This window comes from Gorilla gorilla, chromosome 10 (genome assembly GCF_029281585.2).
Source record: "Gorilla gorilla gorilla isolate KB3781 chromosome 10, NHGRI_mGorGor1-v2.1_pri, whole genome shotgun sequence".
Classification (NCBI taxonomy): Eukaryota; Metazoa; Chordata; class Mammalia; order Primates; family Hominidae; genus Gorilla; species Gorilla gorilla.
Window position 1 is genome coordinate 69,626,333 of NC_073234.2, and position 271,861 is coordinate 69,898,193.

The 271,861-nt window shown below is 42.0% G+C and overlaps 1 protein-coding gene, 1 long non-coding RNA gene, 3 other non-coding genes and 1 pseudogene across 12 annotated transcripts; 3 read left to right on the plus strand and 3 right to left on the minus strand.

Moving 5' to 3' along the window:
• The first annotated feature begins 8,503 nt into the window (after nt 1–8,503).
• On the plus strand, nt 8,504–8,618 carry LOC115930393 (U5 spliceosomal RNA). The gene has a single exon (XR_004067018.1). It is a non-coding gene; the product is annotated as a U5 spliceosomal RNA (small nuclear RNA).
• A 2,924-nt stretch (nt 8,619–11,542) lies between these two features.
• DENND5B (DENN domain containing 5B) lies at nt 11,543–219,748 on the plus strand. 8 transcript variants are annotated; one of them, XM_031000834.3, is made up of 22 exons: nt 11,556–12,021; nt 103,119–103,184; nt 106,823–106,932; nt 122,379–123,045; nt 142,234–142,421; nt 150,131–150,667; nt 154,806–155,037; nt 159,666–159,816; nt 169,185–169,278; nt 176,020–176,151; nt 177,760–177,912; nt 178,780–178,858; nt 186,111–186,192; nt 187,999–188,127; nt 192,196–192,317; nt 199,326–199,471; nt 202,201–202,319; nt 203,584–203,771; nt 209,262–209,344; nt 209,565–209,691; nt 212,463–212,637; nt 214,175–219,748. In XM_031000834.3, exons 1-22 carry the CDS (start codon nt 11,895–11,897, stop codon nt 214,356–214,358), a joined length of 3,891 nt encoding a protein of 1,296 aa, XP_030856694.1. In that variant the 5' UTR covers nt 11,556–11,894; the 3' UTR covers nt 214,359–219,748. The 8 variants fall into 8 exon arrangements, with proteins under 8 accessions (XP_030856696.1, XP_055213915.1, XP_030856694.1 ...); XM_055357942.2 differs by having other exon boundaries at nt 11,557–12,021; nt 122,379–122,514; XM_055357941.2 differs by lacking the exon at nt 11,556–12,021 and adding an exon at nt 12,258–12,723.
• On the minus strand, nt 152,327–152,430 carry LOC115930362 (small nucleolar RNA U13). Its single transcript, XR_004066997.1, has one exon. It is a non-coding gene; the product is annotated as a small nucleolar RNA U13 (small nucleolar RNA).
• On the minus strand, nt 205,439–205,550 carry LOC115930251 (U6 spliceosomal RNA). Its single transcript, XR_004066904.1, has one exon. It is a non-coding gene; the product is annotated as a U6 spliceosomal RNA (small nuclear RNA).
• Nucleotides 219,749–232,155: 12,407 nt separating the features above from the next.
• Nucleotides 232,156–237,963, plus strand: LOC101140585 (uncharacterized). Its single transcript, XR_002008134.2, has 2 exons — nt 232,156–232,715; nt 237,651–237,963. It is a non-coding gene; the product is annotated as an uncharacterized lncRNA (long non-coding RNA).
• LOC115930275 (uncharacterized) lies at nt 235,089–235,188 on the minus strand (annotated as a pseudogene).
• Nucleotides 237,964–271,861: the final 33,898 nt, after the last annotated feature.

The window sequence follows — 271,861 nt, forward strand, 5'->3', positions numbered from 1 at the left end:
TCAGTGTAACCTCATTCTTAGCATGCATTGTATCAGATATACCAGAATCTATTTAACCACTTCCTTTTTTGTCCTTTTTATTTTTATTTAAAAATTTTTTTATATTTTTTACTTTTTATTTTTAATAGAGGCAGAATTTCATCATGTTGCCCAGACTGGTCTTGAACTCCTAGGCTCAAAGGAACCTCCTGCCTCCCAGAGTGCTGGGATTACAGATGTGAGCCACCACACCCAGCTAACTGCTTCCTATTTCCTATTGGTAGAAATAAGATTGTTTCCACTTTTAAATATAATGAGCAATGTTTCAGGGGACGTTGTTGTACACATATTCTTTACTTGCATATTTCTGTAGGAGAAATTCTGAGATGCAGAACTGATGAATCAGAGGGTATGAGTATTCTAACTTTTGATAGAAAATCTGCATTTTAATTGCTACTCATATACTCTTGATTTTGGTTTGATGGAAGGAACCCAGTCAACCAAGGAAAATACCTTCTGCAGAAGGCTGCTAAAATTTCTTCCTCATCTTGGGCCAGGCGCAGTGGCTCATGCCTGTAATCCCAGCACTTTGGGAGGCTGAGGTGGTTAGATCACAAAGTCAGGAGTTCAAGACCAGCCTGGCCAAGATGGTGAAACCTCGTCTCTACTAAAAACACGAAAATTAGCTGGGCGTGGTGGCACACGCCTGTAATCCCAGCTACTCAGGAGGCTGAGGCAGGAGAATCGCTTGAACCCGGGAGGCAGAGCTTGCAGTGAGCCGAGATTGCGCCACTGCACTCCAGCCTGGGTGACACAGCGAGACTCTCCTCAAAAAAAAAAAAAAAAGATTTCTTTCTCATCTTATGGGCTGATTTCCAGGAAAGCCTACCTTAGCTGCCTGAAGCTGTAGTGCAGATCACTGTCACATCCTTAAGAAGAGCTAGTTCTGGCCGGTCGCGGAGGCTCACGCCTGTAATCCCAGCGCTTTGCGAGGCTGAGGTGGGCAGATCACGAGGTTAGAAGATTGAGACCATCCTGGCTAACATGGTGAAACCCCGTCTGTACTGAAAATACAAAAAAAAAAAAAAAAAAAAAAAAAAAAAAAAATTAGCCGGGCGTGGTGGCGGGCGCCTGTAGTCCCAGCAACTCAGGAGGCTGAGGCAGGAGAATGGCGTGAACTCGGGAGGCAGAATTTGCAGTGAGCCGAGATCGCGCCACTGCACTCCAGCCTGGACAACAGACCGAGCCTCCGTCCCCCCAAAAAAAAGAAAAGAAGAAAGAAGAGCTAGTTCTGGGACTTTTTCTAGAATATGGAATTATATTTCTTTCCTTTCAGTTTTTTTTTTTTTTTTTTGGAGGCGGAGTCTCGCTTAGTCGCCCAGGCTGGAGTGCAGTGGCGCGATCTCAGCTCACTGGAAGCTCCGCCTCCCAGGTTCATGCCATTCTCCTGCCTCAGCCTCCCGAGTAGCTGGGACTACAGGCATGCGCCACTACGCCCGGCTAATTTTTTGCATTTTTAGTAGAGATAGGGTTTCACCGTGTTAGCCAGGATGGTCTTGATCTCCTGACCTCGTGATCTGCCCGCCTCGGCCTTCCAAAGTGCTAGGATTGCAGGTGTGAGCCACCGCGCCTGGCCTCCTTTTAGATTCATAAGGTTTTTTTTTTTTTTTAACTGGACGGGATCTTAGAGACTATTCCCCTTATTTTGAGAGTAAACATTCAGTTGAAAGTTAAAGAAAATAACTCAAACTGGCTGAAGCAATAAAAGGAATTCATTGGCTCACATTAACTGACAAATTCCAGATATTGAGTAGGCTTCCTGTATGATTTGAGCCAGAGTTTATAATATAATCTACTTTTCAGTGATATTCTTGGCTCTGCTCCATTCTGTATATTGGCTTCATCCTTGGCCTGGCTTTCCTTGTAAGGCTACTGGTAATTTTGGGACTGTATATATCATATTTACACCCAAGGTAAGAAGAGGACGTTCCTTTCTCCAACTATCAAACCAAAGTTCTGAACCTCATCCTAATTAGACCAGCTTAGGATAACTGTTCATCCCTGAGTCAGTAACTCTTACAAGGAATATAGGTTCACAAAGACATCCTAGAGCTAGGTGTAAACCCAATACCATCTGAAGGACATGAACACTACACAGTGAAGGAGGAGGGGATGGATTCTGATTAAACAGCCACCTATTAGGGAGGAACTTCCTTTCCTCTTGCCTCACGTTTCCATGTAGAGGAACTTGTACTACAGTAACACTGTTGGCCCCCACTTCACCCCTCCCCTGCCTGCTAGGTTTGCAAAGTAGTTCATGGTCTTCATTTCTCCATTGGATGGCGCTAATCCAATTAAAGTTAGCAAGCATTGGAGAGTCTTCTATTTTCTTCCCACCTGGGGCTTACATGGGACAGCAATACTGAACTAAATGTAGATGCTCTACAGATTCAAATATCCCCTTCGGTGGCCTGAGCCAGGGTTTGGTCAGCGGGAAGAAAAGATTGAAGGGATGGAAAGTAATGTAGCAAATCTTCTCTGCCACAGACCTGCTCTTTCTTCAGATCAGCTTTACCTTTTTTTTTTTTTTTTTTTTTTAAAGACAGAGTCCACTCTGTCACCCAGGCTGGAGTGCAGTGGTGCTATCTGCACTCACCACAACCTCCGCTTCCCAGGTTCAAGTGATTCTTCTGCCTCAGCCTCCCGAGTAGCTGGGATTACAGGTGTGCGCCATTGTGCCTGGCTAATTTTTGTATTTTCAGTAGAGATGGGGTTTTGCCATGTTGGCCAGTCTGGTCTTGAACTCCTGACTTCAGGTGATCTGCCCACCTCAGCCTCCCAAAGTGCTGGGATTACAGGTGTGAGCCACCGTGCCCAGCCGGCTTTAGCATTAACAGAGGCTACATTTAATAATAGAAACTGTTCTCCATCTGTTGGCATCCTATATCTTATTTCTCAATTGGTTCCAATCTTAGGGAAGAAAGATGAAGTTGTTGATTGACCTTTTAAAACCCAAATCCTGCTGGGTATAGTGGCTTATGCCTGTAATCCCAGCACTTTGGGAGGCTGAGGTGGTAGGATTGCTTGAGCCCATGAGTTTGAGACCAGCCTGGGCAATATAGCGAGACTTTGTCTCTGCTTTTAACACAACAACAACAACAACAAAAACACTACCCTGTTTCAGTTTCTGGTCTGTTTAGAGCTTTTCCTTCCCATAGATGAGGACACTTGATGTGGATTTTCAGGCCTATCCCTGCCCCATTTTCTGCTACAAATGGGTTCTGCTTGGACCTTCTACCAAGTCCTGTCACCGTCTTTTGTATTTAGACTTTGTCATTGTACGTAGGTCCTTAGAATTTAGCTTCTGCCTTATATGCAAGTGTCTCTCTCCAGGAGCCCTCGGTCCTAGTATCTTGGGTTCTGCTCTGGTAACCTACCTAGGTCTCTAGTCCCTTTTTCAGGCTGGGCCCTTGCAGGTTCCCCTCTACATTAATTTCCTAGGGCTGCTGCAACCAATTACCACAAACTTGGTGGTTTAAATGACAGAAGTTAATTTTCTCACAGTTTTAGATGCCACAAGGCTAAAACCAAGGTGTCAGGAGGGCTGATTCCTTCTGGGGGACCCCCAGGGAGAATCCATTCCATCCCTCTCTCCTAGCTTCTGGTGTCTGCTGGCAACGCTTGGCACTCCTTAGCTTGTGGCAACAACATTCCAAGCTCTGTCTCTGTCTTCACATGATCTTCACCTCTGTGTGTCTCAATATCTCAAATCTCCCTTTTCTTATAAGGACACCAGTCATTGGGTTTAGGGCCCACTCAGCTATAATTGCACTGCATTAAGGATCTCAAGATGAGATCCTCAATTACATCTGCAAATATTTTATTTCTGAATAAGATCACATTCACAGGTATAGGGATTAGGACTTGGACACACCTTTTTGGGGACACAATTCAACCCACTATATCCTCTTGACTTCTTATTACAACTGGAGAGAACCTGTGATTCCATGATAGACTTCCTGAAGCTGCTTGCCTGCAATTTTATATTATATTATTTTATTTTTTGGAGACAAAGTCTCACTCTGTCTCCCAGGCTGGAGCACAGTGGCACAATCTCGGCTCACTGCAACCTTCACCTCCCTGGGTTCAGGCGATTCTCCTACCTCAGCCTTCCAAGTAGCTGGGATTATAGGTGTGTGCCACCACGCCTGGCTAATTTTGTATTTTTAGTAGAGACAGGGTCTCGCCATGTTGGCCAGGCTGGTCTTGAACTCCTGACCTCAGCTGTTCCACCTGCCTCGGCCTCCCAAAGTGCTGGGATTACAGGTGTGAGCCGCCACCCCCCAACCCCCGCCACCTTGCTTGCCTGGATTTCCGAATGCCAGATGCCTTGGATGCTCCTTTCTGTCACCATTTGCAACAACTAAATCTTACGGCCCCTTTTGCTGACCGTGTAGACGCCATCTAGAGATGGTGGCCCACTTTGGATGCTAAGTTTGACTGCCACATTGAACTTCTCTTGTCAACACAGCACAGGCTCAGTGCCCCCAACCCTCCTATACCCCTCTCAGTATTTATCATGTCTCATTGAGTGGGCCTGGAACTAGGGTCTGCATATCTCCATTGGCCCTATCTGATTAAAGTGATCATGACCTATTGTATTCTGAAGTGCTATGCAAGAAGTGCTAGACCTCTTGGACTGATTTTCATGACGGTGCGTGGTGGCTCATGCCCACTTTGGGAGGCCAAGGCAGGAGGATCGTTTGAGTTTAGGAGTTTGAGACTTACATTGCACACCTGGGCAATGTAAGGAGACCCCATCTCTATTAAAAATAAAAATAAAAAGTTGGCCAGGCGGGGTGGCTCACACCTGTAATCCCAGCACTTTGGGAGGCTGAGGCGGGCATAGCACTTGAGCCTAGGAGACCAGCCTGGCTAACATGGTGAAACCCCAGCTCTACAAAAAATACAAACATTAGCCGGGCATGATAGCTTGTGCCTGTGGTCCCGGTACTCAGGGAGCTGAGAGGTGGGAGGATCATTTGCACCCAGGAGGTGGAGGCTGCAGTGAGCCTTGATCGTGCCACTGCACTCCAGCCTGGGTGGCACAGTGAGACCTTGACTCAAAAAATAAAATAAAATAAATAAAGAATTAGCTGGGCATGGTGGCATGTGCCTGTAGCTGCAGCTCGTAGGGAGGCTGAGATGAGAGGATCACTTGAGCCTGGAAGATGGAGGCTGCAGTGAGCTATAATCACACCACTGCACTTCGCCCACCATCCCTCGCACTCTTCCTTTCCAACTTGGGCCCCTCAGAATGCCTCCCGCAAAGAAGGGTGGTGAGAAGAATTACAGTTCTGCCATCAGTGAGCTGGTGACCAGAGAATATACCATCAACATTCACAAGCGCATTCATGGAGTTGGCTTCAAGAAGAGTGCCCCTTGGGCACTCAACGAGATCTGGAAATTTGCCATCAAGGACATGGGAACTACGGATGTGCACACTGATACCAGGCTTAACAAAGCTGTCTTGACCAAAGGATTAAGGAATGTCCCATATGGCATCCCTATGCTTTCAAAAATCTACAGACAGTCAATGTGGATGAGAACTAACCACTGATCGTCGAATATATCAAATAAAATTATAAAACTGCCTTCCAAAAAAAGAAAATCACACCACTGCACTCCAGCCTGAGCAACAGAGAGAGAGAAACTGTCTCAAAAAAAAAAAAAAATCAAAATAATGAGATAGAGTATGTTAAAATGTCTAGCTCAGTGTCTGGCACACAGAAACAATGACTTACATATATTGAATACTTTCTATGTGCTAGGGACTGTGCTAAGCACTCTACATGTATTATCTCCTTCAAACTTCACAATAACTTAATTTTGATCTGCACTGGACAAATAAGGAAATTAAAGCTAGAGTAACATTAAGCAGATTGTCTTATAGATACTAAAAGAAGTGAGATTTGAACCCAGGTAGTGAGAGTCTGGAGGTTGTCCCCTTTATCAGCACACCAAACCACCGCAAAACATACTGGTTGAAAAAAAACCAAAATTGAATAAAATTTTTGTAAGAATTTGGATCAGTCCTTGTCAATCAACTAAAATGGGTAGAATTTTAGGAAATGTAAAGTTTTGAAACTTTACAAAAGTTTTTGAAAATGAGTAGGATGCAATAAAAACTGGACATAAATCTTTTGGCTCTTTTTTGTTTGTAAATAGATTTGTGAGTACAATTTTATTTATTTATTTATTTATTTATTTATTTGTTTGTTTGACAGGGTTTTGCTCTGTTGCCCAGGCTGGAGTGCAGTGGCACAATCTCAGCTCATCAAAACCTCCATCTCCTGGGTTCAAGCGATCTTCCCATCTCAGCCTCTTAAGTAGCTGGGACCAAAGGCATACGTCACCATGCCCAGCTAAGAGGTACAATTTATATATATCTTAAAATGTATTTGCTAGCCAGGCGCGGTGGCTCATGCCTGTAATCCCAGCACTTTGGGAGGCTGAGGCGGACAGATCACCTAAGGTCAAGAGTTCGAGACTAGCCTGACCAATACGGTGAAACCCTGTCTCTACTAAAAATACAAAAATTAGCCGGGTGTGGTGGCGTGCACCTGTAATCCCAGCTACTCAGGAGGCTGAGGCAGGAGAATTGCTTGAACCCGGGAGGCAAAGGTTTCAGTGAGCCAAGATTGAGCCACTACACTCCTACCTGGGTGACAGAGTGAGACTCCATCTCAAAAAAAAAAAAATGTATTTGCTGTAAGAGTACATTGGGTTTTGACAAACATATCCATCTGTGAAAGCACTACCACAATCAAGGTATAACATTTTCCCATTGCTCCAGAAAGCTCCCTCCTGCCCTTTTGCAGTCAATTTCCCACCACATCACCTCTGGCCCCAGGCAACCACTGATCTGCTTCCTGCCCAGTCTAGAATTTCATATGAGTAGAGGGATACACTATGGACTCCTCTGTGCCTGGCATCTTTTGCTTAGCATATTTTTGACAGCCATGCACCTTGTGGCATGTATCAGTGGTTCATTCCTCTTTACTACTAAGTAGTGTTCCCTTGTATGAGGATACCAATTTAATTCTCCATTCATCTGGTGATGGACATTTGGCTTATGGATTAGTCAGGAGATAGAAACCAGTAATTTGAACAGGAAAATTTATTATAATTGTTAGCTAGTAAAAAGTGGTTAACAACAACAAGGGGTAAAAGAGGGTTCTAAGGTGGCTCAAACCTGTAATCCCAGCACTTTGGGAAACTGAGGCAGGTGGATCGTTTGAGCCCAGGGGTTTGAGACCCGCCTGGGCAACAGGGTGAAACCCTGTCTCTACCAAAAATACAAAAAACTAGCTGGGTGTGGTTGCACATGCCTGTGGGTGGTCCCAGCTCTTCGGGAGGCTGAGGTGGGAGGATCGCTTGAGCCAGGGAGGTGGAGGCTGCAGTGAGTCGAGATTGTGCCACTGCCCTCCAGCCTGGGTGAGTGACCCGCCACCCCCGCAAAAAAGAGGGCTGTAAGGGATCGAGAAGTAGCAAATACGATGAGGAGAATGGACTCTCCAAAATATTTAAGTCGTGTTAAGGAGAGGAGAGGTTATTTTTCTCTTTTGATGCTACGACAATCCTTGTCAACACCGTTCTTCACCACCACACTCCAGCCACATATAAACAACCAAGAAAGAAGGGATTTATTGCTAATGTAACTATTTAGAGCCCAAAACATTCATTGGACCACATTTTACTGGTAGTCAGAGTCACCATGTGCCACCAGCTTAGCAGTGCTATCAATCTCTCATTCCTCCACTTCCGCAGACCGTGGCAGGACTCAGCTATCCCAAGCATGCCATGCCGTCCATTTGAGGCTTTACCAGTAAGTCCTTTGGAGACAGCAGATCATTGCTCAGATTTTTGTTCACTGAGCTAATTTACTTCTCTGTCATTATTTCAGAGGACAATCTGCATATAATGATACATAGCTAATTCTTGAGTATCCTTTCAACTTCGTTTCATTGTAGCTTAATGCAAAATATACTTACACAGTGTCATCCTGAAGTGATAATTAAAAAAGTATACGGATATTTTCAAATCAGTGTTTAATTTTGTAATGTGTGACTATTTTCCTAAAAGCTTTAGGAAAGATTTTAGGAATTCTATTTTTATGAGATTAGTATATTTTAATTGCATGCATTGTTTGTTGGTGATTCAATTTTTTTAACCTTAAAAATATTAATGTGGGGCTTACAAACTCATAAATCAGTTACTGTTCAAATTTTTTAAAAAAATGACGTGCCTTGGCTAGTGCAAACGGTAAATCAGTTTCTTTACTGTGTTTGTTTGATTCTCTTGGAATCTAACAAACATTCTGTAAGAAGTTACCACCGAAGATAGGAGAAACTGATACCTGGCACTTCCTTCCTTACTAATGAAATGTCATGCATTTCAGTACTTTCTACGTGAGGAAAAGCAATATTGCATAAGAGTAATTAAAGTGTTCACAATTAGGTTTATACTCTGGTTTCTCTTCAGATCGTATACGTCTTTTGTCTTTTACTAAAGATTTCTGTGGAAGGGAACAATTCTGAGTTTTTGACTAAGTTTTGTTTTGTTTTGTTTGAGACGGAGTTTTGCTCTGTTGCCCAGGCTGGAGTGCAGTGGTGCGATCTTGGCTCACTGCAACCTCTGCCTCTTGGGTTCAAGCCATTCTTCTGTCACAGCCCCCCAAGTAGTTGGGACTACAGGCACTCACCACCATGCCAGGCTAATTTTTGTATTTCTAATAGAGACAGGGTTTCACCACGTTGGCCAGTCTGGTCTTGAACTCCTGACCTCAGGTGATCTGCCCCCTTCGGCCTCCCAAAGTGCTGGGATTACAGGCGTGAGCCACCGTACCTGGCCTGACCAAGTTTTGAGGCCTTGCATATGTGGAGCTTATTTTTATTTTTATTTATTTTTTAATCTTTATTTTATTACTATTTTTTGAGACAGAGTCTCACTCTGTCACCTGGAGTGCAGTGGCATGATCTTGGCTCACTGCAACCTCTGCCTCCCGGGTTCAAGTGATTCTCGTGCCTCAGCCTCCCAAGTAGCTGGGATTACAGGTGTGCACCACCACACCTGGCTAATTTTTGTATTTTTAGTACAGACGGGGCTTCACCATGTGGATCAGGCTGGTCTCGAACTCCCGACCTCATGTGATCCACCTGCCTCGGCCTCCCAAAGTGCTCGGATTACAGGTGTGAGCCACCATGCCCAGCCCAGAACTTATTTTTTAAAAAATGTTACAGATATTAAAGTTTGTGTATTTTTCTAGTAGAATCAACAACCTGTTATCACCTAGATAACCACTCTTCTTTCAACACTCAAATATAAATTGAGGGGTTAAATAGGACCAGAGTTCTGCTAGATACCAGAAAAGTGAAGAACCAGAGTCCAACTCTTGCTCTGTGGAGTTTACAACACAGCTAAGAAGACACAGAAAAGCCATTACAAGTGTTTTTGAAGAAGTACAGGGTGCAACATGACCTAAAGGTCAATTACCCAGACTGTGGCTCACCCTGATTTCTTGATTCTTCTTGTATTTTCTTTTCTTTTCTTATTTTTTTTGAGACAGTCTTACTCTGTTGGCCAGGCTGGAGTGCAGTGGCGCAATCTTGGCTCACTCTAATCTCCACCTCCCAGGTTCAAGTGATTCTCCTGCCTCAGCCTCCCGAGTAGCTGGGACCACACGTGCGTGCCACCACACTGGCTAATTTTTTGTATTTTTAGTAGAGACAGGGCTTCACCATGTTGGCCAAGATGGTCTCGGTCTCCTGACCTCGTGATCCACCCGCCTTGGCCTCCCAAAGTTCTGGGATTACAGACATGAGCCACTGCACCCGGCCAATTCTTCTTATATTTTCTTATATTTTACTAATTATTATTTTATTGATTTTTTTTTTTTTTTTTTAGTAGAGACGGAGTTTCACCATGTTGGCCAGGCTTGTCTCAAACTCCTGACCTCAAGTGAGCCTCTCGCCTTGGCCTCCGAAAGTGCTGGGATTACAGGCTTGAGGCACTGCACCCGGCCTCATTTTATTTTTATAGAGACAGGGTCTCTCACTATTTTGCCCAGGTTGGTCTTGAATTCCTGGACTGAAATGCTCCTCCTGCCTTGGCCTCTCAAAGTGCTGGGATTACAGGCCTCAGCCACCATGGCCAGCCTCTTTCATTTCAAAATTGAAGAAAGAAAGTGAAGATACAAGCTACATTAAATGATGGTATGCATGCACATGTATCTTCTAGGAAGAACATTATTCAGTCAAATAATCGAGGTTCTCTCAGGCAACCTCTCTGGAAGGTTTGCTTGTATGTCTAGTGGTAGATACCCCAAATCCCCAAAGAAGAAAGCAGGGAGTGGTCTGGAAGGGGTTGCCATGTGGAGATGAATTGGATTCAGTTTTCTATCTTTTAAATTTTATTTTTACTCACATGGCCGGGCACAGTGGCTTATGCCTGTAATCCTAGCACATTGAGGGGCCAAGGCGGGAGGATCACTTGAGCCCAGGAGTTTGAGAGCAGCCTGGTCAATATAGTGAGACCCTGTCTCTTAAAAAAATTATTTTTTAAATAAATAAATTTTACTTTTTTACTCAGATGGAGACAGAGGCTCCCTCTATTGCCCAGGCTGGTCTTGAACTCCTGGTCTCATGTGATCTTCCTACCTGGGCTTCCCAAAGTGTTGAGTAAATTACAGGCGTGAGCCACTGAGCCCAGCCAGTTTTCTTTCAAAGGAAAAAGAACTGGTTGTCGAGTTCCTTCCGAGAAGGCAAAAGACAGAGCTGAGCAGGGCAAGAAAGCCGTGCCTTTGGGAGGAGCAGAGTTCATGGTCTAATTCCTGTTGCTTTAGCCTCCGATTGTTACTTGTGGGGAGAGCCGATAACATCGGATGGGTACAGGGCTGCGGAACTGGAGCGCCATGGCTATTTACACTGACCTGGAAAATGTCAGGATAAATGACAGAAGGCGGGGGTTGGTGACTGCACTCCTTCTAGAAGTCTCAACGCTTTGTGGGTATTGAGTTGTGTTTTTTCCCCCCTCACGGTTGACTTGTCACTAAGTCACTAAGGATGGCCTGTAAATGGGGTGACGGCTGGGGGAACGGAGGACCTTAAAGTGAGACAGGCACCCCCACACAGGTCACAGTTTAAAAGACGATGGTTCAGACCGTTATGCGAAATGATCTCAGAGCGGCTGTTCACCTTCCCCAAAGCTGCATTAAAAGAAATAAGGATGGGTGACAACCCCTTTAGAAGACAGACCCCCACACTGAGGCTAGCCCTCTTATCGGCTGGCCAGGGCGAGGACGGGTGTGTGCAGGGCCGCCCTCGATGCCGCAGCCCGGGCCAGTGGGCACGAATGCGGCCCCACGCCAGGCTTGGCCTCCGAGCCCGCTGGGCGCGCGCGCACGGTAGAAGCGCGCGCCTCCGTACCTCGCGAGCGCGTCCCTCGCGAGCGCGCCCCCCACCCCTCTCCGTCGCACGCGCCGAGCCCCGGCGCCCCCGCCCGCCCCGCGCTCCCACAGCCCGAGCGCCGCTCAGCTGACCCGCGGGCGCCAGACACGGCGGCTCTTCAGCTCGCGAGCGCAGCTGCGGCGGCGAGGGCCTCTCAGGCCGACACTCCCCCCGCGCCCCTCCCCCACCCGGCCGGGCTCCGGACCCGCCGCGCGCGAGCCCGCGGCCGCTTCCCCCGCGTCGAGCGAGGAGGCAGGCTGCGGCGGCGAGAGGCGGCTGCGCGGCCATGGGAGCGCCAGTGTCGCCCTAGGGCGGGCGCACGGACCAGAACCGGAGCGGTGGTGGCAGCCTCCGCAGAAAGCCTTCCCGGGCGGTGGCGGCGGCGGCCCCTGGAGCAGCGCGGCCGGGATGAGCGGGAGCGGCGCGGCGCCCGGCCCGGGCTCGGGCTCCTCCCCGGCCGCCTGCCGCTTCGCGCACTACTTCGTGCTGTGCGGGATCGACGCGGACAGCGGGCTGGAGCCTGACGAGCTGGCGGGTAAGGCCAGGGCTGCGGCGGCGCTCAGTCCCCTCAGGGGCGCGGGGGACGCTGTGGGGACGCGCGGGAGGCGGGGTGCAGGCTCCAGACAAAGTCAGCTCCCGGTGGCGCCCTCCCGCCGCTTTCTGGCCGAACTGGCGCTCGGGCGCGATTTAATGACATTGTTATTTATTCCGCGTGCGGGCTTTGCGGCTGCGCCCACCGGGGCTTTCGCCTCCAGGCGCTGGGTTATTAATAACAGGCGCGGGGGTGGCCCCAAGGGCACGGTCCCCGCCTGGCGCGCCGGCCCCTTCGCCTGCAGCCGCACTCGGAGGCGGCCAGTGACTCACCGGGCGCGCGGGCTGCCCCCCGACCGCCGTGCCTGCCTCCCACCCGCCAGCCACCCGGCCCCGGCCGCGAAGTTTCGGCCCCGCACGTGACGCGGCTTTCGGGCCTCTTCGGGAGAGGGGGAGTCGGACTCAGCTCGGCTCCCGCCGGGGTAGCGTCCGCGGAGGAGCCGGTGGCCGTGCGGAGCGAGCGCGGGGCGGGGGCCGGTCGGACTCTGCCCTCTGCGCCGCCTGCCGCTCTGCGGTGCCGGCCAAGTCACCTTTTGGAATCCTGTGGATTTGGCCGCGTCTGGGAGCTGGCAGGGACCTTTGGACGCTCGGGACCCAGCACCGCGCTTTGTTGACACTGCCTACACTGTTCCCGAGTTTAAATTCAGTTGGGTGCACCGTGTGTTAGTGCCTGGTTTTCCCGGAGGGGTACCGGTCCTTCCGCTTGACTCATTTGATGGCGCAGTGCGGGGCTGTGCTGGGCAAACGACGCCGTTAAAAGGGGCCGTTAAAGGGCGATGGGGGGGGCAGGGCAGCGGAGTGCGCAGTGTCGAGAGGAGGCCGGGGAGAAACAACTGATTTCATTTTTCACGCCTGTTCCTTTCTGCTTGCCTCTGCGGGATCTGAATCTTGATTTGTTGTTGTTGTTAAATGGGTGAGAGAAGTGACATCAACCGCCTGAACTTTGTGTCAGTGTTAAAGACTTAGGTCATAGCCTTTCAGAACAACTTCCTTTGGACAAATAATTCCTTATTGATTGCACTAACGTAAATTTTTCGCTTTTCCTTTGGTGGGGGTGGGGAGACTGGGAAGAATATATTAAATAATAAACAATAGTAAACAAAACTGTTCAGCCTTAAAATACAGTCCCCATCAACCCACGTCTTGGCTATCTTTTTCTTAACTCAGCTTCAGAGCAAAACATTTTCTTTTTTTCATATTCTTCGGAGGTAGAAACACAAAACATTTTCAACAAAAACTGTAAGTCTAGTTTTAGTTAAAAAAAATTTGGAGAGATAATAGAATACCAGGTTTTTCCGTATGTGTAATTATGTAATCACATTGTTTCTTCAACTAAGATTTCATGTACATGTTAAGAATGGCTTTGTTAAAGGATATGAAGAAAAAATGTCTGCAGAGAGATTTGGAGAGATTCTTCTCGAGATTGGTAAAGGAATATTGTTATTTTTCTAGGCTCCTTTCTCCCCTAAAGATCCTAAACATTTGTGGCACCAGGGTCACTTGGAGGCCTTCTGTCAGTGATGACTGATGAAAGGAAAAAAGCCTGTATTTTTCTTTTCCGTTTGCCTACTGAAGCTAAAACTGTACCTTTTATGTGTGACCTAGGACTCTTTAGGCACAGAGAGAATGATGTTAACAAAACCATCAATTAGACTTTAATGCATTTTTAAGAAACAAACTCTGATGTCTCTTTTTGCAAAACTGTGTAAGTGTGGGTGATTGGGATTTCTGCTTCTCATAATATTTAATGTATTCAGGTAATAATGTATTTTGCCTTGTAATATTTCAGTATCATTCATCCAGCAGTTTTGAAAGCGTCTATCTGTAGTCGGTTTTTTAGGCACTGGGGACAGCTGTGAAGAAAGCAGTCAGAAATCCCTGCCATCATGGAGCATACGTTCTAGTGTAAAGAGATAATGAAAATACAGTCATCTCTCCGTAACCATGGGGGATGGATTCTAGAGTGTTCCCCACGCCAAAATCCTCGGATGCTGAAGTCTCTTATAATAAAATGTTGTAGCATTTGTATATAACCTATGAACATTTTCCTGTACACTCTGTCATCTCTAGATTACTTATAATACCTATTACGTTGTAATGTTATGTAAATAGTTGTTATACTGTATTGTTTAGGGAATAATGACAAGAAAAGAAGTCTGTACATGTTCAGTACAGATGCAACCATTGTAGGCCTAACTACATTTTCAATCTGTGCTTGGTTGAATCTGTGGATGCGGAGTCCACGTGAAGTGCCAACTGTATATAGTTCTCCAGATGTTAATAAGTGCTATGAGGAAAAATAAAGCAGGGGAGTGGATTTAGGGACATGCCAGCAGAGTGGTGGGATGGTGGGGTTGTGATTTTAAATAAGATGGTTAGGGAAGGCCTCACAGGGAGGGTGACATTTGAACAGAGCCTTGAAGGACGTGAGGAAGCAGGCCAGATGGATCACCTGGGGGCACAGCATTGCACGCAGAAGAAACAGCAAGTGCGAAGACCCTGAGTGGGACAGTCCCTAGTTTGTGCTGGTAACAGCAAGGAGTCCAGTATGGCTGGAGCTGAGGGAGAGGGAGAGTAGTAGGTAAGATCAAAGAGAAAGGGCAGGGGAGATTGTATAGGGCCTCATGCAGTTGTTAGGCTTTTAACTCTGAGATGGGAAAGTATTGAAAGGTTTTGAGCAGAGTAATGACAAGATCTGATGTGCCTTCTAAAATGACTGTTGTGGCTGCCATGTTGGGTAAACTATATCAGGGCAGGGGTAGAGGCAAGAGACCAGTTAGGGAGCTCTTTCAGTATTTGAGGTGAGAGGCTGGATGTGGATGCTGTGGCTCACGCCTATAATCCTAGCACTTTGGAAGGCCGAGGCAGGTGGATCACTTGAGGTCAGGAGTTCAAGACCAGCCTGGCCAATATGGTGAAACCACATCTCACCTGAAAATACAAAAAGCTGGGCGTGGTGGCACACGCCTGTAATATCCCAGTTACTCCGGAGGCTGAGGCGGGAGAATCGCTTGAACCCAGGAGATGGAGGTTGCAGTGAGCTGAGATCGTGCCACTGCACTCCAGCCTGGGCAACAGAGGGAGACTCTGTCTCAAAAAAAAAAAAAAAAAAAAAAAAAAAGGTATTTGTGGTGAGAGAAGTTGTTGGCTTGGTGAAGTAGCAGGAAGGACTCAGATTCTAGATAGATGTTGAAGGTAGGCCCAACGAGATTTGCTGATGATTTGTATGAATATGTATGAATTCTATGAATATGGTAGTCATATTCAAAGAAAGTGATCAAAGATGACTCCAAGATTTTTGGACTGAACAATTATAAACTTCTCTCCTGAAATAGGAAGACTGACGGAGAATCAAACTGGAAATCAGTTCAGTTTTGGATGTATTAAGTTTGATGTGTCCATTAGACATTCAAATGGAGATGTCACATAGACAAGACATCTCTTGGGGGAAGATCTGGACTGTAGGTATAAATTTAAAGCCATGAAATTACTTAAGGGTTGAGTATAGATAGAAAAGAGAGGAGGACACTCAAATGATTGAGCCCTGGGGCCATTCTAGCATGCATAGGTGGGGAGGATGAGGAGGAGGAGGCAACCGAGGAGATTAAGGAGTGTGGATAGTGACATGGCAGGAAAACAGGAGAATGTCATATCATGTTCTCAACTAAGAATTTTCTTGACTATTTCCGTAGAGCAACATTTGGGGATCATGAAACTGTGTTAGGCAAATTAGCCAGAAGGTAGTTTCTGTTTTGCTGCATTAATTTCAAAGTTAATGATAGTCAAGTTTCTATTTTGCCTTGCTGGAGCTGATCTGTCATCACACTTTCTTAGCAAGTTGTCACCGTGCCTCTAGAAGGTCTTAATTGACTTCTATTAAACATAAATTCTACCAGTTGCTTCATAGACTTTCTTAACATATGCGTATTCCTAGAATTCACACTCTGCAGGTGGTGGGACATTGAAATAAAAGACAACAACAGTTAAATAGACTAAGACCTTATAATAAAACTTATCAAGGCTTCAAATGGTTTTTAGACCCTCCTAGTAAAACCAAGCTTAAACAGCAGTGGAAGAGACTTCTTTCATCTCAAATACGTAGAACTCTTAATAGCTGAAAATAATTTAACTATATACATAAAAATATATTTTAAAATGGAGGACTTAGAAACTTTATGGTGATGTCCACATGTATATACTGATATACTCATATTACCTGTCGTCCTTTCTGTACCACATCGTAGTTCTTGTGCTTCTCCTACTCACTGTATATTTTCAAGAGGTACTTTGCCCATGAACAAAACATCCTTTGGGAGAAATGTTTAAATTCCCTTTAAATATTAAAGATAAGGAAAAGGTTTCAAAGCGAGATTCTTCATTGCATGTAGAAGAAAGGAGGTATAAATGGAGGTAAATCGTGCAATTAGTTGATGTCAGGGAAGGCAGACATCATTTTGAAATCTTATTTTATAGCTTTTATTTCCTTTAAGACCTGGCTGTAGGAATACACATGGCTTAATTTACAGCAGTCAATCTTTTGAGCAATGGGAAAATGAAGGACATGATAAGGCCTTTATTAAGTAAAATAAATATACAAGCCCTCTAAGAGAGAAGGGGCTTTGCCTCTTTCGTAGTATCTTATATACAGTACACAGTGTTTAATAAGGGAATGAATATAAGTTTACATGAGTCTACAAATTATGTGATGACCAGAATATTCTTAAAGCGTTCCCTTGGTAGCCTGGATTCAGCCCTCCTAATAGTTGTCGAAGTCTGATGGATGAGATCTCTGCCATAGAACTTTGTTTAGATCTTTTCCTTAGTGTCTCTCTCTAGCTATTTTTAGCTTTGGTTGTGTTGGGTGTGGTTTTCAAAAGAGCGTAGAGACGGTGGAGACCATGATCTGAATTCAAATAAGCAGAAAATTTAGTCAAGACTGACAGAATATCATGTCACGTTAGTTCTTGAAGGGACCTTAGACATATTTATGGTTAAGAAACTGAGGCTCAGAGATTAAGGGCCCTCTTAGATTACATTTGATCAGCAGTAGACACCTGACTAGTGCCTGGTGCTTCCAGTCCACTATGCTCCATAGTTATTCTATTTAAACTCAGAAAAAAGATGAGCTTGACTCATTCAACAAGCATTTCAGGATTGCCCTTATTCCAGACTGAATGTCATAGTCAAGACTGTGCTGAAGTGTGTTTTTTAAAAACAGTGGCCGGGTGTATAGGCTTAGTTGGGATAGCAGCTGCCGTGATCCAAATACCATTGATACTGTGTCAGTTGTTAGCTTTGTTGACATCCTTGGCTCACAATACGTTCTTGGGAGTTTGGAAGGTCTGCCCCGGGTAGCTCAGGGGCTGGGGAGGGAGTAGTACAGGGATCGGCCTTCATTTTAATGAGGCCAAAGAAGATTCAAGATCTGGTTGCTGTGTGCAAGTTTGGCTCTTTGTCCCCAAACCTCATGTTGAAATTTGATTCCTAATGTTGGAGGTGGGGCTTATTGGGAGATATTTGGTTTATGGGGGCAGATCCCTCGTTAATGGCTTGGTGCCCTCCTAGAGGTAATGAGTGAGTTCTCCCTCTATGAGTTCCCACAAGAGCTAGTTGTTAAAAAGAGTCTGGCACCACTCCCCTACCCTCTTCGTTCCTCTCTCTTGCTATGTGATCTCTAATTGGCTAGCCTTCTGCCATGAGAGGAAGCAGCCTGAAGCTCTCACCAGAAGTAGATGCTGGCGCCATGCCTCTTGCGTAGTATAGCCGCCAACTATTTCTTTTCTTTTTCTTTCTTTTTTTTCGGGGAGGGGGGGTGGGGGGTGTGGGACAGAGTCTCTGTTACCCAGGCTGGAGTGCAGTGGTGCAGTCTTGGCTCATTGCAGCCTCAATCTCCTTGGGCTCAAGCAGTCCTTCACCTCAGTCTCCCTAGTAGCTGGGACCACAGGCATGTGCCACCATGCCTGGCTAATTTTTGTATTTTTTGTAGAGATGGGGTTTTGCCATCTCTACAAAGATGTTGCCTAAGCTGATCTCCAACTCCTGAGCTCAAGCAGTCCACCCATCCTTAGCCTCCCAAAGTGCTGGGATTACAGGCAGTGAGCCACCATGCCCGGCTGCGCCATTTCTTTATAGACTACCCAGCCTCAGGTATTTTCTTTATAGCAACACGAAAACAGACTAAGACACTGTGGTATAATGATCATTTAATTTTGGAAATCTACTGGAAATAAAACTCTTTATAGTGAAATTGGCCCAAGAGTGAGTGAAGCTAAATTCTCTGTGATAACCCCAAGGCTTAGGCTTATGGCCCATTTTGTTAATACAGGACACACCAGCATAGACAACTGGGAAGACAAGGGAGGGGAAGAGGGTGAGACATAGTGTCTTTGAGGGAGGAGAAAAAGGGAAAGAAAAGGGGACAGGGAGAGAGAAAGGAAGCTGGAGGAGTACAAGTTCTGTTTGCTGCTAAGGTGTTAAGACAGACTGTCCTAAAATTCCTGTGCACGTCCTTTTGCTTGTATTTCCACTGTTGGTCACAGATACTCTCAGAGTAATAAAAGTAAATATGTAGAATACAATGCATTGTTAGTCATTATTTCCATAAAGCTTCATACGGAAGAAAACAATTTCCTCTTCTATAATTTACTGAATGGTAGAGATGGTTCTATACAGGACGCTTTAGGAAACATGCCATATGCCTGATCCTTAGCATTTTTGTTTAATAATGACCTAAATTTTGTTTTTGGTAAAACTATAACTAGCTATTATATTTTGGATTATTTAATGTTAAATGCTTACAGTGTGTCAGATTCTGGAGTACATACGTAAGTGATGGCCACTGTCCTATAAGAATCTATGATGAAATAGTAAAATAGCTAACATTTATATAGTGCTTTCCACATGCCAGACACTGTGCTAAATTCTTGTTGTTGTTGTTTGTTTTTGTTTTTCCCAGACACAGTCTTGCTCTGTTGCCCAGGTTGGAGTGCAGTAGCGTGATCTCGGCTCACTGCAACCTCTGCCTCCCAGGTTTAAGTGATTCTCGTGCCTCAGCCTCCCAAGTAGCTGGGACTACAGGTGCATGCCACCATGCCTGGCTAATTTTTGTATTTTTTGGTAGAGACGGAATTTCATCATGTTGGCCAGGGTGGTCTTGAACTCCTGACCTCAGGTGATCCTCCTGCCTCGGCCTCCCAAAGTGCTAGGATTACAGTTGTGAGCCACCCCACCCAGCCACTGTGCTAAATTCTTTATAGTCAGTACCTCTCATTCAGTCTGGACAACAACCTTAGGAAATAGGCATTCTTTTCTCTCTCTCTTTTTTTTTTTTTTTTAAAAGACTGAGTCTCACTCTGTTGCCCAGGCTGGAGTGCAGTGGTGCCATCTCTCCTCACTGCAATCTCCGCCTCCCGGGTTCAAGCGATTCTCCTGCCTCAGCCTCCTGAGTAGCTGGGATTACAGGCACACGCCACCACACCTGGCTACTTTTTGTATTTTTAGTAGAGATGGGGTTTCACCATGTTGGTCAGGCTTATCTAAAACTCCTGACCTTGTGATCCACCCACCTTGGCCTCCCAAAGTGCTGGGATTACAGGCGTGAGCCACCACGCCTGGCCTGTTTTCTCTTTTGTACACAGGAGGAAACAGTCTAGAGAACGAATACTTTACTTCAGTTCCTATAATAAGTAAGAAGCCTGGATTGAAGATCTCTCTGACATAATTCATCCATACCCATAACATCCATACCCATAACCACTATATTTGCTGTCTCCCTAGTAACATATGCTGTATCATACAGATTGTAAAATCTACCAGAATATAGATCCCAAATGGGTAACCTTATCGTCAAATGAAATTATCTTTTTATTCCTCTATATGGGAACGATATTAAAGGCGACACTATCGGGCAGGCCTTTATCACCTGACCTAGCTTGTTTCTTCTTTGGTCAGCACTAGTCATTTCTCTTGCATGCATTTCCTCATTCATTCATCACAGATTTAGATTTAGAAGATTATATATTTAACGATATTTTTGCTTTTGTCAATGAATATTTTTAAAGATAAGGTGTTACTGTATAAAGGCTTTTACTATGAAATATACCACTTTTAACTTTTTAAAAAACCTCTTTGCTCTTCTTACTGGGTTTTATCATTTCTTAGCATAAATAATTTGTCATTAGGTGAGTTTATAGTTTTTTAAAGGAATGTATGAATGCTTGTGAAACCATAGCTGGCAGGGCAGTGAGTACAGCAGTTAGAGCTGAATGCACAGTCAGAAGCTGAGATTCCAGTCCTGGCCTGTCACTTAAGACAGCTGCAGGCATCAGTGTTCTCGTCTGTCTTGAAAAGGGTTAAATGAGATGAATGATTTCTAACTACCACCCTTGGGGCCTGAAATTGTTTTTGAGTAAAAAAACTAAGTTTATCTGTTTAAAAAAAAAATTAATCCTAAATGTCGTAGAACAAGAGGATGAGTACACACCACATGTATAGTCAGCCCTCCATGTGTGTGGGTTCCACATCTGTGGATTAAACCATCATCAAATTGAAAATAGTGTTCCAAAAAAAATAAAAACCAAAAATTGTGGTTGCATTTGTACTGAACATGTACGTGTTTTTTGTTCTCGCTATTGTTCCCTAAACAATACAGCGTAACAACCATTTACATGGAATTTGCATCGTACTGAGTATTATAACTAACCAGGAGGTGACTTAAAGTGTACAGGAGAATGTGCGTATGTTATCTGTACATACTACACGATTTTATGTAAGGGGCTTGAGCATCCTGGGAGTCTTGGAACCAATCCCACACAGATACTGAGGGATAACTATACCACATGAGGAGCGATTAAGTAATTAGAAAATCAGCCACCAGGAAAGGGAGAACATCAATTAGTTTATACAGTTCCCTTTCCAGGAAAGCTACTTTTTTTTTTTTTTTTTTTTTTTGAGACAGAGTTTCCCTGTTGTTGCCCAGGCTGGAGGGCAATGGTGTGATCTCGGCTCACCGCAGCCACCGCCTCCCAGGTTCAAGCGATTCACGTGCCTCAGCTTCCCGAATAGCTGGGATTACAGGCATGTGCCACCACGTCCCTCTAATTTTTTTTTGTATTTTTAGTAGAGACGGAGTTTCACCGTGTTGGTCAGGCTGGTCTCGGGCTCCCGACCTCAGGTGATCCGCCCGCCTCGGCCTCCCAGAGTGCTGGGATTACAGGCCACTGTGCCTGGCCGAAAGCTACAATTTTTAAGAAGCATTTTGAAATCTTAATGTCAATTAATGGACTCCCAATTATTATCTACATGGACTTTTAAGGACCCAGGGATTCCTGTTTGAAATTACTGTACTAATCTCTAGATTATTACTGTAGTATGGATGATACTGCCAGTTCCCAAATAATAGTCATTGAGATCTTAGAATAATTTTTTTCTATTTAACATTCTCTAATAACTTCCTTTGTATTTAGAATAAGATTCAAACTTTTAGGTATTTGTTTATAACAAATAAATATTACATTTATTTGTTTATTTATAACAAGAGTGAGACAGGGTCTTGCTCTGTTGTCCAGGCTGGAGTGCAATACTTCAATCACAGCTCACTGCAGCCTCAACCTCCTGGGCTCAAGTGATCCTCCTACCTCAGCCTCCCAAGTAGCTTGGACTGTAAGTGTGCACCACTATGCCTGACTGATTAAAAAAATTTTTTTTGTAGAGATGGGGTCTGTGTTGCCCAGGGTGGTCTTGAACTCCTGGGCTCGAGGGATCCGCCCATCTTGGCCTCTCAAAGTGCTGGGATTACAGGGGTGAGCCACTATGCCTGGCCTATGTGTGGATTTTAAAAACTCTGAAATGGGCCAGGCACGGTGGCTTAGCCCTATAATCCCAGCACTTTGGGTGGCCGAGACAGGTGGATCACTTGAAGTCAGGAGTTTGTGAGCATGCTCACCAACATGGCGGAACTCCGTCTCTACTAGAAATACAAAAATTAGCTGGGCGTGGTGGTGTTTGCCTGTAATCCCAGCTACTCGGGAGGCTGAGGCACGAGAATCGCTTGAACCCAGGATGTCAAGGTTGCAGTGAGCTGAGATTGTGCTACTGCACTCCAGCCTGGTTAACAGAGTGAGACCCTGTCTCAAAAATTAAAAATAAAATAAAATAAAATAAATAAAAACCGTAAAATGGAAGCTAGAGTTTCCTTAAAAATGAGAAGCTTGAGATTGATGAAAAAGCAAGATAATGGATAAATGATTTCTAAAAAAAGGTATCTAACAGCTTTGTGAAGGGCTAATAAAATTTCTTTCAACTATAAAATGTATTAGCCTATTCCTTCCCTCTTCAAATAAGATACGGTAAATAAAATTAACCATTTTTACCAGGTATATGCAAGCAAGCATGCAGGTACCAACAAGGCTTTGATTTTTTTTTAAGCAAACATGTCTTATTTATTTATAAACTAGTGCCAAGTGATGAGCATGTAAATGATGGGCAGTATTTATGAAATTTCAGAAAGTGGTTGTACTAAAGAGCACTTGTAGCTTCAGTTGTGGTTTTAAAGGAATATCTTAGGAAACTGCATTTACAGATTTGTTCTTCATGGCACCTACATCAGCTTTGGGCACGTCAGTCAGTACAGTTCTCTTTGTTTCAATAAAGTTTAATCCTATATATATATATTTATATATATATTTTTTCTGTTTATACTCTCGTATTGTGCTTTACAATGCACTGTTCTACCTAAGGCTTGACTTTTTAAGATGGCACCATGTAAGGTCCTCTTGGCCAGAGATTCCAAAAATTTTTGGAATGGGACTGTCTTTCCCCATTACTCTTCTCCCTTCTCTCTTCCCTCCCTCCCTCCTTCCTTCCTTCCTCTCTTCCTCCCTCTCTCCCTTCCCTCCCCTCCCCTCCCCTTCCCTCTTTCTCTCACTCTTTCTTTCTCCTTTTCTTTTCTTTCTCAGAATCTCGCTGTGTCTCAAAAAAATAAATAAATAAATAAATAAACCCAGGCTAGAGTGCAGTGGCGCAATCTCGCCTCACCGCAGTATCTGCCTCCTGGGTTCAAGTGATTCTCCTGCCTCAGCCTCCCAAGTAGCTGGGACTACAGGCACTCGCCACCAAGCCTGGCTCATTTTTGTATTTTTAGTAGAGAAGGGGTTTCAGCTTGTTGGCCAGGCTGGCTTCAAACTCCTGGCTTCAGGTGATCACCCCCCTCGGCTACCCAAAGTGCTGGGATTACAGGCATGAGCCACTGCGCCTGGCCTCCATTACTTTTTAAACAAAATGCAGCGTTGGCTGGTTGAGTGTGAGGAGGTAAGAACTGAGAATTCTAGGAATGAAAGTATTAGTATTTCATCTGCTGCTGAGACAGCACATCCTGAGGATAGAAGAGGCCGGAAGATTAGCTTTCTCAGATGTTCTGCACCTTTTCCAAGAATCTATGACTTTACTAACTTTATTTGAAATTAACTCTTGTAACTATTTTTACTAACATGGGTTTCTTGGGTTATCTTTTATTTTTCTGTTAGAAACTTGTGTATATCACTCATGCAGAAAGCTAATTTTGAAATAATGCTTTATTTAAATGACTTTCAAAGATATGTGCTAGCATTATTAAGTCAGAAGTAATCCCAGGAAGTCACCCTTATTCTATGATGCTACGAAAATAGCTAACATTTATGAGGCATGAACTGTGGTTGGTGATTTATAAATGCTAATTCTCACAATAACTTGAAAATATGACTTTTCTCATTTGATAGATGAGAAGGATGACATTCAGTGAGTTGCCCAAAGACAGGAAAGGCCATAGCTCGGATTCCATCCCAGGCTGTCTGGCTGCAAACTAGCCTTTTTTCCTACGCCCTGCTGCCCCTCTGAGTCCTTCAGACCAGCTGTCCTCAACTGCTGGGTGGTGACACATTAATGGGCCTACCGTTCATGAGCTAGGTCACAAGTAATTATTAACAGTAGTAGACATACTGAGGTTATGATATATATGTTAAAATAAGTGGAATGGATTCAAGGTCTTCCCTCTAATGATGTTATTTTTATTCAGTTCCATTCCTGTATGCTTTTACTGGGTGGGAGAGAAAGGTGGCATTATATGCATCAAACCAGTAATTGTGCATAGCCCGATACATAATGGGAAATCTATTTTATGCTACTGGTAAGCTACCGTTACTGATGAGCTATGAATAGTTTCCACATATTAATAAAGCCTTTTAGGAATATCACTGCAGAAGTAGCCAGTCTGTTTGCTTTACTTTCCTCTAGAAAACTATTTTGTGCATTATCTGAGGACACCCATGGGAGTGTGTGCCTCAACACTTTTGCTGATCTGGATTGTTTCTAGATACTTTTCTCAATTATACAATGTGACAGCGTTTTGGAAAGAGTATTTATAAATTACAATAAAAAATGATCCAAAAGGTGATGTGAGCTAAAGACGAACAAACAAAAATGTGATGGAGTTAATAATGTTAGGGTTGTAGAATTTTTTTTTTTTTTTTTTGAGACAGCGTCCCACTTTGTCCCCCAGGCTGGAGTGCAGTGGCCTGATCTTGGCCCACTTCAGTCTCCACTTTCCGGGCTTACGCAGTACTCCTGCCTCAGTCCCCCAAATAGCTGGGACTATAGGTGTGTGTGCTACCACGCCTGGCTAATTTTTGTATTTTTTGTAGAGATGGGGTTTCACTATGTTGCCAAAGCTGGTCTCGAACTCCAGAGCTCAAGCTATCAGTCTGCCTCGGCCTCCTAAAGTGCTTAGGATTCCAGGCGTGAGCCACTGCACTGGACCCTGTAGAATTTTTTCATTCAATCCTGCTGTAAAGACTGAAGTGCTGAATCCTTAAATATAGTTTGTGGACCTCTAGATTTTAAACTGTGAAACCAAGTTTAAAGTTTTTTTTTTTTTTTTTTTTTTTTTTTTTGAGACAGAGTCTCGTTCTGTCGCCCAGGCTGGAGTGCGGTGGCGCAATCTCAGCTCACTGCAAGCTCTGCCTCCCAGGTTCACGCCGTTCTCCTGTCTCAGCCTCCTGAGTAGCTGGGACTACAGGCGCCCGCCACCACACCTGGCTAATTTTTTGTATTTTTTAGTAGAGACGAGGTTTCACCATGTTAGCCAGGAAGGTCTCGATCTCCTGACCTCGTGATCTGCCTGCCTCAGCCTCCCAAAGTGCTGGGATTACAGGCGTGAGCCACCGCGCCTGGCCTAAAGATATTTTTAAGTTTAAATATTTTTAAGTTTAAATCTATTTTTATAGATTCCCAGAGACCTTCTGATGAAAATCCACTTAATTTTGCTTAATTTTTTCTTGTCCATGCCTGGAGAATCCAGGTTTCTGCTTTGTAGACTATATTTTCTTGCCCCTCCCTTCTCTTCCTCTTTTCTAGTACAACATACTCTGTCATTTATTTAAACAGGAAATTATCCTATAGTTTGAGAAAACATCAATGTAGAAGTGATAATGTAAATTAAGTAAATTTCTCATCATCTTAATTCCTCAGTACAGCTTGACACAAGATTGCTCATAGACCAGGCTTTTGTACTTTTTTCTCTAATCCCTTCTTCAAAGATCACCCTTATTTTCACCTTGGTCCTCATGATGCCACCTCTTATTGCTCTTTTGGTTGTCCCTTTTTGAGAAAAACCTGTAGAAGAAGAAATATTCTTTTGACAAAAAAGTTCTTGTATCATTATGTAAAACCTTATAGTGAAAAAGCTCGCTCTTTTTTTTTTAGAAATAAGGTCTCACTCTGCTGCCCAGGCTGGAGTGCAGTGGTGTGATCATAGCTCACTGCAGGCTTGATCTCCCAAACTCCTGGGCTCAAGTGATCCTCCTGCCTCAACCTCCTGAGAAGCCGAGACCACAGCTGTGCGCCACCATGACCAGCTAATTAAAAAAAACATTTTTTTTTTTTTGTAGAGATGGGTTCTTGCTTTATTGCTCAAGCTGGTCTTGAACTCCTGACTTCAAGTAATCCTCCCTCCTCATCCTACAAAAGTGCTGGAATTATAGGTGTGAGCCACCACGCCTGGCCTGAAAAAACTCTTGGAAATGTCTGTCTGAATCCTCCAGTTTCCTTCATTTCTAGCAGAAACTGGGAAATTTCTTTTTTTCTTTTTTCTTTTCTTTCTCTCTTTTCTCTGTCTCTTTCTTATCTTTCATTATTATTACTTTTTTTTGAGATGGTGTGTTGCTCTGTCTCCCAGGCTGGAGTGCAGTGGCATGATCACGGCTCACTGCAACACACTCTGTCTCCCGGGTTCAAGCGATTCTGATGCCTCAGCCTCCCGATTAGCTGGGATTACAGGCGTCTGCCACTACGCTTGGCTAATTTTTGTATTTTTTAGTAGAGACAGAGTTTCACCATGTTGGCCAGGCTGGTCTGGAACTCCTGACCTCAAATGATCCACTCACCTTGGCCTCTTAAAATGCTGGGATTACAGGTGTGAGCCCCTGTGCGTGGCCTCATTCTTCTTTTTTTTTTTTTGGAGACAGAGCCTTGCTCTGTCACACGGGCTGGAGTGCAGTGGCACAGTCATAGCTCACTGTAACCTCAACCTCCCAGGCTCAGGCAGTCCTTCCACTTCAGCCTCTTTAGTAGCTGGGACTACAGGCACGTGCCACCATGCCTAGTTAACTTTTTTCTTTCTTTCTTTCTGTTTTTTGAGACAGTCTTGCTCTGTCGCCCAGGCTGGAGTGCAGTGGCGTGATCTTGGCTCACTGCAACCTCCGCCTCCCGTGTTCAAGTAATTCTCATGCCTCAGCCTCCCAAGTAGCTGATATTACAGGCATGTACCACCGTGCCCTGCTATGTGCCTGGTTAATTTTTAAATTTTTTTGTAGACGTGGGGTCACACTGTGTTGCCCAGGCTGTCTCGAACTCCTGGACTCAAGCTATCCTGCCTGGGCCTCCCAAAGTGCTGGAATTACAGGTGTGAGCCACCACCTCCAGCCTGAAACTGGGCAATTTCTTATATCTCACATCTTTTCAGATTTAGTACCTTTTATTTCCAGTATCTGTTCAGTTTTCTTCCTCTTCCTTCTCTTGTGGTCCTTTGAGAAAACAGGGACAATCTGCTAGTCTAAGGATATTCTTTCTAGATATTAAATTTATATCAATTTTTTATTGCTGTAGATCAGGACTAAAACAGCAAAAAGGAATTGTTTCCTTTGGGCAGAGATGTGACTTGCTTTTGAAGGGGGAAGTGGGTAGTCACAATCTACTCTTACGTAATTCCCTGATGTAGAAGTCCTCCTTTGTTACAAGAATCAGCACCAACATTATCAATTGGAATTCTATGAGAATGAGATACTAACTTTAATAAGAATACATTGAGCAGTAGGAATTTACGGCTGGTTATAGGTTTAAAGCTTGTAGGTGATTTACTTTTAGAACCACAGTGTTTTCTATTTTTAGGTTAAGTTATCCTCAACTTCAACTCTAACTTTTAAGGAAATGTAAATGGCTGGGGTAACAAGATAACAGATTGTTTAAAACTGTTTCCTATCTCAAGTGTATGTATTTTCTTAATAAATAAACTTTTGTCAGGATTTCAAAATATTCTTGCTCAGCTACAGGAAAATGAACTTTCACACTGGACTTAACTTGTTTTGTGCCATGGTTCACTAGAACAATGACTGTGATTTCACAGTTAAAACACAGGCATTGGTACCCTTGAGGTGACTATGTGAAAATAGGTTATTTCGTTTGGTCATTCTCACTCCTGTCTGGCAGTGCTTCATTTTTTCATTGGCAGCTCTAGCTACAATCTGATTTTAATTAAATATGTGAAAGCTGTGTGTACTAGAATGTAAAATCTTGCATATTCTTCATAGTGAAGGACTGACAGGACTCGTTTACAGTGAACCACTTGTAAATCATCTTGTTTCTGGTGGATGGGGCCAATGGGGAAATAATTAAAGTATTGAGTGTATGGAGAGGATAGAAGTTGGTAGAAAACAAAAACTTAAGAACCATACTGGTGATTCCAAAATTCCCCCTCCACCTCCCTTTTATTATTTTATTTTTTATTTTGAGACAGAGTCTTGCTCTGTCGCCCAGGCTGGAGTGCGGTGACGCAATCTCAGCTCACTGCAACCTCCGCCTCCCAGGTTCAAGCGATTCTTCTGCCTCAGCCTCTCGAGTAGCTGGGACTACAGGCATGCACCAGCATGCCCAGCTAACTTTTGTATTTTTAGTAGAGACAGGGTTTTGCTGTGTTGCCCAGGTTGGTCTCGAACTCCTGACTTCAAGAGCTCCACCCGCCTTGGCCTCCCAAAGTGCTGGGATTACAGGGAGCCACCGCGCCTGGCCACCTCCCTTTTAAATTATTATTATTATTATTATTTTTTAGAGACAGGGTCTCACTCTCTCACCCATGCTGGAGTGCAGTGGCGCGATCACAGCTCACTGCAGCCTCGATCTCCTGGGCTCAAGTGGTTCTCTTGCCGCAGCCTTCCGAGTAGCTGGGACCACAGGCACATGCCACCACACCTGGCTAATTTTTTTTTTTATTTTTTGTAGAGACAAGATCTCACCATGTTGTCCAGGCTGGTCTCAGATGGTCCTTGCCTCAAATGGTTCTTCCACCTTGGCCTCCCACTGTTGGGATTTCAGGCATGAGCCACTGTGCCTTTTTTTTTTTTTTTTAAGAGATAAAGAGTCTCCCTTTGTTGCCCACACTGGAGCACAGTGGCTATTAACAGGCCATTATAGCTCACTACAGCCTCAACCTCCTGGGCTCAAGGGATCTTCCTGCCTCAGCCTCCTGGGATAGCTGGGACTAATGGCGTGCACCACGGTGCCTGGCCAGAATTCTCTTTATCTCTTTGATACCTCTATCACCCTCTCTGCCACTTAGAACACAAAATTTGTGGTTAGAGTAGGAGAAGTGGTAGAGGGATAGCCAGCAAATGCCCTAGACCCCAGAGCTTCTGTAGATTTAATTGTCCATTGAAGAATCATGGAGTCGTTATAAGAGTCTCTTGCACAAGTGTTGAGCCTACTTAATGAACATTGAACGAAATTACATTCACTTTTCCCTGGAATGGAAATCTCTAAGCAAGAGTAAAAATTTAGCTTTTTCTGAGTGTGAACGTAAGGCCATGAAGTAGACATACCTTGTTGAATCATTATGGGGCAGAGGCCCAGATACGAAATGTCTGTTGACGTGTATGCACATTCAGTATTTATTTCGGTGCCTTATTGAACTCTGTTGAATAGATCAGGTGACAGCTTTTATCTGAACATCAGTCTTTGAGGGACAGTTGAAGCACTGGTATACGTGTGAGCGAGAGATTGGTGTTTTTTTCAAATGTAGAAGAGGTAACTTCTTACATTTTTTGCTCTTAAAAGTACATTATTTCATAATATTCAAATTTGCCTTGGGACTTAAAGTATAAATTGTCATTTTAGTAACACAATTGAATATTTTTTAATGTCTCTGAACTAATGAGATACAGTTTTCTTTCAAGTGTGGGAACTATTTTGTACCCTGTTCCCTGACCTCTGCCTTTTGACCCTGTCGCTTTGTGATGAGATTATAGGTAGGCCTTTGAGCTTTTCTCCAGTCTGCTCAGGTTTCCTTACACAGCAACATATAAAGCTTTAAGCTCCTTTAAAAGATGCTCTTAGAATTAAAGAGAACATTCAGATTTAATTGGCATGAGTTTCGTAAATATTTTTTCTTTAAAAAGTCTTTTTCTTCCTTAATGCTTTCCTGTCCCCCAAATCTATTTAATTATGTTTTCGAAAATGGTATGTTTTGGGAGAGGCTAACAATTAGAGCTTTCTAGGATAAGGAAATCCAAGAGAGATTCAACTGTTTATTCCCTATTTGTTGTCTCCAGGTATGAGAAGTTAAAATCCAGAATTAGAGGGTGTCATACAAGAGCAGGAGGTTTTTTTCAGAGAGAATCAGTGCTTTAACCTTCTTATAATAAGCACTTTTTAGATAACACCATTTAGATACTTTTTCAGATGCCTAAAATAGAGTAGGAAGAGAAACAAGGACAGAGAAAAGGAGACTGATTTCATTGGCTATGTGTTAATAACTCGTGAGTTTTTTTTTTTTTTTGAGAAAGAGTAAAATTAGTGACAAAAATAAGGGCTTGGGGATTTGATATTTATTTTGTTATTGTTTTACATCCTGTCTTCAAGATTATCCAGAAAATTAAGCATTTGCTCTGTTTCAGACATTTTTAATAGGACTTTCTGAGGAATGTCTGTTTTACGCACCATCAGAAAGATTTGTAACAATGAAGCTGTAGGACTTTGGTTTACGTGGGGCATTCTTGCTACTTAACAATGAGTGAGGGTAAATAAAATGATTGGTTTGAAATAACAAAAGGCAATATGTGCTTTATGTGCCTTTTTTTTTTTTTTTTTTTGAGACAGAGTTTTTTTGAGACAGAGTTTCGCTCTTGTTGCCCAGGCTGGAGTGCAATGGTGTGATCTCGGCTCACCACAACCTCCACCTCCTGGGTTCAAGGGATTCTCCTGCTTCAGCCTCCCAAGTAGCTGGGATTACAGGCATGTGCCACCACACCTGGCTAATTTTGTATTTTTAGTTGGGATGGGGTTTTTCCATGTTGGTCAGGCTGGTCTTGAGCTCTTGACCTCACATGATCCACCCGCGTTGGCCTCCCAAAGTGCTGAGATTACAGGCATGAGCCACTGCGCCTGGCCTGGCAATATGTGCTTTTAAAAAATTGTAGCTTTTGGCTGGGTACGGTGGCTCTTGCCTGTAATCCCAGCACTTTAGGAGGTCAAAGCGGGCAGATCACCTGAGGTCAGGAGTTTGAGACCAGCCTGGCCAACATGGTGAAACCCTGTCTCTACTAAAAATACACAAAAATTAGCCGGGCGTGGTGGCTCCCCAGCTGCTGAGGAGGTTGAGGCAGGAGAATCGCTTGAACCCGAGAGGTGGAGGTTGCAGTGAGCTGAGAACGTGCCATGGCACTCCAGCCTGGGCAATAAGAGTGAAACTCTGTCTCAAAAAAAAAAAAAAAAATTGTGGCTTTTAAATTATTTTTCTAAAAAAGAAAGAGTGAATGGATAAAATGGAGTTTTCTAATTCAGGTGTTTACTTTTGAGAGATAGAAATTAAATCCGTAGTTCTTGCAACTTTTTTTTTTTAAACCCAAATCCTTTCTACAATTAGTAATTAAAGTGAAATGAGAAAAGAAAGAGTAGCTTTGAATCTCACTCAGTTGCTTAATGCTAAAATAATCTATTAAAATTTTTTTTCTATGGAAAGGGGAAAACACTAGTGACAAATAAGATGGGAAGACAGGAAGAAGCTAGTTAGCAGAAGAGGCAACTCAGTGACAAGATAAACTCTTGATCTCTATCTTACTGGTCCGATTTGTGTGTTGTCACGTAGAATGGAAATATGTTTAGACGGTATAAGAAACCTCTGATGGAAAAATCTGGTTGTCTCCCTGCAGGTTGCTAAGAAAGAGTGATGTTTCAGGGAGGCTGAGTCTTGAAGCAGCAGCAGCAGATCTGACACTTGTCCTTCACAGCTCCATTCCTGTCTCCCATAGTAAGGGCTATGTAAACATTTCATGATCAGTGCTGGCACTTGCAGCCGAGAATGCAGAGAATGCTTGCAGTTTCCCTTTTCATGCAGCAGAATGATAACAGGGACAATCTTTTGATTGTCTTATTATGTTTTGGCTTTTGTTGCTTTTAAAATTCCCAGTTTGTGTTGCTGTAAGGGAGGTAACATTTCTCACCCTTTCTGTAAATGAGTTTCCTGCCAAAACCTACCTGTGAGTTTCAAATGTTTAGACCAGTCAACCAACCAAAGACCTTGAGATAACCTAAGAAGGTATAACCTAAGAAGGGACAGTTACAGTAATTGGGAAAACTTCTGCAAGGACAGGTGTGCATTTCTCATTTTCTTTAAACTTATCAATTTACTGAAAATGAATATGATTTTTGTTAATAATGACAGTGCCAAAAAAAATTACTAAAATCTTTTTGAGTAAATGAAACCAAACTCCAGAAAAAGAAAACTTTTTTTTTTTTTTTTTAAAGAGAATTTTGGCCGGGTGCAGTGGCTCACGCCTGTAATCCCAGCACTTTGGGAGGCCGAGGTGGGTGGATCATGAGGTCAGGAGATCGAGACCATCCTGGCTAACATGGTAAAACCCTGTCTCTACTAAAAATACAAAAATTAGCCGGGTGTGGTGGCAGGCGCCTGTAGTCTCAGCCACTCGGGAGGCTGAGGCAGGAGAATGGTGGGTGAACCCAGGAGGTGGAGCTTGCAGTGAGCCAAAGTCGTGCCACTGCACTCCAGCCTGGGCAACAGAGTGAGACTCCGTCTCTTAAAAAAAAAAAAAGAGAATTTTGATTAGTTCTTATCTGGAGATATATTGCTTATAATTTTTTTCTCTTGGTTTTTTTGTTTGTTTGTTTTTGAGATGGAGTATTGCTCTGTCACCCAGGCTGGAGTGCAGTGTTGGCGATCTCGGCTCACTGCAACCTCCACCTCCCGGGTTCCAGTGATTCTCCTGCCTCAGCCTCCTGAGTAGCTGGGATTACAGGCACCCGCCACCATGCCCAGCTAATTTTTTGTATTTTTAGTAGAGATGGGGTTTCATCGTGTTAGCCAGGATGGTCTCGATCTCCTGACCTTTTGATCTGCCTGCCTCAGCCTCCTAAAGTGTTGGGATTACAGGCGTGAGCCATCGCACCAGGCCATTTTTTGGTAATTTTTTAGAATGAGTTGAATTGAGATGAATTTTAGTTGTTCCTAAGTACTGTGTACTGTGACTGGCAGTGGCTCTTAACTGTTATTTTTTGAGACAGAGTCTCACTCTGTTGCCCAGGCTGGAATGCAGTGACACAATCATGGCTCACTGCAACCTCTGCCTCCTGGGCTCAAGCTATCCTACTGCCTCAGCTTCTTGAGTAGCTGGAATCACAGGCATGTACCACCATACTCGGCTAATTTTTTTGTGTGTTTTAAGTAGAGGCAGGGTTCACCACGTTGGCCAGGCTGGTCTTGAACTCCTGGCCTCAAGTGATCTGCCTGCATCTGGCTCCCAAAGTGCTGGGATTATAGGCATGAGCCATCGCTCCCAGCTGGCATTGGCTCTTTAAAATTTTTGGGAGGAGAATATAACACAGTCACAAAATAATGTAAGGGGGCAAATTGTGGAAAAGAAGGTCTATTGATGCCCAGCTCACTGCTCCTACTTTTTGTTTCCAGAGCCAGATATATATGTTACACACATAAAAGAGGTATGTAGGCCAGGCGTGGTGGCTCATACCTGTAATCCCAGAACTTTGGGAGGCAGGTGAATTGCTTGAGCTCAGGAGTTCAAGACCAGCCTGCGCAGCATGGTGAAACTCCATCTCTACCAAAAATACAGAAAATTAGCTGGGTGTTGGCAGTATGTGCCTGTGGTCCCAGCTACTCGGTAGGCTGAGGTGGGAGGACCACCTGAGCCTGGAAGGTGGAGATTTCATTGAGCCTAGATTTCACCACTGTACTCCAGCCTGGGTGACACAGTAAGACCCTCGTCTCAAAAAAAAAAAAAAAAAAAAGGTATGTTGCTGGGTGTGGTGGCATGTATGTACCTGTAACCCTAGCTACCTGGGAGGCTAAGGTGGGAAGACTGCTTGAGCCCAGGAGTTCAAGACCAGTCTGAGCAACATACCAGACCCTTGTCTCAAAAACAAAGAGGAATATAGATTAGCCCACTTCAACATTTTATGAAGTGGTGGGAGATGACTTGGGAAAAGAGGTTGAATCAGCCTTTGGAGTTCTCTATCAGTTAGAATGCTGTGGTTTATAGGTCAAAGAGGAGATAAAGGAATTTGGCTGGTTCACAAAATTTAAAAGGAGTTTTTGGGGGCATGTGTTCAGGGTGTAATTTGAACGTGGCTCCAGCTTCATTTCACTGCAGCTGTTTAGGCGCAACCTTTATTCACTGTTGACTTCTCTTCAGGTGGCTTCCCTCAGAGTTATTAAGTGGCAGCAGAAGTTAAGAGTTTGTATTCGCACATCACACCTTCCTTAGAAGAGATTTAACTTTCCTCCTCTAGCCTTCACTCCTGTCAGGAAACAAAAATATGGGTGTTTGCTGTGGCCTGTCCTTTAACAAATCAGTGTGGCAAGTAAAATGGGATTAAACTGATTACTGAGACTAATTTGGGATGAAAACTATATAGCTAGTTCACAGTAGAAGAGGGAGGGAAGTGCCTGCTGGGAAACATTCCCAATACAGGTTGAGTATCCCTTATCCAAAATATTTGAGACCAAAAGTATTTAGGATTTTGTGTTTTTTCAGATTTTGGAATATTTGCATATACATAATGAGATTTCTTAAGGATGGGACCTAAGTCTAAACATGAAATTCACTTACATTTCATATGTACCTTATTCATGTAGCCTGAAGGTAATTTTATACAGTATTTTAAATGATTTTGTGTACCCATCACATTAGTTCAGGTATGGAATTTTCCACTTGTGGTGTCATTAGCAGTCAAAAAATTTCAGATTTTGGAGCATTTCATATTTCTGGATTAGGGATGCTCAACCTGTATTCTCTACTTGTTGAATGCTAGACTATAAAGATGGCCCTCTGAAGGACAGAAAAGAGGCCGGTTGTGGTGGCTCACATCTGTAATCCCAGTACTTTGGAAGGCCGAGGTGGGAGGATGGCTTGGCTTGAGCCCAGGAGTTCATGACTAGCCTGGTCAACAAAGCAAGACCCTGTCTCTACAAAACAAAACAACCCCCTAAAAATAGAAAAGAGCCACTGAAAGGTGTTTTGTTGTTGTTTTTTAAAGAGGTGGAATCTTGCTCTGTTTGCCTAGGCTGGAGTGCAGTGGTGAGATCATAGCTCACTGCAGCCTTAATCTCCTGGGCTCAAGCAGTTCTCCCACCTCAGCCTCCCAAGTAGCTGGGACTGCAGGTATGCACCACCCTTAAAGGTTTTGAACAAAGGAATGGCTTGCTCAAAACTGTAGCCTTAGGAATATCACTCTGGATGGAGGATATAGCATGGAATTAAACTGGGACGAGATTTGAAGTGGGGAAACCAATTAGGATGCTTTTTTTTTTTTTTTTTTTTTTTTAAGACAGAGTCTTGTTCTGTTGCCCAGGCTGGAGTGCAGTGGCACGATCTTGGCTCACTGCAACCTCTGAGGAGGCTGTTCTGTAAGACAAATTAGAAGGCAACATTCTGAATTAGAATAGTAGTGGTGGGAGTAAAGAAGATGGGGGATGGATAGGAAAGATAGGACGCACAAGTAAATTGAATTTGGCAACTTCTTTTTTTTTTTTTGAGACAAGGTCTTGCTCTGGCACACAGGCTGGAGTGCAGTGATGCTATCACAGCTCACTGCAGCCTCCATCTCCTGGGCTCAGGTGATCCTCCCACCTCAGCTTTCCAAATAGCTGGGACTACACCCACGTGCCACCACACCCAGCTAATGAATTTGGCAACTTTATTGTATGTTGGGTTTGTCAACCTAAATAACAAATAGGGATAGGCTCTCTAAAAGAAAATTATTTTTATTTTGAAATAAGGTGTTGCAATAGGAGTATGCATGCGATAGTAAACTGTGTGTTCTTTAACATTGTGGAATTTGTATAGCTTACCAGTTTGAATGTCTGCAAGTGCTTGCACTGGGTTCTAACCTCCGCCTCCCAGGCTCAAGCAATTCTCCTGCCTTAGCTTCCCAAGTAGCTGGTAGAACAGGCACACTCCACTGAACCCAGCTAATGTTCCAGTCATCTGGTACTACCATAGAAAAATGTTTACCAATTAGCTGTATAGAAGAATCTGATGTTGAACTGCCTGCTATTGGTTGATAATGCTTGTATAGTACTTACTATGTAGCCTGGCAGGATGTAATTGCACAATAAATATTAGCCACATTTTCATCATCATAATTGATTGGTTTAAACCTTGGGCAGTTTGATGATGAAATTTAAGGTATTCCTGGAACTCTCCTTTAGATATTTTTTCTTTAAAAAATTTTAAAAAAATTATTGTAGATACCTGGTCCTGCTATGTGGCCCTGGCTCGTCTTGAACTCCTGGCCTCAAGTGATCCTCCCACCTCTGCCTCCCAAAGTGCTGGGATTATAGGCATGAGCTACTGGGCCCAGCCTATGACATGTTTTATCATAGAATATGCACCTAATTTTAATATATATTTCTGTTTTACCATGTTGCCTTTTAATCTCTTAATTTAATAATAATAAAAGTATTGCTTGAATTACACACACACACACACACACACACACACAGAGTTTTGTTTTTAAGAGAGAGGTTCTCACTATGTTTCCCTGGCCGGAATGCAGTAGCTATTCACAGATGTGATTACAGCACACTATAGCCTCGAACTCCTGGGCTCAAGCAATCCTCCTGCCTCAGTCTCTTGAGTTGCTGGAACTACAGGTGTGCACCACCATGACTGGCTTCAAATTATATTTTTTAATTTTTTTTGAGACAAGAGTTTCACTTCTGTCACCCAGGCTGCACTGTAGTGGTGTGATCTCAGCTCACTGCCGTCTCCACCTTCTGGGTTCAAGCGATCCTTCCACCCTAGTCTCCCAAGTAGTTGGGACTACAGGTGCATGCCACCATGCCCAGCTAATTTTTATATTTTTTTTTCTAGAGATGGGGCTTTACCATGTTGCCCAGGCTGGTCTCAAACTCCTGGGTTCAAGCAATCCACCTGCCCTAGCCTCCCAAAGTGCTGGGATTACAGGCGTGAACCTCTGTGCCAGGCCACTATTTTTTAGTTTTTATAGCCAGTCAAATACGGTCCCTAGTTTGCAGTTGGCAATCATGTTTAGAGACGTTAAATGAATTACCTAAGTTTGCATTGCTAGTGGCAGAATTAGAACCACAACAGAGACTCTTGTGGGTCCAAATCCAGGCCCCTTTAACTATAGAGAACAGTCTCAGAGAAACTTAATCATTCTCATGTGTAAAAGAGCCCACCTTTTAAATCTGATAGAGAGCAGGGCATTTATATACTTAAAAGGAACATTAATAAACCTATTATATGTTAACCTAAATCACATTCTAAATGAAAACAAGACTAACTTTGGGCCTTTTATGCATGAAAATTACAGATTTTGTTGGTTGTGCATCTGTTTTAGGAGTAGACTATCTACGTATAAGCGACCAGAGGCATCCACATAAGCAAGATGTATAAATTGCTTAACAGGACTCAACGTGAGTGTAAAAGGACTCAATAGATTTACTCCTTTCTTTTCTTTTCTTTCGTTTTTTTGTGAGACGATCTCAGCTCACTGCAGCCTCTGCCTCCTGGGCTCAAGTGATCTTTCTATCCTAGTCTCCCAAGTAGTTGGGACTACAGGTGTGTGCCGGCACACCTAGCTGGTTTTTTTATTTTTTTGTGGAGACAGAGTTTTGCCATGTTGCCCAGGCTGGTCTCAAGTGAGCCACCTGCCTTGGCCTCTGAAAGTGCTGGGATTACAGGCATGAGCCACTGTGCCCAGCTAATCCCTTAATAGATGCAGTAGTTGAATTGGCAAGGTTGTGAATACCAGGAACCAAGAATCATTGAGGGTCATCTTGAGGCTGACTGCCACATTGATTAAATCTGTTAGGATCTATAATCTTCAGCAGTGGTTTTAAGTAGAGCATACTAAAGCAATAGTAGTGTGCAGGATTTTGATGCCATCTCCGCTGAAGGAAATAATACAATCTGCTATCTTTAGAATTGCAGTATGGCATGGGCTGGTTGTGGTGGCTCACACCTGTAATCTAGCACTTAGGGAGGCAGAGGTGGGAGGATCACTTGAGGCTAGGAGTGTGAGACCAGCCTGGGCAACATGGCAAAACCCTGTCTCTAAAAAAAATACAAAAATTAGCAAAGGGAGGTGGTGCCTACCTGTAGTCCCAGCTACTCTGGAGGCTGAGGTGGGAGGATCACTTGAGCCTGGGAGTTGGAGGTTGCAGTGAGCAGAGATCTCGCCACTGCTCTCCAGACTGGGTGACAGAGCCAGACCCTGTCTGAAAATAATAATAATAATAATGATAATAATAATAATAATAATAATATAGAATGAAAAGAGAGGGGTGGTAGTGGAAGGGAACTGAAAAGTGCATGATAAATTATGTAAGGAAGCATTAGGCTTTGGTCAGAAATGTTGTTGTTAGCCAGCTGCAAGTGAACCCATCTGGCACACTTTTTCATTATTCTTCTGAAATATTCATGGACTCTTAACAGTTCCTACCTTGTTTGCACTAGATCCTCACATACTCTTACCTTCTGGCAGCCAGTCTATAGTTGCAGTGGGTTGCCCTTGTTTTGTTTCTTGTTGCTGAGGATGTAATCAATAAAGAGTAGATACTCAAGGTAAAGTTTATGGATACTCAAATTCACTTACAAATAATGGCTAATCACTACATTTTATTATGCTTTGATGTGTATATATATAATATTTTATCTCTGAATTATGAATCTATTCTAGTCATTAAATAGTAACATTCATTTTCTTTTCTTTTTTGAGCTGGAGACTTGCTCTGTTGCCCAGGCTGGAGTGCAGTGGTGTGATTCTGGCTCATTGCAACCTCTGCCCCTCTGGGCTTAAGCAGTTCTCCTGCCTCAGCCTCCCTAGTAGCTGGGATTACAGGCATGCACTACCATGCTCAGCTAATTTTTATATTTTTGGTAGAGATGGCGTTTCACCACATTGGCCAGGCTGGTCTTGAACTCCTGACTTCAAGTGATCCACTCACCTCAGCCTCCCAAAGTGCTGGGATTACAAGGATGAGCCACCACAACCGGCCCACTTTCATTAAAGAAATTTTTTTTTTAATTTAGAGAGCATATGATTAAAAGTTAACTTAAATTTTTTTATTTGCAAAAGGCATTTGCATGTTTCTTATTAGTTTCCAAGAGATCTCTTGAAATCATTTAGGATGTAGATCAAGAGAGACAGTAAATAATCCTTTTATTTTAAAAAATTAAATTATCTTCAGATCATTGATAGTAGGTTTATCTAGGATTCAAAAATGTTTCTGAAAATTGGTCTTACAAACTCAAGTTCGTAAGACTGCTTTTTGTACTGAATAGTAACTTGAGTTTACTTAGGTGTTCCTGCTTCTGTTTTAGGAAGAAACTTTGCTGCTTTGTCTTTACAATTAAAGTATGATCTTCTTACATTAACTCTCTGCTTTACACAGGAATGGAATCCTCAGTTTTTGTTTTTGTTTTTACCCCCAAAGGAGGTTAGCAGTTGGAGTTCATTAAAAAAAATGCTGAGATTTTACCTAGTTGAGTGATAGATTTAGATTTTAGAAAGAGTAGGATCAGTCTTTCCATTTTTTGTAGATTAACACTGTGATGGCAGTGTTGAAAAAGGTGGGCTGTTTGTGTTATAAATTTGTATGATACGGATTTTCATGTTTAAGTCCAGTCTTCCTTTGGCTTCTCTTCTTTTAGCTTTGACTCCATTGTCTGCTTTGGCTTTGCAAGGTGAAAAAACATGGCCCCAGGGTCAGTGCTTCCCAGAAACCTAGCTGACTTTGATGGTCAGTAGAACTCATTTGCCACCTTTTAAACAAAAAGTTTGTAGACTTTGCAGGCTCTCCATCTGTCTCACCAAGCTAGGTGCAGTTATTGTGCAGAAAGTTTGCTTAGGGGCAGAGGAAGCCTTATCTACGTAAGTATTTAGAATTTGTTAAAAAAAAAAAAAAAAGGAAAGGAAAAAGGAAAGCAGTTTATAGATGAATACTTAAAATAGTTTCATTTTGTACAAGTCACCTGGTTTTGTTCCCATGTGTTAGGAAGAAATGAGTTGGACAGAATTAGAAGTCTTGTCACTGAAGTAATTAAAGTTATTACAGAGCAGCTTTTTTAGATTAGAAAGGAAGAAGCTAGAAATTAGTCATTGGTTGCTTTCATTATCTATTATTTGCTTTCATTTTATTTTTCTTACAAAACTGCTATCATTACACAGATCGTATACAACTACAAGCGTTTTATTTTATTTTATTTCATTTTTTTTTTTAAGACAGAGTTTCGCTCTTGTTGCCCAGGCTGGCGCGCAATGGTGTGATCTCGGCTCACCGCAACCTCCACCTCCCGGGTTCAACTGATTCTCCTGCCTTAGCCTCCCTGCCTGGTAGCTGGAATTATAGGTGCCCGCCACCACGCCCAGCTAATTTTGTATTTGTATTAGAGATGGGGTTTCTCCATGTCGGTCAGGATGGTCTTGGAACTCCTGATCTCAGGTGATCCGCCTGCCTCGGCCTCCCAACGTGCTGGGATTATAGGCATGAGCTGCTGCGCCCGGCCCATTTATTTTAATTTAAATTTATCCTTTAGAAAGCAGTTCTGTAGTATGAAATGTGTGTACTCTTTACCTGTGGGTACATAAATTGCCATTTTTATTTATTGGACTTTTGGGTGGTAATGAGGTAGGGCTGGCCAGATAGTATTAATATGATTTCTAAGCATGTCTTTCTGACTTCTAGACTTGAAGCTACTTGAGGGAAACAGTTTAGCATAATAGTTTATCATCTCTAAAACAGGGAAGTATTTAATTTATAATGGTGGCTAAGTTGATGAATGAGATAATGTACAGAGTCTGGGGTATATGGGAAGTACCCAATTAATGTAACCTGTTATTTATTTATATTTGTAGTCCTTCAGCATCTACTACAGTGCTTGCACTTAATAGATGCTCACTGCAACTTTGTTGAATGAATGATGTGGCTTAAACTTAAGGAGAAAGTTCCAGAATATATAGCCATTGTCAGCATGATTGATGAATCTATTACAAAGGGAAAAAATGCTCATGTGTTTGATATTTATACCTCATTTTGACTGTAGCTACTACACTCTTAATGCCATACTAGCTCCTGTCACAGGCCTGACAAATAGTAGGCGCTCAATGTATGTTTGAATAAATTATTGATTTTTTGTTCTTCCTGGAAATGGCAAGGTTTTCTATTTGTCACTTTATGTTATGCTAAACAGGTTTGAGTTTTAGGAGTCCTCTTTACTATAAATTGAGGTGGTTAGATGTTGTCTAATCCGGTTTCAAAATATGTATATATATATTTTAAACGTAAGCATCAAGTCTCAAGTAAGCCCCTTTTCCTAGAGATGAACTGTTGCAGGCATGTGGAGCATAAATTGTTGTTGTTATTATTATTATTTGAGACAGGGTCTCACTATGTTGCCCAGACTGTTCTTAAACTTCCGGGCTCAGGTGATCCTTCCTCCTCAGCCTCTCAAGTAGCTGGAATTATAGGTGTGTGCCACCACGCTTGGCTTAGGAAATTATTGTGAAATGTATTTGTGTATGCTATGCTTGAGCTGGGATATATTTTCTTGCTGTTTCTCTTTTGCGATATGTGGATAAGGAAATGCTTTGCTGTGCTTTAAATTGCGGGCTTTGCCCCCTTGAGACGCGTACATGAGTATGGTGCAGCTGTGTATCTGTGACTCGGACAGATCCTGAGTATAGATCCTTTTTGGTAACTGATCTCCTCTTTTCTTCATCCCTTACATACGGAGTTCTCTTTTTAAATCCTTGAACATAACTGGGATCTTGACAAAGGTTCCAGCAAATCTCCTATTCTATTTTCTCTTAAGAATACTCCCTCTGATCTTAGTACTTTCTTCCACGGTCTCTGCTAGGTGAGATGAGCTCACTAAGCATAGTTTACTCTCTCTCTTTGGTAGTAAAGGAGCTGGTTGCAGTATTAAACAAGGTGTTCAGGGTAGCCCTCACTGAGAGGTGATCTTTGAACAAAGACTTAAGAAAGTAAGGGAGTTAGCCAAGTAGATATTTGGGAAAAGTATCCCAAAGTAAACATCAAGCGGTCACCTGGTGAGTTCGAGTAACCCTAAAGAGTCTGGAGGAGTGAACAAGAGGAATGAATAATAGAAGGGGAAGCCACAGGAGGCCCCATCATGAAGGGCCTTATGTTGTTGGAAGGACTTTGGTTTTTACTCTAAGAGAATGGGGGGAGCCATTGCCTGATTTGAACAGGGTGGAGAGACCTCTGACTTAGTTTTAAAAGGATCATCCTGGCAGCCAGCTGTATTAAGACTAAATTGTGTGTGTGTATGCAGGGAGGTTCAAGGGTAGAAGCAGGAAGATCTGTTGGGAAGCCTGCAGTAATTTAAGTAAGGGATGATGGTGGTGGCTCAGGCCACATAGTAGCAGTGGAGATAGTGAGATGTAGTCAATTTCTGGACATATTTGGAAGATTGAAACAATAGGATTTTGTTACCAAAAGGCGGGGTGTGAGAGAAAGGGGATGAATCAAAGATGACTCTAAAGGTTTTAAACTTCAGTAAGTTGAAGAAAAATGGAATTACCATCAACTTAACTGGAGAATACCACAGTATGGGTTGCATAGGTTGGAGGAGGGTTGGCACAGCCTAGGAATCCATTTTTGGACATTCTGAGTTTGAGACACCTGTAAGATATTCTGGTCAAGTAGGCAGTTAGACGTATGAGTCTGGAGTTAAGAGAGAAGACTGAGCTGGAATTATACATTATGGAGGCAAAATATTTAAATCCTTGAGTTTAGATAAGATCACCAAGGGAGAGAATGTGGATAGAGAAGAGGAAGAGGGCCAAGGATAGTTCATGGATGTTCTAACAGTAAGATTGGATCAGTAAGCACATTTACAACATTTTAGGGGAAAAATTACTAAGTATTTTTTGAATATATAGAGAATAGAACAGTAAAGAAGGAAGGCAGCAGCAGCACTAAGAGTATCTCTTTTTTCTTCCCTTTTTTCCTTCCGTTGTAAAATTCCTAAAAAATTTCCATGTGGTAATAGACTCAAGGTCAGAGTGAACACACAGCTAACCCTTTTCTTGGTGGATTAATGCCTTGATTCTATTTCTTTCACTGTTGTTTTTCTTTTTTCTTTTATTTCTTCTTTCACTATTTTATTGAAGTTCTTAAATCCATGATTAAACTTCAAGTGTATGATTGCTAAACAGATATTAATAAGTGCTGTCAGATTCTTACATTTCCATTACACTTTCATTAAGCTAAACAGTATAGGCAAAACATTCCTAATGTTAATAAAAATTAAAGATGTAAATTCTGAAAATCATCAGCGGTTGAACATAATAGGATTTTAACATTTTTCTTGTGCTTTTACTCTTTGTCTGGAGATAACTCCAAAATATTTGTGTTTCAGCTACTTTACATGCTTAAGCAGTACATGGTAATGAATGATAAATACCTGGTCTAGTTGATGGAACATCCTTGCCAATACTTTGAATTGGATTAACTAATTCTGGACTATAATATGGCGTAGGAGACAGTGTCCTCTTTTATTCTTTTATTCTGTGTTTCCAGTTTTGTAAGCTTGTCTTTGAGTTTGATTTGTTGAGGAAAAATAACTTAGGGAGGGTAGCTTAATTTGCCATGAGTTCATCGTTTCCTCCACTAATGTAAAGGTTTAACTAAAATAGACCGAAGACTGACTGTTTTTCCTTACTCTCCAGTGAGAATTTTCTATCAGTACTAGGATGGTAGAAAGTTTACTTTTCATTTTTCATCTGGGGTTAGAACTTATGTTCCAAGTGACATATTTACCAGTGAATTAAGGTGTATTTGATTGTATGATCTATATTTGAAGGGACAAGTATATTTTCTTTCTTTCAGCTATTTTTCTTTTCATATTACAAAAAGGTAATGCTTCCAGGTGCTGAATAGATGATAGTCAAGAGTCTTCAGTCATTCCTAGAGAGGAGATGAAATGGTGTTAGTTGCATTTGTTAGTAAAAATCATTTATCTGGCTATATTCCTGAAGAACCACAGAATTTCAAATGCTAAAATAAACTTTCATTTGCTAAATGGATGCATAGTTAATGCTTAGTCATGAGATTGATTCATGTTTGGGTTCTACTACTGAAATTAAGCCAGTCCTTTAGGAGGAGGCAAGCAAAGGGGAGTTGATTCAGTGTTGTGTAAAGTGTTATCCATCAGTATGAGTATTTTTCATGTTTTATTCATGAGTAATAGATTCAAAGAAGTTTTAATAAAGTACCCAATTTTATTTGCATAGGTCAGAATAAACTTTGTAAATAAGTTTGTGATACCTGGGTACAAACTAAAAGGCTAGGAATGAAGTTATTTGGGTCTTATGCCTAAAGTTTAGGAGTTCCAGGAAAATTTTTCTGTTAAGCCCTGGAGGTCTACATGTTTCTGTAGATCAAAGAGGTGAGAACCATTTCTCTTATTGTGCTGTTCTTGTAGTTGCACTGTAATAATCTTTCATGGAACAACTGAGAACTCATGTCATTGTGGAGAGTCACCAGTGCAATTGCCTCTTGCTCCAAGCCCAGGAAAAAGAAAACAAGGGGGTTGGGGGGTGGGTTCTGATTCATATATGTATAAGGAAATTAAGAACACCATCTATGAGGAATTGCTGAAAAGAACAATAAAACTGTCTGGTCTTTGATACACATCTACATTATTTTAGAAAGGGCTCAGTATCTGAGTATCTCTAGCGCTGTTATCAAGGTAGTGAACTCCTAAGACTAGTCTATGCGATTGCTTTTGTTTGGGGTTTTTAGACTTTTTTTTCTAAGAGACGGGATCTCTTTTGCGCAGGCTTTAGTGCAGTGGTGAGATCATAGCTCACCGTAGCTTCAAACTCCTGGGCTTAACCAGTCCTCTCGCCTCAGCCTCCAAAATAGCTGGGACTACTACCATGCCTGGCTGAAGGGTTGGGAGACTTCAGAGCAGCTTCTTGCCTGCATTGGTTTTGATGTGGCTAAAGTGGTGAGCATTTCTGTGTCGTTTTTTTTTTTTTTTTTTTTTTGCCACCACAGCTCCCCAGTTTCTCTGGTTTTAATAGGTTGTATATTGTTCCCACCTTTCAGCCCTTTCTTTTTCTCTCTTCTCCTTTTCCCTACTCTCTAAAACACCTAAAGGGTAGTAGTCAGATAGGTTTTTTTTTTTAATTGCTAAACTTCCTATTCACCTTATGCCTTGAATTTGTACGTTTACTTTTTGCCTTTAAAAAAAAAGTTTGAGATCAGCCTGGGTGACATGGTGAAACCCTGTTTCTACAACAAATACAAAAATTAGCCTAGTGTGCTGGTGCATACCTGTAATCCCAGCTACTTGGGAGGCTGAGGTGGGAGGATCAGTTGATCCCAGGAGGTTGAGGCTGCATGCAGGGAGCCATGAGCATGCCACTGCACTCCGGCCTGGGTGATAGAGCGAGACCCTGTCTTAAAAGAAAAAAGAAAAAAATGAATATGAATATAACTATATTTTTAAATTCTGATATGCATTTTATAGAAAATTTAAGCAATACAGGAAAATATAAAGAAAGTAAAAATGAACAGCAACTCAACTGTTTAGAGATAACTACTAATACATTTAGTAGCCATTATGTCTCTCTACTCTCTATGCCTGTATAATTAACTTTAATATATATTGTTTGATTTTAATATTTGTATTTAATGTCTTACTAATCATATGTAGTAAAATCATTATGGATGCTGTCTTAACATGTTTAAACCCAATGATATATTGTGGAGATAATTCCATTTTATATCTACATTATCTAGAATACCATGTACTTTACACCCTTATTTACAGGTATATCCTTATTTACAGATTCTCTTACTATAGATTCTGAGGTTGTTCTGATTTTTTTGTTATTTTAAGCAGCATTGAGGAGAACGTCCTAGTGGGAAAATCTTTGCACACATTTTTAATGATTCCTTCAAGTCACATTTCTAAGGAAACTGCTGGGTCAAGAGGCATGCATATTTCTTTTTTTTAATCATATTGCCAATTTACTCATCTGCTAGTATTCTTGAAGGAATATAAACAGTTCGGCAGTATTTTTACACTTCAATGTGTATTTTGTTAAGAAAACAGACCTGACTGAAAGACCTAGAATCACTTTATTCTGTAAACAATAGGTTTCTTTTCTTGTTTTCTATTTTTATTTTTTATTTAAAGTAGAATAGAGATAGGGTCTTGCTATGTTGCCCAGGCTGGTCTTGAACTCCTGACCTCAAGCCTAGCAAACAGTAGTTTTCTTAATATTGTTCTGCAAAGCCTCTGAAATTCCCAGATGTCATAAAGTTCTCTTTTGAAAATTAAGAATGGCCTTTTAGCTGGGCATGGTGGCTCACGCCTGTAATCCCAGCACTTTGGGAGGCCGAGGCAAGTGAATCAGCTGAGGTCGGGAGTTCAAGACCAGCCCGACCAACAATGTGAAACCCTATCTCTACTAAAAATACAAAAATTAGCTGGGCATGGTGGCAGGTGCCTGTAGTCCCAGCTACTTGGGAGGCTGAGACAGAATTGTTTGAACCCAGGAGGCGGAGGTTGCAGTGAGCCGAGGTCATGCCGCTCCACTCCAGCCTGGGTGACAGAGTGAGACTGCATCTTAAAAAAAGAAAAAAAAGGGGGGAGGAGCCAAGATGGCCAAATAGGAACAGCTCCGGTCTACAGCTCCCAGTGTGAGCAACGCAGAAGACGGGTGATTTCTGCATTTCCAACTGAGGTACCGGGTTCATCTCACTGGGGAGTGCCAGACAGTAGGTGCAGGACAGTGGGTGCAGCGCACCATGTGTGAGCCAAAGCAGGGCGAGGCATCACCTCACCCGGGAAGTGCAAGGGGTCAGGGAATTCCCTTTCCTAGTCAAAGAAAGCGGTGACAGAGGGCACCTGGAAAATCGGCTCACTCCCACCCTAATATTGTGCTTTTCCAACGGGCTTAAAAAATGGCACACCAGGAGATTATATCCCGCACATGGCTCGGAGGGTCCTACTCCCAGGGAGTCTCGCTCATTGCTAGCATAGCAGTCCGAGATCAAACTGCAAGGTGGCAGTGAGGCTGGGGGAGGGGCACCCGTCATTGCCAAGTTAGTTGTTTGATTAGGTAAACAAAGCGGCCAGGAAGCTCGAACTGGGTGGAGCCCACCACAGCTCAAGGAGGCCTGCCTGCATCTGTAGGCGCCACCTCTCGGGGCAGGGCACAGACAAACAAAAAGACAGCAGTAACCTCTGCAGACTTAAATGTCCCTCTCTGACAGCTTTGAAGAGAGTAGTGGTTCTCCCAGCATGCAGCTTGAGATCTGAGAACGGGCAGACTGCCTCCTCAAGTGGGTCCCTGACCCCCAAGTAGCCTAACTGGGAGGCATCCCCCAGTAGGGGCGGACTGACACCTCACACGGCCAGGCACTCCTCTGAGACAAAACTTCCAGAGGAACGATCAGGCAGCAGCATCTGCGGTTTACCAATATCCGCTGTTCTGCAGCCACCGCTGCTCATACCCAGGCAGACAGGGTCTGGAGTGGACCTCCAGCAAACTCCAACAGACCTGCAGCTGAGGGTCCTGTCTGTTAGAAGGAAAACTAGCAAACAGAAAGGACATTCACACCAAAAACCCATCTGTACGTCACCATCATCAAAGTCCAAAGGTAGATAAAACCACAAAGATGGGAAAAAAACAGCAGAAAAACTGGAAACTCTAAAAATCAGAGTGCCTCTCCTCCTCCAAAGGAACGCAGCTCCTCACCAGCAACGGAACAAAGCTGGACAAAGAATGACTGACGAGTTGAGAGAAGAAGGCTTCAGACGATCAAACTACTCTGAGCTACAGGAGGAAGTTCAAACCAATGGCAAAGAAGTTAAAAGCTTTGAAAAAAAATTAGATGAATGGATAACTAGAATAACCAATGCAGAGAAGTCCTTAAAGGACCTGATGGAGCTGAAAACCAAGGCACGAGAGCTACGTGACGAATGCAGAAGCCTCAGTAGCCGATGTGATCAACTGGCAGAAAGGGTATCAGTGATGGAAGACAAAATAAATGAAATGAAGCGAGAAGAGAAGTTTAGAGAAAAAATAATAAAAAGAAATGAATAAAGCCTCCAAGAAATATGGGACTATGTGAAAAGACCAAATCTACATCTGATTGGTGTACCTGAAAGTGACAGGGAGAATGGAACCAAGTTGGAAAACACTCTGCAGGATATTATCCAGGAGAACTTCCCCAATCTAGCAAGGCAGGCCAACATTCAAATTCAGGAAATACAGAGGACGCGACAAAGATACTCCTCGAGAGAGCAACTCCAAGACACATAATTGTCAGATTCACCAAAGTTGAAATGAAGGAAAAAATGTTAAGGTCAGCCAGAGAGAAAGGTCGGGTTACGCACAAAGGGAAGCCCATCAGACTAACAGCGGATCTCTCGGCAGAAATTCTACAAGCCAGAAGAAAGTGGGGGCCAATATTCAACATTCTTAAAGAAAAGAATTTTCAACCCAGCATATCATATCCAGCCAAACTAAGCTTCATGAGTGAAGGAGAAATAAAATACTTTACAGACAAGTAAATGCTGAGAGATTTTGTCACCACCAGGCCTGCCCTAAAAGAGCTCCTGAAGGAAGCACTAAACATGGAAAGGAACAACCGGTACCAGCCACTGCAAAAACATGCCAAATTGTAAAGACCATCAAGGCTAGGAAGAAACTGCATCAACTAACGAGCAAAATAACCAGCTAACATCATAATGACAGGATCAAATTCACACATAACAATATTAACTTTAAATGTAAATGGGCTAAATGCTCCAATTAAAAGACACAGACCGGCAAATTGGATAAAGAGTCAAGACCCATCAGTGTGCTGTATTCAGGAAACCCATCTCATGGGCAGAGACATACATAGGCTCAAAATAAAAGGATGGAGGAAGATCTACCAAGCAAATGGAAAACAAAAAAAAGGCAGGGGTTGCAGTCCTAGTCTTGGATAAAACAGACTTTAAACCAACAAAGATCAAAAGAGACAAAGAAGGCCATTACATAATGGTAAAGGGATCAATTCAACAAGAAGAGTTAACTATCCTAAATATATATGCACCCAATACAGGAGCACCCAGATTCATAAAGCAAGTCCTTAGTGACCTACAAAGTGACTTAGACTCCCACACTATAATAATGGGAGACTTTAACACCTCACTGTCAACATTAGACAGATCAATGAGACAGAAAGTTAACAAGGATACCCAGGAATTGAACTCAGCTCTGCACCAAGTGGACCTAATAGACATCTACAGAACTCTCCACCCCAAATCAACAGAATATACATTCTTTTCAGCACCACACCACACCTACTCCAAAACTGACCACATAGTTGGAAGTAAAGCACTCCTCAGCAAATGTAAAAGAACAGAAATTATAACAAACTGTCTCTCAGACCACAGTGCAATCAAACTAGGACTCAGGATTAAGAGACTCACTCAAAACTGCTCAACTACATGGAAACTGAACAACCTGCTCCTGAATGACTACTGGGTAAATAATGAAATGAAGGCAGAAATAAAGATGTTCCTTGAAACCAACGAGAACAAAGACACAACATACCAGAATCTCTGGGATGCATTCAAAGCAGTGTGTAGAGGGAAATTTATAGCACTAAATGTCCACAAGAGAACGCAGGAAAGATCTAAAATTGACACCCTAACATCACAATTAAAAGAACTAGAAAAGCAAGAGCAAACACATTCAAAAGCTAGCAGAAGGCAAGAAATAACTAAGATCAGAGCAGAACTGGAGGAAATAGAGACAAAAAAAACCCTTCAAAAAATTAATGAATCCAGGACCTAGTTTTTTGAAAAGATCAACAAAATTGACAGACCGCTAGCAAGACTAATAAAGAAGAAAAGAAGAATCAAATAGGCGCAATAAAAAATGATAAAGGGGATATCACCACCGATCCCACAGAAATACAAACTACCGTCAGAGATACTATAAACACCTCTACACAAATAAACTAGAAAATCTAGAAGAAACGGTTAAATTCCTTGACACATACATCCTCCCAAGACTAAACCAGGAAGAAGTTGAATCTCTGAATAGACCAATAACAGGCTCTGAAATTGAGGCAATAATCAATAGCTTACCAACCAAAAAAAGTCCAGGACCAGATGGATTCACAGCCAAATTCTACCAGAGGTAGGTACAAGGAGGAGCTGGTACCATTTCTTCTGAAACTATTCCAATCAGTAGAAAAAGAGGGAATCCTCCCTAACTCTTTTTATGAGGCCAGCGTCATCCTGATACCAAAGCCTGGCAGAGACAAAACCAAAAAAGAGAATTTTAGACCAATATCCTTGATGAACATTGATGCAAAAATCCTCAATAAAATACTGGCAAACCAAATCCAGCAGCACATCAAAAAGCTTATCCACTATGATCAAGTGGGCTTCATCCCTGGGATGCAAGGCTGGTTCAACATACACAAATCAATAAATGTAATCCAACATAAACAGAACCAAAGACAAAAACCACATGATTATCTCAATAGATGCAGAAAAGGCCTTTGACAAAATTCAACAGCCCTTCATGCCAAAAACTCTCTATAAATTAGGTGTTGATGGGACGTATCTCAAAATAATAAGAGCTATCTATGACAACCCACAGCCAATATCATACTGAATGGAACTAAACAAAAACTGGAAGCATTCCCTTTGAAAACGGGCACAAGACAGGGATGCCCTCTCTCACCACTCCTATTCAACATAGTGTTGGAAGTTCTGGCCAGGGTAATCAGGCAGGAGAAGGAAATAAAGGGTATTCAATTAGGAAAAGAGGAAGTCAAATTGTCCCTGTTTGCAGACGACATGATTGTCTATCTAGAAAACCCCATCGTCTCAGCCCAAAATCTCCTTAAGCTGATAAGCAACTTCAGCAAAGTCTCAGGATACAAAATCAATGTGCAAAAATCACAAGCATTCCTATACACCAATAACAGACAAACAGCCAAATCATGAGTGAACTCCCATTCACAGTTGCTTCAAAGAGAATAAAATACCTAGGAATCCAACTTACAAGGGATGTGAAGGACCTCTTCAAGGAGAACTACCAACCACTGCTCAATGAAATAAAAGAGGATACAAACAAATGGAAGAACATTCCATGCTCATGGGTAGGAAGAATCAATATCGTGAAAATGGCCATACTGCCCAAGGTAATTTATAGATTCCATGCCATCCCCATCAAGCTAAGAATGACTTTCTTCACAGAATTGGAAAAAACTACTTTAAAGTTTATATGGAACCAAAAAAAGCCTGCATCGCCAAGTCAATCCTAAGCCAAAAGAACAAAGCTGGAGGCATCACGCTACCTGACTTCAAACTATACTACAAGGCTACAGTAACCAAAGCAGCATGGTACTGGTACCAAAACAGAGATATAGACCAATGGAACAGAGCAGAGCCCTCAGAAATAATGCCGCATATCTACAACTATCTGATCTTTGACAAACCTGAGAAAAACAAGCAATGGGGAAAGGATTCCCTATTTAATAAATGGTGCTGGGAAAACTGGCTAGCCATATGTGGAAAGCTGAAACTGGATCCCTTCCTTACACCTTATACAAAAATTAATTCAAGATGGATTAAAGACTTACATGTTAGACCTAAAACCATAAAAACCCTAGAAGAAAACCTAGGCAATACCATTCAGGACATAGGCATGGGCAAGGACTTCATGTCTAAAACACCAAAAGCAATGACAACAAAAGCCAAAATTGACAAATGGGATCTAATTAAACTAAAGAGCTTCTGTACAGCAAAAGAAACTACCATCAGAGTGAACAGGCAACCTGCAAAATGGGAGAAAATTTTTGCAACCTACTCATCTGACAAAGGGCTAATATCCAGAATCTACAATGAACTCAAACAAATTTACAAGAAAAAAACAACCCCATCAACAAGTGGGCGAAGGATATGAACAGACACTTCTCAAAAGAAGACATTTATGCAGCCAAAAAAACACATGAAAAAATGCTCATCATCACTGGCCATCAGAGAAATGCAAATCAAAACCACGATGAGATACCATCTCACACCAGTTGGAATGGCGATCATTAAAAAGTCAGGAAACAACAGGTGCTGGAGAGGATGTGGAGAAATAGGAACACTTTTACACTGTTCTTGGGACTGTAAACTAGTTCAACCATTGTGGAAGTCAGTGTGGCGATTCCTCAGGGATCTAGAACTAGAAATACCATTTGACCCAGACATCCCATTACTGGGTGTATACCCAAAGAATTATAAATCATGCTGCTATAAAGACACATGCACACGTATGTTTATAGTGGCACTATTCACAATAGCAAAGACTTGGAACCAACCTAAATGTCCAAGAACGATAGACTGTATTAAGAAAATGTGGCACATATACAACATGGAATACTATGCAGCCATAAAAAATGATGAGTTCATGTCCTTTGTAGGGACATGGATGAAACTGGAAACCATCATTCTCAGCAAACTATTGCAAGGACCAAAAACCAAACACCACATGTTCTCACTCATAGGTGGGAATCGAACAATGAGAACACATGGACACAGGAAGGGGAACATCACACACCGGGGACTGTTGTGGGGTGGGAGGAGGGGGGAGGGATAGCATTAGGAGATATACCTAATGCTAAATGATGAGTTAATGGGTGCAGCACACCAGCATGGCACATGTATACATATGTAAGAAACTTGCACATTGTGCACATGTACCCTAAAACTTAAAGTATAATAATAATAAAATTTAAAAAAAAAAAGAAAAAAAGAATGGCCTTTTATGATTCCTCAGAGATCTAGAACCAGAAATACCATTTGACCCAACAGTCCCATTACTGGGTATATACCCAAAGGAATATAAATCATCCTGTTACAAAGGTGCATGCATGCGTATGTTCATTGAAGCACTATGTGCAGTAGCAAAGATGTGGAATCAACCCAAATGCCCATCAATGATAGACTGATTAAAGAAAGTGTGGTACATATATACTATGGAATACTATGCAGCCATAAAAAAGGAATGAGTTCATGTCCTTTGCAGGGACATGGATGGAGCTGGGAGCCATTATCCTCAGCAAACTAACACAGGAGCAGAAAACCAAACACTGCATATTCTCACTTACAAATGGGAGGTGAACAGTGAGAACACATGGACACAGGGAGGGGAACAACACACACTGGGGTCTGTTGGAGGTTGGGATGGGGGAAGAGAGCATTAGGAAAAATATAGTTAGTGCATACTGGGCTTAATACCTAGGTGATGGGTTGATAGGTGCAGCAAACCACCATGGCACACATTTACCTATGTAACAAACCTGCATATCCTGCACTTGTACCCTGGAACTTAAAATAAAAATAAAAATTAAAAAAAATAGTCACATTAAAAAAAAAGAATGGCCTTTTATGGAAACCCATAGGACCCAAGAAAGTAATAATTTTCTAAAGAATAGAAAATTAGAGCCATATAGATATCGTAATTAAAATAATAATATTTGTTTCAGAATAATTTTAAAAATTGTAACCTTAAGTTTTATGCACATTTTTTTAAAAATCAGGATTCCTTTTCTTAGAATTAAGGAAAAAGTCAGTGCCGTTTTACGATAACAAGAAGACTTGGTTATCATTGCTGATAGGGGCAGATGCTACATTTTATCTCTCATTTCTAAACTTTCTTACTAAAGTCAGAATTTAAAAATGAACTTGGCCAGGCATGGTGGCTCATGCCTGTAATCCCAGCACTTCGGGAGGTCCACTCGGAAGGATCACCTGAAGCCAGAAATTCAGGAACAGCGTGTACAACAAAGCGAGACTTCGTGTCTCTAAAAAAATTTTTAAAGAATTAGCCAGGTATAGTGGCAGGTGCCTGTACCCCGAGCTACCCAGGAGGCTAAGGCAGGAGGATCACTTGAGCTCAGGGGTTCAAGGCTGCTGTGAGCTATGATTGTACCACTGCACTCCAGCCTGGGTTGACAAAGCAAGACCCAGTCTCTAAAGGAAAAAAAACCCTTGGCTTTCAGTACTCTGTTTATTGACGTTATGCCAAAAGGAACCAGTTTTCAGCTGTACCCAATAATATATTCTCTGCATATGGGGACTGTAATTCTGACCTTAGAAAAATACATAGCCATTAATTAATTAAATTGGTCTCCTTGAAAGCACACTTGTTGAAAGGTCTGTCCTTTTACCCAAAGGAGGAAGAGGTTTGATTAATTTACAGATTCTGCTCTGGTGTATAACACATTTGAGAAAATGTCAGGTTCTCATGAGTTGAAAATTATACAGGAAATTTATTTATTTATTGTTGTTTGACAAAACGAGTATGATCTAAACATTTATTTGTTTATTGAACTAGGTTCAGGAGTCCAAGAGGTCTTGTGATGTAGTCAAGTTTTTAAAGTGGTAGTATGTCTTGCCAGGAAAAGAACCTGGTCTTAGATACTGTGGGTTCTGCTTCTGGTGAGAGAGTCGCATAAATTCTTTTTCTTCTTCTTCTTTTTTTTTTTGTTTTTTGAGACAGATGTTGCCTAAGCTGCTGTGCAGTAGAGCGATCACAGCTCACTGCAGCCTTGACCTCCTGGGCTCAGGTGATCCTATACCTCAGCTTTCCGAATAGCTGTGGCTACAGGTATATGCCACCATGTCTGGCTAATTTTTAAAACTTTTTTTGTAGAGGTGGGGTTTCACTTTGTTGCCCAGGCTGGTCTTGAACTTCTGGGCTCAAGTGATCCTCCTGCCTTGGCCTCCCAAAGCACTGGGATTGCAAATGTGTCCCACGGTGCCTGGCTGGATTCTAATGTGAACTATATTAGATGTTAAGTTTAATATCTTAATATCTTTAATATCTTAGTTTTAAGCAAAAGAAGACAAATGCCTTTAAAACTTTTTAGAGGCTGGGTGCGGTGGCTCACACCTTCAATCCCAGCACTTTGGGAAGCCGAGGTTGGTGGATCACCTGAGGTCAGGAGTTTGAGACCAGCCTGGCCAACATGGTGAAACCCTGCCTCTACTAAAAATACAAAAAAGTAGCCAGGCTTGGTGGCAGGTGCCTGTAATCCCAGCTACTTGGGAGGCTGAGGCAGGAGAATTGCTTGAACCTGGTGGTAGAGGTTGCAGTGAGCCAAGATCGCACCATTGCACTCCAGCCTGGGCAACCAGAGCAAAACTCCGTCTCAAAAAACAAAACAAAGTTTTTAGTTTGAGGCCGGGTGCGATGGTTTACGCCTGTAATCCCAGCATTTTGGGAGGCGGGGCGAGTGGATCACGAGGTCAGAATTTCAAGACCAGCCTGACCAATATGATGAAACCCCATCTCTACTAAAAATACAAAAATTAGCCAGCTTGGTGGCATGTGTCTGTAGTCCCAGCTACTCAGGAGGCTGAGGCAGGAGAATCGCTTGAACCCAGGAGGCAGAGGTTGCAGTGAGCCAAGATTGTGCCACTGCACTCCAGCCTGGGTGACCGAGACTCTGTCTCAAAAACAAAACAAAAAACTTTTTAGTTTGCTAGCCGGAAATTTTCATCTAATCATGTCTGAGATTTGTTTTAAAATACTTCAACGCCTGCTCCCTGTCTTAAAAAGTTGGGAGGGGAGTAGATAAAACAAGAATAGTAAACTATTGATAATTATTGAAGCTGGGTAGTGAGTACATGGGAGTTCATTGTACTTTTCCCTTTTTCTCTGGCCTTAGATATATGTTTAACAATGTGTATGTAAAAAAAAGAACAGTAACACAACAATAAGTGCAAATCTGCTGAGATTGCACACAGGCACAGGTTCCTCAGTGTTAACTTGTCTGATAGGAAGCAACATGGCAGTGACCTCAGAGAAACTCTAGAGGAAAAAAGCGTAATGGCTAATGAAGCATATTTGCTGGAAAGAGAAAAACTCAGAACTGTCATTCCCCATGTGTGACTCTTTGTTTCTGTTAAACATAGCAGATATGTCTGTGCCAATTAAACTTGAATGTTAGTATGATATTTTTAGAAATTCATGTTGCAGACTGTAAACTCAAAATAAATTTTGGTTGCGGTTGTCGAATGTATCAAACAAATATTACCATATTTTTATAGAACAAAGAAACTTAGTATACAGAAAGTACACTTCCAACAAATGTTTTTCACTTCTCCCTGGGTCTTTTAGATGTGGGGTTATAATGTTGCTTTTAAATGCAGAATAATTTTATACTCTTGGAAATAAAAACTTTTTGAGATGGAGTCTCGCTCTGTCTCCCAGGCTGGAGTGCAGTGGTGTGATCTTGGCTCACTACAACATCTGCCTCCTGGTTCAAGCGATTCTCCTGCCTCAGCCTCCTGAGGAGCTGGGATTACAGGCGTGTACCACCATGCCTGGCTAATTTTTGTATTTTTAGTAGAGATGTGGTTTCACCATGTTGGTCAGGCTGGTCTCGAACTCCTGACCTCAAGTGATCCACTCACCTTAGCCTTCCAGAGTGCTGGGATTACAGGTGTGACCACCGCACCTGGCCAAAATAAAAACTTTATTCCCACTAAATATGTATTACTCAGGGAGGAGTTGAAAAGAAATATAATGGAGAAAGAATTTAAGAGAGCTTTGTTTTGGTAAAGATTTGGGGAAATGTTCAGAAAATGGTTATAGAACGACACCCTGCTTAATAAATAACATTTTGAAATGGGAAAAACAAATATGCTGTAACATAAAGCCAACTTACCTAGATTTGTTATTATATGGGTCATATATATAGCATATATATATATAGTTTCTAATTTGAGAAAGAATTTTTAAAATCACAGAAAATGCCTGGTTATTAAAACTAGAAAGCAAAGAAAAAATAACTTGAAAGTACAAACACTAGCCATACAGTGTTAATATTTCACTGTATTTCCTTTCCATTTTTAAAGCTTTTGTGTAGGTTTTCTTGTTACCTTACATATTCCTCCACTTTTTTTTTTTTTTTTTTGAGACAGTGTCTTACTTTGTCACCCATACTGGAGTGCAGTGTTGTGATCCTGACTCACTGCAACCTCTACCTCGAGTGATCCTCCCACCTCAGCCTCTTGAGTAGCTGGAACTACAGGCACGTACTACCATACCTGGCTAATGTTTGTTTTATTTTGTTTTGTAGACATGGGTTTCACCATGTTGCTCAGGCTGGTGTCAAACTCTTGGGCTCAAGCCATCCGCCTGGCTCAGCCTCCCAAAGTGCTGGGATTACAGGTGTGAGCCACCGCGCCTGGCCCATATATCCTTTTATCCTGATTTTTCACTAAACATTTGAAATATGTACTTTTCATTATTATGTATCCTTTTCATTACTACATACATTTTAGAGGCTGTATAATATTACATTCTGGGTATGCCTTAATTTGCTTAACATTCTTTTGTCATTTATAATTTTTCACTGTTAAAACCATGCTGTCAAATACCACATGTTCACATTTGTAAGTGGAAGCTAAACACTGGGTACTCATAGACATAAAGATGGCAGCAACAGAAACTGGGGACTGTTAGATGGAGGAGAAAGGAAGGAGGGGAATGGTTGAAAAACGGGTATTATATTCAATACTTGGGTGACGTGGGAACATTTGTACCCCAAACCTCAGCATTATACAATATACCCAAGTAGCAAACCTGCACCTGTACCCCCTGTATCTAAAATAAAAGTTGGAAAAAGAAATAAAAATAGATAAATAGGAAAGGAAATGAAAAAACATGCTGCTAACATCATCTTTTTGTACGTGAATTTTTTAGTTTTTTGGATTCTTTTTCACAGGATAAAATCCCAAGGATGTAGGCTCTGGCTCTGATAAGGACTTTTTAGTTTATTATGAATGGACTGAGAAGCTTTTGTGTGTCTGTGGTGGGGGCGATTGTCTAAAAACTGATTCCCCTTCCCTTTGTTTTTATGCTTTTGATTTTTTCAAGAAACTAGGTTATTTTCCCTGTAGAATGTCCCATATTTTGGATTCTTTGTTTATTGTCTATTTCTTGGTGGTTAACTTGTTGCTCTATCTCCTGGATTTCTTAAGAACTTTCCTCTAAAGTCTTAATTAGATTCAGGTTCAACATTCTTTGGGGGAAAGAATAAATATTTTGTTAGTGGTTTTATATAGTTCATAGTGCATCCTATCAGGAGGGCATAATGTCTGATTGTCTCAAGCTGTAGATATTTTCATTAGTTTATTCTTAGCCTTTCCACTTTTGGTGGTGTTCCTTTTGATGCACAGGAGATTTAAATTTTTTTTGTAGTTGAATTAATATTTTCCTTTTTATTTCATTGTAATTTCAGTTTCACTCTATTCATATTCATAGATTTGATAGTTATTGGCTGGGCATGGTGGTTCACACTTCTAATCCCAACACTTTGGGAGACTGAGGTGGGAGGATCACTTGAGCCCAGGACCTCGAGACCAGCCTGGGCAATACAGGGAGATCCCGTCTCTACAAATAAAATAATAAAAATTAGCTGGATGTGGAGGCACATGCCAGCAATTCCATCTGCTTGGAAGGCTGAGGCAGGAGGATTGCTTGAGCCCTGGAGGTTGAGGCTGCAGTGAGCTGTGCTTGTGCCACTGCACTGCAGCATGGGTGACAGAGTGAAACCCTGTCTCAAAAATAAAAATTAAAATTAAAAATGTGACATTGATAATATCTTCTAAAATATTTTTGTGAATTAACTTTTAAAATGTATTTTAATGTGCATTAAAGTTACTTATTACATATTTAATTAATTAATTCATTAATTTTGAGATGGAGTCTCACTCTGTTGCCCAGGCTGGAGTGCAGTGGTACAATCTCAGCTCACTGCAACTTCTGCCTCTCAGGTTCAAGCGATTCTTGTGCCTCAGCCTCCTGAATAGCTGGGAATACAGGCTTGTGCCACCATGCCTGACTAGTTTTTGTATTTTTAGTAGAGACAGGTTTTCACCATGTTGGCCAGGCTGGTCTCAAACTCCTGACCTCAAGTGATCTGGCTGGCCTCCCAAAGTGCTGGAATTACAGGCGTGAGCCATTGTGCCGGCCATATTTAGTAAATTTAAATCACTTTTTATATGTCGTTTGTATCTTATGGATAGAGAGTAGATAGAGATGTGATATACTTGGAATTTATTTTGCTGTAGGGTAAGGATCTGAGTAGATTATTTTTCAAAAACCAGCCACATGTTCCAGTCTGTGTTTATTGAATAAACATTCCCTTTCTGTTTTCTAATTTTCCTTTTATTACATGCTAAGTAATTACATATACTAGTGTCTGTGGGCTTTCTCTTTTTTTCCTAGCAACTTGTTTATATGCTGCTATTACACTTTTGATGATTGTCATAATGTTATAAGAGAATTTCTAATAGGACTAACCTTTTTCTAATTTCTCACTTTTTTCAAAATGGTAGCACAGTATGTTTGATCTTAAACTTCCATAACAGCCTAGTGGGTTTTTTTCCAGATAAAATTTTATAAGTCACTTACCTTATAAAAACTTAGAAAAGGTATCTATGCTGACAGGCAAGGAGCATAAATTACTTTTATAAAAAGTCAGATCTTAGTAGCAGGTACTGTCAAAGAAGCAAGCTAATGACTTGGAGTGTAAGGAGTGATACCACACACATCATCTTACTCCTAACATTTTCTGTTACAAAACATATGGAAACTTTACGTAGCAGTTTTGCATCTTTATGAACCATTTGGTGTTAAATCTCTCTTGTTTTTTGAGACAAAATCTCACTTTGTCACCAAAGCTGGAGTGCAGTGGCCCGGTCAACGCTCACTGTAGCCTCAACCTCCTGGAGTCAAGGGATCCTCCTGCCTTAGCCTACTGAGCCTCCCAGGTAGTTGGGACTATAGGCATGGGCTACCATGCCTGGCTAGTTTTTGTATTTTTTGTAGAGATTTAAGTGTTATCTACCAAAAAAACCTTTTTTGTCTCACTACAACATTTTTTTCAGTACCGTTTACTTATTTGAGACAGGGTCTGGCTCTGTCGCCCAGGCTGGAGTAATGGTGGCACAGTCTTGGCTCCCTGCAACTTCCGCCTCCTAGGCTCAAGCCACCCTCCCACCTCAGGGGAGGTGGGACTGAGTTGCTGGGACTACAGTTGCATGCCACCACACTGAGGTAATTTTTATATTTTTTCATAGAGATGGGGTTTTGCTATGTTGCTCATGCTGGTCTCGAACTCCTGGGCTCAAAGAATCCACGTGTTTTGGCCTCTCAAAGTGTTGGGATTACAGGCATGAGCCACCGTGCCCTACCCATTTTTAAAAAATTTTAATTTTTGTGGATACATAGCAGATGTATATATTTATGGGTTACATGAGATATTTTTATACAGGCATTCAATGCATAATAATCCCATCATGGAAGATGAGGTATCCATCCCCTCAAGCATTTATCATTTGTGTTACAAACAATCCAGTTATACTCTTAATTATTCTAAAATGTACAATTACATTATTTTTTTCCTATAGTCACCCTGTTGTGCTAGCAAATACTAGGTCTTATTCATTCTGTTTTTTTGTGCCCATTAACCATTCCCACTTTCCCCCATCCTACCTTCTACCCTTCTCAGCCTCTGGTAACTATCCTACTTTCTATGTTCATGAGTTCAATTGTTTTAATTTTTTTTTTTTTTTTTTTTTTGAGACGGAGTCTCGCTCTGTCGCCCAGGCTGGTGTGCAGTGGTGCGATCTCGGCTCACTGCAACCTCCACCTCCCAGGTTCAAGTGATTCTCCTGCCTCAGCATCCTGAGTAGCTGGGACTACAAGTGCACACCACCACGCCCAGCTAATTTTTTTGTATTTTTAGTAGAGACAGGGTTTCACCGTATTGGCCAGACTGGTCTTGAACTCCTGACCTTGTGATCTGCCCGTTTTGGCCTCCCAAAGTGCTGGGATTACAGGCGTGAGCCAATGTGCCTGACCAATTGTTTTAATTTTTAGCTCCCACAAATAAGTGAAAACATGTGAAGTTTGTCTTTCTGTGTCTGGCTTATTTCACTTAACATAATGACTTCCAGTTCAATCCACGGTGTTGCAGACAACAGGATCTCATTCTTTTTATGGCTGAATAGTGCTCCATTATGTATAAGTGCCACATTTTCTTTATCCATTCATCTGTTGATGGACACTTACGTTGCTTCCAAATCTTAGCTATTGTGAATAGTGCTGTAATAAATGTGGAAGTGCAGATATCTCTTCGATATACTGATTTCCTTTATTTTGGGTATATACCTAGGAGTGGGATCACTGGATCATATGGTAGCTCTATTTTTAGTTTTTTGAGGAACCTCCAAACTGTTCTCCATAGTGGTTGTACTAATTTACATTCCCACCAGCTGTCTACAAGGGTTCCCCTTTCTCCACATCCTCGCCAGCATTTATTATTGCCTGTCTTTGTATAAAAGCCATTTTAACTGGGATGAGATTATATCTCATTGTAGTTTTGATTTGCATTCCTCTGATAGTGATGTTGAGCAGCTTTTCGTATACCTGTTTGCCATTTGTATGTCTTTTGAGAAATGTCTATTCAGATATTTTGCCCATTTTTGATTGGATTATTAGATTTTTTTTCCTGTAAAGTTGCATGAGCTTCCTTATGTATTTTGGATATTAATCCCTTGCCAGATGGGTAGTTTCAAAATATTTTCTCCCATTCTTTGGGTTGTCTCTTGTTGATAGTTTCCTTTGCTGTGCGGAAGGTTTTTAACTTGATGTGATCCCATTTGTCCATTTTTGCTTTGGTTGCCTGTGCTTGTGGGGTATTACTCAAGAAATCCTTGCCCACTCCAGTGTTCTGGAGAGGTTCCCCAATGTTTTCTTTTAGTAGTTTCATAGTTTGAGGTCTTAAATTTAAGTTTTTAACCCATTTTCATTTGATTTTTTTTTTATATGGTAAGAGACATGGGGTCAACCTTCATTCTTCTGCATAAAGATATCCAGTTTTCCCAGCACCATTGATTGAAGAGACTGTCTTTTCCCCATTGTATGTTCTCGGCACCTTTGTCTAAAGTGAGTTCACTGTAAATGTGTGGATTTATTTCTGCATTCTTTATTAGACTGTTTCACTGGTCTAATGTGTCTATTTTTATGCCAGTATCATCCTGTTTTGGTTACTCTAACTGTAGTATAATTTGAAGTCAGGTAATAAAATTCCTCGTTTTGTTCTTTTTCCTTAGGATAGCTTTGGCTATTCTGGGTCTTTTGTGGTTCCATGTAAATTTTAGGATTGTTTTTTTCTCTTCTTTTCTTTTTTTTTTTGGTGGGGGGGTTGGGGGGCGGGACAGAGTCTGACTGTGTCGCCCAGGCTGGAGTGCAGTGGCACAGTCTTGGCTCACTACAACCTCTGCCTCCCAGGTTCAAGCGATTCTTGTGCCTCAGCCTCCTGAGTAGCTGGGATTACAGGTAGTCGCCACCTCGCCTGGCTAATTTTTGTATTTTTAGTAGAGACGATGTCTTACCATGTTGGCCAGGCTGGTCTGGAACTCTTGGCCTCAAGTGATCTGCCCACCTCGGCCTCCCAAAGCACTGGGATTGCAGGCATGAGGCATCACGCCTGGCCTAGAATTGTTTTTTCTACTTTTGTGAAGAACATTATTGGTATTTTTATAGGGATTGCATGAAATCTGTAGATTGCTTTGGGGAGAATGGGCATTTTAACAATATTGAGTCTTCCAACCCATGAATATGGAATATCTTTCCAGTTTTTTGTGTCCTTTTCAATTTCTTGCTCCAGTATTTTAGTTTTCATTGTAGAGACTTTTCACTTATTTGGTTAATTCCTAGGTATTTAATTTTATTTGTAGTTATTGTAAATGGGATTACTTTCTTGATTTCTTTTTTAGATTGTTTGCTATTGGCCTGTAGAAATGCTAGATTTTTGTAGGTTGATTTTGTATCCTGCAGCTTTACTGATTTTGTATGAGTTCTAATAGTTTTTTGGTGGCGTCTTTAGGTTTTTCCAAATATGAGATCATATCATCTGCAAACAAGGATAACTTGACTCCTTCCTTTCCAATTTGGATACCCTTTATATCTTTCTCTTGTCTGATTGCTCTAGCTAGGACTTCTAGTACCGTGTTGAATAACAGTGGTGAAAGTGGATATCCTTGTTGTATTCCAGATCTCAGAGGAAAGGTTTTTTTTTTTTTTCTCATCAGTATGATACTAGCTGAGAGTCTGTCATATATGGTGTAATTATGTTAAGATATGTTTCTTCTATACCAAGTTTTTTTAAGGTTTTTATTATGAAGGGATGTTGAATGTTATCAAGTGCTTTTTCAGCATCCATTGAAATGATCATATGGTTTTTGTTCTTCATTTTGTTGATATGATGATATATCAGATTGATTGATTTGCATATGTTGAACCATCCTTGCATCCCTGGGATAAATCCTATTTAGTCATGATGAGTGATCTTTTTAATGTGTTGTTGAATTTGGTTTGCTAGTATTTTGTTGAGGATTTTTGCATCAATTTTCATCAGTGATATTGGTCTGTAATTTTTTTTCTTTTAATATGTAATATGTCTTTGATTTTGGTATACAGGCCTCATAGAGTGAGTTTGGAATTATTCCCTCCTCCTCTAGTTTTCAGAATAGTTTGAGTAGGATTGGTATTCGTTCTTTAAATGTTTGGTAGACTTCTGTAGTGAAGCCATCAGGTCCCAGGCTTTTCTTTACTGGGAGATTTTTTATTATGGCTTTGATGTTGTTGCTTGTTATTGGTTTGTTCAGGTTTTGGATTTCTTCATGGTTCAATCATGGTAGGTTGTAGTATCTAGGAATTTATCCATTTTCTCTAGATTTTCTCATTTATTGGCATATAGTTGGTCATAGCAGCCACTAATGATCCTTTGAATTTCTGTGGTATCAGTTGAATGTTTCCTTCTTTATCTCTGGTTTTACTTAGTTGTGTCTTCTCTTTTTCTTAGTCTGTCTAGCAGTTTGTCAACTTTTTTTTCAAAAAAAAAAAAAAACCTTTTGTTTCATTGAAGTTTTGTATTTTTTTTGTTTCAGTTTCACTTATTTCTGCTCTGATCTTTATTTTTTGTTTTGTTTTGTATTTTGAGATGAAATCTCACTCTGTTGCCCACCCTGGAGTGCAGTGGCACAATCTTGGCTCAGTACAACCTCCACCTCCCAGGTTCAAGCTATCCTCCTGCCTCAGCCTCCCGAGTAACTGAGATTACAGGTGCACACCACCATGCCCGGCTAATTTTTTTGTATTTTTAGTAGAGATGGGGTTTCACCAAGTTGTCCAGGCTTGTCTTGAACTCCTGACATCAAGTGATCCACCTGTCTCAGCCTCCCAAAGTACTGGGATTACAGGCGTGAGCCACTGCGCCTGGCCTGATTTTTATTATTTCTTCTACTAATTTGGGGTTTGGTTTGCTCTTGCTTTTCTAGTTCTTTAATATACATCATTAAATAGTTGTTTATTTGAGGTTTTTTTCTTTTTTGATGTAGGCACTTACAGCTATAAACTTGCATCTCAGTACTGCTTTTGTTGTATCCCATAGTTTTTCATATGTTGTGTTTCCTTTATCATTTATTTCAAGAAAATTTTCAATAATTCCACTTATTATTGATCTCTAGTTTTATTCTATTGTGGTCAGAGAAGATGCTTTATATTATTTCAGTTTTTTTAAATGTTTTAAGACTTGTTTTGTGACATAACATATGGTCCATCCTTGAGAATGATCCATGTGCTGAGGAAAAGAATGCGTACTCTGCAGCTTTGGGATGAAATGTTATGTATGTATGTATTAGGTCCATTTGGTCTGATTAGGTCCATTTGGTACAGATTAAGTCTGATGTTCATTGATTTTCTCTCTGGAAGATCTGTCCAACGCTGAAAATGGGATGTTGAAGTTACCAGCTATTATTATATTGGGGTCTGTCTCTCTTTTTAGCTGTAACAATATTTGCTTTATGTATCTGGGTGCTCCAACACTGGTATATGGATCCAGTGTTGGGTCCATATACAATTACAATTGTTACATCTTCTTGCTGAATTGCCCCCTTTATCATTATATAGTGACCTTCTTTGTCTCTTCTTATAGTTTTTGTCTTGAAATCCATTTCGTCTGATATACGTATAGCTACTCCTAGTCTTTTTTGATTTCCATTGTCATGGAATGTGTTTTTCCATCCCTTTATTTTCAGTCTATGTGTGTCTTTGTAGGTGAAATGTGCTTGTAGGCAACAGATCACTGAGTCTTGTTTTTTTGTTTGTTTTTTGTTTTTTTAATCCCTTCAGCCACTCTGTCTTTTTATTGGAGAATGTAGTCCATTTACATTCAGTGTTGTTATTGATGAGCAAGGGCTTACTCCTTCCATTTTGTTACTTATTTTCTGGTTGTTTTGTGGGTCTTGTCTTCCATCCTTCCTTCCTGTCTTCCTTTTAGTGAAGGTAATCTTCTCTGGTGGTATGATTTTAATTTCTTATTTTTTATTTTCAGCGTATCTGTTGTATGTTTTTTGATTAGAGGTTACCATGATGCTTGCAAATACTATCTTATAACCTATTATTTTACACTGATAGCCTAACACTGTTTGCATAAACACACAAGCAAAAAGAAAACTAATAAAAACTCTACAACTTAACTTCATCCCCCTGCTTTCTAACTTTTTGTTGTTTTTATTTATATCTTATTGTACTGTGTCTTGAAAAGTTGTTGTAGTTATTTTTGATTTATCTTTTAGTCTACTTAAAATAAGAGTAATTTACACACCACAGTTACAGTGTTATTCTGTGTTTCTCTATATAATTACTGTTACCAGTGAGTTTTGTACCTTGAGATAATATCTTAATGCTCATTAGTGTCCTTTTCTTTCTGATTGAAGTATACCTGTTAGCATTTCTTCTAGGCTAGATCTGGTGTTGATGAAATCCCTCAGTGTTTGTTTGTCTGGGAAAGTCTTTATTTCTCTATGTTTGAAGTATATTTTAGCCAGATAAATTATTCTGGGGTAAAAGTTTTTTTCCTTCAGCACTTTAAATATGTTATGCAACTCTCTTCTGGCCTGTAAGGATTCCACTGAAAATCTGCTGCCAAATGTATTGGAGTTCAGTTGTATATTGTTTCTTTTCTGTTGCTGCTTTTAGGATTCTTTCTTTATCCTTGACCTTTGGGAATTTGATTATTAAATGGCTTGAGATAGCTTTCTTTGGGTTAAATCTGCTTGGTGTTCTGTAATCTTCTTATATTTGGATATTGATAACCTTTCCTAGGTTTCTGCTAGTATTTCTTTGAATAAACTTTTTTTTTTAAAAATAAATCTTCTATTCCTATCTCTTTTTCTGCCTCCTCCTGAAGACCAATAACTCTTAGGTTTGCCCTTTTGAGGCTATTTTCTAGATCTTGTAGGTGTACTTCATTCTTACTCTTTTTTCTTGTGTCTCCTCTGACTGTATTTTCAAATAGTCTGTCTTCAGGCTCACTAAATCTTTCTTCTGCTTGATCCTTCTGCTATTAAAAAACTCTGATGCATTCTTCAATATGTCAGTTGCATATTTCAACTCCAGAATTTCTGCGTAGTTCTTTTTAATTATTTAAATCTCTTTGTTAAATTTTTCTGATAGAATTCTGAACTCCTTCTCCGTGTTATCTTGAATTTTGTTGAGTTTTCTCAAAACAGCTATTTGAATTCTCTGTCTGAAAGGTCGCTGTATTAGTCCATTCTCGCATTGCTATAAATATCTGAGACTGGGAAATTTATAAATAAAAGAGGTTTAATTGGCCTGTGTTTCCACAGGCTGTACAGGTGACATGATTCTGACATCTGCTCGACTTCTGGGGGTGCCTCAGGAAACTTAGAATCATGGTGGAAGTCAAAGTGGGAGCAAGACGTCTCACATGATTAGAAGCAGGAGGAAGAGGGGCGGAGAGCTGCTACACACTTCTAAACAACCAGATCTTGCGATAACTCACTATCAGGAGAACAGCACCGAGGGGATGGCTCTAAACCATTCATCAAGGACCACCCTCATGATCCAGTCGCCTCCCACCAGGCCCCACCTCCAACATTGGAGATTATAATTTGACATGATATTTGGTGGGGATACAGATTCAAACCATATCAGTCACATATCTCTGTTTCTCCAAGATTGGTCCTTGCTACCTTGTTTAGTTCATTTGGTGAGGTCATGTTTTCCTGGATGGTCTTGATACTTGTGGATGTTTGTTGGTGTCTGGGCATTGAAGAGTCAGGTATTTACTGTAGTCTTTGCAGTCTAGACTTTTTTTTACCCACTCTTCTTAGGAAGGCTTTCCAGGTATTTGAACTTGGGTATTGAGATCTAAGCCGTATCTGCCTTAGGGGGCACCCCAAGCCCAGTAACCTGTGGTTCTTGCGGATTTGTAGAGTTACCACCTTGGTAGTTTCGGATAAGACCTGGATGAATTCTCTGGATTACCAGGCAGAGACTCTGGTTCTCTTCGCTTACTTTCTCCCAGACAAACTGAGTCAGAGTGTGTGTGTGTGTGTATGTGTGTGTGTGTCTCTCTCTCTCTCTCTTTCTCTGTGCTAATTCACCTGGAGGTGGGGTGGGGTGACAGAGTCACCCCTGTGGCTACCACCACTGGGACTGTGCTGGGTCAGACTGGAAGCCATGAGTATATCTTTATCCCTAGTGTTCAGTAAGTAGCCTGCAGTGGACACTTAGGTCCCTGAGCTGATAGCACAAGAGGCAGATGTTCATGCAGTGATGGCGGATGGCTGGACACCCCTACACAGTACTTGCAAGTGGTACCAGAGTGGCTTCTTTCTTACCTCAGTGTGATGCAGATATCAATGCCCAAACAAAAGCCTTTTTTTTTTTTTTTTTTTTTTGAGACAGAGTCTTGCTCTGTCACCCAGGCTGGGGTGCAGTGGTGCAATCTGCGCTCACTGCAACCTCCACCTCCCAGGTTCAAGCGATCTTCCTGCCTCAGCCTCCCAAGTAGCTGGGACTACAGGCACACGCCGCCACACCCAGTTAATCAAACCAAAGCCTCTTGACCCCTTTGCATCTTGCTGCTGGGAAAGGAGACAGCAAAGATAACCTAGAACTCCTCCTGATGAACCATTACATCAAACCAGGGCTGAAAAACAACTTCAAAGAAATGGCATTTGATATTGCCAGGAGGACAAGTATCTATCACTCCCTCTTTGTAATGGTGGAAGGCTATACAAATTCTTCACCTCAGTCTTAATGGTTCTAGTAATTTTAAGTGTCTAAGTACCAGTGGCTCCTTCGTGCAAGATATAAAATATTCCCATAAGACGAAGTTGACTTAAAACGTCTTACTACAAAAATTCAGTGGTAAGGTAGTTACTATTATGTTCTTTCAAGTGAAATGCCTGACCTGATATCAGAATGTATTTGAAAGGTGTTTGGATATATCTTTAATTATTTTTGTGGAGCTCGTGATTTTTATCAGAGATAATTTTAACTTGCCTAGACCTAAAAACTTGACATGACTTTGGGAGGCCGAGGCAGGCAGATCACTTGAGGTCAGGAGTTTGAGACCAGCCTGGCCAACATGGTGAAACCCTGTCTCTACTAAAAATACAAAATAAAAGTAAAAATAAAAAGCTGAGTATCGTGGCACATGTCTGTAATCCCAGCTACTTGGGAGGCTGAGGCATGAGAATCGCTTGAACCTGGAAGGCGGAGGTTGCAGTAAGCCGAGATCGCACCACTGCACTCTAGCCTGGGCCACAAAGTGAGACTCAGCCTCAAAAAACCAACAAAAAAAAAACTTGACACAAGTTGAACAGAAACTGATTATTTGTGGTGCTGATCCAAGAGAAATGTATTTTTAAATACTGTACATCCTGGATCTTTGTTGAGTATTTAGTATATTGATATATATTTTTATAAGGTGAGGTAACTCAAAATTTAAGTCTTAAATATTATGATGCAGTCATCTGTCTTCTCTACATTACCATAGCCAGTTACTTTCATTTTAAACCAGAAGAACTAACATATTAGTGACTTGAATCTTCATAAGTTAAAGAAAAAAAAAAACACTAAAAAGCCTAGATGTTTGTCTTTTAGACGATAGATAATTTTTAGAAAAGCAGTTAGCTAGGTGTTTCATCCATGAATGTTGTATGCTGCCTCCCCTACCACAGTTCACACAATTCTGTGGATAGTCCTCCCTGGTCAGCCTACATGTGATCTTTATTCTAATGGTGAATCAGTATGACCTTTTAGACGTGCATACAACTACGTTGTGGTCAAAGAGATCATAGTGTATCTGCCATCCAACTGCTTTTACCTGCCTAATCCTGCTGATTTGGGCACTGCTTACATAATCTCTTGAGTTCACAGGAAATGTTGATTTTCCAAGGTCTTAGTTTTATAGAAACCATACAAAGCAAAGTGATAAGGGAAAAGGAATTCTGAAAGTGAGGGGATGATTATTATATTGAGGCTAAAACCACACAGTGGCTCAGGCTTAAAAACAGTATGGATAGTGACAAAAAGCATAATATAAACATTCAAGAAAATAAAGTATAAGTTTTAACAACAAAAATGATTTCTGGATTACTTACAATAGCTAATACAATGTAAATGCCATGTAAATAGCATGTACTGTATTTTTTATTTGTTGTACTGTATTTTTTGTTGTTGTATTGGCTTTTTAAATTTTTTTTTTTTCTTCAAATATTTTCAATCCACAGTTGGTCATATCTTCAGATGCAGAACTGTGGATTTGGAAAGCCTGCTGTAATAGGAGGGCAAATTTAAGCATTCGTATTTTAACAATATTTAATAGCTCACAGTATTTAATGTGAGCTTATTTACATGTAGTTTCTTTAATCAGATCAAAAGGATGATTATCCAATGACTTGTGCAAGCTCTTAGTCTCCAAAGCTTAGGAAAGAACTGCAGGTGATGTAGTCCAAGTCAATGAAATAAGCCTCAGAAAACCGATGCCTACAAATTGTGACTTGTTAAAATCAGAGTCCTGTTTATAATGTCTGAACCCAGAACTTGATCCTAGGTCTTCTGGTCCCACGGGAACCTTTTCTCTCATTGTACAAAATAATTCAGCCAGTGAAATAATCATCAACATATCTGAGATGGAACATGCTTTCATTTCAAACCAGATCCTCTTCCAGCCTTCCGTTTTTGAACAAGTTGGTACGACAATCTAACTAGTTGCCAAAGCCAGAAACTTAGAAGTTCTGAATACTTTATTTTTCCCAATTCCCCATATCTAATTTTATCCTCAATAACTTATCAGGTACCATCAATTTTATCTCCTATATAGGTCTCAAATCTACCTGCTTCTCTCTTATTCTCCCACCTCCCTATTTCACTACTATATAACTCACTAATTTTCTCACAGGTCTATCCTGACCATTCTCCCATCTGTGTTCTCCATAGTGAAGCCAGAATGATCTTTTTAAAATGAGAATTTTTCCCCCTCCCTTCCTGGTCTCTTCTACACCACTTAAAGCCACCTCAGTGATTTTTCCATTGCTGTTATATTGAGGTCTATGAGCCTAAATATGTTAGCAAGGCCTGCCCACCCTCTTGTCTTAAACCTCCCCTCTCTTCCTGTATCTTTGCCCTCCAGACACATTGAGCTTATTTTGATTTTGGAATGCTTCTTACCTACTCCCCCTATCCCCCAGTCTTTGCCTAATTAATGACTAATTATTCTTTAAGTCGTAGGTCAGGCATCTGTCACTCAGGGAAGTCTCTGACATCCCAGAGTACTCCATGCCACCCCTTTATTTTAATCAACATTAAGTAAACTGTGCTTCTTTCTTCAGAGAATTATCTCAGTTTATAGCCATATAGTCATAATTGCAATCCTTTGATTAATGTCAGTCTTCTCCCCAAACTGGAAATTCCATGAGAGCAGGCATTTTTTATTTTTTGTCCCCTGGTGTATTTTTTTATTTTCTATTATATTTCCAGTACACAGCACAGTGAAATGGCTCCATAAACATTACCTGAGTAAGTGAAGTAATTCTCTGTAAGGTCTGGCTGAAGACCTTCATGTCTCCAAATAAGTAGCCTACAAGTATCTCTCTATTCTGATTTTACTTTTAGGCCAGTTCCAGCTTTTCTGTTGTAGTGAGTAGAATGGAGATATAAGCTCAGTTTCTGCTGGACGGATCAAGGAAGTTGCAGGGTCCATCAGTATTTAAGTGAATTTTGAACTTAATGAGATTCTTCAGTTCATTCTGGAAGGAATATAATTCTAGGTTGACTATAGCCACAATAGCATGATGCCAGGAATCAGGACTTAAAAGACTTTTCTTATGGAAGTAACTTCTGACTCAAACCCTAAAGTAAACCTATAATACTTATTGTCAGTCCAAGGAGTTCATCTCAGAAAAAAAAAAATCATTTTACCATAGTATATGTGAATTAAATGAGTTAATACAAGTTAGAGCTGGCTGGGCACGGTGGCTCACACCTGTAATTCCAGCACTTTGGGAGGCTGAGGCAGATCCCTTGAGGTCAGGAGTTCGAGACCAGCCTGGCCAACATGGCGAAACACTGTCTCTACTGAAAGTACGAAACTTAGCGGGGCGTAGTGGCATGCGTCTGTAATCCCAGCTACTTGGGAGGCTGAGGCAGGAGAATGGCTTGAACCCAGGAGGCGGAGATTGCAGTGAGCCGAGACTGCGCCATTGCACTCCAGCCTGGGTGACAGAGTGAGACTCCGTCTCAAAGTAAAAAGGAAAAAAAAAAAAAGTTAGTTCTAAGAACAGTTATTAACTCATAGTAGGATATAAAAGTGTTAGGTAATGCGTGTAGAGCCAAAGAGACTTTGAGTCAACATTATGCCTATTGTTAAATGTATTAAGAACATTTTAATTCAGGAAAGCGTGCATTTCTTTGAACACTGCATAATGAACTGTGTTGAAAATAATTACTTAGCCTGTTTCTGCTTCCCTTTTGTGTTTCGGACCTTTCTTAATTTTACCTATTCTTATCATAATTTAAAAGCCCTTTTTAGATCCCTAGAGTAAAATAGGAGATGAATCTTGGCTGATTACTAGAAATAGAAAGATTTTAGCTGATTACCTCACTGGCAACTTTGATAGCAGCAACTTAAACTTGAGATCCCAGGCTTGGGTTCCTCTAAGGCTTAAAGCTTTCAGAAGTAAATGTACTTATTTTGTTAAGGAAATTCTTTGGAGACTCTTTTCATTAAATAATTTTCATTATGTCTGAACATGGCTTTAACTTGCCAAATTTCCCTTCTTTGTTTAGTATAATTATTTTTAAAGAGCGTGAAAATGTGTATTCTATTTTTAAAATTTAATATTTTTTCAGTGCTGACATATTCAACTATGATTTATTTTGATTTTCAGGTCTTTAGCAATGTTAATTCAAACCTGAGAGTTTTAAACTATTTTGGAATAATGGATCCCATTGAGAATATAGTAAAATGTTTTGAACCTTCTTTCTAGAAAAATGTTTGCATATTCAAAATATTGTATACAGTGTTTCACTTTTCACAAATAATCCTGAAACTGATTCATATATTGTTTTTATTTTTATTTTTTTTTGAGATGGAGTCTTGCTCTGTCACCCAGGCTGGAGTGCAATGGCACGATCTTGGCTCACTGCAACCTCCACCTCCTGGGTTCAAGCCATTCTCCTGCATCAGCCTCCCAAGTAGCTGGGACTACAGTCATGGGCCACCACGCCCAGCTAATTTTTGTATTTTTAGTAGAGACAGGGTTTCACCATGTTGGCCAGGCTGGTCTCGAACTCCTGACCTCAAGTGATCTGCCCGCCGCAGCCTCCCAAAGTGCTGGGATTACAGGCATCAGCCACCGCGCCCGGCCGCATATTTTTTTTTAAATGTTGCTCCTCTTTAGATATGTGACTAGTATATTTTCATTTAGTTAACATGTCCAGTTGTATTCAGTTTCATTAAAATTGATTTATAGTGCTATGGTGTTTAATTTGTATAACACAAAGTTTCTAGATCCTTCTTCTGGAAGCAGTAATAAAATAAAAAAGTGCAGTTGTGCTAAGTGCATTTTTGGGAGAATGCAGAATTTTAAGCCATGGCTATTCATATGGCAATTATAGCAGTTTTTATCAGTCTGTGTTTTAAAAATGTAAGAGATTCTTAATAAAAACTGACGTGATTTTGTGTTGGGCATTTTTTAAAGGATGTTTTCTTTTTTAAAAAAAATTATTTTTAAATTTTTATTTATTTATTTATTTTGAGACCGGGTTATGAGACTGGCCAATTTTTGTATTTTTGGTAGAGATGGGGTTTCACCATGTTGCCAGGGCTGGTTTCGAACTCCAGGGCTCAAGCAATCCACCCACCTTGGTCTCCCAAAGTGAGGTGTGAGCCACCGTGCCCAGCCTAAAGGATGTTTTCTTGAGTGATGGCTGTTGAATTATTTTGGTAGGACTTGGAATGCTTTTGTGGAATGTTTAAGTGGAATGTTGGTTCTAAGTTTCCTATCTCAGGGATCCTGGACCTGCCATTTGATTAGCTGCATGCATTTTTAAATTGAGGGGAACCAGAAAATCTTCCAAGATCTTTGAGTGCTGTGGACTCCTTTGGATGCAGTTTTCTTAGAGAACTGCTGGGTCCATCCAATCTTAGGATGACTGAGGTTATAAGATTTTCTCTAGTTTTTTTCTGCCCTGTCAGGCATCTTGTGATTTCATAGATTGCTGTCATCATCTTCTCCCTTGGTTATCTCATCCAATACCTCATGCCTTTTTTCTTTTTCTTTTTCTTTTTTTTTGAGACAGAGTCTCACTCTGTTGCCCAGGCTGGAGTTTAGTGGCGCTATCTTGGCAACCTGCAACCTCCGCCTCCCGAGTTCAAGCAATTCACTCTACCTTAGCGTCCTGAGTAGCTGGGATTACAGGCACCCGCCACCAGACCCAGCTAATTTTTGTGTTTTTTAGTAGAGACGGGGTTTCACCATGTTGGCCAGGCTGCTCTTGGACTCCTGACCTCAGGTGGTCGCCTGCCTCGGCCTCCCAAAGTGCTGGGATTACAGGCATGAGCCACCGTGCCTGACCCTCATGACTTTAATATGATCCAATATCAGCTCTTTACAAATGAGTCCTAAATCTACCTCTCTAGCTCAGACCTCCCTCCTGAAATCCAGACTTAAATTTATCTGACTGCTGTCTTGACATCTCCAGTTAGAATTGGCATCTCAAAATCAGTATGTTCAAAACTGGATTCCTATTGTTTCCTCAGAAATGTAATCTTCCCTTTGTCAGTTGACAGTGCAGTCTCTCAAAAGCCTTGCACCCTTTCTTTATTACTCTCTTTGTATCATACTCCGTGTTTGGTCTGTTCGTATTATTGCCTCACCCTTCAAAATATATCCAGAATTCAAATACATCTCACTATCTCCGCTGCTACACCTTGGTCAGAGATACTTTTACCTCTTAGGTAGATTAAATGTCAGGTCTTAATACCTGGAACCTGAATGTTACATTATTTGGAAAAAAAATATCTTTACAGATGTGATTCAGGATCTTGAGATGCGGAGATTATCCTGGTTGGCTCTAAATGCTATCACATGCACCCTTCTAGAGAGAGGCAAAGGGAAGTTTGACACACACAGGAGGAAGTGATGTGAGGACAGGCAGAGTTTGGAGTGATGCAGTTGTAAGCCAAAGAATGCGCATAGCAACCAGAACTTGGAAGAAACAAGAAATGAATTTTCCCCTAGACCGTCTGGAGGGAGTTCGGCCTTGCTGACACCTTGATTTCAGACCAGTAATACTGATTTCTGACTTCTGTCCTCCAGAACCGTGAAAGAATAAGTTTCAAGCCATATCGTTTGAGGTCTTTTGTTACAGCAGCCATTGGAAATTAATACATTCTCCTGTTTAGGATTTCAGTCAAGGTTGTTCATTGTGTTCGGTTGTCATGACCTTGTTAATCTAAAATAATCCCCCTCACCTTTTTTGTTTTTCATGACACTGACTGTTTTTAATTTAAAGAGTCTAGGCATATTGTCTTGCAGACTATCCCACATTGTGGAATTACCTGATTGTTTCCTCATAATTAGATTCACATGAAACATTTTTTCCAAGAATACCATATAGGTGATGTTGCATAAAGCCTATTATTAATACAACTGTCAGAGTGATTTTTTTTTTTTTCCCAAATGGAGTCTTGCTCTGTCACGCAGGCTAGAGTGTAGTGGCATGATCTCAGCTCACTGCAACCTCCGCCTCCCGGGTTCAAGCAGTTCTCCTGCCTCAGCCTCCTGAGTAGCTGGGATTACAGGTGCGGGCCACCATGCCTAGCTAATTTTTGTATTTTTAGTAGAGACAGGGTTTCACCATGTTGGCCAGGCTGGTCTCGAACTCCTGACCTCATGATCCGCCCGCCTCGGCCTCCCAAAGTGCTGGGATTATAGGCATGAGCCACCATGCCCAGCCTGGAGTGATTCTTTCAAAGCGCAGCATTCCTCTGTTTGAAAGTCTCCAGTGACCTCCCATTTGTTCAGAGGAAAAGCCAGATCCCTCATATGATCTGGCTGCCCGTAACCTCTGGAGCTTTCTCTCCTCTTCACTCATTATATTGCTTTTGTCTTGCTATTTTCCAGACAATCTGAGCATGCTCCTGTCTTATGATCTTTGCTTTAGCTGTCCTGGTTGCCTGGAAAGCTCTTCCCCCCAAGTATCTTTTGGCTCACTGTCTCACCTCCTTCATGTCTGCCTAAATGCCCTGTGTCAGTGAGTCCTTTCCAGATGACTATTTTTAAAATTGTGATTCTCCACCTGCTTCCCAGTGCTGATCCCTCAATGCTGCTTTACTGTCATGTTTTTCCATATCACCCTCTCTCATACCGTGTAACTTATTTATTATGTTTATTGTTTATTGCCTGTTTTCCCTACTGAACTATAAGCACCATGGTGGCAGGAATCTTTGTTTTGTTCCCAGAGTCATCCCAGGATGTTATGTTCATAGCAGGCACAAAATAATTTGTTGAATGGATGAATATGAAAATACTTTAGATTAATATATCCTTCTTTGCCTTAATTCACAGTAGAGTCACAACTGTATTTTGAAATAACTTTGGATTTGCGGAAGAGTTCCAAAGACAGTGTAGAATTCCTGTTTACCCTTCACCCAGTTTCTCCAAATGTTAACATTTCACATAACCATGGTACATTGATCAAAACTAAGAAATTAACATTGGAATAATACTATTAACTAAACTCCAGGCTTCATTTGGATTTCACGAATTTTTCCACTAATACTCTTTTTCTGTTCCACTGTCCAATCCAGGATACCACATTGCATTTAGTTATGTCTCTTTAGTCTCCCCTAATCTGTGCAGAGACTACTTCTTAAAGGATTCTTGTGGATTATTTGCTCAAGTGAATATTTGTTTTATTTATTTATGCCTCAGCATTCACATCATGTGAATATTTCTAAAGGAAAGAAAGGTTGTAAAACTTAGGAGCACTAGAATATATAGCCACAGGGCATTGTTGAACTTTAGACAAGATCATAGGATTTGACATGTTTTCTGGGTCAAATGCAGAGTTTATCTAGTGTCTTCTCTTCTGCCATCAGAGCTTCCCAATCCTTTCATGTTGTCATTTGAAGAGGTGAATCCTAGCATAACCATTAACTGTTTGTGACATTTTAATGGGTAAATGTAATTATTTCTGTAGTAAAGACGTGTTAGGTACCTACCCTGTGTAATGAACTGTATCGAATTCCTCCTTGTGAAGGGGGATGTAAAGAAATTTGAGTAAGTTTTTTACTAGCCTGGGTTCTAATATAGGTAATATATAACTAACAGACTGTAATAACAACTGGTTTGATAGCACAGAGGAAATTATTAATGTTAACTGGGTGAGGTGAGAAATAGGGAGAAGATCACATTTAAACTTGCCCTTAAAGTATTAATAGAATTTTTAAAAAAATTTATTCGAGACAGGGTTTCACTTCCACTGCCCAGACTGGAGTGCAATGGTGCAATCTCAGCTCACTGCAGCCTCTGCCTCCTGGGCTTAAGCGATTCTCCCACCTCAGCCTCTGGAGTAGCTGGGACCACAGGCGCTTGCTACCACACCTGGCTAATTTTTATATTTTTCTGTAGAGAAGGGGTTTCTCCATGCTGCCCAGGCTGGTCATGAGCTCCTCAGCTCAAGCCAATCCACCCATCTCAGCCTCCCAAAGTGCTGGGATTATAGTGTGAGCCACCGTGCCTGACCTCATAGAATTTTTTTAAATGGCTTTTTTGAGATATTATTAACGTATACATATCAAATGCACCATTTAAAGCAAACAATTCAATTGCTATGCATATATTCACAGAGTTGCGCAACCAGTCCACAATAAATTTTAGAACACCTTCATCAGCCACAAAAGAAACCCCATACCTGTGTTCACTCCCCATTCTCCCCTTCACTCAGCTCCTGGCAACACATATTCTTTATATGTCTGTAAATTTGCCTATTCTGGTATTTCGTATAAATAGAATTGTACAGTATGTGTCTGACATCTTTCACTTTGCATATTTTCAAGATTCATCCACATTGTAGCACCCATCAGTACTACATTCCTATTTATGGCCAGATATTCTATTTTATAGAAGTATATTTTAGTTTTTCATTCATCAGTTGATGGAAATTTAGGTTGTTTCTACTTTTGGGCTATTATGAATAATGCTGCTATGAACATTCAGATTTTTGCATGGACAGACATGTTTTTATTAATGTTGGGTATATACTATGTTTAACCACTTGGAGAATTAGCAGACTTTTTCAAAGCAGTTATTATTTTACATTTCCACCAGCAATGGATGAGGGTTCCAATTTCTTTACATCTAAGCCAACATGTGTTAATGTCTGTCTTTTCTATTTTGGTCATGCAAGTGGGTGTGAAGTGGTATCTCACTGTGGTTTCGATTTGTATTTCCCTAATGACTAATGATGTTGCATCTTTTCATGTACCTATTGGTCATTTGTGTGTGTTCTCTTGAGGTGTATCATTTTAGTAGATGAAGAAAGGGGAGTGGAAGGGAGCAAGAGAACAGGGACAAAGGCCTGAGAAATGGTGAGAGAATCAGTAAAAGAGAGTAGGGCTCTCAGATGATAGGAGTTAAGAGAGGACTATAGAAAACTGGGTCTCTAAGTTGATGTGTCAAGTCACACTGTCCTCTGCTTATCCTAAGCTTACCTTGCTCAAATTTCTTTTTTTTCTTTTTCTTTGTTTTTGGTTTTTATTTTTTCTTAAATTTCAAGGATATTCCTTCTTTTGTAAATGTCACAGAGTATCATGGCTCTATCACCGAGGCTGGAGTGCAATGGTGCAGTCTCGGGTCACTGCAACCCCTGCCTTCCAGGTTCAAGTGATTCTCCTCCCTCAGCCTCCCAAGTAGCTGGGATTACAGGCACATGCCATCATGCCCGGCTAATTTTTGTATTTTTAGTAGAGGCAGGGTTTCACCATGTTGGCCAGGCTGGTCTGGAACTCCTGACCTCAGGTGATTTGCCCACCTCAGCCTTCCAAAGTGCTGGGATTACAGGTGTGAGCCACCGTGCCCGTCCCAACCAGGCTTCTTAAATGAATTCTAAGATAGAAACAACAGGAGCTGCCAGGACTCTCTTAAGGGCTGAACCTAGGACTGTCACAGTGACATTTCTGCCATATTCTGCTGGTCACAAGGCAAGCCCAAATTGAAAAGGAGAGAAATAGACCTCTTAGAGTTTCCTAATAAAAGGTAATTTCATTAAAAATATAATTCATAAATTAGCCCTATGTTTACTACTGTCTTTTCAGCTCTTTTTTTATTCCATGCATTAATTGATTCCTCACCACTTGGATTGTGCCACCAATGTTTCTATGACATGATCCAAAAAAAAAAAAAAAAAAAAGGGCTCAGTAGTTTTCACTTAAAAGACAAAGAGGCCCACTGAGCTATTACAGATGTTAATTAGGATTCATTTACTTTAATATGGTAGAAAGAATGCTATGATACCACTTTAGTGATGAACAAAATAAGCTTAATCACACCTAGGAGCTAAGTATTCTGACATTATAATCTCTTCTCTCAGAGCCCCATCACAGCAGTCTTAGGATTCGAGATCTATTCTTGGGAAACATTATAGAACCAGTGTGTCATGTACATACAAATGAGGGAAAATATAATGGCTTTGGTAATCCTGTAGTTATCTTTCTTGTCATATACTCTTTTTTCCATTTTTAAAAATTGGGGCAAAATTTATATAACATAAAGTTAACCATTCTGAAGTGTACAATTTAATGGCATTTAATACATTCACAGTGTTGTACAACTTTTTTTTTTTTTTTTGAGGAAAAGCATATTTTTAGGATAATGTCAAAACAGATTAATAAGATGGCCAGACATTCACTCAGAAGTGTTTTTTGTTTTGTTTTGGTGAAATGGTGTGAGAGATATGTTGCCTTACACTTAGGCCACTGCATTCCCGCTTAAGTGCCAGGATTGTGTCAGCAACAGGATGGCCTAAACAATCTCAGTCTTGTCTCCTGCCAGCCCCCTAAATCTTCCAAAATTGCAAGAATAGGCCAGGTGTGGTGGCTCACACCTGTAATCCCAACACTTTGGAAGGCCAAGGCAGGCGGATGACTTGAGGCCAGCAGTTTGAGACCAGCCTGGCCAACATGGCAAACCCCCATCTCTACTAAAAATACAAAAATTAGCCAGGCAGGTGTGGTGGTGCATGCCGGTAATCTCAGTTTCTTGGGAGGTTCGGGTGGGATGATCGCTTGAACCTGGGAGGCGGAGGCTGCAGTGAGCCAAGATCACGCCACTCCACTCCAGCCTGGGCGACAGAATGAGGCTTTTTCTTTAAAAAAAAAAAAAAAAAGAAAAAAAGGCACATTTATCTCACCTTCCCTCCTATTCTGGGAATGCTAACATCCTCAGGGAATCTCCCATATTGGTCCCCTATAACCCAAGACTTGGGAGTTTCACAGCCCCACTCTAGGTCTGAAAACAACACAAAAGTTGTTCTAAGGGATGAAGCCACCCTCAATAAAACTGGAAGTCAAAGCCTGCATATAAGCCCCACTCCCTCCTGCCTAAAAAAGGAAAGGTATTTAGATGTTTTTGTCATGGATACTTTACAGGGATCAGGTAAGAACTGAACAAATGCAGTAAGTTATTGGAGAGTTAAAGGTTAAAAAAGGCCGTGTGCAGTCGCTCACCTGTAATCCCAGGGTGAGGCCAGGGCAGGTGTGTCGCTTGAGCTCACAAGTAACGAGACCAGCCAGGGTAACGTGGTGAAACCTCATCCCGACAAAAAATACAAAATTAGCCGGGCATGGTGGTGTGTGCCTGTAGTCCCAACTACTTGGGAGCGTGAACTGGGGAGGATGGCTTGAGCCCAGGAGGCAGAGGTTGCAGTGAGCTAGATCGTGCCACTGCTCTTCAGCCAGGGTAATAGAGCCAGACCTTGTCTCAAAATAATAATAGCAATTTTAATAGTTTTAAAATTTTGAACTAGTTAGAACCTCTTTGATATTTACCTCACCTATGAAATTGGGATCAGCCCAGCTTTCAAAGGGAGGTACATGAATTTAGGACTGCAGAGTACAGCAAATTTTAGTTCCTGATATGGCCATGCTTTCCTAAGAAGTTTCCAAAGGTAATTGACTCTCAGCTTAGCCTTTTCTACTGCACAATGTGATAGATGCTGTAAATCAGCGTTTAGAGGTGTTTATCTAACTCTCCCTCGTGGGAGATGGGGAAATTTTCACTGAGAATGTAACTCTGCACCAGGAGCAGATGTTTGCTGAGTGGGCAAGGATTGAGTGGGGGATGTCTTAAACTGAGGGAAAACATTTGTAAAAGCAGAAAGGGGTGAGGATATGACAGCAAATAATTTACTATAGCTAACATGAGAGAGAAGAGGAAGGGTAGTAAATAGAATTGAAGAGGGTAGCCAAGGGCCAAATATAAATTTGTATTACAAGCTAAGGAATTTTTATCCAGTCATAAAGAGCCACTGAAAGATTTTATGCAGGGGATTATAATGATCAGATTAGCATATTAAGAAGATGATTTTGGCAATAGTATGGAGTCTGGTTGATAGGGAGGCCAGGTAGGAGGCTACTGAAGTAGTCTGGACAAGAGATGAAGTGTACCTAAACTAAGGCATGGGGATGGAAAGGAACTTAGCATTACAGGAAGTTACTTAAATGGCTAGGGGAAGCAAGAGGAAGCAAGAATCATTCCTTGGTTTAATGGTTTGGATGGATGGTGGTGGTCTTTGTTGACGCTAGATATACAGGAGTAGAAAAGCCACTGAAAAAACCCACACACATTTCTGTTTTATGTAGGCATCTTGTATAGGACAGACTAACAAAAATGAAACTGTTTCTTAAACTTAATTGAAATACAATCAGCAATTTTCTCATTATAATTTTACTTAACCCTGTACAGTTCAGTCTACAAAAATAAGTATTGGTAGAATAGCCAGGTGCAGTGGTGTGTGCCTGTATTCCCAAGCTGTTCTGGAGGCTGAGGCAGGTGGATCACTTGAACCCGGGAGTTCGAGTGCAGCCAGAGCAACATAGTGAGACCCTGTCTCTAAATATTAAAAAAAAAAAAAAAGTTTTTTTGTACTAAAGTGAATGTCTGATATCTGCACACCCCACAGAATGTACAGTGGAATTCTAATGCCTTATCTCTGAACTTACTATATATAACATTGATATAACCTTTTCTATTGTTTTTGACGCCTATTTTATTCAATTAGCATTATTTCCTTTGGCATCCTTATAGCCAGGCAATCCCTTATGATGAAATGAAAAAAAAAAAAAAAAAAAAGACCAACTTTAATGATCTAAGGCTGTGCTGCTTGATATGGGAGCCACTTAGCCACATGTGACTTGAGTATTTGAAACTTGACTAGTTCAAAATGAAATGAGCTGTAGATGTAAAATACTCACTGGATTTCAAAGATTTAATATCTCACTAACATTTTTGTATATTTATTACATGTTGGAGCAATATTTTGGATACAAGAAGTAAAATTTATTGTCATGATGAATTTTTCCTGTTTTTGTTGTTGTTGTTGTTGTTGTTGTTTTTAACTATTTTTAAAATGTAGCTGCCCCTGTAATCCCAGCACTTTGGGAGGCTGAGGTGTGTGGATCATGAGGTCAGGAGATCGAGACCATCCTGACTAACACAGTGAAACCCTGTCTCTATTAAAAATACCAAAAATTAGCTGGGCATGGTGGCACACACCTGTAGTCCCAGCTAGTCGGGAGGCTGAGGCAGGAGAATCGCTTGAACCCAGGAGGTGGAGGTTGCAGTGAGCTGAGATCACACCACTGTACTCCAGCCTGGATGACAGAGTGAGACTCTTTCTCAAAAAAAAAAAAAAAAAAAAAAGTAGCTACTAGAAAAATTTAAATTATATATATGGCTCACATTATCTTTCTATTACTTTCTTTGCTTACTAAGTTTATTTCACTTCCATTATCTGCCTAGTTTCTATGCTAGGTGTGCCTAACTTCTATACTAGCTAGAGATTTGCTGCATATGATTAACAGCTGTTTCATTTTAATTCATTATAAGTGCCTGGAAACTGCAATAATGCAAAATTGTCTTCCCATATTTTGGAAACAAGGTTAAAAAGTTCTATAGCACCCTATAGTTGATTAGTAAGAACTTCAACGCAGAATATCTGCAGGAAACTGATTTTTGTAGATGTTATCACAATTCATTTTGATATCTGTAAGTTGGGTAGTGTTTATTAACTCTTCTGCAAATAAATTATTTCTTAGAATGAAAGTCTCCAAGCTGGTACATGGATAGGATTGGACTAGAGAAAAAGCTTATTTGAAACACATTTTATGAGGGTTTTCATTTATTGCCTAAACACTATAAAATTTTTTTGCCATGTTCCAGTTGACACAGGCCAAGAAATGCCTGAACAGGTAACAAACACACCTAGCAAACAGGGATGGCTACCATATCAAAAAGTCTCTCTGCTAAGGTGAGGTGCGGGGTTTCTTTTTGGGGTGATGAAAATGTTCTAAAATTAGATAGTAGTGATGCTCACACAACTCTATAAATATACTAAAACCACTGAATTGTATACTTTAAAAGGGTGAGTGTAAGGGTATGTGCAATATAGCTCAATAAAGCTGTTATAAAAAAACATTCTGAAGCATGCTTATCTGTTGCAGTTACTGATTTACTAGTCATTTAATGAGAGTTAAGTGAGCAGACACAGAAAGCAACCATATGTTCAAGAACTACAGTGATCAGACAAAAATGGACTGTCCTTTTTTGACTTCTGTGTGAGCCCCACAGATCTGGTGGCATTTAGGGAAGCCTAATGGCCTTCTTTTGTGAGTACTTGTGAAAGTTACTAACAATGTATTAGATTGCTAATACATTCAAATTCTAATGTAAAATGAATGCGATACACTGAAAGGTATAGACTGAATCCAGCAGATGAGTAGAAAGAAAACCACTCCAATATTTAATCATTTGTTGTTAAGGAATTTATCCATTAACAAAGTTTTTAGACAGAGTTGTTTATATCTACTCAAGGTGTCGTTATGCACATCTGTTTCTTGTACCTCAGGTTCATCCTATAGAAAATCATGCTAACTCACAAGTCATGCAGTGTTTTCAAAAAGACAAGTCATGCAGTGTTTTCAACTTCAGAGAGTAGCAAAGGATGCAAATCTAATTTCTTTACCATTTGCTACCATCTGAAGTTAGTAACATTTTCTGGCTAATCACCAAGCACCCAGAAAGAAAGAAATAGAGCAAATTTGGTGCATCGTTTGTCTTCTATATCTCCTTTCGAAGTCATTTCCACAGGATAAGTGCCAAAGCACAGAAAAGAAGCTAGGCCCCACTTTTACTCTCATGAACAAAAGTCTTCCCATAGATTTTTACACAGCTGCTGCATTTGTCATCCCTTTTCTGAAGAGCTTTGTTGCTGTGGTCTTGCTCTAGGGCTGCTTTCAGCAACATTTCTGACGCAGGTTTAATGCTGATTAGTCCTAAAACAATTCTAGGGCAGGGCTCCCTGCCAGGATAAAGAATGAACAAAATTGGTTTGCATATAGGCCAGCTGCAGTTGCTGCAGCTAGAGTCTGTCAAACTAGGACCATTTTCTTATTTACCAAGATGAGGTTAAATTAGCACAGCATGAGGCAAAAAAAAAAAAGATTTAAAAAACCCAGAAAATTAGCCATGCTTTTGAGTATGATGCAGTGAGTGTGGAATTAAGGTGATTTTAAGTTAGTTTGAGAAGGGAAGGTAATATACAGTACTAAAAGCTTGATTAAAAGCTGCTTGAAGATATTTGCTTGCTAACTATCTTAGTAAAAAAAAAAAAAGGTATATTTGAATAGTGCCTCAAAGCTCACAGATTACATTTAGAAAAGTCTGTTGGCCCATTTTTATTGAGTATGTGCCTCATGCTTAGCCCTGGTCCTGGCACAAGGGTACAGAGATGGACATTTAATAGAGGAAGACACTGTCTTTGAGACTGGGTTTCTGGAGACTCTTAATTCAAGCCTCAGCTCTGTCTTTAATTCTCACCTTAGGCAAACCATGTTAGCTGAGCATCTGTGTTCTCCTAATGTAAACAATGAGAGAGGGAGAGGGACTGCTCAGGCTCTTAAAGATAATTCAAGTCTAACATTTTTTGAATTATTTGTTTGTGTAGTGTTATTTCTTAAAATATTTGAATCAAGTTTTATGTGTTCATAGTCTCTGATAGTGGGACATCCAGTCTAGTTGAGGAGGAAAGATGAGCTGTATAATCAGAGAAGCTGAATGTGAGAGGTTTCTGACTTCCAGAGCTTCAGTTTATAAAGCTCTTTCCCTGCCTCTCCACTTTGCACTGCTCCCATTGCAGAGACTGCCCACAGATCTACCTTTGGGAACTCAGGCTTTTTATTCCAGCAATGCAAGGCTGAGTTGAGGGAAGGAGCCCCCACTTTCTCATCCACCTGCAAAGGCAAGAGTACATAGCTGCAGGTAACAAGTTATAGGAAGGGTTAGTGTGAGGCAGAAAGGCACAGTAAAGGATAAACTTCATAGTGTTTGATGATCCCCAAAGTGTCATTTGACTTCTTAGACTCCCAGAACCCCTGTGCTTCACTTCCCAGCCCTTCATCAACTCTGGATTCAAGGACTTCTGAACTTGATCTCTGTCACTTTCTCCTCCCTGACCTTCGCAGATCCCAGTCTTGGATCATTAAAAGCACCCCTACTAGTTTAGGGCTGGGAAATCAGGAGACTTAATCATCTTATAACATTGTTCCTATGGGAGGTGAATTCTTTCACAGACTAACGTCCAAATACAATCATTAGTAAAACTAAGGCTACAGCTGTTAATTTAACTGAAGCTTGTATAGTTATGGAGAGATCATTTCTTTTATCAATTCATATTTCTATGCACTTCTCATTCAGTACTGTGCTATACTTTCACTGCCCTTCACCTCAGCTAAGATGGTTTTCACCTTAAGTCTCAAGACAAAGGCAGCAAACAGCCAATACAGAATTAGGGCATAGAGCTGGGTGTGATACAGGGTGCTAACTACTCATAGTCCGCTTTAAGCGCAGGATAGAGGACATTCTCACAGAAAAACAAAACAAAACAAACATTTGCCTATATTAGATAATCAAGTGGGTAGGGCTTAGAGAAAAAAGGAATCACCGTGGGTTGTAGTGGGGTAGTTTATACATGTAGGAAACAGTCCTGAAAGATATGGATGTGCAAAATGGAGGCTGATGTTCTGAGCTCCAGCTGAGGGAATTTTCATTTATCTAAAGTTTTATTTCTGTTTTTTTTTCCCCCAGCCGAATTTAAGATTCATATTTCTGTTTTAAAAAGTTGTTAAATGAATATAGCAAAGTGTTAACATTTGTTGAATTCAGGAGGAAGGTATCTACACACAGTGTTAATTATTTCTGTTTTACTTCTCTATATGCTCGAATTTCTTCTTTTCAATTTTTTTGAGATAGGGTCTCACTCTGTTGCCCAGGCTGGAGTGCAGTGGCACGATCAGGGCTCACTGCAGCCTCAACATCCTGGACTCAAGCAGCCCTCCCACCTCAGCCTCCCAAAGTGCTGGGATTAGAAGGTGTGAGCCACAGGGCCCAGCCTGAAATTTTTTAAAATTACAGACAGGAAAATAAATTGCATTAAAGTTGAGCAGCCCAAGAAACAAAGGAAAGAACTTAAATAATATATAGATCAGATGGTCAGCTCTTGAAAAGGTAGGTGTTAATGGCAGTCAGATATTATATCAGTCTTGAAGGAGCACATAAATCGTATATTGTTTTGCAACCAAAGAACAGAAAAATGACTGCTAGCATCAATGATGAAAGCTCAAATGTGATGAAGAAATGGAAAAAATAAATAATGGGCCAAGGTTTCTTCATGGCTTGGGGTTAACTTTTTTTTTTTTTTGAGACAGGGTCTCACTCTTATTGTCCAGGCTAGAGAGGAGTGGCATGATCACAGCTCACTGCAACCTCACCATCCCCAGACTCAGGTGATCCAGTTCAACCTCCCAAGTAGCTGTCTGGGACTATAGGTGCGCACCACCACACGTGTCTAATTTTTATATTTTTTGTGGAGACAAGGTTTTGCCATGTTGCCCAGGCTGGTCTCAGACTCGTGGGCTCAAGTGATCTGCCCACCTTAGCCTCCCAAAGAGCTAACAGACGCGAGCCACCGTGCCCACCCATGCTTAATTTGTTTAGGTGCGAGATACACTAACACAGAGAATATGCTGTACATCATTAGAGAAAATGAATATAAATAAATGACATACTTTAGTAATTATCAAAAGGAGCAAGTTCTGCCCAATAAACAAGGGGCAACCTAGTTTTCATACCCATACATCTACGTGCAAGATAAGTGTAATCACTTTTTTCTGAAAGAGTAGCTTTTAATGCATATATTTAAATTATTTTAAGATATGCTCTAAAGCCTCTCTATTGTGCTATAATTGTCTCTAACGGTTGAATTTTTGCGTTTTCAAGAATTTCTTCTATAAATGCTGAGGGAAGAACCATTACTGATAAATTTTCTATATTCCTAATGTGCTTGGCTAAGCTTGTAGCAAGGCTCAATATATTTGTTGGTTGGCAGTACAGAATTTTGAGTAGTCTATTTATACCAGTAGTATTGTGTTACTAGTGAATAGATGAGTTTAATCTTAGTGTAAAAAGCATATCTATGTAACAGTTTTTCTACTGATTAATTGTATATAATTGAACAGAGTTCAAGTTTATTCCTTTTTTAATTCATTCCTTCATACAAAATGGGAAGTTGTTTAGAACTCATCCTGAAAGGAATTGACATACTGTAGTCTCTCACAGAAGTACAACTTAATAAACATTTATGGCAATAAAATTTACCCACCATGTAAGTATATCTGCAAAACTATAAGTATGTGGAATGGTCTTACAGAAGTACAAAATTAATAATGTAGTTTCCCTGGTTATTTCTCATCTATTTCTATATCATACTGTGAAAGAATCCAATACTGTTACAATAATAATAATAATGATAATTTAAACTTACAATTTCAGTATAATTATAATCGCAATTTTAAAAAATGTATGTGTATATATTTAGAGATGGGGTCTCACTCTGTCACCCAAGCTGAAGTGCAGTGGCACAATCATAGCTCCCTGCAGCCTTGAACTTATGGGCTCATGTGATCCTCCCACCTCAGCATCCCAAATAGCTCGGACTGCAGACATGCACCACCACACTCGGCTTATAATCGCAAGTCTTACCTTCTGTTTTCTTTTTAGAGACAGGGTCTCACTCTGTTGCCCAGGCTGCAGTACAGTGGCACTATCAGAGCTGACTGCAGCCTTGAACTTCTGTGCTCAAGTAATCCTTTCACTTCAGTCTCTTGAGTAGCTAGGACTGCAGGTGTGCACCACCATGCCTGACTAATTAAAAAAAAATTTTTTTTTGTAGAGAAAAAGGTCTTGATATGTTGCCCAGGCTGGTCCAAAGTGATTCTCCTGCTTCAGCCTCCCAAAGTGTTGGGATTACAGGCGTGAGCCACTGCACCCAGTGTCACAAATCTTAATTTTTTTTTTTTTTTTGAGACGGAGTCTCACTTTGTCACCCAGATGGAGTGCAGTGGTGCAGTCTCAGCTCACTGCAACCTCTGCCTCCCTGAATCAGATTCAAGTGATTCTCCTGCCCTAGCCTCCCGAGTAGCTGGGATTACAGGCATGCACCACCACACCTGGCATATTTTTTGTATTTTTAGTAGAGATGGGTTTTTACCATGTTGGCCAGGCTGGTCTCAAACTCCTAAAGTCAAGTGATCCACCCACCTTGGCCTCCCACAGTGTTGTGATTACAGGCGTGAGCCACTATGCCCAGCCTTAAATTTTTATTAAATAACCTTCATAGTCCTACAAAACCATTATTGTAGAATTTGTACAAACAAGGTAAAAATCTTTACACAAAGTCAGTAGTATTCCTGTGTTCTTTCAACTAGCCCATGTTCATAATTATTCGTTTATTCTCATATGCCTAATGATGAGGATACATTCTGAGAAAATCACTATTAAGAGGTTTTGTTATTGTGCAAACATCATAGAGTGTACTTATATAAAACTAGGTAGCATAGCCTACTACAAACCTTGACTATATGATACAGCGTGTTGCTCTTATTGTTATAAAAGATTTAAACATTTTATTTATAAACTGGTATTACCAACCTTCCCCTATTTCTGAGTATTTAGGTAAGAAGTAAAAATAAGTTATCCTGGCTTTGTGTAGTGGCTCATACCTGTAATCACAGCACTTTGTGAGGCTGAGGTGGGAGGATTGCTTGAGCTCAGGAGTTTGAGACCAGCTTGGGCAACATAGTGACACCCTGTCTCCCTCTACAAAAAATTTTAAAGAAGATTAGCCAGGTGTGGTGGCACATTCCTATAATCCTAGCTACTTGGGAGACTGAGGCAGGAGGATTGATTGAGCCCAGGAGTTCAAGGTTACCATGAACAATGATTGTGCTACTGCATTCCAGCCTGGGTGACAGAGTGAAACCCTGTCTCTTAAAAAAAAAAAAAAATGTTATCTGAGGGACTTACAAGCAATGACACCCCAGAGATCTTCATTTCTAATACCATTTTCCAATTAAAGGAGCAGGGGGTCCTTGGAGAAATGTCTGATTTCTAGAAATGGGGCAAGAAATATGAGCCTTATACTGCTGGCAATTAAGGAAGTGCTCAAAAACCCAAAACAGAACAAAGAAGCCACACAACACATAGATGGGGGTGCATCAAATGGGCATAGGAGCCAAATAAAAGAGTTGTAAATGGCCCAAACTGGAACACACTGAGCAGAAAAATAAGTCTGTCATGACTCAAGATATAAAATAAATATGCATGAGTCCATACTGATGTAAATAAATGATCAGATAAATTAGTAAATGGGGGAGAAGAGATAAATCTGCCTTACAGAAGAATTCCAAATGATAGAGGTAGATACGTACTTTACCCTCAAGAGGCGAAGTACAACTCTCTATTTCTAAAATGTGGGTTGGGTAGAGTGATTTCCATCTGAAGATTGCAATATAGAAAAGGAGAGAAAAAAGAACTTTTCTGTGGAGAAGCCTGAAAAACACTATCTTAGCCAAGTGATCAAGGTTAACATCAACTGTGATGTCATATTGACAGTATGAATCATTGATATTAAGTGATGAAAATGGCACTTTACCTGTGTGATCTTCCCCAAACCTATAAACTCAGTGTAATCATGAGAAAAACATCAGACAAATCCCAGTTGAGGGACCTTCTACAAAATACCTGACCAATACTACTCAAAACTATTAAGGTCATCTGAAAAAAGGAAAATCTGAGAAACTGTCACAGCCAAGAGGAACTTAGGGAGGCTTGACTGCTAAATGTAATGTGGTATTTTGGGTGAGATTCTTGAACACAAAAAGGATCTTAGGTAAAAACTCAGAAAATCTAGATAAAGTTTAGACTTTTGCTAATAATGTACCAAATACTGGTCATTAATTTTAATAAATGTACTAATGTAAGATGTTACTATTAGGAGAAACTGGTTTTAGGGTATGTGGAAACTTTACTATTTTCCCTGTTTTTCTGTAAATCTAAAACCATTCTAAAAATTAAATTTACTTTTTAAAAAGTTTCTTAAAACAATGAAATGAGTTTGACCAATGCAAAGCTGAAGAAAAAAGATAACCATGAAATCTAGGATTCAAAGCAAAGGTTAATAAAATTTTGATTATGTGACACCATGATGGATATACAGTACAATAATAATATCCCTATGTTTGAAATAAGGTAGGTATCAAATTTTAATTTACAAACCAACACAAATTATTAAAGGAATACAATGTTCTAAAGAAAATAGGCTGAGTGCAGTGGCTCATGCCTCTAATCCCAGCACTTTGAGAGGCCAAGGTGGGAGGATCCCTTGAGCCCAGGAGTTTGAGACCAGCCTGAGCAACATAGCAAGACCTTATCTCTACTAAAAATTTAAAAAAAAAAAAAAAATTAGCCAGGGGTGTGGTGGTGTGTATGTGTAGTCCCAGCTACTCTGGAGGCTGAGGTGGGAGGGTCGCTTGACAAGCCCATGAGGTCCAAGCTACAGTGAACCGTAGTTGTACCACCACATGCCAACCCGGGTCACAGAGCAAGACTCTACGTCAAAGAAAAGTGCAGTGGAGGCTGGTGTGGTGACTCACGCCTGTAATCCCAACACTTTAGGAGGCCGAGGCGGGCAGATCACAAGATCAGGAGTTCGAGACCAGCCTGATTAACATGGTGAAACCCCGTCTCTACTAAAAATACAAAAATTAGCCAGGCATGGTGGCACGTGCCTGTAATCCCAGCTACTCAGGAGGCTGAGGTAGGAGAATCGCTTGAACCCAGGAGGCAGAGGTTGCAGTGAGCCGAGCACTGCACTCCAACCTAGGCAACAGAGCGAGACTCCGTCACAAAAAAAAAAAAAAAAAAAAAAAAAAGGGCAGTGGAGGGGATGTTTTTATTTCTTAAATTATATTTTAGTTTATATATAGTCAAGGCTTTGAAATGAATCATTTTCAAAGCTACCAATATTTTAAATAAGTGTTTTAAAAATTTTGGAGCATATAATTCAGACCTAAGAGTACAGTTTTTATTCATCTATCCATTTACTCAACAAACATTTTTATTGCCAGGCACAATATTAAGTAGGTGTTGAGGATATAAGGGTGAATAATGTGTTGAAGAGCTTAATTTATAAAGGGGAAGATATAATTTAACAGTGTTAATGTAATATGGTAAGCAGACAACAATATGCCATAGCAATTATGAGAACAAAGTTCCAAGAACTTCACAGTGCTATCTCCGTAAAAAAAAAAAAAAAGACATCATATTCACATATTATTAAGATAACCAAGAAAGGAAGATAAATGCTTTATCTTGAACCTTACTGTTGAGAAAAAATTTTATTTTAACACATCAATTAATATTTGTTTAGTACAGTGTTTGATAGTGGTTCATTTAAAAATTAAGCTATGGAATTTTTAAAATATTGGACCATAAAAATATGTTCTAATTTGTAGATTTTGTAGTGTTATGGAAGAAACTCCTCTCTTCTGGACAGGTCAAGAAAGGTTTCCCCAGGAGGTCTCTTCTGAATAGAATCTTTTTTTTTTTTTGAGACAGGGTCTCCCTCTGACACCCAGGCTGGAGTACAGTGGTGCAGTCACAGCTCATTGCAGTCTGGAACTCCAGGGCTCAAGAGATCCTCCTGCCTCAGCCTCCTGAGTAGCTGGGACTACAGGTGCATGCCACCATGCCTGGCTAATTTTTTTAAAAAAATTTTTTTGCAGAGATGGGGTCTCACTGTGTTGGCCAGGCTGGTCTCAAACTCCTGGGCTCAAGTTATTTCCCCCGCCTTGACCTCCCAAAATGTTAGGATTACAGGCATGAGCCACCACACCCAGCCCTGAGTAGAATTCTTAAAGATGTGTAGGAGCCTAATAGGCAGACATGGAAGGAGGGGTGTGGTAGGCAGAATTTTTAAAATATTCCCAAACATTGTCTTCTGGGTATTCAGTTAAAGAGCAGTCTAGGTTCTGCTGTTAAGGAATTTTACAGATTTAATTAAGGTGACTAATTAGCTGACCCTAAAATAGGGAGAGTTGCTTGAATTATCCAGGTGTGTCCAGTATAATCACGAGTCCTTAAAAGCAGAAAATCTCAGCTGCTGCAGAAGAGAGAAGAAATTAGAGAGATTTCAAGTGCAAGATGGTCTGATTTGAGATGTTGGGTGCCACATACAAGGACCAAAGAGAGATCTTAGGTGCTAAGGGCAGCTGGCTGACAGCTTGCAAGGAAACGGGGACCTTAGCTCTACAACCATAAGGAACTGAATTCCAGCAATAACCTCAGTGTGCTTGAAAATGGATTCTTTAGCCAGGTGTGGTGGCGGGCACCTGTGGTCCTAGCTACCCGGGAGGCTGAGGCAGGAGAATTGCTTGAACCCCGGAGGCAAAGGTTGCAGTGAACTAAGATTGTGCCATTGCACTCCAGCCTGGGTGACAGAGGGAGACTCCGTCTCAAAGAATAAGAATAAAGAAAGTGGATTCTTCTTCAGAGCCTCCAGAAAGGAATGCAGCCCTGTCAACAGGATGGTTTCAGTATTGTCAGACTTGGAGTAAAGGAATCAGCTGAGCTATGCTGTGCCAGACTTCTGGCTCATGGAAAATGTGAAATAATAAATGTGGGTGTGTTAAGCTGCTAAATTTGTCATAATAACTTGAGGCAATAGAAAATTATTACAGGGGAAAAGTTGTTTCAGACACACGAAGTCTAGCAAGGACCCATAAGATATCGTACTTAAAAGGGAACTGCACGTCATTTGGCGTGGCTCAAGTGCAGGAGCCTCAGAAACTAAAGCTGGAAAAGTAGGTCCAGCTAGATCATGGTGGTCCTCAAATGCCATCTAAGGAATCTGGACTTAGTTGGCAGGGACTGAATTTGTGACACTGGTATCTTAGTTCACGTTGATTTTCCCAAGGAGGTAAGATTAATTCTCTGTCTCCTTCAAGTTTGCTCAAACATCACCTTCTCAATGAGGGCCAACTTGATCATCCTACTTAATACTGCAACTTGTGTGTGTACTGCTGGCTTTCCTCACTTTATTCTTTTTTAACTTTCCATTGCACCTTTCATCTTCCAACATACTATATAATTTATTATACTTATTATCTCCCTCCTCTTAGAATGTAAACTGTGAGAGCAAGGATTTTTTTGGATATTTTGTTCACTATTTTTTCCAGTTATTTATTGTTGCATAATAAACCATCTCAAAATTTAGCCACTTAAAACAACCAAACTTTTTTAAAAATTATTTTTATGTATTTATTTTGAGAAAGAGTCTTGGCTCTGCAATTCAGTGGCATAATCATAGCTCACTGTAACCTCTTAACTCCTGGGCTTAAGCAGTCCTCCTGCCATAGCCTCCCAAGTAGCTAGGCCTGTAGGCATACAAAACTATGGGTCTCTCCCCTTAGAATGCCTCAGCCTCCCAAAGTGTTGGGATTATAGGCGTGAGCTGCCACACTTGGCCAAATTAACTCCTCTTTAGGGATGAATAAGTGGATAATAATACTTAGATGGCTACATGAATTGTGGCACTGTCGACAGAGGAAAAGCTTTGAGGGGAAAAATGAGCTTGGTTGTGTAAACGTTGATGTTGAGGCTGCTGAGTCTGAGACAGCAAGTGGAGATTCTTGGTGGATAGTAAAAGTCATGAATTGAAACTCAGGGCTGGGGATCATCTTGAGGATTTTCTTTTTATGTTTTTCTGATGGAGGGAGGAAGGAAGACTTTGTTTTTCCCATGGAGAAGAGGAAAATTCTGCTCCCTTCACCTCACTTTTTTTGGTTTTGGTTGCTTTGTTTTATGTTAATTTTGCAGACTTCAAAAAGTGGTTAAAATGGCTCCACCTCGCCCCTCCCCCAAAGGTGACTTGACTTTTTTCTATTTCAAAAAAGTATGTTAGGTAGTAGCTTTGAGAATCACAGTCTCTGATAGAACTGGGAGGGTCTTAGTCATCTTATAGGTCATTGTTCTCCTCCTGATATATGTGATGTGTGATTTTCAGTCTGTGCAGAACCTTAATACTATTTTAAAATCTGGGTCTTCTAACACCAAACATAGTAGGGGAGGGCCTTGAAGGCCTTTAGATAAAAGGCCACACACTAACGCAGAGAGACTCAGATAACTGCTTTTGTTTAGCACAAATCACATCAACTGAACCATTTTAAGCTTCCAACAACTTCATTTAATTGTTAGAATAATGAGACTTATGTTTGATTCTTACAGGAAGATTCTCTTTCCCAGTGAGTCTCGTTTCTAACATATTTAGCCCAGTTTGCTCATGTTAGGATAATTTCATAGACCATGAAACAGGATAGTCTATTTACTAATAGACTGCATTGACTAATGTGATATTTTACATTAGTAGAACAAATGTACCCCCTTCTCTACCTTGTAATTTATATCTTTCTTTTAGAGAACTTTGTTGATTTCTAATGTAGGAGGAAGAAAGTGGTATTTTTGTGTAAGCTTAACTGAGTTCCTTGTGTTTTTGACTTCTTATAAAAATTTTTTTGGTGATAGTATATATTGGCAGCAAAAGTAGTTAATGGAAATGGAGGGAAAGGTCTACTTTACCTCTGACCAAATGACTGCTTCTTTGAGTCATGCAGCAGGAAAGTTTGTTTGAATCAGCTTAGCAGTGTTGCTCCATAGTGTTACTTGTCAGCCCTAAGTTTTTAAATGTTGGGTTACTTTCTTTTGTTCTGGAAGGCAAAGCATGGCTCTCTTGGTGGCTCTTTGGCAAAGAATATGTTCTTTAGTAATGGGGAAAGATTTGTTTTATATTGAATAATAAAATGTGACATGGATAACAATATGCTTTCCCAGAAATACATTGGATAAACAATTTCCATAGAAGGTAAATACTTAAGAATAATTAATAATGTGTTTCTAATTTAGTAATAAAATAATGTGTTTTCTATAAGAGAAAACTCTTGCTAAAAGACATTGTGATTTGCACTAGGCTACTAGACCAGCATATTCAGCCAGAACCAGAACCTTGTTTTCGTGGCTGTATTTATTATTTGAAAATCACTTAGATGTTCTTCAGAATAATAAAAATTATTTACTAAGCACTGGCAAGCGCATGACACTTATTAATCTAAAAATTATGGACTCTTTCCTCTTAGAGTTTCATAATAGCAGTTACAATACTTAAATTACTTTAAAAAAATTTTTTTCTCACTTCAAATTTTATTATTAGTATGACAAACATGGGCTAGGATCAAAAACTTTGTTTATTCCTTATTATCAGAGAACTCTAGATCTTGAATTCATTGCTAAGGTTATTTTTGCAAGTAAATAATCTGCTGTTGTGTTCTTTGATTGGTGGTAAGCTGCACAGCACCTAAAACTGTCGTATAATAATTTGGCCAGGTGCAGTGGCAAATGATTTTAATGCCAGTGCTTTGGGAGGCCCAGGCAGGATCACTTGAGGTCAAGAGTTTGAGGCCAAGAAACATTTTTATTTTTCTGTTTCCATGAGAAATAGAAATAAAAACTCATCTGGGCATGGTGGCGTGCACCTGTAGTCCTAGCTACAAGGAAGGCTGAGGCAGGAGTTTGAGGCTGCTGAGCTATGATTGCACTACTGCTCTGCAGCCTGTCTCTTAAAAAAAAAAAAAAAAAAAGGAATTTGTCTGGTCTTTGTCTGTGTTTCCTGAACTTCTCAAACCCTTGGAATTTCCTAAGTGATGACGGGAATGTTATGCTAATCAGGTAACTAATGATGGGCCTCTGGATAGCTTCAGGATAGGCGCTGTCTCTGGAAGGACCAATTATGTGGTTGGGACTCTGAACCAACCTGGCCTCTGGAGAGGGAAAGGAGTTGGAGATTCAGCTTAGTCTTGTAGCCAATGATTTAATCAGTTGTGCATATGTAGTAAAGCCAGTAAAAACTCTGGACACTGAGATTTAGTGGAACTTCCTGGTTGGTGAACACATTGATGTATGCGCAGGGGAAAGTAGGTGACATGCCCTTTTTCCACAAGAAGAAGGCATGGAAACTGCATTCTCTCCTTGATCTTACCCTATATATCTCTTCATTTGATTGGTCATCCTGATTTGTGTCCTTTGTAAGAAAACTGTAATTGTAAATACATCACTTTCCTGAGTTCTGCAAGCTCTAGTGAATTTAGCGTACCTGTGGGACTTGTGGAACCTCTCAAATTTATAGTCAGTCTGTTAGAAGTGCAGGTAGCCTGGGACTTCCAAAGTGTGGCTGGTGTCTGAAATAAGGGCACGCCTATTTGGGAGCATACCCTTTTACTTGTGGGGTCTGTGCTAACTTTGGGTGGCTGATGAGAGAATCGGATTGCATTACACTCAGTTGAGATTGAAACAGAATAACTGTGTTGTGAAATTTTGGTTTTCAGTGAATAAATTTTAGTAATTGCAAGTTATTTAGGCAGGTCCGAGTGCAGTGGTGTTGATAACTAATTCATTACAATCAGTTACAGATTTCTTTGTTCCTTCTCCACTCCCACTGCTTCACTTGACTGGCCTTTAAAAAAATAAATAAATAATAAAAAGAGAAACTATATTTAGTGTTAGGTAAATATAACATGGCTCTTTAATTTTGATGTAATCAAGAGGAAAGATATTGTGAATCTCTTAAAAACTCAAAGCTTACTGGATTGATGTTGATGTACTCTTACTAAAATCTTAACTAAGTCTAGGCAAGGTGGCTCATGCCTGTAATTCCAGCACTTTGGGAGGCTGAGGCGGGCAGATCACTTGAGCCCAGGGGTTCAAGACCATGGGCAGTGTGGTGAAACCCTGCCTCTACAAAAATGTTTTAAAAATTAGCCAGGCATGAGAGTATATGCCTGTAGTCTTAGCCATGTGGGAGGCTGAGGTGAGAGGATCACCTGAGCCTGGGAGGTCTAGGCAGCAGTAAGCCATGATCGTGCCACTGAACTCCAGCCTGGACAACAACAGAGTGAGACTCTGTCTCAAAAAAACAATTAATTAATTAATTAATTAAAATAAACTTTAATATTACCTGGATTTAAGTTTCTGTGTTGTTGAATATTCCTCAGTGGAGTCGATGAATTTGCAGAGACCCCTCCAAGATTCTTTTGTTTGATTCCTTTCATGACCATCACCCTAGACCTTCAAGTTTGCTGACTAGATTTGGGGGTTGTGTGTTTAGAAAGGATAACAAGCTTGTCATGGGCTAGAACCTGTGGTCTTCATAAATAGCTTAGTAGGATATATGGCTTTTTCTATGAAAGGTGGAGAACATGCATTAAAAATGGGCAAATTCTGGCCTGGGCATGGTGGCTTATGCCTGTAATCCCAGCACTTGGGAGGCTGAAGCGGGCAGATCATCTGAGGTCAGGAGTTTGAGACCAGCCTGGCCAAAATAGTGAAACCCTGTCTCTACTAAAAGTACAAAAATTAGCTGGGCATGGTAGCACACCTGTAGTCCCAGCTACTTGGGAGGCTGAGGCAGGAGAATTGCTTGAACCCAGGAGGCAGAGGTTGCAGTGAGCCAAGATCTCAACATTACACTCTAGCCTGGGTGACAGAGTAAGACTCTGTCTCAAAAAAAAAAGAAAAAAAGGCAAATTCTGTCTTATACTTGGAGAACTGTACTCGTGTGTTTAAACATGTAACAAGCAATGTAGACAGTTACCAATAGAAAGTACCATATAGTCAGGGGTTAGTATTATAGTCAGAAAGTCAAAACGAACACAAATAAAAACTCAGGCTAGTAAACACATGAATAGCTAACTGCTGTAATAACAATCCCATAATACTTCAGTGGCATGAGACAATAAAAGTTTTTCTCATTCACATTTAGTGTAATGTAGGCCAAGGTGGGAGGCACTCTACTTCACAAAGACATTTAGTGACTCAACTTTCTTCCACTTTGGGAACTGTCCATCTTTTAAGGCCTCCTTTGCATTTAGCTGATAGATGGCAGAGGAAAGATAGAGTGTGTGCCTTGACCCGGAAATGACGTCATTGCTGCTCACATATCATTGGCAAGAACTAATCGTTTGACCCCCACCCAGAAGCAGATTTTCTTTAAAACTTCTAGGCTCCTGGGGTTATCTGTCAGGGCAGGAAGAGAGGGAAATAGTGTGAGACTTAGCTTTGTTTTGTGGAGAAAGTCTCTGGTCACAAACAGGCTATGATGGAAGTGGATAGTGCAGGAGGTAACTTACTGGGGCCCTCCTAGTGGGAAGGTTTAGGGAGGAAAGTGAGTGAAGAAATATTTAACCGTGATGATCAGGCTGAAAAACAGCCCCCGAGGTTCATAAATCTCAAATTTTCCTCTTCATTTGCAACCCCACAAACATGCTATAGAAATCTCTACCAGTAACTTTGAGCTGAGGATGGGGTCCCTATTTCCATTGCCAACTGAGAGGAAGCGTGAAGCAACCAGAAGGCCAGATCTCATATTCCTTTGGTGAAGAGAGATGTGTTCTTGGCATTCTAACATCATCTACATTCATAGTAGCAGAACTTTTGTGCTATATTTCATGTATTTTATGGAGATTGAGAAATTTTAGGAGTTCAGTATTTCCAGAGCTGCCCATGTACATTCTAGTATGTTAAGTTAAAAAATTAGTCACACTTCTTTTTAAATTATACATTATCTTTTTAAATATATGTCCTATAAAGTAGACTTTAAAGTCCAAACTTTATATAAATGGTGATTTACGTTATAGCGCACTTGAATCAGATGTACTTATTTCATTGGAAATTCTCTGAATTATTTAAACTGAAGTTAATTGGACTTTGGTAATCTAGAGGCAAGGATGAAATATTTGAATATGTAAATCTATTAAAATGATTTTTGCTTATGTGTAGTTCTCTATATAACTGATTAAATTGACCTGGAATAGCTTTCATGTCTCATTTTATTAATGATTTTCTTTAAAACTAGACTTCTGGGGTTACCTGTCAGGACAGGAAGAGAGGGAAATAGTGTGAGACTTAGCTTTGTTTTCTGGAGAAAGTCTCTGGTCAGAAACAGACTATGATTTTATCAATGAGACATGAAAGCAAACATGATAAACCTCTCTGATAAAACCAGAAACGAGGGCTATGTGAAGTAATTGGAACTATTGGTAAATATTCCTAGTGATAACCTGAACATAGCCAAGAGTTTCTGCCTTAATCAGGGGAAAATACAGGCTTAAGATAGGAGCTGGGCAAAATTGTTAGACCAGTTAATGGATTTGTTTCCCTACTTTGCATCTCATTTTGTGGAAGTGATTTTCAGTGTCAATTGTTTGTTTAGACACAGAGTTTGGCCCTGTTGCCCAGGCTGGAATGGATCACAGCTCATTGCAACCTCCACCTCCTGGGTTCAAGCCATCCTCCCACCTCAGCCTCCTGAGTAGCTGGGACTACAAGCGCTTGCCACCACGCCCAGCTAATTTTTATATTTTTTGTAGAGACAGGGTTTTACCATGTTGCCTAGGCTGGTCTCAAGCTCCTGAACTCAAGCGATCTGCCCACATCCACCTCCCAAAGTGCTAGGATTACAGGCATGAGCCACTGCACCCAGCCTTCATTGTCAGTTGTAAAGCTCACACTTGCTTTTCCTAACGGGGAGATTTTTGTGTCATAGTGTAATTCCCCTCTCTCCTCCTCTCATGAGTAGCTGTTATCCCTGTAAACTAAAGGGAAGAGAAATACCTGTAGTATATATTTAATTATTGAGGTCTCCTTCTTGAATTCTTTCATGCTAGTCCCATATGTAACAATTGTTTCCCTCCCAGAAGTGTGTTTCTGGAGGAGGGTGCTGACTTCTGTGCCCTCTGTGGCACCCTTAACCAAGGACTTGGATGTTTGCTCAGAGGTCTTTCAGCTATCTATCCGTGACCATGGATGTCAGTTCACAGCCCTGGCTGTTCCTCAGAGATCTAAGTAACCGCTTTGATGATTTCAGGGTTCTCTTAGATATTTGTAATAAACCGATTCCTTTGTTACTCTAGTTCAGTTCTGTAGGCAGCTTTCTCAGCCCTTTGTTGTTTTTGTTGAGGAGAGAGTATGAAAGGTTTCTGTAAACCTTGTTTGGGATATTCAGTTCTCACAGTATCTGTGGGTAAGTAGCCCCCCAGCATAGAAGCTTAATATTTGTTGTTGTCCTTGGATCATCAAACGTTGGGGGTGTGGATAGCAAGCTCTCTTGGCCATTGGTACCCTACATTATCATTATTGACTATTTAAAAGAAAGACTCTGACATCTCTTTAAAGATACCTGAGTTTTAGACATCTGAGTAACCAATAAAAGACATTCAGAAGTTTTTACACTCTTCAAAGCTGCTAAGTTATAGCCTGTGTCGTTACAGTAGTAAACTTTCCTCCAAGAGTTGACACTTTATAATTATGCTTAGGAATATTATTGATGAAATGGGATATCAGTATAAAGCAAATTTCAGCTTATGTTTGCATTGATAAACATGATTTATAAAAGGTAGATTACTTATAAGATTGAATATAATTTTTTTTTGTTTTTGTTTTTGTTTTTTTTTGAGACAGCCTTGCTCTGTCACCCAGGCTGGGGTGCAGTGGCGTGATCTTGGCTCACTGCAACCTCCACCTCCCGGGTTTGAGGGATTCTTCTGCCTCAGCCTCCCAAGTAGCTGGGACTACAGGTGTGTGCCACCACACCCGGCTAATTTTCGTATTTTTAGTAGAGATGGGGTTTCACCATATTGGCCAGGCTGGTCTCGAACTCCTGACCTCGTGATCCGCCCACCTCCGCCTCCCAAAGTGCTAGGATTACAGGTGTGAGCCACTGCGCCCGGCAAGATTGAATATAATGTTGCTGGTGTTTTTACCTTAAATACTGGAATGTAATTTCTAAAATAAAGTTGTTTTTATATTTACAGAAAAATTGAGAATGGAGTTCCCATATACTTGCCTCACCCCCCACACACAATTTCCCCTATCATTAACCTCTTGTAGTATGGTACATTAGTTATAATTAATGAATAAATATTGATACATTATTGCTAACTAAAGTCTACACTCTATTTAGATTTCTTTTTTCTTTTTTTTTGAGATGGAGTTTTGCTCTTGTTGCCCAGGCTGGAGTGCAATGGCGCGATCTCAGCTCACTGCAACCTCCACCTCCCGGGTTCAGGCGATTCTTCTGCCTCAGCCTCCCAAGTAGCTGGGACTACAGGCATGCACCACCATGCCTGGTTAATTTTGTATTTTTAGTGGAGACAGGGTTTTGCCATGTTGGCCAGGCTGGTCTCAAACTCCTGACCTCAGGTGATCTGCCTTCCTCGGCCTCCCAAAGTGTTGGGATTACGGGCATGAGCCACTGCGCCCGGCCTCTATTTAGATTTCTTTAGTTTTTACTTAATGTTCTTGTATTAGTCTGTTTTCATGCTGCTAATAAAGATAGACTTGAGACCGGGCAATTTATAAAGGAAAGAGGTTGAATTGACTCACAGTTCCATAGGGCTGGGGAGGCCTCAGGAAACTTAAAATTGTGGTGGAAGGGGAAGCAAACACATCCTTCTTCATATGGCAGCAGCAAGGAGAAGTGCAGAGTGAAGTGGGGGAAAGCCCCTTATAAAACCATCAGATTTTGTGAGAACTCACTATCCCAAGAACAGCATGGAGGTAACCACCCCCATGATTCAATTACTTCTCACTGGGTCCCTCCCACGATGTGTGGGGATTATGGGAACTACAATTCAAGATGAGATTTGGGTGAGGACATAGCCAAACCATATCAGTCTTTTTTCTGTTGAGGTATCCCATCCCCATAAGTTGTCATGTCTACTTAGGCTCCTTTTGGCTATGACAGAATCTCAGACTTTCATTGTTTTTGTTGTCCTTGATAGTTTTGATGAGTACTTATCAGATATACTATAGGTTACTCCTCCTGGAATTTGATGTTTTTCTTATGATTAGACTGGAGTTATGGGGTTCTGTGATAAGACTGTTTAACCTTGTAAGGAATTGCCAAACTCTCTTCCAAAGTGGCCGTACAATTTTGCATTCTCATCAGCAGTGAATGAGAATTACTGTCACTTCATATCCTTGTCAATATTTGATATAGTCAGCTTTTGGGACTTAAGCCATTCTAATCAATATGCAGTGGTTGGGATGTAATTTTTTTTTTTTTTTTTTTTTTGTGACAGTCTCACTTTATCATCCAGGCTGAAGTGCAGTGGCATTATCTCAGATCACTACAACCTCCACCTCTTGGGTTCAAGTAATTCTCCTGCCTGGCCTTCCTGAGTAACTGGGATTATGGGCACCCACCACCATGCCCAGCTAATTTTTGTATTTTTAGTAGAGATGAGGTTTCACCATGTTGATCAGGCTGGTTTCGAACTCCTGACCTCAAGCAATTCACCTGCCTCGGCCTCTCAAAGTGCTGAGATTACAGTTGTGAGCCAACATGCCCAGCCAGGATGTAATTTTTAAAGTTGGTCATTTAGTCTTACTGTCATACTTTTTAGGTTGAGCGTTCCTAATCCAAAAATCTGAGATCCAGAATACTCCAAAATTTGAAACTTTTTGAGGCCAGTATTCTAATTTTCTAATTAGGGATGCTCTTTAATTTTTAAAGTTGGTCATTTAGTCTTACTGTCATACTTTTTAGGTTGAGCATTCCTAATCCAAAAATCCGAGATCTAAAATGCTCCAAAATTTGAACTTTTTGAGTGCCAGTATTCCGATTTTCTAATTAAGGATGCTCAACCTGTAAATATAATGCAAATATTTCAAAATCTGAAACAGTCAGAAATCCAAAACCCTTCTTGGTCCTAAGCATTTTGGATAAGGGATACTCAACTTGTATGATATCTGACTATAGAAGCATTAGCTTTCTCCTAATATTCCTCTTTAAATAAGCATTAAGAAGAGAATATGTGTGCTATTTCCCATACAAAACCTGTTACAGATATTTAATAGCATTTCACTTATTTTGTTAAAATTACCTATTCTCTTTGCTTTCATTACTAATCCCTTATCAGCTACATTCCATTGGTGTTAAGCTACATTCTAACGTTAATGTCTCCTGTGTAATTGCTTTTGGTTAATTATTCTCATTTTCCATTCTTCAAAGTCATTTTTGCTTTTTGTTTGTTTGTATTTGTTCATAAAGCTTTTTTGTTTCTGTTACATTATGTAGTTTTGTACCAATGGCTAGAAGCAGATCGTCATGGCAAGAGCCAAGGTGCTGCAAATACGACTTCAGGTAAAAATAAAATTAAGAACAAGGATGGGCTATTATAAATCATTATTTCAATTGACTGCAAGCCCATTATAAATGTTTCTTTATTCAGTTTTGCTTGGTCAGACTTGTAGATGTTATTTTATGTTTCTCTTCTCTCATCTGCATCTTAATTTTCATAAAGACTTCATTTGCTTCAAGCCTTGAAAACATGTATTCAGTAGTCTTTAAGCTCTCTTGGCAGATATTTCCTACTTTCTTAGGAGGAAAGGATTAATTGCAGCTTCAATTTAGTAGGAGGTTATTTGGCAGTGTTACTTGGAGTTAAGTTGATATGTAGTTGTAGCAGTCGTACAAATTTATAGTCCTTGTTTGTTTCAAGATAATATTTAAAAGGTAAATTTTAAGTGCAGGATGCTTATGTAATTTTTCATTTCCTGGGAATCCAAATTCTTAGACTTGGTTATTTTCCCGTTTTTTTTCCCAGCAGTAAATTCTAAGTTAGAGGTAAAACTTGTGTTTAAAATGAGAAGTATAGGTTGTTCCCCCATCTCTCATCCCCAAAAGTCATCACCAAGATTCTCTTCTTTTGGCCAGTGCTAGTAGGAATAGCTGCATCCGGTCATTTCTAAATTCTTTTTTTTTTTTTTTTTGAGACGGAGCCTTACTCTGTCACCCAGGCTAGAGTGCGGTGGTGTGATCTTGGCTCACTGCAACCCCCACCTCGCGGGTTCAACTGATTCTCCTGCCTCAGTCTCCTGAGTAGCTGGGATTACACGTGCATGCCACCATGCTTGGCTAAGTTTTGTATTTTTAGTAGAGACAGGATTTCAGCACGTTCGCCAGGCTGGTCTCGAACTCCTGACCTCAAGTGATCCACCTGCCTCAGCCTCCCAAAGTGCTAGGATTACAGGCATGAGCCACAGTGCCCGGCCCATTTCTGAATTCTTAACAGTGATATCAGAATTTCTACATAGTTGGTTCTTCCCCTAATATCCTTCCAAATCATATTTGCCAAGACAGCTGTGTATATATAGCAATGATCTTTCCTGTTACCCCTTTTTTAAGCAGTCTAATAAGCAGTGGTGGTGGTGGTTTTGCTTTTCTTTTGTTAGATTTGTTACTGTTTTGTGGCTTTTTTTGTTTTTGTAAAATTATTTCTTTCTGGAGGTGGTTTCCTTCTTGTTGATTTTTTGTGTGTCAAGAAGGTGCAATGTTCCTTAGTTAACAGAACAATTATATTGAGAATGGCACTTTCATGACCTTTCTGATATATCTCCTGTCCCATTAATAACTTGATACATGAATGCAGATAATGTTATTTTAACTATACACAGGCAGGACTGAATTAAAAGGTAAGTGTTGCAAGGAGTTTTATGATAGGTTATGTCTTGTTTCTTCTGCTTCTGCAGTGTTTCATATTTTATTTACATTTGTGGATAATAAAAGCAAGTATTTCTGGTGTTAGAGGGTAGGTGAAGGAGAGGGTTTCTTGATGGCTATCATGAAGTTACGCTGTTGCTGTGTCAGTACACAATCAGCAGCTTAGACTATAACTGGGAGGAATTTTGTTTTTTCTCTAAAGTGAAATGAAAAGTAACCTAAAAAATCAATCTTTCTTTTCTTTTCCTTTCTTTCCTCTTTCTTTCTCTTCCCTCCCTTCCCCTCTCCTCCCCTCCCCCTCCCCCTGCCCTTGCCCCTGCCCCTGCCCCTCCCCCTCCCCTTGCCCCTCCCTGCCCCCTCTGCTGCCCCTCCCCCCTCCCCATGCCCCTCTCCCTCCCCATGCCCCTCCCCCTCTGCCCTCCCCATGCCACTCCCCCTTACTTTCCTTTCTTTCGAGATGAGGTTTCACTATGTTGCTGGTCTCAAGTGATCTGCCCACCTCAGCCTCCCAAAGTGCTGGGATTACAGGCATGAGCCACCACATTCTGGCCAAGTAACTTTTTTTTAAATGAAGAAGTGAATAATTTAAAATTTCTTAGTGTTCACAGGAAAATCTAGCATCAGCTTAAAAACATCATGGACTCTTCCTGAAATCAGTTCTGAGCCCTGAATCTGTTCTTCAGCCACATTGACTCTCATGGACAGTTTCACATTCCTCTGCTGACTTTTTGATGCTTACATACTCTAGAAGCTTGGTGCAGAAATTGATAAGCTCTCCTTAAGGATGTCTGACAATTTCTCTTCTAGAAATGAATGCCCTCACCTCTTAGAAGATGGAAGTATGGAGTAGAAAAATACAGAGATGAAATGTTTGCCTAAAATAAGTCAGAGGAATCTAAAGAAAATAATGATCATTAGCCAAGGACTTCAGTTAGAAATAGTAGTTTAGTTGCCTCAGCAAATATATTTAAATTATGTGTCCTTGTTCAAAAAAATTCCTATGTATTTTATATTGTTGTCTCCAGCAAGATTTTTGAGTGTGACTTTTTCTTCCTTCTGCGATCTGTTTTGCATTCCAAGGTGGTTTTTTTTTTCATATTTTTACCCAAAATAGAAACTGAGTCTAACTAGAAGTGAAATACAATTCATAAATCAAATTGCTTCGTGATTTTTTAATAGTATAAATACTGGTAAAGTGACATTTATCTTTTGCTGTAACAGCTAGTATTTTGCACTTAATTAGAACTCTAAAAGTAGAAAAACACACAACACAATAAAATTGTTGCAAGATCTTCTAGTTCCTTGATCCCAAATTTTTGACATTGGGAATTTAAGATCCGTCTACCTTAAAATATTTCATGAAACTAAAACATTTAGGGATAATAGGTCTTAAGGGAATTACTCTGGTTGAGGAGGTTAAAAAAACTAATCTGATAGCTATTATTGAATTTTCAGTGTTTTACTTCTTAAAAAATTTATTTAAAAATAAATAGGAAGAAAAGAAACGGGGTCTCACCATGTTGCCCAGGCTGGTTTCAAATTCCTGGGCTCAAGCAATCCTCCTACCTCAGCCTCCGAAAGTTCTGGGATTACAGGCATGAGCTACTGTGCCTGGCCTGAACTTTCTTAGTAATTAAAATGTAGCCTAGTTTTATGTTTCCAGAATTTTGCCAGATAATGAATTTAACTTAGGATAGCTCATTTATTTTAAAAGGTTAGTATGTTTAATGTGTTCTGTCTACTAAACAGGATGACTCAGCAATGATGTTTCTAATTCTGTTAATTTTGTTACTTAAGAACCTGGATATGCAATCACATTTCTCAGAGATTTTTGTGGAAACTCAAGCAGAATTGCTTCCTTTGAGCACTGTAGCATGGGGGTCTAAGTGTGTATAAAATTTTAGGATCATAAGACATGTGATTAGCTTAATGTAAGACTTTTCTTTTCTGAAGTAAATGTTTTCATATAGTTTATTATTACCACACACTGAAATGTGGACCATAATTAGGTTATAGCAATGATTATATTACCATATTTTGATTTTTAGTATCAGTTGAGTAGCCAGGATTTTAAAATTCAGATTCTGGAGTTTTAAATGCTGCTCTGTTGTTAACAGTTTTTTAGTTGTCCATCGGGATTTTACAATACAGGTGGTTAGAGGCAGAAATTGAATCAGATCTCAACATTATCAGTCAGTAGTAGGACTATAAAATAAATAGAAAACTATGACATGCTTTTGGAAAAGTTCTAGATATTAACTATGTATTATTTGTTGTAGGCGAAAATTTTGACCAGAGTCCTTTGAGAAGAACATTCAAATCCAAAGTTCTCGCCCACTATCCTCAGAATATAGAATGGAACCCTTTTGATCAAGATGCGGTGAACATGGTATGTGTTTTTTTCCCCTCATTTACTCTTTAGCCTTGTTTTCACTTTATTAATATGAAGGTAGTGACTGTATTTTGAATGTCTACCTTATTTCATTTCATTTATTCTTTAAGTGATTTTATAAGAAATGTGAGGCCGAGTGTGGTGGCTCATACCTGTAATCCCAGCACTTTGGGAGGCCGAGGCAGGTGGATCACCTGAGGTCAGTTTAAGACCAGCCTGACCAACATAGTGAAACCCCGTCTCTACTAAAAATACAAAAATTGGCCAGGTGTGGTGGCACATGCCTGTAATCCCACCTACTCGGGAGGCTGAGGCAGGAGAATTGCTTGAACCCAGGAGGCGGAGGTTGTGGTGAGCCGTGATCACGCCACTGCACTCCAGCCTGGGCAACAGAGCGAGACTCTGTCTCAAAAAAAAGAAAAAAGAAAAAAAAAGAAATGTGATACTGTCCTCATTTTAAAGATCTGGAAGCAGAAGCTCAGAGAAGCAAGTTACTTGCCCAGGGTTTCCATAGTTAATAAGTTTATACAGTAGATCCTAAAAGCCCATTTTAGTTTCCTACTATTAAACTGTGTTGTGCATTTGTATTAATATGTAGAAGCTTTGATAAACAGTGATATTACTTTATTGGCCTGAGAGGAGCCTGATGGAAAGAGCCTGATTACAGTTCTCATGTTTCAAGGAATATTGTATGGTAGGCCTATAATTTGTCATTTTTACAGACAATGTAAAGATGAAAAGCAACTTAATTGTGTTATTTAGATACAGTAGAAATCTGAATTTGTGTAATTGTTACCGGTGGATGGAGTCCAGCTTCTTGGTGTCTTGAACAAAAAATTGGACAAAACATACAAACAAAGCAAGGAAAGAATGAAGCGACAAAAGCAGAGATTTATTAAAAATGAAGGTACAATCCACAGGGTGGGAGCAGGCCCGAGCAAGCAGCTCAAGAGCCCATTGTAGAATTTTCTGAGGTTTAAATACCCTCTAGAGGTTTTCCATTGGTTACTTAGTGTACACTCTATGTAAATGAAGTAATGGCCCACGATCAGTCTGTTTGGTTGTGGGAGGATACCAATCAGAAGCTGAAGCAAAGTTACACCCTATACAAACATACAACCAATCAGAGGCTGAAGTGAAGTTACAAAGTTACACTCCTATGCAAATGAAGACTTGGCCCACGACCATCCTGATTGGTTGTGGGAAGGAAACAATCAGAGGTACTTTCAGTTTTTAGTCTGTCATGCAGAAAAAGGGTGGGGGGAAGGTACAAAGGGAGTAGCCACTGGTCCTTTTGCTACTTGGGCATGGAAAGTTGGGGTTTTCCTTTTGATTTAGTTCTAGAAAGTCAGCATGAATCGGCCTTAGGTTCCCTGCCTCCAGACCCTGTTCTCCTGCCTCATAATGAGTTACCAGTGCTGATTAAATGTCTCTTTTATCCCTGCATGATGTTGTGCATCTGTAAGCCCAGCTACTCAGGAGGTTGAGGCAGTGTGACTGCTTGAGCCCAGGAGTTTGAGACCAGAATGGGCACCATAGCAAGACCCTGTCTCAAAATAGGTAGGTAGGTAGGTAGGTAGGTAGGTAGATAGGTAGGTAGGTAGGTAGGTAGATAGATAGATAGATAGATAGATAGATAGATAGATAGATGGATAGAAGAGATAGTCAACCTTGAGAGGGTCTTAGAAATAATGTAGGTCATAGTTTTCAGATTATTTAGGAAGGGCTCTTCTTAGAAGCCTGAATAATATTTGAGATGTTCATAAACTCTATGATTATATAATTCAGGGGGCCCCAAAGTAAGGAGATAGCAGGCATGATACATATAGAAATGAATTGGGTATATACGTAAGAATGGGAAAAAAACAAAAAAGATACAGAAATGATTAAAGGTGAACTGAGACACAGTGATAGCCATTGCTATTTTTGAGTTGTTTTGTTTGGTTTTTGTTTTTATTTTTGAGATAGTCTCGCTCTGTCACCCAGGCTGGAGCGCAGTGGCACAATCTTGGCTCACTACAACCTCCACCTCCTGGGTTCAGGCGATCCTCCTGCCTCAGCCTCCCGAGTAGCTGAGATTACAGGCGCACACCACTATGCCCAGCTAATCTTTTGTATTTTTAGTAGAGACAGGGTTTCACCATACTGGCCAGGCTGGTGTTGAACTCCTGACCTCAAGTGATCTGCCCTCCTTCAGCCTCCCAGAATGCTGGTATTATGAGCACATACCACCACACCTGGCTCATTTTTGCATTTTTAGTAGAGATGGGGTTTTGCTATGTTGGCCAGGCTGGTCTTGTACTCCTGACCTCTAGTGATTCACCCGCCTCAGCCTCCCAAAGTGCTGGGATTACAGGCGTGAGCCACTGCACCCGGCCTCTTTTTTAGTATTTTAAAGATACTGTTAAAAGACTCCATTATAACCTGATAATCTAACAGAAGGAAATTAATATTCACTAGATGCCTGCTAGAGTACTTTATGTATGTTATTTTCACATACATGTTTACATGTACCCAGTGAGAATTCTTACATTTTCAAAGGTTAAGTAATTTGCCCAAAGTTAGGCAGTAAGACTCAGAAGTTAAATCCAGATAATTTTTACTCTCTAGCTCACTTTTTTTCTCATCTGCCTTGCTGCCTTCCCAAAAGAAAAACTGTATAACTGAGTTTTGATCTACACTGGAAATGTTATGGGTCACACTGGACCCTTTGTGATATTTTTGTATCACGGTAAACTCTTGCCAGCCTGGGCTCGCTCTAGGGAGGGGATAGCATGGTGCTTTTTGTAAGGACAAATGCCTAAAGCACTTGGCACTTTGACTTTGATTCTTTACAGAGTACAATGTGGTTATTTTCCTAAACTGTTATACAATATACTAAAATAATCAGAGATGCCATTTTGCTGGAAGTTAATATTGGAGATGCCTAGCGTCATCTTTGGTGAAGACTCTACTATAGATATTATGTAGAACACAACTGTTAGTTATCTTTATAAGACTTGGAAGAGTCCAGACAAGCATCTGACTAAAATAGTTGAACAGCAGTGACAAAAAAATAACTTATGAGCTGCTTATGCAGCAAATTAATAGAAAGGCATTTAGGAAAAGAGTGTTTAAATCAAGCAGTGGAAAACTGGATTAAGAATATGAATAGATCACAATACTTAATCTTCTTAAATTAGTAAGATATTTCAAAATATAACTTATTCTGTGAGAAATCAGAATAGTATTCAAAGTGAGGTTCTAGCCTAAGCAACATAGGGAGGCCCTGTCTCTACAAATTAAAAAAGAAATAGCTGGGTGTGGTGGCACCATGCCTGTGGTCCCAGCTACTCTGGAGGCTGAGGTGGGAGGATCACTGGGGCCTGGGTACAAGTACGTTCTTACTATACGAATCCACAGTCATTTGGAACAAAATGCCACCCTTGATGTGTTTTCTTTCTTTTAATCATTTGAATGAATTAATAGTGAGATATCCATGATAGCTTTTGCCTCTATCTGCAAAACATTAATCTTTAAAGTAATTATCAGCTTCCTTGATCTGTGATATTTTCTTTACTCCTTGCCCCGAGGTTATTTTATGTAAGCAGCAAAAGTTTCCCCCTGAAGAATAATCGCAAAGGCTGTGTTTTGATGGTTAAGAACCACATAGCATTTTTTTTATTGCTGCAAATCTAAAAGGATTTGCTTGTACTCCTGGAAAATCTCTGAAAAGCATCCCATTAAAGTAGTTTGCATTCGGGTCACAGATTTACTGCCTTTAATTTCCTCTTTGATTTACTAGTAAGTGCGTTTGTATGAAGCTGTAATTTATTCCCACCTAAAGATATAAAGCTTTGTCTTGCCTTTAGCAAAATTCCACCGCAATGAGTCATCACCTTCTGTAATATTAGTCATTCCTCTAACAACAGTAGTGCTTTGAATAAAAGGTCATTAATTTCATACATAAATTAAGTACCCAAAGCAGTGAACTTTGTTAAATAAAATGTTTAATGTGTATGAGTGCAGTGCAAATAAAATAGAAAATAAGTACAAGTGACAGGTGAAATAATTCCTAAATTAGTTTTTTTTCCTCAGTTGCTGATCAGAGATTTTTATGAAAAAAAGTAAATATCACAGAACAGAAAGAACAATACAATAAATAGGTATTAATCACCTAGAACTAACATATGTCAACATTGACATGTTTGCTTCAGATCTCTACATTTCCTTTCCTTTCCCTTTCCCTTCCTCCCTTTCTTTGCTTTCTTTTCTTTCTTTCCCTTGTTTCCACAGTCTCACTCTGTCTCCCAGATTGGAGTGCAGTACATTTAATTAAATTAATTAATTTATTTGAGACAGTCTCACTCTGTCACCCTGGCAGTTCAGTGGTGCAATCTTGGCTTACTTACAACCTCTGCCTCCGGTGTTCAAGTGATTCTCATGCTTCAGCCTCTTGAGTAGCTGGGATTATAGTCGCGCACCATCACGCCTGGCTAATTTTTGTATTTATGGTAGAGATGGGGTCTCCCTATGTTGGCCAGGCTGGTCTCAAACTCCTGGCCTCAAATGATCTGCCCGCCTCGACCTCTGTGAGCCACTGTGCCTGGTCTGCATTTCATTTTAAATGAAATAAAGCATTGCAAACAGAGCTGAAGGTCCCCCACCCCACTTTCACATCTCTTTGAGGTAATCTGCTTATTGGCATCCATGACTATGTAATATTCTAGTTGATAGATCTTATCTTTAAGCCTGTGTTGTACCTAAGAATTCATAGGAAGAAAACATGGTCAATAACTTTTAAGCAAACTGTATGAAAATATAAGGATTCTATTTTTTATGTCTGTCCTAATGAAACATCATAAATATATTTTAGGTAACAAAAGAGTAATAACTATTATAAAGCTCTTACTTTATAATTTGCTGTTAACTTTGATTACAAAGAAGGATATAGTGGAATGAAGAGCAAAGAGTAAACGGTGAAAGGTTGGCTGAAGAAACCTATTCAGATGCTTATCTTGTAAGAGTAAAAGGAAAAAGGGCTATATATACTTTTTGTAGACTTAGCAATTACTTGAATTTGAAATGGATAATCCCAAATTACATTCATAGGTTTGACATTAGAATGAAGATAAGCCCTCATTTTGAGCCAAGTTTAGGTTCAAGCTCACAATAAAATTTTTTTTTTTTCTTGAGACAGGTTCTGACTCTGTCATCCAGACTGGAGTGCACTGGTGCAATCTTGGCTCACTGCAGCCTTGACCTCCCATGCTCTAGCGATCCTCCACCTCAGCCCCCCAAGTAGCTGAGACTACAGGTGTGCACCACCATGCCTGGCTAATTTTTGTACTTTTTGAGGAGACAGGGTTTGGCTATGTTGCTTAGGCTACTCTCGAACTCCTGGACTCAAGCAATCTGCCCACCTCGGCCTCTCAGAGTGCTAGGATTACAGGTGTGATCCACGATGCCTAGCCATATCTCACAGTAAAATTATAGGAATGGGGCTTTCATTGCTGGAGGACCATTGCTGGAAGACCCTTTTGCCCCCGCCACCCCCATCCTCTCCCCCGTTTCCTTAACATTGCAGCTAGAATATTTCACTGGCATCTCAAATGCACCATATCCAAAACTGAATTCATTATTCGTCCCACCAGTCTTTGTCAGTGAATGGTACAACCATCCACATACTTGCCAAGTCCAACAATGTACACATCACCCTGAAAGTTCTCACTTACTCACCCTCTCCCATATATAATCAGTTATCTGTCTACTTCTCTCTGTTTCTGTATACTCACCTTGGTCCAAACCATCAAGATCTCTTACCTGGACTCCTGCAGTAACCTGTCCATTTCATTCCTCATACTATAGCTTCTGCTTCTGCTGTTCCTTCTCTCTGGAAGGCTCTTCCACCTCTCCTTCACCTAGTGAATTCTTACTATTCCTTCAGACTTCACTGTAAACATTTATATAGAGAAGCTGCTCCTGACCATCACCTTCCACCGTCTTCCCAGCACTCAGGTCACCTTAGGTTCTCTTAGTACCTTGTACCTTTTTGTAGCACCTATCTCAGTTGCAGTTAACCAATTACTTAGCTAGTAGTCAACTGTGTATCTCGTGCTTAATGTAAGCACCATGAGAACAGGAGCAGTGTCTCTTATTCATTGTTATATCCCTAGCTTTGCGCATAGTAGATGTTCAAATTGTTGAATAAATGAAGTGATACTTACTTGCTTACAATACTTCTCTTCCCTGTCCTTGCCTAGGTGTGACCTCCACTGCAAAACCATCTCTTAAGCAGGAGTAGTTACTCTGTCTTTTCTTATGATATCTTGAACAGAGTCCGTAGCAACACTGATCACATTTTTTTGGTAACTGCTGGTTTCTGTGTCTGTCTTTGCTACTAGACTGTGAACTCCCTAAAGGAAAGGATTATTTTTATCTTTGTCTTTTGAGTTACCAAGATCTAATGCAAAACATGGGACAAAATAAGTGTTTATGGAAGGAGGGAGAGAAGAGGGGAGGGAGGGAGGGAGACATTCTGAGAAATGTGTTGTTAGGTGATTTTATTGTGCAAACATCATAGAGTGTATATACACATACACAGACCTAGGTGATATAGCCTACTATACTTCTAAGTTATATGGTATAACAGCCGTTGTCTTATAGGCAGTCCATTGTTGACCAGAGTATGGTTATACAGTATATGATTGTATTTGCATAATGAGGGAGAGGCCATGGAAGTCATAGAACTACAAAATGTGGAAAAAGGAATTTTAAAATTCTAGCCAAACTGCCTGAAACGGTCTAGAGAAATATAAGAACATTTGCTGACTCAAACTGGGAAAGTTACACACTTGTCATTATAAGCCTGCTTTGGCTAAAGTAATCTGGTTACTAGTAGTAATCTGATCATCAGTGACACCTCTAATTTTTAGTTGTTTTATTGTGGGATGGTGAGGGGGTATTGTTAGTAGATAGCAAAGTTAAGGGTTAATTAGAGATGTTTAATACCGTGATAAACAAATCTTGATTTATATTTCAGGTTTTCTGAGATTTCTTGCAGTTCCTGACAGTTTAACAATTCTGATGAAACTCAGGTTTTCTGAGAAAGTATCTTGTAGTTCCTGATATAAAACAATACTGTATATCTTTTAAAAATGGAAAAATAATAGCATTTTGCAGTTCATGTTTCCCGATTAGATATATAGTTCTTACTTTTTTTGATTTGTTGGAAGAGCATTTAGGAAAAATTCTTACATCTGTTGTCTGTAGCATAGAAAGCCATTCTTCACTTTGAGTACAACTTTTGGCAAGCTTTTTCTGTAAATGTTTGAATGTGCGCTCAAGAAAGCTACAAACCCTTAAGGGAATATTTGGCAGCTGTTCAACAGCAGTTGAGCTATGATTTTGTGATTTAGGATGACAGGAACGCCTATCAATTAAATTAAATCTTTATGTTGACTTTGGTGGTCACTATGTTTCTGTATTGCCTACTTGATGGAAAAAGAATTACAAGCTGAAGTCCAGGCACTGTGGCTCACACTGTAATCCCAGCACTTTGGGAGGCTGAGGCGAGTGGATCACTTGAGACCAGAAGTTCAAGACCAGCCTGGCCAACATGGTGAAACCTCGTCTCTACTAAAAGTACAAAAAAAAAAAAAAAAAAATAGCCAGGTATGCACGCCTATAATCGCACACACTTGTAATCCCAGCTACTTGGGAGGCTGAGGCAGGAGAATTGCTTGAACTCAGGAGGTGGAGGTTGCAGTAAGCTGACATCACACCACTGCATACCAGACTGGGCGACAGAGTGAGATTCCGTCTCCAAAAAGACAAAAAAAGAATTACAGACCAGATCAAGAGGTGAACTAAGCCTGGTGCTTTACCCCCAGCTGTTTTTGTTTGTTTTCTTGTTCATTCATTTATTCATTCAACCAATTGTTATATGCCATGCACTATGCTAAACAAGTTTGAGTTTAGCCTGGAGCAAGAATAATTCAAATTATCCCTTCTACAATCTTTATTGACTACAATAAATGTGTCAAATGAAGTTTTTGGGTTTTTAGGGTTTTTTGTTGTTTTTGTTTGTTTGTTTTTTTGAGACAGTCTCACTCTGTCATCTAGGCTGGAGTGCAGTGGTGCAGTCTTGGCTCACTGCAACCTCTGCCTTCCGGATTCATGCGATTCTCGTGCCTCAGCCTTCCAGGTAGCTGGGGCTACAGGTGTGTCCCACCACGCCCGGCTAATTTTTTGTATTTTTAGTAGAGGCAGGGTTTCGTCATGTTGCCCAGGCTGGTGGTCTTGAACTCCTGAGCTCAGGCAATCCACCCGCCTCAGCCTCCCGAAGTACTGGGATTATGGGTGTGAGCCACTGCACCCAGCCAAATGAGTTTTTATTCATGCTATCAGCAGAGCAACTCATTAACTTGTTATGATGAAATCAGCCTTAATGTGAACGTAGACTTATTAAAAGATTCTGCCATAGCCTTTCCTTATACAGTTATTCCTAAGACTAGGAATAAGTGGCTTTTACCCCCTACCAAATCCAGGTATTCATAGGTTTTACCTAAGTCTATATCTCATTCTATCCAAATATACATAGTAATTTAATATGTAAAAGAATTGAGTAAATCTGCGTTAGTCCTTTCCACATCTCATATTCAATGATATGAAATATGAAGACATTTTCACTGGTGCACTAATGCTGAGCTTCACAGTTTTTTCTTTTTACCCATGTTATCAGTCACCACCTGTTATGGCCCCAAATGGTATATTATTCCATTGCAGTTCCCTTGAATGTTTAAAGTTATTGAAATGAAGTACTAGCCCTTGAGTAGCTGGCAATCTAGAGATCAAACAGAATTATACAATACTAGTAATGTGTATGTTTATATAATGTACATATGTTTACAGTGGTGCAAGACTAATTGCTTCTCCACAATAAATACTTTTTAGAGGAGTAACATTTTATGGCATGCAAAAGATGAAGAGAACACTATTTTTTATGGAAAGGTAAAGGAAGACCTCTCTAAGGTAGTATTTATGCAGAGACTTAAGGGAAGTAAGGAAGTATTTTGATTATCTATCGCTGCATGACAATCCATCCGCCTACCAGTTAATGGCTTAAAATAGGGCTTGGCAATTTTTTTCATGAAGAACCAAATAATAAGTAGTTGAGGTATTGTGGGCATACAGTTTCTGCCACAGTCACCCAGCTCTGCTGTTGTAGTGTGAAGGCATCCATAGACAGTGCATAAATGGATGGTTGTGACTGAGTCCCAGTGAAACTTTATTTACAGATCAGGTGGCAGATTGTATTTGACCTAAGGGTTTTTCTTAGTCCATTCCTCCTGCTAAAATAAAATACTTCAGACTGAGTAACTTACAAGGAATAGGAATTTATTTCTCACAGTTCTAGAGGTTGAAAGTACAAGATCAAGGTGTCTGTAGGTTTAGGGTCTAATGATGGCCTAGTCTCTGCTTCTAAGATGGTACTTTGTTATTGTGTACTCCAGAGAGGACAAATGTTGTATCCTCACATGGCAGAAAGCACTAGGGTGCTGCTCCCTTCAACCTTTTATAAGAAGGACGAATCCTTTCATGAGGGCAGAGCCTGCATGACTTAATCACTTCCCAAAAGTCCCCACCTTTTAATACTGTCACCCTGAAGTGATGTTCCAGCATATGAATTTTGGAGGCACACATATATTTAAACCCATAGCAGGGCTGTTGTTTGCTGACCCTTGATTTAAAGCAACAAAATCATTACTTAGCCTACATATCTGCAATGTAGGTAGCTTTTGGTTGGCTGCGCCTGTATTCTACTTGGTGTTAGTTTGGAAGGTTTGAAGTCTGAGGACTGAAATCATCTGAAAGCTCACCCACTCACAGGCCTGTCTCCTGGACCAGGCATATAGCTAGGGCTCCTTCTGTCTCTGTGTGGTCTTTCATTTGGTCTCACCAGTCAGGCAGCTTCAGGCTAGCTAAACTTTTTATATGTTGCCTCAGGGCTCCCAGAGTGTGTTACCAGGTTACCAGAGAGAGAGAGAGAGAGGAGATGGAAGCTGTATTGCCTTTTTTAGCCTCTGCTCAAAAGTCACTCTGTCACTTGTCACTGCTGTTGCATTTTACTTGACTAGGCCAGGGGTGGGCATACATGGCCCCCAGGCCAAATCTGTCCAGCTGACTGTTTTTATAAATAAAATTGTGTTGGAACAAAGCCATACTTGTGTGTTTAAAGGTTGGTACAAAAGTACTTGTGGTTTTGGACAGAATTTTAAATCATAACTAGGCTCAAGCACATCCTTATTAATCAAAACAGGAACCATTACAATCAACACATTTTTGCCAATGAGAAATAAGTTTGTTTATTCCTGTAACGTAAAATATCTGTGCTTTGGGATTTGATGAACTCTTGGAAAGCATTTTCTGCATCCTGCTGGTTGTGGAAGCGTTTTCCCTGCAAAAAGTTGTCGAGATGCTTGAAGAAGTGGTAGTCAGTTGGCAAGAGGTCAGGTGAACATGGTGGATGAGGCATAACTGCATAGCCCAATTCGTTAAACTTTTGAAGTATATGTTGTGTGATGTGCGGTCAGGCATTGTTGTGGAAAAGAATTGGGCCCTTTCTGTTGACCAGTGCCCGCTGCAGGCTTTGCAGTTTTTGATGCATCTCATCGATTTGCTGAGCATACTTCTTGGATGTAATGATTTCGCCAGGATTCAGGAAGCTGTAGTGGATCAAACCAGCAGCAGGCCACCAAACAGTGACCGTGACCTTTTTTTGGTGCAAGTTTGGCTTTGGGAAGTACTTTAGAGCTTCTTCTTGGTTCAGCCGCTAAGCTGGTCATCGCCGGTTGTCTAATGAAATCCACTTTTTGTTGCACATGACAATTTGATTGAGAAATGGTTCATTGTTGCTGTGTAGAATAAGAGAAGACGACACTTGAAAATGATGCTTTTATTTTATTTTGTTTTGTTTTGTTTTGTTTGAGATGGAGTCTCACTCTGTTGCCTAGGCTGGAGTTCAGTGGCACAATCTCGGCTCACTGCAACCTCCGCCTCCCAGGTTCAAACAATTCTCCTGCCCCAGCCTCCTGAGTAGCTGGGTCTACAGGTGCATGCCACCACGCCCTGCTAATTTTTTGTATTTTAGTAGAGACAGGATTATACCATGTTGCCCAGGCTGGTTTCAAACTGAGCTCAGGCAATCCGCCTGCTTCAGCCTTCCAAAGTGCTAGGATAACAGGCATGAGCCACCGCACCTGGCTCCAAGATGACGATTTTTTAAAATTTCCACTCAGCTCATGAGGCACCCACTTACCAAGTTTTTCCACCTTTCCAATTTGCTTCACATGTCAAACAGCCATAGAATGGTCGACGTTGAGTTCTTCAGCAACTTTTCATGTTGCTGAAGAGGATCAGCTTCAATGATTGCTCTCAATGGATCATTGTCAACTTCTGATGGCCAGCCACTATGCTCCTCATCTCCAAGGCTGCCATCTCCTTTGCAAAACTTCTTGAACCACCACTGCACTGTGCGTTAGTTAGCAGTCCCTGGGCCAAATGCATTGTCGATGTTGTGGTTGTCTCCACTGCTTTACGACCCATTTTGAACTTGAATAAGAAAATTGCTCGAGGCCGGGTCGGGTAGCTTACACCTGTAATCCCAGCACTTTGGGAGGCCAAGGCGGGCAGATCACTTGAGGTCAGGAGTTTGAGACCAGCCTGGCCAACATGGTGAAACCCTGTCTCTACTAAAAATACAAAATTAGCTGGGCATGGTGGTGCAGGCCTGTAGTCCCAGCTATTCGGGAGGCTGAGGCTTGAACCTGGGAGGCGGAGGTTGCAGTGAGCCAAGATTGCGCCACTGCACTCCAGCCTAAGTGACAGAGTGAGACTCTATCTCAAAAAAAAAAAAAAAGAAAAAGAAAAGAAAACTGCTCTAATGTGCTTTTTGTCTAACATTTTGAGTCTAAAATCTAAAATAAACAGCAAGTAATAAGTCATTAGCAAAAAAACATAAAGCGAGAAATGCCCATTAAAATGATGGTCCAGGCTCAGTGGCTCAAGCCTGTAATCCCAGCACTTTGAGAGGACGAGGCAGGCGGATCACGAGGTCAGGAGTTTGAGACCAGCCTGGCCAACATAGTGAAACCCATCTCTACTAAAAATACAAAAATTAGCCAGGTGCAGTGGCAGGCGCCTGTAATCCCAGCTACTTGGGAGGCTGAGGCAGGAGAATTGCTTGAACTTGCGAGGCAGAGCTTTCAGGGAGCCGAGATCACGCCACTGCACTCCAGCCTGGGTGACAGAGCAAGACTCCGTCTTGGGGAAAAAAAAAGATGTATACTATAACCACATTTATTTAAAAAGTGTATTCCAATGTCAAATGGCAAATTCCAACAATGCAAAAACCACAGTTACTTTTGCACTCACCTAATACAATGTGGAGTGGAGCAGTTGTGACAAAGACTGTATGGCCTCCAGAGCCTAAAATACTTATCTGTCTCTTTATAGAAAAAGTTTCCCAGATCCTGGTATAGGCACTCTCAGCAGCCCACCCAGGTTCAAGGAGAGTGAGCTCCACTTCTTAATGGGGAAGTGTCAAGGTTTGGAAGAGTGTGTGAAAGTAGAAATCACACAAGAAGAGCAGATTTTGATGGGAGCACGCGGGGTGTGTTCATAGAACAGTAACGTGCCATTGTTGCTGGAGCAGAGTGGGTGAGTTAGAGAGTATAAGATGAGGGCAGAGAGGTTGTTGGGGGCTGAGTCATGCAGGGCTTCCTTGCAGGCCATTATAAGGACATCAGCTTTTAGTGAGATAAGAGTCCATTGGAGAATTTTGGCAAGAGTGACAAGATCTAACATATTTTTTAAGGATTGCTTTGGCTCTTATAAGGGAAATAGATTATGGGGGACAAGGGCAGAAACAGGCTGTTACATCCAGACAAGAAAAGAGGGTGACTTAGATTAGAGTGGTAAGAGTAAAGATCGAAACAATTACTTTCTGACTCAGGAGGCTGAGGCGGGAGGATTGCTTTTACCCAGGAGTTTGAGGCTGCAGTAAACTGTGATTGTACCACTGCACTTCATCCTGAGTGATAGAGCAAGACCTCACCTCTAAAAAAGAAAAAAAAAAAAAGAAGCAACAGCAATTAGTTTCTACATGTATTTTTGAAGATAGCATTGATAATATTTGCTGATGGATTGGATAACGGGGTAAGTGAGGAAGAGAGGAAGAAGTTAAAGATGACTCCAAGGTTTTTGTCCTGGGCAAATTAGATGGATGGAATTACAGAAAAGACTGATATAAGGAGAAACTGATTTGGAGGAAGAAATCAGAACTTCAGGTTGGGACATGGTAAGTTTGAATTGCCTATTAGACATCTTGATGGGATTGTCAAGTAGTTACTCAGTTAAGAGTCAGGTTCATGAGATTGTAAATTTGGGAGTTGAAAGAGTATATTTAAAATCATGGAAGAAGTTGCTCCGGAAATGAACTTGGATAGAAAAGAAACCCAAAATGTGGCACAATCATGACATGAGCTTCAAAGCCAATAGTTTTTAGGGTAAATGAAAGGACCACGATCTGAAATGGCTGTGAGGAGCAGTTTGGACACCCACCCGCCTTCATGCTTAATGACAATTGTGTTGCATTAATCCTATCCCACCGTCAAGATTTTGTTTTTAAGCAGTGGGAACCCAGAAATCTTAACACTGAAAGAATTCCACTCTACAAAATAAATGAAAGTGGAATGTGCATAGGGGAAGGAGGGACACTGGCCCTCTCAACTTCTTCCTCTAGCCTCTCACTCCCTTCCAAGGCCCTGAGACATTCCTGCTGCCTCTTTGGAACCCCTTTGAAAACCACTCCCCTTAGTGTTCCAAGATGGATGTGCTAAGAGGCACATCTAATTCTGTCCCTCTCCTAAAAACCCTTCAGAGGTTTCCCATTGTCCTCCCCACAGTTCTAACATGGCCTACCAAGGCCCTTCATGGGCTAGCCCCTGATTATTTCTCTTGCTTTCTCTCACGTCCTCCCACCTTGCATTCTCTGCCCCACCCACACTGACCTGTTTCAGTTCCTCAAACTCTTGTGGGCTTTTGCACATGTCCTCTCTGCCTGGAATCTTCTTTATCCACTAAGACCTATACTCGTCCTGAGGTTTCAGTTGGGCTTCATTTTTTCCTGGTAGCTCCTTCTTTTCTAATGTGTGTCTTCCTACTATTATATGTTTTTCCCATAGCAACCCTTATTTACCCTATCATAGCGCTTCCCTTACTTTATAGTTTATGATTTTTAAAACTTACCTGTTATCCTTACTCGACTGGAAATACCATAGGACCATGGGCCATGTCTGTCCTTCCCACCATTGTATCATAGGGCCCCTCTCATAAAAGGCACTTAATAAATGTTTTTTGATGGTTTGAATGAAGAAATAAAGGAATTGTATTTTCTTGGTAATGTGGGGATGTGGGAGACAGTCTAAATTTTGCACCATATCAGTTATTAAATATAGAAAAATAGTAATATACGGTTAAATTATTTCTATGTAAAAAGCATATTGCAATACAAAAATAGAAATATCTAAATATGAATAATGAGTATTAGTTAGGATGGTTGAATTACAAGTTCTGTTTTCCTTAGTATATTTCAACTTTTCTGTAATTTCACTTATTTTATTTAAAATGTTTTAAAGAATCAATTCTAATCTTCTGTGCATTTTAAGTGTCTTAAATATAGCATCTTTAGCTCCTCTGGGTAATTTTGTTCTCAAGTTTCCTCAATCCTGGGTAGTTCCCAAGAACTAGAGCATGATCTCTACTAGAAGTAATCTAAAATGCCTTGTTTCTGTGCTTCTGCTTTAGTAGATCAAAAAGCTTTCAATTTCCAAAGTTTCTTTTTCTTGGATAAAATACCATACTATTCAAAATAGCAAAGATGACACTGTTGTTTTTATTATTCTTTGTTTAACTTTTTTCCACTTCCTAAATGAGCCTTTTCCTATTTCCCTGTATTAAATACTTGAGTACTGTTTTTGTGAAGTGCTTTTTAATATTTGTGAAATGCTTTTGCCTACTCTGTCTTCAAGTCGTTGATACAGCAGCTATTGTAGATAAAGGAACTGAGGCTCACAGAAGTTATATGGCTTGCTAAAGGCCACAAGCTTGGTTAGAGGTTTATTCTGGGACTAAATCAGTGATTCTCTTGTTCTTAGTAAAGCCCCTTGCATGTAACATCACACAGTAAAAGTTTTTCCCTTGTATGTACTCCTTTTAAGAATAATTTTATATACATGTGTATGAGGAATTTATAATATATTTCTAATTTAAGGCTATTGCCAATATTAAATCTGGATAAAACCTGTCTTTTTGAATCCTGTTATGTTAAAAAAACAACATTTATTTCTGGCTTGAAGTTATTTGTGTACTGCATTCTGATTTTTTTTTTCTTTCTTTCACAGTTGTGCATGCCTAAAGGGCTATCTTTCAGGACACAAATGGACAATAAAGACCCCCAGTTTCACTCATTTATAATTACCAGGGAAGATGGTTCTCGCACCTATGGTTTTGTTCTCACTTTTTATGAAGAAGTTACAAGTAAGCAAATCTGCACAGCAATGCAGACACTTTACCAGATGCACAACGCTGAGCATTACAGCAGTGTGTATGCTTCATCTTCCTGCAGTATGGACTCATTGGCAAGTAGTCTTGATGAAGGAGATACAACTTCCCTTTTGAAACTCCAGCGATACAACTCCTATGATATTAGCAGAGACACCCTGTATGTTTCAAAAAGTATATGCTTGATCACACCGTTACCATTCATGCAGGCCTGCAAGAAATTCCTTATCCAGCTTTACAAGGCTGTTACCTCACAGCAGCCACCACCCTTGCCACTTGAAAGCTATATCCACAATATTCTTTATGAAGTACCCCTTCCACCTCCAGGGAGGTCACTGAAATTTTATGGTGTTTATGAACCTGTCATCTGCCAGAGGCCTGGGCCCAGTGAACTCCCCCTCTCTGATTACCCCCTTCGGGAGGCATTTGAGCTCCTGGGATTAGAGAACCTGGTGCAGGTGTTTACCTGTGTTCTTTTAGAGATGCAAATCCTTCTCTACTCACAAGGTAGGTTTTCCTTGGATTTTACATTTTCCAAAAACAAGTACTTTTGCTCCCAACTACTGTGTTTCCATGGGGTATATTATTAGAACCGAATAATGATCACAGTCTTTTTTGTGTAAAGGGAGCAGGTATGGTGGGACCAGCGGCTGAGATGAGACTGCTGTTTCTCTTTGAGGTGGCAGTCAGTGACTGCAGAGAGAAATAGGAAGGAACACAAGTGTTAACTTGGCTGATTTGGGTATATTTATTAATGGAAATAGCCCTTTTTTCCTGATAACATATAATCGTTATTAAGAAAACATTTTTTCTTCATCATAATGAGAGTGAGAGAACTCTGTTACTACCAGAAACGTGTAGACTTCCCATTCTTTATGGATTAGTAAAGGTTCACATCAAAACTCAGCGAACATTGAAAAGGGATAAATGAAATTGTTGACTCTGCAGCTTCCTGAGGCAATCAACTTTGGATCTTTGCCTGTGGGAGCATTTCATCTGAGTGAGAGAAAAGGTGAGCAGGCATGAGACAGATGACTTTCCCAGGTCTAACAGTTCTGCCAGAGTTGTGTGTGTGTGTGTGTGTGTGTGTGTGTGTTTTTGTTTATGTTTTTTAATCTCAGAAGGAAGTGATCTTTGTGGTATCTTTCATTCAAAGTTCTTCCAACACATATTAAGAAAATAACAAACTATGGATTTTATTTTACCAGTACATTTGTGAAGACTAATGTTGAGCCTAGACTAGGATACTAGTTGTCATCTGAATATGAATGTGTAGAGAAAATAGAGATGCTATGTCTTAATGGATAGTGAATTGAAGGAAATTATAAAATAGTACCTGTACACTGATAGATTTTTCAAAAAATGTTACACAAATATTTGGATTCACTTTTTTTTTTTAGACAAGTTCTCACTCTGTCACCCAGGCTGGAGTGCAGTAGTGCAATCATGGGTCACTGCAACCTCGACATCCCGTGCTCAAGCTGTCTTCCCACCTCACCCTCCTGAGTAGCTGGTACTATAGGAATGTGCCACCGCATCAGCTAATTTTTTATTTTTTGTAGAGACGGACTCTCACTGTCTTGCCCTGGACTCTCAAAATCCTAGGCTCAAATGATCCTCCTGCCGTGGCCTCCCAAAGTGCTGGAATTACAGGCATGAAGCATTGCACCCGACTGGGGTTAGCATTTTGCTAACTTGTATTTAAGCTGGCAGAATTGTAGTGCAATCCCGACTGGTGCCGTCAAGCTTATTTTACCACTTTCCTTTTTTTATTTTTCTATTTTAAATTATAAGTGGGGCTGAGCCAAGTAGACTATATTTGTACTTCCCCATCTTGTGTGTATGTTGACACTATTTGTGTGTTGACAGCCGTTCACAAGGTTGTATTTTCTTCAGTTTATCCAACATAATGTTCTTTGATAATGTGTTTCATGTCTCAATTTTTGTTGTCAGGAAGTTATTCTCTAATGACCAATCTAAATTCTTTCCTTTCTTCTTTCACCCACTTTCTTTTTATATGTATATATTTAAAATATATTTTAGTGAAACACTTTCTCATCATCTTTAGATTAAAAAAAATCCATTTTTTAATCTGAAGCTGCTTGGGCATTAGGAGTTAATTGCTTTCTGCTCCACAGATTTCAGATGCCACTGCACTAATTCCCCAGTGCTCTTGAGGCAGAGCTTAGACATGTCCTCCTCAGTTGGAAATCCTTGTGGCAACTTCAGGGGCTTGATTCTTACTGACTGTTAAACCACTTTCAGTTTTGCATTCACTGAAGCAATATGCTTGTGAACTTGATGGGTATGTGTGTTTTCTAATCTGAGCATCTTTATTATGTCTTTTTCCCAATATGGACACCTTTTTGTACTTTTTTATTCTGGTAACAATATGCAGTTTCTGAGGATTCTGTGGATCTGTGTCATATTTTTCATGATCTGCAAGTGAAGGCTGAAACGCTTTATATGGAATTCTTGACCTGGTAAATTTGTGATGAATCCAATCTATGTAAACGAGAGACTTCACACCTTTTGTCTCAGTCTGTAGTTCATTTTGCCTCTTGAGCTACTGACAGCAAAGTCCCTGCCATAAGTGTAGTGACTGTTCTCTTTAGAGAGAGCGCCTGCTAAATATTCAGCATGAACCTTCCCACCAGCAGAAGCTGGGGACTCGCTCCTTCCATTATTACTTACAGATCACCTTTTTGTATCTGAAAAATTTTACCTTAAGTAATTCTCTCTTCCTTTCTTCCTTTTATTTCCCTGAATGGAGTAGGGATTAGAGAATGGCTAGAAGGGGCAGAGGCTTGGAGCTTAATACCTTATGGTGTTTTAGCCCATTAGAAAAAAATAACTTTTTTTTTTTTTTAAGACAGAGTCTCGCCCTGTTGGCCAGGCTGGAGTGCAGTGGCATGATCTTGGCTCACTGCAACCGCTGCCTCCCGGGTTCAAACGATTCTCCTGCCTCAGCCTCCCGAGTAGCTGGGACTATGGGTGCGCACCACCACACCCAGCTGATTTTTGTATTTTTAATAGAGACAGGGTTTTCACCATGTTGGTCAGGCTGGTCTTGAACTCCTGACCTCATGATCCACTCGCCTCAGCCTCCCAAAGTGCTGGGATTACCGGCGTGAGCCAGTGTGCCTGGCCGAAAAAAAGAACTTTATATTCTAGACTTAGAAGAAATCTTAAAGGCCATTTTCTTGAATCTTGAAGTTCAATTTATTTATGTTCTGCCTAGAGAAGCAATTTGGGTTAGAAAGAATATTGGGGGTGGGTGGGTTCTTTTGTTTTGCCTTTAATTTTTAGAGATGGGGTCTCACTGTGTTGCCCAGAATGGAATACAGTGTATTCACAGGCACAGTCGTAGCACACTGCAGCCTCAAACTCCTCAGCTCACACCATCCTCCCACCTCATCATCCCGAGTAGTTGAGACTGCAGGCACATACCACCATGCCTAGTTTAGAGTATTGGTTTTTGAAGTCATAACAATCCTGGGTTCAAATATCTACTCTGTCATTTATTAACTATACCCATGGGCGAGTTAGGTAATCCTCCTGTGTGACAGTTGCCACATCTCTATAGGGATAATAGTTTGGGTTTTTTTTTTTTCTCCTTTCTCACTGATCTATTATGACAATTAAATAAGAAAACGTGTATAAAATACTTAGGGTATAATTGACACTGACTAAATGATAGCTGATGCTATTATAATAATTACTAGTTTTATTAGTCCCATATAATCTTCTATAAATTACACTTATCTCTAAGTTGTGAAGGTTCAACATATTACTACATTTAACATAAAACCTTTTTAAATGATGCAGTCAAGAGTTTATTCCAGAGTTGAGAACCTAATAAATGTTCTTTTATATTGTATACCATGCTTTTTTTAGAAGGCAAAAAAAAAAAAACCCAAAAGCTTCCATTATCACACTTCCTCTTTTATTTTTTATTTTTATTTTTTTTAATTGAGACGGAGTCTCGCTCTGTCACCCAGGCTGGAGTGCAGTGGCGCAATCTCAGCTTATTGCAACCTCCACCTCCTGGGTTCAAGCGATTCTCGTGCCTCAGCCTCCCAAGTACCTGGGACTACAGGCGTGCACCACCATGCCTGGCTAATTTCTTTGTATTTTTAGTAGAGATGAGGTTTTGCCATGCTGGCTAGGCTGGTCTCGAACTCCTGACCCTAGGTGATCTGCCTGCCTTGGCCTCCCAAAGTGCTGGGATTACAGGCATAAGCCACCGCGCCCGGCCCACACCTCCTCTTTTAAATAGCAGGTTATGTCTCACCGTTTGTGGTCTGTCCTGAGCTCTCCTATTTCTGCTCTTTTTTTGTTTGTTTGTTTTGAGACAGGGTGTCACTCTGGTGCCCAGGCTGGAATGCAGTGATGTGATTGTAGCTCACTGCAACCTCAAACTCCAGGGCTCAAGCAACCTTCACCCCTCAGCCTCCTGAGTAGCTGGGACTACAGGCATGCATTACCATACCTGACTAATGTTTTTTATTTTTAGTGGAGATGAAGTCTCACTACATTGCCCAGGCTGGTTTGAAACTCCTGGGCTCAAGCGATCGTCCTGCCTCAGCTTCCCAAAGTGCAGGGTTTACAGGTGTGAGCCACTGCTTAGCTTGTCCTGTTTGGTTTATGGAGTCTGTTCAGGAGTTTTAGCTCAGTAATATCTACCAATTTATTTCAGTTTCAAATGAAGAAGAATAAGCATTTATGGATATGGTTTTATACTCTGAGTATTTTTTTGTAATTTGTATGCCGAGAACAACAGAGTGAATCCTGAGATTATAGAGCTAGATTTTTAAAAAATTTAAAGTGTCATACCCAAAAAAATTGCCATACAGTAAATTTATAACCATTCACTAAAATCACTCTATGTTAGGAATTGTGCTACAAAAAGGCATTGTATATTTTGGATCTTTTCCCTACATTTAATCCTCTCAACAGCAGTGAGTTAGTGCTGTTGTGCATTTTTTGTTGAGGAGGAGATTGAGGCTTGGGGAAACTAATCTGCCCAAGATGATACAGCTAGTAAGTAATGTAGTACTACTAAGAATTGGGTTTCATCAGTCTTTTTTCAGATGCTTAACCACTGTGTTAACTGTATTGGGCACTGCACTTAACCTCTCCTTATCTGTCTCAATATTTATTTTTAAATGATTCACTCATTCTGTGGGTCTATTGTAAAGGTGTCATGCGAAGTAATTGTAGAGTATAAAATGAAAGCTCTGTGTAAATCTAGATTTTAATATTGACAATGTCTCTTCTATTAGAGAAAAATATTTCAGTTAAATGAATGAAATAGGTGTCCTTATGTTGATTTGTACTTGGGTGCCCTCCTTTACTCTTCTTAACTGTGTTAAGGGGGTTTTAATAACATGTGATACTTCATTTCTTACTCACTGATAAAGCTATGCCATAAATTTAAAAACATTGCATGTGCTGAAGAGTTACCGTGAAAACCCAAAGTGAATCAAAGTAGATGGATTTCAGTGATGAAAATGTCCTTCTGGACTGATTTGAAATTCTGATCCACAGCCCATTTAAACCAATTCAATCTGTTATTTAGGAAGTGCATATATCACTGTCACTTTGCAGTGGTAACTAGCTAGAAATTCTAAGTAGAGAAAATGTACCCAGGATGTGAAGGCTCTTTTCTAGGACTCCAGATCAGAAATGGGCACTTTGTTCTGCAACTGGGAAATACCTGGAGCAGCACAGTATGAAAATCAGAGTATTCTTTTTTCAAAGAACTAGTGGAAGAATAAAAGGGGAGTTTAAACACCATTGTCTAACTTTTGATACCAACAATTGACGTCTAAGAAACATTTTTGGGCCTTGCTTACCTCCTTTGGTTCTTCATAGTGGAAATAAACCACTACCCACACCACACTGCATGCCTGTGTGCCTTTGCAGTGCTTGTCTGCTATCCCTCTGTTCGTTTCATTCCTCTATGAGTTGTATGTGAATTAACCTTGTCAGAAGGTGGAAGCTACATAAAGTTTTCTTGAAAAAGTTGGGAGCTTTCTCATCACAAATTGCTAGGCATGCTCAAGTGGACATCATAGTTCTCCTTGGAACTGCCACCCATAAACCAAACAGTACTTTGTTGGTCAACTGAGAGGTGTTTATAGGGCATTGTCCAAGTGACAATTAAATGCAGAAGGTTCTCCTACAGTTCCAAAGTCAGTCCAAGGGAAAAAGAGGCTCCCTATATGTGAGAATCTCTTCCTTGCATTCCTCTGGTAACAAGATCCAGTATAAACCATTTCTTTTTCAATAGGGAACTCTTTTGGGCACTGTCCTCTCCCATTAGAGTGTTTTTCCAAAATCGCCTTAGATACCATGGATATTTCAAGTTTCAGCATTGTTTTATGTCCTTTAGTCATAGGGGCACTTTAAATCAATATCCAATAGCAAACTTAGTAGTTGCCTCTGAAATGGAAAGTCTGTAGTCCAGCACCCTGATAGTTGTCACTGGGAGGCACTCGCAGGCTTTTGACATAAGCCCTAGCCCACACTCCACATACAGAGAATTTGTCTGTACCAGTGCTCCAGCTTCTCGGTTCTACACTGTGTGAGCTCAGGCAATCTAATTCATTCCCATTTAGCATGTCCAATTAATAATGCTTGAAGGGTAGATTGACACTGTGCCCTCTGTTTTACTGTACTAGGTAGGATAAATGGGGTGAAACAGTCAAACATAAGATCCACTCCCATAAAACATTTAGATAGTGTGTTTAAACATTCCAATTTCATTCAAACTTCCTCCTTAATCCTATCAACCTTAACACTTTAATATATTATCATTCTAATTGTAGCCTGCGTTAAGGCTGTAAGCCACTGTGTTGAGGCAGTGGCTCGTGCCTGTAATCCCAACACTTTGGGAGGTTGAGGCAGGAGGATCACTTTAGCCCAGGAGTTTGAGACTAGCCTGGGCAACATAGCAAAACCCCATCTCTACTAAAATACAAAAATTAGCTAGGCATGGTGGTGTGCACCTGTAGTCTCATCTACTACAGGGGCTGAGGTGGGAGATCGCTTGAGCCTGGGAGGTGGAGGTTGCAGTAACCTGAGATTGTGCCACTGCACTCCAGCCTGTGTGACACAGTGAGACCCTATCTTTTTTTTTTTAAAAGACTTCACTAGAAGATTTTGGTGCAACAGCGTATAAGGCTCTCAAATGAGTCCCAGAAACTTCTCCATCCCTTGATTATTTGACCCACTCCTGTGCATTAGGTTTTGGGTGTTCAGCAAGGTATCTTGGCCCTTTTGTCAGTCTTTATTTTGATTAATTTACCTTACTATATATCCCCAAGCAATTCCAGATCATGTTTCTAATTGTAATCTTTGCCTTCTTACATTTTAAATTTCTCTGTGCTGGGGCAAATAGAGCAGATTTGTTTGAGCCCTTTAATTTTGGGAAACCATCTGAGGGTCCTTATAGTCCATGCAACCTTTGGTAGTGCTATATTAAGACTTTCATTTCAGGCTGGGTGCCGTGGCTCATGTCTGTAATCCCAATGCTTTGGAAGGCCGAGGTGGGCAGATCACCTGAGTTCAGGAGTTTGAGACCAGCCTGGCCAACATAGGGAAACCCTGTCTCTACTGAAAATACAAAAATTAGGCAGGCATGGTGGTGTGCACCTGTAATCCCAGCTACTTGGGAGGCTGAGGCAGGAGAATCGCTTGAACCCAAGAGGTGGAAGTTGCAGTGAGCCGAGGTCGTGCCATTGTACTGCAGCCTGGGAGACAGGGCAAGACTCCATCTCAAAAAAGACTTTTGTTTCAGTCCCATCAAGGTCTGTTTTATTCACCCCATTTCTTAATAGACACTTAAAAATTTCCACCCTGCTGAGTTGAGTCCTTTGACTCATTATTAATGTTTTTATTAGCATCTGTAAGATGAGAGTAAGCTGAGACAGCAAATTCAATAAGGCTTCTCATACTGTTAGATTTTGAAGCAGTAAAGTTACATGGAGTGCCCACATAAAAGGAGCCTCCCTAACTGCAGCATTTGCCCTGGGTAACGGATGTATTCAGCGGGTGAATATCCCGATTATCATAAAGCCAGTCCTGCGTGGCTTTTGTGCAAAGCATATCAGCTTCTTCATCTGGGGTGTTCCACTTGGAATTTATAGGGGGAATTGGGCAGTCTCCCTTCTCAAGGTAAACAGACTTCGAGTAGCTTTTATCCAGTCCTTGAGACTGGCTGTTCCCTCAAGGATTGGATAAAACAGTTCAGTTCATTTCTGACTGAATCATCACCTTTGTGTCTGGATCACATATAGCCATCTGTGATTGTTCCATAGTGAGCTGTGGGCCCTGTGTCAACCCAAGCATTTTCTTCCACGCTGCAGCATTTAAAAATAAAGATACTGCCTCGAAATTAGTTCCTGTAGCAGAGATTCATCAGGAAGTGGATGATACTTATCTATAAAATGAGACTTCATACTATCCCCTGGTTTCTGTTGAGGGCAGGAGTTCAAGAGCAGCCTGGCCAACATGGTGAAACTCCATCTGTACCTCCCTTGTGGCAGATTGCTTGAGGTCAGGAGTGTGAGACCAGCCTGGCCAACTTCACGAAACCCCGTCTCTACAAAAAAAAAAAAAAAATACAGGCATGGTGGTGTGCGATTGTAATCTCAGCTACTTGGGAGGCTGAGGCCCGAGAATTGCAGGTTGCAGTGAGCTGAGATCATGCCACTGCATTCCAGCCTAGGTGACAGAGTGAGACTCCTTCTCAAACAAAACAAAATTATGTGGAAACAACAAAGAGTGTCTTTAAGATCTCTGGTCACCAGAAAGGTAGTCCACATGGGGGAACCACAAAACCAAGAAACTACAGAATACCTGAGGGTGTTGGTGAGGAAATGCCCAGGCGGTTTCCACATAATTTTTCCCGTTGGGAGTGGCTTTGAGGCTAGTTGTCAAGCCCTGACCAGCAGAAATCTGAGCTTGGTCCAGCATCGAGGTTGACCTAGCACTCTTAAAAATTTCATTTTAGCTTTTACATAGAACAATAACCAAGGGATTTTATATTTAACTTTTTTCTGTTGGTTTGCATTTCCTTATATATCCAGTGAACCCCACTCCCTGGGAGGTGGATTCATCTCTAAATTCCATTAGTTACTTTTACCTTTAGTAAATGGTCTCAGCACAGCTACTGCTCCATCCCATGAGTGGCCACCCAGGAATTAAAGGTTCCTAATTCCCCACCCTCTCATTGTCCCTGTTCCCAAACCACAGGTTTCCATGAGCCTGGGCTGTTATAACAAATCTCAGTTTTTCTGACACCAAGTGAGAGAGTCTTTCCTCCCCACCACCTGTCAATTTGTGATACCAACTGGATGCCCAACAGTTCAATTCATTTCTAACTGAATGTGAGACTCCACAGGTTTAAGAGTTCATTCTCACAAGACTGTCCTCACTTCTGATGCCAGCCACAAATGAGGTATCACGTGTCTTGGTTTATTTGTGTTACTATAAAATACCTGAGGCTGGTTAATTTATAAAGAAAAGAAGTTTGGCCTGGTGCAGTGGCTTACACCTGTAATCCCAGCACTCTGGGAAGCTGAGACAGGCAGATCTCTTGAGCCCAAGAGTTCAAGACCAGCCTGGGTAACATGGTGAAACCCTGTCTCTACAAAAAAATTAAAAATAAGGCCGGGCACAGTGTATCACGCCTGTAATCCCAGCACTTTGGGAGGCCGAGGTGGGTGGATCACCTGAGGTTGTGAGTTCGAGGCCAGCCTGACCAACATGGAGAAACCCCATCTCTACTAAAAATACAGAGTTACCCAGGCGTGGTGGTGCATGCCTGTAATCCCAGCTACTCGGGAGGCTGAGGCAGGAGAATCGCTTGAACCCTGGAGGCAGAGACTGCAGTGAGCCGAGATCGCACCAGCCTGGGTAACAAGCGAAACTCCATCTCAAAAAAAAAAAGAAAAAAAATAGCCAGGCATGGTAGTGTATGCCTGTAGTCCCAGCTACTTGGGAGGCTGAGGTCGAGGATCACCTGAGCCCAGGAGTTAGAGGCTGCAGTGAGCCATTATTATGTCACTGCACTACAGCCTCGTGACAGAGCGAGACCCTGTCTCAAATAAAAGAGGCTTATTTGGCTCACAGTTCTGTGCATGTGCTAGCACCTGCTTCTGATGAGGGCCTTGGGAAGCATCTACTCATGGCAGGAGGTGAAGGGGAGCCAGAATCACATGGCAAGAGGAAGGAAGCAAGAGAGAGGAGGGAGATGCAAGACTCTTTTCAATAACCAATTTTCATGGAAAGTAAGAGTGAAAACTACTCACTCACAACCATGAGAATGGCACAAAGCCATTCATGAGAGATCCACCCCCAGGACCCAAACACCTCACCTCCAACACTGGGGCCAACAAACCATGTCCAAACCGTAGCACCAGGCCACATACATTTTTTCCTGGATGACTACAAAATCAGGGGTTCCCCAACACCATCCCCCAACCCCTCAAGTTCTATAAATTCCCAGAATGATTCACAGAACTCAAGAAAGCACTTTACTTACTGCTAACTGGTTTATTATAAAGGATACAACTCAGGAACAGCCAAATGGAAGAGAGGTGTAAAAGGTGTAGGGGTGGGTGCAGAACTGCTATGCTTTCCTTGGACTTACCCAGCACCTTAATGTATTTGCCAGTCCAGAAGCTCCTCTATATTTCTTCTTCTTCTTCTTTTTTTTTTTTTTTTTTTTTATTGAAATGGAGTCTATCTCTGTCACCCAGGCTGGAATGCAGTGGCGTGATCTCGGCTCACTGCAACCTTTGCCTCCAGGTTCAGGTGATTCTCCTGCCTCAGCCTCCCGAGTAGCTGGGATTACAGGCACATGCCACCACAGCTAGCTAATTTTTGTATTTTTAGTAGAGACAAGTTTCACCACGTTGGCCAGGCTGGTCTTGAACTCCTGACCTCCAGTGATCCACCTGCCTCGGCCTCCCAAAGTGCTGGGATTACAGACCTGAGGCAATGCACCTGGCCGCCTCTATTTTTTTCCTGAATAAATTTTTGTTCCTTGCTATTTTCTCTAAGAAAATTTTTATTAAGCTTTCAATATATTAGCAAAAAGTCTTAATATTTCCTTGTTTTCTTGACCCCTGTTATATCTGTAGTTTTGTCCTCCTTTTCATTCCTAATACTGTTTGTGCATTCTCTTTTTCCCCCAATTATTTTTACCTGAAGTTTGTCAATTATATTACTTCTTTTTGTTTGTTTGGCTTTTTGAGACAGGGCCTCACCCTGTCGCTCATCCTGGAGTGCAGTAGCACGATCTAGGCTCACTGCAGTCTTGACCTCCCTGGGCTCAGGCAATCCTCCTGCCTTAGCCTCCCACGTAGCTGGAGCTACAGGTGTGTGCCACCATGCCTGGCTAATTTTTTTTTTATTTTTTGAAATGACAGGGTCTCACTGTGTTGCCTAGACTAGTCCCAAACTCCTGGGTCCAAGTGATCCTCCTGCATTGGCCTCCCAAAGTGCTGGGATCACAGGTATGAGCCATTGTGCCCAGCCCTATTACTCTTTAAAGAACCAGATTTTACTTTCATTGGTATCTTCTATTGTACCTTTGTTTTCTGTTTTATTAATTTATGGTTTTGTTTTTATTATTCACTTCTTTCTACTACTTTTTTTGGGCTTATTAAACCTTTCTTTCTCCCCACCTGCCCACCAAAACCAGTGTCTTAAGCACTTGAGTCCTGTGTTAGCTACATCCCACAAGTCTTAGTATCTGATACTTTCATTATCATTGAATTCTAAAAAAAAAAAAAAGAAGAAAAAAAAATTTGAGATAGGGTCTTGCTCTGTTGCCCAGACTGGAATGCAGTGGTGTGATCACAGCTTATGGCAGCCTCAACTTCTCAGGGCCAGGCCATCTTCCCACCTCAACCTCCCTTGTAGCTGGGACTACAGGTGCATGCCACCACACCTGGCCAATTTTTAAATTCTTTTTTTTGAGGTGGGGTCTCCGTATGTTGCCCAGGCTGGTCTTGAACTCCTGGGCTCAAGCAATTCTTTCACCTCAGCCTCTCAAAGTGCTGGGATTAGAGGTGTGAGCCATCATACCTGGCTAGTTCTAAGAATTTTTAAAATTTCATTTATTTTGGCCATTTGTCTTGCTTTTCTCTCTCTCTCTGTTTTTGATGTTTTGAATTGATTTAAATTTTTTTCTCATTGCAGTTTTTTCTGTTTAGATGTTATATGCTCTTTTTCTTAATGGTAAATTTTGAGATTTCAACATGAACAGTTACTCTTATGTTATAGAATCTTCACAGATAACTATAAAATGCTTTAACTCCATGCCCATTGTGGCTTACTTGTTATGATTGTTCAGTTTTAATAATCCCTCAAATTAGACATTTTTATTCTATACACTTGGTTTTGTTTAAATTTACTCATAGTGACCTTATTTTGTTTTTCTTTGAAATAAGGTCTCACTCTGTTGCCTAGGCTGGAGTGCAGTGATGCGACTGAACTCCTGGGCTCAAGCAATCCTACTGCCTCAGACTCCTGATAGCTGGGACTACAGGCACACGCCACCATGCTGGGCTAATTTTTTTCTTTCTTTTTTTTTTCCTTTTTGTAGAGATGGGGGTCTCACTATCTTGTCCAGGCTGGTCGTGAAGTCCTGGGCTCAAGCAGTCCTCTGCCTCAGCCTCCCAAAGTGCTGGGATTATAGGTGTGAGCCACTGCACCCAGCCTCAGTTATTATTTTTTGAAAATTCACATTTTATTTCATATCTTAGAGCTTTCTTTTGAGATCAGTCTTCTTCCTAACATGTGTTCTTAGAAGTTCCTTTCCTGAGATAGCTTTCTCTATTAGATCTTATTTTGTCCTTGTTTTTGAAAAATAGTTCATTGGATGTTAAATTCTATGTTAAAAGTTTTTTTTTTTCTTAGTACTCTGAGGATAATATTCTAGCATCTTAAATAGTTCATTGGATGTTAAATTATATGTTAAAAGTTTTTTTCTCTTAGAACTCTGAGGATAATATTCTGTCATCTTCTGGTTTCCTGTATTGCTGTTGAGAAGTCAGCCATCACCTCTAATGTCATTCTAATGAATGACTCTCATTGTTATTCATTAGCCAGAAATCTGTCTTTTCAACTCTGGTTATATTTAAGATTTTCTGTCTTTGGTGTCTGATATTTTGACTGATTTATCTGAATGAGGCTTTCTTTATTTGTTCTGCTTGTGGATCATTATGTTTCCTGAAATTTAAGAATTAATGTCCTTTACCCATTTTGGAAAATTCTCAACTATCTTTGTAAATATTGCATTCATGTATCTTTTTTTAATCCTCCTGAAATTCTAGTGAAACTTTTTTTTTTTGGTTGGTTTTTTGTTTTTGAGACAGAGTCTCACTCTATTGCCCAGGATGGAGTACAGTGGTGCAAACTCTGCTCACTGTAACCTCCGCCTCCTGGGTTCAAGCAATTCTCCTGTCTCAGCCTCCTGAGTAGCTGGGACTACAGGCGCATGCCACCATGCCCAGCTAATTTTTGTATTTTTAGTAGAGACGGGGTTTCACCATGTTGGTCAGGCTGGTCTCGAACTCCTAACATCAAGTGATCCACCCGCCGTGGCCTCCCAAAGTGCTGGGATTACAGGCATGAGCCACTGTGTCCAGCCTTAAACATGTTAATCTGTCTTCCTCAATCTTCCATTATCTCTCAACCCTTTTTTTTTGGAGATGGAGTCTCACTCTGTTGCCAGGCTGGAGTGCAGTGTTGCGATCTTGTCTCACTGCAAACTCTGCCTCCCGGGTTCAAGTGGTTCTCCTACCTCAGCCTCCCGAGTAGCTGGGACCACAGGTGTGCACCACCATGACCAACTAATTTTTGTGTTTTTAGTAGAGACGGGGTTTCACCATGTTGGCCAGGATGGTCTCGATCTCTTGACCTTGTGATCCGCCCGCCTTGGCCTCCCAAAGTGCTTACAGGCGTGAGCCACCACACCCAGCCTCATTCCCATTTTCTGTGTCTCTGTGCTGCATTCTGGGTAATTTCTCCACATCTGTCTCCTGCTTTATGAATTCTCTCTTTACCTGTGTTTAATCTACAATTAGCCCTTTCTTTGACATTTTTTGGTCACAGTGAAGCTTGTTACAGACAAACATGTTTAGGTTGGGTGGCTTAGGTGGTGTGGTGGCTCCACATTGATGTCATACTGAGGACAGGGGTCAAGTACTCCATGATTAGTCTTTGCTCTTACTTCAGGAGCTGCCAGAGGCTGTGCCTTTCGTTTTCTGGTGCTGTAGGTCATTGTTGGCAATACCTGAGATGAATTTCTGTGAAACTAGGGAGATAAGCCAAATTATGCATGTGTCTGAGACCTCAAAGCCAACATAATTCAGATAATGCTTGGTCACACTGGGCCAGGCGCATGGCTCACGCCTGTAATCCCTGCATTTAGAAGGCTGAGACAGGTGGATTACTTGAGGTCAGGAGTTTGAGACTAGCCTGGCCAACATGGTGAAACCCTGTCTCTACAAAAATACAAAAATTAGCCAGGCATGGTGGTGTGCACCTATAATCCCAGCTGCTGGGGAGGCTGAGGCAGGAGAACCACTTGAACTCGGGAGGCGGAGGTTGCAGTGAGCCAAGTTCATGCCACTGCACTCCAGCCTGGGCAACAGAGCGAGATTCCATCTCAAAAATAAAAAATAATCAGTCACAGCATCCAGGATCATAGGTGTATAATCCTCCAGCTACATCAGGAAGTCCACCAGAGGCATGCTGGATACCACCAGCAGCTTCACATCTCCATTGGCAGTGTTTGGCAGGGCATAAGCCTTGCTAGACACAGCTCCTGGTCTGCACCACCATGGTTCCTGTGCCGCCAGCCACAGGTCCAGACCTAGACCCCTCTGTTGCCCTTGAGGGGCTGACCTTATTCTCCACAGTGATGCTAGTGGACAGCATGGCAGGGGCTGAGGCAGCAGAGGCCATTGCCACCTTGGGATCTGTGCCAGAGCCATCACTAGGCAAATTTTTGACAGTATGTTTTTATTGTATAATATAGTCAAGCATAATTTTTTAATGTCTACTTTTATTTCATTTTACATGCCTTAGATGTTAACATATTAATTTCTCAAAGCACGTTTACTGGCTACTGATCATGTAGTAGGTCATATGTTGAATGTTAACAATTCTGAGATTAGAAATACAGACATGTCCAGGCACAGTGGCTCATGCCTGTAATCTCAGCACTTTGGGAGGCGGAGGCAGGCAGATCACTTGAGGTGAGGAGTTCAAGACCAGCCTGGCCAACATGGCGAAACCCCTTTCTACAAAAAACACAAAAAATTAGCCAGGCGTGGTGGTGCACAGCTGTAATCCAGGCTACTCGGGAGGCTGAGGCATGAGAATCACTTGAACCTGGGAGGCAGAGGCTGCAGTGAACCAAGATCGCACCACTGCACTCCAGCCTGGACAAGAGAGTGAGACCCTGTCTCCAAAAATAAATAAATAAAAAGAAAAATACAGATATTGCTCTCTAGGAGATGATGGTGTATTGGGGAAGAGAGACCATGAAGAGAGAATTATGATAGAATTGTAATGTTTCAGTGAGATGAATAATTCCTGTGATGGAAATAAAGATAGGGTACTGTTGAAGCATGTAGATAGTACTCTGGTGATAATAAGAAGTGTTAGGGAAGGCTTTCCAAAGAAGCAATTGCCTGAGGAAAAAGTGGAACCTAGTCAGGCAGTGCAAGAGGAAGGGACATTCTGGGCAGAGGAAAACAATATACAAGGGGCACAAGGCCTGTGAAAACATGGACTGCAAGCAAGTGGTCTTACTGCATATGGAGTGATGATAAGGAATGAGGCAGACAAGGGCCAAATCATGAAGAGCCTCATGTGCCTTGCTGAGGCCTGTCTTAAATATTAAAATAACTTCTTTTATACATTCATCACTTTGAGTATCAATTATAAAAAGACTTTCCTAAAATATTTAAGTTTAAAAAAAAAATGCTTAAAGAAGAAAACTCTGCCTTTTATTTCTTGATTCAGTTAAAAAGAATTGTCTTATTTCTGCTGAGTAATTGCATTATTAAAAAGTGTGTGGGCTGGGCACAGTGGCTCATGCCTGTAATCTCAGCACTTTGGGAGGCAAAGGCGTGTGGATCACCTGAGGTCAGGAGTTCGAGACCAGCCCGGCCAACATGGTGAAACCCCATCTCTACTAAAAATCCAAAAAAATTAGCCAGGTGTGGTGGCGTGTGCCTGTAATCCCAGCTACTCGGGAGGCTGAGTGAGGCAGGAGAATCGCTTGAACCCGGGAAGTGGAGGTTGCAGTGATCCAAGATTGAGCCATTGCGCTCCAGCCTGGGCAGCAAGAATGAAAACTCGATCTCAAAAAAAAAATTAATAATGTGTGTGGTACTTCAACCTGTCTTGAAGAGAATGCAGAACTGGAAAGAAGAATAGACATAGAACACCCACAACACATGGATGGAATAAAATCTAAGCATGTCTTTTTAAGTTATAGATATCTAGCAAAATTACATATATTCTTATCCCATCATCATCTATTCGTTCAAAAATATTGTTTTAGCCTGTATTATATGTCAGATACTGTGGTAGATACTGAGGTTACAAGAATATAAAAGGCCCCAATCCTTGGTTGAAATGATGGCCACAGAGCAGAATCTAAGGAGATTTCTCTGGATTTGGTCTTCATAGTCTATAACTGTAAATAACTGTCTCTTCCTACTCCTGGTGAGTTTTTTTTGTTGTTGGGTTTTTTGTTTGTTTGTTTTTTGTTTTTTTGAAACAGAATCTCACTCTGTCACCCAGGCCTGGAGTGCAGTGGTACGATCGCAGCTCACTGCAACCTCTGCCTCCTGGGTTCAAGTGATTCTTGTACCTCAGCCTCCCAAGTAGCTGAGATTACAGGCATGTGCCACTATGCCTAATTTTTATATTTTTACTAGAGACAGGGTTTTGCCATGATGGGCGGGCTAGTCTTGAACTCCTGGCCTCAGGTGATTCTCCTGCCTTGGCCTCCCAAAGTGCTGGGATTACAGGTCTTGAGCCACTGTGCTTGGCTTTTTGTTTTTTGTTTTTTTTTCCTGAGACGGAGTCTCACTGTTGCCCAGGCTGGAGTGCAGTGGTGCAATCCCGGCTCACTGCAACCTCCACCTCCTGGGTTCAAGCAATTCTCCTGCCTTAGCCTCCCAAGTAACTGGGATTACAGGTGCCTGCCACCACGCCCTGCTAATTTTTGTATTTTTAGTAGAAATGGGGTTTCACCATGTTGGCCAGACTGGCCTCTAACTCCTGACCTCAGGTAATCCACCCACCTCAGTCTCCCAAAGTACTGGGATCACAGGCATAAGCCACTGTGCCTGCCCAGCCTTTTTTTGTATTTTGTTAGGATTCTGTTGAACTTAAGAGGAAGAAAAACATAACATTTAGTAATATCAGTAAATTTTAGTCAGCACTGGGTGTGAAGTGGGCCCTATGCTTTATGGGTAAAATCAGAGGAAGTGGATGCCACTCTGTCCTTAGGAAACCCACAGAGAGGAGAGACAGTACAGGGGCCAAGTGCCATAATGGAGTCCTGTGATAGTGCAGAACTTCAATTAGTTCTGATTAGGGCACAGTTTCTACTTCTAGGGGCCATCCAGCCGACCTCAGGGGTTTCAGGTCAGCTTTTCATCCTCACCCCACCCCCGCCCCTGGGATAAAAGACCCATATTGCCTACAGTTCAAACATCTGCCTGATTATCCTAGCAGAGTGGTAGGAACTGATTTTCTGATCTCCTCTACTACCCGCCTCACCTGCACAGAGAGTACCAGCTGTCTCAGCCTAGCTTCTTCAGTGGGCCTTGGCTGTAAAATGTGTGTATCCACCCCAGGTAATTAGGTTAGCTCTTTGTGCTCGTATGACTGACCCCTACCTTTTAGGCCACCTGGTGTTTGTTCTAGAAGTTATTCCTATAAACAGATTTTCACTTAAAATTTGAATCTCTATGAATCAAATAAGGAAAATTTTAAGTAAACTTGGGCTGTGGATAACTGATGATTCATTACCAAAAAGGTAGTCATTTAAAATTATAAAATGACACAAAAAATTTAAATGGAAAACATCCTGTTTATGCTTGGTCAGGTCTTTGAGTTGATGTGACTCAAGTAACATCTGATCATTTTCTTAACCTTTTTAAAAAGACTCCCCTAAATTCTTCCTCCCAAAGATTTTACTGTGTTTGTTCACAATGGGTTCTGTGAAAGGATTATTACAAGCCCACAATCCATTATCCTCAATTCTACAAATCCAAAAAATTCTGAAAACCAAGCATTCTTTTTGTAACTCATTCATCAGCAAAACCAGACCTGAACCAAAGTGACCCTATTCATATTCTTTGATTATCTGTCCTACTGGGACATATATGGTTTGCTGCAGAAATATTAATGTATTTGATTATAGGATACTGCCCTAGATAGTTCATATATGTGGTATATGCACCATACTGCTTTTCTAAATTAAAAAATCTGAATTCTAAAGCATATCTACTTCCAAACATTTAAATCGGAATTGTGGACATATGTAAGTATAAAGCAGCCTTTGCAGAGTGGTTTAAAAGGCTGCTTTACTATTGTGGGGAGCTTTTAATTTTGATAAACTAGTGAGTTCATGTAAATAAAACATAACAAAAACACTGATCCTTAATTTTCTGTTAACTCGAGAATACCCAGATATGATAGTTTTGTGGTTAGGGGTTAGACATAGAAAGTGTAACTATGAATGCATGTATCTATTTGACTTCTTGTACCCCCAAAATAAAGGCTAAAATAAATATAATCAGCTAACCAAAAGCTATAGCCACAGTCAATATATACTGTGTAAGAAAAAAGCCTCTGATGGAGGTTGCAGTGAGCCGAGATCATGCCACTGCACTCCAGCCTGGGCGACGGGGCCAGACTGTCTCAAAACAAAAGAAAAAAGAAAAATGGGAATTGTGTGAGCATTCATGTATAAAAAAATGATCAAAAATGTTACACTGGCCTGGTGCGGTGGTTCATGCCTGTAATCCCAGCACTTTGGGAGGCCGAGGTAGGTGGATTGCTTGAGGTCAAGAGTTCAAGATCACCCTGGCCAACATGGAGAATCCCCATCTCTACAAAAAATACAAAAATTAGCCTGGTGTGGTGGTGGGCGCCTGTAATCTCAGCTACTTGGGGGGCTGAGGCAGGAGAATCGCTTGAATCCGAGATGTGGAGGTTGCAGTGCGCCAAGATCGCACCATTGCACTCCAGCTTGGGCAACAAAGCGAGACTCCATCTCAAAAATAATAATAACAATGTTACACTGTATCTTGTACATTTTTAGTGGGATAAATGCCAAGAGCAGTTTTATTAGTTCTTGATTCCTCCACACTTTAAGAGAATATAAGTTCGTCTACCCATGATTTTAAGAAGCAAAGAGTGTGATGTTTCCCACCTACCCACACCCCCTTAAAACTATTCAAATGAAACCATTTAATTCTTTAATCATAGTGGAATAGAACTGACCTATTTTCTGTATGATCATAAAGAAATATTTACTTTTAACGCAGAAATTTTTTTCTTAAGATCCACATTTTCCAGCTTAATGAAGTGATTGTGTTTTTACTTGGACTCTTCCCTTTCCTTTCTCCTTGTTCTGTGCAGATTATCAACGCCTGATGACTGTGGCAGAAGGCATCACCACACTTTTGTTCCCATTTCAATGGCAACATGTTTATGTGCCCATTCTGCCTGCTTCTCTGCTACATTTTCTTGATGCTCCTGTCCCTTATCTGATGGGCCTTCAGTCAAAAGAAGGAACTGACCGTTCTAAACTAGAACTTCCTCAAGAGGTAAAACTACAATGAATGATGAAGCATTTGCTGTTTGCTGATTTAGGTCAAGGCGACTTTCGTTAGATTGCATTGTCTTTGTCAAAATTTTATCTGTCTCTTTGACTCTCCTAAATCTCCAAGTATGGCTAGGGGAGAGCCTGAGCTATAGAATGCAGACTCTTGATGATGACTACTACATAGTCATTAAACCTGGTTTAAAACAAGACGGTGGCTGATTTTCACAACTATAAATTTCTGAAGGTGGAGCAGTGGTAGCATGATCTCATTGCTTTATTCTAGTAACATATTTTTTTCTTTATTCACATTATAAATTTTGTTTTTAAACAATACAGCCCAGGTTTTAACATCCTTAAATCATTGTATCAATTGAATTGTATTTTTGACCTCTATCAAATGAAAAGTAACATGTTGCAGCAAACTAGGGATAATGGAAATATCAAACACTTCAGTATTCTCTGTTTTCAGATACAAGGCCAATTATTTGTTCTAAATGTCAACTTGGCTTGGTGGTTGAGATAAAAATTCTAACACCTAGTTTTTATGCCACCTTAAAGTTATACTTTCTGTGTGTTGTACTTTCAAATGTTTAAAAAAATAGGCCAGGCGTGGTGGGATTACAAGTGCTTGTAATCCCAGCACTTTGGGAGGCCAAGGTGGGCGGATCACAAGGTCAAGAGATCCAGACCATCCTGGCTAACATGATGAAACCCATCTCTACTAAAAATACCAAAAATTAGCCGGGCATGGTAGCACACACCTGTAGTCCCAGGTACTTGGAAGGCTAAGGCAGGAGAATCGCTTGAACCCTAGAGGTATAGGTTTCAGTAAGCCAAGATCGTGCCACTGCACTCCCGGGTGACAGAGCGAGATTCCGTCTCAAAAATAAATAAATAAACAAGAATTATTGAAAGCATATTTCTGATCTATAAAGTAAGAATAATAACACCTCCTAGCTGTTGTTTTTACTTTTTTTTTTTCTTTTCTTTTGAGATGGAGTTTCGCTCTTGTTGCCCAGGCTGGAGTGCAATGGCGGGATCTTGGCTCACCGCCTCCTGGGTTTAAGTGATTCTCCTGCCTCATCCTCCCGAGTAGCTGGGATTACAGGCATGCACCACCACGCCCAGCTAATTTTGTATTTTTAGTAGAGACGGGTTTTCTTCATGTTGGTCAGGCTGGTCTCAAACTCCCATCTTCAGGTGATCTGCCCACCCCGGCCTCCCGAAATGCTGGGATTACAGGCATGAGCCACCGTGGCTGGCCTAATTGTTACTTATTGTTAATGGTACTGAGGATTACCATGTAAGGTCTTTGAAATGAAATATGGATAAGAGTGTGCCACAGCCTTTTACAAAACATAAGATGATTAATTACATTACATCACTAGCTATTTAATTCACATCTTTCTTAATAGAATCTCATGCTGAGATTCGACTTTATTTGTTCTTATTTCCCATAGAGATTCTCATTTTAATAAGTGAATTTAACACACTAAGCCACAGCCATTATTTCCTGTAATGATTCTCATAATCATCCACTGCTTACTTTTATTCTAATGAATATTTCCCCACAAAAATTAACATTTTTGCTCAAAGGAAAATAGCATGATTCAGATCACATAAGAGACATATACAGACTATTGTTCTTTTTGGGCTTGTGCGTGTTTTTCTTCTCTGTTTTACCTCTTTTCTCTATTCCTTGAATGTTCTTGTTTTTGCTTTCATTAAATTAGTCAAGTATGTTATTTGCTCCAAGAAGTTAATCCTTTAAATTTTCAAGGAAAAAGAAATATACTAGCCAAATGCATTTTGTTTTGAAGACTTAATGATATTTTAGTTTCTTGTTGAGTGACTGATCTATTTTGTATGTTAATCCATGTAATATTTTATAAGATAATTTATGTGTATGTTGTCTTTCCATTTTTCATAACAATTGTTGAGAGATTTTTACATGGCAGCTTGATATATCTGTAGTTGGAAAACCTTTCCATCTCTATGCCTGTTTGTATCCACTAAAGATAAACAAATTTAAGGATTCTGAAAGCTCCTACAGTAATGTCTGTGATTTTCTAATTTTTCATTCATGAGATCAACACTGCTTAATAAATACATATACTCATCTGTTCATAGAGTAGAATAATATGAAATAACCTGAATTAGCTGTGAAAATAGCAGTGCTTCGGCTGGGCGCAGTGGCCCACGCCTGTAATCCCAGCACTTTGGGAGGCCGAGGTGGGCGGATCACGAGGTGAGGAGATCGAGACCATCCTGGATAACACAGTGAAACCCTGTCTCTACTAAAAATACAAAAAAATAGCCGGACGTGGTGGCAGGCGCCTGTAGTCCCAGCTACTCGGGAGGCTGAGGCAGGAGAATGGCGTGAACCCGGGAGGCGGAGTTTGCAGTGAGCCGAGATCGCATCACTGCATTCCAGCCTGGCGACAGAGCGAGACTCCATCTCAAAAAAAAAAAAAAGAAAAGAAAATAGCAGTGCTTCTGTGTAGAAACTATAAATTAGGACATCATTGTTTTATAAGAAAAGGCTAACAGCCTCTTTGTTCTGGTATCATTTTACAATGAGGTGAAATAATCTGCTTCACATAATTTTGGAGAGGAAGTAGATATAAAAATAGTCATTTAAAAAAATGACTTAAATGCACTCACTAGTAATACTTCCCTCCACCTTTCCCTGAAAACTCTAAAATAAAATAATGGCTAAAAATAGTGACAAGACTTCTAAACATAGTTACAAAAATGACAAATTTGCAAAATGATTATTTTAAGAAGATATGATTTTAGTTGCTAGCTAACTAATATAACTACATAGATTTATAAATTAATCACCAATTAGCTATCCTCATGATTTAAGAGTGATAGCCACAAGTAGCCATTTGTAATACTGTTTTTTAGGGAATAGGGTAGAGAGAATGAGAGTGGAAGGAAGGCACTGAAGATTAATTGCATGGAATGTACCTCACTTTCTACTGTTCTTACTCATCTTCACAGTAACTGGTAGACAAAAAGTTAAGAGAAAAACTGAAACAGAGCTGCTTTTGCAACTTTGTTCTTGTCATATCTTGCCCTGAGATTCTGAGGGAATAATTTATTTTATTTTTTAAACAGGGTCTCACTCTGTCACCCAGGCAGGAATGTGGTGGCACAGCTCACTGCAGCCTTGACCTCCTGAGCTCAGGAGATCCTCCCACCTCAGCCTCATGAGTAGCTGGGATGAGAGGCACACACCACCACACCCAGCTAATTTTTTAAAATTATTATTTGTAGAGATGGAGTGTCACTACATTGCCCAGGCTGGTCTTGAACTCTTGGGCTCAAGCGATCCTCTGGCTTTGGCTTCCCAAAGATTACCAGCATCATCCACAGCATCTGGCCCAGAGGGAATATTTTAAATGCTCTCCTCTCTCTGGCTTACCCTCAAGCTGGCTTAACTTCAGACACTGAGAAGTGAGATCACTTACTAAACATGAAGAGAGCTGCATTAGTCTCTCATTTGTGGATACTTCCTGCTCCGGCCTACAGGTTTAGGGTTCCCCCAAATGACCATCTCCTCAGAGCTTATTCTTTCATTTGCCAAACAGTTGTCTCATACACTATTTGTGTAGAATACAGTGGGAGACATCAAGTCAAAAAGAGGTGATTTCTGCTTTTCAAAAAAGTCATTTACAAATACCAATAACACAAGTTAAAAAGTAAGTCAGTAAGAGGAATGAATGAACAGAGAAGATCCAGAGGAGATCAGAATGCCTTTAGGGTAAGGGTATAGGAAGATTTCATGACAGAAGAGATGATTAAGCTTTAACCCTTTGTTTTATTACTTTTGAGGGAATTTTTTTTTTTTTTTTTTTGAGATGGAGTCTCACTCTGTTGCCCAGGCTGGAGTGCAGTGGCGCCGTCTCAGCTGACTGCAACCTCCACCTGCCAGGTTCAAGTGATTCTTTTGCCTCAACTTCCCGAATAGCTGGGATTACAGGTGCACGCCACCACACTTGGCTAATTTTTGTATTTGCATTAGAGATGGGGTTTCACCGTGTTGGCCAGGCTGGTCTTGAACTTCTGACCTCAAGTGGTCCACCCACCTCAGGCTCCCAAAGTGCTGGGATTACAGGCATGAGCCACTGTGCCCAGCCACTTTTGTTGTTGTTGTTGTTTTGTTTTTGAGACGGAGTCTCACTCTGTCGCCTGGGCTGGAGTACAGTGGCATGATCTTGGCTCACTGCAACCTCTGCCTCCTGGGTTCAAGTGATTCTCCTGCCTCAACCTCTCAACTAGCTGGGATTACAGGCGCCTGCCACTACGCCCAGCTTACTTTTTGTGTTTAGTAGAGACGGGCTTTCACCATGTTGGTCAGGCTGATCTCAAACTCCTGACCTTGTGATTTGCCCACCTTGGCCTCCCAAAGTGCTGGGATTACAGGCATGAGCCACATGCCCAGCCCACTTTTGTTGTTTTTAATAGGAAGTAGTTACATATCATGAAGGCTTGTGAGCAGTGTTGATCAGTAGAAATAGTTAGTCCTAAAGCAATGTCAGATTGAGGTGTTGAGTAAATTTTTATCATGTAATACTTATTGAGCTCTTCTGAATTTTTTTTAATTTAATGGTGTTAAAAGTGAGAAGCAACTTATCAGAATGCCCTATTATAGAGTTCTCGTTTGTTTTGGAGAAAGGGCTTTTTGGTTTTCTTCAATACATTTTCATAACACCGTTTGTATTTCCTGTTCTACTTTGAGATAATCAAAGCCCCAGCTTGGGCCCTTCTTAAGCAGACATAGGAGACTTTTGTGGGATCATGAAGACAGACCAGTAGCTGTGGTGTTGGAACTCCTACTTTGTAGTACACTCAGCTCAGCAGTGATTTCATGACCATAATAAGCTTTAAAATTTCAGAAAATGTATCATTTTCCCTTTTCATAGGAGGAGGAGAGGGATAGAAAAAGGTAGTAGGAAGGCATTAGTGAAGGTGATAGTACAAAATCTAAGTGGTGGGAGGTTGCTGGTTAACATTTAGATTAGCAAATTAGTAAACTTTTTCTTCCATTTTAAAGATACTGAATTGGCCGGGTATGGTGGCTCACGCCTGTAATCCCAGCACTTTGGGACGCCAAGGTGGGCGGATCACAAGGTCAGGAGATCGAGACCATCCTGGCTAACACGGTGAAACCCTGTCTCTGCTAAAAATACAAAAAAAATTAGCCGGGCGTGGTGGCAGGCACCTGTAGTCCCAGCTACTTGGGAGGCTGAGGCAGGAGAATGGCGTGAACCCAGGAGGCAGAGGTTGCAGTGAGCCATGATCACACCACTGCACTCCAGCCTGGGCAACAGAGCAAGACTCCATCTCAAAAAAAAAAAAAAAAAGATACTGAATCATCCATTCGAATTATGTGACCTTCCATTTAAGCCTTTCAGTGTAAAGAATGGTGTAGGCTGGCCAGGCGCAGTGGCTCACACCTATAATCCCAGCACTGTGGGAGGCTGAGGCAGGTGGATTACGAGGTCAGGAGTTCAAGACCAGCCTGGCCAAGATGGTGAAACCCCATCTCTACTAAGAATATAAAAAAATTACCCAGGCATGGTGGTGGACACCTGTAATCCCAGCTACGCGGGAGGCTGAGGCAGACAATTGCTCGAACCCAGGAGGCAGAGGTTGCAGTGAGCTGAGATTGCACCGCTACACTCCAGCCTGGGTGACAGAGCAAGACTACATCTCAAAGAAAGAAAAGAAAAGAATGGTGTAGGCAGTGCTACTGACTTCAGCAAGATGCGACATTTCAGCTCTTTATTTATTTAGAGAAAACTGCTGACATTGGAGGTGAGGAAAAATAGCAGGGAAAGGCCATAAGCCACCAGTCTGTTTGAGGGTGCACATTTGGAACAGGTGCCAGGAAGTCACCTAATTTCTTGGGCCTCGGTTTCTTCGTCTGCAAAATTAAAAGACTGGATTCAAAGATTACATCAGGCTTTAGGAATCATTGTTGATCATCTGGCTTTGAAAGGAGGGAAACCGAAATTTTTTTTTTTTTTTTTTTTGGCCAAAGTCTCGCTGTGTTTTGCCCAGGCTGGAGTGCAGTGGCACGATCTTAGCTCACTGCAACCTCTGCCTCCTGAGGTCAAGTGATTATCCTGCCTCAGCCTCCCGAGTAGCTGGGATTACAGGTGCATGCCACCATGCCCAGCTAATTTTTATATTTTTAGTAGACACAGAGTTTCACCATGTTGGCCAGACTGGTCTTGAACTCCTGACCTCAAGTCATCCTCCCGCCTCAGCCTCCCAAAGTGCTGGAATTACAGGCATGAGGCACCATGCTAGGCCTCATTTTGAGTTTTTATTGAGCTTAATTTAGAGTTTCACTATGCTGCTTGCTAATTGGTATCTAACATGAAGAGCAAGGATCAAAAGAGAAAAACAAAGACCCGACTGGTTGCTTTCCCCTTTCCCCTTACTTTGCCATCTAGGATCAGAGAGCAGTGTGAATTTTCCCCTTGGTGCCTGGGGGTGGGGGAGCCAGGGAGAAACACATAGTGAAGCTTCCTATTTTGTTTATTAATTTCCACCCCATGTCTTATGTTCAACCATTGGTGTAATCAATATTATTTTTATGTGATGGACTACACTTTTGGCACTCCACCCCCCAATCTAGAAGCACAACCTTCTTTTTAACTAACAACCTTGTCCTGATTAAGAGAGTATGGAGAGTAGAGGTTAAATACTGTTTGGAGTCTACTACAGATACCTGAGGGATAATCAGAACTTTATACATATGCTTGGCCTCTTGAATTTTCTGTATCTACTTGAAAAATATTAAAAATATTTATTCAAAATAAATTCCAAATGTAGAGTGTAAACAAACTCAAACATTTCTTCTGATTTCTGTCACCTCTTCTTCTCAACTCAAAAATATCTTGCGTGAACTCTTAATTATTCAAAGGTTAATCAAGTGCATAGTTACATATGCACTTGCCTCTACCACCTCTCTCTGCCTCCTGCATTAGGTATAATGACTTCTGAAATGGTTTTGCTCTAGGAGGTTTAGTGAATTTTGAGTAAGGTTAAAATTTGTGGATTATCTGTGAATTGGATTGATTTTGCCAGTTCCATCCTATTGGGAGATACTACAGCTGCTGGTTTTTGGTGATTATTGTCAATTCTACATTACAGATGTTAGAGCAGTGGAGTGGCAAAGAAAGTTCAAGTGCATTCAGTGAGCATTTTACCTAATATCATGTATTTGTAAGGTCTTATGAGTCTGGGCACGCTTACCCACACAGGAATGCCTAAATGGATGCCAATTGTTAGAAAATCATATTCAGATTATAATATATTGCTGAGACCCAGAGAAAATTATTCATATATATTAAGTATGGTATAAAAAACTCACATAGGGGAAAATGATGGAGAAAGAGGTTATTTTTAAAGAATAAGAAATTCTAAATCTTGCAAAGATTAACATAAAAGGCACCATAATCTATGCTTTTGTTTGTAATAGTTGGCAAGAATTTTTTTTTCTTTTTGTAGAAACAGAATCTTGCCGTGTTTCCCAGTCTTGTCTCGAACCCCTGGGCTCAAGCGATCCTTTTGCTTTGGCCTCCCAGAGTGCTGGGATTATGTGTGAGCCACTGTGGCTGGCTGGCAAGAATATGTTAGCACATACAATTCCTTTATTTTAAACGTTTGTATTTCATTTTTCTCTTTCAGGCTAATTTGTGTTTTGTGGACATTGACAACCATTTTATTGAGTTGCCTGAAGAATTTCCACAGTTCCCCAATAAAGTGGATTTTATCCAAGAACTCTCTGAGGTTCTTGTTCAATTTGGGATCCCTCCTGAGGGCAGCCTACATTGCAGTGAGAGTACCAGCAAACTGAAGAATATGGTTCTGAAAGACTTGGTCAATGACAAAAAGAACGGCAATGTCTGTACTAATAACATCAGCATGTATGAGTTACTGAAGGGCAATGAAACCATAGCCCGCTTGCAGGCTCTGGCCAAGCGTACTGGTGTGGCTGTGGAAAAAATGGACCTCTCTGCTTCTCTGGGTGAAAAAGACAAGGATTTAAAACTGCATTGTGAAGAGGCAGAACTAAGGGACTACCAGCTCAATGTACAGCTCCGAGAGGTCTTTGCTAACCGTTTTACACAGATGTTTGCAGATTACGAAGCATTTGTCATTCAGACTGCCCAGGACATGGAATCCTGGCTGACCAACCGGGAACAGATGCAGAACTTTGACAAAGTAAAAAGAACCATAGTTTTCCTTTTGTGGTTATTAGTGGCTTTATTATTGATTTTAACATTTTTAAATTTTTTATTCTTCTGTGCCTATGCCTACCCATATATTATTGATTTTGTTTACCTTTTTTAAATTCAGACTTTTTGTCTTCCAGCCCATTAAGAACTTTACCAAGTATTTTTACATTAGATAAAATAATTTTACAAGCAAATAAACCAGCTCATTGAACTGGTCATTAAATTGTGTGTTAAATTGCCTGTAATCTCATTTTCAATTTTTCTTTACCTTAAAGATGCTTAAATTATAGAAACTCAGGCCGGGCATGGTGGCTCATGCCTGTAATCCCAGAACTTTGGGAGGCTGAGGCGGACGGATCACGAGGTCAGGAGTTTGAGACCAGCCTGGCCAATATGGTGAAACCCCGTCTCTACGAAAAATACAAAAAATTAGCTGGGTGTGGTGGCGCACACCTGTAGTCCCAGCTACTCAGGAGGCTGAGGCAGGAGAATCGCTTGAACCCGGGAGGCAGAGGTTGCAGTGAGCCAAGATAGTGCCACTGTACTCCGGCCTGGGCAACAGAGAGAGACTCCATCTCAAAAAATAAATAAATAAATAAATTATAGAAACTCTTACATTTTGCAGGTTTTCCAAATCTGTTAATACCGTTTAACCTTATAACAGTTTTATTTACTCTTACTTTATGATCAAGTATGGTTAAATAAGCCTACTCCTTTTTGAAGAAATCTATTTATTTAGTCTAGAAATCATTTATTTAGTCTTTGTCCTATCAGGAAGTCACAACTTGTCCATGTAAAGTTAACAGTTTGGTTTCAGAAGCCAAATTTCTCTATCTCATTTTAAGATCAAAGGAGAAAAAGAGTGACTAAATTAAGTTTTATGGCTGTAAGTGTAAAACAATTCCAAAGATTTTGGAAAGGGAAGTCAGAAAATATACCAGCTTTCCTTGTCCTGTGATTTCTAAGGGGTACTGGATTCTTCTGCCAGTTTTTTTTCACCTATCTCCCAGATTTTATTTTTCAGACAGATGCACTTAGGGTTGTATAGTAACTCTTTTAGGTCACCAGGGTACAGTTTAGTTCTTTACTGCTGTGATTGCTGAGGTATAATACTGCTATTAGAATGTATCATGGGTTTCACTAAGTGGCCTCTTTGGGTCATGAAAGGCCTTCTAAAGGGGCTGATACATTCCAAGAGGCTAATCTACAATATTGGAGAATTTTTGGAAATAATGAAAAATTTTCATAAAGGTACATAGTGGCTGGGCATGGTGGCTCACACTTGTAATCCCAACACTAGGAGGTTGAGGCTGGAGGATCATTTGAGGCCAGGAGTGTGAGACCAGCCTAGGCAACATAGTGAGAACTCATCTCTACAAAAAATTTTAAAATTAGCCGGGCATGGTGGTGTGCTCCTCTGGTCCCAGTGACTCTGGAGGCTGAGGTGAGATCACTTGAGCTTCAGAAGTTGAGGCTGCAGTGAGCCAAGATGATGCCACTGCACTCCAGCTTGGGCTAGCGAGTGAGACCCTGTCTCAAAAAAACAAATAAAAGATAATGTTTTTACTTCATCAGATATTTTTTCTGTTGGAGGATGATATTGTATGTTGAACAGTTACATTCTGGTGTTCTTTGTTTTTCCCCACATCAGACAGGTAATGTTCTAACATGGTAACAAAGTTTGAGGAAGGTACATCTCACACATGAGCATGAAAAGCCGATTATTACATTTATGAACTACAAAAGCATCCTGATGGACTTAGAGAAAACTTCTTTAATATTAACAAGACTTCACTTCTTTAAGTGTATGCCCTTAGGTTCCTTTTTCGTTAGTCTTAACCATTTTCCATACTTTTTCCTATCTAGCTTAGAACTAATCTGTGGGCTGGGCACAGTGGCTCACGCCTGTAATCCCAACACTTTGGGAGGCTGAGGCGGGCGAATCACGAGGTCAGGAGATCGAGACCATCCTGGCTAACATGGTGAAACCTCGTCTCTACTAAAAATACAAAAAAATTAGCCGAGCGTGGTGGCGTGAACCCGGGAGGTGGAGCTTGGCAGTGAGCCGAGATCGTGCCACTGGACGCCAGCCTGGGCGACAGCGAGACTCTGTCTCAAAAAAAAAAAAAAAAAAAAAACTAATCTGTGTATATCTGTGTATATCTGTGTATATGGTTTATCCTTGGGACAATTCAAATTCTTACCTAAATCAAGCCCTGATACTTCCTTCCTTCTTAATCTTTATGTAGCCTCAAACTATATAAATGGAATTCTTTTTACATAACCCCTAAAGAAATGAAAATTTTCTGTTGGATTCCAGAAGGCTTATAAGTACCTTTCACTAGGAAAATTTGCAGGACATACTAGTCGTACAAGCCAAATCTTTGTTGACCTAAAATTTTATAGTCTATGAGGGTCTGAATATCAAAAGCCAGATCTTTGGCCCACTTTTTTAAAAAAAAAGGCTATTTGATGTATGAAAAGTAAGATGTTTATTGGTGAAGGTGAACTGATTTCTAGAGACAGTATACTGTGAATCTTTCTGTGGTTATTTGGATTTATGTATATACACCTGAACTATGGAACTACTTAAAGTGAATAAGTGGATTTCTATAAGGAAATTTTAAGAAGACCTCCTAAATTTCAGAATGAAAGTAAATATGCTAGCAAGAAGCTGATGAGTATTTTTAAAAGTCACCTTATGTCAGAACTTATTTCTCTTTCCTCTTTCCCCTTTCCCATTCTGGCTTCTGCCATGCAAAAATAAAAACCAACCCAGCAACCAAAATAGGAATTTACTTCCAAATTTACTTCCAGATTTTAGTACTGCATTGAATGTAGAATCCCTGTACACACATGAGCATGGAAGAACAACAGAAAAAAAAATGACACTTTTAATTAGGAACTGATTACGATGTACTGAACCATCCCATGCATCAGACAGGCTAGTAACAGGAAAGGTGTACAGCTTATTGTACATGTTCTCCAAAGGCTTGCTTCTGATGGTTTTTCAGGCAATGATTTGTTTTTTTTGTTTGTTTGTTTGTTTTGGAAATGGGGTTTCACTATGTTTCTTTAGGCTGGCCTCGAACTCCTGGGCTCACAGGATCCTCCAGCTTCAGCCTCCCTAGTGGCTGGGACTGTAGGTGGCCACCACCATGCCCATCTTCCAGGCAGTGCCTTTTTTAGTTGTTAAGGCTGAGACTGTTGTGTCAGCACAGGTGTGGAAGGAATTTTTCCTTGGCTTAACACTCATCTATTGATTTCTCACAGAGTTAAAGAGTCTAGAAAAGCATTCATTTAAAGAAGAACAAAAGAACTTCACCCATAAGCATAAATTCCATGTCTTTTTTAAGATTAATGCTGATGTGTTTATTGTATCAGTTAATCATCTCACTACCTTGTGGCTTGAAAGTATATTTCATAGGCTAGGAATAGAGAACAGAAGGAATTACAACTTGTAGCCGGGCGCGGTGGCTCACGCCTGTAATCCCAGTACTTTGGGAGGCCGAGGCGGGCGGATCATGAGGTCAGGAGATTGAGACCATCTTGGCTAACACGGTGAAACCCCGTCTCTACTAAAAATTCAAAAAAATTAGCCGGGCGTGGTGGCAGGCGCCTGTACTCCCAGCTACTCAGGAGGCTGAGGCAGGAGAATGGCATGAACCCGGGAGGCGGGAGCTTGCAGTGAGCCGAGATCGTGCCACTGCACTCCAGCCTGGGTGACAGAGCGAGACTCCGTCTCAAAGAAAAAAAAACGAAATTACAACTCATTGGGGAAAGGGATAAAAATTTTTAACTGCAAGTGAAGTGGATGATTGACAATTGTATAGCAACTTATCTGCCATCTTTCGTTACTGATGCCCTCTTTGCTACATAATGGTCATAAGGATCAGAATGTAAATTTTGTAAGATAAGATCAGTGCTAAAGACCTAAGTGACGTACATTCTCTAAATTTAGGAAAATGGAAAGAAAAGTGGATTTTTAAGGATTTTTGAATTTCAAGTGTCAGTTTTATAAGATTTAAAAAAGGAATGTCCTGAGTTAACATAATTTTCAGGCTTATCATGTAGTGTTGAGATGGTCTCTTTGCACTAATAATTTCCTAATTATCTCATTACAGGCTTCCTTTCTGTCTGACCAGCCTGAGCCTTACCTGCCATTTCTTTCACGCTTCATTGAAACACAGATGTTTGCCACCTTTATTGATAATAAAATTATGTCTCAGTGGGAAGAGAAAGATCCTTTGCTTCGGGTCTTTGACACTCGGATTGATAAGATAAGGCTGTATAATGTAAGGGCACCCACCTTGCGGACATCTATATATCAGAAATGCAGCACTTTAAAAGAAGCAGGTACATTTGCCATGCCTTTTAAATTAAATTAAAATCCATTATCGCTTTTTTCCCACAAATTGTTAGCCTTATGTACAACAAAATTAATTTTCAGTTTTAGACTTCATGGCTAATCCTGGTACTATATCACGAAATGCTTTGTAAATTTTTCTTTCTGAGTCCCACTCCTACTTGACGTTCCTCTTCTCTTAGAAGAGGAAAAACAATAATAAATTGAATCAAGTATGTCTGGAAGGTTGCTATGATTTTTGTTTTTGTTTTTGTTTTTGAGATGGATCTCACTCTGTCACCCAGGCTAGAGTGCAGTGGCGTGATCTTGACTCACTGCAACCTCCGCCTCCCGGGTTCAAATGTTTCTCCTGCCTCTGCCTCCCAAGTAGCTGGGATTACAGGCATGCACCATCACGCCTGACTAATTTTTGTATTTTTATAGAGATGGGATTTCACCATGTTGGCCAGGCTGGTCTCGAACTGCTGACCTCAGGTGATCTGCCCTCCTCAGCTTCCCCAAGTGCTGGGATTACAGGTGTGAGCCACCATGTCCAGCCTGACTTTTGTTTTATTCTCTTTATTGCCTAAATGGAAAAAATGTTAATTTCTGTCTTGCTACTTATGTTTCTTTTTCTTTTCTTTTTTTTTTTTTTTTTGAGGCGGAGTCTCACTCTGTCGCCCAGGCTGGAGTGCAGTGGCGCCATCTTGGCTCACTGCAAGCGCCACCTCCCGGGTTCACGCCATTCTCCTGCCTCAGCCTCCCGAGTAGCTGGGACTATAGGCACCCGCCACCACACCCGGCTAATTTTTTGAATTTTCAGTAGAGACGGGGTTTCACTGTGTTAGCCAGGATGGTCTTGATCTCCCGACCTCGTGATCCACCCACCTCGGCCTCCCAAAGTGCTGGGATTACAGGCGTAAGCCACTGCGCCCGGCCTTATGTTTCATTTTTACTCCTCACGTCTTCTCTATATCCAAGAAAGGATAAGTATTTATTTAAAACAGTAAATCTTAGATTCTGCTTAATTTACATACTAAAACAGTATCTTTGCTTTAGTAGTGCCATTAATTATAATAGCTTCATTTATTGAAATTAAATCTGACTCAGGCTGGGCGTGATGGTTCACACCTTTAATCCCAGCACTTTGGAAGGCCAAGGCCAGCGGATCACTTGAGGTCAGGAGTTCAAGACCAGCCTGGCCGACATGGCGAAACCCCATCTCTACTAAAAATACAAACATTAGCCAGGTGTGGTGTCATGCGCCTGTAATCCCAGCTACTAGGGAGGCTGACATAGGAGAATCACTTGAACCCGGGAGGCAGAGGTTGCAGTGAGCCAATGTGGCACCACTGCACTCCCGCCTGGGCAACAGAGCAAGACTCCGTCTCAAAAAAATAAAAAGAAAGCAATTAAATCTGAGTCTTAGCCAGTCTTGTCTAGGAGTGTAATATAGTCCATTAAATAAATAATCATATTAATAGCCAACATGAGTATTTACTATGTCAGTCATCATGCCAGGTGTTCATGAATTTTTTTTTTTTTCTTTTGAGACAGGGTCTCACTTGTTGCCTAGGCTGGAGTGCAGTGGTGCCATCATGGCTCACTGCAGCCTCAACTTCCTGGGCTCAGGTGATGTTCCTACCACAGCCTCCTGGGGAACTGGTACTACAGGCATGTGCCACCACCCTCGGGTAATTTTTTGTATTTTTTGTAGAGACAGGGTTTCACCATGTTGCTCAGGTTATTATCTTACCTTGGTTGGTCTTGAACTCCTGGGCTTAAGTGATCCACCTGCTTCAGTTTCCCAAAGTGCTGGGATTACAGGTGTGAGCCCAGCACCCTTTTTTTTTTGAAACAGAATCTCGCTGTCACTCAGGCTGGAGTGCAGTGGTGCCATCTCGGCTCACTGCAACCTCTGCCTCCTGGGTTGAAGTGATCCTCCCACCACAGCCTCCCAAGTAGCTGGGACTACAGATGCATGCCACCATGCCTGGCTAATTTTTTGTATTTTTGGTAGAGACAGGGATTCACGATGTTGCTCAGGCTGGTCTTGAACTCCTGAGCTCAAACAAAACACCTGCCTTGGCCTCCCAAAATGCTAGGATTACAGGCATGAGCCATCATGTCTGGCCTGGAATACTTATTTTTATTTTGTTTTATTACTGCCCTCATTTTACAATTGAGAAAACTGAGAGGTTAAGTAACTTGCCTGTGGTTGGTGGTTGCATAGCTAGTGATTGGTCGAGCCATGGTTTGAATCCAGGTGTGATTTCTGGCACAGGAAGCCTTAACATCATGTTAGCTGTTCATTCAAGAAAGAACTATGTAAAATGTACTAGTCCACACTTATTTTATACAATTATGCCTGGTCCCTAACCTGTTCTTTGCCAGATAAGCAGATACCTATCACCTGACGGCCCTCCCTTTTATTTCTTCCCTTCAAATGTTGGAGTTATTTGACAGCAACTTTTCCTCTGGAGAAAAAGGAGGCAGCAAATGTGGAGCTTCCTTGATCTATCTCTCTTGATTGCTTGCCTGCCTTTCCCACTTTACTTAAATAGATCAAAGTCAGGAATGATGATGCTGAAGCTTTAGCGTATGTAAGGGAGAAGTATGTAAATGATGTCTTTTATGTAACCATAGAAACATCACCCTGTTGTATTCCCACGAATCAGGGTAGATCCTTGGAGCCCCTTCAGGAAGTGGCAATTACCTATGTGGTTTTGGAAATTGAGAAAGTAGAATTAATGAAATTGTCTATCCTTGTTCAGAGAATAAAATGACTTCCAGTGCCTTAATAGCCATGTGAATAGCATAATGCCTTGTTGCGCAAATTTTATTTCTCCCTTCCTGATGGAATTTTTTAGATGGAACTAAGCACCAATACCTTAATTGTGTGCTTCCAGAAAGTCTTTCCAATTAAAATAGATTTTCTTTCAGCCTCTCAGAGAGTTTGGTACTCCCACTGTCATCACAGAAATTATATAATACTCTTGAAAATATACCACTGTGGCCAGGCACGATGGCTAACGCCTGTAATCCCAGCACTTTGGGAGGCCGAGGAGGGCAGATCATCTGGGGTCAGGGGTTCGAGACCAGCCTGGCCAATGTGGTGAAACCCTATCTCTACTAAAAATACAAAAATTAGCTGGGCATGGTGGCGGGTGCCTGTAATCCCAGCTACTCGGGAGGCTGAGGCAGGAGAATCGCTTGAACCTAGGAGGTGGAGGTTGCAGTGAGCTGAGATTGTGCCATTGCACTCCAGCCTAGACTCCGTCTGAAAAAAAAGGAAAAGGGGCAACATAAACTGATTCTATGAAATATTTATAAAGGCACCTGGTTCTTCTCTTAAATCACAAAATTAGCAGCTCCCACAGTGTGTTCTGTTTATCACACAACTACCATTACTGCTTGTTCTCCCCTTTTAAGTAATCTCTAGGCAGAGGATCAGAGACCTAGTCTTGCTTCTAAAATATATTTTCTCTTGACAATTCAGTTGATTAAAATGTTTAAGATCAGGTTTTATTTATTTGTTTGTTTACCTGAGAAATAGATCACTGTTTCTGGGGACTTTGAGACATCTTCCAACATCCCTGACTCTTAGTGGTTTTAAAATAGAAATGTTTAGTAATCCTATCTTAATATTCACCTATTTTATTCTTCAAAAGGCCAGTTTCTTATCCTCTGGACATTTTCTAAATGCCTGCTTATATGACTTTTTGCTGTATTACCTTCTTGATCTAATAAACACTCCAAAATGACTCCTACTAATGAGAATTGTGACTGCTGCTAAAAGTGAGGTAATAAACTTCACACCGTTCCTTGTTTTTACAGATGGAGAACCACGAATATTTAATAGGTCTTTGTACAAAGAAGTAGAGTTAATAAGGCCATTGTGCTTGCGTCTTCTCTTTAACTTGTATTTCAGCTCAAGAAAAATATTTTATTTGCTATCATTTTCTTTAATGTTGTACTTAGAACCATATTTTTGTGTAAGAATATTGAATTTCTTACTTAAGAGAAACTGTTTCAATACAAAATTGTAGGCTTTTCAGCCCCGCTGCCCTGATTTTGACAAAGGCAGAAAATACCATGAAAATTAATCATCCAATATTTACTTAAAGTTAACTTTTTATACTTACATTATACTAATTTCTGAAGAGCCCTTGTAAAAATCTATTTCAAGACCGGGCGTGGTGGCTCATGCTTATAATCCCAGCACTTTGGGAGGCCAAGGAGGGTGGATCACCTGAGGTCAGGAGTTGAAGACCAGCCTGAGCAACATGATGAAACGCCATCTCTACTAAAAATACAAAACTAGCTGGAACTGGTGGCGCATGCCTGCGGTCTCAGCTAGTTGGGAGGCTGAGGCAGGAGGATCGTTTGAACCCAGGAGGCAGAGATTGCAGTGAGCTGAGATCGCGCCATTGCACTCCAGCCTGGGCAATAAGAGTGAAACTCTGTCTCAAAACATGCATGTATGCGCGCGTGTGTGCACACACACACACACACACACAATATCTGTTTCAGAGTGTCAGAGTGATTGGGTTCTCTGTAGGTGCATGAGTGGAGGAAGCATTATTTTTGAAGGGCTAGCAATGAAATGTCTCTAATTTATTATAAATTTAATTTATAGCCCAATCAATTGAGCAGAGACTGATGAAAATGGATCACACTGCAATCCACCCACATCTACTCGATATGAAAATTGGTCAAGGCAAATATGAGCAGGGGTTCTTTCCAAAGTTACAGTCCGATGTCTTGGCAACAGGACCAACCAGTAACAAGTAAGCATGTTCTTCACTTGAGTAGTTGGTTGAAGGAATGAATGAAGGGTGGGGTGCTCTGCAACTCAAATGGACAATGCTTAACTATTAAACATCTATCTGATTACTTTTTTCATGACCACATTAATGCATTTGAAATATGGATTGACACTTCTGTGAGTGCTTGACCTTTAAATCCATCATTTAAAAAAAAAAAAGAAAAAAACAAAGGCTAGAGATTTTTTTTTCTTTTTCAAGCAAAGTACACTTGGAAAAGCCACACTTTAAATGGCGACTTAAATATAATGATAATACTATCTAATGGAATTTAGAAAGGTTAGACCTTTATCATCTGTGTTAGTTTCCTAGGGCTGCTATAACAAAGAACCACAAACTCAGTGGCTTAAAACAACAGAAATTATTCTTCCACAGTTTTGGGAGGTAGAAATTTGAAATCAGGGAATTGGCAGGGCCACGCTCCCTTCGAGGCTTCTAGGGAATGATCCTTCCTTGCCTTTTCCAGCTTTTAGGAGAACATAAGAGAGTTTAGCAGTAGCCTGTCACACCAGTCTAATGAGATCCTTCCAGATGAAAGAGCCTTCAGATGTCTCACCTCTGCCTTAAACTGGGTTCTGTTAAGAGGAGTGGTTCCAGAGAAGACAGGGTAGTACTTTGGGTAGCAAGATATATTCTTAGGCTCCATCTTCCCTCTTGAAGAGCTAAAGAGAAAATTTTTTGAAAAGAAAATTTTTAGTTTTAGTATCCTTTTAAATATTTAGAAAAGGAACACCAAACAGCAAAGTAAAAGAATTGTGGCCAGGCATGGTGGCTCACGCCTATAACCGCAGCACTTTGGGAGGCCGAGGCAGGCAGATAGCTTGAGCCCAGGAGTTCAGGACCAGCCTAGCCAATGTGGCGAAACCCTGTCTCTACAAAAAAGATAGAAGAATTATCTGGGCATGGTGGTGTGCACCTGTAGTCCCGTTTACTCAAGTGGGAGAATCACTTGAGCCCCAGGAGGTTGAGGCTACGGTGAGCCGTGATTGCACTACTGCCCTTCAACCTGGGAAACAGAGAGAGGCCCTGTCTCAAAAAATAAAAATAGTATTAAAAAGAATTGTGGATTAAAAACAGCAACAACAACAACTTCATTTGGAGCTGGGTGTGGTGGCACATGCCTGTATCCCTAGCTACTTGGGAGGCTGAGATGGGAGGATCACTTGAGCCCAGGAGTTGGAGGTTGCAGTGACCTGTGATCACCACTATTATCCAGCCTGGGCAACACAGCGAGGCCCTGTCTCAAAAAAAAAACTTGGGCCAGGCACGGTGGCTCACGCCTGTAATCCCAGCACTTTAGGAGTACGAGGCAGGAAGGATCACTTGAGCCCAGGAATTTGAGACCAGCCTGGGGAACATAGGAAGACCCTGTCTCTACAAAAAAATACATATATTTTTTTGAGACAAGGTCTTGCTCTGTTGCCCAGGCTGGAGTGCTGTGGCCCAATCATGGTTCATTATAGCCTTGACCTCCCCAGGCTCATGTGATCCTCCCGCCTCAGCTTCCCAAGTAGCTGGAACTAAAGGCACATGCCACCACACCTAGCTAATTTTTGTATTTTTTTATAGAGACAGGATTTTTCCTTATTGCCCAAGCTGGTGTTGAACTTCTGGGCTCAAGCAACCTGAACTCCTTGGCCTCCCAAAGTGCTGGGATTATAGGTGTGAGCCACCAGGCCAAGCCCCTACAAAAAATTTTTTTTAAATTAGGCCAGGCATGGTGGCTCATGCCTGTAATCCCAGCACTTTGGGAGGCCTAAGCAAGTGTATCACTTGAGGCCAGGAGTTAAAGACCAGCCTGGCCAATGTGGCGAAACCCCGTCTCTACTAAAAATACAAAAATTAGCTGGGTGTGGTGGTGCATGCCTGTAATGCCAGCTACTTGGGAGGCTGAGGCATGAGAATCACTGGAGCCTGGGAGGCAGTCAGGCATGCAACTATAGTCCCAGCTACTGGTGAGGCTTAGGTGGGAGGATCACTTGAACCTGAGAGGTCTAGGCTGCAGTGAGCCATGATGTGATCGCATCACTGCATTCCAGCCTGGTCAACCTTGCAAAGACCCTCTTTCAAAAAAACAAAAAACCCTTCGTTTGATTGACCTTTCATTTAAAAGGCTGTCTCAACTTTAATGAAGGCAGTACTAGAGGATGGTTCACTAGAAATGTGGAAAAGTTATATATTCAGAATGAAATTTTGTCCTCTTGTAGAAAATGCACGTTTATACCAAAGTCTTGGGGAGGAAAATTGTTCAAGAGCATTTAATATGCTGCTTACAAGACAGAAGCAAATAACTAATGACTGAAATTTTTATTGTACTTGCCTTAGTTTGCAGGGTTTCACCCTCCAGTGAAGGGGTGGCCCTGCTTTTATACACACTGAACTTAAAAAATGTGCTAAGAAGTGAGGCCTGGTGGCACTCCCCAGTACTACCTACTGGGAGGCTGAGGAGGAAGTATTCCTTGAGGCCAGGAGTTGGAAGCCACGACATGCAATGATTGTGTCTGTGAATAACCTCCAGCATAGGCAACATAGTGAGACCTCATCTTTATTTAAAAAAAAGAAAAAAATGTGCTAATAGATACTGATGGTTGTGAGGGTTCAAACTTTCCAGATAATGGTACTAGATACAATATTCTATTTTTCAGAAGTGGATGATAATTAAGAGAATTTTCCATAAGAACAGATTTAATGGTACGATCTCAGCTCACCACAACCTCCACCTCCCAGGTTCAAGCGATTCTCCTGCCTCAGCCTCCCTGAGTAGCTGGGATTACAGGCATGCGCCACTACGCCAGGCTAATTTTATTTTTTTATTAGAGACAGGGTTTTACCATGTTGGTTAGGCTGGTCTAGAAATCCTGACCTCAGGTTATCCGCCCACCTTGGCCTCCCAAAGTGCTGGGATTACAGGCGTGAGCCACTGCACCCGGCGCTTTTTTTTTCTTTTGATGGCGTTAGATTGTTCATTCATTCATTTGGCAAATATTTATGGAACTCCTACTATATGTGAGGACTGTCCTAGTCACGACGAGTTTATTAATGAACAAAACAACAAAAATCTCTGCTTCCAAGTGCAAGTAAACAAAAAAAAAGGAACCTAATATGTCAAGTAACATGTCAGATGATAAGAGTTATGAAGAAAAAGTAGGAAAGAAAAGTAGAGAGTGCTTAGGAGGGAGGAGTTTAATTTTGAAATCTTACAGCCTTATTTTATTGCTTTTGCCTTATATATAATCTTATGGTTTCCCATTTCCACACGAAGCCTCAGTCATTATGTTTTCAGGTAGATATAGTCAAGAGAAAAGATCTCAGAACAATTGCAGGGTAAATGGATTTATAACCATGCCTGTGGATCAACTGTTGAGAGAACTTCATATGCCGTTTACAAGACAGAACAAAATAAGCAGTCTTTAGTATTTCAGCAATTGTGATTATCATTGGTAAAATTATGCTTAGTAAATAAAGTTTAATAATGCAAAGAATAAATTAATTACTTAACAAGACCAGGAATGTGTGGACTTCATAGCAATTTGCTTAAGCGCAGTGCTCATTTCCCTGTTTTGAAAATAAAATTAAGTAGGCCATTTTGTTCCACAGAGTGTATAGTAAGAGCTAGTTATATTTAAGTTAATCTTTATCCTTTCCTGCCTGCCAAGGACACAGTTTTATGCCATTTATATTTTTGTGCCTTCCTTTTCGTTTATTATATAAGTCCATTAGCTAGTATTTATATTCTGTTTCATATTTTTACTATTTATTTGGACTACCTTGCCCGTTAACCCTAATTTTTAAAATCCCTGAGCAAACTTTGTGTTATACTGACCTTTTTTGCTACAGGGCTGTTTCCAAGGCCTCCATATCAAAGATCAACACCCAGGTCTTTGTACATTTTGTTTGTTATTTATATTCTATTCTTCCCCTTTAAAGATCTTCAGGTTGTGTTTATATTCTGTTTCAGAATCTTAATGTGTTTTTTGTGGATCATAATTTTCAATCACCCCCGATTCTTTTTGTATCCTTTTTACAGTCTTACATTGCTCTTTTGCTTTGGAGACATTTCCAGGGATTCCACTTCAAAGATCTGTAACTAGATCTTTGCACATTTTTCCCTGATATAAACCATAAACCTACTCCTCTTCTTAAGAAACTATTTTTAGAGGGGCTACCTTCCTTGATACCATTGTAAAAAGAGTAAGTATTCTTAGGATAATGAATACATTTCATAAGGATGATAGGTAAGAGCTGAGAAAATTTTAAAAAATAGATGGATACAATATTTGCTCTTTAAAAATCTGGAATATTGGCCAGGCACAGTGCCTCATGCCTGTAATCCCAGCAGTTTGGGAGGCCAAGGCAGGTGGATAACAAGGTCAGGAGTTCAAGGCCAGCCTGGCCGAGATGGTGGAACCCCATCTCTACTAAAATACAAAAATTAGCCGGGCACGGTGGCTGGAGCCTGTAATTCCAGATACTCGGGAGGCTGAGGCAGGAGAATCACTTGAGCGGCAGAGGTTGCAGTGAGCTGAGATCAAGCCACTGCACTCCAGCTTGGGTGACAGAGTGAGACTTCGTCTCAAAAAAAGAAAAAATCTGGAATACTAGAAAGTGATGGGGTTAATTTTTAACCATTCAGAATCCCATCACCATGGAATGTTAAAATGTGATATTATGCTCTTACATAGCAAGGTTGGGGGAGCAGGAGAATGGGAGTGCACACATCTTGTTTTTGAAACAAAATTAAAATGTTTATAGAATGTTATACTTTTTTATTACTGTATCATGAGCATTCTCATATTATTAGAAATTTGAATTTTTTAATGACTGCATGAGATTTCATTGTATACTACCCTCTACTGTTGAACATTTCGGTTGTTTTGAGTATATTTACTTGATTCTACTGTTGGTTGTAACAACTGCAATTAACTCAAAGGCTTTTAGGAAAAAGTATATATTAAACATGCATATGGACTGAAAGATGCATCCTAATTTCAGGAACATTTAAAAGCCAAAATGTGAGTCTTGGAATAAAGGAAATACAGTTTGTTATTACATATCTATATGCTGTGATGAACATCTGTAAACCTATATGTTAGACTGCATCTCTGTTTACTTAATTGTATTTATACAAGGGGCAGATGATGGCCAGGCATGGTGGTTCACGCCTGTAATCCCAGCACTTTGGGAGGCCGAGGCCAGAGGATCACGAGGTCAGGAGATCGAGACCATCCTGGCTAACACAGTGAAACCCCGTCTCTACTAAAAATACAAAAAATTAGCCTGGCGGGTGCCTGTAGTCCCAGCTACTCGGGAGGCTGAGGCAGGAGAATGGCGTGAACCCGGGAGGCAGAGCTTGCAGTGAGCCAAGATTGTGCCACTGCATTCCAGCCTGGACGACAGAGTGAGACTCCGTCTCAAAAAAAAAAAGGTGGGGGGGCAGGTGCTATAGTAGACTTTGCCAGTAAGATGGCTGACAGACAAGATACTGGCCCTTCTAGAGGAGATTTTATAGAAAATGGAGATAAGTAACTATAATACTCTGTGATAGATACTATAATTGAGGCGTACAGGATGGGTAGCTAACTTAGATTTGAAAGAGTCATAGAACACTTTCTGGAAGCAGTGGCCTCTAATCTATCTGAAAGGTGAATGAAAGTTGGGAGAAAACTTCATGGACAAAGGCTCAGAGGTGACAGAACTTATTTCATTGGAAACACTGAGGTTGAAAATTGCAGGAGCTGGGCCGGGCGCGGTGACTCACGTCTGTAATCCCAGCACTTTGGGAGGCTGAGGCGGGTGGATCACCTGAGCTCAGGAGTTCCAGACCAGCCTGGCCAACATGGTGAAACCCCGTCTCCACTAAAAATACAAAAATTAGCTGGGCATGTTGGCACATGCCTGTAATCCCAGCTACTTGGAAGGCTGAGGCAGGAGAATTGCTTGAACCTGGGAGGCAGAGGTTGCCGTGAGCTGAGATTGCGGCATTGCACTCCAGCCTGGGTGACAAGAGCAAAACTCTATCTCCAAAAAAAAAAAGAAAATTGCAGGAGCTTTAAGGTAGGAAGAGCGATCAGCAGTACTAAATGTAGAAGAGGTTTTGAGTAAGCTAAGGATCAAATAATAGCCATTGGACTTGGCAGTTAGGGGTTTCAGTGGCTTCATCAAGAGGATTTTTAGGGCTGGGCACAGTAGCTCATGCCTGTAATCCCAGCACTTTGGGAGGCCGACGTGGGCAGATCACTTGAGGTCAGGAGTTCGAGACCAGCCTGGCCAACATAATGAAACCCTGTCTCTACTAAACAATACTAAAATTAGCTGGGTTTGGTGGCACATACCTGTAGTCCCAGCTACTTGGGAGGCTGAGGCAGGAGAATCACTTGAACCCGGGAGACGGAGGTTGCAGTGAGATCACGCCACTGCACTCCAGCCTGGGTGGCAGCCTGAGACTCCGTCTCAAAAAAAAAAAGTTGGGGGGCTTTAGGCAGCTGGGAACAGACACACCTGTAATCCCGGCACTTTGGGAGGCTGAGACAGGCAGATCGCATTGAGCTCAGGAGTTCAAGACTGATCTAGGCAACATGGTAAAACCCTGTCTCTACAAAAAATACAAAAATTAGCTGAGCATTGGTGGCTTGCACCTGTAATCCCAGCTACTTGGGAGGCCGAGGTGGGCGGATCACATGAAGGTCAGGAGTTCGAGACCAGCCTGGCCAACATGGTGAAACCCCATCTCTACTAAAAATACAAAAATTAGCCAGGTGTGGTGGTGTGCTCCTGTGATCCCAGCTATCCGGGAGACTGAGGCAGGAGAATCACTTGAACCCAGGAGGTGGAGGTTGCAGTGAGCCGAGGTCGTGCCACTGTACTCCAGCCTGGGCGACAGAACAAGACTCCGTCTCAAACAAACAAACAAACTAAAACAAAATTTAAAAAGCGTTTTCAAGGGAAGTAGATGATTTGAAATGAACTGAAGATCCAAACGTAAATATGTAGAAGTCTTACATCTAAATATTTTAAGAATTTTTACATCAGAGGTGTGAAGAAACAGATGTTAACATGACTACAGAGGGCCACGAGGGAGACCAACATGCTTGTCAGCTGAAGAGATTCCACTGAGAGAAAGATTGGTGATACAGCAAAGGAGGTGACTAATGGAGCGGGTTGAAAAGACGGGAGAATTGGTCAAGGATGCAAGTGGAAGACACAGTTTTGAGCCTTGGCTAATATATTTTATACTTTGAGATTAGAAGGAAGATGAGGATGTTTATGTGTGTGCATTGTCTAAGTAGAGGGCAGGAAGAAGGAGGCAAGGGTACCTGAGGGTGAAGAGTTTGCAGTAGTCTTTGAGGAGAATGGGGAAGAGTTGATAAAAGGCAGGTGAAGTGATTCATGGGTAGTCGTGAGAGAAATTGGGAACTGGTCTGTGTGGGTACGGGAATAGGGAAGTGAGGGGATAGTCTTCATCCGGGGTTTGGGGCTCTGGTGGGCAGGTAAGGAGGGAAGTAGAGGATTATTACAGAGGAGAGAGTGCTAGAATGGGAGTAGTTTAGGTGGTTTTCCGCAGAATTTATGTTCATAACAAAGACGAGAAAGCACAAGGGGTCTTAAGTGAGAGTCAAGGCATGGAAGAGCTAATGTAATGGGAGATGGGGGTCAGTGGCTAAGATGGTGGAGTTCAGGATTTCTGAGGTAGAGGAGTTCTGGATGACCATTGGATTTGGAGAGGAGTTCTGGATGACCATTTGATTTAGTGTGATGTCCTGGTTGAGTCTAAAGCTGAGTGGAGGTGAAGTTGCATGTTAGACGACCCCAGAATTTTAAGACAAAGTTATCTATATAGTCTTTGTACTTCCCATAGCAGGGAAGAAAAGAAAACTGAGCCAGGTTCCAAATTCTTCACTGAATGAAGATGATAGAGAGAAAGGAGTGATTAAGGATAATCGCTGGATGGTTGAGTCTTACACACTAAGCTGGAGCCTGTAGGTAGCTAGGCTGGCGACAAAAGGACCTTTGAATAAGGGAAACATTATATATTTTTAAGCCCCTCATATCATCTAGGGCAGGTCTGGGTCTAGGGCACATGAGTTGAATCATTATTAACCAAAAACAAAGGTATTTGAGCTGGAAGGCAACTTACATCTTTGGCCATACCACCTTGAACGCACCTGATCTCATCTGAAAGGCAGTTTCGATACCAGCAGTTTAGTCGTGGAGAAGATTATTATAGAACTAGCACTGATTTTATCAATCGTTTAGAAACAGAATGGAGGTTACTATACTAGAACATAGTAATTAGGGGAGAAGTGATATAAGATCAGAGAGAATGAAGCAGAGGTCTTTATATTTAAGAGTTTTATAGGCTTTGGAAAAGAGCTCAGGTTTTATTTTAAACTCATTTGTCCTGCATATTTTGATACTGAGTTTATATTATAAATATTTTCTAAAACTGATAAACACAAGCTATCACTTCAGAAACACAGTCATGAAATTTTAGAGCAAAAAGGAATCACAGTGGTCTTTGAGTACAACCCTTAGACTTTACAGATGAGGACTCACTCTTATGAGTTTGAATCTTTCTATTTATCTTGAGATGGGATATCACTGTCATCCAGGCTGGAATGCAGGAGTGCAGTCGTGGCACACTGCGGCCCCAAACTCCTGGGCTCAAATTATCTTCCCACTTCAGCCTCCCAAGTAGCTAAGGAGGCTAATTTTTTAAATTTTTTGTAGAGACAGAGTCTCACTATGTTGCCTAGGCTGGTCTCGGACTCCTGGCCTCAAGTGATCAGGCCAAAGTGCTAGGATTACAGGTGTAAGCCATTGCAACTAGTCAAGTTTGATAGAAATCTTTCCTTAAAAGGTTGGAAGCTTCATACATTTCTATTCTTTTAGGACGCTAGAATTAAGTAATTCTAAATTATGGGTTTTGAGAATATTCTCCTTTGTATTAAAAAATATTCATAATATTTACTTTGAGCAAGTCAAGGCATTACTATTATATGTCAATATAATCAAGGACTAACTCGGTTAAGATTTGACTTATTGTTATGTATGTAAGTATCTAAAGTGTATTGATACTGTGCCTTTTTGACCTCAGTTTTTAAAAATTCTGATTGTGGTGATGACAGCACATATCTGGAAAGATACTAAAAACCATTTGGTTGTATGTTTTAAATGGGTGCATAGTATGGTATTTTAATATATTTTAACAAAGCTGCTATATATTTTTTAAATAATTGATTTTAAAATGTGTGTGTCAGTCTTTTGTGTTGAATGGTTAATGCTTTCTATTTTAAAGATAAGGAACACATTTTTAAATAATTTGATTGTTTCAGTCGCTGGGTAAGTCGGAGTGCCACTGCACAGCGCAGGAAAGAACGCCTTCGTCAGCATTCTGAGCATGTTGGGCTGGACAACGACTTGAGGGAGGTATGTGGTCTACCTTCCTGGGGTGCCTCACAGCAAGCGCCATGAACTAGGCTTATTCCTTCCAGCAGATGTCATTGTGTAGGTTCTTAATGTTCTTTTAAAAAAAAACTGTTTAGTTGTAGTTTAAAATATTAATCCTTTTGTACAGACATATAGCGGAAAACACTCTTTTTTCCATTTTTGTAATTTCAAGACATCTATAATAAGGCTCTAAAACAAGTCTTTCTGTGTATTACATCAAGTAAAGATCAAGTTGAGGATAAATTTTTAGTTACTGTGTCTCCTATAGGAGAAAAATTGTCTGCATGAGAAGCCTAGACATTTCTAAGTTTCAAGCATAATTATAAGGAGTAATGTGATGTACTTGCCTATGCTTTGTTCTTGGCTTGCTGGCACCATTTTTTTTTGTTGAATCTCTAAATCTACTTTATATTTTTGAAAGTGTTTTAAAACTATTTTTAAATTAAGATCCTTACACTTTATTTGTACTCTTTGAAAATAAGAGCATAATTATACAACAAGTAAGTTTTAATTTTTTTCTGTGTGAAATCTGCATATATATATAGTGTCTTGCTATGTTGCCCAGGTCTTGAACTCCTGGGCTCAAGCAGTGCTCCTGCCTCAGCCTCCCAAAGTATTGGGATTACAGGTGTGAGCTGCCATGCCCAGCCTGATTGTTTTGTTTCTTATGATCAAAAGAGAAATGCAATCAGAAGACTTGTTAACTGTTTTCTAGAATCAAATTTGTAAAAATAAAGCAGAAAACATCATCCCAAACATCTCTTGTTTTTGTTGTGTTCATACATATATGATTTTAAACATTTTATTAAGAACTGAGGCATCACCTGTGTAGTGCTTTTTTTTTTCCGGCTACTGTATTTTCTTCCCTTCCCTCTCTTTTGCTGTGATTTTATCATATGCATGCTTGTTCTGCTTGTCTCTTTCTCCCTATCCTTTTCTTTTTTGCTTTCCTGTCATTGGCATTTCTCCATCCTCTTAGCCTTCCGGGGAACTTTTGGTCTGTCAGAACTCCATGGCATTCTGGGAGTGGGATCAGGGTCCACCTCCTCCTGCACGACTTCCTAAAAAATCCTTCTCTGAGTGCTGCCTGGTATGTTCTTTGCTTGAAAGTGCTTTACCAGATGTTCCCCCAATCTTGTCTTTGGTGTTACTTGAATGTTACACATGTGTGAGTGCACATAGCTCTAGAATGCCTCACATGACCTTGAGATGTGAACTCACACTCCCCATTTTGCTCTCTGCTTCTTGTTATGTTTAGTCCCTTTCTGTGTTTGTGTGTGCTAATATGAGTAATTCTATGCTGCTGACATGTAAAACTAATCATTTGGGTCTCTAATCAGTGGGATTTTTTTTGTGTGTGCTAGATAGCAAATTGCCTTACTTCAAAGGGGGAAATGTATTAAATATACAAACTCCCCTTTATTTAAGCGTTTTCCAGAAGTACAGATGTGATTGAATTTCAAATAGCCTTTCTTTTGCTGGGTTTTATCTCCACAGAATTTTAATTTCCCCTTCCTGGTCTGTATTTTATGTGGTCAGAAAATTCAGTCATCAACATAGAATCTCAGTGCCAAGAGGAATCTTTAAGGTCATCTTGTCCAATTTGACATGATTAAATTGAAGTCCAAGAGATTTGCCCAGAGTTAAAAGCACACAAAGACAGAGCTGGACCTATAGCCCAAGACTCCTGACTTCTAGGCCAATATTCTTTCCATTTACCCTGCATGCCAGCTTGCACTAACCACTGTTCACTTGAGGCAACAAGCAACTTAGAAATCTTGCTTATAGTTTTCCCCCATTATGTCATACTAGCTTAAATCTATTTTACAATGGTCTTCTCTTCACAAGTTGAACACCAACTTGTAAAGGGCTAGGGTGTTTACTAGAAAATTCTGGGAGAGCCTGTATTAAAGAGCAGTTAGTTCAGTGTTTATTGAATAATAGGATATATTTTCATAGGTAGTTCCTAGTGGTTTGTTTCATTTGTCTTAAGCAGAAATAAAGAAGAGCACAGTAGTAATCTCAGAAGAAATCTGGGGTTACTTCTAGACTGTATTATAAAAGCATTTCTTGTGAAAAGTCTCTCTCCTATATTTTTCATCTTGAAATATGTTTTTTCCTCCAGATGTTATTTTTATCATCACTTGTTTATTTTAAAGGCAGTTGCTCTGTTTTTGCAATTTGCAGAGGCAGCCTCCCTTCTCGCTGTGAAGAGAGGCCTTTTGCCGCCCCCTGTATCCTTTCTGTGCATGTCCATGGAATGTTGCTATTTCTATGGCTCCAGCAGAGATGCCCAGAAGGAGACTTTGCACATGGCCCTATGGAATCCACTGTTGGCTAATAACTGTACCTGCCCATATGTACTGGGGGCTCAGTAAATTGGTCACTCATAGGACAGCCACCATCTAGCTTGTTTTCCTTTATATAAAACAAGACATAAACTTTAAACAGTGCTTAATTTTTTGTTTGTTTTTGAGACGGAGTCTCCCTCTGTCGCCAGGCTGGAATGCAGTGGCGTGATCTTGGCTCACTGCAACCTCCACCTCGTGATCTTCCTGCCTAGGCCTCCCAAGTAGCTGGGACTACAGGCACGTACCACGCACAGCTAATTTTTTTTTTTTTTTTTTTTTTGTATTTTTAGTAGAGACGGGGTTTCACCATGTTGGCCAGGATGGTCTCGATCTCTTGACCTTGTGATCCTCCCACCTTGGCCTCCCAAAGTGCTGGGATTACAGGTGTGAGCAACCTTGACCAGCCGACAGTGGTTAATTTTTAATCCAGTAATTGACTTTAAAAAGTATGCAGGGGCCAGGCGCAGTGGCTTACACCTTTAATCCCAGCATTTTGGGAGGACGAGGTGGGCGGATCACTTGAGAACAGGAGTTCGAGACCAGCCTGGCCAACATGGTGAAACCCCGCCTCTGCTAAAAATACAAAAACTAGCTGGGTGTGGCAGCATGTGCCTGTAGTCCCAGCTACTCAGGAGGCTGAGGCAGGAAAATTGCTTGAACCTGGGAGGCGGAGGCTGCAGTGAGCTGAGATCATGCCACTGCACTCCAGCCTGGGCAGCAGACCAAGACTCTGTCTCAAAAAAACAAAAACCAAACAAACAAAAAAGTATTCAGGCTGGGCGGTGGCTTACACCTATAATCCCAACAGTTTGGGAGGCTGAGGTGGGGAGATCATTTGAGATCGGGAGTTGGAGACCAGCCTGGCCAACATGGTGAAACCCCATCTCTACTAAAAATACAAAAATTAGCCAGGTGTTGTAGCACGCGCCTATAATGCCAGCTACTTGGGAGGCTGAGGCAGGAGAATCACTTGAACCCAGGAGGTGGAGGTTACAGTCAGCCAAGATTGCACCACTGCACTACAGCCTGGGCATCAGAGCGAGACTCTGTCTTAAAACAAAACAAAAAAACAACAAAAAAAACCAGGCAGGGCATGGTGGCTCACGCCTGTAATCCCAGCACTTTGGGAGGCCAAGTTGAGTGGATCACTTGAGGTCAGGAATTTGAGACCAGCCTGGCCAACATGGCGAAACCCCATCTCTACTAAAAATATAAAAATTAGCCAGGTGTGGTGGCCAGCACCTGTAATCCCAGCTACTTGAGAGGCTGAGGCAGGAGAACTGCTTCAACCCAGGAGGCGGAGTTTGTGGTGAGCCAAGACCGAGCCACTGCACGCCTGGGTGACAGAACGAGACTTCGTCTCAAGAAAAAAAAATAATAATAATAAATAAATAAAAACTAACCTTCAGACCATTTCTGTAGACCTTGTTACATTTGACTTCTCTGCTGGTAATGGTTGATAGATTTTAAAAATCAAATAAACTCGCTGGGCAGGGTGGCTCATGCATGTAATCCCAGCACTTTGGGAGGCCGAGGCGGGCGGATCACGAGGTCAGGAGTTTGAGACCAGCCTGACCAACATAGTGAAACTCTGTCTCTACTGAAAATACAAAAATTACAGCCGGGCGTGGTGGCTCACGCCTGTAATCCCAGCACTTTGGGAGGCCGAGGTGGGCAGATCACAAGGTCAGGAGTTCGAGACCAGCCTGACCAACGTGATGAAACCCCATCTCTTAAAAATATAAAAATTAGCCGGGCGTGGCCGGGTGCGGTGGCTCACACCTGTAATCCCAGCAGTTTGGGAGGCTGAGGCGGGTGGATCACAAGGTCAAGAGATTGAGACCATCCTGGCTAACACAGTGAAACCCTGTCTCTACTAAAAATACAAAAAATTAGCCGGGTGTGGTGGCAGGCGCCTATAGTCCCAGCTACTTGGGAGGCTGAGGCAGGAGAATGGTGTGAAACCAGGAGGCGGAGCTTGCAGTGAGCCGAGATCGCGCCACTGCACTCCAGCCTGGGCGACACAGGGAGACTCCGTCTCAAAAATAAATAAATAATTAGCCGGGCATGGGATGTGCACCTGTAATCCCAGCTACTCAGGACGCTGAGGCAGGAGAATCACTTGAACCTGGAAGGCGGAGGTTGCAGTGAGCCGAGATCACGCCATTGCACTCCAGCCTGGGTGACAGAGAGAGACTCCGTCTCAAAAAAAAAATACAAAAATTAGCCGGGCATGGTGGCGCGTGCCTGTAATCCCAGCTACTCAGGAGGCTGAGGCAGGAGAATTGCTTGCACCTGGGAGGCAGAGGTAGCAGTTAGTTGAGATTGCACCACTGCACTTCAGCCTGGGCAACAAGAGCGAAACTCTGTCTCAAAAAATAAAAATAAACTCTGCAATTCTCATAACATTTATGTATACTTCTTTCTGCTGCAAACATTTTTTTTTTTTTTGAGATGAAGTCTTGCTTTTGTCACCTAGGCTGGAGTGCGATGGCACGATCTTGGCTCACTGCAACGTCCGCCTCCCGGGGTCAAGCAATTCTCCTGCCTCAGCCTCCCGAGTAGCTGGGATTACAGGCGCCCGCCGCATTTTTGTATTTTTAGTAGAGATGGAGTTTCACCATGTTGGCCAGGCTGGTCTCGAATGCCTGGCCTCTGCTTCAAACATTTTTAAGAGGGTCAAAGAAATAAGAGAAAATTGAGAATTAGAGACAACTGTTAAAATGATTGGACTGGAAAAAAACATTATTTTGTTAATTTTGCCTTTCGTCACAAAGGTTGGGAGGTAGCAGGTAAACAGATTAGTTGAATCCGTAATCAGTGGGATTTTTTTTATTTGTACCAGACTTAGCAGATTATTTTCTTCCAAAGGAGAAATATATTAAATGTACAAACTCTCTTTTTTAAAGAATGCAAAGGATTTTACACATCTTCTTTTATAATATCAAGCTCTCCTCTGAAGATAGTAAGGATAGATTTCACATATGTGCCCGTGGGAGGATGTGCTGGCTTGCCGTCTCAGTCTCCATGCTGCCCCCCACTACCAGCCAATAAACTGCTACTTTTACTATATAATGTAGAGCAGTTATTCTCTAAATATGGTCCTAAGTCACTTGGACTTTTTGGAAAATTCTGCCCTGTGATCCTGATGTAAACATAAGGTATCCAGATGATTTTTTTTTTTTTTTTGAGATGGAGTCTCGCTCAGTTGCCCAGGCTGGAGTGCAGTGACGCCATCTCCACTCACTGCAATCTCCGCCTCCCAGGTTCAAGCGATTCTTCTGCCTCAGCCTCCCGAGTAGCTGGGATTACAGACGTCCACCACCACGCCTGGCTAATTTTTGTATTTTTAGTAGAGATGGAGTTTGACCATGTTGGCCAGGCTGGTCACGTGCTCCTGACCTCTGGTGATTCACCCACCTCGGCCTCCCAAAGTGCTGGGATTACAGATGTGAGCCACCACCTGGCCTCTGGATGAACTTTTATAGACAGCATAGAAAGGAGAGAGAGAGCACATGTCTTGCACTAAACACATGTAGTGATTTTTTTAATAGAAATTCACTAACCAAAGCTCAAGAGCATTTGGTTAAGTTTCTGTGATACCTTAGAGTTACCACAAACCCCAAAAGTAACACTATAATTCACTTTCTCTTGATTATAGAACAAGGCAAGGTAGGGCTTTAGCAAAAACATCACAGAAAGAGGCCACCTTCACTTGGAGCACATCGTGCTTTTCAGAGTGATCCTATAGCCTTTTGGGGAGGTAGGGGGGCATGTTTTATGCCCATTTAACAAGCTGAGATGCACAAACATTAGTTGATAACACCTGAGTCATAAAATTAGTTACAACCAGATTCGAAAGCTCCTGATTTTACTGTTGTGACTTGATTATAGAGCAAAGGGTTAGATTGGAGAGCACTGCCCAGGAGGCTAGAGGTATGTTAAGTCTTACTGTATGGGGAAAGGAGTGGAGGAAATCAGTGATCTGAGAACAGCTGGGCTCCTGCAGAACCTTGGATTTGTGATCTAAACACCTAAATTTTTTTGTCCCAACCACAGTCCTGACTTCACAACCTTTTGTATTCCCAATAAAAAGACTAAATGAAATGAAATATCATCTCACTTTGAATGAGTTTTAACGTGATGGGGTTTCTGTCACTTTACTTCTCACAGGAGTTAACAGTTGTTATAGGGTGGCATATGAGTGTCCTCTGTCTTTTAGTACACTAAAACATTAATTGTTGTTATATGCACATAAACTTACGGACTTTTTTGCATTTCATTTGTCTCTGCACTTGTTTGTATAAGGTTAAGAAGATTAGAAGAATAGCTAATGTTTACGCATTAAAAATACTCCTTGATTTTTTAGAAATATATGCAAGAGGCACGAAGTTTAGGAAAAAACCTGAGGCAACCCAAACTGTCAGACCTCTCTCCTGCAGTTATTGCACAGACCAACTGTAAATTCGTAGAAGGCTTATTAAAAGAATGTAGAATGAAGGTATGTATTATTCACTGATGCCAGACAGTGTGCATTCATGTTTACACCATGTGTGAGGCTAAGATGAACTGAGTTAACCCCCATTTAAGCATGTAATTTTGCTAGAAGAAAACTTGTACTGTGGCATTGACCTCATGTGCTCTTTACTGGGGTATTGAACCTCCATGGGTTCTTCATTGCCCACAGAATCAATGACATGAGAGCCTTCTACCATTTTTCTCACCTTTTCAGACATTGCTCTTCTCCTCACCAACATGAACGGATGTCTTAAGCCACTCATAATTTGCGTCAGGAATGTTGTCATCTTATGTGAAAGGCAACACTTTTGTGTCTGTGTGTGCACCTGTGTACAACCTTATTTGTGCCTGTACATGGTTTTTGTCCCCATAAGGAAAAATACCTTAGCTGTGTTGTAGGTTTGTGTATATTGCACAACGTTCTCCTCTCAGAAACCTGTGTTTATTGGAGGTAGCAGTACAAATTGACAAAACTTAAAACATCATTTTAGCTAATGATTTTATTTATTTATTTGACAGTCATTTCTTGAGTACCTTCTCTGCATATTCAATAAATGTACTACTATTTTCAGCATCAGTATATAGTGGTGAATTAAAGTTCTTGCCTAAAAGAGCTAGATTCTCTCTCATTTTACATTTTATAAAAGCTACTAAGACTGATGCAAATTAACTTACATGAAACTGATTTCCATTTTCTTTCCATTTTTTGGTGCATGCTTGATGAACAAAGAAAAGATAAAAAAGGAGAAGTAAAGTCCTGGTTCATTCACAAATTAGAGTTCTCAAAAAATTTAGAGCTGCCCATTTGTATTCTGGTTTTTACCTAAGTGCAATCAAACTAAGTGCAAGAATCTTTAGTATGCTAAGATGCTGGGGCAGTGATAGGGCAAGTTGTGGTGGCAGGATGGGGTTCCATATTCTGACAGTACATTTTCTTTTTTTATTGTTTTTTGTTTTTTGAGACAGAGTCTCGCTCTTATCACGCAGCAGGCTGGAGTGCAGTGGCATGTGATCTCAGCTCACTGCAACCTCTGCCTCCCGGGTTCAAGCAATTCTTCTGCCTCAGCCTCCCAAATAACTGGGATTACAGGCGTGTGCCACTACTGCCCGGCTAACTTTTGTGTTTTTAGTAGAGACAGGGTTTCACCATGTTGGCCAGGCTGGTCTCGAACTCCTGACCCCAGGTGATCCACTTGCCTGGGCCTCCCAAAGCGCTGGGATTACAGATGTGAGCCACCATGCCCAGCCCTGACAGTACATTTTCTAAGTCTGCTGTAATTCCCCAATATCACAGAAGTTAATAATTTGACAACTGTTGTACATAAGCATCTTTTCAACATGGGGATGCCTTACAAATATTATCTTATATTCTCTTTAGTCACACTCCATTTTTCTGACAAAATAGTGACATATAAATTATATTAGTCCAGTTAGTTGAACATCAAGATTAAGAGATTTTTTTCCCAAGGTGATTACAAATCTGCAAATAGAAGTATAATGAAGGGAAACCAAGTCTCCTACTTCAGTAATTGACTTGTTGGTTTTTGGTTTCACTGCTGGGGTGCCTTATGACTACACGTGATATTCTTAGACAAAGCGCATGTTGGTGGAGAAGATGGGACATGAAGCGGTGGAACTTGGCCATGGAGAAGCAAACATCACCGGCCTGGAGGAGAACACCTTGATCGCCAGCCTTTGTGACCTGCTGGAGAGGATATGGAGCCATGGCTTGCAGGTCAAGCAGGTAACAGTTTTAGGAGGTCCTGGTGACATGGCCAGTTAAGAGCCCTGTTAAGAAATGTAACAAGGAGACAAATATGTCATTAAAAAAAAAATAGGCTCTTTTGTCACAAGGGGACTAGAAAAATGCCACAGGCATTTTAATTTCAGAAAAAGAAAATATAACCCATGAGCAGGAGGTGGTTTGGGGCTCTTTCCTGCTAAGCGGGAAAGGATGAAATAGCACATCATTGCAGAGGCTGTATCCCTAGTAAGTTCCATTAAATGTTCGCCTTTGTCACTGTCCAGAATTAACAGTTCCTTACCATTTTAAGTTATCTAATAATTCAGGGTGAAATCATTCAAATGGTCTCTTTGCTTTTGTCTCTCTAGTCTCCCTTTCTGATTTTTTTCTGATGTGTGCATGTTTCTTTCTTCTTCCCTTTTTCTCTTTCTCCTCTCACCTCGATTTTTTTCTCTTATCGCCACTCCATATATCCAAACATATTTTACATGTAGATGTACACAAGTACATTCTGTGCTGCTAGAGCATTTTAATTCCATGGTTACTAATGTAGCCCATGTAGACAGCCCTAATTACATAACAACCAAGTAACAACCTAGCAGACATCAGAAATCTTCTGGCTGCCATGCTGGCCCTTTGCTTAGCTGCTTCCTTTTCCCAGGCTCTTGGTAGTCTTCTCAGTGAGGTACAGGATGACCTTTATGATACATGCAGAAGATGCTCAGAATGTCATACAACTAGGAATGAGTGAGCTTGGGTCACCAAACTTCTAAATGACTATTGGAATATGAATGATTTGGATGAGAAATTATTTTTTGATGAATTATTTCTTATAAAATGAAATTTTTACACATCTTGTACTTTCAGGGGAAGTCGGCTTTGTGGTCACATTTAATTCAATTTCAGGACAGAGAAGAGAAACAAGAGCACCTTGCAGAATCACCAGGTATGACATCATTGGTAAAGAACTAGCAGCACTGGGCTCTGAGAAGACTCAATACTATTTGGCCTCGTCTTGATCTCTTTCTCTCTCAAGCTAAAATTTACTCATTTTGCCAATAATGGGATAAAGTAGAAGGAGCAATATTACTTACTAACTGTGAGACCTGGGAAAAGTTACTTGCCCTTTCTGAAGTCCTGCTTCGTCATCTATAAAATAGGGAAAATGAGATTACCTAGGCTAGAACGGTCATGCTGATCAAATAAGGTATCATGTGAAAACCCCCAATGAATTGTAAATGGCCATACAAGGATACATTACTCTCACTAGCATTAGAATTTTTTTTTTTCTTAAAAGTTTTATGCTGGGCACAGTGGCTCACACCTGTAATCCCACCACTTTAGGAGGCCAAGGTGGGCAGATCACCTGAGGTTAGGAGTTTGAGACCAGCCTGGCCAACATGGTGAAACCCCATCTCTACAAAAAATGCAAAAATTAGCTGGGCATGGTGGCAGGTGCCTGTAGTCCCAGCTACTCGGGAGGCTGAGGCAGGAGAATCGCTTGAACCCGGGAGGCAAAGGTTGCAGTGAGCCGAGAAGGCGCCACTGCACTGCAGCCTGGGTGACAGAGCAAGACTCCATCTCAAAAAAAAAAAAAAAGTTTTTATAACCATCATTAATGATCTTTCAGGGAGAAAATATGTACATATGTCTCAAAAATTTCAGGAGTTGAATCTCTCTTCAATTTATAGAAAATATGTTAGAAGTGTCATAATTTTTTAGCTAATTATGTAGGGTTTTTTAAGCTAAGTGTTCTACCTACTGTGTATTTTTCACAACAACACATGCTTTTCTTTATGTAAAATAACCATTTATTTCACAAAAAAGTAGAAGTAACTATGGGAAGCTAATTGAGATAAAATGCTTTATACTGAATCAGCCATTTCGGAACCTTTTCAAAAAGTATGGATGACTTTGGACATTCAGAAATATTTTAGATGGAGTCTCGATCTTGTCACCCAGGTTGGAGTACAGTGGTACGATCTCGGCTCAGTGCAACCTCCGCCTCCCAGGTTCAAGTGATTCTCCTGCCTCAGCCTCCTGAGTAGCTGGGATTACAGGTGCATATCCCATGCCCGGCTATTTTTTTTTTAATTTTTATTTTTGAGACAGAGTCTCGCTGTGTTGCCCAGGCTGGAATGCAGTGGCGCGATCTCGGCTCACTGCAAGCTCCACCTCCCGGGTTCATGCCATTCTCCTGCCTCAGCCTCCCGAGTAGCTGGGACTACAGGTGCCCGCGACCACGCCCAGCTTTTTTTTTTTTTTTTTTTGATTTTTAGTAGAGATGGGGTTTCACCGTGTTAGCCAGGATGGTCTCGATCTCCTGACCTCGTGATCCACCCGCCTCGGCCTCCCAAAGTGCTGGGATTACAGGAGTGAGCCACCGTGCCTGACCTTAAAGACCCTTTTATTCATCCTAATTTCTTTTCCCTCACTGCCCCTAGAGGGCAACACTATCCTAAATGTAGTATTTATTGTTAGAAACCTAGTGTTTAAATGTATTTAATCAGACAGCTAGGAATATAAGCTGACTACATTGTCCTGGAGCTCCTGTAATCAGAATGCCGAGGTTCTGTTGTCCTTGGCTGTAACTATATTTATAAAGATTCAGATCAAGTTTAAAAGCATTCTCTAGTGTCCATCTTCTCTGCCAGTTTTTCTGTTAAAAAAATAGTAATGACGCCAGGCATGGTGACTCAACGCCTGTAATCCCAACACTTTGGGAGGGCAAGGCAGGTGGATCACCTGAGATCAGGAGTTCAAGACCAGCCTGGTCAATATGGTGAAACTCTGTTTCTACTAAAAATTAAAAAAAATTAGCCGGGCATGGTGGTGCGCATCTGTAATCCCAGCTACTCAGGAGACTGAGTCAGGAGAACCGCTTGAACCTGGGAGGCAGAGGTTGCAGTGAGCCAAGATTGCGCCACTGCATGCCAGCCTGGGCAACAGAGCAAGACTCCGTCTCAGAAAAGATATATATTTATAAGAATATGAAATATGTATTAAAACATCAGTTTAAATTGAAATCTCTCATTCTTAAGGAATAAGTTGTAATTATGCAAAAATTAACAGTTTTTAAAATCTGGTTTTCCACCAAATACTTTTTTTGCCAATTATTAAGCTTCCTAATTAATGGCAATAAACAGTCTGCACTGTCATATTTAGGAAAGATCCTTAAAGATTTATGATGGGCCGGGCACGGTGGCTCATGCCTGTAATCCTAGCACTTTGGGAGGCCTAGGTGGATGGGTCACTTGAGATCAAGAGTTGGAGACCAGCCTGGCCAACATGATGAAACCCACTCTCTACTAAAAATACAAAAATTAGCCAGGCATGGTGGCAGGTGTCTGTAATCCCAGCTACTCAGGAGGGTGAAGCAGGTGAATCGCTTGAACCTGGAAGATGAAGGTTGCCTTGAGCCAAGACTGCTCCGCCGTACTCCAGCCTGGGCAATGAAGTGAGACTCCATGTCAAAAAAAAAAAAATTTATGATGGGTTTGAACATTATTCTTACTAGCATTGAATCATGATGAGACTAGATGCTGGATTATTATCATGAGTCTTCAGAAGCAGCACTAAACAGGAGTCAGAGACATTTTAAGAGTTGCAGAGGAATGGAAAGATAGGGACCATAGTGGGTAGGCAGTATTAATTTTGACCTAGTGATCACTGCACCTAGTAGTTTGAAATCCTATTTCAGAGAAAGAATTTCAGAATACAATTGGTCCTAGAACAAAGACTGTTCTTGACATATCACTCAAAAGTTTTAACCTTTAAATTTGTTGGGAGGACTGAGTGTGGTGGCTCATGCCTGTAATTCCAGCACTGTGGGAGCTCAAGGAGGACAAATTACTTGAGGCCAGAAGTTCAACACCAGCCTGGCCAACATGGTGAAACCCCGTCTCTACTAAAAATATAAAAGTCAGCCAGGTATGGTGGTGCACACCTGTAATCCCAACTACTCAGGAGGCTGAGGCATGAGTATCTCTTGAACCCAGGAGGCAGAGGTTGCAGTGAGCCAAGATCACGCCATTGCACTCCAGCTTGGGCAACAGAGCAAGATGCTGTCTCAAAAAAAAAAAAAAATTGTTGGGAGGCTGGATATGGTGACCCAGTTCTGTAATCCCAACACTTTGGGAGGCCAAGGTGGAAGGATCACTTGAGCCCAGGAGTTTGAGACCAGCTGAGGTAACATAGTGAGACCCAGTCTCTACAAAAAAATTTATTTTTCTTAATTAGCCAGGTATAGTGACACATGCTTGTGGTCCCAGATGCTTGGGAGGCTGAGGTGGGAGGATCACTTGAGCCCAGGGGGTTGAGGCTACAGTGAGTGCTGTGATCCCACCACTGTACTCTAGCTTGGGTGACAGAGCAAGACCCTGTCTCCAAAAAGTAATAATAATAAATAAAAACGTTGAGCCAGTTCTTAAACTTTGCACCTTCAGACAAGGTTCTACTAAACTGGAAATGGATTTTGGCAGGGGGTAGGTGTAGAGCCCTTCCACTGAAGGGAGTGGAAATGCTGCCTTTTTTCCTTTTTTTTTTTTTTTTTTCTGAGATGGAGTTTCGCTCTTGTTGCCCAGGCTAGAGTGCAATGGCGCAGTCTTGGCTCACTGCAACCTCCACTTCCTGGGTTCAAGCGATTCTCCTGCCTCAGCCTCCTGAATAGCTGGGATTACAGGCGTGTGCCACCACACCTGGTGAATTTTTCTATGTTTAGTAGAAACAGAGTTCACCATGTTGGCCAGGCTGGTCTCGAACTCCTAAAGGAGGCCAAGGTGGGAGGATTCCTTGAGCCAGGCGTTTGAGACTGGCCTGGGCAACATAGTGAGACCCCCATCTCTATTATTTAAAATGAAGTTTCTCACTTGTTCTCTAGTTTAAGAGGCATGATTACTTCTGGTTGTCGTGTCTCCCTCTAGCCAACTTGTTAATTATGGTTTCAACTCCCCTTTTTTCCTCTGTCAACCTATTTCTTACCGCCTGTGTGGCCATCTTTCATTCTGTCTAATCATCTGGAGTGTAGAGGCCTTCTCTGAGCCATCTCACTTTGTCCTCAAAAAGAAAGATGTGGCCGGGTGTGATGGCTCATGCCTATAATCCTAGCACTTTGGGAGGCCGAGGCAGGCAGATCGCTTGAGTCCAAGGGTTTGAGTCCAGCCTGGGCAACATAAACATAGAGACAAAACCCCGTCTCTACAAAAAAAGCACAAAAATTAGCCAGGTGTGGTGGCATGCAACTGTAATCCCAGCTATCAAGAAGCTGAGGTTGGAGGATCGCTTAGCCCGGAGGTGGAGGCTGCAGTGAGCCGAGATCATGCCACTGCACTCCAGCCTGGGCGACAAGATTGAGACCCTATCTCAAAAAAAAAAAAAAAGAAAAGAAAAATAGATGTGCTTTCTTTAATAACATGTAACACATTCCCTGCAAGTTTGGAACAATTTCCTCAGCATTTATTACCTCTTGGGTGTCAAGATGAATGGGTCTAGTGCCCCATTGAAACTCCCTCCCAAAATCACCACAACAAGTGTCCTATTTATCATCCACATGGTATGGAAGGCCCTCGAAAGTAGTGCTTTTAGATTGGACTGGCCACAACCTCTTCCTTCTGGCAACCCCATCAGTACTCATTTATACCTGCCAGTGTCAAAAGCATAGGGATCCAAATACACCAAAATGTTCCCTATCTTCCTTTAGTGCCAACTTCATATATATTTATGTGTTTTGGTATTGTATCCCAGCCCCCCAAAGTAGAATGAATCTAAAACCTGAGAAAATGGCAGGTTTAATATACAGCAAAAATTCACATTCTAAGTTCTACTTATATAGGTGTATTTGCTGAGTATGATGTTGGAATTTCATTTTTATTTATAGATGGGAAGATAGAAATGAAAGGCCTAAACTCCATGGCATCTCATGGAGCACGAGACCAAACCCTGCAACTACAATATATTAGCCAATAGATGTTTGCTTAGCCATTGCTATATGAGAATAATCTTTCTTCTTTCATACATAAGAGACAAAACCCCGTCTCTACAAAAAATACAAAAATTAGCCAGGTGTGGTGGCATGCACCTGTAATCCCATAATTGTTAGCTTTCATAAATGTTAGCTATTCTTAAATAAATGTTAGCTATTCAGGCTTCATAAGAGAATACTCATAGACATTATACTTAGTGTCTATTTAGATTACTCACTTTGCATGCTGTAATTACTGTAGTTTGGACTCTGAACTTTAAGGTAGAAACTTATCAGATTGAAGAGTCTGAAATCTTAGATTTTTTTTTTTTTTTTTTTTTGAGACAGAGTCTTGCTCTGTCACCCAGGCTGGAGTGCAGTGGCATGATCTTGGCTCACTGCAAACTCTGCATCCCGGGTTCATGCCATTGTCTTGCCTCAGCCTCCTGAGTAGCTGGGACTACAGGCGCCCACCACCACGCCCAGCTAATTTTTTGTATTTTTTAGTGGAGATGGGGTTTCACCGTGTTAGCCAGGGTGGTCTCGATCTCCTGACCTCATGATCCGCCCGCCTTGGCCTCCCAAAGTGCTGGGATTACAGGCGTGAGCCACCGCGCCTGGCCTTTTTTTTTTTTTTCAGAGACAGTCTCATTCTGTTGCCCAGGCTGGAGTGCAGTGGTGGGCTCAGGTGATCCTCCCACCTCAGCCTCCCAAGCAACTGGTGCTACAGGTGAACACCACCATGCTCAGCTGATTTAAAAAAAAAAAAAAAAAAAGCTAATAAAAAAAAAAAGACATATGTATATTTAGCTTCCCATTGTCCAAACCCATATAATTATTTGCAAAAACGGGGTCTTTCTGTGTAGTCCAGGCTGGTCTCCTTATGTTTCCCAGGCTGGTCTTGAACTCCTGGGCTCAAGTAATCCTCCTGCCTTGGCCTCCCAAAGTGTTGGGATTACAGGAATGAGCCACCGTACACAGCTTAGATTTTTTTTCAAACACTTAAGAGTTTGTGTGACTTCAATTCATGAGCCCAGAGATGTTTCACATTTTCAGTAGCTTAATTTATATACATTGCTTTCATGTGTAATTATCTAGAGCTATTAGAACAAGTAACTAGAAAGTAACTGGCCAGGCATGGTGGCTAACACCTGTAATCCCAGCACTTTGGGAGGCCAAGGCGGGCAGATCACTTGAGTTAAGGAGTTCGAGACCAGCTGGCCAACATGGTGAAACCCCGTCTCTACTAAAAAATACAAAAATTAGCTGGGCGTGGTGGTGCACTCCTGTAGTCCCAGCTACTCGGGAGGCTGAGGCATGAGAATTGCTTGAACTCAGGAGGCGGAGGTTGCAGTGAGCCAAGATCACGCCACTGCACTTCAGCCTGGCAACAGAGCAACAGAGCAAGACTATGTTTAAAAAAAAAAAAAAAGCAAAAAAAGTGCCTGGTCCTTATGGCCAAAATTTGTACACATTGCATTGTTTGCTAGGTAGTCTTTTGTGATTCATTTAAAATTTCCAAAAGCAGTTCCATAGAAAGAAAATAGCTGGGTCTGGGCACGGTGGCTCATGCTTGTAATTCCAGCACTTTGGGAGGCCGAGGCAGGCGGATCACCTCAGATCGGGAGTTCAAGACCAGCCTGACCAACATGGAGAAACCCTCTCTCTCCTAAAAATACAAAAAATTAGCCAGGTGTGGTGGTGCATGCCTGTAATCCCAGCTACTCGGGAGACTGAGGCGGGAGAATGGCTTGGACCTGGGAGGTGGAGGTTGCAGTGAGCTGAGATTGTGCCATTGCACTCCAGCCTAGACAACAAGAGCGAAACTCCATCTCAAAAAAAAAAGAAAAGAAAATAGCTGATTTACTGTGTTAATAATATAGCCCAGCCTGGGTAACATAGGGAGACCCCGTCTCTACAAAAAATTTTAAAAATGAGCCATGTGTGGTGGTGCACACCTGTAATCCCAGTTACTCTGGACAGGGCTAAGTTGGGAGGATTGCTTGAGCCCAGGAGGTTGAGGCTGCAGTGAGCCACGATCATGCCACTGCAAACTGCACTCCAAGCTCAGTGACAGAGCAAGACCCTATTTTCTTTAAAATTTGTTTTTTGACATTTTGGGCTAGATGATATATATTGTTAAAATTTGTTCTTATCAAAGCAGTTTCAAAGTATTTAATATGAACCATGTATATTTTTTATTACTTTTCTAATATTTTGTTGATATTTTTCTACATAGTGGCCCTCGGACCAGAAAGAAGAAAATCTGACTCAGGAGTTATGTTGCCAACGCTCAGGGTCTCTCTTATTCAGGACATGAGGTATTTGTTATTAATACATGTGTTAGCATGTGGTGATAACTTTGAAGTATTTTGTGGCTTTTAACTAAATTGCTCAAATAATTATGGCTGTGTTTATTTTTGGCTTATATATTCTGAAGAAAGCATTTTTTATGATTTCATTTATTTTATTTTTATACCATTGTAGTGTTTCCTGACATTAAATCCAAATGGAAGATGCAGCTGAGAAGAGTTTTAAAGCATCTCTAAATTTTTTTATTTTATTTTACTTTTGCAACAGGGTCTTGCTTTGTCACCCAGGCTGGAATTCGGTGGTGCAATCACCACTCCCTGCAGCCTCAACTTCCCAGGCTCAAGCAATCCTTCTGCCTCAGCCTCCCAAGTCGCTAGAATTACAGGCACCTGCCACCACACCCAGCTAATTTTTTTGATTTTTAGTAGAGACAGGGGCTTTTTTTTTTTTTTTTTTTTGAGATGGCGTCTCATTCTATTGCCCAGGCTGGAGTGCAGTGTCGTGATCTCAGCTCACTGCAACCTCTTTCTCCCGGGTTCAAGCAATTCTCCTGCCTCAGCCTCCTGAGTAGCACAGGCATGCGCCACCATTCCTGGCGAATTTTTTGTATTTTTAGTAGAGACAGGGTTTTACCATGTTAGCCAGGATGGTCTCGATCTGACCTCATGATCCACCCGCCTCAGCCATCCAAAGTGCTGGGATTACAGGCGTGAGCCACTGTGCCCGGCCGAGATGGGGTCTTATGTTGCCCAGGCTGGCCTCAAACTCCTGGGCTCAAGTTATTCTCCCGCCTCGGCCTCCCAAAGGGCTGGGATTACAGACGTGAGCCATTGTGCCCGTCCTAAACTATTTTATAGCTTCTTGTTCAGTTTTTAAAACTCCCTTAAATACCTCTGCCCACCGAAGAAGGTACAGAAGAAAAATTCTGCAAATAATGGCAGGTTATGTGGCAGAACAATTGCAATCAGGTAGATTTAGTTTGAAGCAAATACATATCTGAGAATCATCACTTGGAATTACTGTTAAGAAATCTTTAGAAGACTTCAAGATATCTAACACAGATTTATTGAATGAGGAAGGCAGAGGCTTTTAACTTTTAAATATTTTAGGTACAATACTTAGTCAACTCTTACAGTGTGTAGGTTTAAAGCAGTGTCATAAGATCCAAGTGCAGTGGGTCATGCACTTTGGGAGGCTGAGGGAAGAGGATCATTTGAGACCAAGAGATTGAGACCAGCCTGGGCAACATAGCAAGACCCTGTATTTTAAAATATTTAAAATAATTAAACAATTAAAGATTATCAATGCAGTCTGGCTTATTTTCTCTAATGCCATAGAAAGTAAGATTTCATATTTTCCATATGTTGTCCAGTGCAACTTGAAAAGTAATTCAGTGGATTAAAGTTGTGACTGATATTTAATTATGCTATAGAACAGTTATTTTGAAAAAGAAACTTGAGTATTCACCCTGTTTCATTACTTTTTTTGGAGCATCAGGAATAACCAAATTCTTATTTACAGATATCTATGAGTCTGCCACAAGGACATAATAAAGCCTGAAAGAGTGAATAAGTGTTAAATGCTTTATCTTACCACATTGTCCGTGTGCTTGTGTTGTAATGGCAATTATGATGTGAGACTAACTTCATGATTCAGATGGAACCTTCAAAGATTTAATCAATATCAATTGTATATTATCCATTGCTCCCTTTAAGTATAAACCTTTCTGTGCCCAGTACTGTTCACTCTTTACTTCTTTTCTAGTCAGGGTTATCCTTAAAATCTACATCTTTGCTGTTGCCACTATTCTTTAGGCATATTCAAAACATGAGTGAGATCAAGACTGATGTTGGACGAGCTCGGGCGTGGATAAGACTGTCTCTAGAAAAGAAGCTCTTGTCCCAGCATCTTAAGCAGTTGCTTTCTAACCAACCACTCACCAAGTAAGATACCATCTTTGATACATTTCTGTTTCTATAATCCATGTGCGTACAAAACAAGTTGCATAAACTGACAAACTGGCTTCTTCAGTATGAAGTGCTGTATCCTGTGCACATGCATTCTTCTTTATCTAACAGGCGTGTGCTTTGAAAACTGTTTTGATGTAATACTTGATCGTTTCGGGGGGACACATCAAATTTAACAGCCAAAGGCCAGATTGCAGTTGGGCATGGTGGCCATTGCCTGTAATCCTAACATTTTGGGAGGCCAAGGTGGGAGGATCACTTGAGTCCAGGAATTCAAGACCAGCCTGGGTAACACGGTGAAACCCCATGTCTACAAAAAATAAGTTAGCAGGGCATGGTGCCGCACACCTGTAGTCATGGCTATTCAGGAGGCTGAGGCAGGAGAATCGCTTGAACTTGGGAGGTGGAGGTTGCAGTGAGCCGAGATCATGTCACTGCGCTCCAGTCTGGGCGACAGTGCAAGACTGTCTCAAAAAAAAAAGGCCGGATTGCTCTGCCAGAATCAGGCAAAAGCTGGCTAGTTCACACAAGCTGACAGTAACATCCAAAAGATAGGTTGAATTTATATAAACCTTATATATAAGGTTGAATTTATATAAACCTTATATTATATTGTATAAACCTTATATTGTAAAACCTGTATACAGGTTGTATACAGATAAAACCTGGAGTAGAAAAAGAAAGAAATAATAAAGTTCTGTGAGGAGGTCCCAGTAAAGGGCTTCTTCTGAGAGCCTTGCATTCAGTAGTTTAGGGCAAGGGTTCCCAGCCCTTGGGCCATGGACCAGTACTGGTCTGTGGCCTGTTAGGAACCAGGGCTGCACAGCAGGAGATGAGCCGAGGGCAAGCAAGCATTACTGCCTAAGCTCCGCCTCCTGTCAGATCAGCAGCATTAGATTCTCAAAGGAGCATAAACCCTATTGTGAACTGCGCATGTGAGGGATCTAGGTTATGTGCTCCTTATGAGACTCTAATGACTGATGATCTGAGGTGCAACAATTTTATTCTGAATCCACCTCCCCCTCCCCAGCCCCTGCGACAGCCATGGGAAAATTATCTTTCATGAAACAGGTCCCTGGCACCAAAAAGGTTGGGAACCACTGGTTTAGAGCCGGGAAACCAGTCAAGTACATGTCAATTAATTGTTAACTTTTAATTTCTTCTGTTTACTCTATCAAGAAACCCTCTTCGAGGTCAGGTGCAGTGGCTCACACCTGTAATCCCAACACTTTGGGAGGCCAAGGTGGGCAGATCACTTGAGGTCATGAGTTCGAGACCAGCCTGGCCAACATGGCACAACCCTGTCTCTACAAAAAATAAAAAAATTAACTGGGCATGGTGGCAGGCACCTGTAATCCCAGCTACTTGGAGGCTGAATCAGGAGAATCACTTGAGCCAGTATTGGGCCACTGCACTCCAGCTTGGGCAACAGAGCGAGACCCTGTCTCAAAAAACAAAAACAAAAAAAAGAAGCTGTCTTGGATGAAGTATATTGCCCTTATATTTACATTAGTGCTAATTTGAAGGCTAAGGACTTTGACTTCTAAGGAGCAAAGTTAGGCAGAGAATTCAACAAAGACCTCAAACAAGATAGCCTATTAGAATTCCGGTGCTTTTTGTAGTTTTGTATTAGTATATATCACACTTGGATTACATACCCCCTGGAGCATTTTCAGATGAGTTTTAATGTCCAAACAGTAGGTTTGATAAAGAATGAAGTGTTGCATATAGCCTGTGAATCTGACCTTGTTTTCTTAAAACTGGCGTGGTTTTTTTTTTCCAATTACAAAAAGTTATTGGCTGGGCGCAGTGGCTCACACCTGTAATTCCAGCACTTTGGGAGGCTGAGGCGGGCAGATCACGAGGTCAGGAGATCGAGACCATCCTGGCTAACATGGTGAAACCCCGACTCTACTAAAAATACAAAAATTAGCTGGGTGTCGTGGCGCATGCCTGTAATCCCAGCTACTTGGGAGGCAGAGGCAGGAGAATCACTTGAACCCAGGAGGCGGAGGTTGCAGTGAGCCGAGATCGCACCACTGCACTCCATCCAGTCTGGTAACAAAGCGAGACTCTGTCTCAAAAAAAAAAAAAAGGCCGGGCATGTTGGCTCATGGCTGTAATCCTAGCAGTTTGGGAGGCCGAGGCGGGTGGATCACCAGAGATCAGGAGTTCGAGACTAGCCTGACCAACATAGAGAAACCCCATCTCTCCTGAAAAATACAAAATTAGCCAGGCGTGGTGGCACATGCCTGTAATCCCAGCTACTTGGAGGCTGAGGCAGGAGAATCGCTTGAACCTGGGAGACGAGAGGTTGCGGTGAGCCAAGATCATGCCATTGCACTCTAGCCTGGGCAATAACAGCGAAACTGTCTCAAAAAAAAAAAAAAGTGATTTATGCTCATAGTGGCCAAAGTACAAAGAGGAAAATGATAATCACTTACAATCCTGCTATATAAAGAACACTAAGTATTTCACATTTTCTTCTGTACTTTTCTTCTATGCATGTTCTCTTATTAAGATATACTATATTTGCGATTCAATATCATCCTTTTTATTAGCTTAACAGTGTACCATAAACATTTCACCGTATCAGAAGAGTTTAAAATCTGAAGTCTGAATGCTTGTGTTCAAATATTGCCTTCTCTGTTTAGTGTTTGAATGACCTTGGACAAGATATTTAACTTTCCTGTATCTCTCTTTTCCCCATCTGTAAAATGACACTAGGCTGGGTGTGGTGGCTCACTCCTGTAATCCCAGCACTTTGAGAGGCCAAAGTGGGAGGATTGCTTGAGCCTGGGAGTTCAAGACCAGCCTGGGCAATATAGTGAGACCCCCATCTCTACTAAAAATAAAAAATTAGTTGAGTGTGGTAGCGTGCACCTGTGGTCCCAGCAGCTTGGGAGGCTGAGGTGGGAGGCACACTCAAGCCCAGGAGGTCAAGGCTGCAGTGAGCTGTTACTGCATCGCTGCACTCCAGCAACCTGGGTTACAGAACGAGACCTCATCTCAAGAAAAATAAATAAATAAATAAAAAATAAAAAGGCACTAATAGACTTACCTCATGGAGTGAGAATTAAATGTATTAATACCTATAAAACACTTGGGAAAATGCTTAAATGTAAGTGTTTAATGAAATCTTTGCCACATTTCATCTGTATCTTTAGGACTGAATCCTAAAAGTAAAATTGATGAGTCAAGGGGTATGATTGGTTTAAAGTAATTGTTACCTGAATTGCTTTCCTGAAATTTTCAGTCTCACCAACTGTGAGAATGGCACTCATTTCTTCCTTGTCAACACTGGTCATCACTTTTAAGTCTTTATTCGTTTGATAGATAAAATAGATGCATTTTTTTCCTTAATTATTAGGTTAAAAGTGTTTTATTAACTGTTTATATATCCATTTTTATGAATTGAAATAGAATGAATCTATTTTTTCAAGATTAAAGGTGTTTGTCTAAGAGGAGCTATTTATTTTTAGTCAAGGCTTAATGAGGGCCAGCCCCAGTGGCTCATGCCTATAATCCCAACATTTTGGGAGACTGAGGCAGGAGGATTTCTTGAGTCCAAGAGTTCAAGACCAGCCTGGGCAATATAGCGAGACCCCATCTTGGAAAAAAGACATAATAGGAAAGAAACAAAAGAAAAAAAATGGCCGGGCATGGTGGCTCATGCCTGTAATCCCAGCACTTTGGGAGGCCGAGGCAGATGGATCACCTGAGGTCAGGAGTTCGAGACCAGCCTGGCCAACATGGTGAAACCCCATCCCTACTAAAAATACAAAAATTAGCCTGGCATGGTGGCACATGCCTGTAATCCCAGCTACTCATGAGGCTGAGGCAGGAGAATCACTTGAACCCAGGAGGCGGAGTTTGCAGTGAGCTGAGATTGCACCATTGCACTCCAGCCTGGGCAACAAGAGAGAACCTCTGTTTAAAAAAAAAAAAAAAAAAAAGACATAATGAAAAGTACATGATACTACTGTCTTGGTTTTTTTTTTTTCTTTGATACTACTGTCTTGTGCTTGTCTTACCCTTTCCTAGGAAGCTTTATAAGCGATATGCTTTTCTACGTTGCGAAGAAGAAAGAGAGCAGTTTCTTTACCACCTTCTTTCTCTCAATGCTGTGGACTATTTCTGCTTCACCAGTGTGTTCACCACTATCAGTAAGTCTAGAGAATTGACCGTTAAGGGTTACTGAGGTGACCAATGCAATAAAAGCATTTATATTTTTTAAAGCAAGATATGCCATAGTACATGTGACATTGTGACATACCCCCAGGTCTCTGTTCAGGAGTAAAGGATATTCCCCAAATGCTAGGAGTGCTACAGGAAACCCTTGGCTGTCAGGCTTTAGAGAACGCCTTACTGAAGAAAAGTACCTCACTGGAGATGATACCTTCTGCCAGTTCCAGCCAGCATCCCATGACTGAACAAAGGGCTGTCCTGGAGCTCACCATGGGGGTTAGATAGATGAGGATTTCATTGAGACTGCATCGAAGCTTAACATCTTGCTTAACCAATCCTGCTTTCCTTCTCACATGTTGGTCCCAGGAGCAGCATTGTCCATGCTAATTTCTGACTCAGAGATTTCTTCCCAAGAAACCCAGTCTTTGATAGGAAATGTTACCTACAATCGATGTGAAAAGGAATGTTTTATTAAGTAAATATTTCAATATCTTAACGAAAACACATAAAATCAAAGTATCTGTGTGTTAATAATAAACTTATGCAATTGGACATCATTCAACTTTGGAAGGAAATGCTGATTGGAGAATGTTTTTTTTTTTTTTTTGGTACAGAGTCTCACTCCATCACCCAGGCTGGAGTGCAGTGGCACGATCTCAGCTCACCGCAGCCTCCACCTCCTGGGTTCAAGGAATTCTTGTGCCTCAGCCTCCTGAGTAGCTGGAATTACAGGCACGCCCCACCACACCCGGCTAATTTTTGTATTTTTAGTAGAGATGGGGTTTCACCATGTTGGCCAGGCTGGTCTCGAACTCCTGACCTCAAGTGACCCACCTGCCTCAGCCTCCCAAAGTGCTGGGATTACAGGCATGAGCCACCACGCTGGACCTGGAGATTTTGTTGTTTTTGTTGTTGTTATTGTTGTTTTTGGTTTTTTTTGAGATGGTGTCTGGCTCTGTCACCCAGGCTGGAGTGCAGTGGTGGAATCTCAGCTCACTGCAACCTCCGTCCTCTGGGATCAAGCGATTCTCCTGCCTTAGCCTCCCAAATCACATCTGTATATAGGCATATGTCACCATGCCCGGCTAATTTTTGTGTTTTTAGTGGAGACAGGGTTTCACCATGTTGGCCAGGCTGGTCTCAAACTCCTGACCTCAGGTGATCCATCCGCCTCAACCTCCCAACGTGCTAGGATTACATGCGTGAGCCACTGAGCCTGTCCAAGAGATGTATTTTTTATAGAAAGCCGAATGATAGCATTTATTCTTTCCTTCATTGCTAATTCTTATTTGCAGTGGGTCCTCTTCCTTACTTTGGAGAATTTTTACTTGTATCAATTAGGAATTGCATTTAGCTGCAAGTATCAGAAACTTGAAAACCAGTGGTTTACAGCATAGGAATTTCACTTACATAATAAAGGTCTCAAAGTAGGCAGTGGGCAGTGCTGTCACGGACCCAGGCTCATTGTCTTTTTCCTGTTAGACATGCTCTGTGTGTGCTAGTTACCTCATGGTTTCAGCATGGCTGTTCTCAGCGTACCTTCCAGCAGGAAGGAGAGAGTGCCAAGGAGGGGCAGGATCCGTGCTAGAAAGACATAATTTTCCAAAAAATCTCAATAAATACCACTAACATTTCACTGGCCAGAATTGTGTAGGTTTTGGCTTTCCAGTCTCTGGTAACGGAAGACAAAGGAAAAGGGAATTGGAATGGGGATTAGGCCATCCTGTAATGCCTGTCAAGTTACTATTCGTTGATTAGGTTACTGCAGGTATAAGAAACTAAAAAGTTATATACAGTTTTAAAATTGGGCCGGGCGCGGTGGCTCAAGCCTGTAATCCCAGTGCTTTGGGAGGCCAAGGCAGGTGGATCACAAGGGCAGGGGTTAGAGACCAGCCTGACCAACATGGTGAAACCCCGTCTCTACTAAAAATACAAAAATTAGCTGGGTGTGGTGGTGGGCGCCTGTAATCCCAGCTACTCAGGAGGCTGAGGTAGGAGAATTGCTTGAACCTGGGAGGCGGAGGTTGCAGTGAGCCGAGATTGCGCCACTGCACTCCAGCCTGGGCGACAGAGCGAGACTCCGTCTCAAAATAAATAAATAAATTAATTAATTAATTAAATTAAATCGAAGAGGCCAGGCACAGTGGCTCACACCTGTAATCCCAGCACCTTGGGAGGCCAAGGCGGGTGGATCACGTGAGGTCAGGAGTTCGAGACTGACCTGGCCAACATGGTGAAACCTCATCTCTACCAAAAAATACAAAAATTAGCCGGACGTGGTGGCGCTTGCTTTAGTCCCAGCTACTCAGGAGGCTGATGTGGGAGAATCACTTGAACCCGGGAGGCAGAGGTTGCAGTGAGCCAAGATCACACCACTGCCCTCCAGCCTGGGTGACAGGTTGAGACTCTGTCTCTAAATAAATAAGAAGTAGTAGCAGTAGAGGATTCCTAAAATCCTCCTTATATCTGTAGATTTCTCTTCATCTAAGTAACTCTTTCAATTTGAGGAATTCTTCATGAAAGAAATTTTTAAATTTAATCATATTGCTTTTTCATACTTAAACTATGAAATCACTTTTGTGCATCTGTGGGCCTTTTGCAGCCACAGAACTGCTGACCCTAAACATGCCTTTTTCTGCAGATTTTCTTAGCAGTGCAAGAAATGAGAAAAGCCTCTGGCACCTAAAATAAAGTCTTAACACTAACCTCTTCTGCTTTCAGTTTCAAAACCCATTTGATTCTGATGATTACTAAACCGTGAATATATGGCCTTTTCTCTGACATTTTCCTATCCTAAAGCCAAAATAAAAGGACACAAAGGGAGACTATTCACCTAACATAAAGAAAGTCTTTTATGTAAGATTAGGGAAATGAACCATTTATCTCATTTGTTTTCCTCATCTAAGAGTGCACTGAACCATGAGCTCATATTGTGAGGCTATATCTAGGCACCTTCTTTAGTAAATGTTTTTCATCCTACTTGTAGATCTTTCAAGGAGGGCTTCTAACACCCCCTCTTATGATCAAATGGGCAGAAATCCCAAGGATAACAACAAATATTGATTCTACCCTACTTAAAAAAAAAAAATGGCTGGGCATGGTGGCTCACACCTGTAATCCTAGCACTTTTGGAGGCCGAGGTGGCGGATCACCTGAGGTCAGGAGGTCAAGACCAGCCTGGCCAACATGGGGAAACCCTGTCTCTTCTAAAAGTACAAAAATTAGCTGGGCATGGTGGGCGCACACCTGTAATCCCAGCTACTCCAGAGACTGAGGTAGGAGAATCGCTTGAACCCGGGAGGCAGAGGTTGCAGTGAGCTGAAATCGCCCCACTGCACTCAAGCCTGGGCATCAGAACAAGACTTCTTCTCAAAAAATAAATAAATAGTGGCCAGGTGCGATGGCTCACACCTGTAATCCCAGCACTTTGGGAGGCCTTGGTGGGTGAATCACGTGGTCAGGAGTTCAAGACCAGCCTGGCCAAGATGATAAAACCCCGTCTCTACTAAAAGTACAAAAATTAGCCGGGCACGGTGGCAAGCCCCCGTAATCCCAACTACTTGGGAGGCTAAGGCAGGAGAATCACTTGAACCTGGGCGGCAGAGGTTGCAGTGAACCGAGATTGCACCACTGCACTCCAGCCTGGGACATAGAGTGAAACTCTGCCTCAAAAATACATACATACATACATACATACATGGCAGGTGGCTCATGCCGGTAGTCTTAACACTTTGGGAGGCCAAGGCAGGCAGATCTCTTGAGCTTAGGAGTTTGAGACCAGCCTGGGCAACATGGCAAAACCCTGCCTCTACTAAAACTACAAAAAAATAGCTGGGCGTAGTGGTGCACACCTCTGGTCCTAGCTACTGGGGAGGCCGAGGTGGGAGGATCACTTGAGCCCAGGAGGTAGAGATTGCAGTAAGCTGAGATCGTGCCACTGCACTCTACCCTGGGTGACAGAGCGAGACCGTGTCTCAAAAAAAAAAACTTTAAAATTTTACAATCAGGCCAGGTGCAGTGGCTCATGCCTGGAGTCCCAGCACTTTGAGAGGCCAAGGCAAAAAGATCACTTGAGTCCAGTTCAAGACCAGCCTGGGCAAAATAGTGACATCCTGTCTCAACAAAAGAACAATTAAAAAGTTAGCTAGGGGCCAGGCACGGTGGCTCATGCCTGTAATCCCAGCACTTTGGGAGGCCGAGGTGAGCAGATCACCTGAGGTCAGGAGTTCGAGACCATCCTGGTCAACATGGTGAAACCCCATCTCTACTAAAAATACAAAAAATAGCTGGCCGTGGTGGTGTGCAGTTGTAATCCCAGCTACTCAGGAGGCTGAGGCAGGAGAATCGCTTGAGCCTGGGAGGCAGAGGTTGCAGTGAGCCGAGATCATGCCATTGCACTCCAGCCTGGGCCACAAGAGCAAAACTCTGTCTCAAAAAAAAAAAAAAAAGTTAGCTAGAGGTCGGACGTGGTGGCTTATGCCTGGAATCCCAACACTTTGGGAGGTTGAGGCCGGTGGATCACCTGAGTTCAGGAGTTCGAGACCAACCTGGCCAATATGTCAAAACCCCTTCTCTACTAAAAGTACAAAAATTAGCTGGGCGAGGTGGCAGACGCCTGTAATCCCAGCTACTTGGGAGGCCGAGGCTGGAGAATCACTTGAATCCAGGAGGCAGAGGTTGCAGTGAGCCAAGAATGTGCCACTACACTCCAGCCTGAGCGACAAGAGTGAAACTCTAAATAAATAAATAAAGTTAGCCAGGTGTGGTAGCGTGCACCTGTAGTCCCAACTACTGGGGAGGCTGAGATGGGAGGATTGCTTGAGCCCCAGAGATCAGGGCTGCAGTGAACACTGATTGGGCTGCTGCACTTCAGACTGGGCGACAGAGCTAGATCCTGTCTCTAGAAAACCAACAAACAAAAAACCAGAAATGTATGGCTGTGATGGACAAAAATGCTTATGTGCTTAAACCATCTGCCCCCTTTTTGTTTTGAGATAGGGTCTCGCTGTGTTGCCCAGGCTGGAGTGCAGTGGTGGGATCAGAGTTCACTGCATCCTTGACCTCCCTGGCTCAAGGGATCCCCCCTCCTCACTCCTCATCCTCCTGAGTAGCTGGGACTACAAGTGTGTACCACCAGACCTGGCTAATTATGTTTTTTATTTTGTATAGAGACAAGGTCTCACTTTGTTGCCCAGGCTGGTCTTGAACTCCTGAGCGCAAGTGATCTGCCCACCTCAGCCTTCCAAGGTGCTAGGTAGGATTACAGACATGAGCCCCCGTGCCTGGCCCTGTCTGCATTTTTTTTTTTTTTTTTTTTTTTTTTTTTTGAGACGGAGTTTCACTCCTGTTACCCAGGCTGGAGTGCAATGGCGCAATCTCGGCTCGCTGCAGCCTCTGCCTCCCGGGTTCAAGCGATTCTCCTGCCTCAGCCTCCTGAGTAGCTGGGATTACAGGTGTGTGCCACCACAACTGGCTAATTTTTGTATTTTTAGTAGAGACGGGGTTTCACCATGTTGGTCAGCCTGGTCTCAAACTCCTGACCTTGTGATCCACCCACCTCGGCCTCCCAAAGTGCTGGGATTACAGGCCACCACATCCAGCCGTTTTCTTTTTTCTTTTTTTTTTTTTTTCTGAGGCATAGTCTCACTCTGTTGCCCAGGCTGGTATGCAGTGGTGCAATCTCAGCTCACTGCAACCTCTGCCTCCCGAATTCAAGTGATTCTCCTGCCTGAGCTTCCCAAGTAGCTGGGATTACAGGTGCACACCACCACACCCAGCTGATTTTTTTTTTGTATTTTTAGTAGAGATGGGGTTTCAGCATGTTGGCCAGGCTGGTCTTGAACTCCTGACATCAAGTGATTCACCTCCCTTTACCTTCCAAAGTGCAAGTGCTGTGATTACAGTCCTGAGCCACCATGCCTGGCCCTGTCCCCATTTTTTAAAAAGAGAAGGGAGGGATGGGCGCAGTGGCTCACACCTCTAATCCCAGCACTTTGGGAGGCTGAGGCAGGTGGATCACCTGAGGTCAGGAGTTTGAGACCAGCCTGGCCAACATGGCAAAACCCCGTCTCTGCTAACAGTACAAAAATTAGCCGGGTGTGGTGGCAGGCGCCTGAAATCCCAGCTAACTCAGGAGGCTGAGGCAGGAGAATTGCTTGAACCTGGGAGGCAGAGGTTGCAGTGAGCCGAGATCACGCCACTGCACTCCAGCCTGGGCAACAGAGTGCGACTCTGTCTCAGAAAAAAAAAGAAGGGAGGACATGCATAACATCTAACCTCTCGTGCTTCCACATTTGAGCAAAGGACAGTGATAGGGCAGTGACATCTAGTGGTGTGTCTGTGGAAGAGCCTCCCTGGGCTCCTCTTGCGCGTGAGTCACCTTAATAGCTTTCAAAGTTGTGGTTTATAGACTTCACGATATGTCCAGAGTGGAGGTGCCATTGTTTATTATTTGTGGTTTTTGCATATTGTTCTGTAAACTTGGGACAGGAAAGTTCTGAAATGCAGTGCTTTAAAGCATTGCCCAAGAAACTTAATACTGTCCAAGAAGTCATCCACCCCTCTTTTTATATAAAACCATATCAGTAATCATGTTCATTTCTATTCAATTTTGTTACAAAATTAATTTTTAAGAAAATTTAAGCAATGAAAACACAATATACACAGTCAATGTTCACATCTTTAGGTATTCTCGTACTAATGCTTGAGATTGTTCATACGTTTAATGTTGATATATGCATCATGCATACATGATGATATACATGCTGTGAAAACCACTGCTACGAGTATTGAGACTTCTGGTTTGCAAACTAGATCTCATCTTTCTAGACTGAAAGGTTATGATCTCAACTTTTCGTGTAAGTACATTTTGATAGATCATAAAAAGCAAATTATCAATGAAAACCAACAAGAGTTCTTAATATATGTTTTGTTATAAGGAGAATTTTATTCCCGCTTTTTAATTAATTTCTGCATTTTTCTTTCAGTGATTCCATATAGGTCAGTGATCATCCCAATCAAAAAGCTGAGCAATGCAATAATCACATCAAACCCTTGGATCTGTGTATCAGGAGAGCTGGGAGACACAGGAGTAATGCAGATTCCCAAAAACCTCCTCGAAATGACCTTTGAGGTAGGTTCAGCTAATACCTTTCCTAGAAGAATGTATCACGTGTAGTTTTACAGATGATTCTGTCTGGCTTTTTCATTTTTCCTTGAATCAAATAAAATAGAGGAACACTCAAAGCATGCAGGATCATTTTTGTGATTATATGTCTAAAGTTGTCTTAAGCAGCTTATACTAATTTGTTTTGCATTTTCATTGTTAAGCTCTATTTTTCACTTGTAATGATGTGCTTTGGGGTTTTCTAGGTCTTCTCCCACTATTTTCAGGGTCTAGCACAGATTCTAGCAAGCAGGAAATATTCAAATAAATGTTTTCCCCACAGTGGTTCTCCTCCCTACTGTAAAATGTTGTCTGCCCAAACCTGGTCATCCTTTGGCAAAAGGACAGGAGAGCTGATATTCATGCTTATGGATTTTTTTTTTTTTTTTTTTTTTTGAGACAGAGTCTTGCTCTTTCGCCCAGGCTGTGCAGTGGTGTGATCTTCACTCATTGCAACCTCCACCTCCTGGGTTCAAGCATCTGCTTACTGGTTTTAGACCACATGGTGACATTTATAGAATGATTCTATAAAAATGCCTTTTGGCCAGGCGCAGTGACTCATGCCTATAATCTCAACACTTTGGGAGACCAAGGTGAGCAGATTGCTTGAGCCCAGGAGTTTGAGACGACCAGCCTGGGCAACATGGTGAGACTCCATCTCTACAAAAAATACAAAAATTGGCTGGGCATGGTGGCATGCACCTGTAGTCCGGGTACTTGCAAGGCTGAGGTCACTTGAGCCCAGGAGACAGAGGTTGCAGTGAGCCAGGACTGTGCCACTGCACTCCAGCCTGGGTGACAGAGTGAGACTGTGTCTCAAAAAACAAAACAAAACAAACAACAACCTTTTAATATTGTAGTCAATTTTCAGTCTTACTTGGTGAAATAGTTCCATGGGGTTAAGCCTGTACACAGGTTGATCTTGGTGGAGGAAGAGGACAAATAATTGTTGTGTTTGAGGAAGGAAATGGTACGAACTGAATGTCCCATTCTCATGTTCCTTGGGGTCTCGAAATAGCAGTTTCCACTTAGAGTCACGATGCCCCCCCGCCCCCAGGATCCCAGTTTGGCCTTATCCATGCAGTAGGCTCAAAGCCACCTGTATATAAAATATTAAAACCCTTGGCTTTTCTTCATCTAACAATAATGAAAGTACATTAAAACCCCCATCATTGCTATTTCTAAGCTGTCTCTCTCATGTCTACCTACTTCTTTCCATCTCTGCTGCACAACTAATTCAAGATGCCATCATCCCTAAGTTAGAGCATGGTGATGCCTTCTCACTGAGATACAAAGAATAAAGTGATTTAAGAACTCGTAGCTCTGGCCGGGCCAGTGGCTCACGCCTGTAATCCCAGCACTGGGAGGCTGAGGCAGGCGGATCACCTGAGGTCGGGAGTTTGAGGCCAGCCTGACCAAAATGAAGAAACCCCATCTCTACTAAAAACACAAAAATTAGCCGGGCGTGGTGGCACATGCCTGTAATCCCAGCTTCTCGGGAGGCTGAGGCAGGAGAATCGCTTGAATCCGGGAGGCGGAGGTTGTGGTGAGCCGAGATTGCACCATTGCACTCCAGCCTGGGCAACGAGAGCGAAACTCCGTCTAAAAAAAACACACACAAAAAAAACTCGTAGCTCTAATGGTTACAAAAAAATAGAGTGAATAAGACCTAGTATTTGCTAGCACAGCAGGGTGACTATAGGCAACAATAATTTAACTGTACATTTTAAAATAACTAAAAGTATAATTGGATTGTCACACAAATGATAAATGTTTGAGGTGACAGACACCCCATTTACCCTGATACAGTTATTAGGCATTGCATGCCTATATCAAAATATCTCAATTAATCCATAAATATACACATCTACTAGGTACCCATAAAAATTAAAAATTAAAATTAACCAAAAAAAAGAACTTACAATTCTGATGTTCTCATCCAGCACATAGTTGGGGTCAGTCATCTTTTCATTATCAGATTTTAGAAGTCAGAATTTAATTAGTATTCATTTTTGCTATTCCTATTATCATTGCTTTATTTTGTACTTGTCCACAAAGGACCAGTGAAGATAACTTACTGATAACTATGCCTTTTAAAAAATAGCTTCAAAGACTTCTAGTATATGAGGTCTGAGGTCAGTTCTGCCTTAGTATCTTATTGGAACAGAAAAATATCAACATCTCATGTACCCTATAAATATATATACCTACTGTGTACCCACAAAAAAATTTCTAAAAAAGAAAAGAATATCTAAAAGTGTCAGTGATTTTTAAAATCTATAATTGTTTTCTTGACCTCTTTGTAACAAAATCTAAATAGCATCTTTTTCCTGTTTTTAGAAATTATTCTCACCCTTCAAGGCACAAGTCACTGTCTGTGTTGTTTGTGGGTTCCCCAAGCAGAAGTAACTGTTCCTTCCCCAGCGTTCTTCTAGCACTTTTTACATCTCTAATCTAGCACTGTGTGCAGTGCCCCTCATTTGGTAGTTAATGTCCATATGTCTCCTATCTCATTATGTGGGAGCTCCCTGAGAGCAAGGAATATATGTGAATATATTTCTCTAGTGCATAGCTACATACATTATGCAGGGTTTGTCTCTGCAGTTGTTAAATTAGACGGAACCGAAGTACCTGTAAAGCTGAGATGTAACAGGATGGGATTGGGTACTAAATAACCTAAGGTCCTGTCCCTACAGTGCCAGAACTTGGGGAAGCTGACCACTGTTCAGATTGGTCACGATAACTCAGGACTGTTAGCCAAATGGCTAGTGGATTGTGTCATGGTCAGAAATGAAATCACAGGACATACATACAGGTAAGTAAATGGCCTTGGGAACTCAGAATTCTTTGTTTTAGGACTCTTCAGATAAGAAAAGGTTTAAGAATTGTAGGCCAGGCACAGTGGCTCACGCCTATAATCCCAGCACTTTGAGAGGCCAAGGCGGGTGGATCACCTGAGGTCAGGAGTTTGAGACCAGCCTGACCAACATGGTGAAACCCCATCTCTACTAAATAAAAAAAATTAGCAGGGCATGGTGGTGTACGCTTGTAATCCCAGCTACTTGGGAGGCTGAGACAGGAGAATCGCTTGAACGCGGGAGGGGGAGATTTCAGTGAACCGAGATTGCGCCGTTGCACTCCAGCCTGAGCGACAAGGTGAAACTCCATCTCAAAAAAAAAAAAAAGAATTGTTTGAACTCTTCCGCTGCCTTCTGAATTTTAGGGGTTTTTTTTCCAGGGGAGGGGGGCAATTTTTTTTTTATGTCATACAAAATTGCCCCCCAAAAAACTTTTTTTTTTTTTTTTTTTTTGGTCTGAGACAGAGTTTCACTCTTGTTGCCCAGGCTGGAGTGCAATGGCGCAATCTCAGCTCACTGCAACCTCTGCCTCTCAGGTTCAAGCAGTTCTCGTGCTTCAGCCTCCCGAGTAGCTGGGATTACAGGTACCTGCCACCACGCCCGGCTAATTTCTGTATTTTTAGTAGAGATGGGGTTTTGCTATGTTGGCCAGGCTGGTCTCAAACTCCTAACCTCAAGTGTTCCACCCACCTTGGCCTCCCAAAGTGCTGGGATTACAGGCATGAGCCACCATGCCCAGCCTCAAAAAACTTTTTAAAACAACAGATGTTTGCTGCTATTGCTTAGTCCACAAGTGTTGGAAAGATTAATATAACTCTGAGAAAAAAAAGAAAATAAAAAAGAAGCCTAAAATAATTTCAGTGGGAGGAAAAGATCTCTTGGATTCCACTAGTCACAGCCAACACTACTCTATGGAAACATTGTCCTCTTTTCTTCTGTGCCTGAACTCCCAAATTAATTTCTAGTTTGAAAATATTCTGACCGGGTGCAGTGGCTCACACCTGTAATCCACATACTTTGAGAGACTGAGATGGGAGGATCACTTGAGGCCAGGAGTTCAAGACCAGCCTGGGCAATGTAATGAGACATTCTCTCTATAAAAAGCACAAAAATTAGCCAGGTGTGGTGGTGCACACTTGTAGTCTCAACTACTCAGGGGGCTGAGCGAGAACCCTGTCTCAAAAAAATAAAAAATAAAAAACTTGTTTTCTGTCCTACCAGATTCCCATGTGGGCGGTGGCTGGGGAAAGGCATTGATGATGGGAGCCTGGAGAGAATTCTTATTGGAGAGTTGATGACATCAGCATCAGATGAAGATCTAGTAAAGCAGTGTCGGACTCCACCCCAGCAGAAGTCACCCACCACGGCTAGGAGATTGAGCATCACTTCACTGACAGGAAAAAACAACAGTAAATTTATTTAAATTTTTCTTACGTGCTCCTATGATGTAGGCTTCATGTGACCATTTGATAGAAAACAGTTGTGTTAATGAATGTAGTGAGGAGATTTTAAAAAGAAGAAAGTTGAGGAAAATTCATAAATATTCAAAAGCCGGAAGAGTTTAGATGTTAAAATCTAATTTTTTAAAAAACTTGCATGCTCTGTTTTTATTAAGCTGTGGAAATATGAGTAAATATTTTACCTGAAACTTTTATTTTTTGAGACAAGGTTTCACTCTGTCACCCAGACTAGAATGCAGTGGCACAGTCTCAGCTCACTGCAGCCTCTGCTTCCCGGGTTCAAATGATCCTCCCACCTCAGCTTTCCAAGTAGCTGGGACTACAGGCACACGACATCACACCTGGCTAATTTTTGTATTTTTTATAGACTGCCTTTCGCCATGTTGCCCAGGCTGGTCTTGAACTTCTGAGCTCAAGCGATCTGCCTGCCTCAGCCTCCCAAAGTGCTGGCATTACAGGCGTGTGCCACCAGACCTGGCCTTGCCTGAAACTTAAAAGAGAAATAATAATAGTTATATATTACAGTACTCCCAGATAGCCATATCTAGCCTTTTTTTTTTTTTTTTTTGGGAGATGGAATCTCGCTCTGTCACCCAGGCTGGAGTGCAGTGGTGCGATCTCAGCTCACTGCAACCCCCGCCTCCCGGGTTCAAACGATTCTCCTGCCTCAGCCTCCCAAGTAGCTGGGATTACAAGTGCCCGCCACCACATCTGGCTAATTTTTTATATTTTTGGTAGAGACAAGGTTTCCCCATGTTGGCCAGGCTGGTCTCAATCTCTTGACCTTGAGATCCACCCGCCTTAGCTTCTGAAAGTGCTGGGATTAGAGGCATGAGCCACCATGCCCGCCCCAGTGTCTCTTATTCTAAGAGATTAAAATTTCCTTCTACCCCTTCTGTCCCAACTTTCTTCCTATAGTAAGGATGAAACAAAATGCTATAAAGGAGTGAATTTTATGAATATTATACTATGTTCACAGGTCATTTTTAGTAATATAGTAAACTTCTAATTTATACTAATGTAGGCTTTAATAGACTAAATTACTAATGTAGGCTTTAATAGACTAAATAGTGTCTCCCAAAAATATAAAATTCTAACCTCTAGAATCTGTAAATGTTGCCTTATTTGGAAAAAGGATTTTTGCAGATGTGATAGGGATCTTGAAATAGGAGATTGTCCTGGATCACATCTACGTGGACCCTAAATGCAATCATATGTATTCTTTCCCAACACTTTGGGAGGCCGAAGTGGGCAGATCACTTGAGATCAGGAGTTTGAGGCCAACCTGGCCAACATAGCAAAACCCCGTCTCTACTAAAAAAACAAAAATTAACCAGGCATGTGGTGCATGCCTGTAATCCCAGCTCCTCAGGAGGCTAAGGCATGAGGATTGCTTGAACCCAGGAGGTAGAGGTGAGGTTGCAGTGAGCCGAGCTCATGCCACTGTATTCCAGCTTGAGTGACAGAGTGACACTCTGTCTTTTTGGGGGGGGGTTTTGGTGCCAATTTTAAATAGTTTTATTTAAAACATTGCATTTTCCACTTACAATACAGTGTTTATAAAGTGCAGTGTTATTTCCTTCCCCTGTGCATATGTTCCACATTCAAGTATTGAGAAAAATATGGAATGCTTCACCAATTTGCTTGCCATCCTCGTGCAGGGGCCATGCTAATAATCTTCTCTGTATTGTTCCAATTTTTTAGTATATGTGCTGCCAAAACAAGCATGACTCTGTCTTTAAAAAAAAAAACAACAACAACAACAACAAGAAATGCTGGCCAGGCATTATGCTGAGGTGGGTGGATCACCTGAGGTCAGGAGTTCAAGACCAGCCTGACCAAGATGGCGAAACCCCTTCTCTACTAAAAATACAAAAATTAGCTGGGCATGGTAGTGTGCACCTGTAATCCTAGCTACCTGGGAGGCTGAGACAGGAGAATTGCTTGAACCTGAGAGGTGGAGGTTGCAGTGAGCCAATATCGTGCCACTGCACTACATGCACTACAGCCTGGGCAGCAGAGTGAGACTCCGTCTCAAAAAAAAAAAAAAAAAAAAAAAAACAAGGAATGCCAACAGCCACCAGAAGCTAAAAGAGGCAAGGAAGGGATTTTCCCCTAGAATTTCAAGGGAATACAGCCCTGCTGACACCTTGCTTTTTTTTTTTTTTTTTTTTTGCCCAGTGATAACTAAATTTTGACTTCTGGCACCCAGAACTGCAACAAAATGTATTTCTGTCACTTAAGCCACCAAGTTTTGTGAGTCTATTACAGCAGCCACAGAAGGCAGCCACAGAACATGAATATAGAGGCGGTATTTAGGGAAAAGTTACAGAAGTTTATCAGTGAAGGGGCTTTTTATCTATAGATTATAACCACAAGTAGAATAACAAAGGTACCTAATAGGTCCTTAGTTTATTAACAAAGCAGTTTCCCTAGATTCTTCTATTAGTCTCTATCCATTTGCTAGCACATGATTGTGTATTAACTATGAGTGCAGTTTTTTTGTTTTTTGTTTTGTTTTGTTTTGACTGAGTTTTCGCTCTTGTTGGCCATGCTGGAGTGCAGTTTTGCGGTCTCATCTCACTGCAACCTCCGCTTCCCAGGTTCAAGCGATTCTCCTGCCTCAGCCGCCCAAATAGCTGGGATTACGGGCATGCACTGCCACGCGAGGCTAATTTCGTATTTTGGGTAGAGACGGGGTTTCACCATGTTGGCCAGGCTGGTCTTGAACTCCTGACCTCAGGTGATCCTCCCACCTCAGCCTCCCAGAGTGCTGGGATTGCAGGCATGAGCCACTGTGCCCAACCAATTTAAAGCACTTATAGCAACAAATATTGGTGAGGAGTGGAGTAACAGAAAGCTCATGCATTGCTAGTAGGAATACAAAATAACATCTTGGCATTTATAAAGATACATGCACACTTACCGTACGCTTGGCCCAGCAATCTTACTCCTAGATATGTACACAAAAGAAATGAATACATATATCTACACAGACTTGTACCCAGATGTTTTTAGAGATTTATTCATAATAGCCAAAAATGGAAACAACCCCAATATACATCAACTGGTGAAAGGATAAACAGATAGTGATATATATCTGTTTATATATCAGATCTCTATAAAAGCAATATAATAATAGAAAGTAGATCAGTGGTTGCCAGGAGTTAGGAGCTAAGGAAGGTAACTGAAAAGAGCACAGGATAGGCCGGGCACGGTGGCTCACGCCTGTAATACAGCACTTTGGGAGGCCAAGACGGGCGGATCACAAGGTCAGCAGATCGAGACCATCCTGGCTAACATGGTGAAACCCCGTCTCTACTAAAAATACAAAAAATTAGCCAGGCGTGGTGGCAGGTGTCAATAGTCCCAGCTACTCGGGAGGCTGAGGCAGGAGAATGGCGTGAACCCGGGAGGCAGAACTTGCAGTGACCCGAGATCGCTCCACTGCACTCCAGCCTGGGCGACAGAGTGAGACTCCGTCTCAAAAAAAAAAAAAAAAAAAAAAGAGCACAGGGTAACTTTTGGGCATGATGGAAATGTTCTGCATCATGATTGTGGTGGTGGTTACGTGACTATCCATTTGTCAAAGCTCATCAAAATTGGTGACTTTTATTACATGGTGAATTTTAATTATGCTGATTTAAAATTTAAAAGTAGGTTTCAGCTCAATCCATCCTAATTATTATAACATCTGAGTCAGTCCAATTTCATGGGGGTATTATCTGAGAGGCTTTTATCCCCCATTTTTTTTAAATCGTACTTTCTTTTCTCATTCTATAAGCAGAAAAGTCTAAATGACCCAAGACTCAGAAATGGATAACAGGGTATTTTCTCACAGTATGTTATATGTAAAATGATATTCAGAGAACTGGAAATTTTTAAAATCAGTTTTATAATAATACTGATCAAGGCTCTTTTGGAATGGGTGACAGTTTTCAAAATAGACTTCATGTCTAAAAGAAAAAATAGAGAAAGGTAAAGGTAAAAAAAACAAACAAAAAACTACCGGGTAAAGAAACCAGTAGGAACAAGAGGCCATGGTATCAGTACTTCAATTATAAGAGGTTTTCATTTTAACAATTTTTATGCATTAGTGTAGAAAAAACCTACTTGAATTTTACTGAAAGAAACGTTAGCCGGGCATGGTGGCTTACGCCTGTAATCCCAGCACTTTGGGAGGCTGAGGTGGGCGGATCACCTGAGGTCAGGAGTTCGAGACCAGCGTGACCAATATGGTAAAACCCTATTTCTACTAAAAATACAAAAAAATTAGCCATGCATGGTGGCCGGCACCTGTAGTCCCAGCTACACGGGATACACGGGAGGCTGAGGCAGGAGAATTGCTTGAACCTGGGAGGCGGAGGGTGCAGTGAGCTGAGATTGCACCACTGCACTCCAGCCTAGGAGACAGAGTGAGACTCCATCTCAAAAAAAAAAAAGAAATGTTCATGCAAGAAATCCTTGAGCAGTATGAATTCAGAGATTCTTAAACATGAGGATGTATGGGTTTTCCTTTATAGTGTGTTAAGTAAATTAGAACTACAAGAAAATCTGAACTATATACCTTTTCTGTTGTTACCTACTTCTGAAATGTTTACCACCTTTTTTAAAAAACAAACCATTCCTTGGGTTTGGTGGACAAAAGTGATTTAGGTCGCATTCAAGCAGCCCACCAACCTGTCCCTCAGGAAAGTGGCCTAGAAGAGCAAGTACTGGCTGGCAGAAGGAAGCAGTGCTGAGACAGATTGACTAGCCAGGAAGGGAGGGAGTTCTGGGCTTCAGGCCCAGATGCCACAGGGTACCTGGCATCTTCCCCTTATTTTAAACACAACAGCAAATCTTCAAACTCCAGGTTAACTATCCAGAGCGCCTCAAGCCTTAATCTATGCCCACTGACAGGCTCCGTAGGTAGGTAGCATAAGGGAACATTCCACTAACAGGCTTGTAGGTAGATAGCATAAGGGAACATTTCACTAACAGGCTCGTAGGTGGGTAGCATAAGGGAACATTTGAGGAGTGATGTTGGGACTTCTCAACCTTGCTTCTCATATTTGGGGGCTTGCTAGCATTTTGTGACAGGCACCATGCTAGTTATTTACTCCTATAACTTACCAGTTTACCCAGTGAGGCGTGTATTTTCCCTATTTTCAGTTGAGGAAACTGAAAGCTCAGAGGAAGTTAGACACTAGGCTAGGGTTATAGATTGCAGATGGCAATGCTGGGATTTGAATCTAGGGATCGCTTGGATTATTTTCCATTTTGCCAGGATGCTTCCCACTTGGCCAAACTGGCCAGAGGCAAGTTCTGTGGAGCCCCTGGCAAAGCCAGCCTGCTCTGATGATGTATTTCCTGCCTAGGTGGACACAGTTGATGTCCCATAGTACTTTGGTTTATTTCTCTCCCATGAGAATGCAGCCACTGTTTATTATTTTACAGAACCCAATGCTGGGCAGATACAAGAAGGAATTGGAGAAGCTGTGAACAATATTGTGAAACATTTTCATAAACCTGAAAAAGAGGTATTTATGGGCTATAAAACTTAGTATAGTGGGACTTTTAAAGATGCTTTTATATGTGATACACGAGGCAATATGGGGTGCTTGAATTTTCACTTGTAAGCTTTCTGGTAGCCGTAAAAACATGCTTCATATAGCTACCTTCAGCACTTGCTTCTCTAGTGTTTTTCTTAGACATAGATGCAGGAGATTTTTCTTTGGCCCTGTGTGTTATGCCCCACAGAGAGGAAGTCTCACCGTGTTGCTGTGTGGAGAAAATGGCCTGGTTGCAGCCCTTGAGCAAGTTTTCCACCATGGGTTCAAATCTGCCCGTATCTTTCACAAGAATGTCTTCATCTGGGACTTCATAGGTAAATAAAGTAGATGTGTATTACATTAAGGTCACTGAAGCCTTTCTTAGGAACTCAAAGACCCAGGAATCTGAGTGAATAAGGGTTAGTGATAAGGGTATATATATATTTTTTTTCTTTTTTTTTTTTTGAGGCGGAATCTTACTCTGTTGCCCAAGCTGGAGTGCAGTGGCACGGTCTTGGCTCACCGTAACCTCCGCCTCCCGGGTTCAAATGATTCTCCTGCCTCAGCCTCCCAAGCAGCTGGGACTACAGGTGCGCACCACCATGCCCAACTAATTTTTGTATTTTTAATAGAGAAGGGGTTTCACCATATTGGCCAGGCTGGTCTTGAACTCCTGACCTTGTGATCCACCCGCCTCAGCCTCCCAAAGTGCTGGGATTACAGGAGTGAGCCATCGTGCCCGGCAAGGATATATATATTTTAAAATAAATATTAAATTAGCTGGGTGTGGTAGCACATACCTGTGGTCCCAGCTACCTGGGAGGCTGAGGCAGGAGAATTGCTTGAGCCCAGGAGCCTAGGAGGTGAAGGCTGCAGTCAGCCATGATCAAGCTACTGCACTCCAGCCTGGGCGACAGAGTGAGACCGTGTCTCAAAAAGTGTATATAATAATGATAAATAAATATCAAGTATTGTCTTTGTTTTTCATTCACTCAACAAATTGTAATATGCACAATATTCCAAATAGTATTTGAGTTGCTCAAGATATACATTAGTAAACAAAACAGAAATCCCTATGGTTGACAAACTTATACTCAGGTCGGTGTGGGAAACAAACAATACACAAAAACATAACAAATATGTAATTCATATGGTATGTCAGAAATGTGACCATTGATCTGGAAAGAAATAGAGCAGTATAAAAGGAAATAAAGTGGGGAGTGGTCTTTCAAATGGGGTGGTTTTAGATTCTGCTGAATGTCAAGGTACATTGGAGCACAGACTTCATGTAGGTGAGGAAGTGAGCCATGTAGATATCTGGGAGGAGGGACTCCAGGTTGACAGCACTGCCAGTGCTAAGCCCCAAGGTGGAAGTGTTTCCATGGAACTCCAAGACCAGTGTGACTGGAGCACAGCAAGAGAGAGAAAGTAGGAGATTGGGGGAGGGGGTGTTTAGTGCCAGTGCCAGGTTGTGTAGGGCCTTCTAGGTCATTGGAATGACTTCAGCCTTTATCCTGAATGAAACTGGAAGCTGTTGGAAGGTTTTGAGCTAAGTAGTGACATGATAGAACGTTGTTGTTTGTTTGTTTGAGACAGAGACTCACTCTACTGCCCAGGCTGGAGTGCAGTGGCCCCATCTCAGCTCACTGCAACCTCTGCCTCCTGGGTTCAAGCGGTTCTCCTGCCTCAGCCACTGATTAGCTGGGATTACACCTGCCACCACACCCCTAATTTTTGTATTTTTAGTAGAGATGGGGTTTTGCCATGTTGGCCACGCTGGTCCCAAATTCCATCCTCAAGTGATCCACTTGCCTTGGCCTCCCAAGGTGCTGGGATTACAGGTGTGAGCCACTGTGCCTGGCCAATTTTTGTAAAAGGATTCCTCTAGCTCTGTGTTGTCCAGTATAGTAACCATTAGCCACATATAGCCATTTAAATTTTAAATCTATTTAATTTTTTTTGTTGTTGTTTTAGATGGAGTCTCGCTCTGTTGCCCAGGCTGGAGTACAATGGTGTGATCTTGGGTCACCGCAGCCTCTGCCTCCTGGGTTCAAGCAATTCTCCTGCCTCAGCCCGAGTAGCTGGGATTACAGGTGCCTGCCACCACGCCCAGCTAATTTTTGTATTTTTAGTAGAGACGGGGTTTCACCATGCTGGCTAGGCTGGTCTCGAACTCCCGAACTCAGGTGATCTGCCCGCCTTGGCCTCCCAAAGTGCTGGGATTACAGGCGTGAGCCACCATGCCTGGCCAAATCTATTTAATTTAAATCAAATGTAAATGTAAATTTCATTTTCTTAATAACACTGGCCACATTTCAAGTGCTCAGTAGCCACTTGTGGCTACCAAATTGGACCTTGTAGATAGAGAACATTTTCATCATCACAGAAAGCTCTTTTGGAGTGTTTCTATTCTAGCTTGCTAAGCTTTGTGATCTTTCTTTTGGTATGCAGCTCTTCTAGAATTCCTAGTTTCTTTAAATGGGCAATTAATCATTTTGTGTTTTCTAAATAAGGCCTAGATGAAGTAGTTTATTTCATCTAACTTAGAATAGACAAAAAAAGGAAAGTTGTCAGAGATAGGCCCCCAGAAGTGATTTTTTTTTTCTTCTGGAATGCCTAGAATCTTATTGCTTCTGCTTCTCATGTGTATATGCATATATCTCTCTTTGTCAGGTACTTATTCAGGTACATTTCAAGGATCTTGTTGCAAAGGGTTAGCAAGTCATTCTGTAACTAGAACATGGGCTATTATTTCAATGGCTACCGTGTCATTGCTGGTTACTCCTAGAAGGTTCCAGTCTTAACAGAAGATGCTATTTTTGTTTTCTTTTTTGCCAGTTTCTGTTTCCTGAAGGTATTTTCAAGGGAGTAAACTTTCCAGTCTTCTGGAATGCAGTCTAAATTAGAAAATAAATTCCTGGGAGCATATTTATTGTTCTACCATGAAACATCGACCCCTAAAATCAATGATAAAGTAATGATATTGGCTTCAGGACTGACTGTATGCAAAGCATCGTTAGTGTTTCCATAATAAATTAAGTGATGAATCTTTCTGTATATGAAGTGTTGACACATATTGTGACATAATTCTGACTTTTTTCCTCAGAGAAAGTGGTTGCTTATTTTGAAACAACTGACCAGATTGTAGATAATGAAGATGATGTCCTTATTCAGAAATCATCCTGCAAAACCTTCTGCCACTATGTAAATGCTATTAATACTGCACCCAGGAACATTGGGAAGGATGGCAAATTCCAGATTTTAGTTTGCCTTGGAACAAGGTACAAAACCAGTTTTTTATTTTCCCTATCTTTGTCACATGTTGAACTAGAGTCCAGAAAAGGTTATACCATACCAGATCATACCCCTTCCAGAGCTCTCCTTTGGGTTTCTTTCCTTTTACTTTTTCTTTTGAGACAGAGTCTCACTCCATCGCCTAGGCTGGAGTACCGTGGCATAATCTTGGCTCACTGCAACCTCTGCCTCCTCCCTTGGGTTTCTTTAATTCACCACCACCACTACATGAGGTAGCAACCGATTTTTTCATTTTAAAGATGAGAAAGTAGAAAATAGATGAGGCACACGTAAGTTAGCAGACTTTCCCAAGATCACACAGAAAAATGAGACAGAGCCAAGTTCACACCCTGTCCCACTTCAGAGCCCAAGCTCTCCACCATGACTGTATACTGGCTCGACAGATAGATAGGTAATAAGGAGGTTGTTAGATAATTAGACACATACACCGTACATATTTACTAAGTAAACCTTATATAGTGTATATATACCACTATATTTACATTTAATAACATTATGGGATTCTTGCTATATAAATATCATCTTCTCTTTGAGACTATTTCCTACCCCTTTATTTTTTGAAAGTGGCACATAGGAACGATACAATCCATTACTTTTAAAACAGATCTCAGAATTGTAAGAAATGAAACATACAGACCTTTAGATTTCTTTTTTTAAGTTACCCATGTAGTATTTGTTTTTTCCTGAACCTTAAGAGCCCCAACTTGAGACTGAAGATGGCCTGATTGGGGATGCTCAATAAGGATGTCTTAGGAACTTAGCAATGGGTTACTAATGTCAGGTTTGATCAGGAAACATTGAAGATGTGAGGTTTTATCTTCCTGAAACAGCTGGTTTACAGAACTAAGTTCTGTATTTCTTCTTCATAAAAGGAGCCCAGTTTTAGCTGTGCTTTTAAAGTTTCTTTTGAGCATGATCTTTATCTCCTTTTATCTCTATACTCTTCTGATTTATTAGACCATTGCAAACTCTCATCTGGTTTATAAAATCTACTTAATGTTTTTCTGCTTTGATTTTGTTCCTCACCCTGTTATGTTATATAAGTTAAAAAAAAAAAAAAAAAAAGCAAGTCCCTACAGTTTAGTGTAGTCTTTCTTCCAAAAGGTCAGTATACTGTGGCATGCCTTGCCACAGAGTAACACTCCTATTAAAAAAAAAAAGACATAGAAAATGACATTCTGCCTCTTTCTAAAGGTGGTAAAATCAGAATAGAGAATGTCTTTAATGTGCATAGACTTTCTAATGTACTTTAAGCTCTTAAAGTACATTAAATTGGGTTTAAAATAATGGGTTTTCCCTTTAGCTTTACACTGTCTCATCACTGTCTTTTTACCAGAAAATATTCAACTTCTTGGCTTTGATTTCCTCTCTCCTGACCTCTTAGCTTGGATAGATTTTGTACCATCAAGTCCCACACCTTCCCATTCATACAGGCTCCACTGTGTGCCTTGTTCTGCAGCGAGGCCAGCAGTGCTCAGGAATTGTTTCTGTTTGGGTCTGTAGGGATCGCCTGCTCCCACAGTGGATTCCATTGTTAGCTGAGTGTCCTGCCATCACTCGAATGTATGAAGAGAGCGCTCTCCTGCGAGACCGCATGACTGTCAACTCCCTTATCCGAATTCTGCAGACCATTCAGGACTTCACCATAGTCCTAGAAGGATCACTCATCAAAGGAGTGGATGTGTAACCCAACTGGCTAGAAACTCTCAGTCCAAACCTTGCTCCTTCCCCAACTAGGGAACCGATTTGGACTTGTCTGACAGTAGTGAGTCACTGCAGGGGCAGCCCAACATATGCCCCACTTGGAACAATCCTCACTCTACAGACAAGGCAAAATGTTGTATTGTAGTTCATTTGAACCTGGAATTTAGTATAAAATAGAGTATTTTCATGTGTTAGATGTGTGTAAATATGCTATCTTCTTTAAGAAATTATATTACTCTAATAAGATGCTTTTCTTAGATTGAATATTCCTGTGACTTAAAATAAGTAGCTTAAAAATGTTGGGGGTTGGGGGGAAGAGTGGTGCTAGCCAGGAAGAAGCCAGTAAACATGTAAATACAGTGCAACCCAGTTGGGCTTTTTTTTTTCTCCAGGTATCACAAAGAAAGCCAGAATGCATTGTTATGTAGTAGCCATCCATCTTGGAGTCTGATCCTTTGTATTGTGGATGCACACAGCTTTACCTACTGTACTGGTAGTCTTCACTTGTATCTTTTAAGTTACAAACTGTTTTATATATTTGAATCGCTAGTCACTTTTCCAGTCTTTTGGAAAAAAATTTCAGTCCGCACAAGATGATATAATTGGAGTATTTTAAACACTAGACCCCAGGAGCTTGGCTGAACTGGAAAGAGAACATACAAAGCTCTGAGAAATGTGTTCAATTGTGGGATTATAACTTCTTTACACTTCGGAAAGATTAGCCTAGACTAACTTCATTCTTGGCATTTTTATTCTTGTTATTTGAGGTACTTTGGGAAGATGTGAATTTCAGTGTTAGATTCATAGTGATAAGAACTGCAAACAGCAATTTGATTCTGTACTTTTAATTTGGCCATCTAAACTCTGCAGTGGTCTACCTCTTAAGGATAACCATGAGCCCTGTCTTTGTTAGGGTCTAATCACCCACCTCTCCAGGGCCCATCCCCCCTCGGGAAATGGAAGGAATGTCTAAGGAGGAGGAGGGCTGTGTGTGGCTTGGAATGTTTTTGTGAAAGCATTTGTTGACCATGATAATGCAAATAACAGAAGGAGAGAGAGAATGAACCCTTTCTGGGTGTTTCAGGGCAAGCTTTACGTTCCTTTGTAGGAAGGGGAGTAATAATGTAAAACAACTGACCCAGAGAAGCTAAAAGCCACTGGCAGCACAGGCTGACAAAATGGAAGCAAAGCAAGAGGTGGCAACAATTTTGAAAGACCAAAAGTTGTGAGTAAGTTTCCAGTTTGATAGTTTATAAAGAAGTTAAGTAAATGTAGTATTGGCTAGTTACTGTAAGTCCTCATCTTCTGGTAGGTCCTGTAACTCTAATTAGGCATTTGTACATTTTTAGCAGCAAAATTGCCTCAGCAGAGCTCCGAGTTTTATTCCCAGTTGTGGCTGAAAAGCAAAGCCATGGCATCGTATCCTTGTGCAATCGGAGGTTGCTGGGCTTTCACCACCTGTGTTGTTAACCTTATTTCCTGGAGGAAGAAACAAATGAAACAAGTGCCTAACTCCCTTTATCAAACACTGTATTCAGCCAAGGACAGCCTCTTTTAACATGTGACTTCATACTTGAGGAAAAGGAGAGTTGACAGCTGTATTTAAAAACCCATGGAGCTGGGCGTGGTGGCTCACGCCTATGATCCCAGCACTTTGGGAGGCCGAGGCGGGCGGATCACAAGGTCAGGAGATTGAGACCATCCTGGCTAACACCGTGAAACCCCGTCTCTACTAAAAATACAAAAAATTAGCCGGGCGTGGTGGCGGGTGCCTGTACAGGAGGCTGAGGCAGGAGAATGGCGTGAACCTGTGAGGCGGAGCTTGCAGTAAGCTGAGATCGCGCCACTGCCCTCCAGCCTGGGCAACAGAGCAAGACTCCATCTCAAAAAATAAATAAATAAAAATAAAAACCCATGGAAATGGTTTAAGAAGATGGTTCTGGGTAGACCAGAAATTTGTTTGCCTGAAGCTAAAGTGTGTCTACAATGGTACAGCTCTTCCAGGGACATGGGAAGTTTATCGTGGGAGATATCCAGAACCTGTTTTACACTGGGCTCCTACTGTGTTTGGTGATCAGAAACTATAGAGGGGTCCAACCCAGGATTTCATGCTTGTATCTTCATAAGGCCATGCTCCTGACAGGTCTAGGCAACCTGGAGGATGACTTAGGTTAGTGTGCTAGGATTGACACACCTCATCCAGCCTTCTTACTTTGTAGATGGGAACACTTAAGGAATAGAGAGATTAAATCTTACACTTACCCCACAGCTGGTTACTGACAACACAAGCTCTAGAATTCATGTTTGTTTGTTTGTTTGTTTGATTTCATCAGGCTGCATGAGACTGACCTTCTGGCATTCTTACTAATAGTCTTTCTATTATACTATTGGATCTTTATTCATCCACCTATACAAGTAGGAAATAAGGATGAATATTCATTTAGAAGAATTAATATTCATATTAACACATTGCTCTCAGATTATTGGGAATTAACATCTTGTAAAAACTGGGAGCAGGCCAGGTGCGGTGGCTAACGCCTGTAATCCTGACACTTTGGGAGTCTGAGGCGGGTGGTTCATCTGAGGTCAGTCAGGAGTTCAAGACCAGACTGGCCAACATGGTGAAACCCCGTCTCTACTAAAAAAAAAAAAATAGACAAAAATTAGTGGGGGGGTGGTGGTAGGGCCTGTAATTCCAGCTACTCAGGAGGCTGAAGCAGGAGAATCTTTTAAACACAGGAGGTGGAGGTTGCAGTGAGCCGAGATTGTGCCACTGCACTCCAGCCTGGGTGACAAGAGCGAGACTCCGTCTCAAAAAAAAAAAAGAAAAAAACTGCAGGCAAAGTTGGATTTGCGGCCTATGAATAAAACCATTACTTTAAAAAGTAATACCCCCAAAAAAGTTACACCTGAAGTTTCATCTTCATGCCTTTGTGTAATATTACTATAATGGTGAAATGATGATTTAAAAAAAAAACACATCAGAACTGACACATCCTCTTGGATGATGGGTCCTTTAGTCACCTTGTGAGCCCATGTACTTATTCCGTTGATACAGCCTGTGCTATAAACATGTGGGGCCCTCCTTGTGTGAGCTGCTTGAATGGCCAGTACCCCCATTCTTTTGAATATTCCCAATGGCAGTCAATCTTGGCCTTTAAGAATAAATTTAAATATTTGGAAATAGTCCTTAGGATCCAAGTTTGATCAATGAAAAGGATGCTTAAGCTGAGTTTGGGGTCACATAAGAAGTGCCGTTATAAAGAAATAAGACATGTTGGGCATGGCAGTACACACCTGTAGTCCCAGCTGCTTGGGAAGCCAAGGCAGGAGGATCACTTAAACCCAGGAGTTTGAGTCCAGCCTGGGTAACATAGGGAAACCCCATCTCAAAAAAACAAAACAAAGGACTTAGTTTTTATGTAGCTCATAAGTGTCTCTAAGTTATACCAAAAGTTTGAGCACAACAGTAGTAGCAGAATGCTTAGAATAAATGCTTGACTTTTAAGCTGACTTTTGGAAGGACCATACCCACATAGAGGCATCTTTTCTGCTGTGGTAATTTTTTAAATTAATACATTGCTTTGGGATTACATCTCAAAGTAAATAAAAAATCAATATTTAATTTGTTTTTTTCCTGCAAATAAATTAAATGCTGGGACCATAATGATTATTTTTGCATAGTAATAGCTGGTGAAGAAGTTGTTTTAAAATTAAATTGCCAAAAGTATTACCTCTTGAAAAATTTATTTTCCCAATGTTTTTCATATGTCCTGAAACCCCTAATCTTGACCTTTATGACACAGTGGCATTACACTGATGTTGGAAGCATGTGTGAGATCTGTGCCCTGGTCGGGAGTCATATGCCTTAAAAATGACTGCGAGTCAGTGTGAAGTGTAGTATAAGGTGGAGTCCTACGTGGGAAAAAGCAGGCTACTGAGGACAAAAACCTCCCAACCCTCCCCACCTTGTTTTCCACTGGGAATGAGAATTTGATATGAGAAACTTAAACCTTGCAGAAGTGTGGATTTCCCTCTGAAATTTAAATGTTTCACACATTTTTGTACCTTTTGTAACCTTGTGGTATTTACTTTCACATGGCTTTTTAAAAAATTATTTTAATGAACTTCTATCACTATATGAATGATATGGGGGAAATACTGAACTGCTCATATTTCCTTTTTTGGCAATAAAGCACTGTTATATGTAAATGTAAGTGAAAAAGAGGTTCAAGACTATACAACAGCTTATGTGTAGTATATGTTGACATCCCTAAGGTATTTTGAAACATGAGGTGACAGACAAGGACCTCAAATTTCCAGGGAAATATTTATTTCACAACATTAGGAGTGTAGCTCTTCATAATGAAATATCTTCTTTCTGCTAAAAATTACAATTTTTTCATTTAGGGAACTGTGAATATTTTCTGTGAGGTTTACAGAAACTAGTGTATCCTTTTCACTATGTTGAAAAGACAATCTGAACTTTAGCTATTTATGTTTCAGTATTAACACACCTTCACTGATTGAGAGTCTTGAGCCCTTCTCTACTTTTATAAAGTGAATCCTATTTCCAAGTCATCCATGTCTTTTGAAGTCTGTTTCTTATATAAGTATTTATTACTTTACTGTTTAGCATAAATAGGAGACAGAAAAGGATAATAAACTACTAGGTCCTTTATTCCTATTAAAATAAATTTATAAATCCCTTGAATCAACTGAATTCTAAGCTTTTTGAAGAGGTTGCTGATGTAGTGTGATCAAAAGAATCTAAGGAGAACCTCATCTCCAAAATCTGATTGGAGCTGTTCACCCTCTCAAGGACAAGATAAAGATTGACTTCAGAGATATATCACATCAAGCTAGAGGAAAAAAAAAAACCTCAAATAAAATTTTTCCTCATTCGAAGGGATCCAGGGTATCCTTGGGTTATGTAGGAGGGAATCATATTTGTTCTAATTTACCTGAATGTACTTGTGTGTGAATCCAATCTTGATTCTAAACACCAAATCTTGTCAACAATAGAGAAGTATAGTAAGGAGTTCCTGTTGTCAAATCAAATGAGGGTGTGAAACATTTAGAATGCTGTGTGTTACACTTGAACCATGTATAAATGTAACCTGTGTATCTTTTTTTTAAATTAGCTTTTCTGAATTTAAATTATATTGTTTTTCTTTGTATTGTTAACAAAATGCATCAGAACTGGATTTTTTTTCTCATCTGAACATAATATAAAATTTGAAAGAGTATTGTGATATTAAGCACTTTAACATACATATCAGACAAACTGACGTGGGTTTTTCAGGTTTGGGAGTACATTTAAATATGACTTTTCATGCTTCGTTCTTTACAAATAAAACTGTGGGATTGATACTTTGTTTTGCTTCATTGTTGTAGAATCTTGATAGTGTTTCATAGGATAAGAGACTTCAGAAAGCAGAGAGATCAAACCAAAACCATTATGTAGAAAAAAAGAGCCTTCTGAGTAAGGGGTGAAAATTTGAACCCTACCTCACACCATACAGAAAAATCAATTCTTGGTGGCTTAACAACCTAAATGTGAAAGATGAAACATAATTTTTAGGAGAAAATACAAAATGTACTTATTAACTTGGGAAAGGGAAGTTTTCTTAAGTAAGACATTTAAATTATAAAGGATAAGTGATAAATTTGACTATATTCACAGGTGTTTTGCTATAAAAAAATTGACTATATAAAAATTAAGAATTTCTGGTCATCAAAATATATCATTAAAAAGGAGAAGGCCTGTAATCCCAGCATTTTGGGAGGCCAAGGCGAGTGCATCACCTGAGGTCAGGAGTTCAAGACCAGCCTGGCCAACATGGCAAAACCCTGTCTCTCCTAAAAATACAAAAATTAGCTGGGTGTGGTGACAGGTGCCTGTAATCCCAGCTACTCAGGAGGCTGAGGCAGGAGAATCGCTTGAACCCGGGAGGCGGAGGTTGCAGTAGCTGAGATCATGCCACTGCACTACAGCGTGGGGGACAGGAGTGAGACTTCATCTCAAAAAAAAACAAAAACCATGAAATTCTTTTTTTTTTTTTTGAGACGGAGTCTCACTCTGTCACCAGGCTGGAGTGCAGTGGTGCAATCTTGGCTCATTGCAACTTCCACCTCCCAGGTTCAAGCGATTCTCCTGTCTCAGCCTCCCGAGTAGCTGGGACTACAGGTGCGTGCCACCACGCCTGGCTAATTTTTTGTATTTTTAGTAGAGGTGGGGTTTCACCATGTTAGCCAGGATGGTCTCGATCTCCTGACCTCGTGATCTGCCCAACTCGGCCTCCCAAAGTGCTGCGATTACAGGCGTGAGCCACTGTGCCCGGCCCTAAAATACACGTTAAATTATTGCTGTCATAGTTTATATTCCAGTGGAGGAGTTGCATAATAAACATACGTAATAAATATAGTAATTAGATAGTAATAATAGTGGCGGGATGCGGTGGCTCACGCCCGTAATCCCAGCACTTTGGGAGGCCATGGAGGGTGGATCACAAGGTCAGGAGTTCGAGACCAGCCTGGCCAACATGGTGAAAACGTCTTTACTAAAAATACAAAAATTAGGCGTGGTGGCATGCACCTGTAATCCCAGCTACTTGGGAGGTTGAGGCAGAAGAATTGCTTGAACCTGGGAGGCGGAGGTTGCAGTGAGCCAAGGTTGTGCCACTGCACTCCAGCCTGGGTGACAGAGCAAGACTGTCTCAAAAAAAAAAATAAATAATAATAGCAAAGGGCCGGGTGTGGTGGCTCATGCCTGTAATCCCAACAGTTTGGGAGGCTGAGGCGGGCAGATCTCTTGAGGCCAGGAGTTCAAGACCAGCCTGACCAACATGGTGAAACCTCATCTCTACTAAAAATACAAATATTAGCCGGGTTTAGTGTTGGGCGCCTGTAATTCCAGTTACTGGGGAGACTGAGGCAGAAGAATCACTTGAACATGGGAGGCAGAGGCTACAGTGAGCCAAGATCATGCAACTGCACTCCAGCCTGGACAATAGAGTGAGAATCTGCTCAAAAAAATAAAAATAAAAAATAAAATAACAGCAGAGAAGAGGGATTGAAAGTATAGTTGGGGCTGCTGACTACAATTAATGGGTTGCTAGGGAAGGCCCTACTGAAAAATGGAGTTGCCTTTAACTGAGATTGGAAAAGCTGTAAAAGAAAACAAGTTTGGCTGGGCGCAGTGGCTCATGCCTGTAATCCCAGCACTTTAGGAGGCCGAGTTGGGCAGATCACGAGGTCAGGAGATCGAGACCATCCTGGCTAATATGGTGAAACCCCATCTCTACTAAAAATACAAAAAATTAGCCAGGTGTGGTGGCACGCACCTGTAGTCCCAGCTACTCGGGAGGCTGAGGGAGGAGAATTGCTTGAAGCCGGGAGGCGGAGGTTGCAGTGAGCCGAGATCACACCACTGCACTCCAGCCTGGGCAACAGAGAGAGACTCTGTCTCAAAAAAAAAAGTATAATGTATTAGGGTTCTCCAGAGAAACAGAACTAATAGGATATGTTATAGATAGAGGAACATTTTAAGGAATTGGCTCACACAATTGTGGAGGCCTGGGGAGTCTAAGTCTTTATTGTGGGCCATCAGGTTGGAGACTCAGGGAAGAGACAGTTCAAGCCAAAAGGCAGTCTGCTGGCAGAATTTCTTCTTGCTCAGGAGGAAGTCAGTCTTTTTTATATTAACGCCTTAAACTGGATGAGGCCCACCCATATTACGGATAGTAATTTGCTTTACTTGAAGTCCACCAATTAAAATGTTAATCTCGCCAGGCACTGTAATCCCAGCTTTTTGGGAGGCCGAGGTGGGCGGATCACAGGGTCAGGAGTTCGAGACCAGCCTCGCCAACATGGTGAAACCTCGCCTCTACTAAAAATACAAAAATTAGATGGGCATGATGGCACACGCCTGTAATCCCAGCTACTCAGGAGGCTGAGGCAGGAGAATCGCTTGAACCCGGGAGGCAAAGGTTGCAGTGAGCCGAGATCATGCCACAGCACTCCAGCCTGGGTGACAGAGCAAGGCTCCATCACAAAAAAAACCCAAAAAACAAAACCATTAATCTCATCCAAAAACACCTTCATAGTAGTATCCAGAATAATCTTTGACCAAGTTTCTGGGCACCCTGGCCCAGTTAAGTTGAACTAAGATTACCTATCACAAACAATAACAAGAAATTGGAATAATGGAGGATCTGATGCCAGGTGATGAAAACAAAACTCTTAATATAAGAAAAACATTTATAGGGAACAGCCATTAACTATAGGGCTGAGTTGGCTGGGCGCCGTGGCTCACGTCTGTAATCCCAGCACTTTGGGAGGCTGAGGAGGGCGGATCACGAGGTCAGGAGATCGAGATCATTATGGCTAACACGGTGAAACCCCATCTCTACTAAAAAAACTTAGCCGGGCATAGTGGCGCATGCCTGTAGTCCCAGCTACTCTGGAGGCTGAGGCAGGGGAATCGCTTGAACCCGGGAGGCAGAGGTTGCTGTGAGCAGAGATCACACCACTACACTCCAGCCTGGGCAACACAGTGAGACTCCGTCCCCCCGCAAAACAAAAACAAAAACAAAACAAACAAAAAAAAAAACGATAGGCCTGAGTCAAGGCAAATCTAAGTGAGCCCCCTCTGCCTGAGGTTGAACCAGACCCTGACAGAGGGTACAACCCTCTCTCTGGGTGGCAAAGAAGTTTACTGAGGCTGGGCACAGCGGCTCACACCTGTAATCTCAACACTGTGGGAGGCTGAGGCAGTCGGATTGCTTGAGCCTAAGAGTTCGAGACTAGCCTGGGCAACATAGCAAAACCCCATCTCTACTAAAAATACAAAATATTAGCCTGGCGTGGTGGCACGTGCCTGTGTTCCCAGCTACCTGCAGGGCTGAGGTGAGAGGATTGCTTGAGCCCCAGAGGTGAAGGTTGCAGTGAGCCAAGATCGTGCCACTGCACTCCAGTCTGGGCAATAGCGTGAGACCCAGTCTCAAAAAAATAAAAATGAGTTTACTGAGACATTTAAAAGAAGTGGACTTGTTTGGAATCTGCCCCCAGGTGCCAAGGACACATCCATGAGGAGGTGACATACTCCAGAACTTGCTGGGACACCACAGAGGAAATTCAATGTCTTGGTCTGGATTTGGGGAGCTATAGCTGGACTTTAGATATAAATCTGGGAGTTTCCAGCATGTATAAATGGAACTTAATGTCATGAAACCAATATTAAATCGTGTTCATGAGAACACAAAGGGATTGAGTTATTAAATCTAAAACATTGAATTTAATTTTGTGATATGGATGTGGCATGATTTGTTTGACATTTAGATTACTCTCATTTTTTTTCACTATTCTGAACAATGTTACGATGAAAAACGTTACAGGCGCGGTGACTCAACCCGTAATCCCAGCACTTTGGGAAGATGAGGCAGGAGGATCACTGGAGCCCAGGAGTTCAAGACCAGCCTGGGGAACATACTAAGACCCTGTCTCTCTACTAAATAAATAAATTAAATAAATAAATAAATAGAAAAGGAAGACATCTAAATAGCTCCCAATGTTTCTCTATTCCAAAAAAACTATAATGAACAAACATCCTTATTTTGTAAGAAATTACCTCTTTTATTTATTTATTTATTTATTTTTTTAAAGATGGAGTTTCGCTCTTGTTGCCCAGGCTGGAGTGCAATGGCATGATCTCGGCTCATCGCAATCTCTGCCTCCCAGGTTCAAGCGATTCTCCTGCCTCAGCCTCCCTAGTAGCTGGGATTATGGCATGTGCCACCACGCCCGGCTAATTTTGTGTTTTTAGTAGAGACGGGGTTTCTCCATGTTGGTCAGGCTGGTCTCAAACTCCCGAACTCAGGTGATCCGCCCACCTCGGCCTCCCAAAGTGCTGGGATTACAGGCATGAGCCACCGGGCCCGGCCTAGAAATTACCTCTTTTAAAGGTCAAAGGCATATGTTAACAACTCCATAGGATTCAACCTAATATTTTTGATAATTCTTTTGATTCTTTATCCTGACATGTACTGTACTTCGATTCAAATATATACGATTTTAGAACATGTTGAAAAAAGGAAAAAAAAAAAGCAATTAATGTGGGTTGCAAAGCCTAAAAATAAGTCACTCAAATGAGGGCTGGCGCGTGGGCCAGATGCTCCCTGTTCTCTAGAATAATATAATCTTGAGGTCTATCATTTGCTTAACCCATAGCCTGTGCTCTTTTTTTTTTTTTTTTGAGACGGAGTCTCGCCCTGTCGCCCAGGCTAGAGTGCAGTGGCATGATCTCAGCTCACTGCAACCTCTGCCTCCCAGGTTCAAGCAATTCTCCTGCCTCAGCATCCCAAGTAGCTGGGATTACAGGCATACACCACCACACCCAGCTAATTTTCTTTGTATTTTTAGCAGAGACAGCGTTTCACCATGTTGGCCAGGCTGGTTTCAAACTCCTGACCTCAAGTGATCCACCTGTCTCGGCCTCCCAAAGTGCTAGGATTACAGGCGTGCGCCACTGCGCCTGGCCAACCTGTGTTCTTAAATGCCTCAAAACTTTCTTGAATTTCTCACTTATATCCTATTCAAAAATAAGAAAAAAGGCTGGGCGCGGTGGCTCACGCCTGTAATCCCCGTACTTTGGAAGGCCGAGCCGGGCGGATCACAAGGTCAGGAGATCCAGACCATCCTGGCTAACACGGTGAAACTCCGTCTATACTAAAAATACAAAAACATTAGCCGGGCGTGGCGGCGTGCGCCTGTAGTCCCAGCTGCTGGGGAGGCTGAGGCAGAAGAATGGCGTGAACGCGGAAGGCGGAGCTTGCAGTGAGCCGAGATGGCGCCACTGCACTCCAGCCTGGGTGACAGAGCAAGACTCCGTCTTAAAAAAAAAAAAAAAAAAAAAAGCTTCAAAACATGAAGAAGGAAAAATGCCTGATGGAATCAATGAGAAATAGACAAATCTTCAATTATAGTCAGATCCTGTTGTCAATAATTGATAGAATAGAAAATCAGGGCCGGGCACAGTGGCTCACGCCTGTAATCCCAGCACTTTGGGAGGCCGAGGCAGGTGGATCACGAGGTCAGGAGCTCAAGACCAGCCTGGCCAGCATGGTGAAACCCCATCTCCAGTAAAAATACAAAAATTAGCCAGGCATGGTGGTGTGCGCTTGTAGTCCTAGCTACTCAGGAGACAGGCAGGAGAACTGCTTGAATCCAGGAGGTGGAGGTTGCAGTGAGCTGAGATCGTGTCACTGCACTCCAGCCTGGGTGACAGAGCGAGATTCCATCTAAAAAAAAAAAAAAAAAAAAAAAATTCCAACAAAACAACAGCAGAATATGCATTCTTTCCAAGTACACAAAAATCATTTATCAAGATTGGTCAGGCCGGGCGCAGTGGCTCATGCCTGTAATCCCAGCACTTTGGGAGCCCAAGGCAGGCAGATCACTTGAGGTCAGTACTTTTGACAGCAGCCTAGTCAACGTGATAAAACTCCATCTCTACCAAAAAATACAAAAATTAGGTGAAAAAATTAGCTGGGCGTGGTGGCAAGGGCCTGTAATCCCAAACTACTCAGGAGGCTGAGGCAGGAGAATCACTTGAACCCAGGAGTCGGAGGTTGCATTAAGCTGAGATCATACTACTGCACTCCAGCCTGGGTGACAGAGCGAGACACTGAAACAAATAAAATAAAACACAGGGAAAATCTTTTTCACCAAAGATTTCTTAGATACAACAAGAAAATGCAGTACATAAAATAAAAACTTGATAAAGTGGACTTCACAAAACTTTTTTTTTTTTTTTTTTTTTTTTTGAGACAAAGCCTGGCTCTGTCTCCCAGGCTAGAGTGCAGTGGTGTGATCTCAGCTCACTGCAGCCTCCGCCTCCCAGTTTAAGTGATTCTTGTGCCTCAGCCACCCGAGTAGCTGGGATTACAGGCACTAGCCACCACACCCAGCTAATTTTTGTTATTTTTAGTAGAGACGGAGTTTCACCATGTTGGCAAGGCTGGTCTCGAACTCCTGACCTCAGTTGATCCACCTGCCTTGGCCTCCAAAAGTGCTGAGATTACAAGTGTGAGGACGTCATAAAATTAAGAATGGCCAGGCATGGTGTTTCATGCCTGTAATTCCAGGCATGGGATTATATCCTTTGGGAGGCCGAGGTGGGAGGATCACTTGAGGCCAGGAGTTTGAGATCAGCCTGAGCAACACGGCAAAACTCTGTCTCTCTCTCTCTACAAAAAGAAAAGAAAAAAAAAAAAAAGATGGGCCAGGCGCAGTGGCTCACACCTGTAATCCCAGCACTTTGAGAGCCAAGGCAGGTGGATCACCTGAGGTCAGGAGTTCAAGACCAGCCTGGCCAACATGGCGAAATCCCGTCTCTACTAAAAATACAGAAATTAGCCGTGTGTGGTGGCGCTTGCCTGTAATCCCAGCTACTTGGGTCGCTGAGGCAGGAGAATCGCTTGAACCCAGGAGGCGGAGGTTGCAGTGAGCCAAGACTGCACCACTGCACTCCAGCCTGGGTGACAGAGCAAGACTCTGTCTCAAAAAAAAAAAAAAGAAAAAAGAAAAAAGAAAAAGATGGACAGTGTCTTTGTTCATTCAGGCTTCTATAAGAAAATACCAGCTGGGCAACATAGGGAGACCCCATTTCTACAAATATCAAAAAATTGGCCAGGCATGGTGTCATGCACCTGTTGTCCCAGATACTTGGAAAGCTGAGGTGGGAGCATTGTTTGAACTCAGGAGGGTGAAGCTGCAATGAGCCATGATCATGCCACTGTACTCCAGCCTGGGTGACAGAGCAAGACCCTGTCTCAAAAAAAGAAAAGAAAAAAATACCATATGCAGGATGACTTATAAAGAATAAACAACAGGTCGGGTGTGGTGGCTTATGCCTGTAATCCCAGCACTTTGGGAGGCTGAGGTGGGCGGATCACATGAAGTCAGGAGTTTGAGACCAGCCTGACCAATATGATGAAACCCCATCTCTACTAAAAATACAAAAATTAGTTGGGCTTGGTGCGGGTGGCTGTAATCCCAGCTACTCGGGAGGCTGAGACTGGAGAATTGCTTGAACCTGGGAGGCAGAGGTTGCTGTGAGCTGAGATTGTGCCACTGCACTCTAGCCTGGGCAACAAGAGCAAACTCTGTCTCAAAAACAAAACAAAGCAAAACAAAAAACAAAAAACAGACATAATTGTGGAGGCTGGGAAGTCCAAGACCAAGGTGCTAGTATCTGGTGAGAGCCTATTCCTCACAGACGGTGCCTTACAGCTGTGCACTCACATGGTGGAAGGGGTAAACAATCTCCCTTTGGCCCTCTTATAAGGGCGTGAAGCCCATTCATCACCTCTCAAATGACCCCAACTCTTAATACTATCACATTGGAGATTAGGTTTCAACGTACGAATTTTGAGGGGATACAAAAGTTGTGACCATAACAATGATCAAGCTCATATGCTTCTTATTCTGACCAAAGATCTGGTGGAACGTGTTTGCAGCAGAGGCCTCGGATCCTGAAAGAAATAAATCTGCCAGGCCCAGGACTAAGTACTCTTCTGCCAGAATGTATGCTCTCTGAAAGAAATTTAGGAGAATGCAAAGATAAGCCACAGACTGGTAGAGAATATTAGCAACACACATATCTGGCAAAGGGCTTGTATCCAGAGTATATAATGAACCCTCAAAATGCAATAATAAGATAAACAGCCCAACAACAAAAAAAGGGCAAATGGCCGGGCGCAGTGGCTCACTCACGCCTGTAATCCCAGCACTTTGGGAGGCCGAGATGGGCAGATCACGAGGTCAGCAGATCAAGACCATCCTGGCTAACACGGTGAAACCCTGTCTCTACTAAAAATACAAACAAAAAATTAGCCGGGCGTGGTGACGGGCGCCTGTAGTCCCAGCCACTCGGGAGGCTGAGGCAGGAGAATGGCGTGAACCCGGGAGGCGGAGCTTGCAGTGAGCCGAGATCGCATCACTGCACTCCAGCCTGGGGGACAGAGCAAGACTCCATCTGAAAAAAAAAAAAAGCGTGCAAATGATTTGAATAGGCACTTCACCAAAGAAAAACATAAAAGGATGTCAAAAAGCCCACAAAAGGCTGGACACAGTGGGTCATGCCTTTAATCCCAGCACTTCAGGAGGCCAAGGCAGGAGGATTGCTTGAGCTCAGGAGTTTGAGAACATTCTGAGCAACATAGCGAGACCCTGTCTCTACAAATAGTTTAAAATTTAGGCCAGGCTCAGTGGCTCACACCTGTAATCCAAGCACTTTGGGAGGCCGAGGCTGGCAGATCACGAGGTCAAGAGATGGAGACCATCCTGGCCAACATGGTGAAACCCCATCTTTACTAAAAATACAAATTAGCTGGGCGTGGTGGCGCCAGCCAGTAGTCACAGCTACTTGGGAGGCTGAGGCAGGAGAATCACTTAAACCCAGGAGGTGGAGCTTGCAGTGAGCCGAGATCGCGCCACTGCACTCCAGCCTGGCAACAGAATGAGACTCCATCTCTTAAAAAAAAAAAAATTAGGCTGGGCACGGTGGCTCACTCCTGTCATCCCAGAACTTTGGGAGGCCAAGGCAGGTGGATCACCTGAGGTCAGGAGTTCAAGACCAGTCTGGCCAACATGGTGTAACCCCGTCTCTACTAAAAAAATACAAAAATCAGCCAGGCCTAGTGGTGCGCACCTGTAATTCCAGCTAGTTGGGAGGCTGAGGCAGGAGAATCACTTGAACCTGGGAGGTGGAGCTTGCAGTGAGCCAACATCGTGCCACTGCACTCCAGCCTGGCAACAGAGCAAGTCTCCATCTCTTAAAAAAAAAAAAAAAAAAAATTAGGCCGGGCGCGGTGGCTCAGTCCTATCATCCCAGAAATTTGGGAGGCCAAGGCAGGTGGATCACCTGAGGTCAGGAGTTCAAGACCAGCCTGGCCAACATGGTGTAACCCCGTCTCTACTAAAAAAATACAAAAATCAGCCGGGCCTAGTGGTGCGCACCTGTAATTCCAGCTACTTGGGAGGCTGAGGCAGGAGAATCACTTGAACCCAGGAGGCGGAGGTTGCGGTAAGCCAAGATCATGCCACTGCACTCCAGCCTGGGCGACAAGAGCAAAACTCTGCCAAAAAAAAAAAAAGAGAGAGAGAGAATTACCTAATTCTCATAGATTTTAGTTTACGTATTTGTCTTTTTTTTTTTTTTTTTTTTTGAGACAGAGTCTTCTCAGTTGCCTAGGCTGGAGTGCAGTGGTGCAATCTCAGCTTGCTGCAACATCCTCCTCCGGGGTTCAAGAGATTCTCCTCTCTCAGCCTCCTGAGCAGCTGGGACTACAGGCACGAGCCACCTGGTTAATTTTTCTATTTTTAGTAGAGCCGGGGTTTCACTATGTTGACCAGACTGGTCTCGAACTCCTGACCTCAAGTGACCCACCCACCTCGGCTTCCCAATCCTCGGCTGGGATTACAGGAGTGAGCCACTGCGCCTGGCTTTGTATATTTAGTTTAGAACAATGCCTGGCACACAGTAAGAAAACAAAAAATGTTACCTACAAAAAAGAAAAAAGAATCCTACCTCTGAGTGCAGTCTCACCTGAATTATTTCCCTCCCACCCCCACCTCTGGGTTTGTTAAGTCATTCTCCCCTCCCACAGGATCTGCACCACTGTTCCTCCTTTATCACACTCACTTGTCACACAAGTTTCTAACCTTTGGGCAGCTATAAATTCCTTTGACAATCTAAGGAAAGTTACACCATCCCCAGGAAAACACACATATGCATGCACACACACACTCTTAGGTACAATTTTGGGGTGCCTATAGAACTCTAACACTAACCTGCCTTTTTAGATCCCTGAGTTAAATGGACATTAATGTCAAAGACTCCTTATTCCTTTGGAGCAGCAAACCTCAACAGGTCACAGGAGATTCCCAGAGCAGATCCTTACTGCAAGGATCAGAGTCCAAATGAGGCTTCACCAATCTGAGCTCATCTGAGATGCAAATTGCATTTCTCCCAGGCGGGGAGAGGACTCTCATTGTTCCTTCCTGACTGCATTTTTAGAGCTGACCCTTCACCCTCATGGGGGAAGGGCGCTACGGGGATGAGGGCAGGGAGGAGGCCGGTTACCAAATGAAAGAATGGGGCTGCTGGAGATTCTAAGATCATTTATTTATAAACTTCTGCAGCCCTGCTAACCTCCATGCTTGTGATTTACCTCACCTCTGTCTCCCAGTTGGTAATCAATAAACCCGTACTACCAAAATGACCTATGCTTCTGTCTTCTGCCGCAGGAGAGGGTGATAACACGGGAGGCTGCTCTCCCACCCCACCCTTTGAGAAAAAGAGGAAGACTGGCCAGTATAAATGTGGCAAATAGCCCTGTCACTTCCCATAAGTTCTGTAATCTCCGTGAGCTTCCATTTTGCCTTTAGAATGGGAATAATAAAACAGACCTCATACTTTTGTGTGAAAGCGAGGGAACCGCAAATCTCCTGCCCCTAGTAGCACTAATAATTGTTAGCTGCTGCTTCTTAATATTACATAGCACCTGGAAGGATGACGGGCCTGCTTGCTAAAGCTGGCTGTGAATTTGGGGTCGGCTTGGGGAGAAGAGCAGAGTGCAGGGAGCTTCCTGGAACAGGGCCTGTCTGTCTTATACTTTCACTCTAGACAGCCCTTTCCCGTTTTGGTGTTCAGGAAATATGCCCCAGATCTTCAAGGGCTTCACTGTCCCTTCCCTTTAACTAGGATTCAGATGCCCTCATCTACAGACGGTTCCGTCATAAGGCCAAAAATGATTGGATTCAAAGGATCTGAAAGATTGGTCCAGCCCTTTCTTTATTCTGATTAGAAACAGTCCCAGAGGTGACGTGATTTGCCCAAAGTAGCGCAACTTCCTGGAACGAGAAACCAATCCTAAGATTTCCATGTCGGCGTTCTTTCCGCGGTGATCGGGTTACCTCCCAGACCTAGGATTTGCTTTGGAAAGAAAAGGAGCGGTCACACGGGAGAGGCATTGAAGGAAAAATTATTTGAATTTGGCAACTGCTTGTGGTGGGGGAATGAGAGGTGGAGGGTGATAAAGCGCCCCCTCACACTCACACACAAATAATGTGAACAATTTTAAATTGCTTTACTTTAGGAGATCATGGATTTTCCAGGGGGGCTGAGAACTTACCTGTTTACCCAGCCAAGTTAACAATACTCTGCATTGTTTACCTAACGCAGAGTAGGTACTGAATAACTATTTGTCGCACGGATGACTGCATGACCGGATGCATCCCATTCCATCATAGAGTCAGATGAGGATTTGCAGAGCCAAGCCCCACCTGGGAGGCATGTTAAGTCCTTTCCAGTTCTTCTCAATTATGGCTCTGCAGTGAGTATCTTTTGTTCATAAATTCTTGACTGCACATCTTGATTATTTCCTCAGGATATTTTCCTAGAAGTGGGATTACTGGATTGAAGGGGATGCCCATATTTAAGATTCTTGATTCCGAACCCCTCCAGCAGTGTAAAAATGAGTCCGCTTCCCAGCAAGCTGGCCCAAACAGGCTATTATCAGGCTTAATTTTTATTTTTTATTTTTGTGCCCTCCTAATAGAACAAAAATGGCATCTCGTTTGGTTTGCATCTCTTTGGGGACTAATTAGATCGAGATTGAACTAGTTTTGAAGAAACACTCTAAGGAGTCCAGAGAAATCCTGTGTGGGGCAGGAGATCCACGAAAGGAGGCACATCCCGCCCACTGAGGTGAAACCAAAGGGCTTCTATTGTTTGGTGTGATTTAACCTTAAGATGGAAACATCTGAGCCTGAGCCTTGCTAGAGAGGCTTCCCCGGAACAACGGCTGGGGGTGGGGAGCTGTGACTTATCAGCTTCCCTATGTTTATTTTCATTTCCTGATGGAGAGTAAATCTTATAAACAAATGAAAAACCTGTGGACTTATCTTTAAAGACTACAAGGAAAAGGGGAACTGGGCAAACTATTGCAACTCAAAGTCGTGGAAAGGCAGGAGGGGGAGTGGGGAATTTAGAAAGATATTTCCAAGAGATGGCAGATAGGTCCCTGGGGGCCTGTGGCCAGCCTGGAGAGGGAGAGACCGAGCCAGAGGCTGTGGAAAGCTCTAGAGACTTTGTACTAGAAAGGCTGCTGTTGGTGGCAGAGCTTACATGGCCAGGGATCCCCAAGGACCTGGAAGGGGTTTTTAATGGACTTTTGAGAATCAAAGTGAACTGCCAGGGACAAACAAGAGTGGCGAGGAAATGGAAGCAGTGGTACAACTCAGGCTGGAAAATTGCTCTAGGAATGGCAAGAAGGTAGCTGTGGCGTTTTCCAAGAGAAGAGGGTGATGGTCAGCTGGGAGCTTTCCTTGACTATGAAACAAGGAAGGCTTCTCCCCCATCCAGAGCCAAGAGCTGTCCCTGCTCTTCACTTAAGCACTGGGTTCTTTTACAAACCGTACCCAGGAGGATGACTGATTTACAAATGTTTATAGACAATTTTATTTACTAATCTAGCTCTCACTCTCAACTAAATTTATAGTCCTAATTATAGTCATCAGCATTTTCTTGATAACAAACCTACAGGAGTTTTTTTTTTTTGAGACAGAATTTCGCTCTTGTTGCCCAGGCTGGAATGCAGTGGTACAATCTCAGCTCACCGCAACCTCCATCTCCTGGGTTCAAGTGATTCTCCTGCCTCAGCCTCCCGAGTAGCTGGGATTACAGGCATGCGCCACCACACCTGGCTAATTTTGTATTTTTAGTAGAGAAGGGGTTTCTCCATATTGGTCAAGCTGGTCTTGAACTCCTGACCTCAGGTGATCCGCCCGCCTCGGTCTCCCAAAGTGCTGGGATTGAGCCACTGTACCCGGCCTACTGGATGTATTTTATAGTTGTTTTTTAAAACTTTGTGGAGAGTTTATTTTCTTGATTGCTTTAAGTTCCCTATTAAAGTCTTAAATTTAACAATTGGCTTCTAACAGTTTAGTAATCTATGAATATTTTGTACCGCTTTATTTATTCTAAAAGGGCTTAAAGTCAAAGAAAAATGAGTATTTCTTTTTTTTTTTGAGATGAAGTTTTGCTTTTGTTTTTTGTTTTGTTTTGTTTTGTTTTTGAGATGGAGTCTCCCTCTGTCACCCAGGCTAGAGGGCAGTGGTGCGATCTCAGCTCACTGCAACCTCCGCCTCCCAGGTTCAAGCAATTTTCCTGCCTCAGCCTCCCAAGTAGCTGGGATTACAGGCATGTGCCACCATGACCGGCTAATTTTGTATTTTTAGTAGAGATGGGGTTTCACCGTGTTGGTCAGGCTGGTCTCGAACTCCTGACCTCAGGTGATCCGCCCACCTCGGTCTCCCAAAGTGTTGGGATTACAGGCGTGAGCCACCGCGCCCGGCCAAGGAGTTTTGCTTTTGTTGCCCAGGCTGGAGTGCAATGGCGCAATCTTGGCTCACCGCAACCTCTGCCTCCCGGGTTCAAGTGATTCTCCTGCTTCAGCCTTTCGAGTAGCTGGGCTTACAGGCATGTGCCACCATGCCTGGCTAATTTTGTATTTTTAGTAGAGATGGGGTTTCTCCATGTTGGTCAGGCTGGTTTCGAACTCCTGACCTCAGGTGATCCACCCGCCTCGGCCTCCCAAAGTGCTAGGGTTACAGGCGTGAGCTACTGCGTCCAGCCGAAAAGTATTTCTTAGAGGTTTAAATGAGTGATGTCAAAACCCTTTGAGGTGATGGATATGTTAATTACCCTGATTAGATCATTACACATTGTATGCCTATATCAAAATCTCACATGGTACCGCATAAATATATACAATTATTATGTGTCAATTAAAAATAATAAAAGCAGAAAACTCCAAATAAAATGTTTAAAAAGCTTGCCACACTTCAAAGTCACTTGGCACATTAAAAAATAGTTTCTCCTGCTTCACCCTTGAGAGGTTAATTTTATGGAACTGGGGCAAACCCAGAATCTGGTTTTTGTTTTGTTTTTTTGAGATGGAGTCTCACTTGTCGCCCAGGCTGGAGTGCAGTGGCGCGATCTCCGCTCACTGCAAGCTCTGCCTCCTGGATTCATGCCATTCTCCTGCCTCAGTCTCCCGAGTAGCTGGGATTACAGGCGCCCGCCACCACGCCCGGCTAATTTTTTTGTATTTTTAGTAGAGATGGGGTTTCACCGTGTTGACCAGGATGGTCTCGATCTCCTGACCTCATGATCCGCCCGCCTCGGCCTCCCAAAGTGAGCCACCGTGCCCGGCAGAATATGTATTTTTAAAAACCACCCGGGTGATTCCTAAATTGCTGCTACAAAGACCAATTTGGGGAACTTGTGATCTAAATGCTTACCTATATTTTGTATGTTTGTTTTTTTTCAAAATGAATATAAAAAATATGAGGCTGGGCATAGTGGCTCGCGCCTGTAATCCCAGCACTTTAGGAGACTGAGGCAGGTAGATCGCTTGCGCTCAGGAGTTCAAAACCAGTCTGGGTAACATAGTGAAACCCCGTCTCTACCAAAAATACAAAAATAAGCTGGGCACAGTGGTGCATGCCTATAGTCCCAGCTACTCCAGAGGCTGAGACAGAAGAATCCATTGAGCCTGGGAGGTGGAGGTTGCAGTGAGCTGAGATCACGCCACTGTAGTCCAGCCTTGGTGATAGGAGTGAAACACTGTCTCCAAAAAAAAAAAAAAAAAAGGAATGCTTGATGAATTTGCGTGTCATCTTTGTGCAGGAGCCATGCTAATCTTCTCTGTTACCGTTCCAGTGTTCCAATTTTACTATATGTATGGCCGAATCAGGCACTTTGTTTTTTAATGGTGTTTGGAAGTGACAGTTTTAATTTTTTTTTTTTTTTGAGTTGGAGTTTCACTCTGTTGCCCAGGCTGGAGTGCAATGGCATGATCTCCACTCATTGCAACCTCTGCCTCCCAGGTTCAAACGATTCTCCAGACTCAGCCTCCCAAGCAGCTGGGTTTACAGGCACCCACCACCACGCCCAGCTAATTTTTGTATTTTTTAGTAGAGACGGGGTTTCACCATGCTGGCCAGGCTGCTCACAAACTCCTGACTGCAGGTGATCCTCCTGCCTCAGCCTCCCAAAGTGCTGGGATTAGAGGCTGTGTCCAGCCTTTAATTTAAAACATTTTTAAGTAATGGAGGCCAGGTGTGGTGGCTCACACCTGTAATCTCAGCACTGTGGGAGGCTGGGGTGGGAGGATTGCTTGAGAATCAGGAGGTGGAGGCTGTAGTGAGCCATGATTGTACCACTGCACTTCGGCCTGAGCAACAAAGCAAAAAATATAAAATAAAATAAATATAAAATAGGCCGGGTATGGTGGCTCACGCCTGTAATCCCAGCACTTTGGGAGGCTGAGGCAGGTGGACCACAAGGTCAGGAGTTTGAGACCAGCCTGGCTAATACGGTGAAACCCCATCTCTACTAAAAATACAAAAATTAGCCAGGCATGTTGGTGGGCGCCTGTAATCCCAGCTACTCTGGAGGCTGAGGCAGGAGAATCACTTGAACCCGGGAGGCAGAGGTTGCAGTGAGCAGAGATCGTGCCACTGCACTCCAGCATGGGCAACAGAGCCAGACTCCATCTCAAAAAAATAAAATAAAAGAAATATTAAGTAATGCTTTGCATTTCTGGAAAACATTCCTTTTCTCCTTCCTCCCCGCCCACAGTGGGCTTCAACTCACTGGCCTCCTTTCAGTCCTTACCTAACCTACTGTGCTGTTCTCATAGTACTCGAAGCTCTCTTCTGGCTTCCTGTGATTCCTGGCTTTCTCCTGTCCTCTCTGGCAACATATTTTTGACTTTCTTTTGTGAACGACAATTGGCAAGACTTTCTTCCTTTACTATCTTTCAAAGCAAGCACTGTTGCTGCGTAAGGTGTCCTGGAAACTCTGGGAAAGGGTCCCAGGGCCATGTTAACTACTCCCATCACGGGCATCTAGGTGCTTGGATTTTCAAGTCTCCATCTCTCACCATTTCTTTAAGAGGCTTTCCAGATCCCCGCATGTCAACTGCCTACGAAGCATTTATTCTCAGATGGCCTACAAAGCACCTCAAACTCAGTATTTCTCAGATATTAAGTTCCTGTCCATGTTTGCCCTCTGTGCCTCACAGCTTAGAGAATAGCTCCACCCAGTTACTCAAGCCAGAAACCTGGGGGTGTCCTAGTCGTTCATCTAGCACCACTGTCGTAAACACTGGGGATACCGGAGACTACAAACAAGAATCCCTGTCCTCATTGAGCTTATGTTCCAGAGGAGGAAGACGGACATAAGCAGTCAGTTCCCACACCCAGGGACGCCAGCTCTGCAGCAGCGCTGCTGCCAGCCATTCAGCGTCTCCAGCACCTCAGTTCAATCCCCCCACCTGCCGCACCCGCCAGCTGGCCTTCCTCTGCTCTTTTACTCTCTTCAATCCATTCTCCCCACAGCAGTGATAACGTTCCTTCTTTTCTTTTCTTTTTTTTTCTTTCTTTTTTTTCCCTTTCCTTTCTTTCAGATACAGTCTCACTCTGTCACCCAGGCTGGAGTGCAGCGGTGCCATCTTGGCTCACTGCAACCTCCTCCACCTCCCGGGTTCAGGCGATTCTCCTGCCTCAGCCTCCCGCATAGCTGGGATTACAAGCACCCACCACCATGCCCAGCTAATTTTTTTGTATTTTTAGTAGAACCAGGGTTTCACCATGTTGGCCAGGCTGGTCTCGAACTCCTGACCTCAGGTGATCCACCCACCTCAGCCTCCCAAAATGCTGGGATTACAGGCGTGAGCCACCGAGCTGGGCCAGCAGTGTAATCTTTCTAAAGCCAAATCTTAACCGTTAGCCTCAAGCTTTAGGATCTTCATGCTTGCAGGATAAAGTCCACCCTTGCAAACCCGGGTTAAAAGATGGTACAAGTTCTGGGCCCTGCTGGCCTCTCCACAGCACTGCTCACCCTCAGGCAGTGCTCTCTGTGCAGCCATACTGAGTTACAACCATGGTTCACTGCACCTGCCATCCCCCAACTCCCTCCTGCCTCCCTGCCTGGTGAACTCCTGTCATTCTGTAGGTCTCAGCTTGGATGCTGTGACAGGGAGCGTCTAGAATGGCCCCCAGTGACCCCTACCTCCTAGTAATCCCTTTCCCTTGAGTAAGCTGGATTTAGAGATGCAATTTTGAATAATAGAAACTTGTAGAAGGGATGAGTTGTCACTTCTGAGATTAGGTTATATAAAGACTGTCACTTCTTTCTAAGGGCTCTTTCTCACTTGGATGGTCTCCAGAAAGTCAGCTGCCATGTCAGAAGTGCCCTGTGAGAAGGACCTGTAAGGAGGGACGGAGGGAGGCCTCTAAATGACAGCCTTCGAGGAACTGAATCCTGCTGGTGACCATGTGAGGGAGCTTGGACTCCGGTCCCCCAGTGCTGAGCCTTCAGATGAGTTGGCAGCCCCAGCTGGTGGCATGACTGTAACCTCCTGAAACACCTTCAGCCAGAAAGCATTCAGCTAAACCACACCTGTATTTCTGACCCAAAGAAATTGTGAGATAATAAACATTTCTTCTCTTGAGCTGCTATGCCTTAAGCTAATTCGTTACACAGCAATAGATAACAAATACTACCTCTGGACCCCTGCCTGCCACCATACCAAATTCCATGCTCTGAGTTCTAGAGTCAGTGGTGTTTCCACCTGTCATGCCCAGCCCTTCACTGCTAGTATTATAATGAGGGCTTGCCCATATCTCTGCCCCCAGATGGCAGACTCTGTACAGGAAAGAAGGAAGGAGGAGGGGGAAGTCACCACTTTCTTTCTCAAGACTCTGAGTCTCTATTCTGCTGCTGGCCACACGTTTATTCCCACAGTATCAACAGCGCCTGGCCCCAAAGTGCAGCTGCAACTTCAGGAAGAGACTCAGGCCAGCCAGAGCCAAAGCTCTATGGCAGCCACCTTCCTCCACCTCCTTCTATTACACTTCCCTCCACCTCCCTCCATCTCCTCAGTCTTCTCAGCCAGCTTCCCCTGACCCTTGAGCACCTGGCAAGCATGCACACACACAGGCACATGCAGGCATGCACGCACGACACCAGGCCCACAGCCTCCCTCTACTCCAGAGGAGCTAGGTGGAGTCACTCCTCCCTCCTTTCACACACACCCTGGGGCCACGCTTTTGTGGCTTTTCTGAATGAAAGGGGAGGTGAAGTGGGGGTGGGGGAAGCCGTCTCTGCCTTTGAACTGCCCAGTTCCTCCACCTTTATTTCTAGCTAACCACCGAGTGCCTGCAAAAAAACAAAACAAAACAAACCAGAAAAACTAAAAATGGAGCCCAAGTGTCTCTTGCTGCTTTCAGTTTCTGGAGAGCCAGCACACAGGTCACCCACTATCCCTGCCGAAACCCTGAGGTCTGAGGAAGGCCTCTTCACACTGCCTCTGGGCGCTGCCTTTGGCTTCCGGGAGCCCCCCATGCACTTCCCTGGAAACAGGTGGAGCTCTGTCCTGTGGCTCTGATTCACTCTCCTGTCCCTCGGTACACCATTGCACCGTGTCCTCCTGCTGGCCCTTCTGTTACCCTGTACTTGCTGTACACTACCACAGTGGCCGGGGTCCTCACCACCAGGAAAGCAACTTCCCCCGTGTCCTCCCCCACTCCTGAGTCCAATCCTTCAAGTCTATGGTGCCGAAGCAGGGGAAATGAATGTTTGAGAGACACGCCTGGGTCTGAACTCACCTCTATTGAAGGAAAACAAAGCTCACTAAGATTGCACCCTACGGTGTGTGCTTCTGTTCTCTCCACCTACCGTCAGCACTCTCAGCAGTTTTCCTCTTGGCTCTGCCTCCTGCAATTACTTTCTGCTCAGCTGCTTGCTGTTGCTAAGAAGGGTTATGCCCATCAACTGTGCTATAGACATGCAGTATTGTGACGATGGGAGGGACATGGCTTGGAAGGTGGCTTTAATTTGAATTCTGCCATTTATGATATTTGGCCCTGGATGTGTTACCTGATCGTCCTGTGCCTTATCCTCTGCGTCTGCTAATAGACCATTTCCCAGGGTTGTGCAGAGATGAAATTAAATAAAACCACACACACTACAGTGCATGGCATGTACTAGGTGTTCAATAAATGTTTCCTTTTTTTTTTTTTTTTTTTGAGACTGAGTTTCGCTCTGTTGCCCAGGCTGGAGTGCAATGGCGCGATCTTGGCTCACTGCAACCTCTGCCTCCCGGGTTCAAGCGATTCGCCTGCCCCAGCCTCCTGAGTAGGTGGGATGACAGGCACATGCCACTATGCCCAGCTAATTTTTGTATTTTTATTTTTAATTTTTTCAAGACAGAGTCTCGCTCTGTTGCCCAGACTGGAGTGCAGTGGCGAAATCTTGGCTCACTGCAACCTCCACCTCCTGGGTTTTAAGCAATTCTCTGCCTCAGCCTTCCGAGTAGTTGGGATTATAGTCACGTGTCACCATGCCCAGCTAATTTTTTGTATTTTTAGTAGAGATGGGGTTTCACCATCTTGGCCAGGCTGGTGTTGAACTCCTGACCTCGTGATCCACCTGCCTTGGCCTCCCAAAGTGCTGGGATTACAGGCATGAGCCACCAAGCACGGCCAAATGTTTCTTGTCTTGTGTTTCAAAAGGACTTTAAGGCCAGGCACAGTGGTTCATGCCTGTAATACCAACCCTTTGGGAGGCTGAGGGAGGAGGACTGCTTGAAGCTAGGAATTTGAGACCAGCCTGGGCAACATAGCAAGACCCTGACTCAACAAAACTCTTAAAAAACCAAAAGCATTAGCCTGGCATGGTAGCATGCACCTGTAGTCCCAGCTTCTCTGGAGGCTGAAGTGGGAGGATCACTTGAGCTCAGGAGTTGGAGGCTGCACTGAGCTATGATTGCACCACTGAACTCCAGCCTGGGCAACAGAGTGAGACCCTGGTTCTAAAAATAAATAAATAAATAAATAAGGACTTTTAACAATCCTTGTACTTTTTTATTGGAAATACGCATATAAAGCAAAGAAGATTTTGAGGTCTAGCTGATAAAGGGCCACATTCAGTCTTTTATTGGTTTTTTGGTGAAGCAGGAAGACGTTGAGGGTGGTATGAGGATACTACTCTTTTATTGGTTTCTAATCTGACTTACCCCGCCGTGCTAAGTTAATGCTGTGGAAAACAGCTGCTCAAATGCCAGAGGAATGGATGTGCCTGAACCTGCCCCTGACTCCCAGGTGGTAAGGTGTTTTTCATGTTTGTATTCAGGTCTCTGTGCCTTTGCTTTGGCCTCACTACGATGGAATGGAAGTGCCCACATCACAGGGAGCACACAGAATATGACGGCTAACACGCTACATCCAGCCTGCCATTATCCGCAGGGGTACGGCGTCATTGGATTCACATTTATCATTCAACTTCCAGATCAACAAAGTTTGTCTTCATAAATTAAGTGCATCCAAGTTTCTTTATATTGGCCACAGCAGACACAGAGGATCTGCAGCAAATCATGGATTTCAGTGGTCTTTTCAAATCAGTCAAGTTTAGGTCTAGTATGTGCTAGTGCCTAACTCTAAGCATAATAAGAAGAGGAGCCAAACACATTATGTTGAGATTTTTAGAAATTTAACTCAAGATTGGGCGTGGCGGCTCACGCCTGTAATCCCAGCACTTTGGGAGGCCGAGGAGGGTAGATCACTTGAGGTCAGGAGTCGGAGACCAGCCTTGGGCAACATGGTGAAACCCCATCTCTACTAAAAACTACAAAAATTAGTGTGGTGGCGGGTGCCTGTAATTCCAGCTACTTGGGAGGCTGAGGCAGGAGAATTGCTTGAATCCAGGAGGTGGAGGTTGCAGTGAGCTGAGATCACTCCAGCCGGGGCGACAAAGCAAGAATCTGTCTCAAAAAAAAAAAAAAAAAAAAATTAAATCAATTGTAGGAGTTTCTATACACACAGAAAATCCATTATTAAAATAGTTCAACTTTTTCTCTACAATGTGAAAAACTACTGTAGTTCTGTAAACCAAGGTTTAATCAAGAGCAGATCAAAATTGAGTTCTGAAGCCTACATACTAACTTCTTGATAGCATAAACAGGAAGAGGTATAAAAGGCTATTTTGGGCTGGGTGCAGTGGCTCACGCCTGTAATCCCAGCACTTTGGGAGGCCGAGGTGGGCGGATCACGAGGTCAGGAGATCAAGACCATCCTGGCTAACATGGTGAAACCCCGTCTCTACTAAAAATACAAAAAAAAAAAAAAAAAATTAGCCAGGTGTGGTGACGGGCGCCTGTAGTCCCAGCTACTTGGGAGGCTGAGGCAGGAGAATGGTGTGAACTTGGGAGGCGGAGCTTGCAGTGAGCCTAGATCGTGCCACTGCACTCCAGCCTGGGGGACAGAGCGAGACTCCGTCTCAAAAATAAATAAATAAATAAATAAAAGGCTATTTTGACAGTGGGAGAGGCAATTCAGCATTTTATATAACTAAAATCAGCACTTCAAAGAATACTGCAGAGGGGCTTCTACTCTCAGCCAGTCTCCAGGACAATGTCTGAACTTGCCCTCCACCAAGCCATTTAGGGTTGTTTGCCATTTAAAATGATAAATACTAGTCATCACTTATAATAATTGGTATGGCACTTAAAGAAAGCAAAATAAAGTTGTCAGAGAAGGAGGCTGGTTGGGTTTGACTAGTTGCTCAGACAGTATTGTGTTGCTTTATTTAGTTCATAATGCCCAAATTCTCAGCTTTGGAGGGCCCCAACTCTCCTATTTTGCTAGGATAGTTGAGGTGATCACTCAGGCTCACAGAGCTAACAGTAACCAAACTCCTAAGAGACAGATGTGCAAGCCAGGTGCCAATTTGTAGTTTTATAGTAAGAAATATAATGCCAAGAGGAGCAGATGGTCAGTGTGGTCTCCCTTATGGGAGTAGATGTGAGACAGTGGGAAGACAGAAGTAAAACTAGAATAATGGAAGTCAGAGACCAGCAATTCTAAGTTTAGGACCTCAGAAGGGGAGAAGACCTTCATTACTGTGGTAAGTGAAAATTCAGGTTACAATATAGGATGTACAATGTAACCCCAGCTTTATTTAAAGGTGATAATACAGCCTGGCCAACATGGCAAAGCCTGTCTCTATTAAAAATACAAAAATTAGGCCGGGTGTGGTGGCTCATGCCTGTAATCCCAGCACTTTGGGAGGCCGAGGTGGGCAATCACGAGGTCAGGAGTTCGAGACCGGCCTGACCCACATGGTCAAACCCCATCTCTACTAAAAATACAAAAATTAGCCATGCGTGGTGACACATGCCTATAATCCCAGCTACTCAGGAGGCTGAGGCAGGAGAATTGCTTGAACCCCAGAGGTGGAGGTTGTAGTGAGCCAAGATCATGCCACTGCACTACAGCCTGGGTGACAGAGCGAGACTCCGTCAAAAACAAAAACAAAAACAAAAACACACACACACACACACACACACACACACAAAACCAAAAATTAGCTAGGTATTGTGGCACGTGCCTATAATGTGAGCTACTCGGGAGGCGGAGGCAGGAGAATCACTTGAACCCGGGAGGTGGAGGTTGCAGTGAGCTGAGATCACACCACTGCACTCCAGCATGGGTGATGACAGAGCAAGACTCTGTCTAAAAAATATAAATAAGTAAATAAATAATAAAGATAATCATAAGCCTGAAAAGCATATATAATAATGAGGAGGGCAGTTATAATCTCTGAATAAATGGTCTATGAGCAATTTTTCTTTTTCTTATCCCCACTTTCTTTTTTCTTTTTCTTTTTTTTTTCTCATCCCCACTTTAAAAATAATTTCCACAGGCCGGGCATGGTGGCTCACCCCTGTAATCCCAGCACTTTGGGTGGCCAAGGCGGGGAGATCACAAGGTCAGGAGTTCAAGACCACCCTGGCCAATATGGTGAAACCCCATCTCTACTAAAAATACAAAAATTAGCTGGGCGTGGTGGCGGGCACCTGTAGTCCCAGCTGTTCAGGAGGCTGAGGCAGGAGAATCGCTTGTACCTGGGAGGCGGAGGTTCCAGTGAGCTGAGATCTCGCCAATGCACTCCAGCCTGGGTGACAGAGCCAGATTCCGTCTAAAAAAAGAAATTGTTACAAAACAATTATGAGCACCGATTGAGGTAAGCAAATAAAGAGAAACTAAATGTCCAACATTAAAGACTTTGTTAAATAAATCATGAAAATCTATATGGACTGTTATGCCATCATTAAAACTCATGTTGTAGAAGAGTTTTCAATGCTTGGGGAAGTAACTGTTAGTATTTATTAAGTTTTATTGGAGGCAGGGTGCAGTGGCTCACACCTGTAATCCCAGCACTTCAGAAGTCCCAGGCAGGAGAATTACTTGAGCCCAGGAGTTCAAGCCCTGCCTTGGCAACATAGTGAGACCCCATCTCTACAAAAATAAAATTAGCCAGGCTTAGTGGGCACACCTGTTGTCCCACCTACTCTGGAAGCTGAAGTGAATTACTTGAGTCTGGGATGTCGAGGCTACAGTGAGCCACGATTGTGCCACTGCATTCCAGCAGGAGAAATAGAGCAAGATCCTATCTGAAAAGAAAAAAAAAATGGCCAGGTGTGGTGGTTCACAACTATAATCCCAGCACTTTGAGAGGCTGAGATGGGTGGATTGCTTGAACCCAGGAGCTCCAGACCAGCCTGGGCAACATGGCTAAACCCTGTCTCTACTAAAAATACAAAATGTAGTGGGGTGTGCTGGCACAGCCTGTAGTCCCAGCTATTCTGGGACCTGAGGCAGGAGAATTGCTTGAGCCCAGGAGGTCAAGGCTGCAGTGGGCCATGGTCTCACAACTGCACTCCAGCCTGGGAGACAGAGCAAGACCCTGTCTCCAAAAAAAAAAGTTTTTTTGGAGCACTGCCATGCTCATGCATTATATATTATATATTGCCTATGAAATGCTTTTAATTTTGCTGCAATGTCTGGCATAAGTAGTTGCAATAGTGAGTAAAAATATTTACTGCAAAGCTTAAAATATTTACTATCTGACCCTTTACAAAAGTTTGCCAAGGCCGGGCATGGTGGTTCACGCCTGTAATCCCAGCACTTTGGGAGGCCAAGGTGGGCAGATCACCTGAGATCAGGAGTTCAAGACCAGCTTGGCCAACATGGCAAAACCCCGTCTCTACTAAAAGTACAAAAATTAGCTGGGTGTGGTGGCGTGCGCCTGTAATCCCAGCTACTCAGGAGGCTGAGGTAGGATAATCACTTGAACCTGGAAGATGGAGGTTGTAGTGAGCCAAGATTGGGCCAGTCTCAGTCCTGGGTGATGGAGGGAGACTCCATCTCAGAAAAAAAAAAAAAAAAAGTTTGCCAAAAGTACCAGCTGAGGTTTTGTACTGTTTATAATAGTGACATGAAGAAGGCTTTTATTTTATTTTATTTATTTTATTTTATTTATTTATTTTTTGAGACGGAGTTTTGCTCTTGTTGCTCAGGCTGGAGTGCAATGGCGTGATCTCAGCTCACCACAACCTCCACCTCCCAGGTTAAAGTGATTCTCCTGCCTCAGCCTCTCTAGTAGCTGGGATTACAGGCATGTGCCACCATATCCGGCTAATTTTGTATTTTTAGTAGAGACGGGGTTTCTCCATGTTGGTCAGGCTGGTCTTGAACTCCCGACCTCAGGTGATCCACCTGCCTCAGCCTCCCAAAGTGCTGGGATTACAGGCATGAGCCACTGCGCCTGGCCTAGAAGGCTTTTATTAATCAGTGAAAGTAGCCATCTCCACATTTGTCCACACTCCAGAACCTTCCTTCCTTAGGCAGTCAGTTGTCCTCCTTAACTTGTTTCCCTTCACAGTTATGGCTTGCCCTGAAAGACAGTGGGTAGGAAGTGAATTTTATGTTTATTATTCTTTAGAGGCAGAATCCTGTTATGTTGCCCGGCCGTAGTGAAGGCTACTCACAATCACAGTCACTGTTCACTGCTGCCCAGAACTCCTGGGTTCCTGCGATCCTCCCACCTCAGCCTTTCAAGCAGATGGGACTACAGACACGCGCCACTGTGCCCAGCTTTGGCAGTACACATTTTAAAGTGCATTCCAGGTCTTGTATGCTCATGTTTATATATTTAGGTTGGTCCAAAAGTGTGGATTTTGCCATTACTTTCAATGGCAAAATAGCTCAGTAATATATTTTGTATTTAGCTTCCACAACAATCTCAAGACAGTGCTATGGTGACCCTAGTTTCACAGATGAGAACACTGAGGCTTATAAAACTTAGTTAATTTATTGGAAAAGTTTACAGCTTAGGAAGCGGCAGTAATAATAATTTTCTGTAATGTGTTCAGTAAGTGTTCTCACCACACACGCTGCCTCTCTGTGCCTCTCATGCTGTTTCACATGCTTTGTTTATTCTACTCTACATGACCCTTGGTCACTTCCTGTTAGGGGTGGGCCCTCCGATCCCACAAAGAAATCAAACATCAATTTTACACCAAGGTGAGTAGCTAATTCTCTGCCTAACATGTACTAATGGGTCAACGCTAACCTCAGTTACCCATTTGACTCCTCGGCAACATTTTAATCCCAGTATATTTTAACCCTATTTTTCTGGGGCCTACATTACTGCCTTTGTATATTTCAAATGGGAGACTATTGATGGACGTTCACAGTGGCAAGAAAGTGCAATGACAGGTTGAGAGGAATTTCTATTTAGACAAATGTGACTCCATTAAACTCACACTATGTAGACATTTACCTTTCCAAAGGGCACTCTTTTTTTTGTTGTTGAGGGATGTCTCGCTCTGTTGCCCAGGCTGGAGTGCAGTGGTGCGATTTCGGCTCACTGCAACCTCCACCTCCCGGGTTCAAGCGATTCTCCTGCCTCAGCCTCCCGAGTAGCTGGGACTACAGGTGCGCACCACCATGCCCAGCTAATTTTCGTATTTTTAGTAGAGAGGGGTTTCACCACACTGGCCAGGCTGGTCTCGAACTCCTGACTTCGTGGTTCGCCCACCTCGGCCTCCCAAAGTGTTGGGATTACAGGCGTGAGCCACTGCACCCGGCCCTCAAAGGGCACTTTTGTAATGCTGTGTGCGTTCAGTTTTACAAAGTGAAAAGTATTTTTTCCCTTGTACTTTTGTATTTGGGTACCTCATGCTGACTGCTGATGACAATTCATGGCAAACTAAAGACCCATAGATAATGTTAAATTCAATGACAGCAGTTTCTATTTTTTTCCTTAGAGACGGGGGTCTTGCTCTGTCGCCCAAGATGGAGTGCAGTAGCATGATCTTAGCTCACTGCAGCCTTGACTTCTGGGGTTCAAGTGGTCCTCCTGCCTCAGCCTCCCCAGTAGCTGGGACTAGAGGAGCACACCACCATCCCCAGCTAAATGTTTACATTTTAAGTAGTGATGGGTCAGTCTCATTATATTGCCCAGGCTGGTCTCAAACTCCTGGCCTCAAATGATCCTCCTGCTTCGACCTCCCAAAGTGTTGTGATTACAGCTGTGAACCACCACACCTGGCCAGCAGTGTTTCTCTGTGCCAAGCTTATTAGTAAATCTTGGTGCTGTTTCTTCCTCTTTCATGTAAAAGCTGCACCTACATTGTTCCTATTTTTATAGCCTTTTTTAGACTGTTACTTTGATTCAGACTTTTCCCTGCTTGGCACATTTAGTTTCTTCTGCTTTGAGGCCATCTTCATGTGACCACTCAGAACCTAGGGCAGGCCAAGAGGAAGAGAGTATAGGGTTCCCTTGCTAGCTTGGCTTTGAAGCAACATTGTCCAGTAACTATGCTTGCAGGAAGTATGCAAAATCCTTCTGTGAGCCCACAGATTTTACAGAGCCTTCAAGACCCAGTCAAAGCAGTCTTACGCGATTGCTGCTTTCCTGGAAGAGCAAGTTTTAAATAGTAAATGACTGTAAAGAAACTCATTTAGGGAAGGCATATTTTACCTCCTTTTCTGTCGTCATTATAATAGAGGATTCAATCAAGTTTAATTTATTCAGCCAGGTGCCCGTGGAAGCCGCCTCGTTTGTTTGGCTTTGTTTTCATGAAATCCCTCGTCACTTGTGTTCCGAGCGTCAGTGAGCTAATCCTGCCCCTCTGTCAGTTCCATGGAAGACAAAGGCCACTAACACAGAATCTCCACAATGAGAACGGGCAGAGAATCTATTAATGTGTCAGTTGCCTGTGAATTATGGCCAAGATAGTTGCCCAACATATGGCACAAGGTTATCACATTGTAAAAGCAACTCATTTGAAGCAAAACATCCATGCACACAAACAGACACTCATAACTACTTAGGGGTACAAAAAAATTATACCCAAGGACAAGTATTCTTGGGCATTTGAAGAAACAACTACATAATAGTAGAGTTAATCTATTGGGAGTATTTTACTTTCTGTGGGATAAAAATAAAGATAAAATAAAAATTACAGCAGCCGTGAGGGATGAAGTGGGAAACAGCCATGTTTAGTCCTAATCCTCAATCAGAGGACCCCTCTTAGGATAGAGGGACAGGGTCCATAGGCAGGAAAGAGTGTTATCACCTGAATCCATTTTATTTTATTTTTTGAGACAGAGTCTCGCTCTGCTGCCAGGCTGGAGTGCAGTGGCACGATCTCGGCTTACCGAAACCTCTGTCTCCCAGGTTCAAGCAATTCTCCTGCCTCAGCCTCCCGAGTAGCTGGGATTATGGGCGCCCGCCACCACGCCCAGCTAATTTTTGTATTTTTAGTAGAGACAGGGTTTCGCCATTTGGCTAGGCTGGTCTTGAACTCCTGACCTCACGATCTGCCTGCCTCAGCCTCCCAAAGTGCTGGGATTACAGGTGTGAGCCACTGTGCCCAGCCTGTTTTATTTTTTATTTTTTTATTTTTGAGACAATGCCTTGCTCCGTTTCCCAGGCTGGAGTGCAGTGGTACCATCTCAGCTCACTGAAACCTCTGCCTCCCGGGTTCAAGCGATTCTCATACCTTAGCCTCCCGAGTAGCTGGGATTACAGGTATAAGCCACCTCGCCCGGCCCCTGAATCCATTTTATCCATGGAAAGGAACAAGCTGATATCATGGAGACAGCTATCATCTAGTCATCCAGCTTTCTGTTAGACACCTCCAGACAGGCCCAGGAAGGTTGGTCTTTGCCTTTGCAAATTCAGAATCTTAAACTAATTAGCAGCAAAGTTAACATGTCTTTTATTTTATTATTATTATTTTTTTGAGACAGAGTCTCACTCTATTACCCAGGCTACAGTGTAGTGGTAAAATCATGGCTCACTGCAGTCTCGACCTTCTGAATGCGTGATCCTCCCTCCTTAGCCTCCTGAGTAGCTGGGACCACGGGCTCCTGCCACCACACCCAACTCATTTTTAAATTTTCTGTAGAGACGGGGGTCTCACCATGTTGCCTAGGCTGGTCTCGAACTCCTAGGCTCAAGTGATGTTCCTGCCTTGGCCTCCCAAAGTGCTGGGATTACAGGTGTAAGCCACCACACATGGCCTAAACATATCTTTTTGGGGGACACAATTCAAGTCATAAAGGCAATCTCATTATTTCCGCATGAACAATAGTCTGGTGGGCATCTGCTAACGCTGCCTCACATCTGTTCTCTTCTTCCGGTACTGCACCTCCCTCCTCCCTTCCTACGGGAAACTCTTCCTCACCATTCCAAACCTGTGAGTCCACACCCTTGGCCACACAGTACTGAGAGGTAACCCAAGCTGGGCATGTGACTGATCAATTAATGACCTTCCCTCAGATTTTTCTAAATAGACCTGTGGAGGAAGGCTCTTTCCTGTCTGGGATGTGGGACTTGGGCACAAAACCTTGGAACTGCAGCAGCTACGTCCCCAAATATAACATGGAGAGAAGTTGTCTGAAAAAAGAGAAGATGAAGCCAACAGGAGGAGAGGAGCTGAGACGAGAGGCAGAGGGCAGGAGCCGGATAGCTTAGAGGTTCTCGATTACAGTTTTCCTTAAGGTTTGGCCCTGGCGCATCCAGGGTTATGAGAATTAACCAGGTCTTCTTTGTGGTCAACTAGTTTGAATTGAGTTTTTGGAACAAAAAGGGTCCTAGGAGAAACCTGTAGCATAGTGAGGATGAAAGGGACAGAGCATTAAGTGGATCCTTGAGGGCTTTATCATTTGGGAAAGCCAGAGGAGAGCCCCTGGGGACATACATCTTTCCAGAGGAGCAGAGGGCTGGGTGGAGAAGTGGACCCTGAGAAGTAGTTGGGGATCCTTCAGGAGCTGAGGCCTGTGGCTCTCTAGGAGAGCCAACATATCAGGAATTTGCGTGTTAAAGCTCAATTACAGCCTCTGTGGGACCTGAGGCTATTTAAATTAAAAATGAAAAGGCAAATTATCGGCCGGTGTGGTGGCTCATGCCTGTAATCCCAGCACTTTGGGAGGCCAAGGTGGACAGATTATGAGGTCAAGAGATCAAGACCGTCCTGGCCAACATGGTGAAACCCCGTCTCTACTAAAAGTACAAAAATTTGCTGGGCATGGTGGTGCGCGCCTGTAGTCCCACCTTCTCTGGAGGCTGAGGCAGGAGAATCGCTTGAACCCGGGAGGCAGAGGTTGCAGTGAGCTGAGATCATGCCACTGCACTCCAGCCTGGTGACAGAGCGAGACTCTGTCTCAAAAAAAAAAAAAGAAAAGGCAAATTATCAAAAAGCTGGTTGGTGAGCCTAGAATCCCAGCCAGAGGGATCTAAACAAGCCGACTGTATTAGTCCATTCTCATGTTGGTAATAAAGACGTACCCAAGACTGTGTAATTTATAAAGGAAAGAAGTATAATTAACTCAGTTCCAGTATGGCTGGGGAGGCCTCAGGAAACTTACAATCATGACAGAAGGGGAAACAAAGGTGTCCTTCTTCACATGGTGGCAGCAAGAAGTGCTGAGCAAAGCCCGGGAAAATAATCCACTCACTATCACGAGAACAGCATGAGGGTCACTGCTCCCATGATTCAATCACCTCCCTCTGGGTCCTTCCCACGACATGTAGGGATTATGGGAACCACAGTTCAAGATGAGATTTGGGTGGGGACACAGCCAAAGTATATAACTGACTTAAATATTTACTTGCATCAGGCTCTGATGTCTAGTTTCACCATCAAGTATGCCTATCAGGAGGACATTAATTTATTCATTCAACAATTATTAAAGGCCTATTATGTCTCAGGCACTTTGGTAAGTGGGGGTGGGCATACTGCAGTACACAAAAGACATGTGATTTGTGCTCCCAGGGAACTTTCAGTCTATGGGGAAAAAAGATACTGAACAAATTAACATATCAATGAATGTACAATTATAATTGCAAACTGTAGTAAACATTATGAATGAAAAGCTATGAGAAACAAGGACAAGAAGGGATGTATTTTATTTTTTATAGAGATGGGGTCTTCCTATGTAACCCAGGCTGATCTGGAACTCCTGGTCTCAAGTGATCCTCCCACCTCAGCCTCCCAAAGTGCTGGGTTTACAGGAATGAGCCACCATACCCAGCTGGACCTATTTTAGATTGGAAAGTTAAGAAAGGCTTCTCTGAGGGGAGAATATGGAGGCCTGAAGGCAAGTAGAAGTTAGCCAGGCAACTAGTGTATGGGGAAAGAGAATGGCAAAGCAAGGCAAGAGGAGGGAAGAGAATTCCAGGCAAAGGAAACAGTGTATGCAAAGGCCCTGTGGTCAGAAAGAGCTTGACTATAAATGAAGGAGAAGTGTGGCTGAAGCATAGTTAGGGAAGGAAAAGAATGGCTTGAAAAGATCCTAGAGAGACAGGCAAAGGACTGAGTAAGGATTCTAGATTCTACCCTAGTGCAATGGAGAGCTACTGAAGAATGTTAATTCTTGCTCTGAATTACCTTTAAAAAAGAGAATTAATGGAAGAAGGACAAAAGAGAAGAAAGACCAGTTAGGAGGTTATAGGCGATAGGTTAGGGGAGAGAAGATGCTAGTTTGGACCAGGTGATGGCAGAGAAGTATGGATTTGAGACATGTTGGAGATAGAACCGATGACACTAGACATGGTGTAGATGCAGTAGGTGACAGAGAGAGAGCTATCAAGGATGGCTTCCAGGTTACTGTCTTGTGCTTCTGGGAGTTGGTGGTGCCATTAGCTGAGTTGAGAAATAATGAAGGATGTTGCAACGAGAAGGGTAATGAAGATCAAAGACCGGCTTCAGTGTTAACATGTTAGGTGTCAGATGCCTGTAGGACTTCCAAGTGGAGTTATTAAACACTAGTTGGATATATGTATCTCATGATATATGAAAAAACTAGGTTGGTGGTATAAATGTGTGAATCACTGAAAAAACCAATAGGAAGGGGTGAGACTGCCCAAGCAGAAAGTATACAGTGAAAAAAAAAGAGGACCCAGGGACTGACATCAGAGGAACTCACTACATTTAATTGTTGTACAAGCCAACAAGTTAACAAAGAAAATGGAAAAGGTACAGCCAGACAGGTGGCAGAAAATCCAAGAGAGTATAGTGTCACAGGTACCAAAAAGAGTGTTATAAGGAGCCACTGGCCACATGTGTGAATTGCTAACCTCCAGTACGATGAAGATTGAAAAATGTTGCCGGGCGCGGTGGCTCACACCTGTAATCCCAGCACTTTGGAAGGCCGAGGTGGGCGGATCACCTGAGGTCCGGAGTTGGAGACCAGCCTGACCAACATGGAGAAACCCCATTTCTACTAAAAATACAAAATTAGCCAGGCGTGGTGGCACATGCCTGTAATTCCAGCTACTTGAGAAGCTGAGGCAGGAGAATTGCTTGAACCTGGGAGGCAGAAGTTGCGGTGAGCCGAGATCGTGCCATTGCACTTCAGCCTGGGCAACAAGAGCAAAAATCCTTCTCAAAAAAAAAAAAAAGAAAAGAAAAGAAAAATGTTTATTGGGCTGGGCATGTTATCTTGTGCCTGTAATCCCAATACTTTGGGAGGCCAAGATAGGAGGAATGCTTGAGCCCAGGAACTCGAGGCCAGCTTGGTCAACATAGTGAGACCCCATGGCTACAAAAAATTAGCCAAGTGTGGTGACTTGCAACTGCGGTCCCAGCTACTCAGGAGGCTGAGGGGGGAAGCTGGCTTGAACCTGGGAGGTTGAGGCTGCCATCAGCCATGATCGCGCCACTGCACTCCAGCATAGGTGACAGAGCAAGACTCCGTCTCAAAAAAAACAAAAAACAAAAAAGTAAATAAATAAATAAACAGAAAAATTTTTACTGGATTTGGCCAACAGAAGTGCTTCTGATGGCCATTCAAGAGCTTCCTCAGTGGAGTGGAGGGGGTACCACCATCTCCAAATGGCACTTGTGAGTGTCCTGAATTTGTCATTTGGGAATCTTTCATAGATCAGTTGTCACTCCAAATTATTCAGCTCATGTCCTCACAAGTTCAAGGGAGACTAAGAAACAGTCTGGTTCCTGTGGACACTCAGACTAGTATTATGCATTTATTAACTGCAATTAGCCAGGAACAGGCTGATAAGATGACTTGTCTGGTTCTAGCACACAGAGTGAAGGGTACAATAAAAGTTTCAGGCTGGGCTCACACTTTGGGAGGCTTTACCTGAGGTCAGGAGTTTGAGACCAGCCTGGACAACATGGTGAAACCCTGTCTCTACTAAAAATACAAAAATTAGCCGGGCATGGTGGCAGGCACCTGTAATCCCAGCTACTCGGGAGGCTGAGGCAGGAGAATTGCTTGAACCCAGGAGGCGGAGGTTGCAGTGAGCTGAGATCATGCAATTGTACTCCAGCCTGGGCAACAGAGTGAGACTGTCTCAAAAATAAAGAAAAAAAAAGGCTGGGCATGGTGGCTCAGGCTGGGTGCGGTGACTCATGCCTGTAATCCCAGAACTTTGGGAGGCCGAGGCAGGTGGATCACAGAAGGTCAGGAGTTCAAGGCCAGTCTGGCCAACATGGTGAAACCCTGTCACTACTAAAAAAAAAAAATACAAAAAATAAGCTGGGCGTGGTGGTGCACGCCTGTAATCCTAGCTACTTGGGAGGCTGAGGCAGGAGAATCACTTGAACCCAGGAGGCGCAGATTGCAGTGAGCCGAGATTGTGCCATTTCACTCTAGCCTGGGCAACAAGAGCAAAACTCCGTCTCAAAAAAAAAAAAAAAAAAAAAAAAAAGAAAAGAAAAGAAAAAAGAAAGAAAGAAAGAAAAATAATGTTTCCTTGCAACTTTATTTTCTGGGTATAGTGTTTGAAGTTTAAGTGAGACCATGGGTACGAAACTCTCCTGGAGAAGGGTAAAGCCACGTTGCCCTGTGATATGTTACTTCTGGTGCTGGAAGGGAACTGGCAGCTCACTGTGCTATCTGGGAACTCAGGACCTGTGAGCCAGGACCTCATCTCCTCCGGGGCTGCTGTGCCTACCTGCACCCCCTAACTTCAGCACTACACTTATTAAATGGTCCATGTCTCTCTTATCACACCAAGGAGATTAAAGCCCAGGTTGATCCTCCCTTGTTGGCACTAAGTACAAAATGTCTTGGGGGACGTTCACTGTGTGGTTAAGCTGTCAGACTCCTCCACACACACTTAGTACAGACAAACTGGGAAGAGGCAACCATTTCTCAGGAAATTATCTGGTATAAACTAAGTAGGTAAAATCCTGGTTTACAATGCAGATTAATGAAGCCTGCCGTGTTTGAATTCAGAAGGTCCTGAGTAGGAGCCCATTTCCACCACTTACTAGCTGTGAGACTGGCAGTGTGTTACTTCATTTCTCTCAAGCTCATTTTGCTCAGTGATAAAATGAGGATGATAAGAATAATGCTTAGTTTACAGGGATAGTGTGAGGTAAGGGGATAAAGTAGATAACGTACTTGGTACTAGAGCCCAATAGCGAACATTCATTCTCTCCCTCCCTCAGTCCCACCTTAGCTGTAGGTCTGCAGCTGCATGTAGGAAAGTGGGTTAGAGACCCCTTGAGGTATGAAGAATCCAAGGGAAGTATTTTGGGAGAGGATGAAGTGCCACCAATCTGGATCTGGAGAGCCAGGGAGCTGTGGGCGTCCCTGAGGCTTGGTGCCCCAGCGGCTATGGAGAGTGGTCTGCATGTTTAGTAAGATTTGGACTGGAGGTTACAAAGCTTGTGTCACCAGTAATTTCTGACACATTAAATAAAGTCTGTCATATCGGCTTCTAAGTTCAAGGTTTTAATTCACCTTGGAGGACCAAAAAGCGTTTTGCAGCTAGATTCGCTGCTGGGTGCTATTCTGTTTCCCATGCTTTTCATTTCTCAGAACCAGTTCATCGAGACTAAAGACTAATGCCAGTGCTGTTGGCTTGTCTGGAGAAAACAAAGCCATTAATGGTAGTTACCATATTAATTGCAGAAAGTGCTTCTTTAAGTTTCTGTTGGCAAGAAGTTACCAGTCTAACAAAGTAAGTGAAGTGCGTCCAGGCCAGGCGGGGTTTTTAATCTTCTTGCTTCAGGTTTTTGTTATTGCAGTTGCCAAAACGCCAAGCTTATAATTTACAAGTCGTATCCACATGTCCCTTAGAAAGAAACTCAAACCTAAAAATAGAAATGAAACTCAGGAAAACACCAACCCAGATAAATAAATCTTATGTCAAATGGAGAAAGCTTGTAAATCTGTGCTCGCGGTTACATTAATTGCTTAAATTTCGATTGACTGAAGCAAGTGCCTTAACCAGTCAGCATGTCCCTGCCCAAAGGAAGACGGCAATTCTCTCATGTTTCAGAAAAATTTCTCACATCATTTCTTGCTCTTTTTTCTTTTTCTTCTCTTTTCTTTTCTTTTTTTTTTTTTGAGATGGAGTCTCGCTCTCGTTGCTCAGGCTGGAGTGCAGTGGCATGATCTCGGCTCACTGCAACCTCCATTTCCCAGGTTCATGAGATTCTCCTTCCTCAGCCTCCTCAGTAGCTGGGATTACAGGCATGCACCACCAAACCCAGCCAATTTTTGTGTTTTTAGTAGAGACAGGGTTTCGCCATGTTGGCCAGGCTGGTCTCAAACTCCTGACCTCAGGTGATCCACCCTCCTTGGCCTCCCAAAGTGCTGGGATTACAGGCATGAGCCACTGTGCCTGGCCTCTTGCTCTTTTTTCTACTCTTGTCAGTGACTGATTATTCATTTCTTGGTCAACAGACTGCTCTGTCTAACAGGCAGGGTAATACTTCATTGGGATTACTCTTATCTAAAGCATTGCATGTATAGGGCCAAGGTCTTTGGTGATCCCCATGCAGACCTTCCTTACATAGCCACACATTGCATCCCTAACCCCAACCAGTTGTTAGAAATATGTGTGCAATTGTTAAGGGTAGGACAAGGGAAGAATGTGGATGGATAGTTGCAAAACACTGCCTCCAAGCCTAAAAACCTTGGACATTCTTTTTTCTTTCTTTCTTCTCTTTTCTTTTTATTTTTTTATTTTTTTTGAGACATGGTCTCACTCTGTCACCCAGGCTGGAGTACAGTGGTGCAGGCATGGCTCACTGCAGCCTCAACCTCCTGGGCCCAGGATCCTCTTGCCTCAGCCTCCCAAGTTGCTGGGACTACAGGTGTGCACCACCATACCTGGCTCATTTATTGTTGTTTTTGTTGTTGTTGTTGTTGTTTGAGACAGAGTCTCCCTCTGTCACCCAGGCTGGAGTGCAGTGGCGTGATCTTGGCTCATTGCAACCTCCATCTCCTGGGTTCCAGCGATTCTCCTGCCACATCCTTCTGAGTAGCTGGGATTACAGGCGCTTGCCACCACACCTGGCTAATTTTTGCATTTTTAGTAGAGGTGGGGTTTCGCCATGTTGGCCAGGCTGGTCTCAAACTCCTGACCTCAGGCGATCCGCCCGCCTCGGCCTCCCAAAGTGCTGGGATTACAGGCATGAGCCCCCAACCCAGCCACTTCTCAGTTTCTTAGATTCAGTAGCTAGGGCCTGCATATTAAACTCACAAAAGATACCCTAACAGGAGAAAAATAAAAAAGAGTTCACACTCACATGTGCAAGGTGTATACAGATGGGAGAATTCTGTGATGACTAATTCAAAGGGGTGGCTAGAATTTGGGGCTTATATGCCATCTTAATTGGTGAAGGGGAAGGAGAGAAAGGCACTTGTGCGAAAACAAATGACCATTTTGGAAAAATAAATGGGTTTTCAGGAGAACAAACAGGAGATAAGAAAGTTTGTGATAATGAGCTGGGTGCGGTGGCTCACACCTATAATCCCAGCACTTTGGGAGGCCGAGGTGGGCAGATCAATTGAGATCAGGAGTTTGAGACCAGCCTGGCCAACATGGTGAAACACTGTCTCTACTAAAAATACAAAAATTAGCCGGGCGTGGTGGCGGGCGCCTACAATCCCAGCTACTTAGGAGGCTGAGGGCAGGAGAATCGCTTGAACTCGAGAGGCGGAACTTGCAATGAGCCGAGATCCTGCCATTGTACTCCAGCCTGGGCCACAGAGCAAGACTCCGTCTCAAACAAACATACAAACAAACAAACAAAACCCAGAAAAATTAGCTGGGCATGATGGCACATGCCTGTAATCCCAGGTACTCAGGAGGCTGAGGCAGGAGAATCTCTTGAACCAGGGAGGCGGAGGTTGCAGTGAGCTGAGATCGTGCCATTGCACTTCAGCCTTGGGCAATAAAGTGAGAATTTGTCTCAAAAAAAAAAAAAAACTTTAAGAGAAAAACTGAGGTTTCCATTCTGCCTCGAGACCTCAAGACTGGAGTGTCACCTCCTGCCCAAGTTCTGAGCTTGCAGCCTGTCGGCCTGCCCTACAAATTTTAGACTTGTTCGCTCCTACAATTGCTTACTCTATATATCATATAGATATATAATAAGAGTGTATATATACTCCTATTGGTTCTGTTTCTTTGGAAAACCCTGAAAGACACACATCGCACTACTCTTTTTTTTTTTTTTTTTTTTTTTTTGAGACAGAGTCTCACTCCACTGCCCAGGCTGGAGTGCAGTGGTGCGATCTCAGCTCACTGCAACCTCCGCCTCCCGGGTTCAAGTGATTCTTCTGTCTCAGCCTCCCGAGTAGTTGCGATAACAGGCGTGCACCACCATGCCCAGCTAATTTTTGTATTTTTTTAGTAGAGACAGGGTTTCACCATGTTGATCAGGCTGGTCTTGAACTCCTGACCTCGTGATCCACCTGCCTCAGCCTCCCAAAGTGCTGGGATTACAGGCGTGAGCCACCACGCCCAGACCGCACTACTCTTTTTTTATTGTTGTTGTTTGCTTTTTTGAGTCTTACTCTCTGTTTCCCAGGCTGGAGTGCAGTGGTGCGATCTGGGCTCAATGCAACCTCTGCCTCCCAGGTTCAAGCGATTCTCCTGCCTCAGCCTCCCAAGTGGCTGGGACTATAAGTGTACGCCACCACACCTGGCTAATTTTTATATTTTTAGTAGAGACGAGGTTTCACTATGTTGGCCAGGCTGGTCTCGAACTTCTGACCTCAAGTGATCTGCCCGCCTCGGCCTCCCAAAGTGCTGAGCCACTGCGCCAGGCCTGAGCCACTGCGCCAGGCCTGAAATATCCTTCTATCGCTCAAGACCAAGACCAAGTCATCCACCTTTGCTCCTAATTCTACTGGCTTTGGTTTGAATGTTCATGTCCTCCCCAAATTTATGTGTTGAAATCCTGACCCTTGTAAAACAGGCTCAAGAGAGCTAGCTAGTCCCTTCTACTATGTGAGGGCACAGCAAGAAGTCTGAAGTCCACAATCCAGAAGAGAGCATTCACCAGAACCCAACAAAGCTGGCTCTCAGATCTTGGACTTCCCAGCCTCCAAAACTGTGAGCCATACATTTCTGTTGTTTATAAGCCACCCAGTATTTTATGGTATTATGTGATAGCAGCCCAAACAGACTAAGACACGACCGCATATGGTTTTCCTGAGGACCTTGCTTTTTCAGTCATATTCTCTTTATCTCTAATTTCTTCCTCTCAACCCTTTCAATTTTTATTTTTATTTTTATTTTATTTTATTTTTTTGAGACAGGGTCTCACTTTGTCATCCAAGCTGGAGTGCAGTGGCGTGATCTCAGCTCACCACAACCTCTGCCTTCCGAGTTCAAGTGATTCTCCTGCCTCAGCCTACCGAGTAGCTGGGATTACAGGTGCGTGCCACTACCGCCTAATTTTTGTATTTTTAGTAGAGATGGGGTTTCATTATGTTGGCCAGGCTGGTCTTGAAAACCTGACCTCAAATGATCTACCTGTATCAGCTTCCCAATCTTTTCATTTTTTCAAAAAATATTTACTGAGTTCCTACCATGCAGAATAGAATACAACCCTACGTCCAAGCCTATGAACATGTTCAAGTTATTCACACAATAAAACGTAACAAACACACTAACAAAAAACTTTCCTTGATCTTTCATTCCTCTCTAGCTTCTCTTCTCTCTCATTCCCTTCCCCAAATCAGATCTGATCATCCTCCTCCCAAAACCTGTTCATTTCCTAGCTTCTCAAACTTAGTTCATGTGACCACCATCAAGATTAGAAACATGGGAAGTGGGAGGATCACTTGAAGCCAGGAGTTAGGGACTGGCCTGGGCAACATAGTGAGACCTCGTCTCTACATAAAAAACATTAGCCCGAGGGTCTGGCATGGTGGCTTATGCCATAATCCCAGCACTTTGGGAGGCCGAGGCGGGAGAATCACCTGAGGTCAGGAGTTCGAGACCAGCCTGGCCAACATGGTGAAACCCTGTCTCTACTAAAAATACAAAAATTAGCCAGGTGTGGTGGTGGGCACCAGTAATCCCAGCTACTCGGGAGGCGGAGGCAGGAGAATCGCTTGAACCTGGGAGGTGGAGGTTGCAGTGAGCTGAGATCACGCCATTGCACTCCAGCCTGGGGGATAAGAGTGAGATTTTGTGTCAAAAAACAAAACAAAACAAAAACATTAGCCTGGAGTGACAGAGCAAGATGCTGTCTAAAGACAAACACATAAAAAACTCAGCCAGCAAACAAACAAAAACCAAATTACAGTCACGGAAATTAGATCTCTTGCCCTCCTTCATATATGTTTAGTCAATAAGCAAGTCCTCCTTCTTTTCCCTCCTTAAAAATCTGCCTTGGTTTCCTAGATCTGTCCTCCTTATCCTTATCTAGTTATGGCCCTCAATAGTATTTTGACAAAACTATAGGAATACAATTTTAAGGAATCTGCTTGCCTGCAGTCTTATTTTTTTATCTGTCCTCTGTACTACATCTAGAATTACTTACACACATGAAACAAGTCATGTCACTCCTCTGCTTAAATGCTTTTAACAGCTCCCTCTGCCTACAGCTTAAGTCCAAGTTCTTTAACATCGCTTACAGGCCCTGCATGACCTGACCAGACTCATCCTCCACAAATCCAATCATGCACTTGACACTGTAATAAATCTGCATGTTTCTTGAACATGGCATGCTTTTTAACATTTTTCCACTTATGGGCTTTTGCTTTTGCTGTTCCTGCAGCCTAGAAAACCCTGCCCATGTTTGTTCACCTGACAACTTCATTTTCATTCTTCCAGATCCACTCAAGCAGCACTTTCTCCACACCTTCTCTGAATACTAGCTGGCCCAAGTGTTCCAGCTCTGTGCTCCCTTAGTACCTTTCTTTCTTTCTTTTTTTTTTTTTTGATACGGAGTTTCACTCTTGTTGCCCAGGCTAGAGTGTAATGGCGTGATCTCGGCTCACCGCAACCTCTGCCTCCTGGGTTCAAGCGATTCTCGAGCCTCATCCTCCTGAGTAGCTTGGATTACAGGCATGCGCCACCACGCTCGGCTAATTTTGTATTTTTAGTAGAGACAGGGTTTTGCCATGTTGGCCAGGCTGGTCTTGAACTCCTGACCTCAGGTGATCCGCCCGCCTTGGCCTCCCAAAGTGCTAGGATTAGAGGCGTGAGCCACCGTGCCGGCCTCCCTTAGTACCTTATGCATACTTTTCTTTTTTTTTTTAATTGAGATGGACTCTCGCTCTGCTGCCCAGGCTAGAGTGCAATGGCGTGATCTCGGCTCACTGCAACTCTGCCTCCTGGGTTCAAGTGATTCTCCTGCCTCAGCGTCTTGAGTAGCTGGGATTACAGGTGGTCGCCACCATGCCTGGCTAATTTTTGTATTTTTAGTAGAGATGGGTTTCACGGTGTTGGTCAGGCTGGTCTTGAACTCCTGACCTCGTGATCTGCCTGCCTCAGCCTCCCAAAGAGCTGGGATTACAGGCGTAAGCCACTGTGCCCAGCTGGTATTTACTTTTTACATAACTGTTATGTCTCCCTCTTGGGGCTGGAAGCCCATTAAGGATAGGAAGTATATTTTACTCTATTGTTTTTTAGACAAGGTCTGGCTCTGTCACCCAGGCTGGAATGCAGTGGCACTATCACAGCTCACTACAACCTCTGCATTGTGGGCTCAAATGGGGGGGTCCTCCCCCCTCAGCCTCCTGAGTATCTGGGACTAAAAGCCCATGCCATCATGCCCTCATAATTTTTTAAAGTTTTTGTAGAGACACAGTCTCTCTATGTTGCCCAGGCTGCTCTCAAACACGGCCTCCTGCCGTGGCCTCCCAAAGTGCTGGGATTATAGGTGTGAGCCAACACACCCAGTCTAGGAAGTATATTTTATAATATTGTATATCCTTATCATATAGCAGAGTATGTGCACGAATATATTAATTAATGATATTATGAAATAATATTATTACGAAAAACAACTCAAGCATATACTTTACTAATCGTGGGTCAGCTCTATAATCCTTATGTAATAAGAGCAGTCCATTTTGGATCAAATTTATGCAAAAATCTCCAGTGAGATTTCCAATAAGATTTCTTTTCTTTCGTTTTTGTTTCTTTTTATTTATTTCCATTTTTGTTTGTTTCAACCCTATTAACTGATCTATTTATTATTATTATTTTTTGAGATGGAGTCTCGCTTGGTTGCCCAAGCTGGAGTGCAGTGGCACAGTCTCTGCTCACTGCAACCTCCGCCTCCTGGGTTCAAGCGATTCTCTGCCTCAGTCTCCTGAGTAGCTGGGATTACAGGTACCGGCCACCACACCTGGCTAATTTTCGTATTTTTAGTAGAGACAGGGTTTCGACATGTGGGCCAGGCTGGTCTCAAACTCCTAACCTCAGGTGATCCACCCACCTCGGCCTCCCAAAGTGCTGGGATTACCAGTGTGAGCCATGGCGCCCGGCCTGATCCAGTGAGACTTCTTATGATAATATGCAATATAAAACATTGAGAAAAGTGAAGCATCAGCTAATCTTACACACACACACGGGTTTTTGTTCTTATAAGAGTATTTGGCTACTAGGCAGATATATCACCAAAAATGATTCCTTGAATAGGCAATTCCTCAGACTAGGAATATCAGCCTTTATGGTGCATATGTGGTCCGTCCTGTTTGACCACATTCCAGCCGTGGTCCCCTTAAGTCTCCTTCCTCTTCACATATCAGTTCATTCTTTCTCAAAGCACTGCCAGTAGGATCTAGTCCTGTTTCACTATCTTACAAGTTTCAGAGAATTTGAGGGAGCCAAGGCAAACTCTTTATCCTTCCAATATATCGTACAATTTTTAAGCAGATGTAATCTGGATAAAATTAGGGTAACTTTGAAGGCTGTCTCAACGTTTATTAGAAACAAAAAATAATAATAAAGAAGAAAATAAAAGTAAGAAAATTAGAGTAACCTTCAAAGAAAAAGAAAGGCCAGGCTGGGTGTGGTGGCTCATGCCTGTAACTCCACTCCAGTCACTTTGGGAGACTGAAGTGGGCCGATCGCTTGAGCCCAGGAGTTCGAGACCAGTCTGGGCAATATAGCAAGACCCTGTCTGTACAAAAAAAAATTAAAAATTAGCTGAACATGGTGGTGCATGATGCTTATAGTCCCAGCTACTTGGGAGGCTAAGGTCAGAGGATCTCATGAGCCTGGGAGGTGGAGGTTGCAGTGAGCCATGATTGTGCCACTGCACTCCAACCTGGATGACAAGGCATGACCCTGTCTCAAAAAAAAAGGAAAAGAAAGCACAGAGCTATCTTGAAAGGGCAGCTGCTAGCCTAAGGGATGACCTGATAAGCCTGGTCTCCTCATTTCTTACGGCTATTTCTGAGCACATCTTTGTGGCACCTTTTTTTTTTTTTTTTTTTTTTTGAGACAGAGTCTTGCTCTGTCACCCAGGCTGGAACGCAGTGGCGGATCTTGGCCCACTGCAGCCTCTGCCTCCTGGGTTCAAGCGATTCTCCTGCTTCAGCCTCCTGAGTAGCTGGGACTACAGGCGCTTGCCACCACGCCTGGCTTATTTTTGTATTTTTAGTAGAGGTGGGGTTTCACCACATTGGCCAGGCTGGTCTCGAACTCCTGACCTCAGGTGATCCACCCTCCACACCCTCCCAAAGTGCTGGGATTACAGGCGTGAGCCACAGTGCCCAGCCGGCACCTTTAATCCTCATAGTTCACCCACTAGCCACCCCCACATTGCTTAAACTACCTGATCCTCACAGTGTCTCTATTACCCAAACACTTAGACTTTTCTTCCAGTAAAGGCAGCTCTGATTCCATATTTGGATTTATAAAAATAATTAATGATTATGGATAAGTCAACAAATACTTATAAGGTATCTGCTTTTTCTCTTTTCTTTTCTTTCTTTTTAATTTATTATTATTATTTTTTGAGACAGAGTCTTACTCTCACCCAGGCCGGAGTGCAGTGGCACGATCTCGACTCACTGCAACCTCCGCCTCCCGGGTTCAAGCAATTCTCCTGCCTCAGCCTCCCGAGTAGCTGGGACTACAGGTGCACGCCACCACGCCCAGCTAATTTTTTTTGTATTTTGTTGTAGAGACGGGGGTTTCACTGTGTTAGCCAGGATGGTCTTGATCTCCTGACCTCGTGATCCGCCCGCCTCGGCCTCCAAAAGTGCTAGGATTACAGGTGTGAGCCACCACGCCTGGCTCTTTTTTTTTTTTTTGAGACAGGGCATTGCTCTGTCACCCACATTGCAGTGCAGTAATGCCATCACAGCTCATTGTAGTCTCGATCCCCTGGGCTCAAGCAATCCTTCCGCCTCAGCCCCCCAAGTAGCTGGGACCACAGGTGTGCACCACCATGCCCAGCTAAGTTTTGTACTTTTTGTAGAGATGAGGTTTCACCATTTTGCCCAGGCTGGTTTGGAACTCCTGAGCTCAAGGGATCCACCTGCCTCGGCCTCCTAAAGTGTTGGGATTACAGACGTGAGCCACCATGCCCCACCTGGCATTTGCTATTTGAAGGCACTATGGAAATTCAAAGATGAATCAAGCTTGGATGAAGCTAGCTGTCCTAAGCCCTTGGTGTGCATCAGCATCAACTACTCAGGTTTAAAAATATGCAGATAGCCAGGTACCAAGTGTAGAAATTCTGATTCCTTCAGTCTGTGACATAAATGTGTTTTAAAAGTTCACAGGTGATTTTTATGCCATCTATGGATTGAAATGATTAGAATCAGCTCTCATTCTCATATAGAGATGTGAGGCTGTACACAGATAAATGAAACATAAAGTAGAAACTAATATGTGCTTTCAGAGGCACTCACCAAGTGTTACAAGAGTTGAGAGGAAGAAAGTATTGCTTCCTGTTTGAGCGATTAGGGCGAAGTCCATGGAGTAAAGTGGAATGAATTCAGAATGAACCAGGTCAGGAGGTGAGGTTTCTTATCTCATCTCCATCACTAATTTATGACACATGTGACACTGAATAAGCTTCATAACTGTAAAGGCCCATTTTTTCCTACGTAAATAGGAAAGACCAGCATCTATGTCAGGATTCTTGTGAAGATTATTGTGAAGGAAGATAAAATATGTGGGTGTGCAGAGCGATGCTGGATCCAGAGCTGGAAATCAATCCATGACCATTACTGACGTGAGCTGGCATTCCAGTCAGGCCTCGAAGGATGATGGGATTTAAACGTTCAAAGATGAGGGGGAAGAGAGTTCTGGGTAGAGGAAAGAAGAGCTTTTATGGACTTCCTGGTTGTATATTTATTTATATAAGTAGGTACTTTTTTTTTTTTTTAGAAGGAGAGCCTCGCTCTGTCGTCCAGGTTGGAGCGCAGTGGCACAATCTCAGCTCACTGCAACCTCCGCCTCCTGGGTTCAAGCAATTCTTTGCCTCAGCCTCCCAGTAGCTGGGATTACAGGCGCCCACCACCACGCCCAGCTAATTTTCATATTTTTAGTAGAGACGGGGTTTCACCATCTTGGCCAGGCTGGTCTTGAACTCCCGACTTTGTGATCCACCCACCTCAGCCTCCCAAAGTGCTGGGATTACAGGCGTGAGCCACCACGCCCGGCCGTAAGTAGGTACTATTTACATGAGCAGGTAGTGTACAAGATACTGTGGAAGCTTTAAAGCCAAACCAGGTGTGAATCCTGGGTTCAAGAAGCTAACATTACCTCAGTAATTCATTTGTTAAACTAATACAAACACCGTTTAAAAAAAACTACCATTGCTTGTATTCCTAATGTGCTCTGTGTGTGTGTTTGAATTGATAGAGACAAGGTCTCACTATGTTGGCCAGGGTGGTCTTTGAAATTACGGCCTCAAGCAATCCTCCTGCCTCAAGTGCAGGGATTACAGGCATGAGCCATCACACCCAGCTTACATATTTTAATAGGGTTTTTTTCTACCTTTAAGTATTTTTATATTACTGGCCAGGTGTGGTGGCTCACACCTGTAATCCCAGCACTTTGGGAGGCCGAGGCAGGCGGATCACCTGAGGTCAGGAGTTTGAGACCAGCCTGGCCAACATGGCAAAACTCCATCTCTACTAAAAATACAAAAATTATCTGGGTGTGGTGGCAGGTGCCTGTAATTCTAGCTACTTGGGAGGCTGAGGCAGGTGAATCACTTGAACCTGGGAGGAAGAGGTTGCAGTGAGCTGAGATTGTGCCACTGCACTCTAGCCTGGGCAACAAAAGTGAAACTCCATCTCAGAAAAGAAAAAAAAATTATATTACCAAAATGACCAAAGCTCATAAAATCCCAAAGAGGGGGCCGGGGGTGGTGGTTCACGCCTGTAATCCCAGCACTCTGGGAGGCCGAGGTGGGTGGATCACCTGAGGTGAGGAGTTTGAAACTAGCCTGGCCAACATGGAAACCCCGTCTCTACTAAAAATACAGAAATTAACCGGGTGTGATGGCGGGCGCCTGTAATCCTAGTTACTCCAGAGGCTGAGGCAGGAGAACCGCTTGAACCTGGGAGGCGGAGGTTGCAGTGAGCCGAGATTGCTGCCACTGCATTCCAGCCTGCGAGACAAGAGGGAAACTCCATCTCAAAACAAACAAACAAACAAACAAACAAAAACCCGAAGTGGGTAAAATTACATGAAATAAAAGTAACTCCTGTCCACTTTCTTTCTTACTTTTATCCTCAGAAGCAACTGTGATTAACACTGATATGTCTCCTCTCTGCAATCACTTTTTATGTGCAAACACATGATACATATGCATGTGTACATATATTACCTGTATGTATATATTACATATATTCCTTTTTGCCCCTCAAATGAAATCACACTTTACCTACTGTTCTGCAAATTGCTTTTTTGTTTTGTTTTGCTTTTTTTTGAGACAGGGTCTCATTCTGTCCCCCAGGCTGGAGTGCAGTGGTGCAATCATGGCTCACTGCAACCTCCACCTCCCACATTCAAGAGATCCTCCCGCTACAGCCTCCCAAGTAGCTGGGACTATGGGCCTGCGCCACCACTCCCAGCTAATTTTTTTTAAAAAGTTTTTTTGTAGAAATGGGGTTTCACCATGTTGCCCAGGCTGGTCTCAAACTCCTGGGCTCGAACAATCCACTCACCTCAGCCTTCCAAAGTGCTGGGATTACAGGCACAAGCCACCACGCCCAGCTTGCAAATTGCTTTTTTTTTTTTTTTTTTTTGAGACAGAGTTTTGCTTTTGCTGCCCAGGCTGGAGTGCAATGGTGTGATCTCGGCTCACCGCAACCTCTGCCTCCTGGGTTCAAGTGATCCTCCTGCCTCAGCCTCCTGAGTAGCTGGGATTACAGGCATGCGCCACCATGCCCGGCTAATTTTGTATTTTTAGTAGAGACGGGGTTTCACCATGTTGGCCAGGATGGTCTCGATCTCTTGACCTCGTGATCTGCCCACCTCAGCCTCCCAAAGTGCTGGGATTACAGGTGTGAGCCACTGCGCCTGGCCAAAACTATTATGAATAAAGTCCAGATCTTCTTACATGTTTATTTCCATTTACATTCTTTTGGGTAAACTAATTTCACTGATACTTTATCACTTCTACTTTACTGATATTAAGAAATTATTGGGTCTGGTGTGGTGGCTCACAATGTAATCCCAGCATTTGGGAGGCCGAGGCAGGAGGATTGCTTGAGCCCCAGGATTTCAGAACCAGCCTAGTCAGCATGGGAAAACCTGTTTCTACAAAATACACAAAAATTAGCCTGGCATGGTGGGACACACCTGTAGTCCCAGCTACTCCAGAGGCTGAGGTGGAAGGGTCACTTGAGGCTGGGAGGCAGAGGCTGCAGTGAGCCGAGGTCACACCACTGTACTCCAGCCTGGGTGACAGAGCAAGACTCTGTCTCAAACAACAACAACAACAAAGAAATTATCCCTTTATCTTGCAGTGTTTTTGTTTTTTTTTTAATAGTTTGACTTTTTGGTCTTTATATGGTATTTTCTCCTATTTTACAAATTTTATATTTTTATGTAGTTAAATTTATTAATCTTTTAAGTCCTTTGAGTTCCCTCACTCCATGCTAAAAACATTATTTGATATAAATATTTAATTTTTGAGACAGGGTGTTGCCATGTTGCCCAAGCTGGCCTTGCACTCGTGGGCTCAAACCATCCTCTCACCTCAGCCTCCCGAGTAGCTGGGACTACAGGCATGTGCCACCACACCCAGATAATTTTTGGATTTTTTGTAGAGATGGCATTTTGTCATGTTGCCCAGGCTGGTCTTGAACACCTGAACTCTAGTGATCTGCCTGCCTTGGCCTCCCAAAGTGCTGGGATTACAGGTGTGAGCCACCATGCCTGGCTGAAAATTTTTAAATTAACTGTCAGCAATATATTAAGTTCTCCTGGCCAGGCATGGTGGCTCACACTTGTAATCCTAAGACTTTGGGAGGCTGAGGTGGGAGGGTTGCTTGAGGCCAGGAGTTGGAAACCAGCCTGGGCAACATAGCAAGATCCCATCTCTACAAAAAAATATAATAATAATTAGCTGGGTGTGGTGGTGCATGCCTTTAGTCCCAGCTATTCTGGAGGTTAAGTCAGAAGGACCACTTGAGCCGAGGAATTAGAGGCTGCAGTGAGCTATGATTGTGCCACTGCAGTCCAGCCTGGGTGACAGGGTGAGATGTTGTCACAAAAAAAAATTAAATCAATAAATAAGTTCTTCCAGATTCCTCAATATTTTATCACCAAAGCTTTTAGAAATGGCAATGCAGCATGTCTCTTTGACTATTATGTGTCCACTCGTTCACTTGTTCATCATCTGTTGATGATGTAGCATGCTTGCCTTTAGTGATGCCTTGAATAGTTAGAACAGTGGGTTTTCCAGGAAGTGAACTCTATGTCTGGGGGATCAGCTTATTTTTTTCTTTCTTCTTCTTCTTCTTCTCCTTCTCCTTCTTCTTCCACTTCTTCTTCTTCTTTTTTTTTCTTTTTTTTTTTGAAACAGAGTCTTGCTCTGTCACCCAGGCTGAAGTGTGGTGGTGCTATTATAGGTCACTGCAACCTCAAACCCCTGGTCTCAAGCGATCCTCTTCCTTGGCCTCCCAAAGTGTTGAGATTACAAGCCTGAGACATTGCACCTGGCCTGGGGATAGCGGTGGGGATCAACTTCTTATTGACATTTAGAAAACTAAATTTTGGTAGAAGAAACATATATTGACTAAACCATTTGTAACCTAATTATAGGGGTTCATCTCTGAGGTATGATTTTGGCATGCAATTACGTCCAACTCCGATGTAACTTCCAAATTCACAGGGCTTAAATCTCTGTCTCCAACACCTGATACCATCTTTTCCCTCAAACAGGACTCATTTGCAATCTTTTATTCTGACTTTTATTTAGTCAAAGACACATTTTTTCTCTTAGTCATGTCTTTTTCTAACACCCGTTGTTCCTGAAGTTGCCACTGGTTCAACACTCTTTCCCTCTCTCCCACTTCTCCATCGAATCCTACTAATATCTCAATGTCACTTCCTCAAAGAAGCCTTCTCTTACCTCCAGATTAGATCTGATCCCCTTGCCATACATGGTTAAGTCCCTGGTACTTACTTTTTTTTTCTTTTATTTCTCACACTTTATTCTGTGGCCACAGTGATGTAAACACCTCATGACCTTGAGACATTATTGATGGTACCACTAGTCTATTCCGTGCAATCAAAGATTCATAAAATTCAACAGGAGTTTAGAGAGGTTAGCTAGCTTCATATTGTAAGTAATGCAGTTCATTGAATGAATTTTTAAAAGCATTATCTTGATTTTATCTGTTTGTTTAGTGATGAGGAGCTGCCTTTGGAAGTATCCTGAACCATCCTTGGACTATTTGTATGTTTGGGAAATTTTATCATGTTTAGCGTCATTCTTTTGATTTTCAAGACTAATTTTGTTCCAAAGGATAAAACAAGTCCATCCCTCTACTAAGGACAATCCTTCAGATAGTCAAAGATTGCCCTCTTACTCAATCGAAACACAGCCTTCCTTCTTTTATTGCTTTTATGCTACGGTTTCCATCCTTCTTCATTGTCCTGATTTACCCTACTGTGAACTCATTCTAGTTTTTCAATATTCTTCTTAACGAAAAATTATTTTTGTTACTGGTAATTTTATTTTTTAAAAGCATGCTGGCCGGGTGCAGTGGCTCATGCCTGTAATCCCAGCACTTTGGGAGGCCGAGGCGGGCGAATCACCAGAGGTCAGGAGTTTGAGACCAGCCTGGCCAACACGGTGAAACCCTGTCTCTATTAAAAATACAAACATTAGCCGGGTGCAAAAATTAGTGGTGCGCGCCTGTAGTCCCAGCTACTCGGGAGGCTGAGGCAGAAGAATCGCTTGGACCTGCAGGCAGAGCTTACAGTGACCCAAGATCATGCCATTGCACTCCAGCCTGGGCAACAAGAGCAAAACTCTGTCTCAAAAATAAATAAATACATAAATAGAACTAAATAAATAAAATCATGCTGTTGAAATGTCATAAGATACTATTATAAAACTTAAGATTTCTATAAGTTCAGGATACTCTAAGAATAAGTTTTTGATAATTCTTTAAGCTTTTATGTCCAGAAATTTGAAAAGTTAATTTTGATTAAGTAATAAATAACTTTTTCTGGCAGCTGTCGACACTTGTTGGAGGATTGGGGTAACTTAGATGGCATAATCCAGGCTATACCTTCGAGTGTAAACTTATCTGCCTTGCTCTGACGGCTTGCTATTTGAACTTCAAAGAGATTTAAACAAATTATTAAAACACTGTACTTGTTTTGTTGTGAGAAAAAGAGGAACCAAACCCTATGCTTAATAATCATCAGCTCTTTCCTGGGTTTGGCAAACATGTTTTCATGTGGTTGGTACCAGCCGCTGATGAGGGTATCTGCCTTTATTTTAAAAACAATCATTAGTTTGTCATTACAAACATGACTAAATTGCTAGCAATGTCCTTCATAATCAAGCAAGATTTGTCCTCTTCTACAATCCTTTATATATAATTTATCCTCCATTCCAAGAATATTAAATTCTAAAGTGGCTGACAATAAATCTCAAAAGAAGGCAACACATTCTACAGAAAAGGAGCAAATAAAATAGAATTATATAGAAATGAATTAGAGAGGCTTGAGCCCCTCAAGTTCTGAAATGATTTCACTATCTGGCACATAGTGATGATCATTAAATGTTTGCTAAAGGAATAAAAATTCAAGCATTAGGGATAATTCTACAGTGAGACATACATTATAAGAAAGTAGTTAGCTTTCAACTTCAAAACGTTTGAAAACTACTTATGAGTTCAACATAGCATTGTAGTCATTAAAAAATACTCAGGGCAGGGTGTGGTGGCTCACGCCTGTAATCCTAGCACTTTGGGAGGCCAAGGTGGGTGAATTACCTGAGGTCGGGAGTTTGAGACCAGCCTGACCAACTATGGAGAAACCCCATCTCTACTAAAAATACAAAATTAGTTGGGCATGCAGGCTCATGCCTGTAATCCCAGCTACTCGGAAGGCTGAGGCAGGAGAATCGCTTGAACCCGGGAGGTGGAGGTTGTGGTGAGCCAAGATCGTGCCATTGCACTCTAGCCTGGGCAACAAGAGCAAAACTCCTTCTCAAAAAAACAAACAAAAACAAAACAAAACAAAACAAAATCCGCAGATATTTTCCTAGCATGATGTAATTCAATCTCTTGTAATACAAATTGATATATTACAAATTACTTCTTGTATTTCTTTCTTTCCTTTTTCACGTTGAAAAATTCACTTGGGCAATTTAGGTAGTAGTATTTAAAAGTAACCCATACATGAGCTATTGGGCCTGGGTAGGGCCATCCATAATGACATGTTCAAGCAACAAACTGGACAAAAGAACCTTCGGAATGCACTTGGTTGTTCAAAAATAGCAGGTGGTTGCTTTAAAAAAAAAGACTATGGAATTCAGATTTTTCTTTAAGAATTTTGTTTATTGCAATAGGATTATCAAAGAAAAATTAAAAAGTAATAAAAAATTTAAAAAAAGAATTTTGTAGCTACCCTTCCTAAAAAACTTACCCAGATTACTTCTTGACCTATACTTTGAGAGCAGAGGAAGTCTGGCTACATTAACTCAGTAGCTCTGCAACTTCTAGGTACTTTTTTACCTGAACAGTGTATCCTAAGTACTGTAATTCCTGCATTGCTTGCACATTTGAGTTTATTATTCCATCCCTGTATTACAATAAATTTTTTTCTTTTTTTGAGACGGAATCTTGCCCTGTTACCCAGGCTGGAGTGCAGTGGCGTGATCTTGGCTCACTGCAACCTCTGCCTCCCGGATTCAAGCAATTCTCCTGCCTCAGCCTCCCAAGTAGCTGGGATTACAGGCATGTGCCACCATGCCCGGCTAATTTTTTTGTATTTTTAGTAGAGACAAGTTTTCACCATATTGGCCAGGCTGGTCTCAAACTCCTGACCTTGTGATCCACCCACCTCGACCTCCCAAAGTGCTGGGATTACAGGCAGGAGCCACCGCGTCCGGCCACAATACATATTCTTTACATAAACTTTCAAGAGAAAAAGCATTCAAGGTACGTGTGTGTGTGTGTACATACTTACATATATGTATATATATACTCCTGTAAACCATAATTGGAGTTTAAAAAATATTATTATGGTATTTACAATTTTCTTTCTTTTCTTTTTTTTTTTTTTTTGAGATCGAGTCTCACTCTGTCACCCAGGTTGGAGTGCAGTGGTGTGAT

Coding starts and splice junctions, on each gene's coding strand:
- DENND5B (XM_055357944.2), top strand. CDS start 102,233: ATGGGCACCCACCACCATGCCCAGCTAATTTTTGTATTTTTAGTAGAG. Junction 150,668..154,805: donor AGATGCAGAACTTTGACAAA/GTAAAAAGAACC, acceptor ATCTCATTACAG/GCTTCCTTTCTGTCTGACCA. Junction 209,692..212,462: donor CTTCATCTGGGACTTCATAG/GTAAATAAAGTA, acceptor TTTTTTCCTCAG/AGAAAGTGGTTGCTTATTTT.